We start from the raw sequence: 278,243 nt of genomic DNA, 5'->3' as shown, positions 1-278,243 counted from the left end.
GCCGCCAAAATGGCTCTGAGCTCTGTTTCACATTCTGTTATGAAAAGAACAATGTGGAAAAGTAAAATGTTGAGATACCCCTGAGTGCATTCATTCCAGAAAAAGATCTAAGTTAAGCAAACAAAAAGTACCACATGAGAATAATGCTGTGGTACTTTTCAATTCAATGTGTGCAAGAAAATATAGCTAGTACATAAATAATACTTTCAACTTAAGTAGAAATATTTCAAACCAAGTGGAAATACGAACGTTTACCAATAATAGAGTCTTGTCCTTCACCTCTACTTTAAAATCTCGCTTGAAAAGAGATACAAAAAAAACAGATCAATTTTAATCTTCTGCACCTTCTGTTTTTAATTCTCTTTTGTAGTCTGTAATTGTCCGCCTCCGACAGATAACAAGGATTTTTGCTACCCTGTGGTTCAAAATGCCATTATTCAATAAAGCAGGTGAAAGGGGGCTGTAAAATACAAAAAACAGCTTTGTATTGTTAAAAAATTGTGTTTTGAAAAAATGCTTTTGTGTTGCTTAAGGCTCAGAGGTTTAAACTACAAAATGGATGTAGTTACAGTTCTACAAATAAATAATTCTTATAAAATGTGCTCATCTGATCTGTTCTTTTCATTGTCCACACATTTCCCAAGTCTGTTTGAGTTATTACAAAGCTCTTTATCTAATTAAACCAGTGAATTAAACCCTCAGAAGCTGCGGTGGATTATTATTTAAATTATTTATCCCTGGCTTTTCTTTTTTGATGATTTCGGGCAGATGATAGCAGCGTTTGGTGTTTGGTATTGGCACATCACATCTCCATTTTGTGTGTGTGTGGTGCTACAGAGGGAACAAAAGCTATTCAAATTTCCCTTTTCATTTGTATGCGGGCCTGTGTGTTTATGGTATCCATTGCACTGTTGTGGGGATAATTTGGTATGTTTACACATCAACCCACCTCCTACTGAAGGACATAATGAACTATTTTCAGTACAGGAATGTTTTAGGTAACAATTAATTACTTATGGGTATACATTCTGGAGTTTAGAAAGTATTTTAAAAATGAGTGCACAAGTCACCTGGCATGACATCTAAATGACAAAATAAATTTGCAAAAGTTAAACTTTTTAACTTTTATTTCTCCACCAAGTTAGAACAATCAGAAGACTAAAGATTTTTTTCTAGTTCTTGTACAATTTTGGCATCTGAATGTTCTCAGGGAACTGTCTCCATACTCCACCACTACAAAAGTGGTACTCCACACTTTTACAAAAAAATACTTCATATCACATGAAAGAATTGTAATTTTGGGAAACACGTGCATCCATTTCTTCCTGAGAATTTGTGGAAAAAGATCAACGCTACTCTCAAGTGGCAGCAAATATGAAGCCAGAGCATTTGCACCAGATTAGCTTAGTTTAGCATAATTACTGCATCCACTGCAATGACTGGAAACTGGAGGAAAGACTTTTTGCCAAGTCCTGTAGAACAGATAAATAAATAAATCAAACTTATTTGCTTGTTTGTCTAATCTGTGCAAATCCAAACAGTAGAAACAACACTTTTTGTTTTTCCAGGATTGTTTCCAGGAATTGATTCATGGCCAAACAATTAAATAATCCTTCTCAAAACCTCCAGTAAACTATTTGTTTTTACACCAGTTTCCAGCCCTTTCAGGCAGGTGTGCAATTAAAAAAATACAGCACAATTTAGGCTTGATAATTTTTGAATTAGCATCTTAATTGCAAGTGCTGACTGTAGAGCTGTTGTCTGTCTGGACTATGCGCCGCTTTTTATTTGTCAAAGACAACCTCTCTATTTGCAGATGTTTGCAGAAATTAAATCTAGCCAACAGTTCTCTCTGTGAACATAAACATATGCTGACAAACAATCCTTCATTCATCGTGCCCCGGACTGCTGTGTGGGTAAATGCTCGAAAAAGTGACAGATCACACAATTTCTCCCATGCAGACAGTTGTAACGATCATTGTGATGACTATGAAGAAAATTGCTGCCCTACAGTGGTACACATCCGCTGCCAAGTGCCCAATAAGACACAGTTGCAACTTTCAGGCCTGCCAGGCTGCAATACACTGCTGCTAAAGTCAAAAGCATTTTGTGAAATGAGTGTCTCAAAGAACAACGAAATGCAGATTTTGTTATGTGGTACAAATTTATGTTGTTTATCCACCCTGGAAGGATTATGCGATGAGACCAATAAATTGGACTTGGCGATAATGGCTAAGGGCCAATCTGATTTTATTGGCTATATAAGCTATAGCTGCAATGACACAGGTCATTGAGTCTGTGGTGTACTGGATAGTTTTCAGTGATGTCAGCATGAAGTTGGCTGCGGTGTGCTGTGGATTGTTTGGCAAAGGATCCGGTATGTTTTGGTACATCTATATCAAAAGAAGAACAGAGAGACTTTCAGATCTTGACTTCTGAGCGGATTTAAAGCAGGTTTGGTTTCATCTACCTGTATCATTCTCTACACTTCCTTCCAGCAGAGTTTCAGTCCTCACAGTTCAGTCTCTGATCCTGCTTTGCTTACAAGCTTGCACTGACAAGCCTGACTGCTTCCTTCTGTATTTGTTCCATAACCGTTTCTTTTCCCTGATGGCCCTGTGGCCCATGTTGCACCTGCCCTACAACATCCCATCATGTGGCTCTGACTGTGCCTGTTGGCTGTGTCTCCTCTCTTTCATTTGCATCCTGCTGAAACAGTCCTGCAGCTCTGGCTGTTAAATCTTTAGTGAAGCTGTCTGCTTTGTTTTGCATTTTACCTTCACACACTAACCTTTCAGTTAATTTGGATATGTGTATTTCCCCTGCCAGTTCAGAGGCACATGAGGAAAGCTTTATCTAGGTTAAAGCTTTAGGTGTTGAGGTTGCACTTTAAAATCTCCCTGAACTCTTGCTGAGCGTCTGCAAAGAAAAAAAAATCGTATTGAGTTTAAGAATCTATATCTATTAGGCCTTGTTCAATTATAAACTGTCGTGGTAAAACTTATTTTTTTACATTGACTTTGAATTTACACTTTGTCCTCTGTCACGATAACACAAATTGGGTTAGACGTTCTGGAGATCTCTTGACGCTATTTTTGTAATTTTGTTTATCCTAAAACATGTTTTTAAAGTTGCACACACTGATCTAACCAGTGTCAGTAATAAAATGTGTTCTTTATTTACATGACCATTGCTCCTCGCTCATGAACCACCACTGTTAAATATCTAATATTACTATAAGACAACAAAACAAGTGAAAATCCTACTGTATATGTGGACCAAATCTGTCTCCAACTGTCTATCAAACCTGATATCTCAAGTGATATTTCAGACACCTCTGCTCCAACTTAGATGAGGGGTGACGCATCATTATATTCTGGTGTGTCCTTGTCAGGTCACTGTAATTAAGTGGACCTCTGACATGCTCATGCAGATTCATCAATCCATCAATTCATGTAACAATGTAAATTCTCTGAGTCTTAGCTAATTCCATTTTAACCCTTACCCCTAATGTTAAACCGAGCCTTTGCACTAAAACTTTATGATTGTGGAGATTTGTGTTTGGCCCCGTTTAGGAGGGCTAGTTATCACAGCCTGACTGCAGAAATAGATTTATGTCCACACAACATTAGTATAACAAGTGCGGGCAAATAATCCAAGGTTGAAGTTAATTTGAGTTAACCGTCAGTCTTATTCAAGGTTCATTATTTCTGATTTGGGATTTCACTTGTGTTATTTTTGATGTAACTTTATGACACTACTGGATTTCTCTGTTTCTTCACGTTTGGTTATTTTTATTGCTACCACCCTCATCACCTTAGTATCCATTAGATATTGTTATTAAAAACGAAACCTCGTCCTTAGGTCCATTTGATAGCTCTGTCATTGGCTTTTCAGAGTTTTATTTTATTAATCTATCAGAAAGAACTGTGATCATTCATGGGCAGTAAATAACAGTATGATGTGTGCAAAAGTGTGAAGCGTACAAACATCACAAAGACACCACACACGGAGATCAATGAAAAACAAGAACTTGTTTTGATAAATTGCAGATGTGGTCAAAATGGTGCAGAATTAAAATCATTTCACTGTGAAATATTCTGTTGATCCACAAAATTACTGGCTAAAGCTACGCAATTATTTTCATTGGTTCAGCTTTGTTTTGCGAGTGTCTATGTCTTTGCGGCTTGAAGCAATATTCAGAGTAGCTTATGGTGACTGATAGTTTAGAGCACCAAAGTAAGTGTTGTATATTACTGAACCCAAACACTTTTTATTAATTGTAAGGACATGAAATTATTCCTTTCTTAATACAGTTGAGTCACATTTTTATCTGAGTTATTTCAGCTGCACTTCTGGGTATTTTCTGAAAAGCATCTATTATTTTGTGCATTTGGTAACATAATGAACAAATTAAAAATACTGAGATTCGCTGACTTAATTTGCTTTGATTCTGGTCACATTCTGCATGCTGCAAACAGTTTAGTGAAATTGTCGGATTCTTATTAAGTTGCAAATTGTGTTTTTCTTTGTTCAGAGTAGATGCTGTCACTTTTATACCAGCACTTAATTATGTCTGTGTTTTATATTCATGGGCCTCGTCTTGTGCCTCCAACACTGTGCATCCTGGAGCATGAAGGTTTAACAGTGCAAAGCTCTCACTCATCACCTTTTATGCTTATGCTGAAAGGCCTGCCCTGTCCACCCCCTCTTTCTCTGACTCTCCTCTCTTCCAGCAGAAACATTATGCCTTTACATAGTTGCAGTCTGGCATAATGGCATACACTCTCTTTGCAATAAATACAAAGAATTACTAGTACTCGTAGTAAATCAAAATTATGATTATTCTTTGTGAAAAATAAGTATTTCACACATATTATATCAATACAGTGTCTCAGGTTTAGACATTGCTTCTTGTAATAAAGTTCTGGTGGTTATTCAGTGGACTTCACCCCCCACTGTCAGCCTCTCTGGGCTTCTTCCCTCCATCTGCTGCCTTGTGTCTCTCACTATGTGCTCTCTCACAGAAACATTTCCTCTACCCTCCAACACCACCACCACTACCCCCGCCAAAAGCTGGAACTCTGTGTCCTCTCACTCGTTCTCCTCCCCGATCTTTGCAACTATGATCTGCAATATTGTTCATCTGCACTCGTCAAATAAACTAAGGTGTTAGTTTCTCTTTGTTTTCCTTAAACACAGTCCCGTGCAATGGCTTCACAATCATGATATCTCCTGTGGTGGAGTATTGTATGGACTAAAGTGAAGGTGTTTGTGTCTGTGGTGTAGTCTGTGGGAACTGCTCCCCTGTCTTGCTTCCTCTCATTCTGTTTCTCCTCTAGGTGGTTTACTTATTCAGCTGGCAGCTGGGTTTTGGATGAGGATCATCTGGCCATTGCTGACTCTCTCTCTCTGTCTCTCACTCTCTGTGTGTTTTTTATTGGTCAAAGCAACAGGTCAAAATTCAAAGCTTAAATTACTTTTGAGAAAACGTTTTTTCAAGCCTGCCTCTACACCTCCTTGTTCGATGGCAAGTCCCTCTATTGTTTGTTACTTTATAAATTGTCTTTTCACACTTGACTCTAATAGACCACATTTACAGAGCATGTTCACAAGCACATATGCAGGACCACATTGACATGTGGATGAATGAATGAATTTTTGCAGATTACACATTATGTTGTTTTATCTTGAAACGTGGCTCATTGTCTATTACCTTTACACCCCCTTGTCACTCAGAAAGTGGTGAATCTATGATAATAAATTTGTCAGATTTCCTGTTTATACAACTTGTTGCCACCTGAAACACAGCAAAACATAATTTTCCTTGTGATAACAGAACCTGAATGTGACATGAGATGAAATGGCCTTTATGTGTATAAGGACTAAAAGACTAAATCAAATAAGGTAAAATCATGTGCTTTCCTTCTATTGGCTTATGTCTCATATTAGGCTCACATTGCTTTGTTTCATTAATTTTCCCTCTGTGCAGTAGTTTGAATCATTAAAATGTAAGTCTATTTTAAAAATAAACCTTTTCTCCAACAGGGTAATCTTGTTCATCCCCACTTACAGTAAGTCACTAGTATTTCAGATCAGCCTTTTCAGTGCTCTAGCCATATTTCAGCTTTCTGTCAAAACAGCGCCAGTCAAGGGATGTTCCAAAATATATGTGATAATTATGTAGTGAGATTTATACAAAACCTGTGAATAGGAGAATGTTAAAATCTGTATATATAAAGTAATTCCTTCTGGGCTGAAATTTGTAATTGAGAGTTTGGAACCTATCCCACCTGTCATCGGGCGAGATTTATTTAACTTAAATATAAATCTAAGCACACATACAACACAACAACACAAGGACATAGTAACTGTACTGAGCTAAGCAACACAAAGGCAGCTCAGCTGCTGCCCAATGGCCCACTTGGCAAATGGCTACCTATGCCTCCCCTTTATGTCTATCCCTCTTAGTAGAGAAGTGACAAGGACGAGGGCACTCAGTTACCTGTTGCGGTGTGAGGGAAGTGCAGCACCTGATCTCAAGATGTTAGAGTCATGGGTCTCAGTTTTTGATGACCCTGTTTGATTTCTTTTGTGTTTCCTTCTATATTTTGTATTCAGTTTTCCTGTTGGATTCAAGTTTTACTTCCTGTCTTTGTTCCCACCTCTGTGATTCTGCTCACCTGTCTTGCTTAGTGTCTTTTGCCGTGTGTGCTCCTCCTCTCGTTCGTCTCACCTCTTTGTTATTCCATCAGCCCTTGTGTGTGAGTGCATATATAACCCCACCTTTCCCTTTGTCTTTTGTCAACTTATGTCTGTGATCTTCCCCCTCTTTAGCTACCTCTGCGAAGTTACTCCTGTTTGTTCCTTGTAGATCCTTGAGTTATCATTTTGGTTTTGGTCCTTTCCTGTTTGTTTTTTTTGGTTTGTGTTCTTGGATTACCCTGCCTCTCAATTGTAGTGCCATTTGTTACTGTTTTGTAAGTTTTCATTAAATTCCTTTTGTTGCCATCTCCTATCTCCCCGTGTCTTGCATTTGGGTTCAACTTCACCACAAATGTGACAGATAGGAAAAAGAAGAAATGTGCAGAAACATACAGCTTGTATCATCCAAAATTTTGGACAATCATGTCTTTGATTTATGATTTAAATACATGCAAAAGCAAGAGTATATGCTTAAAACCTCAGCTGTACTTTGTGTTATCTGATTGTTAGCGAATATTAGCTAAATACTAAACAAAGATGGTAAACATGGTTAATATGCTGGAACATTTGCATGTTTGTCAAAGTGAGCATGTTACTATGCATATTATATTTAGTTTAAAGCACAGCTGTGCTCTGTGAGTGCAGCCTCACAGAGCTGCTAGCATGGCAGGAATATCTCTTCTAATCTCTTTAGAAGCAGTTGACCTTGAGACTTAAACTCCACCTTGAAGTTGATAGTGCTCATATTCATACGACACTATTTTACACCAGCACACACAAACAATGGAAAAAGCTAACAGTCTAAAGCAGATACCCTTGCGCACAGACATACGCAGACACACACACACACACACACACATAATTTGAATGTCATGACATTATAAATGCCAGCCAGAGTGTGCATCTGATGAAGTCACTACACTTACTTCTGCTGAGTGATGACATCCCTTTGTTCCTCCAAATATACTGCCACACTCAGCCATAGATCCTCAATGTTATATTGTGCTAATACAACCAAGATACATAACAACGTGAAAGGTCTTTAAAGAAAGAGACATTTCCAAGCTTAATTGTGTTTTTATGTGTAGTAATTTGTGGTTTTCTCTTTTAATATTAGTGGAAGTCATCTCGGGGCAGCTACTTCCTCACAGGCTTTTTAGCTCTTTGAGTACACCAGGGCCAGTGGTCAGACATTAAAAGCTTACAGTCTGGTAGGGTGAGGTTCACACAAAAGCACTTCCTCTCTATTGAAGCACACACAATGGCAGAGGCCCTTTTTGAGACTTTTCTTTGAGGGTAAATTATGCAACTTAATGGATTCATCTCTGGTCCTCTCTGCTGACATAAATGGGATGGAGGGAACCAAGCAAAATGCCTGGGAATCTGAAGAATTATGGGGGATGAAGGGATATAAGAATGGTAGGCAAAGAGAGAGGGGAGATGGGATATCTGAAAGGTAGAGCTACAAAAGATACAGCCACAGGCTTTAAAGCTATAAATCCCTCTTTCTTGAAGATATGTGGATTTTTATTCCTACTCTTTCCACCTCTCTAAGGCCACTTAATCAAACACACATAAACACAGACACATACATAAATGCGGAAATAGACTCTGACAGGATCTCTGCTGGAAAGTGTAAAGGATTTTTTTTATTATAATTGAAATTACCTGAGTTGTGGCCAAACACCTTACGGCTTTGTTTGAGAGGCAAAATATTTTACAAGACGCAATTCTGACCTGCTCTTTTGAGCAATTCAAATTACCTTTCAATGTCCTCTGCTGCAGGCGACTGTTCTATTACTAATACTCAGCATCAGTTTATTGTTGTGTCCTGATTAATAGGCATTTTGCTTGAACCCTCCTAGACCTTCTTAATACTGCCCAGACTTAAATACAGTATTTAAAATCCAATGATCAAAAATCCATAATTTATCGGGTCTCGTTTTCAATTGACCTTTGTCCTGTCAACAGCTTTACTGATGACTCCTTTGTAACTCTAATCTAGGATGTTGGGCTGCATGTTAGTTTTCGTTGTGGTCATGGCTTATGGGAAAAATGTCATCCATGGTCTGTCCCAACTTCTTGTGAGTTTTGGTGCCAGTGCAACAGGACATCAAACAAATCATGGAAGAAGTGTGGAAGAACTTTTTCACAGTAAACAAAACAAGACAAAAAAACAAAAAGACAATTCAGTCAGACATTAAAATTTAAAAGAACAACAAGTCAAAGCAAGACGACAATAAAAAAAAAAACATTTCGGCTGATGTGTGGACAGATGGAAAACATCTACAGCAAAGTATGCCAACTGTGTGAGAGGGTAAAGACACTGCATCAGACACTGTGACTGAACAAAAAAAGCAAGGCAAGATATAAGTCAAACATCAATGATATGTTATAAAAGTAAAACACCTACAGAACAGGTAGGATGAAGAAAGTGAATGTGCACATTTGATAAATGACAATCCACAAAAACGCTGGAAAGTGGTGGAAGAACGACTGATCATCTTATCTTCTGTTTATTAAATGACACTGGCACTGAATCAAGGCAGTGAAGACGATAGGTTGGAGAAGAGTGTGAAGAGATTAAAAGTGGCATTAATTCTGACCCATAATCTCCCTGCTGCTGTAATTGAGGTCGCACACCAGGGGAAACTGAGTTTAGAGAGAGGCTGGCTTTCTGCTTTGCTAAGCTCTACGAAGAAAGCAAACAGACACTGAAATGAACTACGTTGATGCAATCCTCCACAGACCTTATGACTGTAGAGTCTGTGTTTGGAGACAAAGTGAAGGGAGGCAGCCGAGGATACACAGTGGACTAACTATGCCAAGACTTGCAGACTACTAGAGACCAAACTTTTTATGAAAATATGGGGGTTAGGAAACTCAGCAGCATTTTCTGCATAATGTAGAACATTACAAACAACAACTGAATCGGTGACAGTGAGATGTAGAGATATTTGTGTTTGTAGCTATCTTTGCAACAAATTGTAATGCCATGTACAAAACCAACCTGGAACCCATCCAAGACACCTTTCAGTATTTTATATTTTATCAATTATGGGCAAAAAGTTGAATTTGAAACTTATTTTGTTGTAGTCTCCTAACCTGTAGGGGTTCTGTATGTAGATGTGTCTGTATTCACAGTGTGTTTCTGTATTTGGTCATGTTTTCTCAATTTTCTAAAATTATGTGCATGTGTTTCCAAGTTGGTGAATATGGTTTATACATTAGCTTCTTGAAGTTTACATTTATTTCAAAACTAACTGCAGAATGCAATGCAAAAAAAAATGTACCAGGACTTGCAAACTTAAAACAAAATCCAAGTGAACACACACAAGCTAAATTGCAAATATGTGAGATGAACCATTTTCACAGATTATACTGACTAGGCCATGCAGAAGAAGTTTGAAATCTAAAAAATACTTTTTTTTAACAGGTCAACATAACAGGAAGGTTAAACTGTCTTAATCTCTCTAAGTAATACCTAACTTATCTTTCAGTCCTCGTATGTCGTCCTAACTCATCATTTCAATGCTTCAGATCTTAGATTCTCCTAAACCTCTCTCCTCTATTTCCTCTATTCCTCTGCCTCTGTGTGAGATCAATATTGTAATAACTGGAGAGGAGAAAGTCTCATCATAATCAATAAGAGCAATGTATAGCTAGGCAGAGGCAGACAGAGAGAACTCATTCTGCCCAACAGTGGAGCTGAATGTTTCTGGCACTTCATTCATTATACTACTGAATAATCCATCGGTTTGTCACCGCCACAGAAGAACAGATTAAGCTCTGGTGTGAGCACATCTGCAGGCTCTCAGCTGGAGGAAGGTCCACAAAGAGCATTATGTTTCCTGTGGTTACACTGTAGATTCACATGATTTTAAGAACATAATAATGTACACACAGGAGCATGTCTGAGCCACAAGACAAAAATCTACAATCCTTGTAGGTGTTTAAGTGTTTAATTCATATGACCAATTTATTGTACTCAAGGAATATGGATTACAACAACATGATTAAATAAAGGTTTCCTAGCATTATGGCTGACAATACCAGTAACACCAGTTCTATCTATCTACCAGTATCTCTGTGTAGCATAGGGTAATAAGGACCACTTGAAAATGAGATGGTGTCTCTCACGTGGCTTATCCTCAAATTTAAAATCAACACAGCAAACCTCTACAGCAGCTCTGCACATATTGCAGTTAACAACTTTTCCCATACAACTTGAGATGGTGTAAACATGCAGGGGTTTCAAAGATTTTAAGCTTTCAAACAGGCATTTTTTTATTTTTTTTACAAGATTATCCTTTTACAGCACTGTCAGTTCACTTAAATCCTGAGGTATGGAAAAAAAAATCCATGCACCTTAGTGGCTTATCACTTGCCACGAAAACATTAAAAACCTGGTTCTAGTTTCTTGGGACACTCACTGACGGTGTTATCAAAGATGCTCCGGGAACATTTGATCTTCAGTTCTGGTCTTGCTTGGGTCAAAATTGTTACAGCTGTGAGACACACAGCTGACATTCACCATCAATGAATTCATTACACCCTTAACACAGATGCTTAGGTGGGAGGAGAAACACCCAGACATAAGATGCAAAGTCATCAACTCAGATTCACATGTGTCTGACAGACAGAATGAAACACTTCTTAAGAATTGCTCTTGCGGGGCCTGGAGGGCCTGTCAGTTGACTTTGGTGTGCTTTAAACTCAGGGCTAATAAGGATGTGCTGTTGGGAATTTGTGTGCATGACAGCTAAGCAGAAAGAGAAGCTTTGATTAGCTACGGGGCCCTGTGCAAAGGGAATCATTGCACAGAGACCAGTCACAAACCTGAACTGAAAGGGAAAAAGCTCCACGCAATGCAGAGATTTCAGGAAATAAGAGCATACTGAATAAACCACTCTGAACATTTTGAGATAAAATTGCCAAACATCTCAAGGTCAGAAACTTGCTAAACAACCACTGATAAAAAAAAAAATATGTGGAGGCAACTATTACTAAGTCTCATCAGCAGTGTAGTCATGTCAAACATTACAAAGACCTTTGTGACACTTCAGCCGATCACAACATATGAAATCGATTAAGGATGGCAAACTGGATCGTGGTGGAGAGCAAAGAACAAGTGGTTGTTATTGTCAAGGTAACCGAGGATGAGCTTGTACTTCTATCTGTAAACAATCTCAGGCAGTATAGAGGAGATCGTCGTCACACATGAAACAACCTTAACACCTGAAATTTGACAGCGAATAATTAGAAAACAGTCTCCTCTGGAGTCCTGTTCCAGTCTGATGGGTGTTATTTTAGTCAGTGCCATAGTCAGCATCAAACGTTCTGCAATAAGCTGTTCACTACTAAAATTCCATTGATATACTTCCTTTTAGGCCTGTAGATTTAGTCTGTCAGTTAATGCAAACACAGTATTTATCCACTGAAAGTTAGCTGTATATTTGCACTATATATTTTCTCTAAGTATATTCGTTTAGTTCATTTATTTATCAAATAAATATTCAGTGTTGTGCTGTGCTTGTTCCTTCTGCAAGAAATTAATAGACCAGTAATAATAAATGAAAACACACAGTTCCCTTTGCAATTATAGTGTCATTAGTTTTGGTGGAATAAAATCTAATAATGTCTTAGTCTCTTCCTGAGTGTAAAAACAGGTTTTTGTCCTTTTCACTAGATTGCTGATTTCTTTCTTTTTGTCATTGCAAATTACTATATTGCACTATAGCAAATCCATCATCAAGTGATTAGTTGCCAGGTTGCCTTTTCAATAGAATTGAGAGCGTCCCTATTTAACTGTACTATAAATGAAGACCTAAACAGACACCTGTGTGCATTTATGTGAGATGAGCAGGACAAAACATACAGAACAAAACATTTTTTGGAGGCAGTTCGATGTTAGCGTGTTTACTTTTTGTTTACTTTTTGTATAAATAATCTACCCATAAAAGCTTTGGGGACTCTGAGAATAACTACCAACTTTGGAGCTCCCCTCTGATAATCTACATACCTCCAGGGTGTTTGTTTTTTTCTGTTCACATTTGCACCACAAATTGGAATGCCGAACTGATGTAATTGTTGCCTGGTTGTTAATTCTCTTAGTTCTTTGCAAAATATAGCATACAGCAACCTCACACCTAGACTTTGCTGGACTATACTGTAGGCTCATTTCTCTGTGTTTTTTTTCCATTTTCGATGCTAAGGTTAGGATCTGTTGACACAGCAACCGTTTTACCGTTTTTTGTTAAAAGAACACATGACACAGCACCCTGGTTGCTGGTGCTGTGTCATGTGTTCTACCAATTAGCATACACTTAGATCACTCAAAGTTTCTCCTGTGCTGAGAAAGTACTCTATAAAGAAGGAGCTAAAAAACACCCTTGAAAGGTTCTAAGAAATGAAGTCACACTCAGTTTCTGCAGGGCGGGCACACAAAAAAGGTTCTAGGAACAGCTGTAGAAACTGTGAAAAAGATCTAGCTGTGTGAAAACAGCTTTTAATGGCTGAGAAACTTGGTGATACCTAAGACAGAAGTTGCTCCGACCCTGGCTCCTTTGTCATCCAGCTGAACTTTTTCTCCAGCCGACTCAACAAGATTGACCTCAAGGGAGACTGGACTGCTGCTTCCTCCAATCACAGCAGAGGACAAGAAGATGGTCTTCATCATATCACACTCACTGGCTGTGAGCTCAGGGAGCGTGCAGTCCAGTGGGAGAATGTGTTGACACAGCTTCTCCAGCTGTTTTAAGGCCCCATTTTTCTACTGAAGGTCAGAAGGTAACTTTCAGGCCCTGAAAATATATATGTTTTGCTTTTCAGTGAGCATAGTATTATGAGCAAAGCATTATATTTGAAACATTGTGAGTATTAAAGTGTTCTTTTTAACAAATGTCAACTTTGATTAATCAAGAATATTTAACAGAGATACACATGAATTTTGAAACCAGGCTATCAAGAGCTTTACACCTGTTGACATCTACAATTGACATAGAATGACAGAGATAACAAAACCATTAAATTTAACATTCAGCTTCTAATGCAGCACTGCAAAATCCTTTATTTTTTTATTTCTTTTTAAACCTTTTTCTTCTTCTTTTTAACCTGTAGCACTTTGAGATCTTTGATGTAAAGTGCTTTATAAATAAAATTTATTATTATTATTATTATTATTACTGCATGCCTTGTCTTTTTGGATTTTGAACATTCAGACAACAAAATCATCATTTAGTGAATGTCCATAAATGCACAATATAATTTATTTGCCCTCTTCCCTGTTCACCTCATTAGAGATTCAATAATTTTCAGGCTGTTTCTGAATTGTTTGCGATAAAAAAACAAGTTGGCTTCACACATCCATTGATTTTTCTTTTCTCCTGTAGTGAACATTAAAGTGTAATTCCAAGATTGAGATGCAGCATTTATGTCTTATTAGACCGAGTGGGAAAGATAGTTAGGAAACTCTCAGAGAAAATTACAGAGGATGTGCTGTAAAGGTCATATTTTATTTTCAAATCGATAGTTTGCACCTGCTCAGTTTCTTCCCTTTTCTTCTTCTCTTTCTTCCCCCAATTAAACTTACTCAGACAAATAATTTGTTTTTCTTAAGCATCCACACAGACTTGACTTGAGAGTACCTGACAGACTATGTGACAGTATGACTGTTGGAGGAAGGAGTGGAAAGGCAGTGAGACAGTCTTCTGGACAGCTTCATATGTTATTGCTTTAATGCATAATGATTCTGAAGCTGTTAATTCCCTGAACATAAAGTGGCACTCATGTAGCAGTGCATTGATTTGGAATAAGGATAAAAAAATAAAAAAATAAAAAAGTAAAATGAGGACATGTTTTAAAAGCTGGCTAACCGGTTACTGCTGCAAATGCAAAAAAATCATTTCAAACACTAAAAGCTAAAATGCAATAGAGCTTTTCACACATAGCAGTGTAACACACAACCATCTCTACTGACATGAAATTATAATATTTTCAAGCGGCAGTCAATCACAAATTCTTTCAGCTATCAAGAGACGCCCTGCTGGCCTCGAGTCCGCTATATTAAAATAAGCAGAAAAACCTCAACGTGTGAGAGACGAAAGTCAGGAGAAAAAGAAAATTGCAGAGTGCTGCTGTGATTTAGCTCTACAAAACTGCAAAGAAGATATACAAATAATACATGAGCAGCCAGGCCTGCAAATGGCAGCATCTCAAGGCAAAGCAAAATGAGAGGAAGAAATATGAGTGCAAGTTCACCAAAGAAAGATGATGCAATAAAGCTGTGACACTACAGAGAAAGATGGAAGGAGAAGGAGATGGATGGACGAGAGGGGGAGAGGGGGGGTTGGAATAAACTAGAAATCAGTGGAAAAAATGTTTTTAAAAGAATGCTGGATGGCAAGCAGCTTACAGAATATATAGACTGAGAAATAGAAGAAGAGAGGTAGAGGGACAGAAGTGGGTGGGTGGCCATCAGTGCACAAGCCCGAAGCGATGAAACATTACGCCAGGATAATGAAGATGGTTCTGCTCGGTCACACTCCACATTATCCCAGAGTCAGACTGACCCCAAAGTGTCAACAAGTTAATAGACTGGGTATCAGTGACTCTTTCACACTGCTGCTCTCCACTGCAAACACCAATTATTTACAGGAATTTTGCGGATAAATAAACGTAGATACTTCTACATGGAAAGTTATAGCACCGTCAGTCTGAGGTACAGCCAAGGGTGTAAGCAATAACGAGAGTCTGGAATTGTTTGCCATGTTGAATGTGTTGCCGCTGGTATGACACCACTGGTGTTTAATGACATTTCTGTGTGGGTTATACACAAAGATGGAGACATTATGTCAACTTTGGAACTTGATACTTTATTGTTTTTTTTTTCCCCCTCATGCAGTGGCCTTTCAAATATTGGAATTTTATATTTAAAGTATGTGATAGGACAAGTAGCGGCAATCTGTAAGGTAACATCACAAGTGTATATTAAACTGACGGCGCCCTCGTTAAATGTAGTGATTACAGGAACCAAAGGGAAAATTATGAGACATGCCTCAATATATCTATATCTATATGTCTATATCTATATCTATATCTATCCCTTTGTAACATAGGGAAGAAGTTGGGGTGGATGAATGGGTTAACAAAAAACTGAACTTGAACACAACAGAGGTGAACCAATAGTCAGCTATCCATAACACTAGCTGCACATTTATTCATTCATTCATCTTCTGTAACCGCTTGTTCCTGTTAAGGGTCGCGGGGTCTGCTGGAGCCTATCCCAGCTGTCATCGTGCAAGAGGCAGGATACACCATGGACAGGTCTCCAGTCTATCACAGTGCTAACACAGAGAGACAGACAACCGTTTACACTCACACTCACACCTACAGCCAATTTAGAATCACCAATGAACCTAACGAGCATGTCTTTGGACAGCGGGAGGAAGCTGGAGTACCTGGAGAGAACCCACACAGGGAGAACATGCAAACTCCACACAGAAAGGCCCAGTTGGCCCATGGATTCGAACCCGGGACCTTCTCGCTGTGAGGCATCAGTGCTAACCACCTCTCCACTGTGCCGCCTGCACATGTGCCACCCCCAAATGCTAATGCTAATATGTTATTGTTAAGCACATTTACTCTTCCATGTTCATCATCTTCGTGGGGGTTAAAGGAATACTCCGGAATTTTGGACATAGGGCCTCATTTACAACTGAGCCGGTGTGATATAGGTCGGTGGAGACCGTTTTCAGCACATTTGATCCATTCCTTATATTTGCATAAATCACTGTTGCTAAACTGGTGTTGAGCTAGCGTGCGTCAACGGTAACATCCAGCCTGTCACTAAAAACAGCTATAACTGCTCCGCAGAACACCCGAGACAAATGTATTATAACGTTGGACTATCGATGTACATGTCAGTGTTGGTAGAATCATTTTAGAAATTAAACCAACCTTGCATTTTCAATGATAAAACATTTTGAGGGACTAGTTTCTCAGCAGCAGCGGAATTTTACTTTGCGTGTTAGTAGTAGTGCGTCAAAACGAAAACAGAAGCGCCCTACAGTTAGTGGAGCGGCTAAGTGATATAATCGTTCAGTTTATGATACAAGCGTGAAAATTGGCATGAGCAGTCTCCATGGGTCACTTGACAAGAAAATTGTCCGAGCCACTTGAAATTTCAAGATGGCGGCCATTTTTCAACATGGCCGACACCTTAGTGGAGCAGTTAAGTGATATAGTGGTTTATTTGGTGATACAAGCATGAAAATTGGCATGAGCAGTCTCTGATGGTCACTAGACAATAAGCCACCCACAGCTACTTGAAATTTCAAGATGGCGGCCATTTTTCAAGATGGCCACCACCTTAGTGGAGCAATTAGGCTTAAGAAATCATTTAGTTGGTGATACAAGCATGAAAATTGCCATGAGCTGTCTCAAAGGGTCATTTGACAAGAAACCGCCCACAGCAACATAAAATTTCAAGATGGCGGCAATTTTTCAGGATTACTGCCACCCGCCATGTGGATCTTTAAATGATACATTTTCTCATAGAAATGTATTGGGTTCCTCAAAAGACTCTGTCAAGAGAGGTAGTTTTGTCTGACTCCTCACCCATGACCTGTCCAGTTTGGTAAAGCCTGTCAGGAGTTGCCTCCCATCGGCATAGCTCTCAGGGTTCATTGAGGTACACAAGCTCCCTTACCACGACAAGGTAACAGTCACAAGGGAGTTTTTTTTTTTAAACTAACAGTTATTAAACATGTCAAATAAATGCTGAGAGGTGGGGAAACAAAAATAAGATTAAAAATTAGCACAGTTGTGGTGCTGAACGGATAGTGCACCAAACAAAAAATTGAGCAATGACTAATACTGAATGTCAATAAGAACAGATCCAGAGGCAACAGCGGCTCTGGCTGACACAGCCATGGAACCATGACAAACAGAAAGTATCTCAAACAATACTAAGGAACTAAACTGAAAATGTCACAGTGATAGTCTGGTGACAAAATAAAACATGATGCGCCGATGTGGCAAGGGGAAGCCGAGCCATAGGCCTACACCGGAAAACATAGAGGACTAACACTGGCAAAAGAAACATGCAAATAGGTTCTAGCAGGGGCAACTACATAGGCATGTGCAACTGAGTCCATATCTGAAGCACTTACACCTTCCAGTACATGCCTTGTTGCACCCACATTTGGTCAACTCCCATCAACTCTCTGCAATAGGTGGAAGTGGAGTCCAGAAGACTTTCCACTCTTCGTCCTTTTTAACCCATCCCCAGTCGGATGGGCTCGGCATTTGTGGATGTCGCTTCAATGCCTGTCCCCACACATATCCAGCCTCATAAGAAGCACGTTTGGCATGCTCTTTGAGTGCTGCTTGAGTTGGTGGGATCAAGAGTCATATTGTCTTTGCTTTCTGGCAAAGAGTGGTGACATCGCTGGACCTGTCATACATTAACACAACAAATCTCTCCAAAGCTTGCAGGTCACTATCCTCCACTGCAGAAGGACATTTGCTGAGTCTTGCAAATGTGTTTGAGACCTCATCACACACGTCCCATGTTTTCCAGGCAGACTTCTTTGATTTGCCATGGAAGGATGACACAATGTCACAACCACTGAAGGCATGGAAGAAGAGGATACCACGTGTTTTCTCTGGTCCTATGGCTGAAACCACCTCATGTACAGGGATCCATCTTGTCTTCTCTCCTTTGCCAAATGTCACCCACATTTTCTCCAGTCCAAGTTGCATCAAAGACGGCATAACAGAAGTGGCTAAAATAGAAATTTCAAGTGTCTGAGAGTGTAGGAGCCATTCACGACATTTATGATTAAGTTGATTTAATGACCCCTGCTGGCGAAACATGACCTTGTGAGCTTTGAAGGCCTTTGCACCGAAAGGGTTAATTTACTCACCTGTGCCAATTAGTGGCGCAAAAGGTAGACAAAGAGTGTTTGTTTGGAACAGTTTAGAAAGGGTCATTGGAATTGTATGGACGCCAGCAGGCACATGGTTTTCAATCTAGTCTAGTTTTCTAGGTTCTAGTCGTCATTTTATTTTGAGTCTAGTTGTCGATCTAGTCCGTTTTATTTGCGAGTTTATTTATCAGTTTATTTAGCAGTACTTTGTTTTAGTGACGTTGGAATAAACGAACACTTTATTGAAACCCCTGAGGCGTCCGAAGTGACTTACTGGAAGGCACTACAGAGAGTGTTTTCTTGTCAAGCAACCCTTAGAGACTGCTCATGCCAATTTGCATGCTTATGTCACTAACTAAACAATTATATCGCTTAACTGCTCCATTTAGGTGGTGGTAATCTTGAAAAAAAAGGCCGCCATCTTGAAATTTCAAGTGGCTTTGGGCGGTTTCTTGTCAAATGACCCTTTGAGACAGCTCATGGCAATTTTCATGCTTGTATCACCAACTAAATGATTTCTTAAGCCTAATTGCTCCACTAAGGTGGTGGCCATCTTGAAAAATGGCCGCCATCTTGAAATTTCAAGTAGCTGTAGGTGGCCTATTGTCAAGTGACACACAGAGACTGCTCATGCCAATTTTCATGCTTGTATCACCAAATAAACCACTATATCACTTAACTGCTCCACTAAGGTGTCGGCCATGTTGAAAAATGGCCGCCATCTTGAAATTTCAAGTGGCTCGGACAATTTTCTTGTCAAGTGACCCATGGAGACTGCTCATGCCAATTTCCATTCTTGTATCATAAACTGAACGATTCTGCCAAATATAAGCACTTAGCCGCTCCACTAAGTCGTGACAGCTAGTAGTAGCCGCGTTATAAACATAGACAGTAAAAAATAGGTTATAAACATGGTGCTTCAGTGTGCTTTCCGAAATTGTGGCAATAAAAATTACAGATGGGCACCACAGAGTTTCCACCGATTTCCATGTCAAGAACCAGAAAGGAACCAACTATGGCTACTGGCAGCTGGCTTGGACTTAAGGACACCAGCGGAGACTGTGCTGAAGTTGCGAATATGCAGTGATCATTTTAGACAAGATGACTTCGAAAAACCCCGCAGTCTGATTGTCTGATTGTCAGCGAAACCGGAACTGTCTTCCTCTGTAGCCTCACTAGCCCGGAGATAATATCAGTCCGCCGCTGCCGTAGCCTAAGCAACAACAGGGAACAAAGTGTAAGCTATTCCAATGCCATGCAAGGTTGGTTTAATTTCTAAAATGATTCTACCAACACTGACATGTACATCGATAGTCCGACGTTATAATACATTTGTCTCGGGTGTTCTGCGGAGCAGTTATAGCTGTTTTTAGTGACAGGCTGGATGTTACCGTTGACGCACGCTAGCTCAACACCAGTTTAGCAACAGTGATTTGTGCAAATATAAGGAATGGATCAAATGTGCTGAAAACGGTCTCCACCGACCTATATCACACCGGCTCAGTTGTAAATGAGGCCCTATGTCCAAAATTCCGGAGTATTCCTTTAAGATCCCTATGAAACGGATAGCAGGGTGTTACATTATAATATATAATATTTACATATATCCTTTAAGAGCAGAGCTACGGAGGCTGTATTCCACTCAAAACCCTGTCTGCTCTGATTGTTCAGCGCCAATGACCTTAGCAGACAGTGCTCAATATGTTTGGACCAGGAACTGAAATTTTTGGTGATGGAAGAAAGCCAGGGGCAGGGAGAGACATGAACATTTGCAGATGGGGCTGAAGAAATGTAATTAATAAATGTAGGTATTTGCTTATTAACCTGACTTAAAGTGAAATGTTGACCCTACAGTAGTGGTATATAGAGAGTCAAGGGACCAACAGGCTATTAAAGTTGATCTAGCAGAGGGACATATCATTTCCCATGGCAATGCTTGCAAGGTATTTTACTCCAAACCACAAATGTCAGCTTCATGGTGCTGCATCAGGGGATTGCCAAAGCTTGTATAATACACCCTGTAGGAACAACGTTGTCTGCAGAGAATGTCATAGCGATCAATCCCATAGTTGCTGCAATATTTCAGTCTAGATTACAGTGGACTGCCACACTCAGCCAGGCCGCTAGCTTGGCTAAGATATTGCTATTCAATGTACAGTTTAAATCCCTATTTTTCAGATGTTGGTGGCTTCACCCAAAGAAATACCCAGTCAGAAATCACTACATTTTTTGAGTCATGGTTGAAATAAACCAATTCTTTCCTACAAATTCACAGTGAGAGCAATGCTCACAATGAGAGCAATTTAGTGCTATGCATTCCAATGACATGATGATGAAAACTAGCTGGTAGATACCCTGTCCTTCAAGGCACTTTTCTCCCAACCCCTTCAAGGCATGAATTTTAATTCAAATCACTCATGAAATGTACTATTCTTTTGGCTTGAATACTTTGGATGCCACACGTCAAACAAACGAACAATGTGTGATCTTGTGCACAATTCAGAACTAAAAGACGTGTGCCATCTTTGTGAATCTTGAATTGATCTTGAACAAACAAAACATTTTTATTCTTTATAACTTTTTATTTGAGGCAAATTAAATTAAGAGGGAACTTTTTTAAGACGATTTGCAAACCTCTATCACAAGTAATTAGGTGAAGATAGGACTGACAGCGGCAGAGAGCAGATGCAGAGATGTGACCGGCAGCCAGGATGCAACACCCAGTGCTCCCAATGGTTTGGCTTGTAGATAACTTTACAGATCAGCTATGATTATGTTACTTATTAATTCAATCAGTCAGCTCTGGCTGGCTGCTCCTTTATTAGTGCAGTCTTTTACTAATTCCCTCTACAAAGGCAGATGCGAGTGATGCAAGCAAAGCGAAAGCAAAGGAGTGAGAGAGAGAGAGAGAGAGAGAGAGAGAGAGAGAGAGAGAGCAGAGAGGAAAGAAAGAAGAGACCTTTGGCAAGCTCTGCAGTAATTGCCTCGAGTCATCTAAAAAGGGGGTTTTGAGGATGAAAAATTGATCCATAGATCTATTTAATCAAGAGATGACTCACAAGTTGTCCTTTAGAGTACCTCTGCTTGCAGACAAGACTGAAATAAAAAATGAGACACCAGGTTTTAGATCTTTTGACATTCAGGGAGGTGTCACGGTAATTGACCATATCAGAGGCCTATGACTGTCTCAGTGAGTTTCAAAGGATTCAAGATCAGTGTGTCAGGAGTAGACCAAACGCTATGGACACCATTAGAGATCTACATGAATATTTTTTCCTTTCTTTTGCTCTTGACAATATAATGATAATACAATATGAAATATCACATTTAAAGTCATCTATCATCATAAGTGAACACCATTAAATCATGATTATGTTATATGATAAATCCTTAATGAGGCTAGTCAAGGCTTTCGATAAGATTGGGGTTGTATCTTTCTCCGTCAATCTAACACCAATAACATAACATAAACGTATAGTTGCACCAGAAAATGCTTCATCTTTGATTGTTCCCTAAAAGTTTACTCTTAACTGTTTAAATAGCTATCCTCATAAAGTATGCAGTCATACGAAGAATGTCAACTCAACTGAATGACAGGGGCTGTGTAAATAATGTTAAATTAAATTCAACATCTTTCTCTCTCTCTCTCTACACACACACCGCAAGATCCTGGAAGTCATTAATGTTCAATAATTAAATCAGAATTTCAAACAAAAGCTCAGTGACATGCTGTCGATTCAGCTTCAATAACAATAACACATCCTCAGCAAAGAAAATGAACATGGGAGAACACAAAGCATGGGTATCTTTGTTAGCGACCCTTAAATCTGCACAATTATGAAGAATAGCGGCAGTTTTAGTTTACCTCATATATAAAAGATGTCACTCAAAATTTAAATATAACTTGATGAGCAGCAGTAGATCAAATGCTTTTTGGAAATTCAACAAAGCTGTGAGTCTTTTTTGAAATCAGCGGTCTAGTTATCGTAATGATTCAATTTGTCCTGATGTCCTTGTTCACATCAGTTTTTAATTATTCTGCTAAGTTTTTAATTAATTTGTTTTAAGGCCACTGTGTGCATTTAAGAGTATGGAACTAAATGAAAGACAGACTAAGAGAAAGTGGGGTTGATATTCTTTTGGTTTCTAAATTAATATAGACTCTTGAGCTTTCAAAAGCTCAAAGGGTTCTGCCGTGTCCCTACATTAGAAACGCCAAAAACAGCCTGGCATGGAGGGATAACACATTGGGGCCTTAGCAATGTTTCTTCACTCCTTAAGCCTCGATGAGATCTCCAACATTCTGCTTCTACTGGACCTTGATCTCAAAGAAGAGCTGCTCACTGTCAATGTTTGCGATGGAACGTCATATCTTCACACACAACTATGTAGTAAGTGATGTCTTCTTGTCAGAGATCTCATCAAAACTGAACCAAGTAAACAAGAGTGAATTTATTCCAGTTTGTACACTCAAAACACTCCCTGAGCGGAGGGGCATAGTATGGTCAGAAACTCCCAGCAGAGTCGGTAGCAGCAGGCGCTATAAGTGTCAATGTTTGACTTGAAACTCTGCTCGGGTGTTTTGTCCACAGGGGACATGTCATCTGCGGCATGTCATTAGGGAGCTCCAAAGGAAAATTGGTGCGGTTAATGTTACCAAACATGGTAATAGCGCTAGGCATGGGAACCGTCCATTGAAGACTCGTGGTGAGCCACTTCACAGATGAAGGCAGTGGCTTTCTGTAAACACTGGTCACAGTAATGGCAGCTAACTCTCCACAAAGGAAGAATGGACTCTGTGGGAGCTTCCAGTCAGTTGAATAAAACTATTAAGTATTATGTGCAGATATGGCAGCAGCTGTGCATAGCCATGGAGCAAATAACTTCACCTTTAAAATTATATGGGGTATTGGAGTTCACCTGTCAGCATGAAAAATCGAGTGGACTGGAGAGGTCATTTCCAATTCTGGTGCAGGAGTTTTTGGTCTGAATGACTTGCGAGAGTTCATTTTAAACCTGACTCGTTAGACATTTAAGTCCCCTAAGCATGCAACATTTATTCCTCATAAAATTTAAAGAAGCAGTTGTCTATTTTTTTTTTTATAACAAATGACAACAATGTGAGACAATGTGAAAGGAGTTGCCTGTGATTTTAAACCAACAAATAATACACTCTGCAGGTTTGTGGAGGTTTTTATAGAGTTTCAGTTTATCGTTCTGCTTTTTTATTTTATTTTTGGCACACTCATGATGTTTTTTTAGGAAGGAATTGTTACTATACTTATTTATCATAAAGAAATTATAATGACTCTCTACTACTGAATGTGCAAATAGGCAAAAGTCTGCAAACAGTTCAACTTCATTCAGCTGCCTCCAAGTGGCCCTTAAGTTACTGCAATAAGAAAATGATCTCGTTCCATTATTTGTGAACTTCTTCCAGCTCTTCATTGAAGCTCTATGATGTTTATAGTAAATCAAAAATGAAATCCCAAGAATGCTTTTTTTGGCTGCACAGTTATATTAAAACAACATATACTATGTATGGTGTATCCATTATCTCAAATTCTCACATTTTATTTTATGCATTTTTACTTGGTATCTAACTTTGGGATCTAAATCTGAATTTAAAAGGAAGTTTTGTGAAACTGAACAATGTTTGAATCCATAGCACAAGTTTGCAATAACTGGAATGACCAACAGGCTGAAGGGCTCAAAGAAGCAGGGTCAGCTCCTATGGCTTGAAAATTCAAACCTCTGAGAGTAGTATTCTGGGTGCCTAGAGGGTGATGGTTGCAAAAATGTCTCGGTCCTTCCTCACTGATTTAGTTTCACATAAACTCATAGGACAGGTTGGTACATTACTTTTGCAATGATTTTGGGGCAAATCATATCAGGTCCAGTAGATAAGAGACACCTTGTTAGCAAATACTGATCCCTTTCTAGTCCATATTCAATAACATTTGGATATACTACATAAAGAAGATTTTTAAAAATTCAATCAATCAATAAATAATTCACAAGATTTAAGCTTCTCGTACAATAATATACAATGTCAGTATTAATCCTTTTTCTTAATTACCTGCAAGCTTTGCACCATTTGGTGGAGAGAACAGAGAGCACATAGTCCTATGAATTAGTAAAAACTCTTCTAGGTTCCACAGAGGAAAAGAGAATTCATATCAGAATTCATGTATAAAGTCATGAATTATAAAATATTAAATAATCTATTTACATAGCCTTGGGTGCAGCAACCCATCATCCCATCCACATTCTATGCTGCCATTTCTGATAATTATATCTGAGTGGCCCTTTGCATTTCTAGATAAACCCCTGCAACATAACTAATGCTGTTTACTGGTCGGCCTGTGACATGAAATTATTAAAAGCTAAAAGTATAAAACCTGTAGAAACCTGAGAAATTCATATTCTGTCAGTTAAAATATGATGTAGTGTTGGTTTTCGATCAAAGGTGATTCAGACTGTATAATTTGCTGGCTACTTAAGTGCTACCAGCCAAATTCCATGTTGCTCAAAGACCAAAAGTGCCAGTGTATCACATTACAGGATGCATCAACAGTGTTGTAAAAGCACGTTGCTGACAGAGACTCTCCATATGAATTAGTTAGTTACGTGTTCCCTGTGGCTTGTGGAGTTTTATGGGTGGGGGAGGGCATTAGAAAGGCGTTGCATGTAACATTAGAGTTATTGTGTCTGCTCCCCCTCTTTCCAGCACCTGTCCCAAAAGGCAAATTAATCCCGCAAACCGACCATATCCCTCTCTCCTCTTCTGAGCACAGACATGACACATCTGTCTCAACCATTATCCATGGCCTGACATGTTTCTGGGGCACATCACATGGCAACTTGACATAAGGGATGTCGTTACTGCAGCATTGGGCCTCAATGAAGTAGAAAAAACTTATGCAATGCTTCTTTTATTTTTACACCCACTCTCCCTTCCCCCGTCCCCTCATATCACCTCAATTAAAATTATTTCTTTGAGGTAAAGAAAATGTCAGATTACACTGTAGTTGACAACCCATCTATGCACTTTGAGGTGTAACCATGAAATTGCTTCAGTATCGTGAACTGAATTGCATGCCTTTCTGTCTCTACAATATGTCTTTTGCTATTTCATGATTTTACAAAAACTAAATGTAACCCAGTGCGTGACTGTTCATCTGAAGGCAATGTAGTGCAATGCCCAGTGCTCAGGTGGTGGCTGCCCTGATGAGATGTTGCTGTTGGCTGTTCTCAGTCCAACTAAAAAACATCATCAGTGGCCAATCACAAGGTCATGCCCAGGACCCTGAAGATCAAAACCACAGGGACTGGGCATGTCTGGATAAAGCCCCTTTTCACGCTTACTTACACAAATGGAACAGATGTACATAAATGCTTTGCTTTAAGGGGAAAACATTGCTGTTTTTAATTTGCCCAGCAATATGTTCTTATTCGTTTGCCTCAAACATTTTGGCTGATATTATTTTCAAGTTCTTACCATGTCTTAGAAAAATCTACTCCACCATCAAATGCTGCTGTGGTATGCAGTCACAATGAGAACTATGACAAAGACAACTGAAAGAGGTAACCAGGTTTCTCCTCTGAGGATGAGTGCATACTTTCTGATTTGAAACACAGGAAAACTCATTTTCATTAAGCTCACTTGAACCTTTGAATCGCATCCACTGAAGAAATAATCTGAGCTATATTTGCTTTTATTATTCAAACACACAGAATTTGAATTTATTGCCAGCTTCACATGAAGTATTGGAGTTTGAAACACAGTATATGACTTTTGATGAATACCTAGTCCAAAGGTGTACTCACAAACTAAGGTGCACACACACACACACACAAATACACATCCCAGTCAATCAGAAACAATGTAAGCATATTTTCCTTTCAATTACACACCTGTCTCAAAATTCTGCCTCAGCAACTCCATCATGCATTTCACCGCCACATACCCCCATGCGTGGTGTGTGAGATGTTTAAGTAAAGTACTATAGAAGCAAGAAGAAAAAAAGACCTCAGAAGTGTGTATGTGTGCGTGTATGTATGCATGACTGTGTAAGGGATGGATTATATGGCCCTGTCTCCGGCACCTTTTTCAACCTGCTCAGTGAGCCATGTGCCCGGCCTTGTAAACTGCAGCTCTACTTGATTACTTTGTCAGTCTCCTTAAGTGGCTTTTGCTTTGTAGAGAAAAAATTGAGACATATCAGAAAGAAGATGTCCAACGGAGAGTAGGAAATGCGGGGAGATGACCGCAGACACCTCATCCAAATGAAGGGAAATTATATTTTGCTGCCTTGTGAGTGAATAATGGAGTACTGTATCATCAGGCATGCCTAGCTTTTTCTTTTTTTTTCTTTCTGATGTACTGGGATTACAAACCCAACAACCAGAACCTCACCATCACTTCTGCAGATCCTACTTCTGAAATAACTCCAATGTGTCTTCTCAAAAAGAGCCCTTTGGCATCAGAGATGGAAAAAAATTCAAGCAATTAAGACATATTTAAAACACACTATTCCTGAGGTATCTTTCGAGGACAGGGGAAAAAAGGATGTGTATAGTTAAAATTTCTGTTTTGTGGAGGAATTGAATAAAAGCAGATGACTTCAGACCAGCGCTTTTAAAAGAGCATGTAATCAAAGTGAAACTTGGTCTGTACAATGGTTAAAAATAAAATCACTTTTTGGAAAATTTTCTGAATTGGTGAATCCAGTCAGAGAGTGCCACCCCTTGGCAGAATTAAGTACAAGTTCTTCATACGATCCATCCAAGTGCCAGTCCTCTGCATATGATTCCACCTTATAAAACAAACTCAGTTCATTTGTGAAGTACATAACATGGATGAGGTTATTTCACATTAACATGCACAAAACATACTGTTTAATGTGAACAGAAAGACCATATCACTAAATAGAGCAGCTGCACCAGTGATACAATTGTGATAAGAGGATTTATATGTGCTTAATAACAGGGATACTAATTAAGATTAAACTCTACATTCACTTAAGGAACAGAACTGAAGCACTAATAAGACAAATCCCATTGTTCGATGGAAGAAGGCTTCTGAACCCCCAGGTAACAGTATTTTAATATTATTGCACATCCAGACTTTTGCATTTATTGTCATTAATGCACAGATAAAATTTTTGTTTGTTTTAGTGCATTGCATTTTCCCTAAACATTACCATCCTTAAGTATAATCTGGACAGCCATTCATAAATATATGTAGTTCTTTCATTTGCATATTATTGATGAATGTTGTAGAGGATTGCTTTAGAGCTTATTGATCCTGCGTTACCCACTTGAATTCCTTTGCCCCACTGATGTAAAATGCGGTTGTGGATATACTTTTGCATAAGGAAGCTGTCTGAGATCTGTGATCACACAACACTTTTAGCTGACTGTGTTTCCTTTGTGTATGAAATAGATGTTTCCAGTTCAAATATTACAAGGCTCTGCCCGAAAAGCCCTCTCCACAATCAAAGTGCATTTAACTGTTGTCATGTGAGTTTTAGTGGAAGCTCAGTGTGAACACCTGCTGGTTTACTGTTTCAAGGGCTCATTCTGCTCTCAGATTTATTGAGTCATTGAATACAATGGAGTCTTAGAGTCTGGAGGGGGGTGGGTTATGAATTCCTATCAAATTTTGCACCAGGCCAAAATTTGTCAGATCTGCCTTAGTGGCACTGAGCACATGGTTGAAGTGAGCATAGACTCCATTTTCATTTAATGAGGGTCTGTGTGATACTAAAAGACTATGTCCAGGGCCAAACTTTGATATTATGTATAAAGAAGCTTGTTCTTCTAGCATTGTGGAAATCCCAAAATCAGTGATGCCGCTGATCTCGACAGACAAGGACATGATGAGCTGTATCAGCTTTGCACCAGTGGAGGAGGACAGAGCCCAGAGTCCAGTGACAGGAGCACGGCTGGTAATCAAATAAGACTCATTACTGGTACAAGAAAGAGCCATAATGTTACTGCTCTTTCCAAACTCAGTGCTGACTTAGATATTAATGCCATGTAGTTTCAGAGCAATACACTTCAGAGGATACCAAGAGAACAGGTTTAGCAGAGCATAACGAAACTTGTATTAATCTCCTTAACAACACCTCCAACGGAGATTGGACCAGTTGATGCAAATCAGTAGATTGGAGTAAATTATCTTTTATTTTTGAAAGTATTACTACAGTAGAACAGATCAATCCCACTTCGTCCTTTACCAAGCAGTGCAGACATGTTGGGGACGACGATATAAAATAAGGTTTTACATAGACTTTCGCTTTTGCCACTGTAAATAGTAGCAGGATTATATTAGGGGACTCCAGAAAGCACTTAAAGATTAAAGTCATACAACTGCTGTACCTGCATGGTGACATGACGCACCATGATGGTAATACTGCAACGTGCGTGAAAAAAGATGTTAGTATGTTTATAGCACCAGCTTCAGAAATACAGCCAAGCAAAGACTAGTAAAGACGCTAACTTTTCACAGAAAGTTTACAGCTGTGCATCTACATTTAAAAATAGCCCAGGGTAAACATCACCCAAAGCACTTGATTTTATTGTAGTAACATCAAAATAACTTGATTAGACCATGAACGTCCCATTAACTTCCGTTCAGTTAGTACTGAACCCTGACCCTTCAGGTATACTACCCTCTAACTCTGCTTTGCCGCAAAGTAAGCCCTGGCTGATGGTGGGGATATCCCACATTTGAAGTTGTGGATGGGAAATAACTGTAAAGCCCTGGGTTAACAGAGCTGTAAGCCCCTGGCTAACAGGGCTCTCAACCAAAGGCTAAATATAGAGTGAAAAGTCCTGACGATATTGTGATGTCTCTATCCACTATGTGCTTGTATGTAAGGGAAACAGTACTGTTTTGCAATACGTACAATGTGGTCAGGCAGCACAGTGGCGTGGTGGTTAGCACTGATACCTCACAGCAAGAAGGTTCTCGGTTTGATTCCATCTGGGGCCTTTCTGTGTGGAGTTTGCATGTTCTCCCTGTGTCTGCATGGGTTCTTTCTGGGCACTCCGGCCTCCTCCCACCGTCCAAAGACATGCTTGTTAGATTTATTTTGGATTCTAAATAGGCCTTAGGTGTGAATGGTTGTCTGTTTCTCTGTGCTAGCCCTGTGACCTGTGAAGGCCCGATGACAGCTGGAATAGGCTCCAGCCCCCCCCCCCCCCCCAATAATTGTATTATTATTGGTGTTATGCCAATGTAATTTTTACATGAAATTACACTAATAATTTCACATCCAATGCCATAAAACTGTCAGAGAAATTGTGATAAAAAAATTAAAAGTACAAAAAAAAAATAGTTGAATGCTAATACTGATTATGCCTGCAATAATATTGAAGAGTTTTGTACAAGAGACATATTGCCTTCCATATATTGATAACCATTAATCACAGGATTACAGCCTGGACAAAGTCTGCAACTGATTCCAGGGTCCCAAAAGCGTCCACGTTCACCCCACACAATTTTTGTCTCCATAGTATAATTAATCACTAATTAATTACATATAGTACACTATAGTATAGTAATGTACAGTATAGCATGCATAGGTAGGTTAGTAAAGGAGGTACCATGAATTTCTGCCTTTGTCGTTTAAGAGATTAATGAAACTTTACCTCTTAGGCTTGTTAATTGGGGGAACAAGCCCAATAGTTTTTGTTGTCATTATTATGGACATATAATTAATTTTCTCCAATCGGCCCTTCATTATAGTATTTGCTTGATAATGTCTGTTTAGGGAAATAAATAAAAATATTAAATAAAAATTCACAAACATTCAGCGAGTATTAGACTACGGGGTATGACTGTGATGAGAATATATACATATTGCATATCTGTGATTTTTTTAAAACGTATGCTGCAGTCTTGACTGTATATGGGTATGGTTAGAACTGCAAATTCTGCTTTTTATAATAAATCATTAACATGGAGTTTTTCTTTTGGAAGCATTGAGGAAAATGAAAAGGGCATATCCTAAACTGGCGACTGTAAAGGACACCATTAGGCTTACATTATTTTCATAAAAGCCTTGGCAGTGGCAGTCATACTCTGTGGTTGACTCGAAGAAGAAGAAGAAGAAAAAGAAGAAGAAGAAATGACGGAAGAGGGCGGAGCTATCTCTGCCATATTTCCACCAATAGTGGGCTTGTTTGGTACAATATGAAAATGGCGGCTCTCTGCAGTGAGTTTGGGGATCTGGTACAAATCAAGAAACAGTTAATATCGGTGATATCGCTTTGTAAAGAAAGAGGGCTTTTACACAGCGCGAAGTGGTGAGACCGACAGTGGATAACGTGTCATTAACTGCATGTCTTGTTGCTCTGTTTCCTGATTAACTGACATCTGTGAAGCGCCAAGTTACCTGTGTGTTAGCTACGTTAGCACTGCTAATGACAAGTTTCATTTTAATACATCATATATCGTTAGCTAGCTGTTTACGTAGCATATTAAATATATAACATGTTATGTTGCAAGACTGTCGATAACGTCGCCTCCAGTATGGGCTTAAACATAACCATTTCAAAGGTTTATTATTAGTAGCTGTGTGAAATTAGTTGGTGTTATTCCTTATGCATTACTGGGCTCACTTTGTTGCTCTTGTTCATACTTTTGAGACTTTGGTTTGTTACAGTTGGGATTGCATTTGTGTATTAATAGTGCCCCAGTAATAATACGTTAGCATATGAAACCATACATGCACATAAGCATCTAAGTGTAATGCAGCCATTTTTAATAAACCATGCATTAAATAACGCGACGGGTCATAAATCCCGAGTAAACAGAAACTACACAAAACTGGACGCCATTTCTGTTCTGTCTGCTTAAAGAATGAAAACAATTAACCTAACCAGTCTCTACACAGAACTCTTAAGCCTCAGTAATATCACATGATTCCTGTAATTTCATTTTAGGGCTTCTGAATTGGCATTTGCTTTGGACCCTCTTCCCAAGGATGAATTACCCCCTTCAGTACCATTTACAGAGGTTGTATGTTGTTGTTGTTGTATAAGTTGAATGATGTTTACTGTTATTGTGTTTTTAATTGCTGCAATATCACTTCATCACCTTGAGAAAAATATATATATTTATTTTTTCCTTACAAATGGACCCCAGTGGTTTCTACTGAAATTTTTGAATCAGTTGCATATTTCAAGACTAATTTCTGTAATTTCTATTTTTTTGAGAAAATAAAAATAGTCACAAAACTGACTGAAAATAGCTAGCAAGTATTTTACTGTAGCAGAAGGACATCATATTTGGCATCTATTTAAAATAACCTGTGATGTTAATTATAATGAAAGAAAAAGTCACTCAGTGGAATGATCATGTATGTTTAGTCATTTTGACGATATCTCGATATTAGTGGTCTATATGGCACAGATGAATGAGCTTCAGGATTTGGCTACAATTTTGACTTGCATTAATATTTGATTTTTAGTTTATTAAACTATATATAACAAAATGCAGAATATGATCAGACCTATCCTTTCATAAGTTATACATTTGACCATTAATAAATGATAGATGTCACAAGCAAGTAGTTAAAGATAATAAATACATCATAGAGAAGTTGCAAGGCAGTCATTGTTGCATACGTAGTGCCCTCTACTGGCAGTATTTTAATATAGAAAGGGAAATGGATGGTAATCATCTGTAGCTAATACAGTTGCTACAATGAAAACCGTTTTGTGATTTTCAGTGAGAGGAATCTTTTTCCCGTGATGGGAATAACTTGATAAAAACGAATTACTTTTGCATTTTCTGCCCCAAATACAGGAAGATGCACAAGACCTGGATGCACTTACACTGGCCAAATCATACTTTGACCTGAAAGAATACGATCGTGCCGCCTACTTTCTGAAAGGTTGCTGCAGTCAGAAGGCTTATTTCCTCTATATGTATTCCCGCTATCTGGTAAGGTTCTGTAGCTATTGAGCTCATCCACATCCTTTGATCCTTCATCTAATTTCACAACAAGACAGCTTTTACTTTGATTGCTGTACGTGTGAAACATATTGATAAGTATTCTTCTCCATCTTCAGTCAGGGGAGAAAAAGAAAGACGATGAGACTGTGGACAGCCTGGGTGAGTACTTGTCTGTTTCGACTAATAAAAGATAACTCAGAGTTCTGCTCTCCTTTTTCGCTGAACTTTTTGAATTTTTATGTGTTCAGGTCCTTTGGAGAAGGGTCAGGTGCGCAATGAAGCTCTGCGAGAACTAAGGGTTGAGCTCAGTAAGAAGCACAACGCAGGAGAGTTGGACGGCTTTGCCCTCTATCTGTAGGATTTTCTTCCTAAGTGTACACACTTTTCTGACATTGTGCAGAGGAATAGGATGGATTGCCCTTGAACTGTACCTTATTTATGTGTTTAAATACTCAGGTATGGAGTGGTTCTTCGAAAGCTGGATCTTCTGAAGGAGGCAGTGGAAGTGTTTGTTGAAGCAGTTCATGCACTTCCTCTTCACTGGGGAGCATGGCTGGAGCTTAGTAACCTTGTCACCAATATTGAAATGGTAACAACCGATGAAACTGTAGAAATTCATTTATCCATGTCCACATTAACCATTTAAACCCATAAATCAATCCTGAAAAAGCTGATTTTAAACTTTGTGTCAAAAGTATTCTTTATATTTTCAAACAGAATTAAGACTGTCCTAATGTTCACCACTTTTTGAAGCTCAGTCCTCCTGATGTAGTTCTATCTCATCTGTTCTGTTTTTCCTCAGCTGAAGTCACTGTCTCTGCCAGACTGCTGGATTAAAGACTTCTTCATGGCCCACATGTACACAGAGCTGCAGATGATTAAAGAAGCGTTGCAGAAATACCAGAACCTAATGGATGCTGGTTTTTCCAAAAGCACCTACATCATCTCACAGATCGCTGTGGCCTACCACAACATCAGAGGTTTATTTTTTAATTTCCAGTAAGAATTTAAAATGTCAGTGTGAGCAGGATAAATCTTTACAGCAATTTGTCTCTATTTTTTCCAGATATTGACCGAGCTTTGGCTCTGTTCAATGAGTTGAGGGAGCAGGATCCGTATCGAATCGACAACATGGACACATTCTCTAACCTGCTATATGTCAAAGTAAGTTTTTCATTTATAAAGTTATTGGATATGATTCAGTTGGTATGAAGTGGTTTGCAAGAAGACACTGTTTGAATTATCTCCAGAGTTCATTGGTTTGCGGAGGATCAAAGTCGAGGAAAAAAAACTCATATAACAGATAAATTTTTTGTTAAACCAATAAAATGACTGACGGTTGCATGCTTCCACAGAGCATGAAACCAGAGTTAAGCTACTTGGCCCACAACCTGGTGGAGATTGACAAGTACAGAGTGGAGACGTGCTGCGTTATTGGTAAGCATTGACTTAATTGGGTCAAATCTTGGCAGCAGTTTTTAAAATGAAGGGCCATGAGCTGAGAAACTATGTTATGAGTTAAAAAATCAATTGTTTATCATTTGAAATCTAATCTATAATATTTATAGCTTCACACTTGCCATACATTTCTGTTATTCTCTTTATGGACATATTGTGAACATAAACCAATATTTTCTACACTGGTGTTATCCAAGTCATTTGTCTCACCCACAGGTAACTATTACAGCTTGCGCTCTCAGCATGAGAAAGCAGCTCTCTACTTCCAGCGGGCCCTTAAGCTGAACCCCCGCTGTCTCGGTGCCTGGACCCTCATGGGCCATGAGTACATGGAAATGAAGAACACCTCGGCTGCCATTCAGGCCTACAGGTCAGACTTGATATCCCACTGTGTTGCTCAAAATATGAATGACAGATTTTATTCATTACGAAACTTTTCACACAAGTGTGGAGTTTCATATCAGCGCTATTGTTGTTCCCGATGTTTTTCTATCAGACATGCCATTGAAGTGAACAAGCGTGACTACCGTGCCTGGTATGGTCTGGGTCAGACATATGAAATCCTCAAGATGCCATTTTACTGTTTGTACTACTATCGGAAGGCTCACCAGCTCAGGTATGGGTTTCAACCAAATAAAAGGCATCTTATGTTTTAAAGACTGAAAACTATTTTAAACAAAATCTGTTAAAATACATAATAAAAAATACATCACGGTTTCATTTTCTTTTCTAGACCTAATGACTCACGCATGTTGGTTGCACTGGGTGAAAGCTATGAAAAACTGTCTCAGCAATTCGAAGCCAAGAAGGTACACATATTCCAGCTTTGAGTGACTCGCAGTTTGTGCAATAAATTCACTGACTTTGATTTACAATCATGACATATTCTGTTTTTGTTCAGTGTTACTGGAGGGCATACTCTGTCGGAGATGTAGAAAAAATGGCTCTCCTCAAACTGGCAAAGTAAGTTATTATCACCCTGTCCTGACTCTGAGATGAACAGAGGAAGTACACCAATAAACAGATTTTATGTTTTGCTTTGATGTTTTGAATGAAGCTGTGAATGAAGCTTTTTTTTTCACCAAAAAAAGCTAAAAGTGAAATGTTTTTCTTTGACAGGCTCCATGAACAGCTGAATGAGTGCGATGATGCTGCCCAGTGTTACATGCTGTACATCCAAGACATTTTCTCCTGTGGGGTAAGGATTTTAACACACAACACGCTTGTCCTCAGTATACTGTGTTATATTTCCAACTGACTGAACTTCACATTTGAATTGGAAAGCTGTAGGCCAGATTTTCTTCTAAAGCCCGAACACATAGAGATTGGCTCGTTGCTTGTTGCTTAATAGCTGAGTTAGTCACTAGTGGATGGCTGTGGTCTCCCAAGTAACCTTCATGCATGTTTCCCAGACCAAATGTTTACAAAAAGCAGGACATAAAATTGTTGCTACTGTATGGATGGAGCTCCATCTTCTTGCCCTCTGTTTGAAAAGAAACACTGCAGCTCCATCTGGATTTACCCAACTTTCTTAGCCTGCCATCAGCGTGGTGAATTTAGTAGGAACCATAGTTGCGAATGAGGTTTCCTCATACTAAATGTTTGGGGAACTCAAACTTGCTGCCAAGCCGCCTCATCTTGCCTAAGGTTTGTTTGCCCATTGGCCATAACTTAATGAATCTCAAAATGTTATGTCACCTCACTGGGGCTAGTTCATTCCTGTGTGTTCAGCCCATAGAGTGCGTATTAAATATTTTACACAGTCTATGGTCCACCCATTGAAGGGGGTCGAGGCTGTTTTAGACTGGGCTAATTATGATCATACAGTCGATGTAATTTCAACTTTGTAGCAATTGAATGGAAGACATTTTTAACAATCTTGTCCTGCCAGGAACAACTGGAGCATGCTGAGGTGAGCACAGCCCTGCGCTACTTGGGTCAGTACTACTTCAAGAACAAGCTCTACGATGAGGCGTCCCTCTGTGCCCAGCGCTGTTGTGACTATAATGATGTAAGTGTTTTCCTCCATAATCTGAGCACCCTGTTCTAGTTACTGCAGTAACACTAACTTATGTTGGTCACTCTGTAGGCACGTGAAGAGGGAAAGGCTTTGCTGAGGCAGATCTCACAGGTCAGAGATCCCATTGAGACACCATCAGCGGATATGTTCACTCCGCTCTCGAACAACAACACTCCGGTCCGGAGAGTGTCTCCTCTGAACCTCATCTCCTTTACACCCTGATAAATAAGGTTTTTCTAAGTACTGATGCTGTATACATGTAAATAGTTTGAATAAAGCATACATGCTATGCAACAAACATTTTTCTTTGGATTTTATGATGTAGTGCAGTTTAAAAAGTGACTGTAGTAGTCTGAGTATAAACAAATTTTATTGTGAAAAAAGTAATAAAAAAAAAAAGCAGTGTTGAGAAGTTGCATAGGCTGATTACACAAAGAAAACACACACACACACGCACTATTACCTTGTAGTCATTCAGCCACTGAATAGGTTTTTAAGTTTTTGGATAACTATTTTTGGCATGACCATGACTTAACTGCACTGCAAAAAAGTGCATACATAAAAATAAAGTGATCAGCGATTGTAACTGTTTTGCATAATATCGCAAACTCGGAATACCTCAGTACTTCCCCCTACGAGGGGTGGTTAGAAGGCTGGGAGGAGGAGACTGCTGGTGTGACCGCAAAATCCGCAAGTAAGGAGTATTATTTGCTTCTGCAGCAGCAGCAGCAGCCATGTTTTTACGTGTAGGGGTACGCGTCGGGAACAGAGACTGGAAAAACTTCTGTTTTTGCGGAGGCTGGTTTTCAGAGTCACACAGCGTGTTGGCCCCACAGCCCCTCTTCTTGCAGGAACCTGGTGTGGTGGAAGAAGCGAAACCTGAGGGGGCCACCGGAGGACGGACGACCTGACTCTGGGCCAGGGTCTCTGCTTTCTGCTTTAAGTCCGCTTTTACCAGCATCATGTTATTCTGGAGCTCCAACAGGATGTGGTCCTAAGAAGAAGTCAGTCGACAGGGTTAGATAAGACCGCAGAAGTGAAGGATAAGGTGGGAGGTCAAGTGAAGGGAGAGAATGTGAGGCAAAAAGCCACATGCTCTAGCACAGCAACCACCTGGTGCAGATGTTAGAAGTCTAAATTTAGTTTTGAAGCTGTCTGTGCATCAAGGATTTTAATGAGTTATGGGAGAGAAAAAATATTTTAACATGAGAATTCCACATAGACATTTATTTAAGAAAACTAATCAATAGTGCTTCTCTAAAGTTAGCATATTTAGCATCAGTATGAAAAGATATTTACTGCCAACTGTAAATTAAATCTTACATGTATTTTCTTGATTTAATATATTTTACATCTTCAGCAGAGTAAAACTGTTTATATCGAGTTTTTTTTTGAATATGCTGAATGTTTCTCATTTCAGAACATGGAGAAATTTCGTCTCAGTTTACAAATATACATTCTCTACTAGTTTGCGGTGGTTGTACCTGTTTGGCCAATGTTTCATCTGCATATGTTAGTTTGTGGCGCAGCTTTTGCCCTCCGGTGTTGTGGCAGCAGGCTCTTTCACTAGACTGAAGCTCCGTCCCCAGCCTCTGCAAATCCAGGCGCAGTTGACGCAGGTTCTGTTGGAAAAAGACAGAATTTCAGCATTTCTGAGAGTGAGTCTCACGTGCAGTGAAAATGAAAGTGCCTTTTTCTAGTGTAGCGGTAACTCACCCTTTGACCTTCGTCCAGCTTGCGGTCAACAACACGTGTGAGGTGGCCAGTTGAACCTGGAACTTCTAGCTGCATCTTCAGCTTTGTCAGCTCTGCACAGGCAAGCAGAACCAGACAGTTAGCTACCGTTAACAACGGCATCACTTTAACACAATCAGCGCAATCAAACCACCTTGGGACTTGGTAAACAGTTCAGCACGGCACTGGTCGAGCTCAGCACGCAGCCTGTTGATTTCTGTCTGACTATTGAGGCGCTGAGAACGTCGAGGGCCCTCAGAGTCTCCCACTGGTGCTGGCACAGGGTCCACTTCACCTTTCTTCTTTTTTTCTTCAAGGGCAGCGGACAAAGCTTCAATCTCCTGATCACGCTCCTATGACAAAGGATGAAAATTCATGCAACTCAAATTCAAATATGTCTGAGCAGATACAGCATCAACATTAAAAATAAAACTACGTTGTGCATGGTCGCTGCTTTTGGGGATGGATCTTATTCAGCCAAATTGTTGATTCTCCAGATAATGTTTGTAGTGAAACCACAGCACTGGAATAGACAATGCTTTAAAGCACTGCAGACTTTGCTCATCATCGAGTCTGACCTCCAGTTCCTCCTTGTAGTATGTCCTCAGATGTTTCTGCAGGTTGGCTATCTTGTCATCGCATCTTTCTTCCATTATAGCCCGCTCAGCCTCCAAGGACTCTCTATGGAGTAACAAGACGTCACAGTTTAGCATCAGTAGTAATCGCAAAGTCCAGCATTTTGTTATTTCATGATAAAATTTAATGTTAAAAGAAAATCTTCCTGCTTTCTTTTAAAAATGAATGCAAAAACAAATAATACTATGTTCCTCTCAAATTACTATTACTAAACCACTGCTATCAAGGTCAATTACAAGGATTTGCCAGGTTTTGGATATAAAACGCTGCTAAACTTGCTTTTATTATTTGCGCATACTGGCGTGTAGTTTTAAAAGGCAACTTTTAAACCCAAATTTTTCCTTTCAGAGCACACACACCTGAAATCTTGTTGCATGTTCGAGATAACCTCCATCATCTCAGAAACGACTTCCTGTCTCACATTGGCCTCAAGAGCCTCTTTCTCCTCTTGCTGGCGCTGCACCTCTTTCTTCAGGACATCTATGGCCTGCAGCAAAGCCTTAGTAAAGTACAGTCTACTGTTAGTACAACGGACATTTGCTGGTTTCTGGCTTACTTTAAATTGTTCTAAACAGTGCTTTCCACACAAAAAAGGTTATGAAGACTGATAAGAATATAAAATATTTAGCACTAATACGGGAGGCATAGGATGTTACCTCCGTATTCAGCGTGGTGATATCTCCATCTTCAACATCGCTTTCGTCCTCTTCCTCTTCCATCACTGTGCTTTCAACACCGTAAGCTGCTGGCTCACGAAGTAGAGACAGGATGTAGGCCACTCTGGTCTTTGTGGATGGGCCATGGACAAGCTGAAATGAGAGATAGCACATTTTAATTCTCTCTTATCCCTGGATGCAACATTAAACCAGTCACTCTAAAAAGATTAGTTTGATGTACAGCGTTTCTTACTTGGGTAGCAATAGCAGAGAATTTGAGGGCCTGGAGGGTCTCATCGTAGATGGATGCACATGGATTGATGTTGACCACCATGCTGGATGTTCCTAACCCACAGAAAAAACCCTGCAGGACTCGGGTCAGTTTGCTGTTCCTAAAGGGCACCACCTGAGGGGGTCGTGACCTGTGGGTTTATTAGAGAAGTTGCTTAAATATATTTTAAGCAAACAACTTACATCTTAATGACATTCTGCGCCAGTAAACTTGGTTTTGATATGGAACAATATTGTAATTATTGCACAAGAAGAATTAAAACTTTTAAAACATACTTGTTCTGGTTGTGCCTCAAGGCAGTGATACAACGTCCCAGTGTTAAGAGGGAGGTGTTGATGTTATTGGCCTCCTTCATCCTTTCACCATTGCGCTGATCTTTACAGCGTTCAGACCCAGCCAAATCACACACAGTCAGTCTACAAAGGAGACAATAGAAGCCATGTTATCATTTATACGAACACAAGTCAACGGAAAACTAAACAGAATTGATACTTAGACAAGGTAACATTAATTGAACTTACTCACTGACGTGCATGGCCTGTCCTAAATGTGCCTCTGGGTGGATGTGCACAACACGGATAGAGAAGATGCTGTGGCTAAGGTGAGAATTTTAAAATCAGAGATGCAGTAAGTCAAACAAATCAGTCAAGCTAAATAAAAATGTAGAGAGGCAAAGGTTTGATATGCTCCTACCTGCGGCTTGAGTTTTGGTTGAGATGAGTGCTGGCGAAGCTCTGGTTGCGATGTCCAGCTCTCAGAATCCTCCAGGCTTCTTCAGCGGTGTGGACCTGGATCCAGGTGAGGTCTGATACAGCAAGAAAAATTAGCTACAAAATTAGGTTACTGCAGTATGAGTAGCAGCAACAACAACAAAAGGCTTATGAGCCATTCTACAGTGACGTTGTCTGTCAGCCAAGCCATCAAATGTAGTATAGACATCATTCCTGTGAAAGAGTCATTATTACCTTTCACATAGGCGTTGCCCTGCTTGTCATCGCTAAGCCGCAGTGTCACTCTTTTTCGGGGCTGCTGGGAGGGTGAAGTGTCCAGTAAGTCATACAGGAACTCATTGTAGATCTCGTAGAAGGACACCCAGATGGAAAACTGCACCCCTTCCTCTAGGTCGTCCCCTCCACTGTGTGAAAGGCTGTCAGGCTCCAGACAAACACTCTCAGTGTCTGCAGAGAGATGAAATAAAAATCAGTGTAAGATGCGTTTTTCCTTTAATGCATATAATAAAGGCTTGCCCCTAAACTCAATATACTGCTGTCCCCATCACCTTCAAGCTGGGTGGCAATGTTACTTGTAGAAGAGAGTCCTCCAACTCCACTGTCCCAGACTGTAGTGGTACCACCTCGACGTGAAGACTGATTTTCATCCTGCAACATACAAGAGGAGTTCATCAGCTGTCACGCTGTCATTTGGTGCATTGTTATAAAACATTAATTCACATAAATTAAGCCAACTATGAAAATGTGTGTAAGAAACTGAAAAGCAGGAAGCATTGTCATCCAAGAAGCGGATACAGTATCTAGTTGGGATCAATCAATATTTATCACCTCATTTGGAATAGGGCTAAAACTACGAGTATATAGACATCATAGAACAATGGATCTGTGCAATATAACTTGAAATATTCTGGGGACGTATGCAAAATTACTAAAGTATTGTCTAACACTGTCAGGTGCATTATATGGCACCCTGAGTTACTGTTTGGCTTACACTGAAGAAGAATGAATTCTTGTCTATGTTTGAGTTCAGGATAAGTTTTGAAGAATGGCACTCAAAGGACCAGGAATATAGGATTGAAATATACTTAAGTATATCCATATACTGTACATTTAACATTACTAATGTCCTAGACATTACACCATGTCTAGGACACATTGTGGTAACAAGGAAAATGCATTTTTCATTTCAGACCATCACATATTTTTACCTCTTTTAGCAGAGAGTTTCTGCGGATTTCTTCCACCCTGACTTCACCGGGTTCAAGCTTCCTCACATCCCGATACAAGACAGGCTTCAGGTCCATTGCACCATAGAGACGACCCTGCAGCTTCCTGAACAGAGACCCTAAAGCCCGGGGCAAGAGGCCAGCCTCTCGCCCGCAGCCTGCAGTTCAAATAATTGGATAAGTAAGATTTATGTTTTAAACATGACTACATAAAATAAACGAAATAAACATTAATTAAAAGGTCAGCATCTACAGCACACCCACTTTGCAAAGCTGCACATAAATGTCACAGTGAAATCTGAGCTCATGTGTCCCAGTACTATTAATAAGAGGAAAATCTCACCCTGAATGGTGTAAGTCTTTCCAGAATTGGTGACACCGTAGGTGTAGAGGAGTCGGTTATTTCCTTGAAGCACATCTTTTACCATGTTCTTCATTGTGTTCTCATAAAACTGTTGTTGTGTTGTCTCTGGACCAAAAATCTATGAAAGAGAGTAATGATGGGTAAAAATTAGAAATATTATTAAGGACCCCTTTGGATCTGGCAATCTTGGAATTTATTATTAATGGCACTAATTTCCCTTTAGCCCATATTTACCAGCAATATTGCCAGTGCTTGTGAGAAACTACTTGTTTATTTACCTCTACCAAACCAACCTGGTTTGCAAGTTGGCAACTATTTCTACGTACAAGCAAATGAGGTAAACAAAATGACTATCCTACCTGTGAGAAACTGAATTTGTGAATGCTCTGCGTAATGCCCCTCTCTGCTGTCCTCATGTTCTGAGAGTCCTTTGGAGCTTGGAGCAGCAGGGTCTCTTCATCTTGGATAGTCACACAGCCCTAAAACAGAAGTGAACCTTAAGCACAGAGCACAGGTGTACTGAAAGTAATAAATCTACATATTAACAAACGGAGAAAAAAAACAGCCACAGGAAAGACTTGTTTGTGATGCTTATTTTACCTGCTCTTCTCCTCTGTCTTTCTCCAAGTCAGTAAGTGGCCGAATGCGCAGATAAACCTTCACCCTCTCTGTGGTCCCTTCATCACTGCTTGCAGATTTGACTGCTGGTTTCTAAGTGCACAAATTGCAAATAAACATGAAAGATTGTAAATCTAGAACCATCAATGAGCCAATTAATGGAAGAAAGATGACAACAAGTCACTGTGTAAAAATATAGGTTTGCATTCAACATGTTTTATTACACCTTAGAAACCACACGGTTTACAAAACTCCACACTGCAATACAAAACACTGCACACTCCTGCTGACTCTCACCGGTTCTGTAACAGATGTCCGGGTGTCCAGACCAGGCGAAATGACAGAGATCTCAGGTAAACGTGGCCTGGCCAGGCCTCCGTGCTCTGATGCAGTAGACTCAAACACACCCACTTCTTCCTCCACATCAAAGGGGAATCCAGACGGAGAAGACAAAGATAGCGCCATGCTTACCTATTACAAAAGAAAACAAATATTTGAGAAGAAGGTAATTGCAACATATTGTAAAGCCAGCATGGCAAAACCATGTAATATTACTTTGCAAATAAGCTCAGGATGGGGAAGTAGCAGGAAACAACATGAAGACATTGACAAATACCTTATTATCTCAGTAAAGCCCTTCTAAACTTGTCTCACACACAAATATGAATGTATTTAATAATGAGGTTGCTGTTAACTGAAGAATACTGTCAAATAGTGAATCTTTCTATGCAGTAAGTATGCCATCTTCAGGCGGAGTTAAGAGTGGTAGGTAAAATAAGGGTGTGTAGTGAGACAAGCTGAGAAAACACAGAACCAATGAAGACTAGTCTGCCCTGTATGACCAAATAATCCCTCCTTGAGCAGTCAAACAGGAAAATGATTGCCCAGCCCCACAAGTGTAGTATTTGTGCAGAAGTATTGGGCCTGATGTTCTTTTAGTTTGAATATATTAGATCACAGTTATCTTGCACTGTGTAATTGAAAGCACATAAACAATCTCAATAAATCTCAAGCAATTTCCCTTGTGGATGAATAAAGTAAAGTCTATGTCATTTGTATAATTTGTAAGTATTAGGCTACACAGTTAGCTAAATTGTTTAATGTGTATTGCCATTTCTCATTGTTTTTGAAAACTAGGGCACTAAATTTATGTTAAACAGAATTAATCTCGAAATATCTGAAGCACACAGCAAGTTTTCCAGGTAACAAGGAGGATCCCTCCTGGAAGAGGGAGAGAATAGTCAGACAATGCTGGCAGATATTACACTGGGCTTAACAGCTGAAGTGAACTTTACGAAGATGTTTCATTCCAGTTTACATTAGCTACCATGTACTTCATGAAAACTATTCAATGCGAGGGCTTTTAACCATTTAACCATTTAACAAAAAGCCGTGTTCAAGTTTGAAATGCTTGAAAATCGTGTAGAGCCTGTCACCGCCTAATTGCAACAATGCTAACGCTGTTGGCTAATGTGTTTTTAATTCTAGCATTTATGACTGCAGTTAAGCCGTGACAAAACATTATACCTTGTTATAACATCGGAAGACCTACCTTTTAGAAAAGGTGCAAAGTGCGACGAACGCCTGCTTTCCAGTAAGTTAGTAGTCTAAAATGTTCTCTGTGGATCGCAGCAACCTCAATATTTGACTTATCTAAGCAGGAGTTACTGGATTAAAAGCTGATTTGCCTGATAACGACTCTTTCTGCGTCTCGTTTCGTTGCTCTCCTCGCTCTCTGACTACCAGGTAAGACGACCAAACAGACCACATTTGATTTTTGAACAATGCGCTTCCGCTGTTGAGCGAGTCTCTGATTGGCTGAAACGCACAACTAGCATCCGCTGATTGGCTAGCACTGTTTCACATGGTGTGCCATGTAAATCCCGCCTACTTAAACAGAGTGGCCTTTCACGAGTTCCTATCACGTGTTGTAAACATTTTTTTTTATTTCCTCAACATACTGTATACTTTGCCTTGGATGTGCGGTTGGCATGTGTTTGAAAGATTCACACAAGTTATGTAAACAAACGAAATGAAAGAAAGAAAGAAAGAAAGAAAGAAAAACCATGGTATGATCAACTATGGAAAACACAGAGGACTCAGTTACAAACACCATGTTTATTTCAAAATAAAAAAGTTGCACTTTGCAAGTATTATCATTATTAAACACTGTTTAATAACACAGAGGGCCAAAGTGGATGGGTGTATAAGGAAACAAAAAATACTACATATTTCATATACACACACATATATATATGAAAATATGAAACAGCTAAACACCATAAAAGGAAACACATCAAATGTAAACACAACTGGTGGCCAAACAATTAAGTACAAGATCCTAATTTTCTTACAGCATTTACCTCCAAAGCGCTCTTTTGGATGGAACTAATAATATTAGAAAATACTCCTTGCAAAATCTTACACATGAAGCTTCATGGAGGAATGATAACAGAGGTTAATTTAGATGTCAAAAGCAGTAAAATAACATACATATTACTATGACATTTATGCCCAGTATGACAAGTTTATTTATGTTTAAGCATTCAGTTTTGAAAGTTTACATTATTTAATCAATAATGTGATATGCTTTATTCATTCAGATCTTGTCCAGTTTCAGCGTTTTGCTCCAGAGTGGTGATGATGCTGTGAATTTCAACTTGATTGTGTGAAGTTTTAAGTCTCATTTTCTGCACACTGTGCTGAACACCATAAGAGAAGTAGATAATTAAACCTGTTTAAAAATAAAAAGACAACAATTATGGTCATAATCACACTGTTACATATTTTGCACATTTAATTTAAATAGAAATCTGTATTTTATGTGGATATTCTTCACATACCTACTGCCATCCATACTGCATAGCGGATCCAGGTGTCTGATCCAAGTTGAACCATAAGATAGACATTGACAAAGGTGCTAAAAGACGGAAGAAATGGCACAAAAGGAACCTGTAGATATGAAAGAGTAGACTTTCATTAAAGACTTAAAGAGCAATTGAAAATAATACTGTGTTGTTAAATGTGCTCCCAGTTAATTAGCACTTAACATGGCATACCATGAAAGCAGCTTTGCTTGTACTTTGTGGTTGTCTCCAGATGATCAGGACAATGAGGACTAGCATCAGTACAATCACACATACACAAAGTAAACTCCACCACTGAAGAGCCTGCAGGGAGTCTACAGCCCCAGATAGGAAGAGGCTCAGGATGATAGCTAAAAAGACTGGGGAACATCCATAATGTCAATTCCAATAATCATTAACAATGAAAATCATGTTTTTACAGTATGATATTTAAGGAGGATATTTAGAAAATCACTTACTAATAGAAACAGTTAAAACAGACACATTTTTTGATGTCCGCGTGGTGGCTTGTGAAGGAGGACATAATAATCCACTAAGTGTAAAAGATTCGGCTTTGCTTAAACTTGGGTCCTGATTGCCATCAACTTGGTACCTGCAAAAATAATCAAATACAAATGAATGTGCCACATTCACACAACATTTATTTCTAAAAACTGCCATAGATGAGAGCTAAACAGGGCTTTTACCGTAGGTATATGTTTATAACCTTTATGTTACATTCTGCTTTGTTGTTTTTCCCGGTTCATGTTCATTTTTTGTCTTTAATACAGTTTAATATTAATGTTTTCAATGCACTTCATGTCAATGCCTTCTGATTTCATTATCATTTGTTATTTTCAGCAACTGATTCAAGTGGAGAAAACATGGATTCTTCATTTGGAAACTATACTGTACTTGCAAGCTTTTAAAAAATTCAGTGTTTGATTCTAGTGAAGGTGTGAATGAGGAAGGGAAAGATAAAGGACATGCTGAAAAGAAATTAAGGAGGTTGGTATCAAGCACTAAAATCTAGCCAGTCACAGCCAGTTTACAAAGCCAGTGTACTTCTTGTGCCTGTCCCAAGCCAGATAAATGGAGAAGGTTGTGTCAGGAAGGGCATCTGATGTAGAAACTTATTTTTATGTCAAATTAGAAATGCTAACCACAAACATGACTTCTATACCAGATTGGTCGTGGCCTAGGTTAACAACGACTGCTATCAGGGATATTGACCTATGTAAGGAAACAAAGGACCTCTCCCTGGTGACCTGGATGACTGACCACTGTTTGTTAGACTACAGTGTATGTGCATCTGCTGTGGAAGTATTTATCAACCAAATAGTTCAGCATCAAGAGGAGTTATTTCATTATTTCACCAAGATTAGAGTAAGAATACCATGTGATAATGACAACAATTCTTACCTTAATATGAGAACACATATGGCGACAAGTGTGTAGGCAAAGAGGGTTCCAATTGACATCATGTCAACCAGTGCCTTCAGGTCAAACAACAAGGCCATGATAGCTGCAAAGTCATAATTCACACAAACATACATCCTTTCTGTAATATCTTTATTGTACGATTCTCCAGACTTATGTTTATTCTCATTTGACTAACTACCACAAAAAAAATCCTCATATGTGCAAACATACGTGGCAATAAGATTCTAATATTGATTCTAATTTTACCTGCTACAACCCCAGATGCCAATGTAGCTATGACAGGACTTTGTCCGTCACTCATTTTACTGAGAGGTCTAAAGAGCAGCCCATCCCTGGCCATGGCAAAGAGAACACGGGGCATCGGGAACATTGATCCTAGAAGGCTGCAGGAGAAAATCAAATAACTCATCAACAATCATTTAAATGAAGTGAATACTATTCAAAGATATATTGAACTGCAATGATTGCTAATTTAGTTTTAGTTAGTAGAGAGTGTTGGATTTGGCTTGCTGTGTTTCATACCTTGTTGACAGTGCACAGAGAGATCCCACAGCCACTGCATACTTTGCAGGGTCCCAGCCGATGTATGTAAAGGCTGCAGGCAGTGGGCTGTGAACGCTAAGTATATAGTATGGCATCATAAGAGTCAGGGCAGCAGACACACCAAAATAAGCCAGGAAGCAGATGAGGAGGGACACCACAATCCCAAGTGGGATCGACTTCTGAGGGTTTTGAACTTCCTCTCCTAAAGAAGAACAAAACTTGTTGTTCTAATGCTGCATTTCTTTTCATTCTCCTTCTGCAATTGACCATTGTTTTTACTGGCTTTACATCTCAAGAGTTATGCAATGAGCGGATACATTGTACCTGTTGTGGCAATGCAGTCAAATCCAACAAATGCATAAAAGCAAGTGGCTGCTCCCGCTAATGTTCCCTGAAAGCCAAAAGGGAAAAAATCCCCACTGCCATGTCTGCTGGTTTCATTCAAGAATGTGTAGTTTCTGTGAAGAACACACACATGTTGTTATATGGTCATGCAAGCAGCTTGAAATGTAAAAATGCAAAAAATAGTCCATACTCATATCCATTTAGGAGAGTATCTTCATTGATGTACCAGTTGTTGATGTCCCCCTTTATAAAGCCAGCCAGGATGACAAACACCAACACTAGGATGTTAACTGCTGTAAAAACCTTGTTTACAATGGCTGACTCTTTAACACCAAATGCAAGGATCCCTAGAAAGAAAACACATACAAAATGTAAAGTTACACACTTTAGTCAAAGATGTATTCTGAATTGTGATCATATACATATACAATCAATCTCTTGTGGTTAGTTATGTACCCATAAATGTCAGCAGTACAAACATTTTGCAAAAAGCCATAGGCTGGTGGAATTTGCTTCAATATCGACAAAGGTTGATGTACAGATGTAACAATGTTATGTAAATACAGAGAGCTGTGTGAATTGCCTCCTGCAAACCTTCTACCATCATACTGGCCCCAAGAATCTCACCGTCAGCACCGGTGCTCCCCTGGGATGTGCTCCCTGCATCAGTGCATCTCCTTACTATTAAACCCCTGAACATCACAGATGACTCTGCGGCCATCAGAATCATCCAAGATGACAACTACGTATCGACAAAAGGGTTGGAGGGCAGGTGTTCTGGTATAGACAGAACTACCTCTAAATGAACACACTTAAGATTGCAGAGAAGACAGTAGGCTTTATTAGTAACCCCTTAATACTAATACCTACTTGATGTTTGTTAACACTCTTGTGGTTATGGCTAACACTCTTAACCATCAAATCAATTCTGATTATGAAACTTGCCTGCCAAGAGCATTATAAGACCAGCTGCAAAGAAGTCTGGGTAGGGAGCTAATCCAGGTAAATCCATCGCAGCCTGTTTGCCCAGAGAGTTGGCAATGACATTTCCAATGAGATCATCGAAAGTCCCACTCCATGCTCTGGCTACACTTGAAGTCCCTGAAAAACAGAAATAGATACAACAGGGGCAAACTCTAAGAGACAAAAAAATAACATAGTCAAAGCAGTGAAGACAAAGATAACAAGGCAAAACCTTTCAAAGATGACAGCATCCATCACACACATTGCATGCATGCAGAAAGACATTGTCGTTACCTATGATGTAAGACAGCAACAAGTTCCAGCCAGTGATAAAAGCCCATATCTCGCCCACAGTCACATAGCTGTAGAGATAGGCAGAGCCAGTTTTGGGAACACGAGCTCCAAATTCAGCATAACACAGTCCTGCGAATACGGAGGCCACGGCTGCTATCAGGAAAGAGATTATGATACTTGGCCCAGCCACGACTCTGGCCACTTCCCCTGCCAGCACATACACACCGGCCCCAAGCGTGCTGCCAACCCCAAGAGCCACCAGGTCTAGAGTGGTAAGGCACCTCCGAAAGTTGGACACTTCACCATCAGGCTCCAGAGGTTTCCTCCGGGACAGGCTCTGCAGGAACAGCAGTATCTTTGTACCAGGCATCTATTAGTTGAGATATTTTGAATTAATCACGAGGATTATTCAAGTCAAAGCAATACAAATATAAGTACGGACTCAAAATATATTGTTAAGACACTCAGGAACAGCCTGTAGTCTGAGTCATTGTGTAAATGTCAAAAATAACAAAAAGTGACAGTCAAATAAGCTAATTTAAAAGTTCAGTATCATAGATAGCAGATTTTTTTAATAGTTAAATTAACAACTATAATCAAAATTGATGCCATAGTACATATGAGGCAGTGTTGAAGACCTGTTCAGGACCCGCGTCTGTGATCCTAACGGAGGCGAGAGAGCTTTATTAGTTTAGTTTTCATGTGAGACCTGGTGTCTTTGTAAAACACAACTCACTCAAGAAAGTCCAAGCCACCTAACCAATAACTACGAAATGTCACAACAATAATGCTGGCAGTAGTTAACTGGATCCATAATAAGATGTATGTATATGATTATGTAAGCTGTGAATGCCTAGTTAATTACCAGTCCGTGAGAGGAAAACAGTTCCCTGGCTATGTTGCTCCATTACCTGAACATCATCTGCTATTGTGAGCCAGTTGGAGGAGAGTTGTTCCTGATGAGGAATGCAATATTTTCTATGCAGTGTTCTGATCATGCATGTTGGGGGAAAACGGTTGCTTCTTTGTTGTCCATGCAGACTTGGTGGCAATGTGTCCTAGCTGCTGATTATATAGCTGGTTTACTAAATATATGGTCCATACTGTATTCTTATCTAGCAGTGCATTCATGGCCAACAAAGGGTTGACACACTCTCTGGACTCGTGTTTTCAGTTTCTTTTAAAATATAGCTCAATGCTATAATACTTCATGTACAACAACAAATGTGCTACATATTTTGCGTTAATATGTTTAGTTTAGTTAGTAGCTTATTATACATTTGTTCAGCACATTATAAAGCTTTTCTGCAAAACACTTAGTTCCCATCCATTTGAATATAAATTCCCCATTATCTTAAGAAAAACATCCTTACCTTTTCGGCTGAATACTGCAGTGTATGTGGCTATGCTTAGATCTGTCCAAGTCCACAGTTTGTGTGAGGATAAATCCATTCAACACAAACTCTTCACAGACCAGCATTTTTGACACCTTATGTTACATTTCAGACTTATGTGCCATTTCTGAAAGAGACAGGAACAGAATACAGACATCTCAAGCAATAAGATATGCCGTATAAAGCAGTTAAATGTTCAGTTTGACTTTATCATGACTGAAGTGTTTATATCATTTACTCCAAATATATTCAGTTACCCTATTCCTATGTGAGACTCCTATATTTTAAAGATAAGGAAAACAGTGGGGTATGCTTTTGTGATATTTTTGATAGAAAGCTGACAACATTAAATGAATGCTGCATGAACACCAATTCATTGCCGTTTCATTTAAACTGATCTGCTCTCACTAAATGGCATCTGAATTTGTGCAGGCTTACATAAAATGTGCTTCATTATTTTGATGATTTGCCCTCTACCGTGTTCTATCATGTTACTTTACGTTGAAAGTGGCAAAAAGAAAAACACATCTCTCATCATTCTTTCTCCGCATGAGAGTAGTGTTAATACTAACGCACCTTTGGTAGTGGCTTTATATTTATCTTTTGAGGAATGGGACAATATTCCAGCAGCTATAAAGATTATCACTGAAGGAAATTGTAAAGTAAATGCAGTTAACTTTAACTTAAATTATCTTCTTTGTGTATGACGTCTCTTGGATAAAAGAAGGTTTGTGACACGGATAAGTCAACATGCTGTAAACTGAAATAGTTTTCACTGGAGACATCTGCTCAGCAACAAATGGAAGACGCGTTCATTAGAGCATGAGGATCCAGCTAATTGTTTTAGGAACTTAACCATGCAATCCATTGCTTCTAGGTTCCTGGTATAATGCAATGTATAATAAAGTGCAAATTTAAAGCGACCAGGAAATCTGATCACTGGACGTTGCACAAATGCAGAGGCAGTTATCAATGATTTTGTTCACATTTGTGGCTTCAAATCGTGCTTTTTCATGTTTTTTCGTGCACTGTAGAGCACTAAAATTCAATTTCAGATGTGTTTGGAATTTGTTTTTCCATAACAACTGACTACTACACATTAATGAACGCCTCACTTGAAAATAGTACCCTATATACACCTGTAACTGTATATAATCACTAATCAAGCTAACCTTCCCAATTCTTCCTCTGTCACTTTACGTTGGGATTACTTTAGTTCAGGGGGAGTGAACTGTGAGTAGACTTCATTAGCTGAAGGAAATGGACAATCCCTCTCTCTGTTAATGATTCATTTGCAGAAAGAGGTTCAGAAGCTGGCAGTATTGTCCAGTGAATTCATTCAGCACCCAGGATATTTTGGAAAAAGACAGACAAAGCTGCAGACAAACAAACATATTTAAGTAACGCTAAGAAGTACAGGTGGTAAGTTTTATTTTGTCATTTTCCATTTGTTTCCATTTGTTTGTAGTTTCAATAGTTTTTACTTTGGTAAAGTAAGTAATCATTCCATGTATTTAATCATTTTATATAACCCAGCCATTAATTTCTCTATGTCCATTATTTATGACTGATTGATTTGTCACTAGAAGCCACTAATGTAATTTAATCGAATTTATTTATCACTTTTCACCAAAAAATAATTTTGCCAATTAACTGTCTTTTTTATTGTTTTTATTTTACATTTGCAAGTAATATGAGAAGAATAGTGTCTGTGGATAGTGAAAGATATGGCACGTTTAAGACATTTTAGTTTAATGAAGTGAAAAGCCCATCTGCTTCTCTATAATGAGGCAAACAGTGCTCTTAGAGGTGTTAGTAACTCCATTATCACAGCTCTGCTCCAGCATTTTTCCAGCAGTATTAGTCAGAGGCTGTGGGACTGCTATGACTTTTCTCCATGGTGACTGGGTTGACTGGCCACAGCATGAGACCAAGTGCTTGCAGGAAGGAGAGTCATTAGAGTGTAACTTAGCTCTCGGCTCATGTAAATCATGTGTCTATTTCAGTTCAGATAGACATTTAAGCAGCACAATATTAGTCAGATCTTCTTAGTAAAGAAGTTAAATCCAATGTCCTGGAAAACCTATGTAGGTGAGTAGTCTTGCTGAAGCAGGAAATAGGGCCTGAGGCCATGTTTGTTTCACCATTTCTCTCACAGTTTAAATGGAAAGTGAGCTCAGGGATTATTAGATAATGCCTAGCACCCAATTCCTTGCAATCATGGTCTATTTCCCTAATCTAAGAAAGGGATAACGTTTTCTCCATTCTTCCAACAGGCAGGAATTCTCATCAGTGCCAACATGAAAAACACAAAAAAGCGCTGTAGGCAGATTAATGGGAGAAGAAAATACTGAACATTTCTTCACCCTGGGAAATCACAGACACAATCGTACCCATCAGAAAGAAAAGAAACATGAGACTGCCTCTGTATTTTGTGATACTTTTGGGGTCCAGTTATGTGATTTCAACTTATGGGCCCCGTCAGAGAGCACAAATGACCGGTGATATTTTACTTGGAGGGCTTTTTCCCATACACTTTGGTATTGCATCCAAAGATCAAGACCTCGCAGCTCGGCCAGAATCCACGCAGTGCGTCAGGTAAAAGTAAAAATTTATGGCTGGTGTATTCGTTGACATGAAGTGTTTTTAAAACAACAAAATCTCAGTCATCTGAATCTGTGCCTCGTTCCCTCGTTTGCTTTTACAGGTTCAATTTCCGTGGTTTCCGTTGGCTCCAGGCTATGATTTTTGCGATTGATGAGATTAATAACAGCAGCACACTGCTGCCCAACATCACACTGGGATACAGGATCTTTGACACATGCAACACAGTGTCAAAAGCCTTAGAAGCTACCCTCAGTTTTGTGGCCCAAAATAAGATTGACTCACTGAATTTAGATGAATTTTGCAACTGCACTGATCACATCCCAGCAACCATTGCAGTAGTAGGAGCCGCTGGATCTGCAGTCTCTACAGCAGTCGCAAACCTACTGGGTCTTTTTTATATTCCTCAGGTGAGTAAATGAAGTGGCTACACACATCACATCAGAGTAAATAAAACACTGCAACCTTTTATTTAAAACAAATAATGTCAAAAATCAGGAACATAAAACCTGAATGCTGTTTGATGAATAGAATCACATAACATTGTAGTGACTGAAGATCACTGGTTTTAAGAATCGGAAATGAGGAGGACATGATGTAAACCTGAGAGATTGCCTAAATCTTGTGTGTTTCAGATCAGCTATGCCTCTTCTAGTCGCCTACTGAGCAACAAGAATCAGTATAAGTCCTTCATGAGAACCATTCCTACAGATGAGTACCAGGCCACAGCAATGGCAGACATCATTGAGTACTTCCAGTGGAACTGGGTCATTGCCGTTGCCTCAGATGACGACTATGGACGCCCAGGGATTGAAAAGTTTGAGAAGGAGATGGAAGAGCGAGACATCTGCATTCATCTAAATGAACTTATTTCTCAGTACTTTGAGGATCATGAAATTAAAGCTTTGGTTGACAGGATTGAAAACTCCACCGCTAAAGTAATTGTTGTGTTTGCCAGTGCCCCAGACGTTGAGCCTCTAATCAAAGAGATGGTCAGGAGAAACATCACAGACCGCATCTGGTTAGCCAGTGAAGCTTGGGCAAGCTCCTCCCTTATTGCTAAACCTGAATATCTTGATGTTGTGGTAGGTACTATTGGCTTTGCCCTGAAGGCAGGGTACATACCACGCTTTAGAGAATTCTTACAACACGTCCAACCAAAAAAAGACAGCCATAATGAATTTGTCCGAGAGTTTTGGGAAGAAACATTCAACTGTTATCTGGAGGACAGCCCAAGGCTCCAAGACAGTGAAAATGGCAGCACTAGTTTCAGACCCTTGTGTACTGGAGACGAAGACATAACAAATGTGGAGACCCCGTACCTGGACTACACACACCTTCGCATCTCCTATAATGTTTATGTTGCAGTTTACTCCATTGCACAGGCCCTGCAGGACATTCTCACATGCACACCTGGATATGGACCTTTTGCTAACAACTCCTGTGCAGATATAAAGAAAATGGAAGCATGGCAGGTAGAATATTGCACATTTAGATAAAAGCAAGGAAAGCAATTAAATATCTGATTTACTTATATACTGTGTATGACTCATTTAATTGTGTGGTACTTTGTCATAATGTAGGTGCTAAAGCAGCTCAGACACTTGAACTACACCAACAGTATGGGTGAAAAGATGGACTTTGATGAGAATGCAGACCTGGCAGCAAACTACACCATTGTAAACTGGCACAGGTCTACAGAAGATGGCTCCGTGGTGTTCCAGGAGGTTGGATACTACAATATTCATGCCAAGAGAGGAGCCAAACTGCTAATTGACAAGACAAAAATTCTTTGGAATGGATACATTTCAGAGGTCAGTCAATCAGTGGATGCATAGTAGTGTCTCTTCTCATTTGACCCATGGTACATAGTCCCAATAGAAACATAAGGAGGGAAGTACAGCAATGAATGACATCATTTAAGCTTGCTAACAAGGGAATACTGAAATTCAGCTGTTTCAGCACTTCATTTCAGAAAACCTTAAATAGGGCGACAGAAACGAGCGAACATAACACAGACATATCAGCTTTTAAGCCCCCGTGGAAAAACTTGCTAGCAGACAGTCTTCCAGTTCACACATCCAGTAGAGATAGATCATTAATTTGGAATCATGTTTGTCTGTTACAGCTGACAACTACAAAAACCACACAGTGACAGTTAACTAAAATAGTAAAGTTGTGATATTGTTGTAGTCTTCATAAAAAAAATATATTCATCACATTGTTTACACATTGTCACTGGATACAATGTTATTACTTAAATGCCTCTTATATATATTGTTTTAAAGATAAAATTATGTCAACCATGGGACTTTGCATTACTTTGACGTCGATCATGTTTTTGAACATTTGGGGGCAGCAGAATCAGCTGTTAACAATAGGCTTTTCATTCTGTAGGTGTCATGTCAGCAAACATTTGGTTTTATACATAGCAGACACAGAGAATCCTTAAACTTTAATTCAGAGTTGTGTCTCTGTTGACCAATATTCAACAAACTTGGTTCTCCACCAGCGTCAGAGAAACTGCTGGCTCTTCCAGTCTTTCAATATATCATACAGTTGGTTGACTTTTCTCTCTGTTTTAAACCCTACAGGTTCCATTCTCTAATTGCAGCGAAGACTGTGATCCTGGAACAAGAAAGGGGATCATAGACAGTATGCCCACATGCTGCTTTGAATGCACTGAGTGCTCAGATGGAGAGTACAGTAATCACAGAGGTATGGCGATTCCAAACATTCAGTGTTTCTTCTATAATCACACTTTGTTAACGTTCCATTTTTAACATTGATGGTCTTTTTTTATCAATACAGATGCCAGTGTTTGCACCAAGTGCCCAAATAACTCCTGGTCAAGTGGGAACCATACGTTCTGTTTTCTGAAGGAAATCGAGTTTCTCTCCTGGACAGAGCCATTTGGCATAGCTTTGGCCATATGTGCAGTGCTGGGTGTTGCCTTGACTGCCTCTGTGATTGGAGTCTTTGTCAGATTTCGCAACACCCCAATAGTGAAGGCCACAAATCGAGAGCTGTCCTACGTCCTCCTGTTTTCACTAATCTGTTGCTTCTCCAGCTCTCTAATTTTTATCGGAGAGCCGCAGGACTGGACTTGCCGTTTACGTCAACCTGCCTTTGGGATCAGTTTTGTTCTCTGCATTTCCTGCATCCTTGTGAAAACTAATAGAGTGCTTTTGGTATTTGAGGCCAAAATCCCTACGAGTCTCCACCGTAAGTGGTGGGGACTAAACCTGCAGTTTCTCTTGGTATTTCTGTGCACATTTGTCCAAGTCATGATATGTGTGGTCTGGCTTTACAACGCCCCTCCTTCTAGCTACAGGAATCATGACATTGATGAAATTATTTTCATCACATGCAATGAAGGCTCTGTAATGGCTCTTGGCTTTCTTATAGGCTACACATGCCTCTTAGCAGCTATATGCTTCTTCTTTGCATTTAAATCACGGAAACTTCCAGAAAACTTTACAGAGGCCAAGTTCATTACTTTTAGCATGCTTATATTCTTTATTGTTTGGATCTCTTTCATTCCAGCATACTTTAGTACTTATGGCAAGTTTGTCTCAGCCGTGGAGGTCATTGCTATACTGGCATCAAGCTTTGGGATGCTGGCCTGTATCTTCTTCAACAAGGTCTACATAATCCTCTTCAAACCCTCCAGGAACACCATAGAGGAAGTCCGATGCAGCACCGCAGCCCATGCTTTCAAAGTAGCTGCCAAAGCAACACTCAAACACAGCAAAACTTCAAGAAAAAAGTCCAGCAGCATCGGTGGATCTTCTGCCTCAACTCCATCTTCATCCATCAGCCTCAAGACCAATGGAAATGACTGCGACGCCACTTCAGGAAAGCATACGCCAAGGGTGAGCTTTGGTAATGGAACAGTTACTCTGTCCTTGAGCTTTGAGGAGTCACGGAGGAGTTCTCTGATGTGACAGTTTGTGTCTCCAACTCCAGTTTCATCAATAATGAATTAGTCCACGAATTAAAGGGGTGTATTTTGGACTTAAATTTGATTAGACCTTTTTATCTTTCTTTTTTCGTCTTCATATTTTGACAGAATATATTGTACCTGAGTCCTGTGACTTTTCTTATTACATTATAAACCAGATGTACATTTACTCTGCTAATATTAGTAAAACATTTTCTACAATTAAAAACATTACACTGAATCCTTAGGTTTGTTTTTGGGTTTGCTTTTTGTTTTCTCGACAGGGCTATGCACTTATCTGCCCATTAGAAGAGAGTTATTCAAGACAGAGCTTACTCCCCTTACAGATATTCTTTTTTTCTAATATTACATTTGGGATTTTTTATTTTTTTTTGTTAGGATCAGAATATAAGAGAAACCTAATAAACACACAGATGGGGGTCGACAGGGAATTTTGGTGTTGGTCTTTCAAAGAAATGTCTCTACTAGCAGCTTGCTTATCACAAGGGCCTGACAACTGCAAACACTGGAGCCCCATCTCGCATGTCAATGGCATTCTTGCAATGGGCTTACAATACAAAGTAGTCATGTCTTTACAATATGCAAGCTGTAAAGAGAGGAAGAAGGAGTAGCTGTCTGATTGTAAACTGTAGAGACTAAGCTGTAACTAATTCCTCAGTAGAAAACTATTGACCTATGAAGTAAGCAAAGAACAACAGAATTCATATTATTGCATTAGAAACCAAATATTTGGTGTACATACCGCATACATGAGCTAAATCTTGAAGCACGATTTCCATGGGAGAACAACACAGAGGAAATCACTACTCGCAAGAAGTTTGCTACGTGGCACATTGGTAGTGGGAACATGTTTGAGGACAAACAAAATCAAACATGAAATATTGAAGAGGAGCATGAAGCACTGCATGCCATAGGCTCCAAGGCCTTAGGACCAACTCCCTCCTTATCATTTGGTGTCTGGGGAATCATAGAAGCAATGGCTGACACCTGGGTTGTTGTAATTGCAGGGTATCTGCTCTCTTTCCTCTAAGTTGCCTGATTTGGTTGATTTAATTTTAGTTTTCTTACACTAGGATACATTCACTCATCATACATCGATCAGGTATAACATTATGACCACCTTCCTAGTATTGTGTAGGTCTCCCTCGTGCCTCCAGAACAGTTGAGACTCATCAGAGAATGGACATGGGCCTTCTGAGGGTGGCCTGTGGTCTCTGGAAACAGAATGTTCTTAGTGGGCGCCTTTGGGTCTTATGGGTTGAGGGGAGGGGCCTCTGTGGATCATCCCACAGATACTTGATCAGTTTGGGATCTAGTGAATTTGGAGGCCAAGTCAACACCTTGAGCTGTTTTCAGTTTGTTGTTGTTGTTGTTGTTCCTAAAGCGTTTTTGTGTGTGTATCTGTGTCAGGCTGCATCCTACTGGGGATGGCTGCTGCCATCAATGAGTGTCATTGTTATGGGGTGGGGGTGCCTGGTCTGGTCTAGGTGGGTGGTACAAGTCGAAGTAAGATCCGCACAAATGCCAGGTCCAAAGGTTTCCCAGCAGAATCCTGCATTATCCCAAGGTGGTCAATGTTATTTACTTCTACTGTCAGTTGTTTTAATTTTGTGGCTGATCGGTTTATTCACACTACAGGCATTATGTGTTTGCTGTCTGCACCTGCAATGTATTTCATTTTTAAAATAATACATTTCCTAATTTAAAATATTCATGTGTGGTCTCCATATTTGTCATTCATTTGAGCCGGGTTTAGATAATATCAACAAGTACGCCAACATTAAAACATCATCCCCAGAGTGAAGTACCTTAAAGAGAACATCATGAATTCCAGCTGCTTTGCTGTCTGGACAGCTCAACACCAAGAAGAAAATGAAAGTTTATCAGGGTATCAGGGTAATGTCAATGTGGGTGTCCACAAAATGAAGATTGAGAAGGGCAGTACAATTAACATCAAAAATGAAGGAAAAAGTCATACAAAATGAAATCAAAGCAAGAAAAGTCACTCTACAGTCACTCCACAGTCAGTAAAAGAATGATAGTACAAATAAAATCAGAATCAGAATCAGAAAAGACTTTATTGCCAAGCATGTTTGTACATACAAGGAATTTGTTTTGGTGTTGTTGCACCCATTATGCATAAACAAATAAAATTAAATAAAATAAAATTGGGAGAAGAACCCACGCAGACACAGGGAGAACATGTAAACTCCACACAGAAAGGCCCATAAGCCTGGAACCTTCTTAGTTAATTTCAGCATTTCAGAATATACTAAAAAATAAACTGACTAACTGAAGAGTAAAGTGATATGCAAAACAACAGCATGTAACACTAAATTATATTCATTCTACCATTTGTTTTTCAATTTTAAAGATAGTATACAAAACAAGTAATAAGGCAAGGTGCAGGACCTCATTACTTGACGAGAGGATGCTCAAATACACAGGATCTTGGCTGAAGTGAGCAGCTGGAGAACAACCACATCTGTTAACAAGAAGAAAAAACAACCTTAATACACAGCAAGACCAGCATATTGTCTATGTCTATTGTCTTCCATCCACTTATTGTGGCTCTGAGGTGGAAAGAGTGGACACCTTCAGATATCTGAGATCTATCTATCTATCTATCTATCTATCTATCTATGTCAAGATCTCCAGGGTGAGATGAGACAGACATTGGACAAAATTACCAGGAAGCATTGCATGCTGGGAACATCTGTCACAGCCATGGTCACAGCCCTGAAGCTAGCTCACAGAAAACCGGATGAGGGCTCTAACAAAGTCTTGCAGTTAATCAAATGGAGAAATATAGGCACTTTGACACGAATATTCATGGGAAACTCAATTTCACATTCCCCCAAGTCCTTTGGTCATTCATGCAAAACTCATGCTTCCACATTTCAAAATCTTTTAAGTGTTGTACATTAAACAAAAGCTAAATTAATATATGAAAAAAAAAACAAAAATGTGTATTAGAGATGTAGTGTATGTAACACTCAGGAAACCATAGAACATGTAATGGTAGAATGTACTAGATATGGTAATGAGAGGCAACAGTTAAGACATCAACTAGAAGAGGAAGAGACTCCTTTAATATTAAATGATATTTTACAAAAGAAATCTGGAGATGTATGTTTTAAGTTTCTCTTTTCTTTTCTTAGAAGAACTGGTTTAATAAAGATCATTTAAGCATAGGGACATATAGTATTCAGACCCACACTCCATTTCAGAAGGTGGCGGTAATGCAACCAAACGTTGTTTGCCAACTGCCATAAAACAAGAAGAAGAAGAAGAAGAAGCATGTGTATTAGCAGAGCCCGTCTACGGAGAGCCTTCCCACTCTCTATTAAGTCCCATTGTAACGAATTTTGGTTGCAGTTCCACCAGATTTCCACTGGGGGCGATCGCCATGAGTGCAACATGAATGGGACTCTATGGAGCTAAACGGCTAAATGTGTCTCTTTCACCCGATTGTCGTTGAGAAATCTCAGATTTGATTGTAGGTTTTGCAAGTTCAACATGGGTTATAGGTCAAAAGTTGAATGAACGAGAACTTATGTCCTTTCGTTTTCTTACAGGTTGAGTTGTTGTTGCCCATAACACGCTAGCATTGTGCTAATGAACGCTGATTGGTCAGTGAAGGACTGATTACGACCAGATCCCGCTTGACGGCATCGTGGCATCCGAAGCGGGACCAGAATGTTAAGACGGACTTTTTCGCCCAAGTTTTTTTTTTTTCGGCCCGGTCTTTTAAAACAACGAAACAGAAACTCTTCTAGCACGATTATTTACCCGTGTCAGCTGTGTTGTCCATGCCTCGAGAGAAAAGAAAGTGCAGAGCGCGAAAGCACCAAAGCAGTGACTGAAGGATTGCCGTAAAGCAGTATCTGGTCGTACGATGTGTATGACGTCATTGACATTTTAAAATACTTTTTAAAGCAAAATAAGTGACTCTAAAAAATCTAACACCCAGCAGTGTGTAATTTCTTTGCATCTCCTTTCAAATTCAATATTCAAATTACTGCACAAAAAATTATATCCTGAGAAAAGTGGATTTTGAGGGGTACTGCTCCATAGACCGCCATTCATTCTGCACTCGTCCTGAGAGCGCCCTCATATGGAATCAGAGTGGAACTGCAACAGTTCAGAACCCGGAAGTTCAGTGAGAGTGGAACTTCTCCCCATATTAGACGTTCTCTGGTATTAGTGTGTTGCTGACACACTGTAGAAAAAAAAAAGGCTCAATATTATGTAATTACATGAAAGTTTCTTGTTATAACATGATATTTTTCACGTTTTAACAAGATAAGTATCACGTTATTACATGAAATTATCATGTTATTTTATGAAATTATCACGTTATTTCATGATAATGATATTTTCATGTTATAACGTGAAAATATCATGTTATTTCAAGATATATTTTCACGTTATAACGTGAAAATATCATTATCATGAAATAACGTGATAATTTCATGTAAAAACGTGAAAATATTTTATCTTGAAATAACATGATATTTTCACGTTATAACATGAAAATATCATTATCATGAAATAACGTGATAATTTCATGAAATAACATGATAATTTCATGTAATAACGTGATACTTATCTTGTTAAAACGTGAAAAATATCATGTTATAACAAGAAACTTTCATGTAATTACATAATATTGAGCCTTTTTTTTCTACAGTGTGGCAGCAATACGCTTCCGTATTACAGATTAGAAGTTCTCTGGTGTTAGTATGTTTAGCAAATGCGGTAGCAAATGGGTGTTACCAAAATGTAGCTTCGACGACTTTTATCTTGAAAACTACATACAGGAAGTATCTCCCCAAATATGTGCTCGGCCGGTACCATAGGCTCAGCACATTGATGAACAAGCAAGACGCTTCATATACATTCCGGTTTATATACTGCTTTCAAAATCAAAGCGATTCGAAGAAGACTACCTTAGTGTGTAAGTAGAAAGATGACGGAGAAAAAAAATAACCTGTTTTTCTAAATGTTGAAGATATTTTTAAACGTCTGAAAGACTTTATGACAAAAATATGTAAACCTTCGTTGCTGACAGCCGAAATGTTACTAGTTACGTCTGTATTCGTCAGCTAGCTAGCAGCTACGGTAGCTCTGAAAGTGGAGTTCATCTGGGCAGAGATACAGCCAGTGTACGGAATAGGTGTAAACTTTTATGACCATACGGATGGGTAGAGGAAGAAACTGCCAGCGATGTAATGTTACTGTTCCTCAGTGGTCATCATATTGAAAAAAATATGAAAAAAATGGATACATTATGGAGTTACTGTTCCAAGCTAGCTAACGTTAGCTTGTTTCTGTCCTCAGACACTACAACACACAGAAGCGGTGTGAAAACGGAGGCTCGTTAAGCTAAATATCTCAGAGCTTTTGACTTCAACATATTTATTTGTTACGTTTTTCTGCAAACGACAGCACCCATGACTTGTTAGTAATGAGCTAGCTGCATGGATATAGTTAGCACATGTTTGTTTATAGTGGCTCGGACAAAAATTTGATATGGGGCAAGTTTTATGTTTGAGTGCTTAGCTCAAGACTAATCTATAAGTTTATTATTGTTATTATTATTATCCATACGTTACGTCAAACATCTCTAGATGAACTGCACTGGCTTCTGTTGTTGTACACATTAATTGCAGAATTAAAATATTTTGTACAAGACACCGAAAATAACAATTCTGTTTCTAGACTCTGAAGTGAGAGGTGTTGCTTTTAAACTGAATAACTTTCAGAAACTAGGTAGTTGAAGTGCTTCCACTAACCTTTCCTAAGGCACGTCAGCATTTACCTGTGAAACCGGAAACTGTTTGGTATACAAAAACATTCAGGAGGCCTTTTCACAAAAGCGTAACATGATAATAGTCTCTGAACACTAGTAAAGAAAAGAAAAATAGGCAAGACACTTATCTGGAATATTAGTTTGTTTTCGGGTGTTTTTTTTTTTTTTTGTACGAACCCCAGCCCTTCATCGGTGTAGCTTTTTGTGAGAAGATCAGATTATGATGCTAATACGCCCTTTCTTGGTAGTAATATTTTTTTTCTTTAAATCTATTTGCAGTTGTTGCAGAGCTCACGTTTTTTGGCCTCACCATCTGAAAATGGATTTTGAGGATTCTGCATTGGAGTTTCACCAATAACATCTTTGTACTTCAGAATAATCACTATCTACTCTATAGGTCCATCAACATGTTTTGTCACCATGGGATGACTGGTCAGTGAATCTGTGGCTGTCAGTATCTTTGTGTCAGCATCTACGTCAATAAGCCACACAGCCATGGGCTTCTGTTCACCTTTGTGCAAGATTTTGCGCAGGGGCAAGTATTTTGTACTGCTTGTCCTCTCGCTCTCCGTGGTTGCATGGATTGCAAACTTTTCTGGCGAAACGATGAAATCGGTTCCGGTTTCTTCTGCCACAACACAATCTCCCGTAAGAGCAGACGGTCTGAGAGATAAAATAAACTTGGGAACAGCAGCTCCTGTTCTTTTAAACACTCCATCACAAAAAGTTGAATGCCCTGAGGAGTCTCCATTGTTACGTAAGTACACACCCAAGAAAAGAAAAATGTTCATCCTCTAAGAAATGAATTCGATCTATCTGCTCGTGGTGCCTTATTGCTAAATAGAAATGGTTTGTTTATACTCAGTTTTATTAATCTTCTTGTAAGTTATCTTCTTTTACACTGACTAAATGACAGCAAAGGTGAAGTAACTGTAGTTGATAAGTTGAATGGTTTGAAAAACAAAAACGTTTTGCACCAACCTTATCTAGTATCTTTCCTACGGAGTGGGTGGTGTGTCAAAATGTGATGGTTGACTGTGCATGATTATAAATGCAAGGACACAATACTTAAAATGTCATTAAATATGGCTGAAAGAATGGGGAACTTATGCTTCAATTTGTTTAAACCACAGTAGATTTGTTTGTGTGGGTCGTGGTTCAGTCCGCATCAGCGTATCAGGTACGTTTGAATGCTACATAAAGGGACTAGGCTAATTTATTGAAAGATTAGTTGTTGATAGTCGCTGAATGGTGAGAAAAACGGGGTTGTGCAGTGGCAGCGTGGATGGGCGTGACTCCAGGACACTGGAATTCACTGTTAAGCCTTCTTGAGGTGTCGTGGGTCTAACTTAACGAAACATCGGTGAAGGGAGGTGCCCACTTGAAAACCCCAATGACATGCTGCATACTGCTGTTGACTAGACCAGGTATCTGATGTCTTCATGTTGGTTGGTAGCGATATTTCTTTGTTTGTTTAACTGCTGAGCGGGACATACAAGCCAGCAGAACTATTTGGTTAGCTCATATTTCACAAGGTTTGAATTGTCCCCTGTCTGCTGCTGAGCGGGCCATACAAGCCTGCATTTACTTTGTTCATTTAGACTGTATTTAATCGTCACATCTCAAAACCGATTCACTGTAGGTTTATTAGGGTTTCTCAGTTGGACAGGGCCTCTAAATGTGTTTTGCCTGTGATCTTGCCATAAGGGATTGTAACATCTAATCCTGTGTATTAATGAAATTTGTTGTTTGATCTTGGGCATTATATTATTTTTGTGTGAAAGGTATTGTTTCTGCATTATCGGAATTTTAATCTTAAAATACTTGAGAATCATGTTTTTAGATGCTACATGCTTTCTGTCGGTATAGATCCAAGAAGGGAGCAAATTTCATGACTTATTCTGCTTACTGTGTTTGTGTCACATATACAACACCAGGATAGTGTAAGGTTTCTGTTTTGTAAATGTTTCCTTCTACAGAAGGAGCTGCGAAGCTGACCTTTGAATCCTCTCTGAAAATGAAGGATGTGGAGAAAGACAACAAAGGTGTGACTGAAGGCGAGTATGAGCCCTCAGACTGTGCAGCAAGGCAGAGCGTAGCAATCCTCATCCCACATCGGAGCCGAGAGAGACACCTCCTTTACCTCCTGCATCACCTGCACCCCTTCCTGCAGAGGCAGCAACTACATTACGCAATTTATGTCATCCAGCAGGTATCTGTCTGCAGAGTGCATGTGTTATAGAAATGACTTGTATTATATTGTGCCTTTAGTTAATGGTTAAAAAAACACAAGCGCACACGCAAGGGATCGAACTGCTAACCCTCTGGTTCGTGGACAACCCACTCTACCTACTGAGCCACAGCCCTCAATTAGGACAACATGTTTTAAAAGGAATCTTTATACAAAAAAATTGCCTAAAATGTTTTAGTTCCTGTATTGCCTGGTTTCTCACTAAGGCACTATCTGAATTGCTTGTAGAAGGGGTTCAGAATAGATTACAGTAATCTCCTTCAAATTCACTTACTTAGCATTCTCCTTCCCTAGAATAGTCGGAATATGATGAAGCCACTTCAACAAGTTTCTCATCATGAAAGATATACACTGACAAGTACAAGTTCATTGTATTTCTTGGACCACACAAGTAGCATTAGATAATTTGCCTGAAGTACAGCTGTTCTGTAGTGTAGCTGTGTTCAGACTATCTTTCCTTTTTTTTTAATTTATTTATTTATATTAACAGGCTGGCGATGAAACATTTAACCGTGCCAAGTTACTAAATGTTGGATATTTGGAGGCGCTAAAGGACTACAGTTGGGAGTGCTTTGTCTTCCATGATGTGGACCTCGTTCCTGAAAATGATCACAATTTATATGTCTGTGACAAGCAGCCCAAACACTTGGTGGTCGGCCGGAATGCGACAGGATACAAGTATGTACACAACTAAGAGTAAATGCTTGTAAGAGTAAATCAGTGTTTAAACTTCATTTATGTTGCTTTACATATTAACTTAAATCTCAGCAATTAACATGAAAGGTCTGCTATCAAGTTATTTTTTAATCATGATCTTCACTCTCAGGCTGCGTTACAAAGGGTACTTTGGAGGAGTTACTGCCATGACCAAAGATCAGTTTCTTCAAGTGAATGGATTCTCAAACACTTACTGGGGCTGGGGCGGAGAAGATGATGACCTCCGTATCAGGTGAGAGAGAAACAACTCTGTTGTTGGACCATTGGTGAGTGTCTAGTTGTGTGTCCCAGTGTATCCCCCATCTTTGGCACTAGTCGGACCCCTGACAACAGCTTTTCAGTTGATTCAGCATGTTGAATCGTCAGCAGAATGAGTTGGTGAGAGAGATCTCTCTGATAGACTGATCTTCTAAGTAAACGAGAAATGAAAGTGACTAGTAAATAAACTGGATGTTTTAAGTAAATAAAACACCCAGTTCAAAGGGCACACACTGAACTGAACAAAATGATCATCTAGAACAGCGGTTCCCAAACTTTTTTGGCCGCACACCCCCGTCTATATCCCAACCGCGCTGATGCACCTCCAATCCCTCACACCTTAAAAAAAAAACACAACAAGCTTTTTTATAGCCATATTAGAGGCAGCATGTTTAAATCATGCTCAAGTTACCAGAACACACATATAACAAAATAATCACGATCACAACAACGCACTCTTGCATTTGAATTAAACTGAAACACTGTAACATTTTGAATAGAATGAAACAAAGTTACGCACAAGCTTCCACTTTTAAGAGCAAAGAGGATGGATGACAGGCTCAGGCTTAGGCTCAGAGGCAGAAAGCAGATAAGTTGGGGGAAATATGGCTAATATTTTCAGCCGCATTAACAAAAATTGTAGCAACTTTAAATGGCCGTGGAGCTAACACAACCCCGTCATCATAACACAGCGGTTATGGAAATAAAATTAGAACGCCAGTAATTTGAATTAAATTGTAATAAAGTTACACACGTCCCACAACATAAATAACAAAGAGCATAGGCATCTATCTGGAGATTTTCAAGTTAGTTAGTTAGAAGATAACTTCTTCTCCGTCATTGCATTTTTTCATCTCGCGCACCCCCTAGAGGCAGTTTGCGCGCACCACACTTTGGGAATCCCTGATCTCGAATGAATAAGCTTTAGACCAACTGATCAGCTTTATTCAGGCAGCTTAGCACATTTCTGAATGACGCATACATACTACAGCCAACTGCTGGTGTGAAGATTTATTTTTTTTCACACAGACACAGAATGTCTATGCCGCTGGCCAAAGTCTTTACGTTGTGTTCAAGTGTTCAAGACGCGGCGACATGAGGCCTCGTCACAGTCAGCCCCTGTGATGTCAGTTTGCTGTGTCCGTACCTTTTAATTTAAACCAGATGTTGCTGCACAACCAGGTGCACATTCCCTCATTCATCCCTTGCTGTGGTTTCATGCAGGGTTGAGCTGCAGAAAATGAAGATTGTGCGACCACCTGCTGACATTGCTCGCTATACCATGGTGTTTCACAAAAGGGACAGTGGCAATGAAATAAACAAAGACAGGTGGGTAAATGTAACGATGGGGCTAGCAAGTTATACTTTTTAAAGCATATTATATATTAATTAAATGTATGCATCCTGATTTGTGCTGCAACATTCTTCTTTTTTTGCTTTCCAGAATGAGGTTGTTAGGACGAACACCTCAAGTTTGGAAGAAGGACGGACTTAACAGCTGCTCGTACAAGACTTTGTCAGTAGAGAAGCTGCCTCTTTATGTGAATGTTACTGTGGACATTGGTAAGCCACAGAGTTGAGATCTCAAAGAGCAAACATTTTATTCAGTCAAGTCCACTGAGTGCAGAAACGCCACTATATATGTACAGGAGGACATATTAAGCACACAGAATGCACATTGTTTTAATTAACATAAATCTCAGCTAGCAATTACATTTGGAGCTAGCTGACTCGTTTTTGCATATTCTGCAGCCTCCCATTCTTCACACTGTTACCAGCGTGGAGAACAAAACAAAATAATTTAGTTTTTATTGTTTTCTTATTAGCTTTGAGCAGAGTTGGCTTTTAACTGCCATCCCCTGCATTGTTCGAAGTATTTTGCTGATACATCCAGCTGTCGGATATTGATTAGTTGACACGCAGGCCTTATTTTTTGCCTAGACACTGTATTTTTATGCTTCTTTATGTGGATGCATTGAGGTAGGTCCTAAATCTCCAAGAGATATGTTCGCTTATTTTATATCTATTTAAATCTCCTAGTCTACCTTGGAGGTACAGACTGTGACTATCTCCCTCACACTTCCTTAACAGTTTTCACATTTAATATTTCCACCAATACATTACATAACACATTCTATGTTTTCCCGCAGAGCTCAAATCAAAGTAACATGAATACAGGTCTGACCAGTCTGATGACTGAGATCCCCTGCTTCTGTGTGCAAAGCCTTTGAGACCATGTTAATACTTGGATTTGATTCCAGGCAGCTTGGACTCTTTAAGACTATGAACTTATTAGAGATGTGTATTGAGTACGTTGAACACAGTTTGTAGAGAATGTTTAAAAGAAACTCTGCATTAGTTTGTAAGTTTAATGTGCCTTTAATTGCCTAAAAATTTAAAATGACTTTAGATTTATTTTGGTTTAAATATACCTGTATCTATATCTATGTGGGCAAAACAGAATGATGGGTTAGGGTTAGGCTGAGCATATTAATGATATCCATTTAATTCAAATAATGCTTGATATTGGAGATCTTCCTCATTTTCCCAGTAACGTTACTGCTCTCTCTAGCATAAAGTACGTGATTTGGAAAACAAAAAAAATGCAAGCAGAATTATTTTAAGTACAGAATGAAATGAAATAGTCTTGCAGCTGATGACAAATGAACCATGATTGCAGGTGAAGAAAAAAACTCAAGCAATAAGTATGTATGAAATAATGTCCTGGTCTTAGTATTCACTCTGTTTATCTGTCTGCTGTAGAATCAACCTAAATTCTTCAAACTAGTTTTGCCATTACTTGCTATAAAAGGAGCCATGGGCTGCCTTTATTTACAGAACTGATTTCGAATTCTTCACGTTAATGTAAGGCCTCACGCGATTGATTTAACGGGGTATTATTGGGTGATGGATTATTTATTACTTTCACATTTTAAAATCTTAATTTTAATCTTGTAAGACCAATTGATATAAAATGTTCTCACTTCTATCATATGTGAACAAATTCGTATCTTGAAAAGTTGATTGTTGACCTGTTGCATGCTGCTTAGAAATTTGTCAGATACACATATCAGATTTGTTAAATGAGTTTGTTTCACTTTAAAGAGAACAGTAGTTGTGTTACAAATATGACATGTTTTTATTTAATGCATCAGAAAATTTTGATTCTTTCAAGAGCAATACTACAACTGAACTGGTGGCCTGACCATCTGTTTGGTTCAAGGAGGCGACGTCACTCCTGAATATATGTTTGGATTTGTTGCTATGGTATTTAAAAAAATAAAAATAAAAATAAATAAAAATGTCAAGTGCATATGTTTTTTTTTTTTAACTCCTCCGTAAGTTTCTGTCACATGATTATCACAAAGAAAATCACATGGATTCAAGAATTTCATTCAAAATGTCATCCAGTACTCAGAACTCTTTGTTTAGAGATCTGTCATGTTTAATGTGGGCTGATGGGAGACAGGTGATCATGGAAGAAAATTCTTATTAAATTATTATTTTATTCTGCACTACTGATTTCCCAGTGCTTGCATTGTCGTTTGTTATAACTTTCTATAATGCTATCGGATTTGAACTTTAGTTCAGCCATTCAATCCCAGTTGCAGATATGTCGGATATTTTTCATCATAAAATGAACTGCCTCTAAAAAAAAGGTTATTTCCAGCACTGAATTGTATAAATGACAATCTGTATTATGTTGTACTAGAGGCCTATACAGCGAATGATGGCACAGTTCCAAAAGATGGTAACAGACTGCAGTGCATACATCTAACCAGTGGGGGCACTGAGAGCACGACTTCCACTTCTGACAAGTGCTTATGAAAGTGTCCTGTAAGTGTTGTTTAAAAAGATTTTACAAAGCTTTTATTGTCGAGCAGATTATAATTTGAATGCATTAAGTTTTATTAGGCTGGGGGAAGATTTCACACACAGCTCAAGAACATATAATGGGAAAACTGTAAACGTGAGCGAAAGAAAAAAAATGATTTCTTAATACAACCCTGTTTCTTGCCAGTAGTTCTGTGTAAAATGTGAATGTAAACCTAAAATTAGGAGCAGCTCTATAGCTCACCTGGTTGAACATGTCTCATATCATCCTCCCTCCTGAGACTTCTGGTCTCCATTCTCACGTACTTTTCAAATAAAGACACAAAAATTACATTAGAAAATGAGTATTTAAAACAAAAAACTATTTTTAAACAGATCCACTGTCTTTAAACTATTAATTAAATTCAGTTTATATTTACACATGGTATCCCAATCTTTTTGGAAACATGGTTATAAATTAGAAAGCCAGCTTTTTTTTCTGATGGTACAGCAACAAAAGAAGAGTGATCTGAATAAATAGAGAGTTATGATGTTTTGTTCTCCAGGCTGTGTATGTGAAAGTTATGTAACAGTGAAGACATTTTCAGATACATTAGATTCAGTGCTGCATTTCTTAGGCCAATCAAAGCACAAAAGTAGTTAGCTCCTAAAGAATGCATTGTTTCTAACAGAAAGGCTTTGGCATCCAGGGCATGAAAAGACAATTTTGGGCATTATGCGTTTTGCACCTGACATTATTGCTGTTGTGCTGGTGCACTGGAGCTGTGCACAGTCCACCAAATTAGTCTGGATATATCATTTATAGAAATTATTAAATTATACTGGTGTGTGGCGTTTATGTTCAAAAATACAGATTTGTGACTAACTCAGTGACTAAAATGGAGTTTAAAAATATCTAAATAGCTAAACTATGTTGCTAATCTACCCAGGCATTGCATCACTCTGAGTACACAGAGGGCATCTACCAATGGACTAAAAGTAAGGACAAGAATAACCCCTTATTATTCACACATACAATGAAATGTCTTCTTACCATAGACACTTTTTTTTCGTATTAACTAGCGCAAAGAAAGAGGGGGATGTCTGAGGCTTTGTGTGAACAGAATGATGTCATCTCCTCTTCCTCTGGTGCAGAAAGAAATCTTTGTCTTGCCGAGGCCAGGCCCGGTCATCTAGCTCACATGTGACATTCACAAAACACAAAAATATCAACACTGCAAGTTCAAAACACTGATCTACCCACATACCACATCATTCAGACCCATCAGAAGAACGCCAGTGCAGTGTGTACTGCATTTGTAAATATTGTAACCCTTGCATGAGTGTAAGAATTCACTAAAGGGGTGTTACCTTCATGAAGGAGAACAGTCATTTATGGCAAAGCAGTGTCTCAATGCTTTAGGTTCCAATCTTGTGGACTGATTTCACATGTATTCTTAGGTTAAGATTTAACTATTGGTAGGAGAGTTTTTTAAATTCCTAGTATTGCCTGACAGTATCAGGGTATTTCTTTGCAGGATGTTAGTCCACCTCAGCAGCTTAATCTAGAGTTTGTGCAAATCTCTTCTTGATAGTCCACTTTTCTCCTGTGAATACTTGCAGAAACAAACTATCACATGAGTGCTTGTAGGTGAAAGAGGTTACTTGTTGTTGCAGAATCCACACAGAATTATCACCCAACCTTACTGTTCTCTCTCAGCTCATGTGAGAGTTCCAGCATCTGTCAGCTCATTGTTTTGGTTTTCCGGCCCGTGGCTTTACTTTGGGTCACTCACTCGGCTCTTGTCAGCGTTTCAGCTTAAGGACACAGGACACTACTTGATCAGTCTTAAAGAGGAGACTGACCGTTAGCTATGGACATAGTGAAGAAGCATTTTATCAGATACTGAGCCAAAAATATTTCTTGAGGCGTTGGTGGAGACCCAAACAGTGCTAAGAATGAAAATCAGACAACTCTAAAACAGTATGTTGCGACATGTCTCCTAGATGTGTAGACAATAAATATCAACTTAAAAAGTCATAATACATGTATATGTCTCATTACTGCCAGTATAACTTACTATGTTGTCACCTTTGGAGCATTTGGAATCTGTATTCAGAGCCTATATAAAACATTGCTGCTTACGCTGAGGTATAAAAGGTTTTGCAACAGATTTGTATAACTAACTGGACATGCAGCTGACATGTTTATGTCCAGAAGTTTTTCTTAGTTGTTGTGTAATATTTTAATTTGGTAAATACCTGTATCTCCACTCCAATAGATCACTGCACCACTGCAGTGGTGGTTTGACATGAATGTCCCAGGGGTAGATTTGCCGCAATTAGTGACTTCATGGACAGTTCAGTATTTTATAGCTGTAAAATGTCAAGCCTCAATTTGTGGAACTGCGGTTAAGGATATGTAATTTCCATGTGAAACTGTTAAAAGGCTGTGAGGAAAACTTCAGCATTACCCATGGAGCTGTAAAAGATCATTCCCAGACAGGGCACCCCAATGTGGAGATGTAATTCTTCTACATGTGCTCAGGACATGAATGGAAACTAAAGGAAATCGGGATTTATTGTACTCAGTAACATCAGTGGTAAAGCATTTATTAACTATGTGTTATACCTGTTGACGTGTTGTGTTGCATTAAAGTTGCAGTCCAGTTTAAAAAGAAAAAGATTAAAAGCATGGCTGTAACAAGAACCATGTGTTGTCCATCTCGTCACGCCACCCCCCCACCCCCTCCCAATCTCCCCCCATTTCCCATCTATGCCCTTCAGGCCCTCACTTCAGTCACCTCCCACTTCCCTCTTCCTTCAGAACCCGTCTGTTTTTGTTTTCGAGCCCGGGCTCTTTGCACAGGAAACTTTATACATTGGGAGCATTCAGGAAGGCAGAGGGCAGCTTTCCCGTTAGCTCCAAGTTTGGGCACATGTGAAAAAATGAATAAAAGAGGTCAGTAATTCCTAAACCAAGACAGAAACAGAAGTCAGCTGTTCTCCTCCTCCTCCTCCTCCTCCCTTCACTTCCCTCCCTTTACAAAGTCTCAACATTTCAAAAATCCCTGCCACGAGTCCATTTCTAAACAAAGAATACTTGGAAAATCTTAATGGGAAATAATTAGAAATAAAAAAATAGTGTTAAAAACTGAGCTTGGCTCTCTGATGCATGTGTGTCTTAGCTACAGAGAAGCCAGTGAAAAGGGGAGACTGGAATGAAGGAAAAGAGGAGGAGATAAAAAGGAGCAGAGAGAGACTGGCTGGGGGTAAAAAAAAAACAACAGGAAACCAAACGATCCTAATGCTGTTTCTGCAAATCCTTCAGATATAAAGCAGTGGACCGCCACGTCCTGGCAAACAAGCAGCCACACCATGCCTTTTCTTCGCACATCTCTTGGAGTAAAATCAATCTGAAGGACTTTAAGTTTAAAAAGTGACGTCACTTCTGCTCTCAGCCTCCAACACTGCGGTTAGTTAGAATGTGAGCGGATGCAGACTTTTGGGAGCTGTTTGCTGGGATTTCTGTGCCGCGGCTGCTTTCTGACCTACAATCTCAACCTTTCTCGAGGTCATATGGATCAGTCGCTGTGCTGTCAAGGAACGTCTTGTTTTAATCATCTGGACTACTAACTGGAGCCACATGAAGAATAAAGGGACTAAGCAGAAGTCCAAGAGGAAAGGAAGTGAAAATGCATTTGGCTGTGACCTGATAGAACATCTCCAGAATTCAGGACAAGATGGTAAACTTTTTCTTTTGCTTCCTTTGAAATCTAATTCTCTTTTATAAGCAGTTATCATCAAACTACACATTACTTTGTTCGTTGATTACTTAATGTTAGGGGAACCTAACTCTAACCCTAACCCTCAGACACAGTGTAAGCTTTTAGTGATCTCCAGGACTATTATAGCTAGTATAAGACTTTTTCACACACTTGTAGTTGTAAAAGTCAGACAGAAAAGATAAAAAAGTATTTTTATGTAACAAATGCAGTCTTGGTTTAAAGGTTACATATTGCTTTATTATTGTACAAGTGTTCTGCCTTTAGTGAAGCCATTCATTCACCCATTGGCTGGATTTAATGGTCATTTGTGACTTTGGGTGTGGCGCTTACATTTTTTGTGTCAATTTCCTATGGTGACTATAGTTCCTATGACTAATTCAGTGTCTGACAAAAGACTGGGCGGTGCTGTGGCTTATACATCAGACAAAATAATGAGCCAAGAAAAAAAAAAAACAAAAAACAACTATTCAGATATGTAGTCAAATTGAATGAGAGGTGTCCATTTGATTTTCATTCACGTTCACCCTCTTCTTTTCTTACAACCCCCATCACCTGTGAGTTTTTGTCAGAGAGTGAACATAAATCCCCCACGTGTAGAGGCGTATTAGTAGCCGTGTCGAGGACAACTTTAAGAAGGACCTGTTAGAGTGGACACACTGCAAGGCGGGGCATTCGGTGCAGGAAGTGAGGGAGGAGGTTCGGCTTGTACCCCGCTATCATGGAAGCAGCAGACATATTGTGCTTTCAGGCTGTTAGTGCCGTTTAATGAAAAGCCCTTGATACCACTGGAAGTTACAGTATACTGTTGAAATAAACCCGTTTTAGCTTTCTTTCTTTTAGCTTTCGAACAACCCAATAAGTTTTTTAGATACCTCGTTACATAAATGACAACAATACAGTTTTGCACATAAACAGAAACAAGATGTTGGTATCTGAGAAAAAATACATTTGCAAAATTAAGATCAATGAAAAATCTGCACTAGACATAAAGATATTATGAAACTACCACTTCCTGTCTCACATAATATATAATCAGGATGTGTTACCAGTGTAAGACTGCACCTAAACATCTGGTCTCTGAGTAGGAGCAGTATTGGGAATGGATACACATAATCCTTTTGCTTCACTAGATTTCTGACGAGGTTTTATTAATGTAGCCCACTGCCTTTAAATCTGCTTAAATGTTGCTTAACTCCACATATGACAATGTTAAAATATGTCCACAAAACCTCACAAAAAGAGAGACACTGCAGTTTGTTTGAGGTTTTGTGAATCCAAGCATCTGTGACTACACAATTCATCATGATTCACTGTACCTTTAAATATCATCCCAAACTCAAACTCTGCATTTTGTTGTCTGTTTCAAAAAGCAGAAATGTTCCATCAGTGCAGAAGCCGAGAAGCACTAAATGACAACTCCAGAGTTGTTCATCATCCAGAGTTTGACCACAAGCATGCAGCTGAAAATCCAATTAAGTCAAAAAGATCAGAATGTAAATAGCAGATCGTTGGTGTCGGTGGTAATGACTGAGAAATTAACTATTGCCAGAAATATTCAGACATTCATTCTGTGGATTGTTGGATTTTACAGGCAAATAACTCATTTTATGCTTCGTAGTGACAGAAACAAAAACAAGTTAACGTCAAGAAATAAAACAAAGTTCATTCATAAAAGCTGAAAAATATAACTATGGAACAGAAACAAGGAAACAGTAATATATTTCTTAATCTTGGAAAGATGTCCTTAGCTACTGATTTATAAAAGCATAGCAGTTATCTTATTTAAATCTCCACAGACACATAGTAATTACCCATTAGTACTTAATATCATGCCCTACTGAGAGATTAAAAGTGAATTTGTTGGTCTGACGAGACTTTGAAGATGTGAGATCCAATTTAATGTTGGTCTCTCTTCATATCTGAAAAAGCCACACTTAATATCGAGTCATGATAAATCAACATTTTGACAGACAGATTTTTTCCTCAGATAACTACAGTCAAATGCCTGCTTTCAATCAAGCTCAACCAAGTCAGCTATATTAGCTCTACATTTTATTAAGTGTTTTTGTTTATATCCTTCAAACATTGAGGAACATGTTTCAAAGCAAGAATAATCTTTTCCCCGTATATTGATCTGCGTTCGGGAGTTATTTTCAGTATCAGTTAAAGGGAAGCTGTGGTCAGAGTGAATAAACTTGAAATATACAGTGACAGGCACTGGAAAACTGCTGTTAAATCTGTAAAGATTTTTAGAAATGACGCCTGTGTACAGAGGATGATGGCCTGTAGTTCAGAAAGCCCTGTAGGTCAGCGGTAACATTTCAAAAGCAGTTTTCTATTAGAGGAAATGTCGTAAGTAATACCAGCTACAAGGACTGGGTGTGTCAACTTTCCTCTGAAACAAACAAACCATTTTTAACTTCCTGTCAAAGTCCACCTACAATCACTGGCCCTTAGGAGCAGAGGACAGACATGGTGGAACAAACCACATACCATGAAGTTAACCATATGTACATTGTCAGCACTGAAATGATGCATTTACAGCTGTTGTGTGTTGTGTGTGTTAGTGCAGTGCGATGAATTTCTCTAACACTGTGATTAACACAGTTTCTTAACTGAAGTTCCACAGGTTCTCAAGAAATGTGCTGAGTTCATTGAGAAGCATGGGATTGTGGACGGGATCTACAGACTGTCTGGGGTCACATCAAATATCCAGCGTCTCAGGTACTGATGCAACGGGTTTGTTTTTTGTGTAGTTTGCAGTAGTACAATCTCCCACAGATGATGCGGATTTAACATGAGACATAAAATAAAAACTTATATAAGAAAGGTTTAGAATATTAGACATTGGGTGGTGAAAGTTGTAGACTGTATGGATACATGCATATTCTTTGTAATTATTGGTCTACAGATTCTGTTTGGAGCAAATTCTGCACATAAAATTAGCCCCGTATATACATTGTGTTATCAAATATGTATTATATTCATTTGGCGCCTTTTGTTTTTCTCCCCATTACAGTATTAATCTATGTTTCTTTCCTGCAAGCTACATGCTGCAACGCTTGTTAGCATGGGTGTTGAACAATCCAAGCATTCAGCTAACTGTGTGTGTTTGTGTGTAGGCAGGAATTCTGCTCTGAGGCGTGCCCTGACCTTACAAAGGAAGTGTACCTCCAGGACATCCACTGTGTGGGTTCCTTATGTAAGCTGTACTTCCGGGAGCTACCTAATCCTCTGCTCACATACGAGCTATACAGCAAATTCACTGTGAGTACATTTAAATCACCCTCAGTTTTGATAATGAAGGCGTGGTGAACGCTGTGGGACATGACAACATACTGTAGTGTATTACATTAATGCCCAAAGAGATTAATTTACAACAGTATGGTTTATGAGGTGTGTGTGAACCAACAATTAAAAATCCCTGCTTCAAATTTGTAGGATCGGAATGTTTATGGTCTGTTTTATTTATTTTTTTTGTGTATTAATAGTTGTGTTTATTTGGGGCATAACTTGCTGCCAGGTTGTTCTGAAAAATAGCAACGTGTACCTGAAGATTGATTTAAAGATAAAAACTTCTTCTTGTTTCTTTTGGATCCCACGGGTGTTAAAGATTTGTAAATAAGCAAGAGAAGAAAAACTTACATCAGATTCTAATAATCAGATTCTAAAATATATTCAAATTTTATTGTCAACCTACATGGACAAAATTTACTTGACACATCTACATTTAGGATCAGCCTTGTAGCTGAGTTTTTGGGATAAACCAAGAAGGCAGAGTGGAAAAGGAGAAGGAAACTAAGACGTGCTCTCTGTTTAGCATTTCTGTGTACCTTGACGGGTCATTTGCATACCTTGGCATTCATACATCTCGTGCTGCGCGTTTCCTGAAAGCTACAGGAATCCAGTCTTTTAGGAAATATCTGCGCCTCACATGTTGCACTAAAACAAGAATGTTCTTGTTTTCTTAGAAAGAATGAAGTTAGACTTCAGTTTTTAGATGGGTTTGGTGCTTGATGATGCCCACATTTACAGTTTCATATCAATTTGATACAAAAATATTTTGTAGATTGTGGTCTTTTTGAATGTAACATGTCATTTTGAAGTTAACTTTTGTATTAAAACAAAAGACAGCACAAGTTAAAGTTTACGACCCCAAATGTGACTTAAAAATTCAGCTATTGCTTGAACGTGAATAATGTTTCTGCATGCACTCCACACTCTGTTTGTTTAGATACATGTAGGGGGAATAACTGGGTTTGGTGGCTTAACAAAACCTGCAGAACCATGCAGTGGGATCAGCTTACCCTACAGTACAGTACATTGATCCTTGTCACTGGCAATCCATAAATAATTTTGCAGCAAGCTGCAAAATGATTATGGATTTGAATACTGTCAGAGTTGCCAGGCGGTATTCAAATCCATAATCATAAACTTTAAGAAATGAATTGCACATTTCTGGCCTTGGTACTGCAATCAAGCATCTTAATGGATTCTTCTGTCTGTTGGTACAGGAAGCAGTCTCAGTCCACGGGGATCATGAGAGACTTCTACACCTTCAGAGGGTCATAAAAGAACTGCCGAGTGCTCACTTCAGGTAAACCTCAGCCTTTTTCACTCTCAGCCTTTGAGACACTTGTCCAGCTGATTATGTGAGTCCCATCTGCTCGATTTGACTAATAATGCTTTCATAAATGTAACGAGAGGTTTCTGTCAACTGTCCTCAGGACACTGGAGTACCTCACCAAACACCTGGCCCACCTCGCTACCTTAAGCAACCAGACAAACATGCATACACGTAACCTGGCCCTGGTGTGGGCTCCGAATCTGTTAAGGTGAGTTTAACTTCACAGATGTATCTGAAACACTTCCTATACACTTACACACACTTCAAAAAACGTTGTGCTTCCCTTTGCCTCCCAGTATTTGTACTGAAAACTCCAATGAACTCCAGCATAATTCATAAGTAACCCATTTTTCTTAAATTCAAATGATTTCAATTCTTATTTTCTTAGATCTAAAGACATTGAGTCTCCATCTGGTAATGGAGACATGGCTTTCCAGGAGGTGCGGATACAACAGTCTGTGGTTGAGTTTATATTAAATCACACAGAGCAGATCTTCAACTGTGATTTTGCACAAATCAAACCTAAAGAAGGTATGTCAATCAAAAAGTCGGACTACATACATATAGTAGATGTTCTGAGCAAAAATTTTAATTTGCTAATTTACAATATATATTTATTATACTTATACAGGACAGAGTTTGATGTGCGGGGAGAAGTATGCCACGCTGCCGATCAGTGGCCAGTGTGGTCCAATGAAGCTGATGAGCCTGGAAGAAGCCCAGGCCCGCTCCCTAAGCCCAAATCACCCGGTGCATAAAGAACGTCAGCGGGAGAACAGTCTGCCTGATACCAGCACTGCCACACTCTATCACACTGTCATAGACATATCAGACAGCAAGTAAGATTTAGGTTCAGTCTTTTGAGTCACTGATTATTGTTATTTGAAGCTCTTGAGGTTTATCTGCCAACGACTGTGCACATACTCTGTGTCAACACAAATCACAGTCGTTTAATTCGAAGCAAGAACAAGCTGTCAAATAACACTGGCTTTAAGAATCTCCGTTTGTGTTTTAGGAGGAAGTTTTCTGGGAAGTCGAAAAGGTGGAAGTCAATCTTCAACCTTGGAAGATCGGTGGATTCAAAGGGAAAATTGAGCCGGAACGGTAGTGTGTTCATAAGAGGACAGGGGATAACAGGTGGGTTAATAAGCAACCATGTGCATTTAAATATATATGGTTCCCTCAGTCCAAGGTAGTACATGACAGAGTTGGTTTTCAATCCAAACAACAGAGATAGGATTGTAACATTATTATGTACATGTACATTATGTACATTATTATGTAGAGAGCTATAGGATAAAGATGACTAAAGAAATGGTATCTGAAAATCAAAGCAATGTTTCTAATGGTACAGAGAGCCCTGCATATTTTACTTCAAAGGACCTCATTGGATCTAACATAAGCTGCTGATTTAAACCCTGGATTTATTCCTCATAGTGTTCCTCATCCCAAAGTTATATTTATTTTTACAAAGATTTCTGCTTTTGACTGTTTTCTTCTTGTCACTTCGTTAGTCCTGTAAAAAGATATATAAACGCAACAATAAATGGTGGAATCACTAACAGTTCATAGACTTCACCTGACATGAGGAACTGCAGGAAGATGTCATTATTTAATAACAGGCCAAAAAGGCTCTGAAGCACCATCCTTTAACCTTTCCATAGTAGAAAGAAATTAAGGATCATTGAGCTGTATATATCAATATATTATAAAGACTAAACAATCGTGTTCTGTCTGTGTGTTAAAGTTAATATTACTGTTACTTTTTCTACAGAAAAGGTAGCTCTCCGTCCATCCAGGAGCATGGAATCCTTGTGCTCCTTACCAACAGGTGGGGCTAAGACCTTAATAGATTAGCATGGAATTTAAACAAAGATTAGAATGTTGCGGATGCTTTCATTTTTTTAAAATACAGACAAAATCACATCTACAGAATTATAGTTATCTGGTGTATTAATAGACACAAAAAGGCTTGGCACTTTAAACATTTTAACACTGTAATTTTTATTGTACAGATGATGACAGAACAGGAAACAATAGCTCAGCTGGTGGACTTGGCAGCCTTTTCATCCCGGATGTTAAGTCCAGAACATTGGGATCTGACTCCCTCTACGACCTGAGTGAACATGACCAAACCTGGGAGTTTAAGGGGAAGAAAGGTGATGGGGCGACAGGTGGCTGGAGCCCTGGCATGAACCAGAAGGAGTCTCCAGGTGCCTCCTTGCCCCCTCAGAAAACACTGCCAGAGCAACTTAAGGTGTTTAAAGGAGATGAGGTGACCGGCTACAAGCCTACCTCTCCGAAAAACAGGAGGATGTTGTACTCCGGTTCCTCCCACAGCAGCTCCTCCCGGCCCTCGTTTCCAGGAAGCTTCTTCCCACTGGAATCCTCACCGCGACATCAGCGCAGAGCTGTCAACATTTCCGAGCCTTTTGCCGTCTCTGTACCCCTTCGTGTGTCAGCCGTTATCAGCTCTAACAGCACGCCATGCAGAGGCCACGCCAAGGATAAAGCAGCTACTCTGAAACCCGCCAAAGAGACCTCAGAGCAGAGCAGCAACAAAGGAAAGAGCAACACTTTCCCACTACTGGAACCAAAGAGGCAGGAAGGAGTGGAGAGGAAAAGCATAGAGGAGCTGACTTCTAGAATTTCAGCACAGGGTGAGGGCATCATCTTTTACTGCGTTTTAAAATGGCTTGTTGCATATTGTGTAATAAGATGTAATGAAAAAATCATACTTGTTTTATTCAGATACAAGCAAAGAAGTGATGCAAGGTGGTCAAGCAGGGAGGAATATTTCTGAACTGGAACCGCTGCCTCTTGAAAAGACAAGAGAAAACAAAGATTCAGCGCCATCTTCTGGGAAAGACCAACACAACCAGCCAACTGATACACAACTGGTAAGTCCGTTCACCAACTGCATTACCAAGTCAAATGACCATGATTTAAAGCTTAAAATAGTACGACTGTGTTCTGGATTCTGCTTAAAAGTTAAAGAAGAAGCTTTTAGTTGCCTTTTCTGAGTTGTAGTATGACAACACAGTATTTTTAATTATATATTCTTCCTCATACCAGCACATAGACAAATTTGTTGTAGTGTTGTTTAATCCTTTTTATCACATATTATTTCTCAGGATAAGGGATCTGCTACTGGGAAAGAGCTGTGGTCTGACCTCCACCAAGAGCTGAAGATAACTGAACCTGAGATTGACCTGCTGGATGAGACTTTTAAACCGGTTTTCAGCTCAATGAGCTCTTGTGAGAACAAATTAACAATGGACGTTAAATCCAAGCGAAGCCGCAGCTCTCCGTCTCTGTCTTTGCTGTGCAGGGAGCAGTCTTCAAATACCTCTCTGAGTGAACACATGTTAGCCACTGGATCTGACTCAGCAAAGAAGCAGCCCTCAGAATCAGACATCGCATTTTCCATTCACCAAAACGTTGACGTGGTTACTGCCGAAAAGACAGAAAACGCCCGGCCTGCTGACATGACGCAAGAGGAAGAAAAGCATCAAAAGATCACACCGTTAAACATGGATAAGTGCAAACTTCCCTTAAAGGAAACCGGTTTAGATCAAGTTATAAATGCTTTGACAATAGAGGATGCTCCAGTGATCGCAAGTTTCCCGAGAGCAGACAGAAAATCTCAGACACATGAAATTCCTCAAGAAGACCACAAAATCTCCAGTGATGGAGCAAAGAAAATGCTGATTCCTCAGATGGAGGTTATTCAGAGGCTTTCCGTTTGCTTGGAGGAGAGACGCAAAACCTTGGAACTGCCGAACCTTGACGATGATGAAGGATGTGGAGGAAACACAGAAGAGCTGGACTTGGTGGAGCCCTGGGAGGATCTTAGCTCCACTAAGCAGTGGGTCACCAGCCCTCTCCACTCACCTGATGTGGAAAAACTGTTTAACCAGTTGTCACCCTTTAGCTCACATGGGGAAGCTCTGAGCTCAGAGGCGGGGAATGTTTCATCTCTTCCAGTTGATAATAAACAACCTCTCATAAAGAGCACTGAACGATTCTCAGGAAACATCCCTCAGAAAACCAGCAGCAAGCCGGAAAGCAAATGGACATATCTGTCATCAGCCCCTACACGGATCGGTGGGAATCACGCAATGCAACCTCAAACAGCAAAGTGCAGCACAACAAAACAGAAGAATACAGTGTCATCTCAGAGGTTTAACAGGCAAATGTCTTATGAGGCAGCTGCTTCAGAGAAAAGAGAAGAAAACTGCTTTTCTAAACACAGGCCCTGTTCTCTTAACCTCGACCTGGGGCATCGATACATCCGAGACATTTCCAACCAGCAAAATCACAATTCATCAGAGTTTTCCTCTTGTCAGAGAGGATTAATGGCCTCAGCTGGAGCTGTAAATAACGGGCTGGCCTCAGAGTTGGAGCTGTTTCTGAATGATCGGCAGGCGCCTCTTCGCCGAAACTCAGCCCCGGTCAGCGTGTCATCTGTGCGCACAGCGTTCATGATAAAAACATGCCAGGCTAAAGCCGTGCCTGTGATCCCCCCTAAGGTGCAGTATAGTCAGATACCTCACTCCAGACATGAGAACGAGCTTGATGCAGCAAAGGAACAAGAAAAGGAACATCCCAAAATGAGTGCAGAGAAAAGCAATGCAGCGTCTCCTTTAATGATGTCCGACCTGAAGGAGGAGTTGGAGAATAAAGAGCCTGCATCCAAACACCAAAAACATCCAAATGTTGAGAAAGCTGCTGAGTCTGAAAAGACCACGTCCACTCAAGAACTGCCAGTCATAACCAGGAGACACCCACCCAGTCTGGAAGTGTTTGTGGATTGTCCCAGACCCAACAGAGGGAACCTCCTACAAAGACCATCCTTTAGGAACAGACAGAGACCCCAGAGTCTCATCCTGCTCAGCCCTCCTTTTCCCATCATGGACTATCCACCCTCAGGGGACGATTCCAGGCTCCTTTCATCCATCAAGAGCCTTAACAACACATCAGCAGGGAACGTCTTTTCTAAAGACATGTCTGAGAATTTCAGCACACCGGAGGGGATCGCACTTCAAAACAAAATGACTATTCCAAAAAGTGGGCAGAGACTGGAAACATCAACCAGCTGCTTCTACCAGCCGCAGAGAAGGTCGATGATATTTGACAGCAGAAGCCACCGGCAGATTGAGTGACAGAGGTACACTCAGTGAGACTAAGGGGTGTATGTAAATAGCTGCTGACCTTTTGTACACCATAAAATTTTATGTTCTCATTCCTTGGACGATGAAGAATCAGCTTGGATAACATAAAAACACAGGAAGTGTCCGAGAGAGAAAAAAAAAAAAGAAGAGAAAGCCATAATGTGTGTGTGTGACTGAGATCTAGTGTTGCAGCAAAGGACTTTATTCATCCATTCGTCTGCTAATTCATTTCTCATTTAGTCGATTAAATGTTTGTTTATAATCTATTGAGAAAAAAAAAAGATGGCTGTAAGTTAACCCTTTCAGCCGAGATTCATACAGAAATATTTATAATTTTATGAAATCAAAATCTACCTGGTCATGCAAAATATGTTTTTTACTACACAGTCACAGTGTATCACTGCCAAATCTTCTTCTTCAGAGTATGTTAACAGTTGAGAATGATGACTATTAATTAAAAACTTTGTTGTGGAGCAAGTGCTGCCAGATATTATACTAATTAATCAGAAAGATTAATAACTTTTTTACTTTGGAAGCAGAAAGCAAGAATAAAACTTTTATTCAAGGTCGACTAATTATATTTTTCCCCCCAGAGGTTTTATTACACGGTAAAAGTACCAAAACGACCATGTAAAATACCGTGAGGACAGGCAAACCAAGTAATTTTGGTTTGGAAAAAAATGAGAAAAGGGGCTGCCAGATGGCAAATTGTTGGTATATTTTGCAGTGACAACCATAAACTCCCTTAAACCTAGAGTACATCAACAATACTTCACAATGGCCACTGAAGGGGGCTATTTGCCCAATGACAAATTTCACTAGTTTGGAGGGGGATAGTACATGTACATCTTTACCTCCAAAATCCACCAGAACTCGTCACTGACAGCGTGTAAGCATTGTTTGTTAGCTGCAGTAAGGCAAGTTATAGTTTTAACTGCTTTATACAGTGCTGCTCAAAGCTATCTGCACACCGCAGAATGTTTGACATTTTTGCAAAAAAATTACTCAAAACATCAGCAGTAAACAGTAGACAATGAGAACCCAATCAAACAAAGGAGATGAATCATTTGTACATATTTGTGAGATGCGAAAGTAAATGAATAACAGCAACTAAATGTTTCCAGTAACTGCTGATCTGTCATCTACAGCAGCTTGGAGGATTTTTAGCCCATCCCTCAGTACAGAACCACTTTAGTACTGAGATGTTGGTGGGTTTCCTCACATAAACTGCTTGCTTCAGGTCCTTCCACAACATTTCTATTGGATTCAGGTCAGGACTTTGACTTAAAACATTCATTTTGTTCTTCTTGAATCCTTCTTTTGTAGAACAACTTATGTTCTTGGGGTCAATGTCTTCCTGCATGACCCAGTTTCTCTTAAGATACAGCTCATGGACAGACGTCCTGACATTTAGAAGACGCGGGTATAATTCAGAAGTCACTGGTCCATCATTGATGGTGAGCTGTTCTGAGGTCCTCAGAAAGCTCCTTTATCCATGCCGTCATACACATCCACAAATGTGTTGTGAAAATCAGATTATGACAAATTCCAGTTTTTTTTTGTTTGTTTTTTTAACTAAACTGAACAATGCCTGAGTCTGAGTCCCATTACATTGATTGGAAACACTTCTGAACGAATGGATTCTTATTTGGCCTTAACATAATCCTCCAGGTACACCTACTTTTGCAACTCACAGATATGTAATATTGGGTCATTTTGTCCTGAATAAACATCATTTGTTTGACTGGGTTCTCCTTGTCTACTGTCGGAACTTATGTGAAAATCTGCTGTTGTTTTGAGTCATTGTTATGCAGAAATATAGAAAATTCCGAGGGGCGCAAATATTTTAAAGCGCCACTGTTTACACTTGGTTTAGTGGGTTTTGTTGTTCCCAAACCAGGGGTTAAACACCTCCAAAGAGTCATGAGGTGAATCTTGGGAGTTGTAAAATGATTAATGTGGCAGAACAGAAGAGATCAATTATGATCCAAAAATTAAGATTAATACTTTGGGCTTAATTTGCAAAACAAATAAATGCTTTATTGGTCAAATAACTGAAGTAATGAAGTATTTTTTCCATCTTAAAAGATTTAAAACAAAATACCAGATTATCCTTGGTGATACAGAAGTGTACCAAATGTTAAGCAAGACAAATAATGTTAAATCGACTGTCAAACAGTTGAACAGCCAAAATTACAAGTTTATTTATTCCTATATTAACTTTCACATGATATGAAGGTAACTAATTAATTAATCTATATACTGTATGGAGCAACCGACTCTGTGATAAGCTGATGTCAGTGTGATTTTCTTTAAAAAACTATTATTTAAACGTAAAACTCCTATTTCTGATTTAAAGAAGCTGAACTGACAGTATTTACTCAAAGAAGGATTTTAATCCATCTTGATTTTTTTGTTTGGATTTTATGGCAGTTTTTATGTGTTAGGTTTTGAGTAATGGGAAAAAAAATCATCATTTGTTGGTTTTGATGTTAAGTGAAGTTCAGGAGCTACTCATCAGATGGTAAACTGGAAGTTAACGCTGTGCATGCCGACTGTATTCATTGTGTTTGGACGTTCATGGTGCTTTAAGTCAAAGTCAAGTGACGCCATTTCCATGTGTTTCTCTTCTCATTCTGATCTGATGTAATGACCTTTTATACTATTTTTTTTTATTATTATTTTTGCCATAAACGCAACAGTTTGGAAGTAACATTGTATTTAAGATACCTGGGATGTTACAGATGATGCAGTCTTTTTATACTGGAGTTTGGATGGACTGGATGAATGGTTATATTTGTATACTGTTGATAATGAAAATGACTGAACTGTGTGTTTTCATAGTAGAAACATCTGAAGTGCTGCCTTAATTATCCAGTGATGGCACCTAAAGCAATGTACTGTATATAAAATGGTTACTGCGTTTTGTTAAAACAACAATTTATGGGAATAAAAACTTCAAATGTTAAAAGAGGTTTCCACTTTGGCACACACGTGTAGCCGTCTTTTGGGGGAGGCTACACTATGAATTTGTTAAAATCACACTATTACCTAATTACCTGGAAGTCACAAGTATTCAAAGTTATAAGAAAACTACTGAGAATATCTCATAAGACATGAGCCTTGTTGATGACTGCTGTGTTTTTACCAAATGAGGCACATTTGGTAAAAAGACTCTTTTTGTCTTTCCATCCTTTATTCATATATTTTCTTATGCACTTTTACGCTCTCCCCTTTCCATTACTTCAGTTAGTTTAGCTGACATGTGAAAATATTGTCAAATTTTTTAAAAATATCATGACTTATTTGCTGGTTCCTAGCTGCCTTAACTGTGGTATTGATAATGTAATATGGTACACTTGTTAACCTCTACTTAACCACCTCTTAATGGATGAAAATATCTCTTTATTTGTTGAGAGTCCTCGAAATGTTACAACTTTCTTTCCTTTCCTTCACAAAGCAGCTAATTGAATAGGACATGACCACAGAGACTGTGGTGCTGCTGTGATTCTGGACCCATTGTCATGTGGTGGTGTTGAGGTATTTAAAACCAGAATCCTAAGTTACTGTTTTCAAAGGGTGGCTGTAAGCTGCACCTCCATGTTAATAAAGGAACCCTTGCCTTTGCCACTAGATGACGCTCCTGCTCCACACTGTACATCCGAAGAAGCCACTTTATGCGGAACAAACAAGGCACGTCTTCTAGAAACAGTGTAAGTCTGTACTTCAGGTATGCTGAGTTCTCCAACTTCTGCACATGCATTGTGCACGAGTAGTTTTCCTCTCTGTGTCTGCACACAAACAAATGCCGTGGCTCTGGGAGTCATCTTCGAAAATGTTGCATGCGCGTTTCGTGCGTCCATTGGCTTCGTGGAAGAACGCACACTCTGGCGTTCATTTTAAATATATATTTACTTTAGACTGCGTATTCCAATATTAGAAAACCAGAATGAAATCCAGGCACTACCACAGCACGGAGTAATGCATCTGTATAAATTATTTTCTGCTGCATTTCCTACACCAGAAACACCAAAGCTTTAATTAAAGTGCATGACACACAAGTGTTTCTTATAAATGTTAAATAATCAATAGTCGACAAACACTTTTAAACTACTTGCTACAGAGTCGTTTTACCTGGGCATTAAATAAAAGTCTTATTTTCTTCCTGAATGCTACAGCTCAGTACTCCCAGCTTTCTCTCAGTCCAGTTTTCACATATAGACAGATTTCAGGTGATCCAGCCAAACGTTGGCGGAAAATTCCAGTGTGGTTTTATCCAAACGTCGCGTCGAATAATTTTGACCCAAATCGTATTCGGAGGCATCCACTTCGCACCAGTGCTGGCGCTCGCTGGGGTATCTTCCATGTCTGCGCAGTTCATTATTTCTCGACCTTTGACACCTCTTGTGTATGGGCCGAGAATTAAAGAGGCGCATTCTCAGCTCACTGAAAAAGGCACGCAGGGCACGGTGCGCGCCTTGAATATTCAATTAGCGAGGGGGACTGAGAAAACGTTGGAGCTGCGTGCCAGTCCTTCAACTTACATTACTGATTAGCTGTAAAACTGATTATATACAGCTGAATGGGTTCAAATGTTTCAGTTAAAAGAAAAAAAGCCGGAGTTCAAGGCAGTGACGAGCGGCTTCCTTCCTCGCCACTTCAGCCGGCTGAACACTTTGTCACAAACTACAGCTCCATAATGAGCCATGTTGCTGTTGCTGCATTTGTTTGTTGTTGTTTTTTTAACTTGAGACATTCGAGAGAAAAAAAAAAAATAACCCAATTTCAGTCCATCGTTGCAGTTGAGTAGTTAAGATGTAGCTGTTCTAAAATACAGAACAATGAACCTATTACACTGTAAGACATGTAGTTGTCTGCCTTAGACAAAATCATAACTTTTGCCATTTTAAAACTACACATGTATTCACGGATTGCTACATTTATATCGATATAATCCTTCCTGCCTGTTAGATGTATTTGGTAAAAAACAAAAAAGCACGCCAAATAAAAGGACCACACAACCCACAGACTAAAGAAATGTGAAGATAAAAGTGCACTTAAACAATTAAATCCTTGTTTGGAAATATCATATTGGAAATAGGCTCTCCTCTTCCAGCAATAACTCAGTACTACACATCTACAGGCGAGGCTGGAAGTCTGGAGCAGCTCGCATTTGTCCTTTCAAACTTAGTAAACAAACATCTTTAAAGTGCATTAAAGTGTTTAAAAGTTTACAAACCGTTTTGTTAAACTTGGTAAGTTAACTCCTTGAGGTTTACTACACACTTTTATTAGACTGGAGAAGTTTTAAGTAGTTGAATGTGCAGTGCCACAGCAAGCCACGCGGGTCCAAAGAACTCTCATTGAGAAGCCACGTGTCCGTTTCCAAAGCCTCTCCAACTTAACCACCTCCTTTGTACGACTAACCCACATCGGCAGCGTCCCTCCACATAAAGGGATTTGCAATTTCAAGATATTTCAGCTTAAATGTTTTTGACAGTTCCCTCGCTTTTACCTCGGCTTGGTTATTTTAACTGTGCCAAATGGGTCACCTTGGGTTGCTGTCTGCGCGCAAAGGGCTTTTGCGCGCATTCAGTCTGAATTTTTTCCAACTTTCCTTGACGGGGAAACCAGCTGCTGGTCGTGAAAAGACGGCTTATTAATTGTCCTTTGTCATGCAGAATTGCTTGATTTCTAAAGAAACGTACAAAGGCTCTTTTTCAGGATTCAAGTATTTTGTTTCGTGCGTATTTTCAAACCATCGAATCAGCTGCAGCGCCGCGCCGTCTACCAGACTCTCAGGTACTGACTGCCTGCTCCCTTTGTCCCCTTTTAATGCTGTTGTAAATCGTGCAGACTGATTTGTTACAAGCTGTTCTTTTAATCTGATAGATAAGAGACATGTCAAAGAAAGGCCGTAAATAAAAAATTAGCCAGAATAAAGACAAGGGCGAGTCTGCTAGATGGGCGCCTGTTGACTCAAGCGGCTCTCCAGCGTCAGGGGAGCCCTCTCCTCAGCTCCGTCAAGGTTACCTCCACAATTCCCCTTTCTTCTTTTTAAAAAGACACCGTAGTCCTTTTTGCTTCAATGAATTGATCGGCACAAAATTAAGAATAAATAAATTGAGCATTTGGAGCACCGAGCGTATAAGCTCCCCCAGGGCGCATACCCCCGGGCTATTGAATGGATAAAGGGCGCTTTGCAGAGGACGTTGTAAGCAAAATGGGGCTCTATGGTGCAATTAACAAAATAGTCTAATCCCATATCTTAACAAATGCAAATATTAGAGTTTTGTTAAAATGGTTAAGTGAACAATTAAATGAAAGTTTACAAGTGAAACTTCACAGCCAAATAAGGCACACTGGTGCAGATAATGTGCTGTACGCAATTTAAGAACAGTTTTTGCTGTCTTTAAAAAAGTCTGCTGATATGGGCTAAAGTTGAAAGTAAGTTAAAGTCTATTCAACATAATAAATATAATTTTGACAGCCAAAGCGTGAGTCAGAGAGCAGCTGTAGCGGTGCGTAAAATGGGCGAACAAAACTACACGCCAGTTTACCGTTTTGGTCTTTTTGTAGATGTTTTATCAGTATATATATATTTATGGTTTTACAGGATTAATAAAAAATACATATACACTCCTTTTATACTAATTTTAGCCAGAAAACCATTTTAACTTTTACATAAATAGTTGAATTTATCGTTGATGTTGCTGCGTATTTTTAGACTTGATGTATTATTTTACTTTTTTGCTTTGAACGATTTACACTAAAAATCCAGTTGCGTGCTAATTTATAATTCAGATTTGTTTTTCTTTTTATTTAGAGAATAATGTTGTCTGAGTGTAAAGAGATTTGCACAAGGACCGAATCACACCTGGAGCTCATAAAACCGACAATAAACTTGACCCTAATGCCGCGTGAACTAAAAGAACAATATGGGCCGTGGTCTTTTACTCTTTTATTTTCATGTTAGATCAATATCTTAAGATATGCACCCTCCCGATGCACCATTATACACCCTCAGTGATTATTAACTCAGTCACACGAGAAAGATCATTGCAGCTGCAGGATGAAACTTGAAAAGAACACCAAAGTGCCAGGCAGTGATATCTGGGTTGAGTGTCCCCCGGGGAAAGCACAAGAGGACCCCCTTACTAATGTCTTTATCACCTCTGAGTAATAAAGATTATTAGGTATTAGTATTTGATTTACTCACTCGGTCCCTAATGTGCTCCGCAGATACACAAAAGAACAATTTGCCTGCAGGATTCAGGAGAGTCTGGGAACCCCAGGAAGAAAATATAACACCCAATTTGGTTCATATTTTCTATGGGGAAAATGAACCTTGTTAACCATCTTTTAAATCTTCCAGAATACTCAACATATTGTGTACACACAAGCTTTGGCTTTATGAAAGAGATATTAAAATATATATTGTTTTAATTTGCCACGAACCTGAGTCTCACGTCTGCAAAATACCAGTGCACCGCACATCCGCGCGTTTCCGCGTATGTGCCACCAGTTTGAAGATATTGTAATTTATGTTTACCTGCTAAGTATCAGGTAAACATAAGTATCTCGCAGGATTTGCAATTGACTAATTCATTTCCCCATGTTTCTTTGTTTTTTATTTTTTTATGTGATGTCCAATCTTGTAAAACAAACTGGTTTAATGTGCGCCACTGTGCGCAGTCAGTGGTGCGTAAAAAAACCCAAAATACTTAGCCCACACGACAACGTAGTCTACCGCTCAGAAATATTTTTATTTAAGTGTCAACATTTTTAAATAAATAAATATTTTTTTTCAATTACACTGAAGATATAATTTCAGAGGGTCTCCGCGATATGACAAGCCTTCCATATTTTCACAGTTCCATCCACATAGAATGAATCTAACCAGTATTCACCAAGTTCAAAATACTGTCTTCAAGTAATAAACAATGTTGTTGATGTTTGGGGGGGTTATCTTTACAAATATGCTCACCATAGCCATCGGATTGGCAACAACAACGGGCTGTTTTCAGAAAAAAACTACATACAAAACGTACAACATGTATACAGCTATACAATAATTCAGGGCAGTCCCCTGATTAAATATTCTCTGTCTATGTACAGACGACTGAACACAAGTGGAACAGTCTTTCTTTTTTGGCTGTATTCAAAAACATCAGGAGCAAAATCTTTCAGAGGGGAGGCCAGGGGAGAGTTCAGGGGGAGACGGACAGGTCCACATCCTCCTTTTCGGACGAGGAGGGCGATATTGGCATGTCATCGTCCTCTTCCTCCGAGCATCTCGCGGTTGACAGGGAGGAACATTTGCAGTTATGTGATCCAGTCCTTTGGCCGCTGCTCTTGCCCTCCTTTTTGTGCTTCACCCTGCGGTTCTGAAACCAGATTTTCACTTGTTTCTCAGACAAATTCAGGTACGTCGCGATCTCGATGCGCCTCAGCCTGGAGAGGTACATGTTGGAGGTGAACTCTCGCTCCAGCTCCAAAAGTTGCGTGCTGGTGAAGGCGGTGCGCATGCGCTTGCTGCTCTGAAGTTTGCCGTTGCTGTTTTCTGTGAAAATACGAGAAACTGTCAGACACGTGGATACTGCAGAAACACGTGAAATGTGCTTTTGAGTCACTTAATCTAGTGTTAAATCAGGCTCTACTCACCGATGGAGATGCAGTGAAACTGGCGCGGGTCTGGGACCGTGTACGCGGCTTGGTATATCCCCGGTGCGTGGCTGATGTTGATGCTGTTGGAAGAAGAGTGTTGTCTGGACAGAGCCGAGTGGCAGTACTGCGAGCTGAAAGAAGGGAAGGATGCTTTGAGGAGCGGCAGCGTCGGTGGAGACGGGTGGAGCTGGGAAGCGGCCATGCACAGCGGACAGAAGCACAGCAGCCCCGCTTTCCTCGAGTGGCAGGAGCCCGGCAGCCCGTGCGGGTGGTGCGGCGAGTGCAGGGCGTACGGGAATAAAGGTGGGTTGTTCTCGTTTCCCTTGTCGTTCGCCTCCCTTAAAATCAAGGAATCCACGAGAAAAGATCTCGGCATGTTTGCAAACTTGTTGCACAGCGAGGACAAAGTTTAAGCCGGTGCGTGGTCGGTTGCGTCAGCGTGCTCTCCTCAGGACGATGGACAGCGAAGTGGTGCTGAAGGCGCACAGTCTCTCCTTAAATAGCCGCCGTGGACTCGGTTCGGCCATGTGACGGTTACGCTGTAAGCGGCCAAGAGCTCTCAATAGGGTTTTGTGCCTTTCTCTCGGCATTCCCACTGCACGCTTCCCCATTATTTCACTTGTTAACTAAATGAACTGCATAATGTAGTCTATTCTTGTCAGCCCCACCCACGCCGCAAGAGGCGGCACTGCCCATTCTCCCTTTTATCATCACTCTCATTTTATCATAGAGAAGAGCTTAAATTTGCGAGAGAAAAACGTTCCTGTCACATTTGGAAAGCCAGTTTGTATTCAAGTTTTGTCTTAGTCATTAAGCAGTCTGTGTACGTATAAGTTACAGCCCGGATCTTGTTAGTATATCCAAGGCGAGGAGTAGAAACACAGTTATACAGTTACATTTTAATCACAGTAAGTATATTGCAGAGTCGTTTTCCATCGGTTGTTTTAAAATTGTGTCTGTATTTGGAGTGATCACGAGAAGCCTGTAGAATATACTGCTGTATAGTTCTAAATAACACCAGCAAACACCAGTCCTTCTTATATTATTTTGAACTGTGCTGCGGTTAATTATTTCCACGCGTCCTGTCTGGTCTCACGTACCTGTGTGGCTACTTTACCGACGGCGCTGAGCACAAGCATAAACGCAACAGCTGAATGTAAAGTTTATGCATGCCCGTTTTAGGGTTAATGTGTCATTTCTGGGCACAAAAAAAAAAAAAAACGGGACAAGTCATTGCCTGGAGGCAGTGCTGTTAAAGAGCAGTGATTAATTCCTTTGCTCGGGCCCCTGCCGAGTCGGGGGAAAGAATATGTAAAAATAACCAGGTTTTCACTCTGCGGCCCTTATTGAATGTCATTGTGGAGGGGTTTCAATGAGAGAGAAAGAGAGTCGAATTAAAGTGTGTGACAGCGGCGGATAGACGCAACAAAGGCGACTCTGTCATAGAGGAGCCCAGTGCGCTGCGCGTAAAGCCCCCGCCTCGCGCTCTGATTGAATTAAGTAATAGGAAAACATTTTCTTTCACTTTAAGGCTTTCTGAACAAGACCTTCAAAGGACCGGAGCCGTAATATGTGAGTAAATAGTGGAATGCGATTTCTCTTCTACTTTTTCTACTTTCCTAATCAGACAAACATGCACACACACACACACACAAAATCTGTTAAACTGAGGATACATCTGGCATAACGCATGAGGACGTCCGCGCTAAGCTTTCCACGCGCCTTTAGTCCTCACATTGCTTATTTATTTTTGACAGGTAAAAGAAGAAACTTCCATTGTCGCATTGTTTCCACGTCTCCTACTTGAAGCATCATTTGCCACAAATTGTCACGTCCAGCAAGTGAGTCCTTCAGCCCCAAAATGACGGTGTGATGCTATCCGTCCTCTCCTCATAAAAGAGGCCTAATGTGCTCAGCTTCACAGCGCTAATCTTCCACAAAAACAGACCTGTAATTAGGTTGCGCCATTAAACAAGGTACAAATTAGGAGCGGTTAAACCCTTTAACGAGATCTAGTCATTAGGACAAAAACCTGTTATATTCGCGAGAGCAATTTCACATTTTTTTTCTATTAGTCTACCCTTTCATTTCCTGCCAGGAATTAGCCATTAACTAATCTGTCAATCTTGCCACAATCTCTGAAACCTGTAAATACAAATCCGTCGCTTTTATTCCGTTTCTTAATAAGTTAATGACATGTTTTCAGCAGTGCCATTATTCTCGCGAACTGCCTGACAGATAAAAGAGATAAATAGATTTTTTTTTTTTTTTTCAATCCAAGCCTGAACGCTTCAGATTTTTTTTCTCCAGCCGCAGATAGCCCTTTTGCGCTGGCAGCTTGATGTATTGCTCAACATAAAGATGTTATCAAAGGCCCTAATTTTCAAATTATGTACAGCAGTCATCCCGTGGATAGGAATAGAGGTTTCATGGGTCGTCACGCAGGGAGGCTCATCCCTAATTTGCAATCCCAACTGGAGACTGACAAATAGTTTTGACCTCCCTCTGGAGGCGCGGGCCAGAAGTGCAAAGAATCTCATTCTCCATAATCACTTGTTACTGAGATAAATAATCGAGCAAAATGGCCCACTCACATTACAGCCACTCTTTTTTGCACACGCTAAAAAAAAATATATACATCTGCAGCCACTTATGATAAGCTTCATGCATCATCCATATCTGTGTTTTGTCACAAACCAAATAGACTAATTCAGCACAGCTGCATGTGTTCGGTAAAGCTGTGGGTTGGTAAAGCTTCTCAACATTAATGTTTGATAGGGGGGAGGCATTTCCCCTGAAATAGTAAATTATTTATAAGATATTAAGTTGGAACAATTGCTATCACTCAAATTCATCCCTGATCGTAACACTGACCAGAGCCTGCTGTGCCGTTGGAGAAGCACATTTTCAGGGGCTTTTATGCAATTATACCCAAAGATCTCGTGCCTGATGACATAAAGAGAGCAGTCTGTTTATGGAGATGTAGTCAATATCTCCTTTTCTTTTTGGTATGAATAATTCATAGTTTAAGACACTATCCCCCCTCACTTAATATGTACACACACTTAAACACCCACACATCTCTAATACAAATGATGGTTTTAGCTGACAGTGTAACAGGATTTAAGGTCCCAGAGGGGTTTGGCCCAGCCGTGGATGGGCGCTGTGACTGTCGACGTGACACAGAGGGCCGGCTGCCCCTCCTAATCTCCCCCTGAGGCAACATCACAGACTGCAGATCCCGCTGCACCTCTATGGACACACAAAGGCCTGATTATCATTCATATGCTCACCAGAAGTACCAGTCCAATAGATAACAGATGACACGTAAGTACCAGCTGAATGGTGCAATATGTTTAGGCTGCTGGAGTCTATAGGGACTAATGAATCCTTAAGAGAGAGCGAGACGGACAAAGAGATGCTGTCAGTTGAAGTACCATGATGTGACAGATATAGGGACTCTACAGGTGAATTTGGACTTGAGTGAACCAAAGGAGTTCGATGCATTTTTGTAACAAGTATAAGAAGTGGAAGAACTAGTTTTGGCTCTCTCGTGTTTTTTATCAAGATGAATGATGGCTGACACAAAAAGTGGAAACGTTTAAAGTGATTATTCTGATCTGGAGAGATGTTTAAGAGACCATTTGATGATGATAATTATGCACAAGTGCAGCTTAGCTCTGTAGTCTGACCTCACAATTAAACAGATCAAATGGCATTTTTACTTTACCTGAAGTTGCAAGAAACACGACTTCCACTAAATCATTATTAAATGGTCATTTTTCAGTACACAAGAAATGTTTCATTTTTTAAGACTTGCCCAACTTATCTGTTGAATCTTTACTTAAAAGTTGACAATTTGAGCACAGACCAATTCTACCACCATGAATCTTTTTACATTTGCAGTTTGACTGTCACAACAAGAGCTACAGGAGTTCAAATAAGACAGAGCAGCAACATTTCAAACAGCGGATTAGAGAAAGTCTAATTGTTTTTACTGTGTGGGATGTAATTCTGACTTTTTTTGACAGAGCAGGATCGCAACTGAATTCAAAAGGATTTGAAGCTAGTTTATTTGTTGTTTTTGTTTGTATTTTGCACGGGGCCTATCTTACTGAAATGATGAATGATGTTTCTTGCACATCACTGGGATGTAAAACCTGATGCTGCCAGTTTTAATGCGATTCTTTGTGAGCAAATTAATATTTATTTTCCAGAAATTGTAGGGATTAAATAAATACGATTTGTCATGATGTCATCAATTTTATAACAGAATATTAAAGTTTACAGCTGCATAAATCATATTACCTCTGAATAATATTGCAGGCACCAGTGCCTCCCACTGAAGACAAGATTATACATGCAAAAGAGTGTCTTTAGTTGTTATTTGCCATTGTGGTTTATTTCAGTCATGTCCAGGAATGATGATAATTAAGTAGAAACCAAGAGCGTGTCATTGTAGCATGAGCCGATGAGAGTGATGAAAAAACATGTGTACGAGGCTGAGTTATCTGTGTTGGAAGAGTGAAGTCATTATCATGATGAAGGCCACGTAAGGCTTCAACATCATATTATGAACTTTCTTCATCTTCTTTTTAAATTTTAGATGAGGTCTGGCTTTGTTGCTCCACAAGTCAGATTCAAATTTAAAAAAAAGAAAAGCTAAGAGGGTCTTCATAATTTCCTCAATGAACCTCCGAGAATAAATAAAGATTGAATGAATTACGTTATGATAAAAATGTCAAATATACAATCACTTTGGTTTCCTTACTTCACAATATTTTTTAATTTTTTTTAAATGCCCTTTATTATCATATTAACCGTGCCAATGGTGGAATGCTGCAAACAATTCTGAGCACTGTCTTTGTCCTAGCAATTAGTTTAATATATTGAACAGACATCAGGTTCAGCTATTAACATCAAGCTTCTCAGGTTAAGTTACGCTCGGTTCTTTGTGTTTCCTGTATATACGAACATATACAGTAAGCTTTGGCAAATTTAATTTACAGGATTAAAATCTATTTCAGCGTAATAACCCTTGCACTGAAAATCAAGAATTGCACACTGGAACATGTCTGTGTCGTGTGAATATGGCAAATGGTCAACAGCACATCAAATGTCTGAGCTGCTGCAACTCATTGAGGTGGATCCTTGAAATCTTCCAGCAAACTCCATCAAATTCCATCCTGCTTCTTTTTTGCAGACTAATAACATAAGGATGCAGACAGCATGAAAATAATCTGCATTAGGCAACTGTTTCTACGTCAAACGGGAAACCAGGAATAGTGGTAGCGCTGAGTTGGCTGACCTTCTGAAATAGTTTGGTTCATTCAGATGATTCTCATTTTTGATTAACATTACACTGCTTCCCCTCATGATAACTCTGTTTGCCGAATTTCTGCCTTAGTGCACTGTGCAGAGCCTCTCTGATGTTTTAGAGTCCAGGTCAAGTGCTGTTGCTAGGTGCGTCTCACAGCTATGCCTGCCTCTACATAGTCACAGCACTGACAGACTCAGTGTGGCTGTCAGCGTCTCACTGCAGTTAATGAATAACTGCTGATCAAGGAAACAAGATATGGGCTCTGGAAGGACTATTCGGACATTTTCAATTTCATAATGGCCAAGCTTGTTTAAGAGTCGAGTTTGCAGCGTTTCTTATAAATAATAATCTGTTTTATTTACAGGGCACTTTCAAAACCCAAGTGTTTGGGTTCAAAGGTTATGCACACTAATTTTGTGCATGAATGCGTGGATAAAGTGAACTGAGATGTACTAACTAAGCTAAGCTAAGGGCCAAAAGGAAAGAAAAGAACTTGAAACTTAACACGCAAGTGCCAGGTTTGAAATAAATATAAGTGCTAAACACACACACTGTTTATTCAGATTTTTTTTTTATGAAGCAAAAATCAAATATAAGTGAATCTTTAAAAAATATATACATGTTACTGTCATCCACTCTGCACATTCTAGCAATAGAGCTCCCATTTGCTTTCAGACTTACCCACATTTTGAATAAATGATTGTAAATGCAGTTAACTGTAAAAATAATAATCTGGTACACAGATCAATTTTAAAAAAAATGGAAAATCTGAATTTCTCCAATTTACCATCATGTTTTAGCAGAAAAATGTGTTCTCGCACTGCCCTGTTTTTGACAAAAATTAATGAGAAATAGATGCAAACTTGACAGTCTGGCCTCTCTAATGAGCCCACTTGCATCTAAATACGATGATGTTATGGGAACTAAAATGGTCAAGTGTATTTTTCTCTGACTTCTACTAACCTTGTCCTCCACATGGACACAAAAAAGCATTTGTTGTATATTGGATTTTCCAACTCCATTGTTTGAAGTTTCATCCACCCCTCACGCTTTCATCAAGAATGAAAAATAATCAGAAACGTTGTTGTGCCCAGAAATATTATTAGAGAGGCCTAAATATCTTTGGATGATTTCAAATTCCCTTTTGATGTAAATCCATTGGTTCTGCTATAGATATGTCTCAAACTTCCCCTTTGACCCTATTCATATAAAGGCCTTGAAATGCTCTTCAAAAGGGTTTGTTACCCTGTGGAGGTCAGTAGGCTATTACGTATGGCTGACTCACATTTTTCCAAATCAGCAGACTTTTGGCCTAGAAATAACAGGTCAAACCAATGAATTTAATGAACTCTGCCAGACACAATGAATGCCTCTTGCCATTTGAACCCCACGAAAGGGATATGGGCAGGTCAGCAAGCCCTTTCAAGGGGTTTGTACACAAATGTGACAGAATGCAGTTGCTTCAGTGTCTGCGCTGACAAGTTGTTCAAAGTGCCGGGGATGGCAGCGATAGTGCCTTCGTCCACACTGCCTCCTTTGTTCCCCATTTTGTGTCTGTTGCGCTTTCACGATTCCCACAAGTACAAAAGCGAAAGAATGCAAAGCGTCTTTTGCGATGTTGTGTTTGCCTCATTTCTCTTGGGCCAGTGTTATGCTGTAGGCCAACATGTAGGAGACTTTATTGTCGAGAAAACAATGCCGAATTACGGTGCAGAACAACTTCTGATGGCGACTTGCTACTCCTCCCTCCTTTTCACCGCTTTGCTTCTCTGATCCTCCCCTCTTTCCCTCCCCTTGTGCACTTTTTCTCTCCCCGAGTTTTCATTTTTGATGCTCTGGTGTTTCCAGTGCAGTTTGTGCAACATCTAATTTAAAAAAAAAAAAAGAAGAGGTTTAAGTTTTATGTTTAACTTTTGCAAAAGTGTGTGTATTTGTGTAGATTCCTTGATGCAGTTGCTGGGTTGCAGTTGAGAAAAAACATCTTTAAGCATATGGTATTTGTGTGTTCACTTAATTCAATCAATTGAAGACCAATGGGAAATCACAGAGGGGGGTAAGCGTTAGGGAGGAGGGAGGTCAGAAAGTTAGAGCAGGAGGAAGGGGGAGATAAACACCCCCTAAAAACTACTCATGTAGCCATTACTTACTCATTTTCAGCTCAGCAGTTCATGATTACCCCATCACAGTGTGTTCCTCTAAAGAACAGGATGAGGATGAGCTTCAGGAGCAGCAGTCTAAAGTCTGAAAGGAAGCAGAGACTAAAAGCACTGTGATTCCTTGAAGTTTATGGTTTTCTCATTAATGACCTCCTGCTGTTTGGCCCATTTCCTCTCCATTCAGCTCACATTAGCCTCCTTTCAGGAGTCACTATTGTTTTGGAATTGTTTTCATTTTTTTAAGGACACAATGGTTTGACTGTCAACACAAACTGTGATGTTTTATATGGTGAAATTATTAAAAGAAACTAGTTGTGGCACCTTTTATACACGACGTAAGATACATTTCATCGAGAGAAAAACTGTTTGTTTTTAAGGAAGGATGCATTTTCCATGTATGTTTCCATGTGTTTTCCACACTTTAAAAGAGTTAATTCTGTTTCCTGGGTGAGAGCAATACGTTCAAGGCAATGAATGAGAAACTATGGGGCATTTGCATGAGTAAGAGCAGACCCCCTGTATGATTTTCATAACTCAATATCCCCTTTTCTTCTCAAATTTCTATTGCAGGCATTGTGATTTGGAGTCAGCTTTTGTTTGATTTTTCCCCCCAACTTTGTTGCATTTTACTTCTCCCCCCTCTTCCTAATGACCTCTGCGACAGCTTTTTACTCTGTCCCACACTCAGCTTTTGACAAAACGTGGAATATATGGCACAGGCTCAACTTTCTCTCAAGAGTTATGACGTAAGCAGTGTGAAAAAGAGGTTTAGGCTAATTCAGTGTCTATATATGTCCATATATGTGTGAGTCGGTGTGATGACGGGTCACTGCCCATCTCATAGGGTCCCCCAGTTTTCTGCAGATGCGCTCTATTGAGGAGGCGACACGCGGCGGGACGCTGCTGGGAGGCAGTTACTATTTCTCCATTACCATAGAAACTAACACACTGGCTTTCAGCTGGTCCAGGCCAGGGGTCCACTGACACCAACTTTCACACAAGTCCTGACAAAACCCCAAATGGATCTCATCACTTTGAATAATACCCATTTGTACGCAGTTCACTGACAAAATGAGCAGCCGGCAAAATGCTATTATGACACCGAAAAATAAAAGAGGCCTCTTTATTTGAATGAAGTTGGAAAACACACAGACACTGATGTGGACTGAAGCAATTAAATCTATTTAGGTTTACATATTATGATTGAATATACACAAGTTATCAGTAGATTAAGGTAATATTATTTTATTTTATCTTGTCCAATAATCTATTTTTTTAATTAAGAGGACTCAGCAAAACCACAAAAATGTGCATGCCCATTTTACATCATGTGAAAGTAGTTTATTCACTTTATTTCCAACAGGAAAGAACATTGCCACTCTTATGTCTGTATGGTACATATGAAGCTACAGGAAGTAGTCATCTTCCATCATCTGTCTTAGCTCGGCAAAATTGAAAACGGGGAAACTGGAGGTAGTACAGGTACGTATTATTGTAAAGCAGTCCCAGATGAAGGTGCACCCACCACAGCCTTAATATAGTTTTAGTGGAATTCTTCCCTTGTCTTTCTCCACACAAACATTCTCTCATCTGAAAATAGCACATGCCTTAAAGGCTGCCATCTTTCTGTTCATGTTCTTGCACAAATGCAATCCTAGCCTGGCCTTTAATCTTATGGCTGGTTTCCACCATATCACTCTCCTTCTGTATTCGTTATGTAAGAGAACCATGCTGCTGTTTCTCACCTGTTCTTCCTGACGTAACTCACAGTTTTGTGCCGCTGTTTGTTCTGGGTCTCCCTGTGTTCTTTCTGTCCACAGCTCCTCATTTTTTTATTTTTTGACAGTACGCCCACCTGTGGAGGATGGAAGACAGATAATATTATTTGCTCAGCTGAATAATGGTCTTTTCTGTGCAAACTAACAGTGTATGACCTTAAACTTTTTTTTAACAAACAAGTTCCAGTGTCATTTATAGTGGACTTATAAAGACAGTCACCTTTAAATGAGCGCCTTGGACTGAACAACCCAGAAAACTCTTCTTTCTCTGTCAATGCAGAATGTAACTGACTTAAATTACCAATAACAATGTTTGGATATCCACATATGAAATTAGAATGCATAGTGTAGGTTGTGGTCTAATTTCCTTTCTTCATTGCATCCTATTTGCTTTCTGCAGTTACACAAATACATGAGGTTAATATCTGAAAATATGCATTTTCTTTTATTAATGTACGATGTATACATTACATGGTATGGGTAATAATTGGGCATTGTGGAAGGTACAAGGTCAGAGTTCACAATTGATCCTCTCACCCCTGGCAGGTGCAGCTCACAGGAGTGAGAGGAGGCGGCCCCTCATCTCTCCCACCTCTTCACGCTGCTCAGCGAGAGAAAGGGAGGAGTGTAAATGAGTGCACTCCAGAAAGCCATCACCTGCTCCCTCCACCCTAAAATCCCCACTAGCTTTGCCAGACAGAGATATTCTACAACCCCAGCTCAAATTTCTCCAACTCGGGTTAATGAGAGAGACGGACAGACAGAAAGAGGGAGGGAAAGAGTGAAGCAGTTAAATATTTCAACAATTACCATGCTGTGATTTAGTTTTTTCATCTGTTTTGTTGTGTTGAGTATGAACACATTCATCTGCAGCAAAATGTACATTTGTCATGCCTATAGAAGGAACTCAATTGGACTGGATGGGGCATTGAGTTTGTGCGCACAGAGAGCCCAAGGGTGAGGTTGTGTATTGATGGGTGCCCCTCCCAGCTTCTCCCAGATTCCCCCTCTATTGTGACTTTGAGTGAATGTATCCTCTTGCTAAGGGCACTGGAATGTGTCTTCTCAACTCATGTGATGGATGGGGCCTTGTTTTGCACTCCTCCGCCCCTCCCTCCGAATCCCTCTTTCTCTCCCTCAGCCTTTGACTCTTTCATTGCATCCTTTTATTCAGCACCAATAAAAGTCAGTGATTCTTCATCAGCTGTTGTGCAGATCTGAGGGCCTCTGTTATTTTTCATCAGGAGTGTGTCACACATCACCATTCAGCCCCTCCACACACAAATTCAGACGTTGGCACAGAGGCAGAAGCAGGTGGAGATACACCATCAATGAATTAGTCAAATGAGATGTTGGGCATATCCTTTAAATTTAATTTAAATACTTGCTTAATGTTGTTTAGTGGGTCTCTACTGCCATTTATGCACATGGGTGATATACTGTTTCAGCTTGAACACATTAGTAGTAAGAAGAGCGCTAAAAAAACAATGAATGAAGAATGAAAAATAAATTCTACTTAATAAAAAACAGATATAGATATATAAAAATAAATGTGAAAAATAATTCCTGAATCTCAAGGATACTTATGAGTACATCAATATCCAAAAATGGGCTTGGGCTTGGGAACAATTCTGTTGTTAAGATGCCGCACACGCTTATGAATCCACTCAATTGACTAACCTGGGAACCCGGTGATCAGCGGACAACCCATCATACTACCTGAGCAACAGACTAATCTCACTTATTTAACGTAAAAACAAACAGTTATAGAATCACTGTGATTTTTATCTGAATAAGTCAAAAGTCAACACTTGATAATCAAAGTGATACTAAATTTAGATTTATTAAAAGAGATCACACTCAGACACAATAAAATACTGTCATGTGAAAAAGTAAGTTCGTAGTTGACTTTGACACATACTTGAACAAGCAAACCTTTGTTACTTTTTCAGACAGTGTCTAATAATAAAGGTTGGCATTTTCTACTCATTTTCCTCATATAAATAATTCAAAAATAATTAGACAAAGGGAAAAAAATAAGTAAACATCTAATGTTATCACACGTTCATAATCGATAAAATCTGAATCAAGACTCCAGAATCTGATGATGATTAGAAGCCCTTTATGAAGGGTCAGGTGGAAGCTGTCTTATTAAACATTTTACATCTAGGGTATTCTGTTCTCTTGATGTGTTTGGTATTCATAAAGCCTTCAGAGAGTCTGGAAAGGCATTTAAAAAGACCTGTAAATCTGAAAATCATCTTAAAGTGATTAACAGGAACACGGCCCTTAACAGGAACAAGCGGTTACAGAAGATGAATGACTGAATGAATGAATGAATGAATGAATCTTAAAGTGGTGTAGATGTTAAATGCCAGCTTGTCCAGGATTGGCTGTCTCTGCAAATTTAGAGAAGTCTTCAAATCACAAAATTTTAACATGGATCTTGTTGTCAAAGTGCATTAATCTACAAATTTGACATGCATGAGTAGTGTGTCAGAAAATAATCTTTGCTGTCCAAAGATGACATCACAGCAATACTAATTAACTAAGCAACATATTGGCGAAGATAAGATCTTTTGGAATTATGTGCATCAAAGATACAGTTAACCAATTATAACCAATTATTGTAATGGTAACCAAACACAGCTTTTCCAAGGCGATCTTCATACCACTGTGAAGCATGTTAGGAAAACGTTCTGGTTTGGGGTTGCTTCACTGCTGCAGGGACTGGGAAGCTTGTAGTCAGTGATTCAATTATGAATCCTGCATCATATGAAAGAGTGCTTGAAGATGTTGTGAGACTGTGAGACAGTCTGAAAGTTGAACCGGAAGTGGTCCCTTTCAACAATATAATGATCCTAAGCACACAAGAAAATCCGCCAAGGAATGGCTCAGACTGAAGCAATGGAGGGTTATGGAATGGTGTGGTCAAAGCCCAGATTTGAATCCCATTAAAATGTTTTGGGGGGATTTGAAAAGAGGAGGAAGGGAAGGAATTTTGCATGAGAGAGTGGTCAAAAAGAAGTTATTGGTACGGAAGGCAGCGTCTGGGGCCAAGGGTGTACTTACTTTTTAGTTGAATAAATGACTGAAAAGGCTAATTTTCTTTGGGTTGTGTTCCAAGCTTGTCAAAACATGTCAAATATGCCAGCATATTCCATAGGACACACTTAGTTCTTCACATTTGCAGTATGTGGACTGTGTGGCCATGGAGTTTAAGTCGTCAGCCACTTTATTCATTTTTGTATGGTGGTATTTGTATTCCAATCTAGGGCAAATTCACCAAATGCCTTGAGAAAGAAACCTCCAATACATACACTACATAGAACCCAGTTGTGTATTTTGCATCCCTCATTCTAGTTATGTTCCTGTTTTGTTTAGGTTTTTTTTCTTGTTTGCACCGTAACATCGCAAGGTACCTCACACTCAGACATCATTTCCCATCAGTGGCCTTGTGAAAAGTAAGAGTGTCTCTATTTAAAAAAGTATTATCCAACAAAGCGTTACATAAGACGCTCCAAACAGAAGTCAGGCCTCCCAAATGAATCATCAGCTCAGTCATCATGTCAAACAATGATCCTCTGGCTCTCACAGCACTTTATGGCATTTTACACAATGTAAAAAGACTCATACACAGTTAAATACAGGCACAAGTATCACTTAGATGCACATTAATATTTTCAGCATTCCACTTGGAGAAGCAGAAATGTTTACATCAATAGAAGTAATTGAATGGAGGTTTCTGTAGTCATATTTAAATAAAGAATAATAGGTTTTATCATTACGTTATTACTGTTAGTATTAAATATGATTATTCACAGGAAATCAAAACAGTGAATAGTGAAAACAGTGTGTTAGCTGGAATCATTTACTGACAAGACATTCATTGATTCCCTTAGCATAAATCTAAATTACAGATTGCATTTTATTTTGTTATTTTTAAAAGTAACTGATAAAGTAAGATACAATCAGACAGATTTGTGGGTTTGTAAACTTTTTCATGGCTCCATTTTGAAAAAAAAATAAAAATAATTCTGCCTCTGAAGACAGTGTTTGACTTCTGTAATTTTTGGATTCTGGATGTACACATCTGGCCAGCTGTTTGGTAAGATCACTCCCAAGTTCTGCTTTTGTTAAGTTCATAATGTTCTGATGAATACACTTATTTTATTGACTTGTTTTAGACTGAAACCTGCAGAGCAAGCATTAAGGTGATGGTGGCAAGAAGGCAAGGAAAAACTCAGAAGAACCCAGCACATATGGGAGGACGCACATGCTAGGGGCCAGCCAGGTAAAATGATTTAAACACATTATCATAAAAATATACAGTGGTAAATATCAAGTCTGCTTCTACTGTGAAAGGTTATACTGTGAGTTGTAAAGCAGCCAGATTAAGTAAAACCTAGGCCTGCGGACACAGCTGGCTTAAATCTGTATCATTTATTAGCATCTCATTTTATTTTTATTAGCACCCCCTGTGGGATGTTGGGAATTTACATAAACAACACTCATCAAATATTCCCCAAATACAAACAGTGAACACCTATAAATATAAGTGACAGTTGCATTTAAGTCGGAATTTAATACAATTCAAATATACTGTTTAGAGAAACATTTTTAATACTGTCAGAAATGTAAAACTGTGTATGATCAGTTGGAGGGAAGGACAGTTAAACCAAGGATCACATTCATAAATTTTAAGGGGCTACAGCCTTAATAAAATGTATTAAATTCTAAGTTAATTGCATTAGGGTCGAGGAAAAAAAAAAAAAAAAAACTGTAATTCTAAAATTCTTTTTGTATTTGTTTTTCTATTGTTTTCATGAGATTTTTCCAATGTGTTAATTTGTTGTGAAGATTATAACAGGTATGGGGCATTATAAATTTCCTCAAGTAAGTTTTCTAAATGGACGGCACAGTGGTGTGGTGGTTAGCACTGATGCCTCACAGCAAGAAGGTTCTGGGTTTGAATCCAGGCCGACTGGGCCTTTCTGTGTGCAGTTTGCATGTGCTCCCTGCATCTGCGTGGGTTCTCTCTTGGTATTCCGGCGGGGTATTGAAATGTTTGTGCACAATGGGCTTCCTCCCCCTTTCATACTTCTAACTGCAAATGAAAAAATAGGAGAAATTACTTGTCTTGCGGTCTTGACTTACTGTGAGCACAAGTTTGGGATACTTTGTATAGTTTTTCCAATGTGACGGGGAAGCGAGCCATCATTGCCAGCAGCCGCCTGATCTACAGCACAGCCATACTCCTCAAACTATAAACACTTTTATTTGCTGTTTTATTTGTATTTTGTCAGTATTTTATTTAGTTCACGGGTGGAAGATAAATTGCCACATCTTTTCATCATTTTTATAACTCTAATTTATGTTAGAAAATGGAGTAGGACAGCATGCAACTTCAATTTTTAATTTACTGCCTTCAGTTGTTTTTACGTTTGTTTTATAGTCTTTAAATTACTAGTGACTATCCAGTCACAAATTTTATTAATATGTTAAGTACACAACTCTAAGTGTGTTTATACTAGTTTTAAAGAAGAGAGCAACATTCAAATAAAATACATGAATGGTATAATAACAATAATAATAATGTGCTTTAGCTGTTGCTGATTACAGTAAATACATTTGTGACTGCTCTTTAATTATTTCTGTGATTCTTTCACTTATATGCACTGTTGCACATACATTTGTAATAAAATATTTTTTACCTCTTTTCATGAAGTGATTGTGACAATGTGATTTATACAAATAGGAATAAAAAGAGGAATGTGTCTGAAAACAAAATTATTCTAACTTTAAGGGCAACAGTGTATATTATCCCACATTCATTCATTCATCTTCTGTAACCGCTTGTCCTGTGAAAGGTCGCTGGGATAGGACTGGAGCCTATCCCGGCTGTAATCGGACCAGAGGCGGGGTACACCCTGTACAGGTCTCCAGTCTATCGCAGGGCTAACACAGAGAGACAGACAACCATTCACACTCACATGCACACCTACGGCCAATTTAGAATCACCAGTTAACCTAATGAGCATGTCTTTGGACAGTGGGAGGAAGCTGGAGTACTTGGAGAGCACCCACGCAGACACAGGGAGAACATGCAAACTCCACACAGAAAGGCCCCAGTCGGCCAGGATTCAAACCCAGAACCTTCTTGCTGTGATGCAGCAGTGCTAACCACCACGCCCATCCCACATTCAATTTTTAGCAATTAATATAAATAATTTACAAGAAATATTTTAGCTGGGTTCGGGTTTGTTTTAACTTCCAACGTTTTATCTTCCATATCCTGTCTCCACTGTTAAGAATTTGTTTACATATATTGTCAGATATGTACTTGAAAACATGTATTTTCATGTTTTCAATATTAAATTAAAACACTAAAGACTGAAATATATAAGGGTTATTTAAAGGCAATGGCTGTATGACAGCAGTATGAATATGAGTCCGTGAGATTACTCATGTCCATATCAAACGTACTTCAACATCACACAAAATCAAATGTGTGAATATCATAAAACTTTCATCTAAATGTTGCCCTCATAGCCATGTTAAATGGAACATGATTAGCTACAATTTTATAAATTAAAGCTGATATTGCTTTTGTTTTGTATTAACCTTTGTCTCACAAACTAAAATGATATTTCCATTGTTTAAGGTGAAGATTGATGGCGGGCATATCTTTAAATGATGTGTTTGCATCTGTGTGTGCATGAGGCAAAAGTCTAAATGTGCATGTTTTTAATCAGTCCTGATATAACCTCTTAAAGCGCAGAAAAATGGCAGAGGCATTAAAAACATAAAAGGGAAAAAGGGCAGTAATGAATTTAGAGGAAAATGGACATTAATGGTATTAGCATTACTCATGTTCCATATAACAAATTATTGGAAATTTGACAAGCACACCAAATTATCTCCTCATGCCTGACGGGAGTGTGGTGAAGTCCTCTCTACCTGCTGAGGAAAGACAATTTCTGCTCATTTTACTATTTTTAACAATAGAACCAACCCATTAAGACAAATTAATGTCATTATCAAGTCTCTATGAAAATGACAAATACCACCGTTTCGAGCAGCTTTAGAGGCTATTGACAATAATGAAATTCGCTGTACAGGTACTGAAAAGAAACACTCCAAGTAATTATTTTCTAGTAGCTTGTTTGTCTGCCATCCGTTCATTTGCTTTCAGCTCAATTATCTGACTCTGTGAGCATGTGGAGGCGCATAGTGCTCTGCGGCCCACAGAGCGAGGGCCCTAATTGGGCAATTACCGTTCTGTTTCGGGGCTTTTAGCTCCAGTGGAGAGTGGAGGGAGACCACAGTGTGTAAAACCATAAGGACCTTACATGCACAAAACCACACATATACACAGTTTAAACAAAAACAAAACCCCGCATCCTCTATACACACAACACAGACCTATACGGTGCAGCTTTTGTGCGGCTCGCGGTGCAACAAACACTAAAAACCTAAAAAGTGACAGGCCAAAACACAGTCCTTTCACATAATGCAACCCTGAATTATGTGCGCTGTAACTTTTCAAACATGTGATTATATCGTTGCATGCTAAGCTACCTCATGTAGATGCATCCTTCCAGTTTTCCCTTTGAAAACCGCCAGCTATAAATAACTGAGAGTGCTTATTGTATAACATTTTTTTTTTTTGGGGGGGGGGGGTTGCAGTTGTTGTATAGTAACTCCAGGGTCAACAGTAGGCACCACTTAAAAGTGCGGTGTATCACCAGAAAGCTGGAAACTAGGAGATTCATTTCAACACAGGCTGCAGTAATACTTTTGCTATTTGCGATAATTTCAGATGGAGGTGAAAAGTCAAGAAAGTTTGTGATGGATTCCTCTGTCCCCACAGAACTGTAAGTAGGGGAGGAACATTTTAAAAAGAAAAAAACTGAATAAATGACATGAGAATCATTTAGCTTTCCATACAGAGTATGAGGGGTCAATTTGATGGTTTGATTATGAAAATAATGTGGATGCTTAATGGAAGATTTAACCCAGTTTTACACATGTGGTATCATTCTCTACTAACATTATCAACCAAAAAATTAGAGAATATCTTTCAGAAGAATCAAAAAACAGCGAGATCTCCTTTTATCTTTCACCCATCAGTATATGAATATATTCACTGACACTGATTTATGTGGACTGGAGAAATAATATTTCCAACTGTATCCCAGATCTCTGAATTACTCTAAAATGTTTGTGCAAAAACTACCAAGTCAATCAAAGCCTTCTAGGCATTAAGAATCACAGAATTTTTCTGTCTCAGCGAGAAAATCTTGTCATCATGTGTTAATATCAGGCTTGAGAGATGCTGTTGTTCAGAAATATAAAGTTATCTGTTGCTCGGAAGATCTTTTGGAAGGCAATATACTGACTTTAATAGCTTCATTTAGGTTTGATTTATGTTTATTATCAAGTCAAATACTGTTTGTAGTAATATGAAACAATCAAACTACATTCTGATCTGGCTGGCCTCTTTCCGTACACTTATATGTCATAAATCTATTTATAGATTGTTGATGTTTGTGTTTGCTTCTACTTCTGTAGTAATGTGCAAACTTATGGGCAGACTTCAAACCTGTGAAATAAAAGTTGGCTTGATCACCCACAATTACCCACAATCCCTTCCCTCCCTCCTCCTCCTCCTAACTAATTTTCATACTATCCCTATGCTGTACACTCTCCCCCTCACTTTAACATTCTGTCACGCGCTCCCTGGATCATGTAGCTTGTGTTAATTAAACCCTCTTTCAGATCATTTTCTTGCTCAAGTGGCCTCAGTGCAGCACCCATTAGGCAGAAAGCTCCGTTATCTGAATTTCTAAATGTAGCTCAACATTTATTAAAGTGAAATTCATCCAGTAATTGCCTGCCTCGGTATGCCCCATGTCTCCCTCTTACCTCCAGGGCCACCTGCTCAGAGACACCTCCAACTATTTACCAGCATGACGCAGGGTAATTAGACCTCTCTGACCCAGTCCACTAAGAGCCCGGTAATTGCGTTAATAAAAAAATTAACAGCAGCAGCATGAGGATCATTATGTAAAAATACCCAGTAATGAAGCATTAGCCTTGATTTTATTTGGATTAAAAACAGCTATAGGTATTTAAAGGTTACAGTGTCTGCCAAAAAAACAATGAACGAGGAGAAAGTTTTTTCTTTTCCTCACATGCCTGTTTCAATGTTTAAGAGATTTTAGCACAAACATTTAAAGTTCTCACACAACTCTGACATGTTGGTACAATTCAAGGTGAAAGCCTTGTTTTTCAGAATCTGTAATGACACTTGAGTTGCATGTTGTCACTTTGCTGCAACCTGCAGTATATTCCGTATTAAACTGGGCAACAACACATCCCTTATCATCCCTGTAAACTCTTAGTTGCTGCACTGAAGTCTATGGACAATGTGGCTTTCAATAACGTGCTATTTATTTTCCTTGAGATCTAACAATGTATCACAAATCCTCAAGATGGGTGCACGTTTGACTAAGTAAAGTAAAATTTATGTTATGAGCATTTCCAGTGCTAAATAGTGAAACCAGATTAAAGTCTACTAACACCTGTGACAATCAATATTGAGTTTAAGTTTCATAAACTCATAGATAGATGTTTTCCTGCTTAATCAAAAAAGGAGTGTAAAGTGATATTGGGTTTTGTTTTGGGGTTTTGGTGTATTTTGATAATTGCACTTTTGTTCTATTGATTTATAATTTTGGTCTGAATTAAAACAATATGTATAAGGCATCTATATACATATAAATCTATAATAAATTCATCCTGGACATTTATTAGTCTCCTCATGAATTTTGTTCCAGAAACACAAGTTTCTCATTAGCTGTATTAGACTGAACAGTGCATGAAAGTGAGAAACAAATCAGTTTTGTCTGCACCTTATTAACTTGCCAGACAGAGACACTGTATGCTAAGAGATGCATTAAGATAATCATTTAAACGGTGACACCTGATGGGCAAATAGTGCAACTGCAGCTACTCCGTGACAAACATGAGCTGCCAGCCTATTTTACCATTAACCTAATAACTCTGGTACTGGTTGACTGTTTTATTGTGAAAATAGTTGCCTTAAATGTTTCAATTTCAGCTGCTCTTTAAATCTGTTTTAGAGTCTTTGGAATTTTAGAGAAAATACAGAGCTCCGTCCAACCTCCTGCACTACAGTGTTGCAAAAAGATTGACCTTTGCCAGCATTCTTAAAATAAGCTGTTGATCATCGACCCATCTGAACACAATGAGGTATAAATCTTCTCTTAGAATATGTGCTTGCAACATTAACCATGGTTTTGACAAGACTAAGCTGCATGCCCTGCTGGTTAAATCCTGTTGTCCGCATGACAATCTAAAGCTCACTGCGAGGCTCAGCTGGGACATGACTGCTTTAAGTCCTGATAATGAAGCACAGCTATGGAATAATACAGTATACATGTTTATTTGATCTATATAAAGTCTGCTCAAGATTAATGGTACATTATTATAGTATATGAAGGTATTTAGTTATTCTTAAGGCTCATCAGCCCTGTTTATCTGCACTGCAGAGCAAGGAGACACTACTATCTACTTACTTTTAATTTATTTATGTACATTTGTTTTAATAAATAATTGTTGTGAAATAAGGGACAATTGTGTTGCCCCTTTTGCTTGAATTTTGTAACGTATTCTCTGCCATCATGGGAAAGCAAACTGCTATCAGTAATTTGATAGCTCGTAAACAGTGTGTTTTACTAATCCCAATTACAAATTTAGGTTTTTACTTTTTATGGTTTAAAAATATCTTTATTAAAATATGTTTAGATAATAGAGATTTTTTTAGCATAATCCAAAGAGAGGCTTTTATTGCTGAAAACATAATCTGTATAGATTTGAGCATTTGTAATATTTATCTGTGATAGTCAGTTTAATCCAACAAAATGCTGGCAGCTGACATTAAAGACATGAATAATTTGAGATCAAATACAATTAGTATCTCATTTTGTCTGTTGTAACTGTATCTAGTTTTAGGTTTATCCTTGTTTAGGAAACGCACGGTTCCCTGTTCAGTTTCTTTGGTCCAAGGTTTTGAATAGAACGCTAGCCTGTGGCTCATTACCAACTGTCCCTGTTAGTATTTACAGCATCACGGTGGGTTGACCTCACAGTATTCATAGCTTCACACCTCACACCCATTCACTCTTAGAAAATAAACACGGCTGCACTGGCCCCCGAAAAGGGAACATTTTGCTCTGAAAAGATACAGAAGGTTTTGTGAAGGTTTTGGGTGGTGTTGGGTTGTTGCAACAATGTGGGATGCTGCACAAGGGAGCAGAATCCAAACGCTAATTAGGAAGTGAGGAACATTGCCTTTCCCATGTTGAATGCTTTTTCGGGCATCTTTTTATTTCTGACCGGTCAACCATGCACAATCATCCACCTGCTACCTCAAAATGATGGATGAGTTTTTGTTCAGATTCTTCCTAAAAGAATTTAAATGGGTTTTCAAACATTTGCACTTTGTGCCCAACAACATGGAAAGCACTGCCAGGTCGCTGGGGGTCTGGATTCATGTGTTTGGCAGCCAACAAAAACTCAGCAGTGGAAATACTTCAGACTGTTTTTTCTGTTTGTTTTTTTTGTCATCATAAAGTCACTTTACTGACCAGAATAAAAGTGTAATTATGCTTTAAGTCTAACACAACAGAAAACCTGGTAAGCCTGATACTGGTTAGCCTGATACTGCACAAAATTAAATAGGTCACTTATGGTGATTTGTCTGTAAATTTTTTGCTGCACTGAGAGCAAATTAAAGCCTGATCTGAGCCTCAAACCAAACCAATCACTTATTCTTTCTTTTTTTATATGTGAAGAAAACACATGAGAAACTAAGTGAGAAAACACCTGTGTGTTGAACAGGTGGAAAAAAAGATTAAGACCAACACCCTGCCTCATGCTATGCTTAAAGCCACAGAAGAAAGCAAAGATTAGATTCTTTTTGTGTTGAGCAGCATTAAACATATTACTCTTTTGCTGTTCATTTGACGGTGAAATCCTTGAAACCACTGCTTCAAAACACCAATGAGTAAAGCTTATCATTTAACCCGCCTCACGGCAAATTTACCAATAGTTGGAGTTCCATATGAGAAAAATGTGCGCGTTAGAGACAACTTTAAATGATTAAATAAGATACAGTTTTAAATGTTATGTATTCTGTAACATCTAAGTTAAGCTAACAACAATAGCCTCTTCATTCAAGCCACTAAAGAGGCTTTTCCTTTGAAGGTCAGGCCAAAAGAAACAATTCTGTCAGAAGGCCTACAAAGAGCCATTTCTGAAAGGACGAGAAGCTCTCAGTAATAATAGAAAAGCAAATGTTGAGAAATGAGAGCTTAGAAGAATAAAAAATTTATAGAATGTGTTAGAGTAGTATTAAATGCAGTTCCCAGGGGAGAAGGTGAAAACAAAGGCCAGAAGAGAGGGGTATCGGCTGAGGTCAAATTGTGTCAACCTGAGTTATGTTCAGATGAGCGCACTGAAGTTGACCTGTGTACCAAGTGTAAGCTTGCACCGGCCTGTTTAAAAAGCTTGCTTTCATTTCAATGCCTTGATGGCATTATATCTCCAGTGGGCCATGTGCCTTCAGTTGACAGCCTCCTGGTTGGACGACTTTATTTTTTAACAGCCATCCATCAGTGAAAGCGTCCCAGGATCTGCAGCATTTGTGAAGTGGCACATTTGAGACAAATTAGACTATTCATAAATTCAGAACAATGACAAGAATTGCAGTATTCAAATTGGTCTGTTTTGATGACATCTGAATACATACATCTGAACCTTAGCCAGGCAGTTTAAGAGAATTTTATTGTTTGGTCATTTTGGGGGAAATCAAAGTGTTTCAAAGGTTTGCCACTGGAAGTGAGTCCATTTTGTCCACAGTAAATTAGTCTTAAAATGTGGTCTAACGGGTTGAATGCAACAGTATTAGAGGTATGGGTTACAGCTATTTTTCACTTCAGATGATATGGATGTCAGAAGACGTACTTAGTGTTGGTTAGCATATTTTTGATAACAGTTATTTATATTTTCAGGGACACAGCTTGACACTGTCTTCTACCACATTACAAAAACTTTGGCACTTTGACATTACAGGTAAAATGTTATTGTTTTGGTTGAATGAAAAAATAACAAATGAATAACTCATCCCACTTCCTGTTTCACCAGAATTAAGGCATCACCCACAGCATACAACTGTAATGATGACTGTTTGACCAAATATTTGATACTAACGATATTCAGTCCCAACTTCTGCTGTTTTCAGGACATTTCTATTTTATTTTATTCAAAGAAACAAAGGTTTATATGATTGACTTGAGCACAATTAAAGCCTTGAATTCTACATGACCTGTATGTAATTTACACGCACTACATTTTATGAAATTTGTGTCATGTTTACGCTGCCACGTTAAGCCAGTTAATGTCCTACTGGATAATAGAGGCCTTGTATTGAGAAAGAGTGGTTTTCAGTGTCTGTTGTCTGTCAGAACCTTTTTCCCACTGTACAACAGCTATCACAACACTGCTTTTGGAGCCATGCGCTACTGTGGTGCTGTTTAGTGTGGTAGGTAAAAAGAAGCATGTTTACATGTTTACAAACAACAGATCATTTTAGTATAATAAACAGTAAAAGACGTTTAGAACTGAATGTACAGTGGGGATGCCTCTTCACCCAGTAATGATGCCCAATTAATTTACTTAGATATCCACCTTGTGGTTAGTAGGTAGTACTGCACTGTTTGTTTAGGCTGAACGTGAACATATACATTCTGGCTATATTGTGTATTCTGTGGACCTAAATCATTTAAATACAGCCTTAAAAACTAATATATTGATATAAAGACATTTGTAAATGATGCTTACAATTTGAGTTGTAGAGCTCAGAGAGGTAGCACCATAATTTCATACTCAGCCTGAAGAGGGAGAAGCAACTGCTTTACCCTTCTTAAGTTGATACTTGATCCAGCAAAGTTTTATCCTGAAATTACATGTTTGTTTGATGACTACACAAATACAGTTGAAGTTGGAAAGCTTATGTTAAATCTGGAATGAACATCAAATAAAGCTGGCTTCTCATTTTCTCCTCTTTATATCTCTATTAGAATTCAAGTGCACGCACCTCTCAGAGGCCTCGCGTGCCTCCTGAGATCTGTGGTGATGCTGGTGGGCGTTTTTCTTTTTTAGGCTGCACTTCATGGCCTCCTCTACTTTGCACAGATATTGTCCTTTCTTCCTGCCACCCAACACACACGATGAGATTCCTCGGCGCACACAGTCACACAGGCTTTTAGACACTCATTAGCACCTACTAATACAATAAGTGTCACCTTCCATTACATGGTGCTGGGTTGGATATCAGGATTGGAAACCCACCAAATCTCCACACAAGGGGTGCTACCCCCTCATGCATGGTATTGTCTTTCAATCACAATGTCGAATTGTTTTCTTTTCTCTTAGACTAATTTTTAAACTCTAAACATATACACTTACTATAGATAAATGCACATACTGAAACCTTTCTCTGACCTATGAACCATCTGACTATCTTTGAAGAAATGACTTAAGTGACACACATTCCTTCATCGTGTGGTTCTTCATGTTAACTTCGGGCTTTGTTTCAGAGCAGGCAGCTGTTTAGAAATCCACCGTACCCCACCCTATTCAAGCCCATTGTCTTGCATAAAACAGCACATGCAGAGTTGTAAAAAATCTTAATTAAGACTCCTAATTCTCCGTGCCGTCGCCTGACATGGCTGTGGGCTCACGTGAAGTGCTCCTGAACACAGCATGAGGAATAGACAGCAGGTTTTTTTTTTTTTTTGGCTTTCACATGGCGAGTTGTGAGGAAAATCTTAAAATGATTAAGATTAAGTCTTCAGGATTTAAAAAACAACTAAACTAATATTTAATTATCTGCACAGTCATTTGAGTTTATATGCAAGTGTTGTTAGCGCTGTGAGCAAACAAGATTAACGGATGAGTAAAATGGTGCTGGTTTCTGCCAACTTCACAGTTTAAACCCTCTTTTTCAGCAGCTCAAGTTAATTTACATTTTCAAGGAAATGTCAGAAAAGTCACCAAATATCACTGGAGTGATATTTTTGTAAACAAGGAACCTCTCTTTCACTTATAAAGTATAGTCCTGCCAACAGAAATATCCTGATGATTACATGCACATGTTAATGAATTTTCAACATGAGCTACAGTATGCTGTATGTCACCACACAGATAAAATGTGACGTGCCAAGTGCTCACCACTGTAAAGGTGATATCAGCTTTTGGTTTTGTATGTAGCCCTTTTATTATAGGTCTTCTCCCTCTGAGCAGTGGCAAATGGCATATGGTCCTCTGCGTGCAGCAGGTGCCCTGAAGACAACTCGCAACAGATGAGACGAAAATGAGCGTGACGTGTGTTAAACAGGCAAAGCCCCACAATACTGACGTTTGACAAGATGATGGGCGTAGGCGGTCATTATTGTCTCCACTTAAGCAAGCAGTAAATATTCAGTGCTGATGTCTTTGAAAGCAAAAGCCATAATACAAATCAGCTTGACCAGATTTTCATCACTGATTGGGGTGTTTGAATAGATTGTGATCAGACTCAAACACTGCCAGTAAAGTAAGACCCAGCTTTCAAAATGGGGCCCATATGAAAAATATTTAAGACAAGGACAAATCTAATGTTAAAACAGTTTAAATAATAACTTCAATGTCCATGAATTCTTTCCACAGACACTTGTTGTCACCTCCACACTTAAACAGACCTTCGACCTCAGTCCTTCCTGCCTGACAGAAGTACCAGTTATGGCGAGTGAGGCATGGGGAGGAACATGCCAAGGAGGTGCCCCCCTCCTCCCCCTATCCTTCTACCCACCCTCCAGAACCATTTGGACCACAGGGAATGGGTTAATCACATTAGAGGCCCAGAAGAGAGATGGGAAGTAGACAGTACCGTGACAGCCGGGGTAGCACTGGCACGACTAATCCCGTTAGGCCGAGGAAAAAGGGGGACGCCATCGCGCCTACAAGGCTGAGAAAGAAAAAAACATTTTCCCAGGAATGAGTTCACCTGTATGGTAACACAGAGAAGTTGGCCTGTTGATGCCTATTAGAAGAAACAATGACAAACACGAGATCCTCTTTCATGCCACGGTGAAACAGCCCCTTTCAACCCAGTACTATCAGTCTCCCAAACAGTGAGAAGATGGGGAGGGGTGCTGTAAGAAGGATAGAGCTTATTTCATCTGCCATTGTAAGTGCACCCGAGTTCAACCTTAATGTAAACCTTTGCAGGCAGGATATGAATAGGATGCTCTCTATAAAAATATATCCTGCTGGGTAATCCGGCAGATGGCCACAGCAGCGGACACTACAAGCGAGGCTGGCCACTGCAGGGGTAATAGGGAACGTCCGATCAGCAGCCACTCTACAGCCTGAGAGATGTGGAATCAAGATTCTTAACTCCCCTTAGCAACGCTGGGAAACAGAGCCGTCAGTTTAGATCCATCAAGTTTCTACTTAATCTCACCCACCATTTTTTCTCTCCATTTTCTCTTTTTTGTATCTTCCCCTTTTGTTGTGGGGATTAAGCCAAGTGGTAAAACAGTGATTTAATGATCTTTCCATGGCTATGTGCACCACTTAAACCATGAGACAAACAAGCTGAGGCATTCTAAGAGTCACCCCCTCTAAAGGCTGCCGCTCAGGAACTGTGAGGCTTTTGATACAGCCTTAAGCACTGGCTGATTATTTATCCCACTGCCGTGTGATGTGCTGTCCTCTGCTATGGGAAAATTTAAGGTTTTATGCTTTGTAAAGGCCCATTGTAAACAGGATGAGAAAAAAACAGTTGCGTAATTTGATGATAGCTTTATAATGATAAGATGAATTTTAGTGATTCGTTAATGCAGAAAAGAAGCAGTACTGATAAATTTAGCCATCACTGATGTAAATAATTTGAAAATCACACTCAAGCTGCATGTGTTATTTTCTTTAGACTTCGCTTCAAAACTAAAATTAAACCAACCACCAAATTATACATGAGATGTAATCGAAAGCGTGAAAAAAAAAAAAAGCTAGTAAGTGGCCTTTTAGTTGGGTTAAGATGTTCAGACAATTTTTATATATAAGATCAAGTCTAAACGTAAGTTTCAGATTTAAGGTCTGACTTACACATGTTAAGTTTGTATAACAGAAAATGTGTCTTCTTTGCCTTTCGGTTGACCTAAAAATTTAAATATAATAACGGCATTTATCAGTTATTTTGGAAATGAATCTCCTACCTGGGGTTGCTGATTGTCTAAGGAATTCCTCTGCTCAGGGAAAGATTAGGTCCGCTTGAGTGCTGCTGCTTAACTTTGTCTTCATTGGCCATACAGGTGTTTGGCAGAGGGATCTAGATGAAGGCATATATTTGTTTAAGCTGTACTGTCTTTGTGTCTTTTATCATCTTTACTTAAGCGTTAATAACAATTCAATGAAATACACAAATCAAATAGCCAGACAGAGCAGCTGCTGAAAAAAAAATATTTATAGAAATTAATATAAATTTGAATGTTATTGGACTGCAGACCAAGAAGATTGGTATTAACTTTTTTAATTCTGTTTCAACGTACATTTAAACTCATCTGAAAGAATAGAGTTATAATGCGCATATTAATGCTTCTTTCCCTTGTACTACCCAAAATAACCAACAGATGGCGCCAAGAGAAAAGTGAAAGGCGAGCATGAGATTTCATGTATTCCTTAAATTTACCACCACTCTGAAAACATTGTACGTTGTAAGGTGTACCTGGACAGAACCCACGCAGACACAGGGAGAACATGCAAACTCCACACAGAAAGTGATAACCACCACAACACTGTGCCGCCACACAAGTTAATTTTTATTTTTTTTGTTGTTGCTTGTCTTCAACTTAGAACTTCATAAATGAACAATCTGCAATTTCAATAATGTAACTTGATGGCATATTTGATCAAGTTGGTTTCATCTGGATTAATTTAAAAATTTTGGATTGCGCTCTTCAGAAACAAAACTCATGCATTTATTTTTTTCTCCTGTGATGAACAAACTAAACTTTTTGTGTGAAATTTGCAGACAGTAGCTAAACAGACCGACAGTCTGGATTAACCAAGAGTAAAACAAGAAAGCAGAACCTGAATGTGAAATTATACACTGAGACTCAAACCACAGCTTGCTGTTACTGGCTCTGACTGGGTAATAACTGTCAAGGCATTGGCAGTAATCAATATAGAGCAGGACTAGAAAGCCATAATAAAGGGACAAATATCAGAGGAGATGCATTCTGTGTCTAATGGATGATAGAGGTGTTAGTGTTTGGGCCAGTGTGCATTAAGTGGCTAAGCTGGTGGTTGGCTACATTGTGGGAGACCGGCAGGGTCAATGATGTTGATAATGGGGAGGGTTAGCTCTGTACTGGGGTTAATGCTTCCGAGCTGGCTAAGAGATTATGGTACTGTCTAAAATATGGAGGACCCCTCAGTGAAATGTTTTGCTCCCAGGTTGAACACAACTAAGACAAACAAATGCAGAGAATTGCTCTCAACACCATTAACTCGACATAAAAATGCCTGATAGGAAATTGTAAATGTGGTAGGGATTCTGAACAATGAAGAGTATTTTTGATATTAAACATGGCCTCTTGATAGTCATTATCCAACAGATTATCCAACAGATTTTAATAATATATATATATATACACACACACACACACACACACACACACATATTCTGGATATTTTACCTGCTATTTTACCTGCTATGATGTCTTCAGTATAGTGATGTCACTGGACCAGCTCTCGTTCAAACCTCACTCACTATCTGAGTGTAGGAAGTGCCTTCTGGTGTGACTGATCCTAGAGACACACCAAGAGACAGATGGATCATCAGCCTTATCTTATAATAAAATGGAAAAGAGGAACTGCTACATTCAGTCCACACTAGGTTTGAACTAATTTATCCATTTAATAATGATAATGAACAAATTGTTAGACAAAAATGTTCTGTCTTAGAGATATAAGTACAGTAGTAGTGATATAATTATGGTTATGACAGCCTGTTATTGAGAAATCATTATGATCTCAATTTCTGTATATTATCTTCATTCATGCATCTTCTGTAACCGCTTGTCCTGTGAAGGGTTTGCGAGGTGCTATCCCAGCTGTCACCGGACGAGAGGCGGACAGGTCCTGGACAGGTCGCCAGTCTATCGCTAACACAGAGAAACAGACAACCATTCACACTCTCTCACTTTAGAATCACCAATGAACCTAACGAGCATGTCTTTGGACAGTGGGAGAGAACCCACGCAGAAACAGGGAGAACATGCAAACTCCACACAGAAAGGCCCAGTCGGCCCATGGATTTGAACCCAGAACCTTCTTGCTGTGCCACACCACTGTGCCGCCCGTATATATTATCTGTTCCACACATAATAAAGTCTAATGGTTTATACACTAAAAGAAACTGTCCAGATTTTGAGGTACAGTGAATAAAAGATAAACATTAACATGTAAATTTGCAGCTATTTGCTGATAACGTGTTACTCAAAGCTACTTTTTAGTTAGAATTGTTGGGATTGTTTAATATTAGCACAATGTCTTGCATGTCCAGGATGGAGAACCTTAGTATCATTACATTTACTGGTATTTACTGGTATATGGCGTTGTCATTGAAGTGTGGTGACACTGAAAACCCAGTGGAGCACAGTGTAGCACATAATAATAAAGGTAGCATACAGGAACATGTATAGAATTATATTGCCTATCTATTGATCTATTTTCCCAGGGAAGGCTGGGAGGTTTCAGAACACACCCACCTCATCATGCTCTATAAGTGCAATCACAGGTTTAAACACTCAGCCAGTAAGAGACTGCAGACAGTAGGTAAAAAAAAAATAAATTGGTAGAAGTGCCAACAAAACTAAATGTAGAGATTGGAAACCCTAAGAGACAAAGGGCTAAATTGTGTAATCATATCACATCACATACTGTATGTAATCAAACTGCTTTACTATTACCGCATGTTTGCAGTGAAAACATCACATGCAAGTACTGGTATTTTATTTTTAGTCAGCGCCATCTTTGAAGAGGTAGTCATGGAGGTCCTCCTCTTTGTCCTCAACGGTGGCCTCCTCAGAGGCTTGGATCTTCTGTATCACAGGGATGCATCTGGGCATGAGCTTTCTTCCATGCTAAAAGAAAAGGAGGAGGATTTTTTAGCGATTAATTCAAATACTAAAAAAAATTAATTCTTAATTTCCTTTACGATTTGAGGACCTTGGTGTCTTTTTTTTTTTTTTTTTTGGTGTATTGAGCCGTATTCCAACGGATAACTCCCAAATCCAGTGACCCACATTATACATGCAGTACAGAGCCCTATCCCATCAGTCTCATCATAATTGGAGAGGTTACAGATTATGAGTGACTTGGAGTACCCTTCATACTTTCAGCATCTAGTTGACTTAATGTATGTCTGTGAACATCAGTATTGGCTGATGTTGATAGTTAAAAGCTTAGATGTCTTAGATAAGTCAGTTAGGCTGTTCTTTTTAATTCAGAGGCAGCGATTCCTCAGGCCTTGTATTGTTACATTATTTTGTTTGTTTGACACAACCACATGGCCCCATCCTCCTCCACAATATGTCTGGAGAACCTATAAGTAACTACTGAAACCAACATAAACAGTTTTCCTTATACTTTGACTCCCTCAACTTATTTGGTTGTTGCGTTACTGCCCTTATTTTCCCCTAGTTCCAGCAAGGGGCCATAACAAGTGACTCACAGTTTTCTTGGTATGTTCGTGCGATCTTCTGATACACTTTTTCCTCCTTTCCGCTTGTTTCTCCATCTCCAGTCTTAGCTCTTCCTCACGCAGCCTGCAACAGGAAATCACATGAATAAAGGAAATTTTTCCTTTGACAAAAATTTATACTGTGCCTGAAAAGTCTGAGAAACCGTTTGATTTACTGTCAACTGCAAGAACTAAGCTAATACATTACATTCATAATCATTTTATAATCTTTGTATGACAAAATATTCACACCATCTAATTGCTAATATAGCATCTATAGTATTTGTTGTTCATCAGTCAAACAAACCTGCTCCTCCTCTCCATGTCCTTGATACGCCTCAGAGTCTTCAATGTTTCTTCAGGGATGCTCTCAATTTGCTGGAGCAGCAAAGATGATCGATACTCAATACTGGACAGCTTTTCCAAGGTGCTGAGGATTGTCAACCGTTTATCCACATTGCCGGCATATACTTTTGAAACTTTCTGAGCCAGAGTATGCAACATAATATCCTGAAATTAAAAACATTGATGGATGAAGAGGAAAAATGGGGGACCCACGTTACATCTGGCATCAAAATTAGCATGCTGTGTGTAGTAGCCATCTAAGATGATATCTCGGTGTAATCAAACGGGTCTAGTTTCAATCTACAAGTGCAACTTCTTGATTTCAAATTGGGTGACGCAGAAAAGTGTGATCGTAGACCAGAGTGTTTTTCACTTTTCCTTACCTGGTCTTGTGTTTTTAATGAGTCATAGAGCTGAACTTTCTTTTTGAGAATGACGCATCTCTCTGTTTCTGCATCCAATCTGTCCTTCATGTCATTCGTCTGTAATGTTAGCTTCTTTTCATCCTCTTTCCTTCAAACAGAAAGAAGTTGGCACAGAGTTTTCACAAGTAATGTGTAATTTCATGTGTATTCAGTTCTTTGAATTCTGTTTTCCACATGAACCCTATGTGCTTATAAATACTCATGTGCATATAAATCACTTCTAATTGTCTTGTTAAAAAAGCTTTTTTAATGCTGCACCTTCTCCAAAGCTGTTTGTGCTTGATGTGTTTCGCTGTTAGAATCTACAGGACTACAGTTTAAAATTAGCCTTCAGACAAATGAGATTCTCACATTGTCTTTATGGTGATCTCAATGGTCTGCTCCATCATGTTGTCCATCCCAGTGGAGTTCTGAATCAGAGACAGATTCTGGTCTGTCAGCTTCGACAACAGAACCATTAGCTGCTGAGGTTCAGAGAAGTATAGCTGCAGCTTTTCCTGCAAGAAAAGGTTGAAGTAACACAACACTGTGAGCATCACAAATAAACACTCCTGATGAAAAGAGATGATCTCCGAAGTGATCTGATTACTAATTCAGGAAATCTGACCTCACAGGCTCTGCTGTCATTATCCAGGTTAGAATCTATGACACTGAAATGCCAAAGAGAGCTGAAATTAGTTTTTGGCTGTATCGCTTTCTTAATCGGCAACATGTTCAAAATGATCATAAAACACAAAAAAAAAAAAAAAAAAAAAAAAAATGTACATCAACTACTCAAATAAATTATTTCCATTTTATGCTACTTTATACTTCTGGCTCCACTATAATTTCAGGGAATAATTATAGCTTTTACAGCTGAAGTTACTAGGATATGCCTGATATGTTTATAAAATATGACAATTTGTTATTGAAAAACTACCCATCATTATAGACAAATATTTTTTTAACTGACTGCCTTAAGAAAATTAATTTGCAAATATTTTGATTGCTTAATTTCAGGACTGGCAATTGATTGTGTGGGTGTTTGCTTACAGAGTGTACCTGGGGGCTGAGGACAGCGTGGGCTCTTTGGTTGAAGATGGTGAGGTCTCCAAACCTGTGTAAGCATTATCATTACATCCTATCAATTACACCGTTTATAATTACAGATTAGGACATGTAAGACTCTGCTGCACCAGTTCTGATCATTAAAAAAAAAAGAAAAATCAATCTTAGGGAAATCCTCAGTTTTAAGTTTGAGTGTGTGGGTGAGGTTGCAGGTTACAACCAACTGAATACTTTTCTCCCTTGTCAAGCATGTCAAAAATCAATGCACTTGGTTTGTCTGTTTAAGATTACTGTGGTAACATGGTGGCACAACATGACGGGCTCTGTGGACGAGGTCCTAGTTCCTATGTAGATATTGAAGGACCTGAGCAATGGAAACAGGATTTATATGGGGCGTACACACATAACCAGCAGTAATGCAATGGAGGCAGTGATCGTTTACCTCAAGGAAAGACCACGACCAGGGTTAGAGCACCAGGCGAACCCAGATGGGCCAGCTCTGCTGTCATTGATGGTATTTGATTTTCAAACAGAGAGCATCGACTACAAAAAGATGTAGTTCTTAATGATCTATAACATGAACGGTAAGCTATAAATCTCTCACTGTTGAACTGTAAGATAGCTCTGTCCTAACACTAGCAATACGTTTATATTCTGCTTATTTCTGTGGAAACATTTGGACGGAAAATACAGAAGAGGGTTACCAAGACAACCAGAGCCACTGGAATGTCCACTTGCTATCGTTACCCATGATTATACACTAAAGAAAATTGTTAATACCATATTCCTAATCCGCCATATTAAACACACTGGTCTGTAATGAAGTGATCTTTTCAGGCATTTTCAAGTTGTTAATAAGTTATTGTAATCATTTTGAAGATGTTGTAGCTCCTACCATATCAGGGAATAAACTAGAACCACACTAGCTACTACCCCTAGCTACTATATTTTCTGAGATTGACTGGGTTTAGACACTTACCATTGGTGGTGTTGTGAACCTCAAAGCTCTGCTCATTTTGAGCATCTTTCAAAGTCTCTGCTTCTTGGGCTTCTTGCCTCTCCGTAAGCATCACCTTTAACAGAACGTTCCTGTGACCTTTACATTCATTCAGGAGTTCCTCAACCTTTTCCAATTCACTATGAAGAAGAAAGACCACGATTAGAACCATAAACAGTAGTTTGCCAGTGCATCCTTTTGCAAATGAATCATTGCACATTAATACTTGCAAATCTTTAGTTGACCTTAAGTTAATAGTATCAAATACTTACCTTTTCACTGTCCTTACTTCATCCGTTAATTTCTCAATCATTGCATTCTTCTCCTGTTTGGACTCGCTCAGTTTTTCAAAACTGACAAATGAGACAACATTACAAATATTACAACCCCGAAAAAAGAATGGATAATTCAGGCTTCAGATATAATGACAAGGAATCCACCAGTGCTTACAAGGTTAGGGCATCTGCGTATTTCTCCTCAATCATCTTGATGAAAGCTTCCAAGCATCCATTTTCTCTCTCTTTGAGGAGTTCAAGAGTTTTCACCATTTGGTCCTTTGCAGCAAAGAACTTGTCAAGCTTCCTACTCTCTTTCCTATCTTTATTTACATATATCTGTTGATGGAAGGGTAAAAAGTCAAGAGATTCAAAGTTTTCAAGAGTTTTTACCCTGTACAATGAAATTCTTGTTTTGCCATCAACTGACTAATGACTAATGACAAATGACTAACAACATAAAAAAATCTTTCAAATAGAATATAAAAGACACATATAATACAAAAATATAAGATAACTAGTGCCAAAATCGGGGAAGCAACCCAGTCGTGGGTGAACAGGGTGTATAGGAGATTCCCTGTGGGGTGCCAATGTTAGTGGAGATGCTGGCTGAAGTCCTGTTCCCAATCCTGACAGACTGGGCCTGGCCTGTCGATCAGAAAGTCCTGGAGCCAGCCAGTGTGGGGTGCAGTCTAAGTGTAGAGAGCTTGTGGGTGAGTTTGTGGGGTATGACCGTGTTGAAGGCGGAACTGTGGTCAATAAAGAGCATCCTGATGTAGGAGTCTTTATAGGTGGGAGAGAAAAATATGGATTTATTTAATTTACCTCTTGCAGTGTTCCCTGCACTGTCACGGAGATGAACTTGTATTTGGCGTCTTCCATAGTGCCTAGAGAATGAGGACGGATTTTTTGTGAAATTAATACCTTTGATTTAAGGGGATCCTGTTTAACTCCATACATATTTACATTTACCTTGTGTTTGTTTAAGGAAGTGTTTTAGTCAGGCTTTGCTCCTACTCTTCACAAATTACAAATGAAGAAACGAATGCACGTGGTTTTCTGTCAATGATTCTGTCTTCCCAATAATTATTCCCACTATATCAGGCTCTAGTTTTGTTTAAAATCCATACACACTCATTTCTCACTATTTTCCTCTACTGTAGCTATCAAACCTGAGCAAATATTGGGAAGAGAAAAAGCATTAATATAAAGGGCACTGTCAATTATCCAATTATTACACATAGTACGTCCTTGGTAAGCTCATAGTAGAGCTACCATGATTCGTTAGCATCGATAGTGGCCACCTGTCTAATCAATAACAGATAGCAGAGTTAGCTTAAATATAGCTTCAGTTATCCAGTTATTACACCTAGTACGTTCTTGGCAAGCTCAAAGTAGAGCTAGCTATAGCTAACATAGTTAGCATCGATAGCCGTCACCTCAATAACAGATAGCTAGCGCCATTTAAGTAAATTAGAGTTAGCTTAAAGATAGCTTAAAGATAGCTAGCAGTTAGCTAAAGTTAGCAGCAGCCTACAGCCAACTGTTTTATTTTAGAAATTAAAAAAACAACAACATATATTATTGATTATTATTGAAAATAATAATAATAAAACCTCAACCTGCTGTGCCGCCGGACCTTTACCTCTTCAACTTTATGACAACGGAGAAAAAATTAAACACCAAACTGGGTAATGGTATTTAAATTATTGATGCATGTTGTCGTGGTAACCGTGGTACCGTTTTTTGTTTTTATATTTTCGTAATCGCATCCGGCGGATGTAGATGGAGTGAAATGATTCTATCACAGCTGTTTAAAGAATTGTCGCACTCTTCATTAAAAATAGTTTGTTTTCATTGTGAAAACTATAAAGTCTAGAGTTGTTAAATAATCCTCATCACTGACTATGTTGACAATGACAGAAAGCGTCAGTGTTAATATTGATATTTTTCCATGAGAAATGTTATGTTATGTTCTTTGAATAATAACTTTTATATTTTTAAGTAATTATAAGATCGGACCATTTAAATGCATCTCACTTTGACATTGTGGCTAGAATACAATAGAATTGCTGCTTTTCATTTTGGTGATTTTTGTACATGGGCTTTACTGGAACATCTCAATTGAACAACAGACCAATAATTTTTGTTATTATTGTAGCTACACCTGTGTTAAAATGGTTAAAAAAATAGCTCTGAATGATATTTACTGTACAACTACATTCACAGATCTTTCTTTTTGTTTATTTACCTGGCACAATACTCAACTTCAAGGAAAAATAAAAAGCGAAACAAGTTACCTGTAACCCACTGTTTGCATTTATATATTTCCAAAAAGAAATAGTGCAATTAAATGAGCAGGTCACGATCAGCTGCTTGTTATTATACAAAAAGTGCAATATTACATATTTATACAAAATTTTACATTTTGCACTAGCGGCAAACACAGGTACACTAATTCTGGGAGAAGACAGGGAGAAACATACAACACGACAACAGTTACACAATGCCATGGATTATTCATACTATGAGCCATTATATTAATAGTGAATGATTAATGTAATTCTGATGACACTACATTATTTAAAAGCAAGACATCTGAGGAGAATAACATCTCATTCAACAGGTTTAACTCCAAAACTGGACTGCACTGATGGTGAAATGGGTAAGTACAGGAACATACAGAGACACTTCTCAATTCGATTGGGAAGCTGTTGAAATATATTTTAAGTTTATGTAAGTTATTAAAACATATAATATGATAAACATGTGAATAGCTATTATGCCATGTCTACCGTGGTTTCTTCTTCATTGAAACACTTCCTGTGATTGCAAAGACAATACTTTACTGCCCTCTAGAGGCAAAAACAACATGAACTAAACTATAGTGTATGACACTGAAATCATTTGCAAGACACTGCTCAATTAAATCAAATTACTGTAAGAATTCTGCTTTGATGATATCATTCATATTGTGTTGGACAGATCAAGTGTTGTACCCTATGTACCTAAACAATCTGTCTTCTACTTTCTCTCTCCGTAGCTGGCCTCAAGCAGATCTGCCGCCCCACATGACCTGGGTTCTGCTCAAGGTTTCTTCCTGTTAAAAGGGAGTTTTTCCTTGCCACTGTCGCCTTCAGGCTTGCTCCGGTTTCAGGCCGGGTTTTGTAAAGTGTCTTGGGACAATTTGTATTCTTATTGACGCTATATATATAAAATTGAATTGAATTAAATATTATTATTTTTCTGCTTTTTAAAATTCATACTGGGCACCATCACAAATTACATCAAGATAGCTGGATTAAACAATGTCTCTGTACAACAAGACATTCTCCTGTTAAGTTCTGGTTTTGTGATGTGCTACTAAGGTTTAAACCCCCATATCTGGGTTACACTACTGCCTTCCACAATCCAGATTATCCCATCTGTGATAAAAGAACAGTGTATACATATCTATATATGTATGTGTGCTAGTGTGTGTGTGTGGGGTGGTGGTGGAGGGGTGGGGGGGTAGCTTTCAAATCAAATTCAGAGTCTCATTTCACAATTAATCCAGGTCGTCCCTGCTGAGATGTTAACAGACCGGCCGTGACTGAAATGGTGCAGTTTATGACACACGGGTGATTGGAAACAAGAAGAAACACATATACATTTTCTGATCGCCTAACACATGAGGAATAATTATAATGGGAATGAATGGAGGGGAAAAAAACAGGAGAAACACAAGATGCATTTATCAAATTAAAAATATTTTGCACATAATTAAATGCCCTTAGGTCTTCGATTAATCAGTTAATCAACTACATCATCTGCAGAAAAATAATAAAACTTGTTTCAAAAAGTTAAAATCTATGTTTATGTATTTAGACTGAATCAGTGCATTAAATTATTAAACCAAAATCCTTGTAATTGGATCATGACAGTTACCAAAGCAAGTTCTATCCTTGGCTGGTTCTACCTCCCCCCACAAGATTTTGAGAGGACGAAACGACGAGACACATCACATCTGTACTGGCCTCTGGAACTGGCTTCCACACTATTGTAGGATCCAGTTAAAAATTGTATTACTGTTTTCTAAGAATCTGAATAGCTGGCCACCACCTTACTCGTCCGAGCTCCTACATTTCCACACTCCTGTCAGAGCACAGAGGTCAACAAACCATCTGTTAATGGACTTCCCTAGCTCCAGGCTTAAACACATAGGCAATAAAGTATTTTCTGTAGTTGGCCCCCAAACTATGGAACAGTGTACCCTTGCATGTCAAAGCAAGACTCATTTCTTCTCACTGACTTTCATTCCAGGCTGAGCAGGATATCTTGCTTTTATTGTGCAAACACAGCTTAAACTCTTGTTTTATGAGGGTTTTATTGCTCATTTTGACTCATATTTATTTGCTTTTATATTAATGGGGATTGTTCATTTACTTTTATGTGGTAAGTGTTTTATTTTTATTGACTTTGTTTTACGTGCCTTGTTTTAAAGATTTTTTGAAAAGTGTTGTAGGCTACAAATAAAGATTATAATTATTATATTATTATTAACTGAGGATAAACATGTACCATTGACATTGAATGTATTCAGTCATTCTTAGATGGATATGGAAATATGGAAGTTTCCATATCCATACAACTTAGACAGCTAATGACACAGTCCACACAACTAAGACCAATGCACCCTAATATAAAACGCTGTATGGCGAACGGCTGACAGGACGACTGTGATTGGATGAAAGGAGTAAATCTGCTGGACCAAATCCCCTCTTGGCTCAAGCTGTGATTTGGACCACGGATTTGTTTACAGAATGAAGTCCGCCCTGCAGAGATAGCTGTCACCGTTCAACACAGTGCAGGCTGCAGCAGACAAGCAGACAGTCCTTCTGATTTGGAGAAAACAGCTTGGACTCAACTTTGACAGCTACTCTTCTGCTTGCTGACGTGATAAAAGACATACGTCGACGCTAACCAAACGGCAGCTCTATGGTAGGACGGTGGCGTTTTTAAGATTCTTCTTGGGCCACAGATACGATGTTATGTGTGTCTTGTTTTGTGTGAAAGCATGTAAAATACGTGTTTTTAAATGTACAAACAAAATGTGACCAGGGCGCCTCGGCACACATGCAATGCATGATGGGAAATGATGAAGTATACATACTAGTATACCATTGACTGTATAAAGACAGTAAAACACAGTCAACGGTAAATCCAGTCAATAAGAATACACAGTCTATGGGAAGGACTCACAAAACATACACTGTGTGATTTAGATAGATTTTCCCTTGAATGATGATTTCCTTAATTTGAATCATTCTATTTTGATTCATTGTTACTATTGTTTAAAACACACCAAAGAAGGTGTCCAGTGTACTTGGAGAAACAATTTGGCATCTGAATTTATATAATCATCATATTTTATATGTTACTCATACACTTCTGTGCAAAAGGTAATGATTTATACTCTATCTGGAGCTATGGAGCTATAGGCTATTTCCCTTTTGTGCTTGCTAAGACAATGTTTCCCTGCTGAACTGTGGCAGAGGTATAGCAATACAAAGTGGACACTGGTACTAGCCTTTTAGATTCTTAATATTCATTCATTGATTCTTCTGTAATCGCTTGTCCTGTGAAGGGTCGCGGGGGGGCTGGAGCCTATCTCAGCTGTCATCAGACGAGAGTCGGGGTACACCCTGGACAGGTCTCCAGTCTATCACAGGACTAACACAGAGAGACAGACAACCATTCACTCTCACATGCACACCTACGGCCTATTTAGAATCAGTAATGAACCTAACGAACTTGTCTTTGGACAGCGGGAGTACCCGGAGAGAACCCACGAAAACACAGGGAGAACATGCAAACTCCACACAGAAAGGCCCAGTTGGCCCATGGATTCGAACCCGGTACCTTCTTGCTGTGAGGCATCACATGCTAACCACCAGTGTCGCCCAGATTCTTAATAATTTTTTTGAATAATATTGTAGGTTGATGTAAAGAGGGCTTTTTGGTAATCGGAAGTGTAATAATAGTATAGAGATAAATCAAACACTCTGTCAGACTTGTTTGCCGAGGTGCAAGCAAATTTAATTAAAATATGGTAGTTGTGGTAAGTTGATGTTCTCGCTCCTGCTTGTGATTACAGACAAGTGCTCAGTCCCTTGTTCCAAGTCCATTTGACAAAGTCATGTAAAGTGAATAGCAAATTTGCTTAGAAATGGTCACATCTGTTGTGTTTGCTTTTGTTGTTGCTTTTACATGTTAAACGCTTAACAGAGATGCCCAGTGACATACAATAGGTCTACCACTTTGACAGCAGGTGATAAATCGGGGTATTCAACAGCAAGTGACCCAATGTAGAATGCAGCAAATATAAGAAAACCCTAGAAGGTTTGATTTTGTCTGCCCATTATGCATTTTAAATTATTCAAAACACAAAGGAACATGCATACCCAAAGTTACAGTTGATAAAATAAAAAATGACAGCCGTAGTTTTAAAATATATTACAAGTGTTTTGATGTTAGTGTTTGTTTAGATTTTTGGCCTAGGAAATTAGTAACTTAGAGAAATCAATAGTGTATTTATTGAGAAAATGAAAATAACCTGGAATCTATGCACCATATGCATGTACACACCTTGTTTGATTACCTGATCTGGAGTTGCTGTATGAAAATGGATTTTTGTTCTACCCAGCAGTTTTCCGTATACAGTGAGCTGTCATCTCTGTCCTCTGTCCCCCAGCAGGTACGATGGCGGAGATGTAAGAAGGAGTCATGCCTCTTGTCAAGAGAAACATTGAACCTCGGCACCTGTGCCACGGTGCTGTGCCTGAAGGAATTGGCAGCGAGCTGGAATGTGTAACAAACAACACGTTGTCTGCCATCATCCGACAGCTCAGTAGTTTGAGTAAGATTACATTTACAGAGATGCATAAAATGTTCAGATGCTTCTTTATCCTGAGATCATTACAGGAAGTTTTTCCTCAGCTATAGCACAGCTGTAGACCAGTAGTCAAACATATGTTTAATTAACTTGTTTTATTCTAGTTTGGGCAATTTTGCTCTGGGGTTGGCGCATGTTGTCCTTACAATTTAAAGTCACTTTGATAAATGGGCCATTTATAATAATGGTCAATAATTCTTTGAGCAATAAATGTGTCACAATTTTAAAAGCACATCACAAAATTTGTAAATTGTATTTTGTGCTGTCAAAAAATATGACATTCAAGCACAGATTATTTGACCACACATATTGACATATACTTACTCTGTGCACTCAGGCGCACTTATATATTCTTAATCCTGTACAGGTTATTGCCAGAAAACACTGATTACTTGACTGTTAGGCTTTTAACACAAAACACGACACAAATATAGTATTAAGGTTAGCACATTCATTACCTGAGTCTAATTTGCCAGTAGTTTAAATGTGTCATTTATTGTTGGGAGTATACCTGTGTGCTTTTGCTATGTGGGTTATAGTTGCTATTCTGCAATTAAGTGAGACTGATTTCCTATTTTAGGAAGCAAATTTACTCCTGGACATCTGGCTGCTGGATGCTCCGATTAGTGTGTGTGCGTGTGTGTGTGTGTGTGTGTGTGGATTTAGTGAAGTTACAGAAGCTTAGAGCTTACCGTAACGCTTTGTATCACAGGGACATAAGATGGAGAGTAGGTGGGCGGAGACACAAACACAGGCAGTCTAATGATACCTTCCACATGAGCTGTTTGACATGTGCCCTCGCTTTATGGTGTAATATGCAGCAACTGAGCACTTAACCATAATGTATAATCCAGAGCATGTATACAGCAATAAATGGTTGATGTCACTAATGTGTGTTTAAGGTTGCAATACCTTTTTTTTATTATTATTATTATTATTTTTACTTGAATTTCTTTATGTCAATATGACAATATGCCGCTCATTTTGCATTTTTCTTTATTTAGCAAACATTTATATTTATTAACAGTGCATTCCTCTTCTCTGTGCCTCTGATTCTTTGCTCTGACTCCAGGTAAACAGGCAGAAAATGTTTTTGGGGAGCTTTTTAATGAAGCCAACACCTTTTACGTGCGTGCAAACTCTCTCCAGGACCGAATTGACCGCTTGGCTGTCAAGGTCACCCAGCTGGACTCCAGTGTGGAGGAGGGTCTGTCTGCTAATATAATATCTTCACCTGTTTATTTTTGCATGCTTTGTATTAGACTTTAAATTTCAGCTTTGGTGTTTACAGTCACTCTTCAGGACATAAACATGAGGAAGGCGTTCAAAAGTTCTACTGTCCAGGACCAGCAGGTTTTGTCCAAGGGCAGCACTCCAAACTCTGTTACTGACATGTACAACAGCAGCGACAGGCCTCCTCCTCTCAGTACCCTCACTGCATACAGGTTCTGCACGTGTTATTAAAAAATGCAACATCTAATCAGTTTGCATTTTCATCTAAAGCATCATATTGGAAATTGTTTTTTAAATACAGAGAGGATTCCACTGACGCAATGAAGTTCTACTCTGACCCGTCTTACTTTTTTGAACTGTGGAAAGAAAAAATGCTTCAGGACACAGAGGACAAGAGAAAAGAAAGACGGAAGCAACGAGTGAGAGCTCATCCTTCTGCTTTCTGTTCACATATTTACTCATACACAAGTGGTTGTTCATTCTTTGTCTCTTCATTCACCTTTCCCAGGAACAGAAGCGGTGTGTGGAAAGCAGCACCCTTCAGCGCGAGGTGAAGAAGGTGAGGAAGGCTCGAAACCGCAGACAGGAGTGGAACATGATGGCCTTCGATAAAGAGCTTCGTCCAGATCACCACCACCCACAGATTCTTCGGCGAGGAGCATCTTCTGAGGGATCACTCTCTCCAGATGGCAGGTGAGAATGTTTCCACAGAAAGTAGAGAAGCAACCAAAGTGTGCTTTTGATACATTTTTGCTGTTTTGGCCTTCACTGTAATGTCATATACAACCCCAGCATTGTCCTGCTAGTCCGGTGATGTCACATGTTTTGAGTGTTCCCTGTCACAAGTTTTAAATGTCAAAGAAAGCCATAAATATCTAAGAAAACACACCTTTAAGACGATTATATAACTGTATTTTATGACAATATATGACAATAAGGATGTTGGTTATATTTCTGGAAACGTTAGGGAAATCACACTGATCCGGTATAACATTATGACCACCTGCCTAATTGTGTAGGTATCCCTTGTGCCTCCAAAACAGTTGTGACTCATCAGAGAATGGACATGGGCCTTCTGAGGGTGTCCTGTGGTGTCTGGAATGTTGTTAGTGGGGGCCTTTGGGTCCTATGGGTTGAGGGGAGGGGCCTCTGTGGATCATCCCAGAGATACTTGATCAGTTTGGGATCTAGTGAATTTGGAGACCAGGTCATGTTTTCCATGTTTTTTTAGTTGTTCCTAAACCATTTTTGTGTCTGTGTCTGTGTCAGGCTGCATCCTGCTGGGGATGGCTGCTGCCATCAAGGAGTGTCATTGCTATGGGGTGGGGGTGCCTGGTCTGGTCTAGGTGGTTGGTACATGTTAAGTAATATCCACATGAATACCAGGTCCTAAAGTTTCCCAGTAGAACACTGAATTGTCTCAAGATGGTCAATGTTATTTACGTCTCCTGTCAGTGGTTTTAATGTTGTGGCTGATCGGTGTATCAAGTAAATAGGAATCAAATGTTAAAATTTTAAGTCTGTGTATGTGTGGGTCTGATTTATTCTACTTCAGAGGACGCACACTAAACTCAAAATGAATTAATTGAGGATAGCTGTTGCATTTGGGATAGTAGTGTGTCAGCATTGGAAAATGTTCATTTGTGTATCAGCAGTTAATTTGAAGTTAAGGCTTAGGGTTAGGAAAGTAGTGGCTATGTTTAGGGTCATGATATTTCCAGGAAATTAATGAAAGTCTGTGTAAATTCACAAAAAGAGACGAAAGTAAATGTGTTTGTATGTTGGAAGCGGGTAAGATCTGTTTTCACGAAAAGGACGTTGCGACCCAAATCTAGTACCTTTGTTGTGTAATGCTCCACTTTTGATTTTGTAACACTAAATCTGCCATCTGGATATGTGAAGGAATTTGTGTGAGAATCTGTCTGTCGTTCATTGTTTCTGTACGCAGGCCTGACCTCCTAGACTACCCCATCCCTCCACTGCCTGCCCACGCTGCTTTTAAGCATGCTCATGATTGTGTCCCTGGGAATGCGCAGCCCTCGCCGCCTGTGGAGCATGAGTACCACAGCATTGATGTCAACTACAAGAGAGTAACCTATGCTACAGCAGAGCCTCATGCTGCCAACCGAATGAACGGTCCAGTTTGTCTACCTGCAGATTACAAGTACATTCGTTTGTTGTTTGCATAATTCAAATTCAAATGTAATTTTCCCAGCAGCTGCTACATACAGTAATCCTCCTTCTATTACTGTCAAACAGCTCTGCCCCCCAAACGTCTGCCCCAGGACCACCAATCCCATCACCCCAGACAGCCTTTGGTTTTCCTCCAGGTGCACTACCACCAACGCCATATAATGGAGCTATGCATGCAGGTCCAGGCTACCCCTTACCTCCGTTACCTCCTGCGGGCCCTCGTATGCTCCCTACTCCCCCAGGGCCCCCGCCTCCTCCTCTCCTTCCCCCAGCTCCACCCTCACAACTGGCAGGACACAGTGAAAGCAGCAGAGCAGAGACTAAACCTGTGAGAGATGCAAGAAGTGACCTACTGTCTGCCATCCGCATGGGTGAGTCAGAGGATCTGCAAAATCAGATACATTTTACTTGACACGGATTTCTGCTGAGATGCAGACATAGTTTTCTTAAATTATATCAGCTGTTCTGTGCATGGCCCAGTAGATAACAGGTGTGCAATATTTGATGTTACTTAAATATAGTTGTGTCTTCATTAGGCATCCAGCTGAAGAAAGTCCAAGAGCAGCAGGAGCAGCAGAACAAGCGGGAGCCAGTAGGGAATGATGTGGCCACCATCCTCTCCAGACGTATCGCGGTGGAGTACAGTGACTCTGATGACTCTGAGCTTGATGACAATGAGTGGTCAGACTGACCGGATGCAAAATGTTGCATTGGCTCAAGTTTTGCTTTTGAATCACTCAGTTTGGCTCCATCTAGTGGACCCTACATATGCACAGCCACATGTTGCCAGAATACCATTGACTGTTTTGTATCCCCCTGTCCACGTCTTTAGACCCACCAGTGACCATCAGCAGTCAGTTCCCTGGCACCTGTCCCTCCCTAAACATCAAGTGAAGAGAGAGCTTGGAAGTATTAAGGTCAGGAAAGCTGCAGGTCCGGATGGCGTCAGTGCCATGCTTCTGAAGTCATGTTCCGATTAGCTGTCTGGGATCTTTGGGCACATCTCGAACCTTAGCTTGCGGTTGGGGAAGGTACGTGGAAAACATCCCGTGCGGCCTAAGATCCCACACCCCAAAGATCAGAACAGCTACAGTCTCACCTAATGAAGACACTGGGAAGGCTGATCCTTGCCCATCTGCGTCCTCTGGTGAGCTTATCTATGGACTCTTTTCAGTTTGCCTACCAGCCCATCATCAGAGTGGGTGACTCCGTAATCTACCTCCTGGAAAGCTCTCTCTCACCTGGAGAGGGCTTGGAGCACTGTGAGAATTCTGAGTGTTCTTTGAGTTCTTCAGTGCTTTCAACACCATCCAGCCTGTTATACTGAGGGACAAGCTGGTGCATGCAGGAGTGGACCACCACCTCACAACCTGGATACCTGACCAATAGACCACAGTATGTTAGGACACGGGACTGTGTGTCTGATGTGGTCGTCTGGAGTATGGGAGCCCCTCAGGGAACTGCCCTGGCTCCCCTCCTCTTCTCCCTCTACGCTGCTGACTTTAGACCCCTTTCAAACTGCCATCTACAGAAATTCTCAGATGACTCTGCAGTCCTCGACATCATCCAGGATTTGGAAGATGGAGAATACAGAGGACTCATCCGAGACTCTGTAGTCTGGTGCCAGGAAAACTGCCTCCAGCTGAATGTGGGTAAAACCAAGGAGCTGGTGGTGGATTTCCGCAGGGAAGAACACACATCGCACACGCTGGTAAACATCCAGAGAATGGACAAAGAGATAGTGAATTCTTATAAGTTCCTGGGTGTTCACCTGAACAAAAACCTGGACTTGTCTGATCATGCTAGGGCACTTTATAAGAAAGCCAGATCAGACTATTTTTGCTACACTTCCTTTGGAGCACTGGGAGCACTACTGAGTTCCTTCTATGACTTCGTGGTCGCATCAGCCATCGACTACAGAGCAACAGACAAAAAGAGACTGAACAGACTGGTGAAGAAGGCCAACTCTGGTCTGGAATGCCGTCTTGAGCCTGTGGAGGTCGTGGGTGATCAGAGGATGGAAGCAAAGCTGTTATCCCTGATGGATAACCTGTACCACCCCCTCCATGGCACTATAACAGCACGGGCAGCACCTTCAGCAGCTGACTGCTTCATCCGCGCTGTATGAAGGAGCGTTACCACAGGTCCTTCCTTCCTGCTGTTGTGAGGCTGTACAACAAAGCCTGCTCCCAGCAGACCACAAACATATATCTAGAATTACTGTATTATTGTATTTAATTAGCTATTTTTGTATTTATTTAATGTTTACTTTTCCTTCTCTTGTGTGCGCTGTCCTTAAATTACAAGCTAACTGTCTTATCTTATGTTGTTACTAATCCTGTTCTGCCATCTTAATATTTCACAATGAAATTGGATGACTAGCAGGAAAATGCACAGTTTTTAACATTGTGTTGGAGCAGTTGAATAGTTGTTTACAACTATTTAATAGTTGTTTAGGGCGCAGCATACAGTTTTAAGTGATCAGTTTTAACCAATATTGAAATGTCAGCCCTACGGTTTCTGTGTCATCCTGTAGTAACAAACAGACCCCTGAATACACATTCCGACATCATAAGATAAGCATATGCATAAATTATGCCAAGTCAAATTGTCTGCTCTGATAAAGACCTATTTATTAGGAGTACAGCACTATAAAGAAATATTCTTAAGTGTTTATTTTTTATACATTTTTTCAATTTCATGTTTCTGATCATATTTTGGACAACATGTACAACCTCCTATGTTATGTAAATGTTTTTGAGCACCAGTTCCATCGGATGGTTTGCAATTGCTGCCTCAATATTAAGTGTTATTAATAGCCTGAATACATTTTAGTTAACTTAATAAATTATCATTTGTTTTAATGTGTCTTTAAAACTATTGAAGTATCATTAAATGTGTCCAAATTAGAAAAGTTTATGCTGCAGTTGTCTCCTCTTTTTCCATCTTTCTCTTCCTCCTTGACTTCTTCCTTTTTTAAATCCTCTGGGTACTGGGGGTCTTAACCTTCTATAAATTATAGCATTATGGCATGAGATATAATGAGTTCTTGTGCACATGTGCAGGAACCTTTGATTGTGTATACATGACATTTTATGCATCATGTCAGTCAGCCTCTGGTAACATTATTATCTTGTTTAATTTCTGGTTATTGCTGGTATTATAGTGATGAGACATCAATCAGTGATTATAGAAATCAGATGAAAGCAAGTCCAGTTGTCTTTTCAAAAGCTTTTTGGATATACCATGACCTGGATGACTGAGAACCTTCACAGACAGATAAAAGCACTTTATTTTGCCTTCTGAGTTAGTAAGGAAGGCATATTCATACAATATGTAATTATGAGTTGGTCATGTGCACAAGCTATAAAAAATGAATGTATAAACATAACGAATGGGATGGCTATTTTCAGGTGGCCAAAAAGACGTTTAAATAAATACGTATCGCATCACAGTTCATTAATTGAGGCGAACTTTATCCAGCAGAGGTCAGTAGTGGAAGTGTGTGCTGCAGACAGATGGAACCAATCGACTACGAAACTGTTGACCGTCAGTCGCCATATTGGCTCTGCAGGCAGCCAACTACTTTACAACAGAAGAAGTCAGTTGAGCCATAATGGAGAGGTTTTCTTCCCGTGACAGTCGGGTGATTAGCAGAGAGAAGCTCCTCCTCAGCCTGCTACGGTAGAGACAAGCCTGGACAACTGCGTAACAATATAAGGTCAGCTATTTATATTACCACTGTGAGGTTTTATAATTCGTTTCTGCGAGTCTTAGGGCAAATACTTCTTGGATAAATGCTTATTTAGAATAGCCGCTTTGCGGTAATGATGTTTGCTAGCTAGTCACCTGACTTATACGCGCACACGCACAAATCAGCTTTGCCGTCGTGTGCAGTAACAGATATTACATCAATAAATATCTCACAAAACGTCTTCAGCGATGCTAACAGTGTTAACTTAAATTTATGTCTTCAATTCCTGGTAAAAGGGAAAGTTTTTACAGCTTTAGCATTGTTAGCTTGTAACCTTACACTGTTTAACTTGGCCATTCATTTACAGCAACCTGAACTCAACTGCACGTAATGGTCCTCACCTAAGTCTCCCTTCATCGTAGTGTGTTGTTGACCGTTAAATAAAAAGCAGGATAATACTGTTTGCTGTGTAACATTAGCTCTGCTATTATAAGAGGTACTGCATAAACTGTGTGGTAAATGCTGTCAGTTTTAATGACTTTAACCCATCTCCTATTCGTTGAAGGGATTTGGCAGGACAGAAGCCATCAGGATGGATACTTCAAAACTTCCTAGGATCCAGGATGAGGATAGAGAAAGCCAGTTTGGATATGTCCATGGAGTTTCTGGGCCAGGTCTGGTTTATCATCCTTCTCTTTAAATGGCTAGATTGCTTTAATCACATTATATGTAGGTTAATATTGTATGTTGATATTCTGATATTCTGGATTCTGATATTGTGAATTTCCTGGAAGATCAGTGGAGAAACTGGATGTAAATAAAAAGGCCGGATAGTATTGCTTTTTCGGAGAGTACATGACAAATCAAGCAACCTAATCACGTCATGCCATAATCCTTAACAACCCAGTACTATTCACATTATGTAATCCTTGCTCATTGATTTATATCATTGCCCACGACATCCCAATACACCCTGATGTAAAGGATTTCCGGGTTACATTCAATGTTTGTCTAAGTGTAGGACAGTCTGTAAAGGTTGACCCTACTAAAGCTGTAGAATATATCCATTTTTCTGAAATGCCAACTCATTGTTTGTAAGTATGTTCTTGCTCTTTTGCATGATTTTTAAATGATTAAACTTCTCAATATTGTGTTTATACTGCGTTTTTCAATGCAGTTCGGATACTGTGCCAATGAAAAAATGTCTACAAGAGAAATAAAAGTGTGTTCTTTCTCCAGCAAATGTGTTGATTGTGTCAATCTCTCTGATTTAATCAACAGTGGTGACAGCTACTGCCATGGCAGGAGCAGCTATGTATGAGCTGGTGCGTGTCGGTCACAGTGAGTTAGTGGGAGAAATCATCCGTTTAGAGGGAGACATGGCAACTATCCAGGTCTATGAGGAGACTTGTATCCTTTCTGCTGCTGTATTACCCACGCCTGTAGTAAAACTTGTCTGTTTTCCTTAAAACTGACCAATGTAAGAAATGCTACACAAGGCATCGTTTAAAACTACTTTACTGATAGCGAATGATGTGCCAAAGAGGTCATGGTTTGTTTGGTTTCCCCTAACTTGATTCTTCAGCTGGTGTGTCTGTCGGTGACCCTGTCCTCCGAACAGGAAAACCTCTCTCTGTAGAGCTAGGACCGGGTATCATGGGCTCCATCTTTGACGGTATCCAGCGTCCTCTGAAAGACATCAATGATCTCACTCAGAGTATTTACATCCCAAGAGGAGTAAACATTGGCGCTCTTAACAGAGACCTCAAATGGGAATTTAACCCTGGTCAGAGCCTGCGGGTAAGAAAAGTTCGCTTTCACTGTGACATGGATTATCACTGAATGTCTCTCCTTCAACCGGTCTGATGATTTTTGCACGAACCCCTCTCCAGGCTGGCAGTCACATGACAGGTGGAGATATCTATGGCATGGTGTTTGAAAATTCATTGATCAAGCACAAGCTGATGCTTCCACCTCGCAACAGAGGCACCGTCACCTACTTGGCCCCACCTGGAAGCTATGACATTTCTGTGAGTGTTGCTCCTAAAGCAAAATACTATTCTGTTTGATAAAAACTGATTTTTGGATCTTTCTTTTTTTTTTTTTTTGCATGAAGGACGTGGTCCTCGAGCTTGAATTTGAAGGCGTAAAGGAAAAGTTCACCATGATGCAGGTTTGGCCAGTGCGACAAGTCCGTCCAGTAACAGAGAAACTACCTGCCAATCATCCACTGCTGACTGGTCAGAGGGTTCTGGACGCACTTTTCCCGTGAGCGTTTCACTTAGCAGAAAATCATGCACTCATAAGTTAAACTGCCGGTTTTTAGTTATGGCAGGAAGTAATTATAAATTCATTTTTTTTCCACTTGTTGATATATGTAGAGCTTTTTATTTCATGCTGTGTCTGCAAATCTGTAATTTAGCTACTTACCTTTTTGTTGTCCAGATGTGTGCAGGGTGGCACCACTGCTATACCAGGAGCCTTCGGATGTGGAAAGACTGTGATCTCACAGTCACTGTCCAAGTACTCCAACAGTGACGTCATCATCTATGTGGGTTGCGGAGAGCGTGGAAATGAAATGTCTGAAGTGCTGCGGGATTTCCCAGAGGTCAGTAGAAGAATATGAAGCTTTTGATTTCTGTGGTATCTTCCCAATATGTTGCATACACTACTGCATTCGTTTTGGATCCACTTCAAACTTAAAAAAGAATACAATACAAATTGAATGTAACAAAACTGTTCAGTACAGTGCCACTGTTGACATAGATGATGTTATTTCTGCTCTTACCCGACAGCTTACTATGGAAGTTGATGGTAAAATTGAAAGCATCATGAAGAGAACGGCACTGGTTGCCAACACATCCAACATGCCTGTAGCTGCTAGAGAGGCCTCTATTTATACAGGTACCAGCCATTCACATTACAGAACAGTCCTATTGTTTAGTTCAACTCTTGCTTAATACATTTTTGTTTCGTTTTTTAATAAATAATTCTGTTTCTTTAAAACTAATGGGAAACTTAAAACACTCTGAAATCAGATTATGATTGTAAGTTAGGAGAAAATGTAACAGCTTGCCTTTGCAGGGATCACACTGTCTGAGTACTTCAGAGATATGGGATACAACGTGAGCATGATGGCTGATTCGACGTCTCGATGGGCCGAAGCTCTGAGAGAAATCTCTGGAAGATTGGCTGAAATGCCTGCTGGTGAGTAAACTGGTTACATGTTATTTGTAAACACAGAGTCAGATTAATTCTTGTTCAACCAATTACAGTTGTAAATGTTGTTGGCTGTAGATAGCGGATATCCTGCTTACCTGGGTGCCAGACTCGCCTCATTTTATGAGCGCGCCGGACGTGTGAAGTGCCTGGGAAATCCAGAGAGAGAAGGCAGCGTCAGCATCGTAGGAGCGTGAGTTGAATTAAGCAGATGGGTCTTAAAGCTTAAGTCCTGAGGAAATATAGGATTGATTTACAAAACCTATTGGTAAGATTACCTGGCAAGGTGGTGACCGCTACTGCTATTGCAGCAGCAGCATGTATGAGGTGGTGTGTGTTGGTCAGACATCTATCCTTTCTGCTAGGTAAGGTTACCTGATTAGGTAACCGAAGTCTTCATAGAGCCTCTGTCTGCTTTGTTGGAAAATTCCCTTAAAAGACTAAAACTAAGGATTAGCATGCATTTTAATCCTTTAAGATTTTTATAGAAAAAATGTGCAGCTGTATAGTACAAATCTCTGCAGGTAATGTCTGATAGCTATTGAGCTGGCCTTTCATTTAGTATGTTGAATTCCTCTTAGTGTGTCACCCCCTGGTGGAGACTTCTCAGATCCTGTCACTTCAGCTACACTGGGAATTGTTCAGGTAAATAATAGGTAGCAACTCTTCAGCTCTTGATCCTAACATTTGACTCTTCTGAGCGTATAAGAGTCTTTTTTTGTTTACTTCTCCTTTTGTAGGTGTTCTGGGGTCTGGACAAGAAGCTGGCTCAGAGAAAACACTTCCCCTCTGTAAACTGGTTAATCAGCTACAGCAAGTACACGCGAGCACTGGATGAATATTACGACAAACATTTTCCTGAGTTTGTTCCTCTTCGTACAAAAGCCAAGGAGATACTACAGGAGGAGGAGGACCTGGCTGAAATTGTGCAGCTTGTAGGCAAGGTGAGACAGGTCAAGTTTATATAAATTGGTTTGACAGGTGCTATGACCATGGAAGTATCAGGAGACCTGGGAAATATGGCTCAGATTACAGTTATAAAAGGAGTTGTAGTCCTCATAGGCAGATGTCATGTAATTTTGTATCAATGTCACAGAGGTGCTGCTGGCAAATGGAATATCTTTTTATCTACTCTAATTTGTACATGGCGTTGAGAAGATTTAAACATCTTTTAATAAAGTTCTTACAAGTAACTATGGCTCAAAACAATAGCCAAACAACAAATTTAATTTCACAATTAATTTCCTAAATATTTATTCTAAATGCGCACATCTTTAGTCAGTAAATAGATTTCATGTGTTAAACATGTGGTTTTAATCAACATGCTTCTGTCTGTTATTGAACTGTTATTTATTTTAAAAGTTAGCAGGCTAACCACTGTTCCTGTTTTGTTCACAGGCTTCCCTCGCTGAGAGTGATAAAATTACCTTAGAAGTTGCTAAGCTCCTTAAGGATGACTTCCTGCAGCAGAACGGTTATACACCCTACGACAGGTGAAAACAGCACAACAAACACACATGTGATCTGTTTGTAAGTTTTGAAAGGGCTTTACTACTTGTGTATGTATTATTTTTAAAGTCCCTAAAAGAATTTAATTCCTTTGCCCCACAACAACTGAAGACAAAAACCTTTTTGAAAAGTCTCTAATCTCAAGAATGGCTGTTACGCCACAATTCTAGGAAATCTAACCATGAGGTACAATAAATTCTTGTGGAGATTCCTGTGGAAATAATAAGAAAGTATGCTGATGTGAAAGGACATGTCTGTAAATAATTTGTCTTTGCTTGATTATTCCATAACCTGTAAACTTGCACACCCTTCCCTCCCTATCTTCAGGTTCTGCCCGTTCTACAAAACTGTTGGCATCCTCTCAAACATGATCGCTTTCTACGACATGGCCCGACACGCAGTGGAGTCCACAGCTCAGAGCGACAACAAAATCACTTGGGCCATGATCAGGGAACACATGGGAGAGATCCTGTACAAGATCAGCTCCATGAAGTTCAAGGTGCATGATAGTTTCGTGTGTATGTACGAGAGAGTCTTTTATTGTTTTCTTTCACAACTCAGGTTAAATAACTTCTTTTGCCTACTTTTGTTCAATGAACTCTCCAGGACCCTGTTAAGGATGGCGAGGCTAAGATCAAAGCAGACTACAGCCAGCTGCTGGAGGACATGCAGAACGCCTTCCGGACCTTGGAGGAATGAGTTTCCTACCTCTCAGCTCTTCTCCCAAAATATCCAAACCCCGGTGCAGTGCAACAGAGTGCAGATGAACTGGCCTTTGTTCTTATTGTTGACCTCAATCATGTGAACTCGACCATATAGTCCTCTGTGTTTACGTCCCCTTAAACATTCCATGAGATGCACAAATTTGCATTACATTTAGTTTATTTTGGGCAACTTAACTCCTTGAAAGCACAGTACTGGAATCCTCTAAGACCTGAAAATATTACAGTAACACGTTGTTTTAGCCCTGATACATGGCACTTATAGATCACTACACCACCATGCTGTGGTTGAAATCAGTGGGCCCCAATCAGGTTGCCCACTTGCACTCAGCTAGCTGCAACAAAGAGTGGAAATGTATGTGACGGTAATCAATGTAGATGCATTTGACTGATAACAAATGAGAACATGCACTTCAATAAAAGGGACAGAGACGTTGTGTTGTATCAGGGGCTTAAAGGCGTCGTTCCACCTCTTACCTCTTAAGTTTGATCGTGATGTTGTGGACTATGTACTTGATATTATGTATACAAATGTGAATGAATGGATCTGTTAGTTTGTGTTGAAACAGTCTCAATATTATATTCATCATACTTTACTGTCTGGTAAAATAAATATTTAAAAAAGCTTAATTGTATCAGTATGATTTGATTTACCATATGCCAAGAATTATTTTGTCTTGATTTAGTTCCATTTATGTTTGACCTTGATTGCAACTTCAGGACACAATTGTTCAGTGAGGGACTCTGAACTCTAGGTGGCGTACACGCATGGTTTGAATGATGCAAAAGGCTGTCAATATTGAATAAGGAGCTTTGCAGAAGTTACATTTTACACTCGATATCAATTGAGATAGATAGAAGATATTGTGTATCTTTAAATTTTTTTTCAAGTGAATTATATGATGCACAGTGAGTGATATGCCTAAACCCAAAATACCAGGACTAAAGTTGGCACTTCAATCAAATGCAAATATTCTTAACATTAAGTGCATAATTTTAGACCCATTTCACCTACGTACTTGTAGGTCTGAAAAGTATCCACCTTCTCCACTGAGATCTTTATGGGTCTGGATTTAGTCCTTGTCCTCTTAAAATCCACCACCATCCCCTTGGTCTTCTTAACCTTTAGCAGGTGATTCCTGCTGCACCAGTCCACAAAGTACTCCACCTCTTGTCCATCTCTAATGCACCCCACCACCACAGAGTTATCAGAGAATGTCTGCAGTTGGCGTGATTCTGTGTTGTACTGGAAACAAGCGCTGGTGTGTGCTTGTGTTAGCGCATGGGTAGATGCGTGTGTGACTGTAAAGGCCATTTACCATTTAACAGGAATGGCGACAGGACAGTCCACTGTGGGGCTCCTATCTTACAGGAGTGGTCAACCAATAAAGATCACTCCAATAGTAAGACACATAATAGAGAGGTCACAAAGAAACGCAGGATAATTTCTAACCAACTAAAGGCCTCTCTCACATTGGCTAATGTTAACTTAATTTGGCCACCATCAGGAGAACACTGAACAACCGCTGCTCTCGAAAGAGAACATTTCTGCCCATCTGTATGCTTAGCATCACATGGACAAGAAGACAATTGGGAAAATGTTTTGGACAGATGAGGCTAAATTAGAATTGTTTGATTTAAGTCAGAGGCTCATGTCTAGAGATGGAACAACACTGTATTCCAGCACCAGAACCTCATCCCATCCATTAAACATGGGGGTGGTAATTTCCGTTTTGGGTCCGTTTTGCTGCATATGGGCCAGGACGACTTGCCATCCTGATGGGTCTGAATTATACGAGCAAATTCTAAAAGAAGAAGTCAGGAAATCTGTCCATGAACTGAATCTTAAGAGAAACTGGGTCATGTAGAGAGACAACAACCCCAAAAAGTCATTCTACAGAAGAATGGTTAAAGAAGAACTCAATGAATGTTTTGAAATAGTCAAGTCAAAGTCCTGACCTTAATCAAATAGAAATGTTGTGGAATGACCTGAAGCAAGCAGTTCATGTGAGGAAACCCACCAGCATCTCAGAACTGAAGTGGTTCTGTATTGATTGATGGGCTAAAATTCCTCTGCTGCTCTAGACAATAGACCACAAGTTATTGCAGACGTTTAGTTGCTGTAATTGCTGCACAAGGAGGTCAAACTAGACACTGAAAACAAGAGTCCCCCCCCCCCCCCCTCGCGACCCCTCACAGGACAAGCGGTTACGGAAGATGAATGAATGAATGATTAGATTCTCTTTGTCTACTGTCAGGACTTGTGTGAAAATCTGCTGACGTTTTGAGTCATTTTTATGCAGAAATGTAGACAATTCTGAAAGGTACAAATACTTTTAAGCACCACTGTGTGGACTTCACTGTATGACTACACTGCCAAAGACACAAACTGCACGGTTTCACCATCAATCATGTCACACGAGTTCAGCAATTTAGTGCATTTACTTGTCATGGTTTATTTGCAGGATATAAAGCATTGTAGTAGTTTTGCTGATGTACAATCTTGCGCATGTACAGTACAGTTGGTTCAGTGTGTTGCCCCAGCATTAAATAGATTAGAGCGGGCTATCTGAGGTTCCGGGCTCCATTAAGACTAATGGAAGCAAACCCTTGTGAGTAAGAGCAGCATGTTTTCTCTGCATTGATTCAGTACATCCAGACACAGTAGTGAAGACATTAAGGTTTCTGAACATATCAGCCCATAGCTTAAAATGCACCTGCCCCTCTCTCTGTATCTCTCTGGTTGATAAGCAGTGTGTGTGTTTTTGTTTTTATTAAGTTGTGGGGGGCAAATTCTCGTGGAATACAAATATTTTGGGATCATATTGTAGTTGTGGGCCCCATGACGTTTTGAGTGTTAAAAGACTTGATTTCAGGTTAAAGGTCACTGTTAGGATAGGGTTAGGGTAAGGGTTAGACCAGTGGTTCCCAACCTTTTTTGGGTTGTGACCCCATGTTGACATCGCTAATTTCTGGCGACCCCAGAGACATTTTTTTCCTAGAATTAGTTTTTGATCATGTTTGTGACTAGCCAGATTACTGCACAAAGTGACATTTTATTTTCCCTGATCACATGTACAGTTAGGCGAGCTTGTCTTTACAAGGCTGAAAATTAATACTGAACAAACAATCTCTCAAACAATGAATTATGAGAAAAGAGCTACTGAGCTTAAACTGGCCAAAGTGAAGATTTGGACGATGGAAAGTATTACAGTGCTTCCTTTTCAGTTTGTCATGTCTTCTGTGTATTATTATTGTCTCAACTCACCACATTTAATAAAATAATCTTAATGGGATGGCTGAGCCTGCACACCTCGCTGCAGCATTTCAAAGTCAGGTGCTGTAGACAGAGCGCATCTCAAATCTGACGTAACATCCAGTCGGGAACGGTACTTTGATTTCATACACGCATTCCGTTATCCGGTAATTACCGGCCAAAGTCTGGTAACTGCTGATGTCCGGTATTTTTAACCCCGCCGGTCAAAATGTCCCTCCAAGCAAATTTTTAATTTTATTAATATACGCAATTTTATTGGTCATTTTGGCAAAGAAATTTCAAGTAAGGACGAGTCGGCTCCTGCTACAGCTCCAAGTTAGTTAGGATTCCATCAAGCGCGCAAGGAGACGCCGCCGCTGTAATGACAACGCTCCGTGGTTATGGAGGCTTGAACAGCCAGTGAAGTTCTCATCAGAGATTTCAGCGAAATCTACCCGGAGTGGACTAAACTGGCCAAGATAGTCTGCGTGATCCCCGTCTCCAGTGTGCCAGCAGAGAGAGGTTTCTGCAGAACCGAATCAAAACAGCGCTGCAGCAGAAATTCAGCTGCTGCACACTTAGCGAAAATGCGTAAAAAGTTAATAAAAACGTCTCTTTCAATAAAACGATTATAAACTGACATGCTTTAAAACCATTCTTATATAGCCTGCATATCATTGAGCATTTTAAGCTCAATAAATTCAGATAATATTTGACCGGAATTTCAAACATTTGTCCGGTAAATTGAAAACCTGCCGGTCACGTTGTCCGGTGCTATTGGATACACTGAACTACTCTAGATCCAGCTTCACACAGATATGTGTTTGCAAAAGGAACCGTTTTACAGCACACATTGAGATCTCTGGTTAATTATCTCTTGCTCCAAACCAGAATTCTTCCAGAATGTAATCGCTGATGCGCTTTCGCCTGTGCAGTCACGTGATCGCAGCCGTCAATTAAGATGCGCCAGGTCGGATGTTTTCATATGCTTGATTTGATTTGAACTCGATTTATATTCATGAAAAGTAAAAGAATACAGTTGTTTAAGATTGTGTGTGTGGTGTTTTTAGAATAATAATATAAGTAGTTGAAAAATATTTTTATCAGTAATTTTTTTTATCAATTACTAGACATTTCAGGCGACCCCATTTGAATTCCAGGCGACCCCACGTGGGGTCGCGACCCCAAGGTTGAAAAACACTGGGTTAGACACTTACTAGAGAGGGTTAGGTTTAAAAAGACAATAACAAAACAATGTGGGGGTTTGCTGATGTGATTTCTTTCAGCCATCAAATGCAGAATAATGGTACTTTTATATCGTTTGATCTTTTGTCTGGCCATTGCTAATCAAATCTGTCATTAGTTACAAGTGAAGTTGCATCTCTCAAATTTTAAAGGAAAGGAGGACATGTTACTCTTTTTAGTTCTACTATACACAGATTAACCATAACAATATGACCACCTTCCTAATATTGTGTAGGTCTCCCTTGTGCCTCCAAAACAGTTGACTGATCAGAGAATGGACATGGTCCTTCTGAGGGTGTCCTGTGGTGTCTGGCAACACAGTGTTGTTAGTGGGGGCCTTTGGGTCCTATGGGTTGAGGGGAGGGGCCTCTGTGGATCATCCAACACATACTTGATCAGTTTGGGATCTAGTGAATTTGGAGGCCAGGTCAACACCTTGTGCTGTTCTTCATGTTTTTTGAGTTGTTCCTAAAGTGTTTTTGTGTGTGTGTCTGTGTCAGGCTGCATCCTGCTGGGGATGGCTGCTGCCATCAAGGAGTGTCATTGCTATGGGGTGGGGGTGCCTGGTCTGGTCTAGGTGGGTGCTACATGTCTAAGTAACATCCACATGAATGAAGGTCCAAAAGTTTTCCAGCAGAACATTGGATTGTCACAAGATGGTCAATGTTATTTACTTCTCTTGGTGTTAATGTTGTGGCTGATCAATGTACTTAAGAAAGGTTATTATTCAGAAATGCTCCATCACTTGACTCCTTCAATCCTCATGGCTTCGGAGTGCCTACCATTTCATTGTGTTGTCACTTATGATGCACAGTTTTTAAAAGCTGCCTTTTACCATGATGTTGCCTCAGACAAACACTAATGTTCCGCAATGCTTCCGTTCTGCTGTGTCAGATATTTTAAAATGCTATGATACAGTAAAGAGAGCAGCATGGTGAAATCTAGAGCCAAGCTCTCGTTTCAGTAAATTAACACTCTGCTGAATTGTTTATGTACAAGAACATGTGTTGGGTAGTTGTGCTCTGACTCTCCGCAGGGGTTTGAGAGAAAAGAAAACTTGACCTGCAGAGGTCATTTAAAACTTGTTACTGTCGGTGTCCAGTGTGGTCGCAAATGTCTCACATGGAGGGTAATGCATGGAAGCACAAGCTCGTGTTAAAATCAACACTGTAGCCCACTGGTTTTGCCTCTGATAACACACACATTAACACAAACACTCTTCCAGAGTTTTCTGTTGTGCGAGCATTAAGGTCAGGTTGCTTGTGGGAGGAAATACAATCCCAGAGGGTGGGGCCGCCCAGCGGATCATCGCTCAGTCTCTCATCTATGAGTGCCTGTCATGTTTCTCATATGCACCCTCGCCCAGCTCAGTGTGGATTATCAAGGCTGCTGTTTCTGCTTTTGAACACTTCAACATAGCCCCTCAGCTGTGGAAAGAGGTATGAAAGACTCCTGGATCTCGTGGCTCCCTCAGTCAGTTGATGTAGCGCCTATATTTACCAAGCAAATCTAAAATTGTTACTAATAGAAGCAGCAAAGAAGGAGCAGGCACGAGAATGCAAGAGGACGACCTGTGAACTATTTAATGAAACGTGAGCCGGCAGATGCAACACAATATCAAAACCACTTGTCAGGAGGAATTCAAGATGTTGCCTTCTGTTGGGACACTTCCACCATGGGAATCCAAGAAATGAAAACCATCTCACGGCGCTGATACGGTGTCGCCGCACCACCACCAGAGTAGAAACATGCCAATTTCCATTTTCAGCGCAAATGACTGACGGGAAATAAGGCTGACCTCCCCCTCACACAGACACCCCACCCTCCCAATCACTCACAGAGGGAGCATGGTGACAAAGGGATCCTCTTCTTAATCATTTTGATCTTCATCGCCTGCTGAAGATTGCAGAACTTTTGTATGGAAACTTTATATCTGCCGTTTAAGCCAGCATACTCTATTTCCCTGGCTTTGAGCTTTTGTTTTGGAGATAAAAGGTAAGTCAGTAGACGAAGAGATTTATCCTTGTTTTGTGAAAGTACCTATATGCCAATTAACATCTAGAAAGATATTGTCTGTGATTAACAGAGAACATCATGAGACGCAGTCACTCAGATTCATCATACATTTAGAAAACTATAACAGCACAAACAGACAAACACTAATTCTGATGTGGCGTTTGTCCTCTTGTTTTGAATACTTCTTTGTTACTTGCTGCACTTAGATCTGGTTAAGGTTCTTTTAGACAAAGCTATAACCCAAGCTTTAGTCAGACTAAAGTACTAACTCACACTGACAATAACTCAAGTGCATCTCAGAGTGTTCAAGTCTTGTGTTTGCTGGCCCAGATAGTTAGTCCCTGTGGACACAGTGGCCTTGTTTAAACAAATTACTTTAGAAGCTCTTGAGGATGCAAGAAGACTGAGAATACTCTGATTATGGAAATTAGTCATTTTTATATTAATCTAAAGAACAGATGGCTGTGACTTGTATTGTTACTCTGTGGCTTTATGATTTAGCCACAGAGATGGCTGATTATTTTTTACATCATTACATACAGTAGAATTAATAACAGTCATGTTTCTCTAGTCTATGGATTTATTATGCACACACCATAGCAGTCATTCATGTGTATTTCTCTTTTTGCTGCATCCTGTAATCCTGATCATTGTTCGACTGGAATTATATTTACTCATCGCTTCTCATATGTGGACAGTCAAGGGAGAGCTCAGTCAGTTAAGATCATATCATTGTGTGTGGAGGTGTGTGTTTGTGCGTGTGCGTGTGTGTGTCCTGCATATATAGAGTGCATGTTAACTGGAATCCATTACAGTATAAGATCCATTGTCAGTATAAGAAAAATCTATGAAATGTAATTGTACTGACAGTTTTATCAGTTGTGCTGTATTTTTTTAATTTTTTTGGTAAATCATTTTAACACATTCCCCTCAGAAATATGCTGTAACTGTGTAGTTTCTGAGTACGTACAACGTTTTTAAATGACCGCCCTTTGTGTTGAAATGACAGCCGGTAAAGTCGTCCTTAGCAAGCCATTATGAAATGGGAGAAGTTAAAGCCTCCAGAACCAGATGATCCCATGTGTTGCTGTGAATGTGATATCTACCAGTACGGATGTTGCTGTGACTGTGAAGATCTGGATGAAGCCTTTAACAGGTATGAAGGGTGTGAAGAAAAGGGTCAGCACTGACTACCACTGGAAAGTAGAAAACACACCATCAATAAGAAAGATGCATCATAAGAGAACAGATGACTGTAAATAATTGTGTTTGCTTTCTGGCGGGCATTAGATGAGACTGATACCACAATGTCTGTGACTGAAATATGAAACTGCAGCCTGCAGCTGGTTTACTAGATTAGAATAAAGACTGGAACGTTTCTTGGCAATGTCTCCCAACCAAGAAAATGTGTAATTTTTTCAAAAATCTACATTATCAGGTTATGTTTTCCTATTTTGCAAAATCTTGATGACTATATGTTTTTAGTGAGTTATCACAAATAAAAAAACTTTTTCTACTTAAATTTGTACACAATGCATACAGAGTTAGAGAAAAGGGGGGCGGGCATGGCTCATATTTTGTACTCTATGGGTCGGTCTAGGTCTTATGATAAGAAAATATGAATAGAAAGCCTCATATTTTATATATTATTATTTACACTGATCAGCCACAACACAAAACCACTAACAGGATAAGTAAATAATATGGTAAATGGCCTTGCTTTTATATAGCGCTTTTCTACCTATTGGTACTCAAAGCGCTTTACAGTCACAGACACATCTACCCATTCACTCACACAAGCACTCACACATTCACATGCCAGTGCCACGCACTGGGAGCAACTGGGGGTTCAGTGTCTTGCTCAAGGACACTTCGACATGTGGCACATTCCGGGGATCGACCTGCTAACCCTCTGGTTCGTGGACAACCCGCTCTGCCTAGTGAGCTACATCTTGTGACAATGCAATGTTCTGCTGGGAAACTTCATTCATGTGGATGTTACTTAGACATGTAGCACCCACCTAGACCAGACCAGACACCCCCACCCCATAGCAATGATACTCCTTGATGGCAGCAGCCATCCCCAGCAGGATGCAGCCTGACACAGACACACACACAAAAACGCTTTAGGAACAACTCAAAAAACATGAAGAACAGCACAAGGTGTTGACCTGGCCTCCAAATGCACTCGATCCCAAACTGATCAAATAAATAAATTGAATTGAATTGATCAAGTATGTGTTGGATGATCCACAGAGGCCCCTCCCCTCAACCCATAGGACCCAAAGGACCCCACTAACAACATTCTGTTGCCAGACACCACAGGACACCCTCAGAAGGTTCATGTTCATTCTCTGATGAGTCACAACTGTTTTGGAGGCACAAGGGAGACCTTTTTAGGAAGGTGGACATAATGTTATGCCTGATCGGTGGTAATCTTAATTTGACAATGCAATGCTGAAAATGAGTACAGAATTAAAAAGCAGAATCAATGATTTTAGTCTTCCCTGAAAAATGTATGCAGCATAAACACCTGAAAACTTTCCACCAATGAAAAGAGCAACTGCATTAATGGCATTTGTAATTGTTATATTACATATATAATGTATATTATACATTTTTATAATTCTGACATAATGGCTTGTCTTCTCTATAGGTGGCTGAAAGACAGACCACCCAAGGGTGGAAGTCAGTCTCCCGTGTTCGGGGCCATGCTCAACAATCTGGAGATCTCCATGATCCCAGCCCTGGTGCTACTGCCTCTCCTGCTGAGGGTTGCAGCGCTGCACTACCTGCTGGGTATCACCATCCTCACAGCTCTGCCCGGACTGGTGCTGTGGTACTACTACGCCACGCACCGAAAGAAGAAGCGAACCCTCTTCTTCCTCACACTTGCACTTTACTCTCTGGCCTATATGTATTACCTCTTCATCACAGAGATTTTACCTCGTGGGGATGTCAGCCAGCTGCAGGTGTGTATAGTGACAACTGGGATGATTCTAACTATAGCCTCTCTTATTCGCACCAAGAGGGGCCCAGGATTTGTGACCGCGTCCCTGTATGAAGCACAAAGCAAAAATAAGGCAGCTAACAACGATTCCACACATCTTAATGGATCTAACCAGTCAGCAGCATCTTCCTCTGAAACATCGGCAGAGATAAAGACATGCAAAGAGGGCCTAACAGCAAAATGGAGCAGGTGTCCTGTGTGCAAAATAATGCGCCCCCCACGTGCTGGACACTGCCGGACCTGCGGATCATGCGTGCAACGTCTGGACCACCACTGTATCTGGTGGGTCTGATTTAACACACATATATAAGCAGTGGATTTAATACAAATTTGCTTTTTTACAAATAGAGACACCCTAATGCTCAGCACCAGCCAATATCTGCACCTGCCTTAGTCTGAATGAGATTATTAAATAATATAACCAAAATAGTCAAAAAAATTGGGTATCGCTTCATATTACGTAGAATAACCAGATGTGTAGAGCCAAACTATGAGGCGGTAAGTTGCTGCTATAACTTGGTCTGACTGGTGCATTGTCCTGTTTGTGTGTGTGTGTGTGTGTCGAGGATGTAGGATAAACAGCTGTGTTGGACAGGCAAACCACCGCAGTTTTGTGCTGACCCTCTGTGTGTTCGTGTTGACCTCTCTGTATGGGATCAGTTTGGTGCTTTGCAGCCTCTGTCCTCGACAGTATCTTATGACGGCTCTCTTCTACTGCCCGGGCGTTTACAGTCAGTCTAGGTACAGCGCTCTTTATGTTTTCTGTTTGCAGATAACCAAAATGTAAGAGTAGATCAGAAGTCAACATTGTAAGAATTTGTTAAATAAATAAAGTTTATTCTATTGAGTATTTTTTGGTACACTTTTCTGTTATGTTAGCTGTTCACAAAATCATATTTCAGGCATAGTTATATAATGAATATGGGCTCAGAGTGCAGATACAGCTTTCATTTGAGATGTGTGGTAATTACTTCCATTTTTCCTCATGGTCATCTATTTCCATGGGCTCATATGTCCTTAAGACTATAATAGTAACTTCAGCCTGTTTTGGTAAACAGCTAAAATAACATAAAATGTGTCAGTTACCAAACATACAGCATGTGGACCCAACTGTACTTTGTACAACAAAGCAGTTTCCTGGTTGTTGTAAAGTATGATCAATAAATACTCATCCGTAGCATGTGAAAGAACAAAACCCAACAATCTTTGATTTACCACAGTGTAGTGTATTTTTCATTGATTTTTATGAAGCGTTGTTATTTTGGTTTAAATGATAGACTAACATTTGTTTCCGGAAGACTAATCAAATACTTAAGTCAGTGACACATTTATTCATGTGTTTACTGCCCCATTCTTTTACTTTAGCTTAGAAGGAAAAATGATCCAAATTTCTCCTTTTTTTCTCTTTGGATTTGGATTATGTCATGTTCACAGAATGATGACTGCTTAACCAGCCAGTATTATAATAATCAAATGTACTTTGTAAGTTTATCGTAAGTTCAAATGTCTATATATTTGATGTTGCAGATGTCTTATTTTTCACTCTTTATGTCTACAGCACAGCACTTTGCTTCACCTGTGCTTGGTACAGCAGCATTGTCACAGGCGGCCTGCTATACCTGCTGGTGGCACAGGTCCTGAATATCAGTTTCAACATGACGGAGCGGGAGGCTCAGCTGGCTCTGAGGAACAAAACGGGCCACAGTCGCCTGTGGGGTCTCGTCGTTGACACAGGAGAGTATTCGCGTGGCTTCTATCAGAACTGGGTTGAGTTCTTCAACATGGCAAATGTCTCTGTCTCTCTTCACCCCAGCCTCACAGACGTGGTCTAGTTTATACTTTCTAAGAACACCAAGAAAACAGACTGCTAAAGCGGCATGTGTGAAGAATTTCATCTGACTCCTTAGGATTTATATGGGGGCACTTGAGACTTAAATTTCCATTAGACTTGGTCTCGGACAACAGAGTTGGACATATTTGTCAGCTGTCAGGGGCCTCCTACAATCCTAGAATCCTAGGACGCAAGCATTTACCTGCCTTACCCATTGCAGCTGCGCCTCTGGTTTATGGCATTCCAGCCTCTTCTTAACTGTAAAAAAAAAAAACATGGTGTGAAATAAATGTTTTAGTCCTTGTGTTTTAAGAAGTAAAGTACACAATTATACATGTTTTGGGTTTGAATTGGTTGCACAATTGTCTGCTGAAAGATTTAGCCTGGAAGAAAAAATCTCATTCGCTGGCATGCTAGTTAAAAAAGTAAATAGAAATAGTCAACAAAATGAGGGGTGACATTGGAGAGAGGAGATCAGTCTGTACTGTGTGAAGCAACATTAATTGTTACAAGCCAGGACAAAAAAAGAACGCTGGCTGGACTGAAAATACTGGAGAGACATTTTTGCATCTTTCAAATCCATTAGCAGTGTGAAAAATGTGAAGGTTGGACTTAACATGGAACCAGAGGAATGAGATAACAAATGCTCCCAGTACGTGGCACTGGTATGTGAAAGTGTGCGTGCTTGTGTGAGCGAATGGGTAGATGTGTCACTGTGACTGTAAAGTGTGCGCTATATATAAAAACAAGGCCATCTACCATGAACCATAATACTGAGACAATCAGTGTAATTCACTTTACCTGTCAGTGGTCATAATATTATGCTTGATTGGTGTGTGTCCTATTCTAGACATAAAGTTCATTCATTAAATACAGCAGAGCAGGCACAACAAACTGACAACAAATTCTGACCCGTGTGCCTCAGCTTCAGTTATTTTTACTGAGACTACTGATGCAATTTTTGATTTTTCATGTATTCACTCAGTGTTCTTCCCTACAGTCTTCTGCTTTATTGTTCTAATGATAATTGCTCTTTGCTTTCTCATAGTGCTGTTTAGGCTCCTTTCACAGTGTCAGGTAAGAAGGATTTATTCCATAAAGATATAATTTATTTATATTTAACTGAAGGTAAAAATACTGCCCATTACATAGTACTTAATACTCTCTCACTTATAAAGTATAATGGAAAGGGAAAACCAAGCAGTTTGCAGTCTGTCCTCTTAATGGACAGACTGCAAACTGCAGACGTAATGGTTAGATGATTTGCCATTATCAGTTCTCATAATGCAGGCCTTGGGTGGAGCAAATCAATCAAACTGTTAAAATCACGAGATTGTTTTCCATTTAAAGCACTCTGCTGAGAGGTTCATTTGATGTCTCCACTCCACCAGAAACTTCAGTCAGTATGAATCAAAGACTGATTAGTCTCTTCTCTAGCGCCACCCTCTGGCTGCTGTGTGCATTTTCCTCCACTAATGCTGGACCGGTGGCTCTTGATACTCTACTAAAATTATTCCACTGTTCAATGAAATCTGTGCACAGTAGTGCAGCTCTAGACAATCAAGAATATAAAATCCTCTGATGGGTGTCACATTGAGGCAGAACTCTGTTTGTAGCCTGATTGATAATGCTGTAAAAATATAAAAGTTAGATAAAGTATGTTTATTATTCATCTAGTATGTCACTTTGCTGCATATTGTGATTATGCCAGTGAGGACACTGTCACTACATGGTGAAACATTTTTTTCTTGATGGGTTAAAAATTTTGTGTTGTAAAACACTGTGCAAATAATAATAATAAGAAAAATATCTGTCTTCTTTATTTTATTTTATTTTTCTCATGCCCTCAGTGATGGTACAGCAAGGGTTCCCAACTACTGGGTCATGGACCAGAACTGGGCCGCAAAGCATTAGCTAACAGGCTGTGAGGAAACAGTATAATTGGGTAAACAGTGAATGATAAACATTTAAAGGTGCAGGCTATGTGTTTCGCTGAACTTGCAGTAGTCTGTCTCTCCTCCCCTGTCATGTCCACAACAGATCATTGCCGGTTAACATTGTCATCACCCATTGTCCTGTGGTGGGTTTTACAGCTAGTTACCTGGAGCTGAACTGAAATTGTGCTGACAGCAAGCAGACAGGGACGTGTTTGAAGCCGTCCCCACATTAGCTGTCATTTTGGGAAAGACTGATAATGAATCCATATCTGAGTTGATGTGCAGTCAACTGGCTTCACTGCAGACACAATTTTTACATCAAACAGTGGATGGATCTATGACCCATTGTACGTGTCACTGACGGGTCTGCAAGATTATTGTCAATATTAAACTGTCCCCGCAGTGAAAAGAATGTTGGGGACTCCTGCTGCACAGTATGTACAGTATATATGGTATATATACAGTGTTCCTGTACAGACTCTCTTTGTTTCAGCACAGAGACTATGACTGCTTTGGGCAATGAACTGTTAACTGTTAATATTCTGAGAAAAACAGGTTCATTCATACATCTCTGCGTGCTGACCTAAAGTAACACACGTTAAGATGAATGTTGTGTTGAGTCTAAATCAATCATACTGTAATTACCACAACAAAGACAGGGAGTCCTAGAGAGTAGGAATCTATGAGGAAGTGCAGTAGCTAGTAGATGTGTAGCATCCCTTGTTAGACTTGAAATAAAATCCAATGCTATGCCAATTTAGTTTGTGTAATGGAAGGTTTATATGACAGCGATCCATGTGATATGAAGATGTTCACTTCAACTGGAACACGTGACTCTGTCTCAGTACTTTTCCATTGTGCCACTTTGGCTGAAGTGATGTAACTTTTTGTTGTTTTTTTCTGTCTTATGTAACATGACTGGTTATGTATTTATATGGTGTGCCTTCAGCATCAGCATTGAGGGGCTTTGAATAATGTCTCCAATAGTGAAATAACACACAAATTGCCAGTAACAATGCAGAATTTCATTTTCACCCGACCCGAGCTATAAAGTTTCTGAGGCAGAATCTTTGCATTTGATTTTAGCTGCAGCTCACAGACTGAAGTCGATTTTGGCACCTGAAACCTTTCGTGAGAGTGTGGCTTGATAAATGTGCAAATATGGCACAACAGTAGTTGTGGAATACCTGTTTAAACTGGCAAAGTATGTAGGCCCCAGGAATTGTTGTTCTGTAGCGTGTATGTGCCTGTACCTCACCAGGATGTTCTGTTTCCAACACATTATGTAGGACTCATGTCTGAATCTGTGCAGCAGAGAAAAGATCCTGCAGAAGGTCAGCCGTACAATAGATATCTCTTAATATTATTATTATGCATGTATCCCTCTGTCCACATATCCAGCGAAAAATCTGGTGAATTTTTAGAACTTTATATATTGCCTTGTAGTTTAAGTTTAATAATACAGCTAAGTATGTCATAACACGTTCTTGAAAATAAGTTTAGTTGAGTAAGTAAAATAAAGAAAGAAATATAGTGCAATACACCTCAGTACTGTGCTTAGTTACTTTCACTGCAATATAAACATTTAATATCCTTTATTGTTGTTGTACAATGTAGTATATTAGTATAAGTAGGATTTCACAGGAAATAAATACATTGCTCAGTGTTGTGTGAGGTGGAGCAGCTGTGGCTCAGTAGGTAGAGCAGGTCCCCGGAATGTGCCACATGCCAAAGTGTCCTTGAGCAAGACACCAAACCTCCAGTAAGCTCCCAGTGCATGGCCCTGATGTGTGCTTGTGTGAGCGAATGGGTAGATGTGTCTGTGACTGTAAAGCTCTTTGAGTACCAATAGGTAGAAAAGCGCTATATAAAAACAAGGCCATTTACCATTCATGTTCAGTGTTGAATGTCGTGTTCTGGGTAGTCTCATATTTGGATATGGATACGTTCATCAACCTCATTCTGATGTCTTGTTTAATTAGTTGCATAGAACATAAAATGTGAAAACAACAGGAAATATATTCAAAAGGATTTAGTTTGGGGCAGGATCTGCTCTAAAAGTATTTTATGCTTTAGGGTCATTGCAGCTGACCTGTCCAGCTAAAACTGGTTCCGCAAAACAGATGCTTTCAAGGTTACAGAGCACAACTGCATTCAATTTTGTTACAGAGCCACAGCTAAAAAATAACTTAAGGTCTGCTCAAAGCAAAGGATTTTGAAAAAGAATCTGTCTAGTTACAATATACAGTATAATCACTTCATTACACGTCTCACAGGTCTATCCACATATGCATTTAAACGTGAAGTCAATGCCAATGTATGCGTCAAGAGTGGAACCTGCCTTTGAAGAGTGGGCTTTGAGTGCAGTGTTTAGCACAGTAAAAACTGTTCTTAAATCTAGAGTCTAGATTTATTCTGCAAGGTCAGTGGGTCAAGATTCTAGACCCACCATTATAGGTTATGTAGGAATGGTTATAAGGTTAATCGTAGTAACATAAAGTAGTTAGGACTCATGTATTGTTTGTGTTTAACTCAAGGGGAAAATGTGGTTTCATTTTTCTAGTTAAATGTCTAAGTCAAAAGACTTGAAATCAGTTTACTGTGTCAGTCTTAACGTTTATTTAGTAGCTGCTTTATGCGTTTCACCACATTAAATGTTCTGCGGCAGAATAGTAAGTTTGTTGACATGAAAAAGCAGACAGAAGTTTTCATATAAACGTTAAAGATGTGTTTTGTCCACAATGGCTGGTTTGGCCCAAGGCCCATTTAGTTCTTTCAGTTGATAGAGGGAGTGAGTGCATTATCATTCTGCTGATGAAGATCCTGGGATCCAGTCCAGTGCTCCAGTAAAGCTTTTAGAGGTGAACTATGAGAGGTTGACTTTAAACTTTAAGCTTGAAACCCATAGAAGATACACTTTAGTTTCCCTGATAAACATTTCAGTGCACTGCATGGTGAAGCACGCTTAGGACTCCAATCTGCACAGGCATTCGTGTTGTTTTTTTACTATCACAACTGCTGACAGATGAATTTGATTCTTTACTCCCTGCCAGAGAAAGCACTGGAGGGAATCCACTGCCTTGTTTACCACTTTCTGCCATTGTGTGTGTGTGTGTGTTTTTTTTTTTCCAAAGCTCATACTCAAACATGAAATGGCATTATAATTCCAATAAAAATTTGCAACTCTTAGATCATCTCTCATCACTTGTTTTGCTGGTTATGGTGTTTCTTTGCACGTTTCACCTACTGTCTGTTATTCAACTGTGCCCTAGCAGGGCTAAACCTTGCAGCTGTCTGCTGCAGCTTCACGTGTCTGAGCCCATCCCAGCTCTGGGGTTGTGTGTTTGTGTGGGTGTATATCTCACTCTCCTCTATATAAAGGGTCATCAGAGAGAACTTTTTAACAGCAGACTTCCAGGTCTCCAACCACACTCTGCTCCGTCATCACCTCCTCAGAAGCTATGACTCTTCTGCTGACCCTGCTGGGAGCTGTGCTCTGCTCCCTGACAGTTTCCTCTGAAGTCGTACCTCAGGCCGACTTTGACTCACAGGGGGTAAGAGACATGGCTGGGTGAACTATCAACTATATTTTAATCACAATATAGATTTAAAGTGGCTGTATTTATTTTACTAAATTTCTCAGATTGCTGCAGCTCTGATATCAGGATATAAGATTATCACTTTAAAGAGCACCACATGTTGCAACAGTTATTAGATGGTATTCACATGGTCCATTCTGATTACCAGGATGTATAAGTAATATATGAAATACATTATGTATTGATGGTCTGACTTGTATTTTTGTAAATTGCTGCAATGTTTTCCTTGTGCATGTCCACAGATGACAGGAAAGTGGTACGTGATCGGGTTTGCCACTAATGCCGAGTGGTTTGTCGCCCGCAAAGCGAGCATGAAGATGGGCACAACGATGTTCACCCCAACTGCTGACGGGGACATGGAGATGTCATACTCTTCTGTCAAGTGAGTGTGGGCGGCACAGTGGCGAGGTGGTTAGCACTGATGCCTCACAGCGAGAAGGTCCCGGGTTCCAGTCCATTTCCAGCTTCCTACCACCGTCCAAAGACATGCTCATTAGGTTCATTGGTGATTCTAAATTGGCCATAGGTGTGAGTGTGAATGGTTGTCTGTCTCTCTGTGTTAGCCCTGCGATAGACTGGCGACCTGTCCAGGGTGTACCCCGCCTCTCGCCCGATGACAGCTGGGACAGGCTCCAGTAGACCCGCGACCCTTAACAGGAACAAGCTGTTACAGAATAAATGAATTATGAATAAATGAATGTACAAGAGATGAATGGTAACATCATGTTTCAGTGGTTTCTTTGCAGTTCTGACGGCTCTTGCTGGAGAATGAACAACCTGGGCAAGAAGACCGATACCCCCGGAAGGTTCACATACGTGAGCCAGCGTGAGTGCACCCACCCACACGACTGCATCATTTAACCAGATTTTGGGCTTTCACGTTATCCAACGTTATGTGCTCCTCCCTGTGCCAGGCTGGGGAAACACGAACGACATGAACGTGGTTAGCGTGAAGTATGACGAGTATGCCCTGATTCACACCATCAAGACCAAGAATGGGGAACAAACTACTGTCGTCAAACTCTATGGTACAGTCACCTTTGGCCACGATACCACACTATGCCTAATCTATTTAAACCTGTTCAGCACAGTTATGCAGATTAATATGATGTGTTTCACAGGACGCAGCCAGGACCTGAGTGCTGAGCTGATGGAGAAATTCAGGCAGTACTCTGTGGACACTGGCGTCCTGCCTGAAAATATTGTCTTCCTTCCCAAAAATGGTGCTTTTAATATCAATGACAAGTTTATTTTTTTTTGTGACAAGAGTGACATTAAAGCACTAATCACATATTTTTCTTTGTTTAGCGGAGTGCCCGGCTGCCTAATTCGCTATCCCCAGCCATCGTGTCCTTGAGGCCATCGGAGGAATTCTACATCGATCAACGTTGCTCCCATAAACTCCGATTTTCAGTTTAACTTTGTTCTTTCAAATGTTCACAGCTCTTAATGCCACGAAACATGACTGCTTTCATTTTCCTGCAATAGTAACCAAGTGCTGTCAAATAAAGACATACAGATAAAATAGTTTGCTTTATTATCTTTTTTAACAAATAACGTTGAGGTACATCCATAACAACACAGCTGAGATTTCCTTTTTATCAAGTGTTTACATCTACACGCTTTGTACAGATTTGTATACAAAACAATAATTTACGTCCCATAGAAGTCTAGTTACACTTAACTATACAACAACTTGTAAATGAAATAAATATAAAAACAGAAATAATCACAGGTGATAAAAAAAAAAAAAAAAAAAGTAAAAAGCCATAGTACATACACGCCACCAGCACCGGTCTTCTGAAGCTGCATCTAAAAAGATATACGTTTTCCCTTTCTACTGGTAAAAGTACATCTCCATTGGCAAAAACAAAGAGTTCAGTCCATAGTTCCATAACAGCAGCACCAGATACACTGTATGATTCCCATTTAGACCAGATGGTTATATTGTTTTTCTTTGTTTTGTTTTTTTTAAACCCAGTCTACAATTGGGATCACACTGATGCTTATAGATTGTGTTCTTGGATCAATTGAGAGAAAAATACATCTGTCTGAACATCTTCATCTGATCAAATTAACTGATTTCAAGGTAGAATTGATGGATTAAAAATACTGCCAGTCCGAGCTTCATCTCCACTGATTTGAGCACTTGTTCTGAGCAACTTACAGTACACTTACTGACTCGAAACAGAAATATTGGACATGTGATAATCAAGCGATGGGGCTGATAATCGCATCACGACTTATGTGCATACGTGAACTGATATTCACTACCATGACACATCCACTTTTTTTTATTTAACGGTGTATTTTGTGTTTGTTCCTCTCTGGCAGACGAAGCTCAGAGTGACCGCTTCTTTTATCTGCACACGGTCGACCTTGTGTTTTTGTAAACACAACAAAAAGCATTATGTTACAGAGTGGTGTGGGGTCAGAGCATCAGGAAACAGTTCATTTTTTTTTTTTTTGTCCCTAACACTCCTGCTCACACACACACAGACACACAATTTTACCAAGTGCTACTGGATACAGGCTGCTAAACCATACTGCTGTTTTTAAGTATGACTTAACAAAATGACGCAAATGCTTTGAAAAATCACAAATCAGTTTTAAGACAGATAATTATTAGGACCATTGTGATTGAGGATTGATTGCTGCCTGCACAAATCTAAAGTGTGTATCTACAAAGAGACGTCTGCACAATCTGCCATGCACACTGTCACCAGCAAAGGGACATGCAGTTAAAAGTGCAAGTCTACGGAGGGGCTTGGCTGCTAACGCTGACGGTTAATGTTATGTACATCGTGAATACATTTCTGAACAAACATTACGCTGATAATTAAAAAGAGTGAAAACAACAGAATGGACTAAGTGCGGCACATACCACACTATTTCAGTGTGAATGCAGAGGGTGCAGTGATTGGGGTATGATGGACGCTTCAACATTGTTCTTTATTGTGGCACAGTATTTGGCTCGGTCAGAGTCACTCTGCCTGCACCACGTCCTTGTGGTGACGCATGATATGCTGGTTTTTCTCCGAGGGTCGCCGGAAGCCTTTTGAACAGATCTCACAGCGGTGTGGGTAGTCTTTTGTGTGAATGGATATCACGTGTCTCTTGAAACCTGATGCGTCCCCGGTGCTGTAGTCGCAGTACTGGCACTGGTAAATTCTCCGCTCTTTTTGTCCTTTGCCAATAACTACAGTCACGCTGCTGGCTAAGCTGGCTGCGCTGACTCTAGCAGGCCCACTGGAGCTGCTCGATCCACTAGGTGCAGACTTTTTAGGTGTCACAACAGGAGTGTGCGTCTCTGTCCTCTTTGCCTCACTCTTTTCAGGTGAGGCCTGTTGCTCCTTTGTGTGGACAGACAAGATGTGGCGACTGAGAACGAAGGGGTCTGCAATTTTAAAGTTGCAGTGCCGGCACTGGTGGAGTTTCTTGGTGCGGTGGGACACAGAGTGCTTCTTTAGTTCAGACGGCCGGTGGAAGCCTTTCCCACAGACAGCGCATTTGTGAGGATAGTCCTTAGTATGAACAGATATGATATGGCGTTTCAGGTCACTGGAGTTGGAACTTTTGTGATCACAGTGGGCACAATGGTGGGTTTTATTCTCCTCGTGCGTTAGTCCGTGCTGCATTAACTCCTCCTCCTCTGCAAAGGTCTGAAAACAGCGCTCACATTTGTACGGCATCTCTTTGCTATGCTTAGTCTTGATGTGCGTTTTGAGATTAGAGGAATCAGCTGACTTGTAGTCACAGTACAGGCATGAATAAGGCTTCTCGCCAGTGTGAGTGCGCATGTGTTTCTTCAACTCCGAAGGATGTCGAAAGCCTTTTCCACATTCCACACAGATGTGGGGGAAGCTTTTACTGTGAACGGCCAACAAGTGTCGATTGAGCAGTCCTTGCTCAGCGGTTTCATAGTCACAGAACTTACACTTATGCATCTTGGTGGGCGGCGGAGGTGGCTGGTTCTTGGGCTCACGGTGGTGGTGCTGGAGTCTGTGAGAGAACAGCGCCGCCTGCTGGTGGAACTCCTTGCCGCATATTTCACACTCGAAAGGAGCCTTGCTGCTCAGAGCATGCACCTCCATGTGGTTGTGGAGGCTTGCTTTCTTGTTGGTGGTGAACTCACAGTCTGTGCATTGGTACTTTTTCCTGGTCAGGACATCCTGGTGATGATTCTTAGTGTGGCGTTTCAGGAAGCCTCGTGACTTGAACTTTTTACCACAAAGCATGCAGGGGTAAACTGTCAGCGGCTGACCGTACGGACCGATGATGATGGCTGGAAGAAAGAATGAGGGAAAAAAGAAATGAACGCATGTCTATAATCCTGTTTATCAGGTAAATACTAACATTGTCATGTTGCTCAAGTCCTTCTGTGAAATAATAACTGCAACATATTCTAAAAAGTTGGAAAGTATATTTTAATTACATATTTAGCTTGGACTTTTTATGCAAGATTATTACCATCTGAAACCAGAAAATACTCATTTAGAAAGCATTTACCAGAAAGAGTGCAGCAGCACAAATAAATTAAATGTAGAGGTCCCTCAGTTTTAGAAGCATAGCAAATGTATTTTAATTTTGAAGGAAAAGTTTGTTTTATATTTCTGTCTTTATGGTTTGATTTATCAAATTTGCTCCAAATTCTTAATTTTGAAAATTACAACTTTAGAGCAGGTTTTCCTTTAGTTTTAGTTTTTTTTTTTTTATTATTATGAAAGTGGCTTAACTCCTGTTAAAAGTGATGTAAAGGACACAAATTTACATCAGTTCTATCCTAGAGTCACAGAGAAACTGGTTGACAAGTTGTGCTGATACACAGCCTTACTGATAAAATAGTGCTGACAGTTTGTGCTCAAATTCACAGTCGATAGTGCAACAGGAAATTCTGCGTCATATCGTTACTTCTATGCAGGGGCACCTCCAAATTATTCTGTATGATACTAGAGTAAACTGTGTTAACCTTTAAAAGTTGTTGGTCATAAACGAAAAGAACATCTAAGAGATATTACGGTCAGTGTGGCAAGTTTCATGCTCGTGGTCCTGCTCATACCTGTCTGGACCTGTCGAGGCTCTGATCTCCTCCTGTTCTTGTTGCGCTGTCTATTGATCTCATCGACCCCATCCGATTCATCGATATGGAGCAATGCGCTGGCTGCACCGTTTCGGTTTTCACAACTCTCACTATCTTCTGCACCTGTGAAACAAACAAAATGTCTTTAACGCAAACATAAACCATACCAGCATGCTTAAAGCTTGAGCCACAAGACACTCAGAGACGTGGCTGATGCACACTCTTCCAGTGTTGTTTTAAAAGCAATTTAATAGACAAGGGTGCTGACCATAAGCAGCTGCCCAGGCCACAGGCATGAAGTCCTTGCTTAGAGACACGCTGTCATACGAGCGGTCGTGAGTTACTGGCTCTTCACCTCCTACCACCACCTCCATATAAACCTCATCAGTCACCTTCGACCCACCTGTAGATGAGCCCAACATGTACAAAACCAAAAAACTAGAGACGTTCAGTTTCAAGACAGCCATCCCCGCTAGTTAGATTTACACAACTCACCGTGGTTTCCTTGATTGAGATGAGAATCCCCGACAGACATGTAAACCATCTTCTCTCTGAGTGTTTGGCCTGAAGACTCCCTTAAAGCCACACTCTCTGTGTCTCCGTCACTGATGTCAACCGATTCTCCTGCAGAACACAAACATGTAGGTAAGAAGGGTAAAATGGATGAGTTACCCAACTAAAAATCACGTTTTTCTTAAGATCTTTGCTTGTTCATTATGAGAGAGAGGGCTTCCAAACAACTCTAGTTACCAGTAGTGACTATGCCTGGTATGGGTTCTATGGTACAAACATCACAAACAAGGATTAACCTGCTCCTGTGTCACAACAGCCTCATTTGTAGTTAGTAAGGGTGTAGTAATGGACTGATGGATCAATGTGCTCTTGCCTAACTAATTCAACTACTTTAATCTGTTAATTCAAGTAATTGTTTTATAACTCCTTCCAACAACAGCTACTACATCTCATCATTTTAGTGAAGAAAAAACATTAATTGTTTAGTAAGTAACAAATACAATTTTTATTTATTTCTTTTTAAATGTTTCAATACAGGAAGGAATAAAAGTTATTTAGGGGGAATCACAAGGTCCCTAGTGCTCAGCCTGTCAGGAGGATTGATTTAAATTCCACTCACCCATGTCATCCTCCCCAGAATCAGCCTTGAAGATGTACACCTTTATCACCTCCTGACCGTCCTCATCCTTCTCTACTTCCTGGTCCTCCACAGCTCCCTCCACCGTTACCTCTGTACCATCCTCGGACACCATTTTACCAGCTTCATCCACTACCGAGGACACACACATTGAATGTCTTTAAAGATGTGTAGGGGTCAGGGATAACTAATGTTATTATAAAGTCCCCTGCATCAGCAAGTACTGAGTACTGTATTTGTACTTGGTATAGCAAAAAGTGGAATCTGTGCTAGTGGCAACAAGGATTTAGTGTCAGTGCTTATGACCAAAATATATATTTTAGTTCTTTTGGTCAAGCAGAAAGTCAGTAAATCAAACATGAGCTTACAAGTGTGCTTGAATATTATATGCTCTGTGTCTATAAAAGCACCAAATCCAGGACAGGTTAGGTTCTAACTAATGGTTAATGACAGTCTATTTCATGCCAATACTGTGTGTTACAACACCAAGCATCACTTTATGTTACAACACAAGGACAGTTTACAGTGTGTGTTTACTATGTATCTGCAAATTAGTGTCAATTATTCTGGACGTAAACTGTAGCACTGGCCTCTAATTTAAAAGACTAAAAATCAAATGCACATATCCATTTGACATGGTAGTAATTAGTATTATATTCTGGATACATCAACCAGCTGACAAGATTACAATAGTGCATTTTGTACATTTACATTCCACTGAAGACAATGACTGTTGCCCTTTATAAATGAATATAGTTATGGTACAGGTACTACAGCAACAGTTTTGTACACGAAGGCATCACTGTGTCTTTGTATCCATGGTGCTCTTGTATGTTGAATTACAACAATAAAGTCACACCACCATGTAAATTCTTTGGATAATTTCTGACTTTAACTGTCAGTATCAGGTCAGAGGAAATGAATGACTGATGTACTAAGACCATCAGAATGTGAGTGACCATTTACACAGACACCTGACCAGCATTGTTACTCTTTGATACACACAAAAATGAATGTAACTTGGAGAGATAGCTGTCCAGTGCCATCTTCGAAGGTGGTTTTACCGATCGCATTTCAAATCCATCTCAGATCGGGTGTGAATCTGACCCACAAAAAAACACCTGCACTGAAACTTAAATTTAGCGCAGAGCAGTAAACTTACAGGATATCATTAGATAATCTCCACAGCCGTCTTGGTCATCCTCCTGCTGCTCTGGGTCCAGCCCATCTTCAGGGATGTCTCCCATGGCAACGCCTTCCTCCTCGCCCTCCAGAGCCATCACGCAGGTTTCTACAGCGACATCTTCATCTTCATCGCAGTGCACATACTCAGAAACCACATCCTCAACAGCATCCTGGATGACTAGCTCGTCTGGCGCAAACCTGTGAACCGCCATGCCTTCCCCCTCTCCTTCTGACACCAGCACAGTCTCTTGTAGCTCCACAACAAACTCCTGTCCGCCGGGACCACCCTCATCTGGAAGAAGCAGGATTACTCAGTTAACCAGATAACAGTCAAGAACAATAGTTTATTTATTATGTGAGGATGATTTAAGCTGTACTTTAAATGTTAACATTTTGCCACTGATATCATACAACCACAATATGTATTCATTTGTAATGAATGGCCATAACAACACAAGTTATCAGGCTATCCAAAAAATCCTGCTTCTGGAAATACCTTGGCGCCCACAATCACACATTCCCAGTAGAAATAAAAACACAAATTGACAAAAGCATGGCTAATTACCCGATCCGTGTAATATTATTTTAGGCTCTTCAGAATGTATTGCAAGCCTGGTGACATCCTCATCCATTGTCCTCGCACTGCATTTGTTACTGGAGAGCTGAAATCAAATGATAAAAAGTTTAGATCTCTGGTGACCTAAAGTGTCGAAAACAAATGGAAACAAAGCCAGACAGAGAGCTTCTGTGGACTTGATGTAAACCTAAATATTTTCTATTGGGAATAAAGCTGGGCTTTTGTTTTGACCCAAATGAAATATTTCATAATCTGGTAATACCAAGTATCCATAACTGTCAAGCACCAAAAGCTGGAGTCAAAGGACTGATTGTTAATCCAGAGATCATAGTATTTATTCAATGAATTAACACGGGTATAAAAACTTCTCAAACTGTGCTGTCCTATTTTAGCTGCAGTAAATTAAGAGAGCTTGTTTAATTCTGTATCTTATTCACACACATTTACACACAATCATTTCACCTTAAAAAAAAGCTTTGTCAGTGTCAACTCCCAGCTGTAATTGAAATATGAAATTTTAGATGTTTAGAAACTGAACTGACCAAAGCACAATTAAGGAAATGGACTTGTACAGTGGGTCTTCTAAATGACAGCAAGTGAAATGCCCAGTGGCTTAATTGCCATGTCCGCATCATTACTTGAGATACCAAAATACAACGCAAAATATTTCCCCCAAATAATCCCAACTGATACCCCCTCATAGTGTCGATGAAGGTAAAATAACGCGCAACAATCATTTCAGGAGGAGGACGCAGAGATGTAAACAGAAAACGATGCAGCTTGGGTGCCATTTAATTCCCAGTGAATGTACCATCCCCCACCCCCAGGTGGAAAAAAAGAATGACAACGGTGTGTAGAGATGTGACACCATCAAAAACATACTGGGGTGATCTGACTAACTCGTCCATGCGCGTCTAAACACATACAAAACCCGATGAGAGGACGGTAATGTCTTCAACTGACCACTGGAGTAACGATAGCACTGATTACACATGCAAAGACCGACTGTCATAGCCAAAACACACGTGTATGAAAAGATGATTGCACTCACATACATAGAGTAGCATAAACATTCAAAACAAAGAGGCAAGGTTATGCTGTGTGTGCACTGATATGGCCAGCTAGCGGGAGGAGGGCTAAATACACACACACACACCTTTTCTACAACTAATTTTCATCACACCAGCGTCCGCCATTTTGTTAGCTTTGTGTCTTGGCGAATGCTAATATTAACATTTATTAAAAACCCTTCCGTGAGTCGAGAAACTATTAACTACCGCTCAGCTGGATGTCATACTGGCTATACTGGTTATAATCGAACACAAACGAAAGCCAGCGACAACCTGGGAAATACAGGAAAACTTTATTTTCGGTAGGCTTGCTAGCTAACTGGATAGGCCTGGTTTACCAATTAAGGCCTCTATTGAGGCCCGGGCCTGAGAAGAAAAGGCCCATCCCACTGCGGCCTCTCGGCGAGCATAAAGAAATAAATCAAAATACAGCATGCACGCAAAAAAACAAGCCACGGACACACACACATGCAAACATAGCTCTGAAAACGGGCGCCCCGACAGCAGAAACGACCGGCGTACCAGATATATGCTGCAAGGATGGCCTCTGTCGCTGCTCGGCTTCCCAGGCCGCCTGGTTCCCCCAGACTCGGGCAGGATTCAGTCGGGAATTTCGTGTTATTTGGGCGGGCCGGAGAGGAGCAGAGAAGGAGGGGTTATGGGTTGTTTCTGGAGCACCGCTGAAAGCGAAGCAGGACGTCTGGAGCCAGATCTTGTCATGCTACAGCCCCCCGCTCCTCCAGCTCCGAGGCCGCCGTCAGCACGACACGTCACAGCCCGAGAGCAGCAGGAAAATGCGGAAGGAAATGTGGTGGAAATCACCCGACAGGCACCAAACAGGCCATGATCTGAACACCGTTGTTCACGCGGGTTATGTCAAAACGTGCAGTGTAGTGTTCATTTTAATTAGTTTATAACCCGAGGCTGGTGTAGCTAACACTGGAGCTGAGATCTGCTCCAGTTCCCCCAAAACAGCAGACTGCAGCGGAGAAGTGGACAATAAAAGAGGATCAAACTAAGACCTCCAGACGAAGAGCATGCACCATTTAAAAAAACACCACCCCATCACCGTAGCTCTGCCATCCTCTGAGGGAATAAACACACTGTATACAGTTTACAGAAGACAGGACAAATGTATCCCACATTAAAGTCAAAGAATGTTACAGATTAAATCTTATAAGAATAAGAAAAACCTTCATTTGTTCCACAATGGGGAAATTGACTTTATTGTGCTTTAAATTTAAGAAGGAATTTAATTGTATTTAAGTGACACTTCACAGACTGCATTGTGATTACTGGCCTAACATTATGTAAACAGACCCAACACTAAAACTCCATTTACATGTTGATAAGTAATAATAATCCAGTAATGTACTATTATCACTATACATTACAGGACCCATTTAGCTACTATTGATACTTTGAGAGTATTTTATTTTATTTTATTTATTTATTTATTTATTCATTTATTTATTCATCCACAGCCCAAAGGTCAGTGGCAAAGGGTTGTGAAAGAAAAAGGGACTAAAAACTGGACTAAAATGTACAGAATACACTTGCCAAAACATTAGGTACACTGGTTAAAACAAAGGCATTCTAATACAACATTGCTGCATGAAGGATATGGTTTTTAGCATTTGTTTCACATAACTAGGAGAGAGCTGCTGACTTGACATCATTTTGGAGGCTGTGCTTTGTGGTGGTATTAAATTGTATACTACCTTTCCTATGCTGTTTCAGCTTAAACTGAACATTATAAGAGTCATAAAGGGGATTTAGTGCAGGACTGTTATATTACAATGCATTTGTTTCACTAGTTTACCTAATGAACTGGCAAGTGGGTGTATGTTTGTGAATCTTTTATTTTTTTTTCCTTTTCCAGCACTGTAAAAAGCAACAAAGGATTACACATTACAAGTTATTACAAAGTTATTCTTGAATCTCAGTGTTCATTCACTGAACAGCGGAAGTCAGCCTAAATTTCAGCATTTCAGACGACTTAAAAGTAGTACACTTTATTATCATCAAACGTAACATTTAAGTGGTGAATGCATTTATTAAGATCGTGGGAAATCCCTGATGAACAGAACATGATTACTGCTATTACCAACTGTCAGTACAAGTCAATGAGAACTATTTATTTATTTGGCAGACATTTTGAGCAGCTCCGCCTTTTCGATCTCAAAAAGACGCCAGCCTTCCTCGAAGGAGAGATCAGCTGCTCCTCTTCTCTTGTAGAACTCAATAGACTTCTTGTTATTCTCTGCTACGATGAAATGCATGCTGCTGCAGCGAGTCTTCACTGCCGTCTAGAAAGATAGAAAGAAAAGTATATATTAATATAAGGACATATAAGGCATTGAATAAAGTTAAGGTGCATCTGTTATAAAGAAAAGCTTTAAGTACACTGACACAGTACCTCACTCAGAACCTTCAGGATTTTTGATCCAATGCCAAGACCTGAAAGATTAAATGTACAGAGAGCAATTAAAGCAGGTCATGACAATCTATGTAAAGCGCCCCACCGTGTTGCAAAACCGCTTCTCTGTAACTTATTAACTTTTAACACAGTGGCATAAAAAGCACTTGTCAACAACCTTACCACGGAACTCTTGCATGACATAAAAGTCTTCCAAATAGAGAAGCTTTCCAATCCAAGGGTCATATGTGAAGTAGTACATGGCAAACGCAATCACAGTGTACCCTGAAAGTAAACATCATGAGTCAGCGTCGAATTCCGATAAGTAATAGGTGTGAGTCACTGTAAGTATTAAACAGATCTTTACCGTCTGAGCTCTGCTCTTTCGGGACTTCAGCAACCAAGCAATGGTAGAATGGATGTTCCCCAAAGCCATCTTCAAGTAGATCTAAAAGTGGGAGACTGACTTTTAAAGACTTTGACATTGACTTTTATTTTTGAAAGATTAAAAGTATTTTCTCAAAACTCAGGTAAATACATGTTTAATAGCATAGTTCAGTGTAGATTAAACTAAACTGCGGCACCTTTCTCGGTCAGCATCACCTTCTCCTCCATCTCTTCAAATTTAGCAAGTTCCTAAATGGTACAAAGTAAAAAAGGCATTGTATTAAGCTTTTAATTGGAAGTATGATTAATAATCAGAGGTAATAAATTAGTAAGTATGAGACTTTAACATCTGGCTTACCTTTATGAGTCGCAGGATATCGGGGACATCCTTTGGTTCAGCTGTCCGTAATATAAAATTGGCCATTTTCTCCTTTTACTCTTTTTTCCTTTCCTTACTAATCCTCTGAATGTGAACAAAAGCAAAATTTGTTTCTTCATCCGCTCCTCAGGAGTTCACCCCCCGACAAAAATTTGGAAACCAGCCTATACTGAAGTGCATTGGCTATGTCAAAGAATGGTATGGCAGTTTCAGAAAGATCTCTTTTATGTATTTCTGGAGGAGGCAGACCTGTTTGTTAATCTATAAATGGACAACCAGCTTTTTACATCCTGTTTCCCTTCCTCCTTATCTCCTTATCTTTGTGTTCATCAGGTACTCCATTTGAATGTTGTTAAAGAGGTAAACATTAACCAGACCACATGACCGAGGCACATATCTGTTGAGTAAAAAAATAACCAACAGCTCAATTGTTTACATACAAATGCAGCTTTTAACATTAAATCGATTGAACTGTTTTTGAGTTGGTCACATTTGCTTCTCCTATGCAACAGACACAAACTGGCTGAGATTTATTGATCTGTACACATTAGTGTACCTAATGTTTTGCCCAGTTATGTTAATGATTTGTGCCTCCAAAAAAGTAGTAAACAAAGGGAATGATCTGGAACATCGCAGGTTATCTAAAGCCTGATACAAGTAACTGATGTGGTAACTTAACTGAGTTTGGCTGACTTGGTTTTAAATATTCCCCCCTAAACATGAACTTTTATGATTTTGCAAGCATTGCATCAGTATCAGTTACAAGGCCAAGCTCCACAAGGTGGGCTGAATATTAATCACATTCTTGTCCAAATGGTTGCTTCATTAGTGCTGAAGTGCTAAGTTAATCCTAACATTTTGCCGAATGTGTGTCCAAATAAGTGCAACTGTACTCCAAGTGCATACTGCTTTTCTCATAGGTAACAAAACAATAAAATCTCTTCCAGTCCTCGGTCAGCTACACATTACCAACTTCCGCATGGGTGTGGTATTTGACACACATTTTCCTCTTTTATTATACATCATAAAAGACTAATGATTGCTTACATGGAAAACGGAAATATAAATATGCACCTTTTTGCATTCCCATTGCAAACATATTTCATTCTTTGAGTAAACACTTTATCTGTCCTGACTTAATATAAAGCTCAAAGCCTGCAGCCAGTTTCTAACACAAACCGCAAAAATAAATCTTGCGTTAATCACACATTTATAATCTTGTGAATTCAAAAGATATGAGAGAGCAAATATTGTTGCACGTCTGGTGGTAATTACACACTTACGTCTCTTTCTCCCCCGATCTTCGTAATCAGTTATTTCGAGAGAGCATCTGGTAGTCACTGGGTGTGTTCACACCAACAATTCCCAGTGATTTGCAGCCCTGTGCTGCATTAAGCTCTGCCGTGTCACACAGTCACTCGGCCAAGTGAGTTTAAAAGAAGACACAGACAGCAGTTTATGAAAACACATTTTATTTGAACTTTCTGTAAGCGCTGGATTTCACGGAATGGGAAAACAGAAACACAGATCATCAGTTCAGTTTATCAAAATACTTCAGCTTGCCTGAAGGGTCGGGAATAATCTGTGGGAGAGAATTTATCAAAATTAGTGCACAGTCAGCAATTTTGAATATGCACATCCTGATAACTAGCCATTAAGCTATCAAGTGTATCCCAACTAATAATAATAATAATAAAACAAAACATTTAGATATTTTCTTTTGTAAATTTTTGGGGTTTTTTTGAACAACAATCTTTACCGTGTGATTTTTCAGTCATTTTTGTTGTATCCATCCATTAAAGCAGTTTATAACTTTGCGGGACATCGCAACAACGTAACCTACGCACGTAGCCCACACCGGAGCGAGCCATTTATACTTGTGCGGTCATCAGTCTGGCTCGCTCTGTAAAAATACCACTCAAACACTAGTCGGCACTGTGTCTTTTTGCCAGTCGGGAACATTTCTGTGTCTACTTCCTGCTTTACTTTCCACTTTTTTCACCTAACACGAGTTACACAAATGTTTGTATCTCGAAACCTCCTCAGTTAACCTTTCTTTGATGTGTTCCATCTTTATTGATCCAAAACAATCAATTTGAAAATTGCAGAGATGGAGAAGCAGCTGGAAATAATAAAGCGGAAACATGCTACTACCAAGTGGACAAATCACAGCTCTTGTGTTCTGCGTAGCCACTGCGCGTAGTTGCATTTCTTGGGAGTTGCACATCAGCTGCGGCGGTAGGGTCTGCGTTGTCGCCTTAGACTCTGCATCAACTTAATGCAGAAGTATAATCCGCCTATAAGAGCCAAGTTTCTTGTTCTATTTCCAAGAAAGGAGAGCCCCACAAAATAATCCCCACCTTCGTCGACTTCATTTTATCTCTTTTTGTGTATTTTCGCAATAAATAGAATAATGAACTTACTACCAGCGTTTTTTTCCACATGGAGAACGAATTAGAGGAGATGCTGACTTGCACAGTTAAATTCTGCATTTTACCATGTGTCTACTGCTTACATGCTCAAGACTGTCATGTAACACATGACAGCCAAAACGATGCAAAAATGCTTGTCTGGAAGGAGAATGTTTGAAAACTAAAGCTTATTAGTAGCGCATCCAAATCCCTCACAATCATACTTACTGTGTCACTGCCTGGCTTCCATCCTGCTGGACACACTGTAAAACAAATGACATATTTCCAGTTAGCACAAAAACAGGTCAAAGAATCCACCGGAAACCTCACATTTGTGTCAAGTCTTCATTGCAATTGAAAAAAAATATGACTGAGTTGCGGCTTTTATTATGAATTGCATTTCTCCCTGTACCTTCTCCGTGTTTGTCTGTGTACTGGAAGGCCTGGACCAGCCGAAGCGTCTCATCCACAGATCTTCCCACAGGGAGATCATTCATGGTGATCTGCCTCAGGACGCCTTTGTCATCAATAATGAAGAGACCTCTGAAAAAGACACGCGTAAGTGAGATCAGAGCATGGGCTTACTGTTGGGTGCTTCCTGTTAACGTCTCCATGGCTGCTGAATGAAACACGTTTCATAACTTTATAAAGCATCAAATGTGATTTGAGCTTTCACGCCTGCTCCTATACTTGATCAGCTTTAGCTACGTCCAGTGACAGTGTTATATAAGAAGGCAAGTTTCTTTAAGTCGATATGTCTGTACAATCTTGATAATGGCCATTAATGTAAATGTGAAACCTCACCTCAATGTGTGTCCCTGATCCTCCAGGTAGACTCCATAGTCTTTTGAAATCTGGTGAGTGACGTCAGACAACAGAGGGATTTTCATTTGTCCAAGTCCACCTTGCTTCCTGGGGGTGTTGATCCTGTTAAAGATTAAAAAAAAAAAAAAAAAAGCATACGGGTAAAGAAAACAACAACAGCGTCTGGATGTCTGCTATCATTATGTCTGGACTGCAGTCATTAAAGTCTGATAGCATTGTGTGGATGTAATAAAGAAGCCAATTTTACCAGGCCAAGTGGGTGAACTGGGAGTCCACTGAGCAGGCGACGACTTCTGTATTGATGGCACGGAACTCATGCACACGATCGCTGAATGCAATGATCTCAGTAGGGCAGACAAATGTGCTGAAAAAGAAACATTAAGAATACACTCTTTGGTGATCATTGTGAAGTGATTATGGAAGGTGAGATAGATCAGGTGATACTTACAAGTCCAGGGGATAGAAGAAGAAAACAAGGTATTTGCCTCTGTAGTCTGACAACTTCAGCTCCTTGAATTCACTGTTGATGACAGCTGTTCCTTCCCAGTGTGGTGCAGGCTTTGAGACTTTAAGTAGAAAGAAAGATACATGGTTTGATGAAACCAGGAGTTTTTTTCTCCATTACTGGAATTCAAAAATACTCATGATGTGCATTTTGTTTCAAATGACTAAGTGTCACGTATGTATTTCAGCGAAATTATGGGAGGAAGAAATAAACATGCTGATCTGTCACCCACATAAGTCCTGTAACCTTGTGCCTTTTACTGATCATTATTTCATACTACATGATACACGTCTTGCTCTTATGACTCCTGCTGCTCTATTCCTGTGTCTGTTTGTCTCTCCTGAACGTATTACATGATCTCCATTACAATAGCTACATTCAGATCAGAGCAAAGACCACTGAAAATACTACAATTAAAAGTCCTGCATTTAAAAACTTAGTAAAGTAAGTTTAATGAAAGGATTAATACTGCATTAAAGTGCATGTTGCATTTAACTGCTGTGGGTTGAACTAATTTCAAGTACTTGTATGGACACTTGAATGCATTCACGTGAATGGAGATTACATTATAAGTTATTGTAACATTTTCCCCACAGGAATGTCGCCACAGACACCCAGCTGATAATAATGCAAATACATAAATTGTGAAATACTTTTAACAGGCTCAGTGACAATTGTGTTAATTCAACCAAGAAAATCTGACACACTTTTATCAGATAGTCCAATTAAAAGAAGCATGCATTTCACTGGATAGGGTTCTATTCATTCATCTTCTGTAACTGCTTGTCCTGTGAAGGGTCACAGGGGGGTGCTGCAGCCTATCCCAGCTGTCATCGGGCGTGAGGCGGGGTACACCCTGGCAGACAACCATTCACACTCACATGCACACCTACTGTCTTTGGACAGTGGGAGGAAGCCAGAGTACCCGGGGAGAACCCACGCAGACACAGGGAGAACGTGCAAACTCATGAACATGATGTGAGGCATCAGTGCTAACCACCACTCCACTGTGCCGCCCGACTACGAAAATTCTTAATCTGAAAAGTTACTGCTAATTTAAGGTGTCAGACAGATGTAGTGCAGTAATAAGGGACAATGTTTGACTTCTGGGAGTGGTTTATAAAGCTGTATTAAAATGGAAAAACTGAAGTAAGGTGCAAGTCCCTCAAATTTAAATGCAAGTGTCCGACTTGAGCACATGTACTTAGTTACACTCCACCACAGCAAACCTACTGTATACTCTTAATGCAACAGACAGAGCCAGTGACTTATGGTGCACAAATACTGCAAACTTGGCGTAAAGTCTAAAAACCAGAGAGGCCATATGGCAGAGGAACACCTGTGGTAGTGAACAGGGACAGAAGTCATAGGTAAAGAATAACTCAAGCACTGGCAGCATATTTAAAGACCACATACTTAATCATATGCGTATAATACACGATGCTTTTGATTGTTTTCAGGAGTTGCTTAGCTAAAGCCCAAACAGGATAAGGTGTTGGTGCCGTGCCATAGTCGTGTCAGTGGGGCGGAGATAGACATGCAATCCAATGAACTTCATAGAATGACGTGTCCTTTAAAATCATCTGACTTGAAATTAGGCATGGAGAAAGTATAATATATAAAAAAAAAATATCACAATTAAACGACAAGGCTCAACCAATCAAACGATAGGCTGCAGACAGTGACATGGTGTTTTTGTTGCACTGACAGCAGCTGAAACTCCAGAAGGAGGAAGTCGGGAGGATCGAAATCTGTGCGCGCTGCTTTTTAGGAATGCAAATACATTTAGGCACCGCCACTTAAGAATCTTAAGAGAAACTCACTCTTTGCTTTGCTGAGGTGCAAGGAATGGTCTGATACGGGCACACGGGAAGCCTCTCCAGGATAGACGTGTCCTCCCGCGTAATTGTGACACTGGGAGTTTTTCACTTCCTCTGCAGATGTGACCGTGGTGAGGAGGAGCAGAGCGCTGCAAAGCGCACAGAAGAGCTCCTTCTTTAAGTTAGTGTGGAAAAGGGACTCCATTATGCTGAGCCTCTGAGAGCACGTAGCTTCTGGCGATGCGTTGCAGGCTGTCAGCAGCAGGATGAAGCCTCCTTCCTATCCTTCTTCTTCTTCCTTCAGGTTTTCCAGCAGTTGGCGTCCTTATTGTTTCATTACCGCCATCTTCTGGGGATAATTAGCTCACGGTGTTCGCCATCTTTCCAGATTCTTCCTTTTACCAAGTCCCTAATTCAAGCAGTGAATAAGTAACATAAAATAAATAAAAATGATAATGTAATATCAGCTTCTGCTTTGGATGCATTAAACATATTATTTCTCTTGTAGGGCATTTCGTCCCCTCCTTTCTTACATGAAAGAAAGAAAGGAAAAGAAATTCTGCTATCCATGCATTTTACTATTCTTCTTGGAACTTCCTTGGAGACACTAACTTCTTCATGTTGTTCTAAGTCAACAGCTTAAATAGAGAGGTGCACCATCAGGTGAATGTTTGGGAGCAACCGAAGAACAGGGACCCCCTGACAACCAGTCATATTGGCAAAATTTGCTATTACAGCTATAAATCCTTAAACTCTTATGCAGGTGCAATGCACCTACGGAATCTAAAAACGTCTCATCTCTCTGATATTTATGCAGCCTCCATCACGGTAAGTAAGCTAACCATAAAGTTAAATTGCAAGTTGCTGTTTTGCACTACATGAAGATACTGCCTTCTGACTTTTTAATGATAGATTTTTAAACAGTGTACAGTAGAATGTATAATGGATGTTCATGTGTATTTAAGTCCAAACACGCAGTAATACAGTGAACCATTCAAGTTGCAAATCTGCAATTTATTGTATACACCCTTAATGGATTCACCTCATTATGTTTGTACTTAAATTATAATAGTTATATAGAAGTACCGTCCTCTTGAATCCACTGGCATACAGGTTATCTCAGGAATATGTGTTCGGCCATTATACTGCTTTTAAATATGTTGTGTTTATTGCACTTTGATTTGAAGTTTCAGAATTTTCTATTTTGTCTAAATATGAAGTATACAATAGCTGCCAAAAATATGTTGTTAGCTGCAGTTTGAATAAATGGAATAACTAAAAGTATGACTGAGAGAAGAACTTTCTCTCAGTAAGATTAGTTCTGTTACTAAAGCAGGACATACATGGAATCCAGGAGCATTCTGTTTTTGTTTGATTCAATCATAAACATTTTCAAAGCAAAATACAGACTTTTTGAAAATAAACATTTGGATATCATCTTAACTACTGATTGGAATGGCCGAATGAAATCACATTAACCACAGTTTAATAGTTTGAATCACACATATATTGCTACTTAAGCTCTCTTACAAACAATCCTGTCATGGTTGCCATGTTGTACAGTATCTGTACAACAATGGGAGCTACCAGACAACAATTTCACTAGTTAAGTTAGTGGGAATTATCCAAGCTTGTCAATTTTTTTATCTATTTAGTCCAAGCTCTACGCTGTGGTGTGCTGGAGAGGCAGCGCTAAGAAGAAGGGAACCTTGCGGCTAGACAAACTGATACATAAGGCAGACTTGCAACACCATGCAGAAATGATATAATAATAGATATATAATAACAGATATATTGCACATATTAGGAGTGCTCGTTGTGGAGCCTAACAGCAGCAGGAAGGAAAGACCTTCTGTATCTTTCCTTCACACATTGAGGGTGAAGCAGTCTGTCACTGAAGCTGCTCCTCAGTCCTGTCAGGTCACCGTGCAGGGGGTGGGACTCATTGTCCAGCATGGAGGACAGTTTAGCCAGAACTCTCCTGTCACCCACCTCCCTCACTGAGTCCAAGGGGCAGCCCAGGACAGAGCTGGACTTCCTGATGATCTTATCCAGCTTCTTCCTCTCCCTCTCTGTGATGCCACTGCTCCAGCAGACCACTCCGTACAGGATGGCTGATACCACTACAGAGTCATAGAAGGTCTTCAGGAGTGCCCCTTTCACTCCAAAAGACCTCAGTCTCCTCAGAAGGTACAGCCTGCTCTGTCCCTTCCTATAGAGTGCATCAGTGTGGTGAGACCAGTCCAGTTTGGTGTTGAGGTGAACACCCAAGTACTTATAAGAGTCCACTTACTCAATGCCCATTCCCTGGATGTTCACTGGTGAGGGGAGGGCAGAACGGCGTCTACGAAAGTCCACCACCACCTCCTTGGTTTTCCCCGCGTTGATAAGGAGGTGGTTTCGCTGACACCAGTCCACAAAGTTCCCCGTCAGTCCTCTGTAGTCTGCGTCATCATCGTCTCTGATGAGGCCGACAATCGCAGAGTCATCAGAGAACATGTTTGATGATTTGTTTTTTTTCCCATCTTTTTCAGAAAAATCATTATGAAATAGTTCACAAGCAAAAACAAGTTTGAGTACTTTCAGTAAGATCAGCGAGTGACTGGCAGGTTCAGGTCCGGTAGTTACTAAAGCAGGACATGGAATCCAGGAGCATTCTCTTTTTATTTGATTCTTTCATAAACATTTTCAAAACAAAACACTGAATTTTTGAACATGAACAATTGTACATCATCTCTACTACTGATTGGAATGACTGAATGAACTGATATCAGCCACAGTTTAATAGTTTGAATTACACACGCTGCACAAATTACTATTACAAACAATCCTGCCATGGTTGCCCATTGTTGTACAGCATCTGTACAACAATGGGTACTACTGGACAACCATTTCACTGGTTAAGTCAGTGGCAGTTATTGAAGCTTGTCTATTTTTGTCTGTATTTATTGTATTTTAAATAAAAACTGCTCCACGCACATTTTTAGACTAGTAGAAAATTAAAGGATGTACATAAGACAAAGACCATTTGGATCAAGTTGCAGAAAAGTCTATTTAGATTATTTGAATAGGTATAATTATAAATGTAAAGTAAATCAGGAGTACATCTGATGAAGCATTTACTGAGTTAACTGACAACAGTCAAGGCTGTGAAGACACAAGTTTTCTCTAGACACAAATGTGATTCTTTGTTAATTATTGATGTACGAGGAGTCATGTGTAGTTAAGTTGCGTATTTCTTCATTTACCATTGTCTTTATTTATCTTTATTACCAGAGATTCCGGTGCGTATGGAAACTTCCAGGGTTGGAGTGATAATCTGAGGTTTGTACAGGTCTAGCCTCCAGTTCTGGAGCAGCAGTACAGATCCATTAGAAACAGTAGCTGTTAAAATATTCTACTGCACCCCAGATGACTTATTTATTTGCATTCAGAGTGCAACACTGAGATCAGATCTGGAGACGCATTTGGAGACGCACGTTAATGCCAGGTCTAAACACACTAAAGCGAGCCACTTGCGATCGGATAGTCCAGATCAGATCTTAATGGAAGGTCTGAATAGGCCTAAAGAGATGTTTCTTTTCTCTGTTTTCACATTGATTCAAGACGGCTTCAGTTGGAAAGGGGAATTATAAACAGGCAATATATCTCATACGGTCACTAATTGAAATGCCAATAAAAATACAACTTTACTGGGATTAATATGAGTTTGTAAAGGGCTGAATCAATGAGGCTCACTAACATTGAATTCACTTTAGACAAAACATTACTAGGACTCTTGCTGGTTGCTTAGAAAGTATTTCCTCCAAGTCTATCAAATACTTTTTGCTATAAGCAGAAGGATGAGGATGGGCCCACTAGGATATCAGGACCTCATGCCCCCCTCATGAAGTTTGTTTCTGATTGTATGGTCAGAGACATTCACACCAGTGGCCTGCTGGAGGTCATTTTGCAGGCCTCTGGCAGTGTTCAGTGTGTTGTATTGACGAGGATCCTTTAATGTCCTTTAATTCGCATATTAAGCAAGTAACCAGGACTGCCTTCTTTCACCTGCGTAATATCATCAAAATTAGGAACATCCTGTCTCAGAGTGATGCTGAAAAACTAGTTCATGCATTAGTGTTGTCCAGACTGGATTACTGTAATTCATTACTGTCTGGCTGTCCAAATAGCTCTTTAAAAAGCCTCCAGTTGATTCAAAATGCCGCAGCAAGAGCATTGACAGGAATTAGAAAGAGAGATCATATTACTCCAGTTTTAGCTTCTCTTCATTGGCTCCCTTTAAAATCGAGAATAGAATTTAAAATCCTCCTCGGTCTCAAAGTGCAGGCCTACTTGTGGTTCCTAGAATTTCAAAAAGTAGAATGGGAGGTAGAGTTTTCAGCTATCAGGCTCCTCTCCTGTGGAACCAGCTCCAAATTTGGGTTCAGGAGGCAGACTCCCTCTCTACTTTTAAAGGTCAGGCTTAAGACTTTCCTTTTTGATCAAGCTTATAATTAGGGCTGGACTGAACCATCCCTTAGTTATGCTGCTATAGGCCTAGGCTGCTGGGGGACGATGCACTGAGCTCCTGTCCACTTCTCTCTTCTCTCTCGCACCAAGCTCCTATCCTCCACTTTCTTTTCTCTGGCACTGAGCTCTTGTCCTCTAATTTCTTATCTAATTCCTTCTCTAGTCATGCAATTCTGTGCTACTACTGTATGTGTGTCCCTCTCTCCCCTTCCCTCCCTACCTCCATCTTCTTGTGAGTGTCTCTGGCCTGGAGTTGTGTGTTTCTGACCTGTGGAGCTCCATTTGTTGTCGTGGTCTCATCAGCCTGCCCAGTCTTCATGGCCTCCTGCAGTTATCCACTCCTACCTGAACGAACAATTCTCCAACCTGCCTATGATACCTCTTATATTCTCAAACTGTCATGTAACATCATCAGCTGTATGTTGTATTTGTATCACCAACTGATTCTACATGTACACTTAAGTCAGGTGTATGTATCTATGACAGATGTATGTTTATCTCATTCCTCCTATTCTCAGTCACCTTATGGGATGATCTCCTCTTTTTCTGTTTGTATGGGAATGAGTTTCTCACCTGAAAACAAATAAGTTAAAAAATCTCCTTTTGTTTGGAACATTTGAAAGAATTATATGACTGATGAAATAAAAGCTCATCTGCTCTGTCATCACCTTATTGCACATAAAAGGGACGATGCAGAATAATAAAAGAACCAACTCCTTTGACTTGTCTGGCATAAAATTTGCTTTCAAAATATAAGCTGTAACTTTAAATTGTCAGAACAGACTCAAAACGACACCGATGGAAAACGACTGGTGACCAACACAAGACTTAGAGGTGCAAGAAGGGGAAAGGATGCTCTCTTGAAAATGAATGAAAATGGCCTATTGTTTTCACTACGCAATACTGAAAAAGTAATATGCATTGCTACTAACCCCATCATCTGTTCATTCAAAGACAAGTACACAAATACACTACTTCACATTCTTTTTTATTTCAATGGCTGACACATAAAACCAGTGATTCTATGGATGTTTCCATCACCTGCCACCCCAAATGTAACAGTTTGCTACCACAAATACTCATAAGGTACAGCTGTTTCCAGGTGTACAAAGAGATGATAACATCTTAAAGTCCGTTTTGACTACATACTTCCCACGTTACTGAGAAAAGGCTTCATCCTCCTGGTCCCCCTTACAAATGATGCAAGTTTTGTTGTGTTTATGGACTTAGCTGAAAATGTCAATGTTCTTTCTGCTAACTGTGCATGTTAAAATAAATAAGGGGTGACTGTAGATATTTTTTTCCATCTCAATAATATGTTGAAGCAGTAAAAGAAAAAACAAACTAAAATAAAAAATCCTCTAGATAAGTTTTAAGTGTGCCATCGCAGATGTGTTAGAATTTCAATATAAACCTGTGGCACATAAAGCTACCGATGCACTGGTAGCTGAACCAATAGAAATGAACTCTCTTAGATTTGGAAAATTAAAGTTTATAGTGAAACTCAATGGATAAATGCACTTAAATGATATAAGCTATTAAATTGATCTTTACCGCTGCTGCACACAGTAGTTCAGCTCTTACTCTGAATTTTAAAATGATAGTCAAAAGAAGAATCGGAGCCTCACCGAGTCATTGTAAGTGAGCTGATCACGAAACTCAAATAAGAACCTGAGTATCTGCAAAACTAATATAAAGACACCCGCTAAGCTTGGAGATAGCTTGACACAAACACGGCACATTGATCTTCCAAACAACACGAGTCAGGCACTTGTTTCGTTTGGCAAGATACACCTAAATATTTCAAATCTTTCCCTTACTTAGACCATATTCAGAGAAAACAGTGTTTTTCCCTGCTGCCTTTTCTGGTGTCTGTTTAACAAGAGGTTAATATAGAAAAAGACAAGAACTGGTTAACTTAAAATGTCTTTATCATGTACACTTCTTGTACAGAGTGCAAAACCATTTTTATAGGTCAGACAGTCTTTCTGAGAAGAATGGGGTCAAATGGGGTTCACATTATCGCACCTCAAAAACAACCAGAGATAAACATCAAACAAGCAAATACCAAATCGATATAGGGGCCAAATTTACAAATCACGGAGGTTATAAGATACTAAGTGCTTCAATTTAGGTAAATAAATAGCTTCAGAAATTTATAGAGGTTCACAAGTATTCATTTAGAATTTCTAGGCTGAATTACTTAGGCCAATTTTAATAACTAAATATATAAATGTTGTAAATTTGGCTTATAGATATAAAACTAAGTAGAAATAAATATGGGTAATAATTTAACCAGGTTGACGAGAAAGGCTGGATTGAACACTTGATGATTTACTTACTTACTTGTTAACACGCTGCACTGTAGCAAGATGGTGGAGGCTGCCTTCAAATTGTAACAATACTTAAGAGGACCACTGTGTAGGATTTAGTAGCACCTACTGATGAGGTCGAAGATTGCACCCAACTGCATCGGCCTATATTACCCCTGAAAACATAGGGGTAATATGGGCACATGTACTAATTTCCCACCCTGCTAATAAATCCTTATAAATCCTACAACCTGGACATTTAAAAGTAGTAAAATGCTATTTTGAAGATAGGAAAATGAGTCCTGAAATCTTAAACTGTTTCTGTAAGGACTAGAAGTTAGAATAAACATTTAGTGTTTTGACTAGTTTAACTCAGATCATCTTTGAGAATATGACCCCTACTGTCAAAATGTAAGTTACTTGCTGATGCTTAAAGCTCTGGGAATGAGACACTAGTTTAAAGAACATAATGTGATGTGTGCGAATAAGCGAGGGCTGGGAGGGTTTTTATATTGTAGAGGGGATGAGGTGGTTCAACAAAGGAATGACAAAAACTTCAGCTAACAGACTTCAGCTTGGCCCACGGGTGTGTGCCGCGCACCTCCAAGGGTGGATTGTTGTGAAAGATGTGGTTGCACAATTCTTCCAGCGGGGGTTCAGGGTCTGTGGTGGCAAACTGAGCAGCATCTTCAATTTCCTTCCTCACCTCCACGTCAATCTCCTTCAGAACACAGGTTAAGACAAAATTACAGTCATTTGATATACATACTGTTCAACTCCACAACCGAGCAAATTTGTTATGCAGGTGCTACCAAATTAAACATACACTCACTTGCCAGTTCATTAGGTACATTAGTGAAGACTAATGCATTCTAATATAACAATCCTGCACTAAACCATAGCTTCATGATGATTATGGTATTCAGCATTTCCATTTGGAGTTCTCACAGCTTGTTCCCGACATATCAACCGGGCAGAACTTTTTTCTTGTGTGGTGTCCAGCTACTATTCTGCAATTGGTCAGAAATTGGAAGTGGCCCTGGTTAATGCAGGAAACAGAAATGCTAGCGGCCACTCTGTGAGCTCCCAGATGCTAATATTCGCAGCGTGACCGCTAATCTTTACTGGGTAGGGATCAGCATGCTGAATGAATGGCTGGCTGACATCCGAAAATAAGAAAAGTGCCTCTCATTGTAGTCTGCCGCATCTCCCACAATGCTTAGAGTGTGTGAGGTTTGTTGCATTGGGAGGGCCTTAGGAGGACTTCCCCGGATTTCGGCACTTGACTTTCTCGTGAAGTATAAATTACCTGGCCAGAAAACTTTTTTTCTTGTTCTTGCAGCTCTAGGAGCAAGAACAAATTTCTCGCTTCTCGCCGGGTATGTAACAAGCTTAGCAGTCATAAAGGAGGATTTAGTACAGGGCTGTTGAATTAGAATGCAGTCATTTTCACTTGTGTACCTAATGGACTGGCATGTGAGTGTACATCAAATCAATACATCCAACAGTGAAAATAGATTTTTTTTTAATCAAAGGATCTTGAATACCGATGAAATTATACATACAGTACACAAAACATACAACAGAGATGTTGTATGTTTTGCCTTCAAATGGTGTTGTGTCTACTTAGTTCACAAGTAAGTTAATATATTGCAATTTTAGCCATATAGTTTTCTTCATAATTTTATATATCTGAAGACAATGCTGATGTTCCCAGTTTCCTCATCCTATACTCCTACATTTCCTACAATAAGTTAGCCTGTCATTAGTTTGCCAAACTACCTCTTTTATAGATGCCTAGCAGTGGGGTTTTCATGAATTAAGAATGATGTTACCAAAACTTCACATAATGTGACCACCAATCATTAGTTCTATTTGAAGGGAGCATTTTTAATTTTTCACTTCAAATGGGAACAAAAGCGTTTTCAAAATGCAGTTGAAAGAGTGCAAGCGGCTGTAACTTATTATCTACAGTTATTTGTGGTGCTGGGGTTGCATGGTTGAATGAGACAAATACTAAAACCAGTCAGACATGCACTCTCCGGTATTTAAATAAAAAAATGTCCCTTTGTATGACAACTAAAACAACATTTGTTACTTTGAGAGAGGACCTACGGCAAAAACGGAACGTTTTTCAGCTACTGCCTCAAAATTGTTTCATTCCTCACTCACAAGTACATCCAAACCATGTTGTGTGACAAAACAATCTTGAGGATGCCATGAAGTATTTAGTAGATTTAGAATTTTAAATTAAAAAATATAACAAATGGCTAAGGATGGCACAGAAATGGTGAGTTCTAACTTGCAGTATTTCTTAATTTTGCAAACTGGAAATATTTGCTACCTTGAGCTCCTCCACGCTGGCCATGTTGTTGCTGAGCATGCGGTCCTTCAGCATGGAGATGGGGTCACTCTTACTGCGGACCTCCTGGATCTCCTCACGTGTGCGGTAGCTAAAAGAGCAGAGATTGGTGCAAGGGTGTTGTAGGGATGCGCGAATATAATCATTTTTCTATAGTTGACACTATGTGAAAATCTTGATTACCAGCATTATATTACTTTTGCAAGGTCACTACAGAGGGAAGGAGAGTACACAAAGACTACAGTGGAACAGCAGCAGAAGCAGGGGGCAGCGGGACAGTGAGGACTTGTCAGTTACAGCAGAGACTTGAACTGAAATAAATTCAGATTTACAAAGAACAGTAATCATTTACCTGACACCAGGATCACTCATACTGTGGCCATGATAGCGGTAGGTCTGAAGTTCCATGAGAATGGGACCCTGATAAAATGGATGACATAAATTACTTGATGAGAAAATGGCAATCCAGATTTCCTGCTTACTGTAATCCAGTGATTTAACTCACCTTTCCAGATCTGCAGTGATCAGCCGCAAATCTGGTTGCTTCCCGCACGCACAGGATATCCATTCCATCCACCTGGACACAAAAAGCAAATTTAAATGAAATGTGCTGCTTTTTTAGAAGGATTACACTAATTTATACTAAACTGATCATGAAGACAATTCAGAATGAAGACAACAGCACTCACTGACAAAATTTCTATCTAGTTTCAACAAGAACTGCTGCCTCACACTCAAGAACTTCTTCCTAAAGTCGGTCTTATAAGTGGGGAAACAGGTTTAATGACACCGTACCCTGAGGCCAGGAATGAATTCTCCTCTCTTGAAGTAGTCCGTGCTGGCTGCAGCTCGCTCCACTGAAGTACCCATGCCATATCTGTTGTTCTCACAGATAAAGATGAGTGGCAACTTCCAAAGAGCTGCCATATTGTAGGTTTCAAAGATCTGACCCTGTGAAACACACCAAGGATTGTCAGTGAAGGTTCTCAGTCATCCAGGTCATGATATATCCACAAAAGGTTTAGAGAAGTCAGTTCCTATTTAAACCTCAAACTTCCCACCAGTCCCCTAGAACCTAGAGCTACTCGGATGAGTGGTGAAACATCTTCTCAAAAAACTCTACAAATCCAGTTGCCTTTTCTAAACCTTTTTTGGATACACCAAGGATTCATCTTGTTTAATGTGGCAAAAAATGAAGGCAAATTTTATTTTATTTTAGCTTTTTGAAGAACCTGTTGGGTATATCAAGCCAAGCAGGTCTTACTTTAAAATCAAGACAAGTATTGCCAAGGATTTTTTTGACATACCTGGTTGGCTGCACCATCACCATAGAGACAGACACACAGCTCGTTGTTGCCCTGATATTTGCAGGCTAGTGCCACACCAGCACCCAGGGGAACCTGAGGAAAACAGGTTGATACAGATACCAGACATTATTTCTGTACATGACGGAAGTGTCATGCAGAACCACCTGGCTGGATACTTTTTTTTTTGTAAATCAATCTTTTTTCTATGCCCTAGCTTTTTTTGCTTATCTTAATCTTCTTTAGTTTGCTTGTAAAACCAATTACAGTTAGACAAAAACTGACAATATTAGATTCATGAAATGTGAGTCAAACCTCTTCAACTTCATTATAACCTCTTTCTTAAACAGATGAAATGTCTATAGCATAAGTTCAGAGGCCATAAACACAGAATAAAGGACTAGTTCACTAATTTGGCCTCAAACACTTTGGGCACATACCTGCGCTCCAACAATTCCATTTCCTCCGTAGAAATTCTTACAGTACATGTGCATAGAGCCTCCTTTGCCCTTCGCAATGCCTCCTCTTCTGCCTACATATAAGAAACAAGAACGTGCAGATAAATAATAAGCTTGTATGAAAGAAAGTCAAAGTCAATTATGGTTGCAAAACTAGGTGTTCCGGGTTTCACCATTAGTACAGGTTGACCTGCTTTAACCAGATCATGTCGGTCTCTCTCCTTGTCCTCAGAGCTTAAACTGCTCTGGAGACTAGAGATAAATATCTGTTCATAAAGACTTTTTTTCTTAACCTCTCAGTACCAGCATGACTGTGTTGAGAGTTTAGTCTCCCACTTGTCTACAGTCAGAGCTCAGCCTTATTTCACTGTTTATTCTTTGTTTTCAGTTAGTGCTGTGTCACGCCACTGCTGTAAACTGAACCTTTCCTGCTGTTGTTGCTTGGTGAATCCCGTCAATTATCCAATGAATGACTGTGACGAAGTTATAGGAAATATGTTTATCACAGTCAACAGAGCTTCATTAGAGTCAGAAACTGCTTTACCTTCATGTGTGGCGCAGTGTAAAACCCTACCAGCACAACTAACCCCAGCATAAAAAAGAAAACCTGAAACCTCTTAGGTCTGGATACTCACCAGTGAGCTCTGCCATGATTTCCTTCACAGTCCCACCCCTGGTGTAAGTGTATCCGTGGGCACGATATGCAGTGATCAAGTGGTCTGTCAGATTAATCGCGGCTTCAATACCAACAGCACAGGCTTCCTGTGAAGAGAAAACAAATAGTCTGACATGTCCATGGGCCTACATGTGTGAATATCATCTTTATTTTGGAGTAAAAGATACAGGTTTGATATATTTATTATTCAATATTTAAAGTATTTTAACAGACTCTGCTCAGTGGCAAATCATTACTATGACACTGATACACAATACTAACACACTAAAACTAACACAATATTTTCATCGCACAGAACAGTAAAAAATTAAAAAATAGTTGACCTGGCCATCATACAAGTGGCAGAATCCTCTGATAATCTTCTGCTTATACAGCTGATCTGCCTTCAGCTCCATACGCCTCATGGTCTGCATGGTGCGGTAGTACTGCAGGCCCTCATCCCGAGTCATAACTACTTGAGTGGCGGGGGCCTCGTCCAGTTTGAAGACGTCACTTTTCTAGATGTGAAAGAAACACCCACAGTAACTAACAAACTGACAAACACACTGATCATTTTAAAAGAGATACAACATAGTGTTTGAATTTCACCTTTATTTCAAAGGTAGCCTGGGTCGTAAAGTCAGAATACCTGCGCCCTGATACGACTGCTGCAGCTCCCTGATGTAGGAGAGAAGAAAACACACATAAGAAAGTTTTCAAATCTGCATAGGTTTTAAATTTTTCAATTCAGCTATCAATAGGACACCTGGATTTCCGTCCTAACATCAAGATAATACTTATTTTAATATTACAAAAATTCTACAAAGAATCTGAATCAGAATCACTTTATTGTCATTGTACAGAATACAACGAAATTGAGGTAGCAGTTCTCCACATTCAGTACGATTTAAAAGTGCTGTAGCTATAAAAGTTAAAAAACTATTTATTATTTGACAAAATAAACCATGGTTATTATACATTACTAAATGTGGGATAACATTTAAATATTCCTAAATGTTCAATTTCAAGACTTTGTATTGACTACTGTCTTAGAGTCAAATATATAAAAATATTGATTTATATCAGGAATTATCAGAACAATGAGAACAATTTAACAATAAGAGTCTGAAAGATATTTGATGGCATCTCTCAGTGCTATAACTGTTTTAGGTAGGAATCATTCATTAAGTAGGCTTAGTCTAGTATCACAAATGTTTGAAAAAGTCTTTCTTAGGGAAATAATGTCATCCTGTTTAGTAGGGAAATCATCCGGCTTAATTTAAGTAATGCAAACATGCCTGTGCTAGCTAGTTTTCTAATCATAATCATGGCAGCTGTCGGTTTTCAATAAACAGCAACCACAGTGAAAACACAGCACCGAATTATAATGACAGCTAGTGTTAAATTAGTAAAACTCGGGGTCTCTACTGGCCAAAACATTGAAGCTATAGCACAGAACTCAGGTTAGAAAGCAGACTTGAGCTGCGTTAGCCAAACAAGCTACCCTTCGGCCTCGCAAGGTCAGAAAGGCGCTAACAGTTTTGTGTTAGGTAAACATTTGAGGTTTGGGACAGAGGTTGTGGCGCAGAGCTTAGCTAAGATCGCCCATAACGTAAAATGTGTGTACTTACATTTCTCTGAGCGCAAGCTCTCAGCACATTAGAGATATTGGTCAGCATCTTGCCTAAGTCGCCCACCACAGTCCCTGCACAGCACGGATCCGTCCTTCTGTCAGCCTCTGTCCTTCCGGCTCCGCTCTTTCTTCTTCTCTGATTTCAATTACAGCAGCGAAGCCGCCGACGCTGCCGCTGCTGCCACCGCCTCTTCTCTGTCTATGGTCTGAATGTGACAACATCTTTTATATACAGTCTGTGCTCACAAATATTCAAATCATATCGAATATAATTAAAAACATAAAATCAAATCAAATATTGGTGAGAAGAAGGAAAATAAACATATTCGTCTTTTCTAACTTCTAGTTAAACTCCAGCATAAATTAAGTAATGATCCTTCAATTTGTCACAAACACTGGGTTTGTTTAAATAAATTACAATAAACCATGGTTAGCTTATTGGCCTACAGAAAAGAAGGAAATGTAATGCTTTATAGCTGCTGTATTTACTCTGTATGGGTGGTGTAAGGTGTAGTGTTAGGCCTACTGAATCTAGTAAAATCAAGTTGGGGAAGAGTTATACAGATCGTGTGGGATTAGGGAACATTTTAGCCCAACAATATATTGTTCAGAATCTCTCATTCCATTTATTAAAGTCAGCTGGGTTTGGACCTGGCAGAGCTGTAGGCAGAGAGAAATGCTACATCCACAAAGAGTTAACAGCCAGTGCGCGCTTGCGCTGCGACGCACGGTGCAATCGATCGGAAGCAAACTCGATTGTGTGCGCCTCATCGTTTCTGCTTCAGTCCCAGCAGTACCTCTCTCCTCCATCCGCACCATCGCAGTCCGCATAATGACCTTCACACCGTCCAGCTGAATGGTGCCTGCCTGTGCTTTTGTACGCCGGGGTGGCTGCGCTCATTGCCGTGGAGGGAAACATACCTGTGCTGCATCACTGCAGACTGTTTTGGGGTGACATCGCGTCCACACGCTTGGGTGTATTGTGCCTGTGATAACAACCATGGCGAAAATAGTCACATCATCCGGCACAATAACAGGTGAGCTTGGAGCAGGGCTTGTGAGACTGGTATCATCAACGTTGTTGTGTTTACGCCGGGATTTAAAGCAGACTCATGAATGACGCAACTGACATTTCCACCGCTTTATGTGCCTGACGCTGGATTTGCAGTGATGATCCCGCTTCACGGTTTAGTTTATTCGCTGATACTTACTGTATTCAGATCTGTGTAGTTCATGGTCGAAACTCAGAGTAATAATGGTCATTATATTAGACCTAAATGCCTCTTTGTTTCTATCTTTTCTTATTCAGTTAAATGGATTTTTTTTATATATAGCGTCAATAACGATACAAACGCTTTACAAAACCCGGCCTGGAACCCCCAGACTCCCTTTTAACAGGAAGAAACCTTAAGCAGAACCCACCTCATATGGAGTATTGTGGGGTATCTCAGATGGGTATTGTGAGATTTCTGTTTCTCCTATGAGACATGCCATCAGCATTCAAAGTGAAATGTTGTGACTGTGTTGCTGTTTGGTGATGACGCGATTCAGTCCGATAGAAGGGTTCAAATGGGTGGAGAAAGAAAACCCGGATTGATTGATGCTTATGAAACAGGGCAGACCCGTGGATCAGGCTATAGCCTACATAATCATCTGTGTGATTGTCAAACCATTGTGTGATGAATATGTGGGTTCAAGACTGGGACACTGTCTTTACAGAGCTGGATGACAAAAGATTCATCTTTTGTTTTGTCAGCTTTCGCCAGTTTCACCAGGTTTCATACCGTAAAAGAAGAGAAATCTCCTTGTTGCTTCACAATTAAATCTGATATAACTGGATTTTAGAAAAGATTCGGTCCTCTAGCTCACTGCTGCTTTGGGGATGTACTGGAAATAACTACAGGATGCATTTATTAGGTCCATTTTATGAAGCTCTAAATGTTGAAACACAATGTTCAGTCTTTTGTTTCTTCAGCTCGTATTTGTACAAAAACAGGTTTATATTTCAGGATTTCAGGATATTGCTAGAACAGCTCTGTATTGTCAATTTCCCTGCGGAAATCTCCCAAAGGGATCAATAAAGTTGTCTATCTATCTGTAAATAAGTATGAGCTGTGTGTCCCTCAAAACTATAAACGCTACAGTAAATGCACCCAGGTTCATTAGACTAACCTTGTGACCACCGAAAACATCAATAAAATATATACTCATGGAAAGTGATGTTACAAGTTAAGCGTGACGATGAATGAGCACAGTGACGTGTTTCATTTAGTCAGCTGAGCATTACAGTTTAGGTCCCCTGTCTGACATCAGCCAAACCACATTTATGGGAGAAGTCAGTTTTGTCTGCCAGGTCTCAGTGCACAATAAAGCCCTGACTGAAAAGAGAATTAATTCACTCGATCGAGTGAAGCCATTGAATGTGTGTTGACAGTTTAGCTGACAATGCACATATCGATTTTGTGACGTTGTGGAATTAAATTTCTGTAATTCACTCTTGAGTGGCAAAGCCAAGGTCTTGGGGGCCATCATTATCCTACTATATCCACATCTAATATTTATTTACGTATTTGCTTGTTTACTTCCATTTGTTTAACTATATCTGCTTAAAATTAGTACATAATATAAAAAGAGGTTTTCCAGTTGTTAGTCTAATTTGGGCTTCCATTTGTCAATTTGTTACAGACTCATTTCCACATATGACTTGATATGTGCACTTTCGCTCATCTGCTAGCTGTGGACATATGTTCACATCTTTCACACACACCCACATACGCACAGAGTCACAGTGAGACTATAGTTTATGTGCCAAATACAATTTCTCCATCCACACAGTTTACTGTGATTTAGGATATTTATTTGGGAACAGGAGCTTACGGTTTAGATCAATACTCTGCTAATTCTTTTGTTTTGTGCATTAGGTGAAAAAATGGCACCACCATCCATCACTCTACTTCCTGAAAAGAGATCTCCAACAAATGGTCACAGCTCTCCTGCCCGTAATGGGAAAACTAGTGAGTAACCCTCATTTACCTAAATCACAACCATGTGGTTGCGTGCGGATGTAAAATTCACTGACTGTGCAATGATTTGAGAGACAAGGGCTAGATTGACTTATTTAGGGGCTATTGTTTTTGATTCAGAATATTTCAAAATTACCAGAGATTCCTTATAGACAGCATATCTAGGCCTACCTCTGAAATATACACACACACACACACACACACACACACACACACACACACACACATATATATGCGTATAAAGGATAATGTGCTTCAGGAGCAAGTTGCACCAGTGTCCAAGGTTCGTTAACAGTAACCAAAAGCGACATTCTGCATATGTGGATTGGCCATCAAACGCAGTCTCCTCTCTTCTCCTCTCCTACTTAGTGTTGCAGTTTGCCCTTGGTATGTGGCATCTTGCAACACAATGCATTTAACGCAGAGTAGCCCCACACACAAAGCGGGATAAATGTTCCCCTCTACTGGTAAGAAAGCAGCTCTGCAATGAACTGCCAGGAACTGATGTCATACCCTTTTAGACAAAGCTGACTGTGCTTTCTCTCCTCCGGTCATGATGATTCCAGCTCCATCTAACTCGGAGAAGAAGCCACACATGAATGGCCACGCATCGCCTTCACACTTAGGAGCCAACAATAGTAACAGCCATGGAGGTAAACAAAGTAAGTGTCTGTGTTTGCTTTTACTGAACAACCTTTTCCTCTTTTGTTTGATTGCTCTATGACATGTTCACTCATCTTCCAGTTCTGGAGGGTTACATGAAGACAGATGACAGGATGCGTTTAGCCAAAGAGAGACGTGAGGAGAGGGAGAGAAGCCTGGGTAGGTGATGTTCTGGTTTTGTTTGGCACAAGTGCAAAAAACCTCTGAAATGCCTCCGTGTTTCTGATTCTCTGCACTTTCCCTGAATAGTTTTTTGTCTGCAATAGAAGATTCATCTTGAGTTCACTGGGTTTTTGATAGGATGGGCTGTGTCACTCTGGAGTAATGTGGAATGGTCCACAAAACTAGGTCTCTCATACTTGCTCCATGATGACAAGGATTTCTGTCTTCACAGTTTAATCTTTGGTGGGGACTGACTGAATTCAATGTGACAAATGCATGTTCCCACTATAATGGCAGAGTGTTTAGTTACAAGAAAATAGACAACATACATTACTGAACAGAAAAATATGAACCATTGTCCTTAAAAAAAACTACACAGAAAAACGAAGTATTCTTTTGAAACAAATGAGTCTTAAAAAAAATCTACTACAAGATCTCATTACTGTGGTACCTATTTTTTCCATGGAACCTCTGTCTCTTTCAGCGGCCAGGGAGCAGCTGATCAGAGAGAAGGAGCACAGAGCTCGGCTGCAGTATGAGCGCACAGTGGAGGAGCGCTGGAGGCGGCTGGAGGAGCAAAGGCAGAAAGAGGAGCTCCGCAGAGCTGCAGTGGAGGAGAAGCGGAGGCAGCAGCTCGAGGAGGAGAGGGTCAGCTGAACATTTTGTGTCGTTTTGTTTGCAAGACTGTAATGACAAGTGATGGTTTCGTGTCATCGCTTGATGACTTTACCTGAGCTGTATGAATCAAACAAATGTCTGATGCGTTAGTCCACACAGCCTCTGAGTCTACTAGAGCCTCAAAATACATTACTGTCAAAAAGTACAATGAAACAAAGTCAGTGGTGAAGTGGTATGGTTCAAATAAAAGTCAGTTCTACTGTGGTGTTGCATTCAGGAGCGGCTCGAGGCCTTGATGAAACGCTCCCTGGAGCGAAGCCTTCAGCTGGAGCAGAGGACAAAACGCTGGAGCAGGGGGTGTCCTACAGCAGGTAAGAGCAGAGTTTGCAGAGAGTAAAGAGTGTTGTATATACAAGAAGCATGGAGATCAGGTGGAATGGTCTGAAACAACAGGATGTAGAAGAGAGATGCAGTTACACCAGGAGAGAGCGAGAGAGAGATGTATCTTTTGGCCTGATCATTACCGATGGCTTGGCTGCTGAAGTGCGCATGAAAAAAATGTGTGCCCGTGTTTTTTTTTCCCTACAGAGACAGGATGGAATTACACGTCTGCACGGGTGTCTGTGTTGTTCTAAAAAATAGCTTTCAAACCTCTGTTTACGACAAATATCAGAATAATACATTACTTGTTGTCTTTTTTGACACCATCACTAGAAATGGGAGTAACTGCTATCAAAAACTACACAAAAAACAGACTGTTTCGGTCACACCACAACACAAAATCCGTGCCGGTACGCTAACTCCCACCAGGTCTCTACAGGTGGATGAGGAACTCCCCATATGAACTATTCATAATGATCTGTCTGCTCTGCTCTGCTCCGCCCGCCGCCTTTAGGTGAGAGTGAGAATGCCCCACTCCCTTTCTCTGCTGCCTCCGCCTTTTCCCATGGCATTGCCTCCCCCCTTCCTGCTGTCAGCGAATCTGGTAAAGTTAAGCCCCCTTGCCCTCCCAAATACATCTCCCTCCCTGTTCATGCAACACTGTGTCACCATGTTTGTGTCTTGGCTGAAACGTCAGCTAAATCCAAAGGCAAATGTGTTTGATTTTTTTTTTTCATTCTGCACCGCACGTCCGTTAAGTTGCTCTCTCATTGAACTGCGTGTACTGTTGGCTTCATTATGTTTGCTTTGTTTGTACTCTACTGCAGTGACTTTTAGCTTTGAGTTATCATTTAAAAAAAGACATAGTGGAAGCAAAATAACTGCAGCAAGTTAACAGGCAGTTGTTATTAGTTCAGAAACTGCCCTGCATACAAACATTGATCCTAATGTTTCGGGTTGTTTCACACAAAACCAAGATGAAATTCATCTGGAAGGACTTTTATAAAGAAAAAATATGTGGAGGCGAACTCTGCAGTACAGCTGCAGGTGGATCACCCTTCAGGAAAGAGAGGACCATGAAAAAAGCACCAGCATCAGAATCATCGGAGTATTGTTGGTGGAAACATACTTCCGGTCATTAATTCATCACGCTTAGCCCCTTCCTTAATTATGACCTAAATTCTTCCCAGCCTTTCCCCTGAAGTCAGCCTCCAGACTAGTTAGCAACCTCTCTAATTACAAACAGGTCAAATTTTGACTTGGAAACCTCTATGATCTGAAACACTGGGGGTCATTATTTTGAATTTGTAGATGTGTAAAGAGTGTTCATTCTGATGATCTGAGGTTAGGGGTTTGAAATGAAAGCAGCTAAGTGGTGGTAACTCTGGGTCCATAAAGCAGTTGATTTTGGAGAGTAATCGCACCTGACCCAGAATATAAATACGTGCCCTAAAATAGATACATGGAGTAATGAGATGACTCCACTCCTGAGAGATTGCTCTTTATGATGTGCGACAAATGGATGAGAAGTCAGAAAGGATGGCTGTTTGTAATATTGTACAATGCAGTCGATGTTTTAGGGTCTTTGCTTTTGTGGTTGTGAGTTTGCATAATGTCTATGTTTGCTTTTATTCTCTGACATAGCTTTAGGTGTGGGAACGAGAGCAATGTTGAAACTTGGACTGTTTGCAGCCACCATGCTGTATTGTGTGTACTTGTAGCATACTGCATAGTAGCGAACAGACCCAAAGATATATTTTTACAATAAAACACAAATAAGTTTTTGTTAAAGACTATTTTAAAGACTATTATTACCTCTTTCTTTAAGCAGACAGAAAATATATTTTTCACTGGTCCCTATGTCCCGAATTCTTTCCATTTGAACTTTAACCTTAAAATGCAGACCATCATATTATTATGTATTGCAATATTATCTCTGCCAACTCACTTTGCCTGCAAAAATAAGTCTGTAAACTTTTGTCCAGGCGAACTCCACTCCACTCCCTCTGCCGGTTGTTATTCCCCATTATCTGATTTGATAAGCATTATGTCTGTCATCATGCAGCTCCCTGCAGCCCTCACAGGTCACCTTTCTGCAACTTGCTGAACCCGGCAGATCACAGCAGAGCTGGACTCCAGGGAGGCTCTCAGTCGACTCCCAATACCCCTAAGGTTAGATCTAACAGCTTGTATGTCTACAAAAAACAGGTTTATATGTTTGAGAATATTGCCAGAACAGTACAGAACAGTCTGTAAATAACATAAAGTATGAGCTCTATGCCATAAAAGCTGCAGTAAAACTACAGTAAATCTACAGTAAAACTCGTTCAGTGACAGGCTGCTGTCTCTGTCCTGCACCACAGACAGGTTGAGAGGGTTGTTTGTCCCTCAGGCCATATGACTATACAACGCCTCCCTGTGAGGAACCTACTGGACTTATATTTATATATAGTCATTGCTATTATTATTATTATTATTATTATTATTATTATTATTTCTATCTAAATTACCCATGTGTTTTTTCAAAACATACTTAAGCAGCATCTGTATGAATCAATCTATATAGGATAGATACAATCTATGTTTTAAATGACTCTAACACTGCTTGCAGAAAGAGCGCCTGCGCAGAGACAGAAGAACCGCAGTCCCAGGTTGTGGATCCCCTGTGAGAAGATCTGAGTCCCCTGCAAGTGTCACCAAGCACCACTTGGCCTCCCCTACTTCCTCCAAGTAAGATTATTTGTGGTTGAATTAAAAAAGGTGGGCTAAATGCAGCTGACCGCTGGGTCCATTCTTTGTACAGCATACAATGTGTTTCAGTTGCTCATGAAACACTTCATTCTTAATCTAAAGCAAGATACCTCCACCTGTGTGCAGGCTGGCGTCTAAGATGCGTGCCCAGTCTCCTAGCAGCGCACATCAGTACCATTACTCTCCCACAAGACATCGGCCCAACCTGTCAAGTGACGACAGGAAAGCAGAAGATAAGAAGGTTGAAAAAAACTGTGAACAGTCTAAACCTGAGACGCCGGTGAAAAAGACCATCAACAGCGTGAATTCATCTTTACAAGCTGAGCAAAATGTGGTCGGCGTTGACATTGCTAAAGTCAAAACCTCCAAAGGTGAACATTTTATTAAAGGGGACGCGTCTGAAAAAAGTCAGTCCCCTGACAGAAAGAACCACATGATTGCCAAGGTGGATTCGCCAGAGAAGAAGATGCAGAGCAACATTCAGGAAGAAGAGAAGAAAAAAGGTACATGCATGTTTCTTTGCTTCCATTACTAACATTCAGTTTTCAGGACATTTTTTACGCCATCTTTTCTGTGTTACAGACGCAGCACTGTGCGTGTCCACTGGGAAGGTGGCAGCCGGCACAACAAGTGCAGAAGAGGCTACCAGGTTACTGGCAGATCGTAGGCGTAAGGCTCGAGCTCAGAAAGAAGAGGAGGAAAAAAATCGGGAACAGGAGGAAAGGTGAGTTCGCTGAATACATCAAGATTAAAGACAACGCAAAATAAAAAGAGGCTACATTTAAAAAAAAATATGTATTTAATGAGTCCATGCTCCTGCTAATCAGAATGAAAGAGGAGCGGCTAAGGAAGCAACTCGAAGTAGAGCAACGGCAGAAGGAGGAGAAAGCTCAACAAGTCAAGGAGAATAGGAAAAAGGAAGAAGATCTTCAAAGGTTGAAACAAGAAGAAGACAAACGAAAGAAGGAACAGCAGGAGAAGGAGCTACAGACTCAGGTGGACAGAGAGGTGGGAGGTCATTTTAATGTCCTAGAAAGTTAGTATTGTCTTAACGTTGAACTGAATTTCGATTTTTGATGAGTCCCTGCCTTGCATGTATTCATACATTTTTGGGGGCAAATAAGTATATGTTATGGTTATAAATAGATGTCCTCTTGCTCTAAATAGAAAGAAAATGCTAAAGTCCAGGCTCAGGAGGATGCAGAGCGTCAGCGGCAAGACAGGGAACTGCAGACCCAACAAGAAGAGGAGGAGCGGCAACTAAGAAAAAAGGTTATTGTGAACCAACCACCTGATTGCATTTTGTACTAGAAATATTTGTAAAGTTCACAAAGTGACTGAATGCTGATATGTTTTTGCAGAGAATCGATGAGATCATGAAGAGAACTAGGAAGGGTGAAGCTGACTTGAAGGTACTGTAAGAGACACCCTATGTTCTCGTACAGTAGACCGGCTGCCTTTAAGCACCTCCTGAATATACGAAGATCTTTTTTTCTTTTGTTTTGTTTTAAATTTAATTTATTAAAACTATGACTTTCTGGGTGTTATTATCCTGATTAAATTTTATTGATGGTGATTCTTTGGATTTGTGTCCTGATTACCACAAAACACTGTCTCGGTTGTCTCTGTTCTGCATTGATTCAGAAGGAGGAGCAGGTGGAGACAAAGTCTGTCTCCCCTCCAGGTTAGTATGCTCTTCAGTCATCTTGCAGATACTTTTAAGTTTGCTTGCTTTCTGTGCTTAATATGCCCCCTGCTGTATGCCTTGCAGCTGTAAAAATGCAAACAGGGCATGCGTGGTGAATCATTTAATTGGTGCTTTGGCTAATTTTGAGCATGTGCAGCTAATTTTTATTATAAGTTGGCTTGTATGGAATCTGTTCCAAGATCATTGTCATGTAGTGATTCTGATGCTTTGGTTCTGACTATTCATGGCTATAGGACTGAACAGCAATGAGCTACGTTTTATACTGTTATATTGTTTGCATTTAAAATTGTTTATGGGGTTTGTACAGTATTTGGTGGAATATGAAATGGCAGCCAAGGACTTTCCTCTTGGTGCTGATGGGGCATCTTTGCAGTAGCATGGGAGTTGAGTTGTAAAATTAGCTGCTCTGGAAAATGCCCTTGGATGATTTATTCTGTGCACTCTCTCTAGGGGACTGCTCTGCAGTGTGAGCTAACACTTTAGTTGAGCTGTCCAGTCTTTGTTCTCCACTTTTACAATGGGGATATTTCTGATTATTGTGGTAATATGTGACATCTGTTACTAAGTTGAGTCTTAAATTTGGAAAAATAATAGTTTTCTATTCAAACTCAAACAAAAGTTACTTAACTGGACAGTCCAAACAAAGTGATGTTTTTTTCTTCCCTTCCACAGGGGAAGTAAGGAATAATTCTCAGGTGAACGAGGAAGCAATCAAAAAGGCTGAGTTTCAGGTTAAAGAGCAGCTCACAGTCCAGGTCAAAACAAAGGCATGTGCCCCTGTGAAAAGAGAAGCAGTAGCAGCAGTAGCAGCACAGGTGGACATTCAGAAGAGTATGCAAGTTAAAAACAACACACATCTCATGACACCAACGCACAATGTTCCTGACAAGAGGCTTGGCACAAAACAAACCAGTGAAGAGCGCAGCAGTCAGTTTAACAAAGACGCCAAAGCTTGTGCTCTCAAGCAGCAGGGAAGGGAGGTGGAAATGAATGTAAATAAACAGCACAGAGCAAATGTTAAAGATCAAGAAAACAACGAGTCAACAAAGCCGGCAGCAGATGCCAAAGTTAACCAAAGAGAGGGCATCATAATGAATAGAGCAGTGAAGACGAGCAGCCATCTTACTGCTGAAGTAAGCAAAGAGCTAAGCCTGGAGGTGTCAACAGCTGAGGCTAAAGGAGGGGCCCAGGTGGAGGTTAGTAGGCCCGCTTTGGCACCCCTGGCAGTGCGGCAGTTGTCACCGCCAGTCATCAAGTTGGAGCCTCTAGATGTGGAGAGCACGGGGTCTTGTGATGAGGTGCAGCCAATGGAGGTCAGGTGAGTCATCAGTGAACCTTTTATTATTAAAGTGTAAGCTCAGAAAAACGAAAAAATATGCGCTTATTTCGAAAAAGAAAGTATACAGTAACTATATTTGCAAATATGCAAAGTGAGAATAAGCTGTAATAGATAATGGATGGAATATATAGGCAGTGCTGTTTTTTACAGCTACGTTACACATTTTTAATGTAATTCTTGTCCTTATTATAGCCCCACTTCAAAGGAAGAACTTATCTCAATCCCAGAGTTCTCACCCGTCAATGAAATCCAGCTGTCCGGCACAAGTATGAGTAACACCCGGGCTCTTGAAGATCTGATGGACCTGACAGGAAGTGTCACCTACCCCAAACTGTCTACTGAAAGCAACATAGGCGACTGCAACAAGAACCTCATTGAGGGGGTTGTCAGTCCCATGTCAGACTCAAAGCTCATTGGGTTGTCAATTCAATCCTCAGACAAACTTAGCGTCCAGTAGCTCATTAGTTTCTTTCTCCTCCTCCCTTGCTTGTCTTCTCTCTCTCAATCTGTCCTACACACGCACACATGCACACACATACACACACACATAAAGGATGCCAATTTTAAAACCCCTGTGTCGCAGTTATGGGAGCAAAGCCATAGAAAAAGATTTAAAAAATATAAACTATAACCTGCAATATTAACTAAAATCTCTTATATACTAATCACAGAGCAACTGAAATGATGCATTGATTTTGACTGAGTTCTTATTATCAGTGTGCAACACTAACTTACATTACCTGGTCCTGTTTTCTTCCTACGGAGATTCCTCTCTAAGTATTAAGTCTCCTCGGGTGCACTTACAGTGTCCTGGTACCTTTTCACATGCCCTCTTAAACCTTTAAATTCATTGTGCTGCTGGGAAAGGCACGATTATTTCATTTTAATGATGCCCTAATTTTTAATACTAAGTAATCTTATTCATGCATGTTTTAATGATTGATTTATTCAGTTAGCCAGTCAAACTAATAATGCAGGCAGTCTTACTACTATCACCTTCTCTTCCTAACCCTGTCTCTTTGTGACATTCTTCACATTTTTTCATTTCTTGCCATTGAGTTGATCCTCTTTATTATGTCTGATCTTGACCTGAAACTTTCTAACTGCATGTAACTGAGAAGAATGAGCCGTCATTTGAATGTTAGGAAACATTAAAAAAGATCATGGCATCAGTGCAAATGATGGTACATTACCACATGTAGAATATTTTACTTGGACAATATTGAAATCCAACCAATCAAGGCACACTTTATTTGGGAACTCCACTGTTAAAAACTGATTTACACTGATGAATGTGCCAATAGCTGAGCAACTTTATGTCATTTAAAACATTTTCTGTAGGAGTGCCTTGCTATATCAGTGCCAATAGAGTTAGCTGACACAGGCAAGCACTAGATTTAACTCAATAGATTTCTGGCTGTTAATGTAAGACTGAAGTGTACTGAAGGAAGAGTACTGAAGCAGGAATGTTTGCTTAATGATGAACCTGCAAATGTATCCTGTAGCGATAAAAACTGTGTCTGCTGTTAAACGTTTTCTCTTTCTGTCACGTTATACTCCGTCATCCTGTATGCTGTGCACTTCTTGACAAAATTCAGTGACATTCATTTTCTGTCAAAATGTAATTTAAATGGAGATGTCAACTTAAGAAGGGACTGAGCAGTTACTGTATTTCTGTGTTTATCTGTTTATTTGGCCAGTGGGATAGCTGTGTGTGACCTGTAATACTTGAACCTTAGTTTGAGATGCATCATCTCCGCCATGCTGCAGACAACTGTGCCGACATGTGTACCCCAAACAGCACACGGGAGCAAATGAGAGGCATTTTAATGATCTTGATCTTATCAAAGTAGTCACAATGAAACAAGCAGTATTTGGAAGATAAGAATTGCTTCATAATTTCAAAGTGCTTTTTTGCAAAGAGGAGTGTCTTAAGCTGAAAGCAAAAAAGTATGGATAAAATGATACATACAACCACTTTACACTTTCAAGCCTGCTCATATTCATATAGAAACACTGTATCACAGAAAACGTAAGCCTTTAAGTTATGCAATCACTGGGACATTGTGCATGGTTAGCATGGTCATATCAATATTATCTGAAACAATAAAATATGAAACTGAGAATTCTGTGTTTTGGTTCTGTGGTAAAATATGTTATTAAGCAGATAACATGTGGAAAAGCTGGTGAATTTTGAATCACAAATGCATAGGCTTACTGAATTTTCAACTTCAGATAAGGCTAAATATATAGGCTACACAGGAGGCGAAATCACACAAATATAAATGCAACTGCAAGCAAGCTCTCTTATAAAACTTTATCTATAATTTTGCTTTTGGGTATGGTTGAATCATGTTTAACGACACTGAGAGGCTTTAATCCACATCCGCTAATATAAATACCTGGGACAAATTATTCAGAAAAAGCTATGGTAGGATATAGTTGTTGCAGGATTTGCCCGTTTCCCCGGTAAATTAATTTTGAGCTGGTGTGCCAAACAAGACAGGGGCAGTAGAAGAGAAAACAAACGTGTAGTTTTCACTCCAAGGCGATAGGCGGTGCTACAACTGGGCTCTCAGCCGCTGTGTTGAAGGGCGAGGACGCTGCGACGAGGAAGATTTTAAGAGCTCGACTGGACTGTGTCGCACGTCGCCTTCAGTTCTATCTTCGGTTTGTTTTCGGTAAGTTCTTGTCTAAATTGATGATATACATATACATTTTTTATTAATTTAAATGTAACTTTCTGTCTTTGTTTTGTGTGACTTATTGTCAAGATGTGCAAACGGTTTACGCGAAGGACGCGAATGCCATTTTGTGAGAGCTGCGTCGGGTGTTACAAACTAGCTAACTGCCCATAGCTAACTTGGCGATAAGATACAGCTGTAAACGTTACACTACCTCGAACTGCTTTGCTGTGTTTTTATACATTGGTGTAAACCAAACCGAAACATCAAGATGATATACTCGCAACACCCGAGTTCGTGTTCATTTCCTTAGAGAAAAAGCACAAAAACAAAATGACCGTGTCGTATTATGTTCCCTGGCTTGTGCCAGAGGCTAATCCCAAAAATGGAAGCACGGTCTGATCTGGTTCTTGACCAGGCCTAAAGGTATCAGCAACGAAACTAAAGCTGAGACCACCATGGTGAACGACATAAACATTCCGTTCCAGTCTAAATTTGATTTGCTTTTGGTATCCGAGTGAAGCATATTTGTGACATAAACAGGTTGCGTTATTTCGTTTCGCATATATGATGTGTTGAGTTGCCACAAGGCCAGTCTAAATTAAATATTAGTAGTGGGGCTCTAATCTGTAGCTACGTGCGTCAGTGGCAGTTAAGACGCGTTCAAATGAACATTAATCTTCCTGTATATTGTTTCCTTCATGTGTGCTTCACGGGCAGCTTGAGTTGGCTTCACATATTATCAGTGTAATCACGTTAAGAGAAATAAGCCAACCTAATCAGTCTTGATGAAAAGCAGCTGGTTTTGATAGGAGTTGCGCAATAGGACAAACGGGCACACTCCCTGTTTTGGAGCTTGTTTCTATAATAATAAAAAATTGTCCCGCACAGCACAAAGATTTCATTAATATTTCATTTAAACCTCTGCTGTAAGATTGTAGTTGTTTATATAAATTGAATCTATACTCACTTGCCAGTTCACAGGGTACAGTAGTGTCCTGCCCCATGTCCTAGCTTCATGAAGGTTATGGTATTTCTTTAAAATTACAGAGAGTGCTGTTGACTTTTTATTTTAGAGGTGGTGGGTTTGTAGTACAGTTGTGTTGTATTTTACACATTTCTTAGACCGTTTCGTGAACTGAACATTAAGACAGTCATAATTTGGGATTTAGTTTAGGCCTGTTATATTACAATTTAGCTGTATGAGTAATGTGGCTGATGTAGTTTGTGGTGCTGTTAAACTGAATTAAATTAAATGCAACAGTGTTTCAGTTTTTTTTTTTTTTTTTTTTTTTAGCGTAGCCCACTGAATAAAATGGTGTCAAAATATTAGCAACATTCGTTGGTACAATACAATTTAATAGTACTACAAACCTGACTCAAAAACACAATTTAATCAACAGCTTTAAGTCATTTTAAACAAATGCTGAATACCATAACTTTTGTGAAACTAAGATTTAGTGCAGGAGTGTTTATATTAGAATGTATTATTTTTCACTTGTGTACCTAATAAACCAACAAGTGTGTTGTATCCAACATCGGAGACGGATGTTTTGTTGAAACACTTGAAAGAAGGCAGCTGGGTTGATTAGCCTGACTGCCGATAGTGACACTATTGATAAGACCTCTGATTGATGGTTTACATTGTTGTTGCTTTATCAATGTTAAACAGTAACTGCTTAAGAAACACTGACCTTTGTATCTTTCAGTTGAAATTGTTTGAATTTGCACATGTGTTTTACTCACAATATAACTTAATTCAGCATATGAATTTTAAATTTGAATGCTACATTTGTAAATATACTGAGACATTTGACTTTTATTGCGCTGAAACTGTGACAAACTTCTAAGCAACACTGTTAGTTGAATGTCAGTGTAAAAATGTAGTAGTAGGTTGCAGATACTTTGTGTACTGCACATGTGTCAGACTGATCCGTGAAAGGGCCACTGTGGCTGCAGGTTTTCATTCCAACCATGCAGCAGCACACCTGACTTGGCTTAATCAATCAACTGAACTGCCTTCACACAGTCACTTCAGGTGTCCTCTTGCTTGATTGGAACAAAAACTTGGCAGCCTCACCCACTGCATGGGTGCTGCATGCTTGGAATGAAAACCTGCAGCCACAGCGGCCCTTTCACGGATCAGTTTGACACCCCTGGTGTACTGCATTTTTATAGGCATCTCAGTACTTTTCATTTGACTGACGACCCAACTTGTTTAGAATAGTGTATAAAAGAGAACAAGAAATGGAAGGTGAGTATATGAATATTAATGGAAATACATCAGTTTCAATTTGTTTCCTTTTTGTGTCCATAGATTATTCACTCATTTCCAAACATGGTCCGCACACATTTTGGACCACCACGCTTAAAGCCCAGGTAATGTCTTTCAGTCATGTCCAGATGCACTCATATTTTTTCAGTGTTATGTGTATAGTTGTGAAATGTTTAGTTTTTACTTATATTTACTTATAATATTGATTTAAATTGAATATTGGCTCTGCTTTGTAATTTTAAAATTTTTTGTTTCTGTTACTATCAGACTTCATGGAGACGGTCATGATATGGGACCTAGTGAAGGGAATTACATCCCCAACTCCAAAAGTCGAAGAGACGACCAGGGCTACCCAGCAAAGGGTCCTTTTAACTGGAGAGAATCGAGAGGTAGAGGACGACCCCCTGTGGCCAAAAGAGTTCCTCTCATGGGAGAGCAAAGAGAGCCACGTTTCAATAACTGGAGATCCCAGAATCAGGATTCATTTCAAGTATACTCACCCAAAATGGAACCCCACCATAGCCAGAGGAGGCCTTCTCCATCAAGGCCAAACCGCGCCCCTCATATCCAGCATCAGTCATCCTCCCACAGTCCACAAGGACAGCAGGGTCACAGGGGCACATCTTTCCATGGTCACCCTTCAGGTCACACGTCACCTTCCCCAAGACATTTCCGTAGCCACACAGCTGACAGAAGACCAGGTTCTGCACCCGCCTTTCATGGATCTTTCAGAGGCCCCAAAAAGCAGCCAGGTTTTCCACATCAAGAGCAGCGGAGTCGAGACCCTCGAGAGAATTACAGTTTAAGAGAAAGGCCCTATGAACACACAGGTCATGGCATGAAACGCTGGAACGAGGCTGGATCGTTTTCTCATCCACACAATGGAGAACACAGGCCCTCTGGCTCACAAAGGAGCCCCAGAGAGATGCATGAGAGAGGCTCATGTACAGAGAGGTACAGGAGTGAAGCATCACCCCCAGCTGGGTAAAATTATTAAAGAGGAGGCCTGAAGCTGGCTGGTCCTCCCAGTCACGGGTTGTAATGATTACCTCTACTCTGCCCCAGTCCATATTTATTAGAGGGGGTTAATTGGGGTCTGATGTAAATGTGGTTTCACCAGCCATTGAGAGGAGTGTTGGATCTGTAAATACTCTTTGAAAATGTACTCCTACCTGTTTCATACTGTCATGGCATTATGAAGGGGCTGCATTAAGATAAAAGTTAAAAGTTCCGCCTCCCATTTAAAATGGCAATGGATCTGTCATTGTAATCATGTCTGTATTGTTTGATGGATATGCAGGTGGTCATCTGGGCAAGACTCCAGGCGGCAGCGTGGTCCAGGGGAGAGGCAGGGCAGCCGATCCCACAGTAGAGAGAGGGCAGAAGATGTCCCTCACCTGCCCCCTTACAGATCCGCCTCATGGAAAGGAGGTCCATCACCATCCTCCTTCCATAGAGGGCCTCAGGAGAGGCAAGTGGCAGGATCCCGCAAGAGGAGGATATCGGAGGTCAACATTCCCTCTGCAGACCCTGCATTGGAACATGGCAATATAAAACACCCTAGGAGAGAGAGACCTCAGCTACTTCATATTCCCAGACCATTCGGTGGTAAACCATTGTCCCTTAGGGACCGAAGTTACCTGATTAAAACCCGACAAGTCAGAGCTGAGTCTCTCATGCAGCTCAGAATACCTCCGTCTGTGAAACCCAGGCCTCACCTAGGCGAATTTGCCTCACAGAGAAACACTAGTGCTGTTCTTGCTCTCAGGAAGAAGCGTTTCCAGTTAAATGCAGTTCCTCTCAAAAAGTTGGAAGTAGGAAGGCCAAAACCACAACAGTCACCCCCAAGAGAAGAAAGCAATGCCAGCCAGTCTTCAAGAGGCTCTGATACAGGAAAAGAACAGGTGGAGTCTCGCCGGTCCTTAAGCACACACAGGTACGGTATTTTCCTTGTTGCACTGTTCGCAGGGGCTTGATGATGATTAGGAGGTCGAGAAAGAATGTCTCTGTGTGAAAGGGGTGCCAGCTGTGGAAAATGGAGATATCGTGATGAGCTAAATGTGCAACATTGGTTCAGTTGATGAAAAGCCATAAAGGTTTTCTAATGCCCTCTCTGCGTTCTACGCATGTGTCAAAGTACCTACCTATCAAGTGGAAGGAAGAGAAGGTTTATGCTCAAGTTATACGGCACATCGTTAAACCCAGCCCGTTTTTAAATTCTGACAAAAATTGGAAAAATTGAGCAGTGCTTTTGAAGGAATCTTCGATTTGTCTGCACCAACTGTCTCAAGCTTGAAAGAAGTTCAGCGTGTTAGGATGACCTCTTCATCCTCAATAGTGGAAAGAAAGTGAATTAAAGATGAAGTTACAACGTGCAGTATATGCCTAAATGTGGAAGCTGATGGATGTGAAGAGGACTGCACTTAACAGGATCTATACTAAACTTGCCATTACGAACTCTTGGGCCTTGGGAAACATGACAGAAAAATTATGCCTAGTAATTGATCCCAGGAACTTCCAAGAAGTTAGTCTGAGCTGCAAGTATAATCACAATGTTGAGATGGATGATGGTGAGAGCGACCATTTCAGACGACAGAAGCCCCAAAGTGAAGAACAGAAATTCTGCTCCTGTCATTGTTTGCCAAAATGAATTAGCTGGTGAAGTGCACATGCATTCATTTAACATGACAACATAGATTGTGCATTTCAAATGACCAGTCATATATCAAATTATCCCCAAAAGTGGTTATATTAAAAATAAATGCTTGAAGCACCATAATTGCTGAAGACAAGAATTCAACCAGCATATTCAGAATTGAACTTCAGATCACTTTGCTTGTCTGCATGAATTCAACAGATTTATACATAGACATCTCAGACCAGGAGTAGCAGCCATTTCACATGACACAGAAGAGGAAAATAATTAAATGAATTTATGCCACAAAGATCTGCTCCTCAGAATCAAATGTATGGTCAGCTTATACATGTAAGGAAAGAAGAGGAACGCAACTACTGCAACAGTTTTCTGCTACCACTTCTTGAGGCATGCACATGGCATTAAACGTGAAATGCACCAGTGACGGTCGCATGAACTTTCAGGAGAAAAATCTGCGAAATGGTGCCACTAAACGGACCCAACTGTTGTAATGATATCAACAAGGAGTCATTTTAAATATGAGAAGAGACTAAACTATGTCGGCTTGAAAAAAAGGATGATGATTAGACGAGATGGATCTAAGGGAATGGTCTTAAGTTGTGAACAGGATAAAAAGAGAAAATTTCCAACTCCTTTGACGCACCACCATGTCATGTTCACTTGTGAATTTGGACTGGACCCTCTTGAAAAGCATGTCCTGTTATCTCCCATTTCTTTACTTGATTTGTGACCTGAATCTGATCAGATGAGCCTCATGGAAATCAAAGTATTCATGAATCCCTTCACAAAGCTAATGCAACCAAAAGTCTAACCCACCCTTCACGTCAGCCTGCAAAGATGATCGACAAAAGATGTTTCAATAATCCTTTACTGCAGATCCTTTCAGTTGATCTCAACCATTCCTTCATTCATATCCATTGCAAGAAGAGGTGGAGGACTAGTGGAATGGAAGTCTCCTTCGAAGGCACAGCAAGGCCTTCAGTAAGCTGCTTTGAAACCTGGGCTTTTTCTTGGACAAACATTGGACCATATTATAAGGCTAACGTACAGCTATGGAGAAGAAGCTGCTAGCCTGATGCAACATTTCCCTTGGATGAGCTCATTAATTTGCTTCAGAACAATCCATGTCTTAAACACTCAAATCTCTGGTTCATATGTGTCTCGTGAAACCCTTGGGATGATGACTGTAGACGACAAAGGGAACAACTAGGACTGGCCTAAGAATTAAGTTCAATGTAACCACAAAAACGAAGCGTCTTCCTGTGCTTCTGAGAGTGGGATAATAGAAGATTTGGTGACGTGATCTAGACCAATATCCCAAAGTCCTCCAACATTTGACCGCTCTAACAAATGAAGTAAATGAAGACAGCTCAGATTGATTCAGGGTACAAAAATAGGAGTAAAGAAGGCATGGACATTCCATGGTTTTTGTAAGTACCAAAGCGATGCGTGGCTTTATAATAATCATGTCTTCCTGCAAAACAGTGCTGTTGATTAATAGTTTAAATCGTATCACTTCTTAAATCTGACAAGTCTATAAACCAGCTGTGATGTTGACAGGATTTGAATCTACATGTCTTTAACAGTGCCTCTATGACTCTCTCCTCAGATCTTCTCCCATAGAGAAACGTGATCTTGTTGTTCTGTCCCATTGGCCACCCGGTCCAAGCTCGTCCAAGGGCGGCTCACCTCCAAAGGATCACAGCCCAGATTCAAAAACTGGCAAGCCCTTTTTGTGAACTTATTTCTTCCTCTGTTGTACCCACACTTGTCGACTGTACTCTTTACAGGGTTGAGAAGATCTTCAATATTTTTCTATGGGAATGGACTTTGCAAAAACAAAGTCGCTTGGTCAATGTCTGCCATGCAGTTATTTTTTTACATATTTAATAGTCTGATTTATTTTTGTTTTTCTAGAACACAGTTTAGATGAAGACTCCCCATCGAACAGACGACTCTCAAAGACCAACAATTCCAGATCATTTCCTGAAGACAGAAAACGGGGATATCTGGATAAGAGGATGTTTAGGTACATTAGACACTGGAATAATCCTCGAATTCTACTTGACTGGGAAATCGAGTATTTTTCAAAGGCCAATCTTGCTGCCTAAAAATAAAATTATGGAAACTCTCCTTTACAAACAAAATGGTTGACTGCAAGCTTTATTGAGAAAGTGCTGCTTTTGATCTTTTCTCTTTCTGTAGGCCGTTTCATATGATGCAGGACACCCACAGACCGGGGAGACCCTTCAGGAGACCAGGAGCTGGACCTGGACCCATGCAGGTAAGATTTATTGCATAACACACCATAATAGATTAATCTGTGAAAGTTGACTGCTGTAAATATGCAGTGGTAGCTAGCAACATGAATACATCCATTTTTCATTTTCATTTTTCATTTCATTGATAATGACAAGGTTTTCTAAACCAAATATGTTAGTAACTGAAGGGTGGGTAAGTTGCGGCCAAACTATGTAACAGTATCTTTTAAATGCAGCTCATTAAGGCTTGAAGACCAAGATTTTTAATGTAAACTGCCATTTTTACCTTCATGGATTGTATTGGCCTCATTATTGTAGGCAAACAATTCAAGTACACCAGTTATGTTTTGATATTGATATTGCAGTTGATTGTGGGGAGCATGGTGGTGTTTTAGTTTTAGATGTTTAAGAAATAAACATGGATAAATTGCATGTTGCTTGCACTGTTTTACAGAGGCCAAATTTCCCTGGTGGTCCAAGGAGGACGGACCCTGAAATGGCTGGAAATATTAGAAGACCACTCATGGTATGAAAATAGAGATGACATCCTTCCTCTGGGAGGTGCCACAAGGTTCACACTCTACTATCTTACTAATTACTGCCTAATATTTGAATTTCTTGTTTCTAAAAGGAGAGCTTGGTACCACGTCCCTTCCCCATCCAGAGACCAGTTTTCAGAAAAAGTTACAGTATTATGTCTAAATATCGCAACATGAGAGTGATGCGGCAGCGTGCACCATTCAACCGAGGACTCAACCAACAACGCTGGTGATAACCTGCAGTGAGTTGGTAATTTACTTACTTATAATCACTAAGCAATATATAATTACTTCTTAAGACTTACGCAAAACAGTTGTATTCAAATGAGATTTTCTTTTTTGTGATCTCCAGGTGTTGCATTCTGTGACTAAGAAACTGGAAAAATTGTCATCAAGATCTTCTCTGGGTGGACTGTACAAACCCTCACAAGAATCCCACCCTGCCTGTGTATTGTCAGTGTCATTGCCTACTTTTTCTCTCTGGTACAAGTGTTGCAGTTGCATTTTTGGAGTACTTTTATTTTTAGAATATTTGTAACACATGTCATTATATTATTGTCCTGCTTTTTCACATTGCTGAAGATTTAGGAATTGCTGCTTTTAATCTCTTGAGTCCTTCTTTCACTTAAATGGTGACATGATTTTTGTTGAGCAGCAGCATTCAATTTCTGCTTTGTAAGTGCAAAAAAAAACAAAAAACTTAGCCTGTAAAAACAAATGATGAGATGTTCTGTTTGATTTATCATGGAAGATTTGATTAGAAAACCCTGCTTGTTGGCTAATACTTGTAAAACTTGTAATCATATGTTGAGTTTGACTCTTTAAATAAAATCTGACTTAACACAGTCTGAGCATTGTTTGTTTTGAACAGAGATTTAAAAATAAGGGCCATGATTTCTGTATCAATGCAAATGTTTAATTTTGTCTTCAAATTTTATATCAAACCTGTCAAATCCTTATTGCTTGGAACTTTATTCATGAACTTTGTGAAGAGAAATGGTCATCACACAGATTGAATGATTCTTAGTTTTCCTGTAATAACTCAGGAAAAGATGAATTTCAGCATTATGTTAGGTAATCCCACTAAATTGAGGGACTCTAAATTAGCACAGCAGAGATGTGAAGTGAGTACCTATTTTTTTTTTTTTTGTTTATACGGTTCAAATGGTGAGAACACTTGGTTCGTCTTCTGTACCCGCTTATTCCTGTTAAGGGTCGCGGGGTCTGCTGGAGCCTATCCCAGCTGTCATCGGGTGAGAGGCAGGGGTACACCCTGGACAGGTCGCCAGTCCATTGCAGGGCTAATGCAGAGACACGGACAACCATTCACACACACATGCACACCTACAGCCAATTTAGAATCACCAATTAACCTAATGAGCATGTCTTTGGATGGTGGGAGGAAGCCAGAGTACCTGGAGAGAACACTTGGTTTTATCCTTTCCAAATCAGGAACATATTTAATTAGACACTTCCTGAACATCCCTTTCTTAAAGACCTGAACAGCTGGAGTTTGTAGAACAGCTAACTATTTGGCCAAAGCTACTGTCACCTGTCCTTTTGCTCCGTCCACGGCCACAGATGATCTAATACATAGGTTTGCACATGCTGATAATATGTCCAGTAACAAACTAGAACGGTTATAAAATCAGAGTGGTGTCCTTTCAAAAAGAGCATTTACCTACTAGAAAATAAGTTATGCCATAAGTATATTTCTTCAGGTTGACAGTTAGTCCCCGTCGCTTAAAAACTACTCCAGTGACATCTAATGGAGGGAGACATGAAGTGTGAAATAAACTTTATGTGGAGATTTTATCTCCCATAACAATGGAAAGTCTTCATTACAATTGAAGTCATCTTTTAAATAGTGGTTAGAAGCAAATGAATCAAAACATTACATGAAACTATAAATCCGCACCCTTTCTTTTAGCCCTGTTTGTCCCTATACACATCTTTCAGCCCTTAGTATGACACCCTTCGCTATGCCTCAGTGATATTTGTGTCCAGAGCAGAGCTCCTCTCTGTCCTGCACTAAACTTAGACGTGACAGTACCACTCATAACAGCACGCTCTCCAGTCTGCTTTGGATTACAATGGATGGTGTCTAGTTACCACAGATGCTGCTGTATCTCACTGGTGACGCTGGAAAAACAAGGTGAGCGTACGCACCAGATCCTTTTCCTGTGACTGACAATAATCTGGTAATTGGTTTAGCATGTTTACTAATGACTCAATAATCTGTCTCTTTTTCTGCGTTGGCTCCAGCATGTGTTGAACATTTGTTCACTGCTGTTACATACAAGAAACACCCCACATTTAGTTTGATAGAAAAGGAATGCTTCCAGCTTATTGTATAAACTGAATTTGATTTATTAAGAAGAGCTACTAATTTAACAAGAATAATTACTATTTATAACAAACCATATACTGTCCAGCAGTTTCTGTGGATTTCTGCTTCACTGACTTGCTCCCATCTGTTATTTGTAGATGTAGACTTAAAGGGTTCTGCAGCTTTTTCTGTCTTGTATTCCTCTCTGTCACCATGGGCAGCTATAGCTCAGCCCTCATTCCCGGTAAGCCTTGCAACCATTGTTGTTACATCCTACTGTGGTCAAGTGCAGCATTTTCAAGGCTGAATGTTATTGCAGTAAAATCACACAACAAGATGTAGGTTTATTAGTATAATGGTTGTTGGTCTAAATTAATCCTGGGCTCAGTGAGGTGTCTGTTAACACTTATTCTCCATTTCTCTCGAAGACACTGAAGAGTTTGATTCAATTGTGTCTGTGGCGGAGAAGCTGAATGAGCAGGTAGCTCATGCTGCAGATGAGAGGTTACAGTCAGAGCTTCAGACTCTGGGAAGTATACATTTTTAGTCATCTTGAAGTCAAGCCATTATTATACTGTCCCGTTAAATAATGCTGTTGTGACTTGGTGCCGTGAGTGATAAGTGACTGTGGTCTGGTCTGTTTATGTCCTATCTGTCCTTGGGATAAATTTAACTTTTCTCAGCTGCTTCACGCACACACAGAGACTTACCACAGCTGAAGATATCCACTGCGACTCCTTGTTTAAAACAAGGTTTAAAGGCACTAAAAAATATGACCCGTATTCTCACAGGAGATCCATCATTGCAATGATCTCCTGGGACTCAGTTTTGCTAAAAGATGGAAGATTATTTTGTTCATACTGGATAAAGTAAATGTCTTTTACTTATCAAATGTCTAAAACTAGACTTGACCTACAGGTAATGTTCATGATGGACCAGGAAAGAAACGAAACCCAGAGTGAAGACATAAATTCTTCAACACTGCAAGAAAGCACTCAGGAAACAAGTCAGAATGGGCCCGTAAGTGTAAAAGATAAAGCGTATACACTCTCCATAAGGTACTCTTTTGTGAGATAAATTATTATTCACCATTTTATTATTATTTTTTATTTTTTTCCCACAGACAGCAGAGCAAAAAAGTGTGCCCACAAAGTCTTTCTCCTCTCTGTTGCCAAAGGCTCTATCTGCTGTACTGACCCCGGGACACAACTCTGATCCCCGGCCAAGCAGAAATCCAGATAAACACCCCTCACCAAACCTGGAACAGCTGCAGACGGAATTGAGAGTCCTAAAGGACCAGTTTGAGCAGATGAAGAGTCAGCACAAGTACGGCAGTGTTTCTTTAATCTCTCTTTTGGGGACTATTAGAGGTCACTGGCCCCTGTGTACCTGAACTGTTACCATGTGTCCAGCCATTATTTTCCAAGCCACTGTTAAAAATGAAACATTGTGTTTGGTGCCCCGAGCTCTTATTTTCATAGTGGTTGGAGCACATGTGGCATTCCTGTGATTTCAGGCACGTATTTGACAATATTTTGTGTTCCAGCAAAGAAATTAAACTGCTGATGAATGAGCTGGATGAGGAGAAAAGGATTCGCTTAACTTTACAGGTAAAATATTTATCACACAAATTAAGAAGATTAGCTTAACTTTCTGCCATGGTTTGATTTTAAGTCTTTTTCTGTATTGTTTTGTTTTAGATGGAAATCCAGCGTATGAAGAAGCACATGTCTAAATGAGGAGAAAAGTATGAGATATTTCTTTAAAACACTTCTCTTAGGTGGTTAATGTTATTTTTTGTTGGACTGCTGCGTGGGCTGGCCATGAGGACTGAAAGTTTTTACTGAGTCACTGCCGAATGTGCAAAGATGAGGCACAGTGGGAAAAGACTCAAGTTTAGAGGCTACAACAAACTGTCCTTTCTCACTGGAGCAGAGCAGCGATTAACTCCGTTATGAATGTAATGTGCTGCATTTACTTTTCTGTGCATTTTTGATCACCTTACACCCTGCATCTTCACCATTCCCTGGTGGAGAAACTGTCTTCTTAAGTGTTTTAAGGTTTGTCAAGACATTGGCAAGTGTCAAGTGGCAAGGTTGGAATATGTTTCGGGGATTATCATTTATTTAATGTTTTTCCTGTGAAGAAACGATTGACTCTTGTCACTTAAACTAGGACTGAATTTTAATTTTCTATATAATAATGATGATGTGGAGCATGAAGTCTTGATATTTTAGGTTGAATACAATCCTAGGTTGAATTAATCTTTTAGTCTTTTGATTGTGTAATTTTGTAATGTTAGTTAATTTAATGGATGTGTAGAAGAATTGTGAATTTATTAAAAAAAATAAAAATTAAAGCAGAGGATGAATCTTAGAACAGAATATTATTCCTCAATAAAGAAAGAAAACAAGAACAACCCCAGATTTCTTTTCAGCACTGTAGCCAGGCTGACAAAAAGCCACAGCTCTGCTGAGCCATCTATTCCTTTAGCCCTCAGTAGTAATGACTTCATGAGCTTCTTTACTAACAAAACGGTAGGCAGGAACAATTCAAGGCATCCCTCCACCAGCCGATCTCTATGGAGATGACACCCAGCTATATTTATCCATGAAACCAGATGAAACAAATCAGCTGGTTAAACTCCAAGCATGCCTTAAAGACATAAAAGCTTGGATGATCTGTAATATTCTACTCTTAAACTCATAGAAAACGGAAGGCATTTTATCTGGCCCTAAAGACCTCAGAGATTCATTATCTTATCACTTAGTTTGTCTGGATGGCATTACTTTGGCCTCCAGTACTACTGTGAGAAAACTTGTTATATTTGATGAGGATATGTCCTTTAATTTGCACATGAAGCAAGTAACCAGGACTGCCTTCTTTTATCAAAATCAGGAACATCTCAGAGTGATGCTGAAAAACTAGTTCATGCATTTGTGTCTTCCAGGCTGGATTATTAAAATTCTGTAACAAGAGCACTGACAGGAATTAGCAAGAGAGATCATATTACTCCAGTTTTAGCTTCTCTTCACTGGCTCCCCTTAAAATCTAGAATACAATACAATTTAAAATCCTTCTCCTTACATGCAAGGCCCTAAAAGGCCTAGCTCAATCGTATCTTATAGACGTCATTGTACCATATCATCCTAATAGATCACTTCGATCTCAAAGTCCGGGCTTACTTGCGGTTCTTAGAGTTTCAAAAAGTAGAATGGGAAGTAGAGCCTTCAACTATCAGGCTCCTCTCCTGAGGAACCAGCTCCTGGATTGAGAGGCAGACACACTGTCTTTTAAGCTTAGCCAGAAGACTTTTCTTTCAGATTAAGTATAGTCATGGCTGGCTCAGGTGACACTGAACCATCTCTTAATTATGCTGCTATAGGCCTAGGCTGCTAGGGGACGATGCACTGAGCACCTGTCCTCTACTCTCTCCGCTCTGGCACCGAGCTCCTATCCTCTAATTTATCATCTAATTCCCTGCCTATTACTACTCATGAATTTGTGTGCTACTACAGTATAGCATGTTATCTACATGTACGCTTTAGTCAGATGTACAGTATGTGTCTATGACAGATGTATGTTTATCTTGTTCCTCCTGCTGGTCTCTTCTCTCTCTTTTTCTGTCCCTCCATATGAGCTGGGTTCTGCTCATGGTTTCTTCCTGTTAAACGAGAGTTTTTCCTTGCCACCGTCACCTTCATGCTTGCTCTGAGGGTTTCAGGCCGGGTTTTAGACGGACTTTTGTACAGCATCTTGAGACAATTTGTATTGTTATTGTTATAGACGCTATATAAATAAAACTGAGTTGAATTGAATTGAATTGAAAAAACAGAATGGAATAAGTCACTGATCATCAGGTTATTGGTGAGATTAAGAACTAACTTCATTTCCACCTAAGCCAGTGTTAATATTTTGGCTGGAGGTCGAGAATGAAAATCACAAGAAAAACATTTTGTTGTTGCAGTCCATTACTTAGATATCTGGCCATGACAAGTCCATTGAGATTGATATTTTCTTCCACTGTTTATTTGTGAAATGTAAGTGATTTTTTTTCTATAAACATATACAGGTATGTACAATACTTTTATATATTCTCTTAAAAGCTCAAACATCATATGTTACACATATCACATTTCATTTTAGATCACAGTTCAAACATTGTAAATATTTGGCTTTGCTTTTTTTATGTGCTCTTCTTGTTCTCTTTCTGTACTGGAGAAACAGCAGAGTCAGCTGAATTTCTCTCAGCATGACCAGTAAAATGTTGGACTTGGGAATTGTATGTTAGAAGTTATTGTCTTCACAGGGTAGAAGCTTGAAGGTTACTTCTTTGCTCTCCTCAAGAAGGACATCGTATCGACACAGAGGCCTGCAAGGGACAAAGTTGATACTACTGTAAAACCAGAGCATTGCGATGTCAGGGAAGGTTGAGGACAAGAAAGTAGCTGATGTCATGTCATATAGAGCATTTCTTAAAGGAATTACAAAATGTTGCATACTTCACATTTCCTTCCAGGCGTGTGAGACGGGTGCGGAGAACACGGAGCTTTCGTTTAGGTTCAAAGACATTCCCAGTGGAGAATTCGAGGGACATCTTTTCCACTGATTGAATGTCACTGTCAAACTGTGCCAACAGCTTGGTCTCTGTGAACTTCTTAAACTTTGATGCTTTGCTGATGTGAAGAAGAAAACAGATTACTGACAGAGAAAGCAGTTGCAGAGGGACAAGAGGACTCATGGGTACTTGCAGAGAAGCCTTACTGGTCAATGGTTGCCACCACTTCTTTGCCATTGCCGTGAAGTTTAACAGTCATGTATCCCCACCGCTCTGCCTTGTTCCAGGTCATCACATCCACCAAGTAGTTTGTCTCTGACAGAGGACATTACAGTTTTTATTGAAACATATGTCCACCACTAAAAAAATTTTCATTACTCTTTGTTCAAACATATCTACAAGTAAGACTTAGCATGAGGTTTTGCTCTTAATGTGGGACATATCTGCATTCACTCAAAACACAGTGCAGCCGTCAGATGAGTCTCACATATCTCTCACAATCTCACAGTTATAGTTTCACTATAGAAAGTTCCCTTTAGAAATCAAATTACAGCCTGCTATACCAATACTCAGAGGATAGAAGGCATGTTTAAATATTCAAAACAAAAATTTAAAAGAAAATTGTCTGTAACCTCTGGAAAGGAACCAGTATTTTGAGAATGAAGTAAGACTGTGAAAATGATGATTAGACTAGCGGCTATAGCAAACAATAACAGTCAATATACTGTATACTAAGGACAGTTGTTTTTCTAGGTTAATGTTTTCACATAAAAAGAATATGGCTGTGCTTGTGTTGATTTTATAGGTTTTTATCCCCATAAAGCCACTGATGTGTGCTGCTTTCCAGTGTCATTAGTCATTTTAGGTCGCATGACAAACACTTAGGTGTTGACTACTAAATAATATTAGCTGTCTTATGATGTTGTATTTGCTGGATCCTTTTCTGTGACGGCAAAGTGGCAGAGTTGCTAGTTTTTTTTTAATTTAAACCAAGTCAGCCCATTTGGACAGAGGTTTAGCTGTGAGTGTCTTATGACAGGGTGTGAAAATGAATTCCCGTATAAAACTGTATTGGCACCGAGTCACAAAAACAGCAGTTCTTGCCTAATAGGGCTTCAATGTTTTCCTTCAAACACAGCCTTAGTGTACCAGCACTAAGGCTGTGCTGGTACACGTCCGATTGATAGAGTCAAGGAAGAGCAACACTGATCTCTGGTGGTCACACTTAAAATAGGCTCCTCCTGTTCAGGGGTATGAAAGTGGATGTTTAACTTAGAGTCTAGTTTATTTCCTTATCACAAGTTGCCCTATGTCTTAATGACCTTACCAGAAAAGATGGTCAAGGGACAACCAGGCTGATCTGTTCCTCCATTAGCATAGAAATCAATGTGGCCCAGTGGTTCTCTGAAGCCCAACGCTGTAAACATACACTTGACACATGAATATAATAATAATCATAATTTAACACAAATGCAAAATGTTTATGCCTTTGCACACAGAAAGAATAATTTTAGAATAAAACATATACATACTGACCATCTATGTCTGTGTGAAGTACATCCACAAACTCTGCATCTGTGGGGTCCAGTCGGTCCTTCTCAGAACGGCCAGTGAACAAAGGCCCAGCGGGATCCAGAGCTGCAAATAAAGCAAATCTCAGTATGACTTCCCCAAACCCTCCATTAGCTGACAAAAGCTAGAAATAGCTGGCTTAGGACAAACCAGTGTAGCTTTTTATTTTTGTCATGCAGAAGCACTTTGATACCATCAACTCTTTGTTTTACAGGTGAACTCTTTGCTGTTTTAAAATACTTTAGATGTCTAGACATCTTTTCTTTTTATGCCTGACACTCCTCTGAAACAAAACAGGTCTTTGTTCTGGACTGCGCTGCAAAGATTTTCTGCCTTTTATTATCTCTCCAGGGATTTAATGAAAACTGCCCTGCTTTATTCGTGGTACCAAAAGCAGACAAGACCTGAAGTGTGATATGTTGCTCAATGCTGACCAAATGCAAAGCCTTTGCACACTCTGTATCATTTAATAAACCCTTTGTCAGCAGGACTTCCCCACTCCATGTTCTTAGTTACTTGTAATGTCTGCAAACCAGGAATTAAAGCCAACTCAAGTGTCTATAACTAAAAATTTAACTATCAATATTCTGTTCTCCTTTCACTTCAGGACTATGGGACTTTGCATGTCCTACTTGAGGCTCAGTCAGAGTCATTTTGTTACTGTACTGATTGGCAGTGGATTGAAACGTGTATGAGCTCAGATTCTACAATTTTGAATCAGAAACTAAAACTGTGTGGATTTACCATATGTACCACTTACCTGTAATTCTTCCAATTGATCCATTGAAGTTAGCTCCAACAAAGCCTGATATATGGGCTCCAAGACTGACTCCAATCATGTGGATGGATCTTAAAGACGCACCATTATCCTGAAATGATCAGTCATTAGTCTTGTTATGCACAACACAATGTGTGACATTGCAGGGATGATTGCAGATTATCAGATAGATTTCATACCTGCATCATTTGAATGAAAGCCGTGATGTTGTCTGCAGCCTTCTTCGTGTTCTCCACTGCCTTCATGTAATTCAAATTAGCAGCTCCGAAGTTCCAGTCCACCACTATCACATTAAGGTCAGTCCTCTCCAGCAGCAGCTCCCTAATCGGGTTTATCCACACTGGTGGAGAGCCGGAGGGGCGATACCCATGAATGACGAAAGTGGTAGGTCTGGCCAACTGGAACTGGGGATGAGCAGACAGGTCGCTGTGGGAGAGCAGCGTACCACAGGTGACATTTTCCCTGGTGTACAGCAACAACCTAACTCTAACGCTGGTGCCAGCGATGGCGTGAGCGAGCTTTAGATCCGTGAACTCAGCACATTCTTGAGCTGGGGTTGATAATAAGAAAAAAGAAAAAGTAAAATGGACATTATTATTTCAATCTCATCAAGAAAAGTTGCACAAACCTCTAAATATATTGTTGCATAGCTAAAGTTTCTGAAGTTTTCATGAACAATTGGGAAAAACAGGCAATTGAGCAACACTGAGATTTGTGAATCAGAGTATTACTATATTTATAATACATTTTGAGAATGTGTATCACATTAATGATGACATAAGTATAATCAGAGGGACATGGGAAAAAGCGGAAGATATCAGCACCGTATCATGACTAAAGGTGAGATGGAGACAAGGCTGCGTGCAAGTAATGACTAAATAAAATCTATGACGACTCAAACAAAATATGTCGATACAAGAGGAAGACTGTGACATTTGTTGTTTTATAAATGATTCATTTGTACTTAAACATATTGTTTTTGTCAGTGTTACCAACTAAACTATGTGGTAACTGAAATTCATATATTTTTATCAGCTTCTTTCTGTGACTGTTTCTCCATTTACAAAAAAACGAAAAAACAAACAGCCCTGGGTGTATGCTGCATACTGATCAGCTGTGAGCTCAGTTCAACCCTATTTAGAACCACAGCCAAGGTCATTTACAGAAATGTGTTGCTTTTCTCAAGAAATTTCAGTTCCTCAAATGACTGTGACAAGACCGTACTTCTTATTCACGTCACATCACAACGGACCATGTTGGCGCCTGTCTGTATTCACGCAAATACTGCACACACACAAGCCTAGATGCAAACTGATATATTTACATTTCAAAGTCCTGTGCTTTGGGACATACCTTTGCATATCTGAACAGTTGTCAGCAGCAGCAGTGTCAGATATTGCCACAGGAACATGCTTTATACCAGGATTGTGAGAGTAACCTGTGGACAGAATTTTAATGCATAAAAATACATCAGCCAGACATTATTTAGGTAGGAACTAACACAAATACATTTGTAGGAGATCACTGTGACCCTCAAAATACAGCTGGTTGGAAATAAGTCAAATAAGTCTAGTTGATTTTGCTTTAACAATTAGATATTTCCTCACAGACATTTTATATTCTCAGAAGGCAGCCTACCTCACTGGAACACAGTTAAAAAAAAAAAAACAGATTACTACAGGTTACTTATTTACCTACGTTCTGATGTGATGAGACCAGGGTCATGAACGAGTGGAAAAAGTAATTACCATTTACAGTGTTGGCACCAGTAACTTTGGGGCTGAAAGTCACTTCCCTCCACCCACTGTGAGTAATCTCAACCAATGACTCTGTGATCCTAAGTGAAACTGCAATTCTCGTTCTCGGACAGTCTGGTCTAGTAGGTCTAATTTCTCCTCTATAGTAGACGTTTACTGAGTACATACTCTATGATAACTGTCTTCTCAGCTGAAAAATGACGGAGTATAACATTTCTTACCGTTAATGTTGGATAATATGTCCTGACCTGGTGTGTCAAATGTCGAGAATGTCACAAATTATCCTGTGACTGTAACTCCACATATTTGAGAGGCGTTCACTTCAGGAAGTGAGAAGGACAACAACAGCAGAGCAATACTCCCGCCCTGCCTACTCTCTCAAGGATAACCACACCCCTAACCCCAGGTCGTTCTGATCCCAGGTATGCATTCCTGTGAACTCACTCTTAGTTCCTGTGTACTCAAACCGGTTATGTTACCATTAACGTGTTTTTAATGGGACTTGAATCAGCAAAAACAACCGAATCTCTGCTCATTCAACCCATTCTCATGCATGTCGAGGGAATGAGAATGAAAGCGAAACATGTTATTGGCTTTTCAAAAAAAAACTTGTCACTTCTGCAGAAAATAATGATTCACTTCTACTTAGCTGACCTTCGCGTGTTTCCCCACATTGCACTGTAGTATATGTTGATTACAAGAATGTGTGGAAAATATGAAGGATCTCATATAGCTTTGGAAGTCTAAGGGGATTTTCGAAACCTTTGCTGAGTATCAGTTATCAGTTGTTGCAGGAGTTTCAGGGTGAATCATAGCTTATTTATTTATTTTTCTCCACCAACTTCTGTAGCTCCAACTGAAAAGGGACTTGAGTCGTGTAGCGTTTGTTCCGCAAAATGAGATAACAATGACAATACAATAAAATTAAAAGTATTGAAAAACAACTGCTTCTTGTTTCTGGAAAATGCTTTTGCAGGTCCTAAAAATCTGCACACATTTTTCTGTTAAACACTTAATCAAAGTAAAAGTGATATTTTGCCTAACATCCTACTTACATAAACATTATGAATATATGAACATAAAACACACCCAGAGTGGTAACAAGAAAAACTAGGAAAGACTTTAATGCATTTAGTTTTTTCTAGATTTATTTTTTATTTCAGCGTTCACTTTACCAAAGGAGGTCTTTTGTTGTTCTTTCCCTCCCAGTTTAATTACAATTTCTAACAAGATTCTAACTGCATGTCAGCATTAAGATTTCTGACAATTGACAAGCCAAGGATTACTTTCTCTGGCTGATTTTATTTGCCCTGTATATGCTCCCCCAACCCATAAGGACCCACGGTGACACAGGTGTCAAACACCCTGTAAATACTCTGGAAAGTTCCAGATAGAGCTTTTTTCTTGAATGTAACTCATGAAGTCCCAGAGTGACATCCACTTAACATCCTGGCAAAGTCATGTGACAGTATGTGAATTGTTGTCCTCATGACATCACTTCCAAAATGGTGGCATACCTGGTTAGCACTTGGGAGAGAGCTAGCTAATTTTGAAAAATCTCTTTTTGGACTGTAAAGGTAGGTTTCAGCCCATGTAACAGTTGTAATCCTTTAATAACAAGTCCATGATCACTTTTAAACTGTTCTGACCACATTACTTGCACAAATTTATGCGTAGAAAGCTTAGAAAAATCGCTGTGACATATGTGTCACATCAGGCCTTTAACATAAAAAATGCTGTGGAAATTGCCATGTGACGTATTTGTCACAATAAGAAAAATGGCAATGATTTGCTCAAATAATTAAGCTCCATCAGTTAATTTGTATTAACTGATTGTATTGGTGGTTCATTTGAAAGCATAATGTCAAGTTAAATAAATGATAAGATGTATAATGACACATGTCAGAAGGTGCACATCAGTCCCAAAAGTGCACCTTCTCTTTAGCGGAAACACTTTTCTTGGTAAATAGCTGGACAAACAAACACACAAACAGTTTTTATTAAACTATGCTGGCCCTGGTTCAATTCAATTTAATTCAATTAAATTTTATTTATATAGCGTCAATAACAATACAAATCGTCTCAAGACGCTTTACAAAAACCCGGCCTGAAACCCCCAGAGCAAGCCTGAAGGTGACGGTGGCAGGAAAAACTCCCCTTTAACAGGAAGAAACCTTGAGCAGAACACCGCTCATATGGAAGGACCCATCTACCTAAGGCAGTGTCTCTTTTCTTTATATTGTAGTGTGCATAAGAAAAACCGGTTCAGTGTTGGCATCTTTACATTTCACTGACAACACTGACTCGCCCAACAAGCATGTACAGGACAAGTGTTGGAAGATCCACCCATGGCTTGATATGTTTCGCAAACAATGCCTGGAAATCACACCAGAGGAGTACCACTCCATTGATGAGCATTCATGGGTGGAGTAGACCTCCATGATGCATGCGTCGCAAGGTACAAGTACGACATAAGGTCACGGAGGTGGTATCTCTACCTGTTCTGGCAAACCATCATGCTAGGCCTAGTCAATACATGGCTGATCTACCGCCGTGACTGTAAACTACTTGGTGTCCAAAAGCCACTGAAACAAAGCCACTGTTGAAAATACCTCTAATATGAGGCTGTTTTATTGTTAAATTAAATTATTTTATTAAATTTGAATAATAATTTGTGGCTAAGGGCGGCACAGTGGAAAGGTGGTTAGCACTGATGCCTCACAGCGAGAAGGTCACCGGTTCGAATCCATGGGCCGGCTGGCCTTTCTGTGTGGAGTTTGCATGTTCTCCCTGTGTCTGCGTGGGTTCTCTCCGGGTTCTCCAGCTTCCTCCCACCGTCCAAAGACATGCTGGTTAGGTTCATTGGTGATTCTAAATTGGCCGTAGTTGTGAGTGTGAATGGTTGTCTGTCTCTCTGTGTTAGCCCTGCGATAGACTGGAGACCTGTCCAGGGTGTACCCTTGCCTCTCACCCGATGACAGCTGGGATAGGCTCCAGCAGACCCCCGCGACCCTTAACAGGACTAAACGGGTATGGAAAATGAATGAATTTGTGGCTAAACCTTATTAAAAAATAAGTCATTTAGATTTATATTGTGGAAATGCAAATAAAATGGCAACTCTGTGTTTCTAAAGAAGAAACTGCCAAGTGGATTTATTTTCAAATAACATATAAAATCTATAATAAATTTCCTTTAAACGCCTGATGTGACATATATGTCACTTTACAGATCTTGGCCACTAGGTGGTGTTTTTCCAAAATAACATGTTCTAGGTGACCCACCTGGTCTGTTTTATATCCAGCATAATTTTCCCTTAAAGAAAAATGGGTCTGGGTTCTTATGGGTTAAGCCACATTCTCAGGAGGTATGGCATCTCTTTTCATTTTCATACAGACGATACTCCTGTCTGCTCCTGGACTCCTGGACTGTCTCAAGGACATTAAAGATTGGATGTCAACATTTTTATTTATTTGTTTTTTTAAATTTCAATGAAAGTAAAACTGAGAATGTTCAGACTTAGTGGTGTGTGCAAGACTCCTCATAGGGACCTGAGTCATGTTTTTATCTCATCTCGTCTTGACTACTGTATTCATTCATTCATTCATTTTCTATACCCGGTTATTCCTGTTAAGGGTGGCGGGGGTCTGCTGGAGCCTATCCCAGCTGCCATCGGGCGAGAGGCAGGGGTACACCCTGGACAGGTCGCCAGTCCATCGCAGGGCTAACACAGAGACAGACAACCATTCACACTCACACTCACACCTACAGCCAATTTAGAATCACCAGTCAACCTAATGAGCATGTCTTTGGATGGTGGGAGGAAGCCGGAGTACCTGGAGAGAACACACGCAGACACAGGGAGAACATGCAAACTCCACACAGGACAATGACCCTAAGCATGCTAAAATAACAAAGGAGTGGTTTCAGAACAATTCTGACTGTTCTAGAATGGCATAGCCAGAGCTGGATTTGAATCAGTGACCTTCTTGCTGTGAGGCATCAGTGCTAATCACCTCGCCACTGTGCCGCCCTTGACTACTGTAATGTTCTCTATACTGGTGTTAACCAGGCCTCTCTGCAGTTGGTGCAGAATGCTGCAGCTTGTCTTTTAACAAGAACATGCAAGCAAGAACACACTTTCCCTTCCTGGCCTGCCTTCACTGGCTCCCAGTACGTTTTAGGATTGATTTTAAGATTTTAGTGTTTGCTTATAAATCACTAAAAGGTCTGGCTCTTACATACAGCGGGTACGGAGTATTCAGACCCCCTTAAAATGTTCACTCTTTGTTATATTGAATCACAAAATCATTTAAGATAATTTTTTTCCTCATCAATACACACAGCACCCCATATTGACTGAAAAACTCAGAATTGTAGACATTATTGCAAATTTATTAAACAATAAAAAACTGAAATATCACGCAGTCACAAGTTTTCAGACTCTTTGCTCAGTATTGAGTAGAAGCACCCATTTGAGCTAATAAAGCCATGAGTCTTCTTAAATGATGCAACCTGGATTTGGGGATTCTCTGCCATTCCTCTTTGCAAATCCTCTCCAGTTCTGTCAGGTTGGATGGTGAACATTGGTGGACAGCCATTTTCAGGTCTCTCCAGAGATGCTTAATCGGATTTAAGTCAGGGCTCTGCCTGGGCCATTCAAGAACAGTCAGAGTTGTTCTGAAACCACTCCTTTGTTATTTTAGCATGCTTAGGGTCATTGTCTTGTTGGAAGGTGAACCTTCAGCCCAGTCTGAGGTTCAGAGCGCTCTGGAAAAGGTTTTCGTCCAGGATATCTCTGTACTTGGCCGTATTCATCTTTCCTTCAATTGCAACCAGTCGTCCTGTCCCTGCAGCTGAAAAAGACCCATAGTCTGGGAGTCCTTCAAGTGTTTTTTTGGCAAACTCTGTGCAGGCTCTAATGTGTCTTGCACTGAGGAGAGGTTTCCGTCGGGCCACTCTGCCATGAAATCGAGATTGGTGGAAGGCTACAGTGAGGGTTGACTTTCTGGAAATTTCCCCCATCTCCCCTCTGCATCTCTGGAGCTCCAGTCACAGTGTTCTTTGGGTTCTTCTTTACCTCTCTCACCAAGGCTCTTCTAGCCTGACAGTTGTCCCAAATGCCTTCCATTTAAAGATTTGGAGGCCACTGTGCTCTTAAGAACCTTAAGTGTAGCAGAAACTATTTTGTAACCTTGACCAGATCTGTGCCTTGCCACAATTCTGTCTCTGAGCTCTTGGGGCATTTCTTTTGACCTCATGATTCTCATTTGCTCTGACATACACTGTGAGCTGTAAGGTCTTATATAGACAGGTGTGTGCCTTTCCTAATCAAATCGAAACAATTTAATACAAATACAGCTGGACTCTAATGAAGGTGAAGAACCATCTCATGGATGATCAGAAGAAATGGACAGCACCTGAGGTAAATATACGAGTGTCACAGCAAAGGGTCTGAATACGTATGGCCATGTGATATTTTAGTTTTTCTTTTTTAATGGATTTGCAAAAAACATTTTTCAGTGTTTTTCTATCAAATTGGGGTGCTGTGTGTACACTGATGAGGAAAACAATGAACTTAAATAACTTTAGCAAATGGCTGCAATATAACAAAGAGTGAAAAAATTCTCCTACAACCACATGTCCCATTAAGATCACTCAGGTCTGCTGACCACTGTCTTCTGGTGATCCCTAGAACAACGCTGAAGCACAGGGGAGATTGTTCTTTCTCAGCTGAAGCCCCCAAACTGGAAAAGTTTACTTCTGCATATTAGACAGGGAAGCGATACTGCCTGTTTTTAAATCCCTTCACATTTTTACTCTTTGGCATTTGATTCAGTTTGAGACCAGACTGTTTGTATGTTTCATATATTGTTACATGCCATGACTACTCTGTTCAGCACTTTGGTCAACATTCCTTGTTTATAAATGTGCTTTATACCTGACATTGATATTGACTTTTTATACTGCAACAGGGTTGATTGAATTCTAATGCTATAATTTAGACAGCCTGTAAATAATGCAGCAGGTGATGTAAAAATTGGATGTGTCTTGCACTTGACAGCATGTCATTCATTTGAATGTTCCCAAACTCCAGTATGGTACCATGGGAAACTGAAGACAGCTTTGTGAAATGCTGGGGCACATCGTCCCTCTGTGTTTGGCTCCAAAGGCTGACAGCGCAAGAGCTTTGGCCACATAGCCTTATAGTTGATCTTCTTTAGTTTCCCACGCATAAAGTGTCCATATATGACTCAATTCTCTATGTGTCACAGCCAGGAGGAAAACGTAAGAAACTTTTTCAAACATGCAGATTCATTAACTAAACTGAAAAATCGCTGGACTTTATAGAGTAACATTGCACACGTAATTCTGCCCTCTGATAGAGATAAAGGAGAAGTCTTCATAGTACAGATTACAAATGCAATCGCCAGCTCTGAAAAACTCTCCCGGAGAGGCCTGAACTTTGCTCTCTATGTTCTCCCGTCATCAGGCTGATGGGATGGATACTTAAAAAGAAACACAAGCTTAGAAATCACCCTTGCACACTGGTTAGCCCACCTGAGAGGAGCCGTACAGTGCTGTTTGTGGCTGACAAGTCAACAGAATATCCAGAATGGCTGGCAGGAGACGAGGCCGAGGAAGCAACGTCCAGCAACAGCAAGCCCCACAGCACAGAAGAAGAGGCCAACACAGGGTAAATCCACTGTCATGTTATTACGAAATGCGGCTACTGTACACTGCACTTATTCACATTAGAGCCACAGAAAGGAGATTGTGCTTGCCTCACTTTTGTTTTTGCATAATTTGTTTGAGAAGACATTGGGAAGTATAACACGGAAGAGAAAAGCATCTGACTTACAGTGTATTATGTTTTTATGAGAAGGGCCTGGACTATTACAGACTGTGTAGTTATTTGACTTGGGAGAGTTTACTGATTAGCAGGGTGGAACAATGTAGCAGTGACTCATATTTATGTGTGTAATATTCTATATTACTACATGATTAATGTCGAATGATTTTAAAAACTTAGTTGGAAAGTCATTCCTTTCGGCAAATAGGTGTGATTGCTGCGAATGTATCAGAATTGGGAGTCATACTGCATAAAGGTTAAGTACAGATGGTGCACAGTGTTATCTAATATTAGTGTCTCCATTGTGGAAACGTGCAGGCTTGTGTGTATTTTTACTCGAAGGCATACAGTGAGAAGTCATTGTTGACAACTGTATATCTACTATAAGACAAAAAAAATATAATTTGTAGCATGTTAAATTATTAGCATTCATGAAGTGGGGAATATTTCAAAAAAACATTTTGCACAGCTAAATTAGAGAAAGAAAAAATGTTTCAAGCAGGGCAAAAGTCCATAGTATATCTTACAAAAGATAAAGGTGCAAAAATGTATCTGCACACAACCCAAAGTCCATGATGTATTAAGACAATCATTACTTGTCTCAAAGAAATTATCAAACTTATCTTGTCTTGACCTGCACATTTGCAGTACCTCATATTAATAATATGAGGTATAATACATGCATTCTCAATTCTGCAGTAATGCTGTTGTTGTATGTTGTCTTCCTGCACTCTGAATCTGATAAGTTATTTAGGGAACATGTGAAATAACACACCAACATTTGTCAACACGTTTTTATTTTCTGTTTCTGTCTTGTCTGTGTGTTCAGACTCTACGGGAGCCTGCAGCTTTTGCCAAGTCTACAGGTTTTGAATCAGAGATCCCCCATGAAAAGTTGACCATTGCTCAAGCACGGAGGGGCACACCAGGTTACACAATATCTTTTTCTTCCCGTAGCTATTTAATGAATTGTATCTGTGGGTCTCTCCAGATTTTGTCAGTCTTAGCTAATGACAGCAAAGAAATAAGGGAAGACAGTAAGGAACAAGATGTTTCAGTATTTTGGTATCAGCTGATATCAGCTGGGTATCAGTATTCTTTAATTGCTTGGCTGTTTGAGGGTTTGGCATTATCGTGATCTTGCTCTACGGGAATGCATCACGTCATATTAATGACACGTTAGCTGAATAAATGCATTAAGATCTTCATCCCCTGATCAGCTATGTTTCGTAATATCTTGATTGTATTTAAAACCCTTGTGTATCTTGTAGCTCATCGCCCAGTGCGAGTCTATGCTGATGGGATCTTTGATCTTTTCCATTCGGGTCATGCTCGGGCTCTGATGCAGGCTAAAAATGTGTTCCCCAACACTCACCTGATTGTGGGAGGTAGGTATGGATCACACTCAGTTTCTTAACAATGTCTTACGAAAACACATTAGGGAGGTAAGATGGGTTTAACTTTGCGCAGAGTGGACTGGAACAACATTTTAATTTATAAATTTAATCTTGAAATGGCCTTAAAAGCAACAGCATTTTAAATACACAGTTCTTTGTTTTCTTTCTTCTTTTTTTTTTAAAGTGGGGTTGCATGAGCTACTTTTCCAAAGTCAGTGTCTTTATCATTTTCATTGTAAGCTACATTTAGAATATCATCATCATCATTATCCTATTCTGAATACATCATTCATAGCACAGTGAAACTAATATGGATTCACAATGACGTATGGTCTTTTTTTAAGGTGGCTATAATACATTCTGCTGCTGACCCGTCCGCAGCTTTTAATTGCTTGGCTTTCGTGCCAAAGGTAATCCTGACCCATTGGTCCACCTTCATTTAATGTATGGGGCCAGGGACACATGTCACATTGATCTTATGTTATTGAACATGCATTTAAATAGTTTAAAAAATAGTTTATTACCACTCTCTGCCTGCACTGTACATTATTTTATTGTCAGTTTACTTGAAAAAGATTGACTTAGTGTTTCAGTATACAATCTGAATTATGTGCAGTAAATGAAGCTTTTTATGCACTAAAATATGGACAGTGAATTAGAGAGATTACCCATATATTACTTTCAAAACATCAAGCTAGAGTCATCAAGCATTGTGACATTGGTCCAGGGACACATTTCCTGTCAGGGATACCCACTTTGGCCACTTTTCTGCTTCTCCAAAATGGTGACACGCCAACCCCAGTCTACAATAGGTAATACAGTGGCTATGAATAAGTAACCAATACAACTCCACAGACTGGACTCAATTTAATTTCACATTAAGTCTCCATATAAATGTAAGGCATCACATGTAAACGCCTGTGTCTGCAGTGTGCAGTGACGAACTCACCCACAAGTACAAGGGCTATACGGTGATGACGGAAGATGAGCGCTATGATGCCCTCAGGCACTGCCGTTATGTTGATGAGGTGGTGCGAGACGCTCCCTGGACCCTTACCACAGAGTTCCTCAAGAAACATAAGGTCAAAGGTCACGTAGTAACTGGATACACAGCCTCTTACAGTGTCAAACCATGACAACAGCAAAGATCTGTGGTATTCCCTCAGTCTGAATACTATCATGTTGCACTCACAGATTGACTTTGTGGCCCATGACGATATTCCTTACACTTCTGCTGGATCAGAGGATGTTTATAAGCACATCAAGGAAGCAGGTAAAGATTTGTATTGTCCACTGGAATTAATTCTACTAATTGAATTTCTCACTTCGGATCTGATCACATGTTGTTAAATAATTTGTGTATTCATGTCAGGAATGTTTGTGGCCACTCAGAGGACAGAGGGCATCTCCACGTCTGATCTCATCACTCGCATCGTCCGAGACTATGACATCTATGTCCGGCGTAACCTGCAAAGAGGCTACACGGCCCGTGAACTAAATGTTGGGTTCATTAATGTAAGAAAATATTTCATGTTTTAAAAATCGAGGTTTAAAAAGAAACAATATTCAAATACTGAAATAAACACAGATTCCACTTACCTCTTCTTTCCTGACAGGAGAAAAAGTACCGGCTCCAGAACCAGGTGGACAAAATGAAAGAGACGGTCCGTACGGTGGAGGAAAAGTCTAAACACTTTGTCTACAGAGTGGAGGAGAAGAGCCAGGACCTCATCCACAAATGGGAAGAGAAGTCCAGAGAATTCATTAGCAGCTTCCTGGAGCTTTTTGGACCAGATGGAGCCTGGGTACAATTACTTTTACATAAAAAGAAAATAGAACACAACAACTAATATAGAAGTTTTAATTTCTAGGTTCTCAATTAAAGCCTTACTTTGTTATTATTTTTTTAATTTGTGAAAAAAATAAATAAATAAATCATAAGACATGTGACAACGGAGGTCAGTCAGCTACATCAGGCTATTGAGAGAGTGATATCTCCATTCAAGATAAATAAAAAAGCTTCTTACAACTGCTGAACTCCAAATACTTGTGTATACACACATGGTCAGTGTAGTTATGACCAGGTACTAAAATGATTTCACATAAGGTCCCAAAATATTAAAGACCATCACTGCTTATACAGTGGATCTCCTGTGCAAATTGAGAACAAATATTTCTGTAAACTGTAAACACAATAAAATGCCACTCTGGGGAATGTAAGAAATCACTAATGTAACGTTGCCATTACAATAAGCAAGCAGATACATATATGATTACATGATCAAATAATTAATTTGAACTACTAAATGATCATCTAAAGCTCTTTTCTATCTCTCTCCCTCTCTGTTTAGCATGCAATTCAGGAGCGAAGTGGTCGTATGCTCCAGGCCCTGTCACCCTACTCCTCACCACGTGGCTCCCCCAGGAGCAGTCCCACCAGAATGCGTTCGGTTTCTCCCGAGTCCCTCTCCTCCTCTGCCTCTGCTTCACCACCTTCCTCCCCAGCCTCTCCGTCCTCGCGCAAAAAGGGGGCACGCTCCTCCCTCAAAGCTGCCTCTTCATACAGCAAAGATGCACAATAAGCTGCCCATGCTTTAATCGTGTTTATTGGTTTGCTCATGAGGCATAACATTTGTTAGAACTAATTTATTGTTCTTTAATTATCTTTAATTATTTTCTGTATTAAGGTACAAGTGATATGTCATAATGTATATAATGGGTCTTCTCAGAAAAAAGGAAAGTAATAATAATACTTGGATGTAATTTAAATTAACTAAAACAACATGAAAGGCAAAGTCAGTGACAATTTAGCGAACATAGCAGAGCACAGATCTGCAACTTATTTTCAATATGTGGTGTGAACTGGCAAGAATCTTTATTTTCTTGCTGTTTTGTTGTTTTCTGTGCTGTTTCCCAGCTAGCACCGAAGAAAAGGGCAGACATATCCATAATGAAAAAAATAAAAAATAAACATTTAGAAAGTAAAAGACCCCAGATGTTTTATTCAAGAGTGGAAGCTAAATTTTAATACTGTGCTTATATTCATTGTGTGGCTGTGAATGAATGCTAATGTGTGTAATGTGTACATTTGTGAAGTTCCCATGGCCCCAACAGGACAAAATAATCATTTAGTGCAGTTTTAAACTAAACTCTATTTATTTCCTGTAGTCTAAATCATCATCTAATAAGTACATTCTGTGTTATCTATAAACTGAGTTGTTTTGGACTCAATATTTAATATACACAAATCAGGCATAACATTATGACCACCTTCCTAATATTGTGTAGGTCTCCCTTGTGCCTCCAAAACAGTTGTGACTCATCAGAGAATGGACATGGGCCTTCTGAGGGTGTCCTGTGGTGTCTGGCAACAGAATGTTGTTAATGGGGGCCTTTGGGTCCTATGGGTTGAAGGGAGAGGCCTCTGTGGATCATCACACAGATACTGGATCAGTTTGGGATCTAGTGAATTTGGAGGCCGGGTCAACACCTTGTGCTGTTTTTTTTTTTTACCGTAACTGTTTTTGTGTGTGTGTCTGTGTCAGGCTGCATCCTGCTGGGGATGGCTGCTGCCATCAAGGAGTGTCATTGCTATTTGGTGGTGGTGTCTGGTCTGGTCTAGGTGGGTGGAACATGTCTAAGTAACATCCACATGAATGCCAGGCCCAAAAGCAGAACAGGTGGTCGATGTTATTTACCTCTCCTGTCAGTGGTTTTAATGTTGTGACTGATCTGTGTATTTTATAATCAAAGGAGGATATGAATGGTACGATGAAGGTAATTAAATAATTATTTTATCTTAATGATAGATATGTACGGTCTTAATGCAGCAAAACATAGTTGAATGCAAGAGAACTGTCTTCAGCTTGATAACAGGTCGCTATGCTTAAAACCACTCATAACAGGGAACTGATTGCCATTGCGTTTTACTCTGCAGTCAGGCCAAAGCATACAGGTGAATGTAATGCATTTTACCCGTGTTAAAGTTACACAAGTTTAAGACTTATGAAGATGTATTACGGTTTTAAGCAATAAACACATCTGCGCATGTTCCGGCTTGTCTGTGTTCCGTGAACTATCTTGGACTTGTATTATCTTTGACTGGATCATTTAAAACCGGTGACGTCAGCTCATGTCCTACACTATACGGATTAAAGATGGCGCCCTCTCCTGCGCTGAGGTGCTGTAAACGGGCTCTTAACTGGGTACCTGTCCTGTTTATTAACCTGGTCGTTGGCTGGTCTTATTACGCTTATGTTGTGGAGCTCTGTGTCTGTAAGTACGCTTACTTTTTCTTTTTCTTTTTTTTTTGAGTATTTAAGCCTTCGCGAGGTGGATGACAGTGTGTTGACAGTTTCGAGGTTGCCAAGTTTGATAAGCTATGAAGTGAGATTTAAAATCCGTCTGCGCAGTCTAAAGGTGACAATAACGCCAAGTCGTTTACTTTCTGATCGTGATATAAATGAATTTCTTTCCGTTACAGTAGCATAAGTAACAACTTTATAAAGGGCAACTTTCTATTATTGTTATCATTTCACGTGGTTGTTAGAGGTTGCACTGTCATCAATTAATGATTAACTTAACTAAGAAAGCCGTCTGGAAAGACGGTGCAAAACATTCTCAAACTTATACTTGATTAAAAATTGTGAATGAATCAAGAAAATTATATCACTCATATTTATACACACATTTACGGGGTTAAACATGTAATTCCATAATAAAATTACATTTTTCATGCTGTTTTTTGTTAACTCATATTAAAAGATTCCGAAGAAACTATATTAAATACGTTTTTAAATAAGCTGTAAAAGATTTTTGTAAATAAATTTGACTTATAACGTGCATTTATATTGAGGATATTGTTCTATATTAGTTTGGGTGATAATCGGTCAAACTTGCTGTTTAGCCCATCCTTTATTGTATGTTAAGGGAGTAATGAGGGTTGGGGAGCAACGGCAATGAAAATACTTTCAAAACTTATTTTTTCAGGATGGGACCATCACATCTTCCCCTAAATGGTTTAGTTTACAGCTGTTGTTGTTACACAGCAATTCATTCAATTAAGAAATGGCGATTAAAAGCTTGAAGCATGTAGCAATGGATTTTGTTTCTACCAACATTAACTTATCTTTTTGAATTACCCAGTCATAAAGCAGCACAAAAATGTGGTTTTAAGTGATTAGGATTAGAGCATTGGCCCTATTTCACCTACTTTCAAAATGTTTAGAGGAGAGAAAAAGAAACAGTTCAAAACTGTGGCCTTCACGAGTGTCATAAACTGATATGTCTTGGTCTAACAAAGTTAGAAACTTTTTTTTTGTCTACCTCTGAAGTAACTAGGATCAGATAGTGCCAGATATGCAAAGCTACAAAATCCTAAAACACTGAGACACATGATTGGATGCAATTTCTCAATTTGATCATTTGTTTATACAGCAGCAAGCATATTCATGATTTCTTACTTTTGTCACATAATCAGATATTACCAATATTTATTTAGAGTAGACTTGGATCAGTGCTTAAACAATATGAGTATTTTGTATTTCTGTTATTTCATATATGCTGTGACATGTGCCACCACCTCACTTTTGTGAGTGTTTGGTTTCAGGCCTTAATTGATGCTATCAGTGCGGGCATAGCCGTACTGTAGTTATGTCTGTAACTCAGCTGCTGTGGTCAGGACAGGGACATCCCTGCTGCTTAAACAAAGCTCTCTGTTATTGGGTGGGTCACTGCTGGCCGTGCCAGGCTGCTGCCACATGGTGTGAGAATGGAGGTGGTGTGTGTTGTGTGGTGGGGGAGGATGTGTAGTCATGCATTCTTGGGATGCGTGAGAGATGCGTTATGCTCACTAATACATATTTTCTTTGCCTCCCTTATGTAGACACAATACCAAATAATGCAGAAAGAAGTAAGTGATACCCGCACACACTGATAATTTTTCCATTCACATTGCTTTTTAATTCATGTTTGATGCTGTTGTTCCATGTTAAAGAATTATTGCATTGTATAAGAGATCCAGTTCAATTGAAAATAAAACCTTTTCTTTTCTCTCAACAGTCAGCTATTTGGTCATCTTTCATATTTTCCTCTTCATGTTTATATGGGCATACTGGAAGACCATTTGCTCCATGCCAGCCAGCCCTTCAAACACAGTAAGTTTGAACAGTTTCTGTCAAAAATAGTGTTTTCCTAAACATCTTTATTTCTTAGTAAAATAGTAAAATCTTGCATACACGTTTACAGTGTATCTTTGGCTTCCTCTGACTTCAGTCCTTTCTCCTTGCATCAGTTCGGTCTTCCCAAAGCAGAGAAGGAGCAATATGAGAGGGAGGAGCGAGCTGAGAGGCAGCAGGAGATTCTGAAAAAAGTGGCAAGGAATTTACCTGTGTATACACGCACTGCTGGAGGAGGTGAGACTTGCACCACAGCAGCCCACTGTGCTTGGCTTTAACTCCCAGTAGCTGCTTTAAAGCAGACCACCAGGGAGAACTCTGCCAACTGACGATTGCACAGCAAACAGAGGAAGAGCACAGTGACGTTCTTCATTGTTCAGTCTTTGTTTGCCACATACACCTAGCGTTACATAAAGCAGCACACATGAAATGTATCTACATTGTGTCTTCTCCTTGAGGTTAGTCATGCTAATTATGTAGATTACAACATGCTGCTTACAGAACAGGATGTAAAAGGAGCATTAATTGGACTCAGGTGCACTGTTGGTGCATTGCTGTCTCTATGGTCTCAACCTGACTCATCTGCTAATTAACAGTTATCTGACCTGCTTAGTTTCACAGAGGGATTTAAAAAAAAAAAAAACATCATAAAACTATACCCTCTAGATTTACAGGATGAATAAAAGATTTAGAGGTGGTTTACAGTGAAAAAATGGACATTTTGGGAGGTCTAGAATGCGCTTAAATATCAGCAACCTCCCATACACTGTGATGGGGCTGTGTTTCATATAAAAGACCATGTGTGGGAAAATGAATAGCTATGTAATTTTGAATGATCCTGATTTTATTTTCTTTAAATAGCCGTCCGTTACTGCAACTACTGCCAGGTGATCAAACCTGACCGCTGCCATCACTGCTCAACCTGCGAAATGTGAGTACTATTTAAGTGTATAATATAAGAGAGAGAGAGAGCCCTGCATTTCATCAGTTGCTTCAATAGCTCATGTATTGTAAGCACCTAACTGGATCAATAAAATTTTGATCATCCATACATGTCCTACACAGCACTGATAGCATGTGTATTTTCCTTATTCCCCAAGGTGTGTGTTGAAAATGGACCATCACTGCCCCTGGTAACATACATTTAAACTCCTTCATTGTGACATAAGTTTTGCTTGCTGTCCTGTCTATGGTTGTATTTACTTCCATAATTATGGCATTGCTATTATAGCTGTTTTACACTCATTTACGAATTTAGGTCTGAGTATGTTTATGTACTTTTCAAAAAAAAAAAAATTCTCATACTGTCCATTCCTGCAGCCAGACTTTTCACTCTCTGTCTGAAATGATTCATTATAGCTCCTGTCTCTTTAAGAGCTTACTTACACAGTAAAAAAATACTGTATAAGACTCAGAGAAAGCATAATCTGATCATAATTTTTATTTTTATTGTATAATGATCAGTTTTAGAATTAAATATAGAAATATAAGCTGTGTGTTTCTGTCTTTGTTTTAATGTTTCAGGGTGAATAACTGTGTCGGATTCTCAAACTACAAATACTTTGTCTTATTCTTGGCCTACGCTTCACTCTACTGTGTAGTCATTTGTGCAACAGTTGTCCAGTATTTCATCAAATTTTGGACAGTAAGTACAGAAAATCTGCCTATTCATGCATGTTTACGCCAGCTGTGGTTGCAGCTTGTTCCCCATATGATTATCCACATGACTGGTGTCAGCCTTGGGGTTAAAACAATTAACATGCTTCTTTCGACCAGCTGGATAGCAAATGTGTCACTGTGGCGCACGGTGTCATGTAATCAGGGGATCTTCTTTAGAATACCAAGACAATACTTCTTGTCACATAGTCCAGCTGTGAGCTAGTCCAGCATATTATAACAAAACATCCCATGACAATAATGGATCGTGTCTCATGACTTCCGCTGTACAGTGCAAAACAGAGATGCACTCTGTCTGAGAGTGTGCAAAGAAAAAATAAAATAAATGTTAGAACCTAATAGGACTTACTGAAAGGTGACATGGGGATACACATGTACTTCCAGACTGACAAGGCTAACACTATTGTTTTTATTTACTTTTGTCCCTCTAAAGAAACAGCTGCCTGACACACACGCCAAATTCCACATCCTGTTTCTCTTTTTCGTGGCTGCGTTGTTCTTTATCAGCATTGTGTCACTTCTCAGCTACCATCTATGGCTTGTGGGAAAGAACAGGACGACTATAGGTGATTATAAATAAACCTGTGATTTCAATCAGTTTCTCATTATATTCTTTGAAAATCATGACTACTTTTTGAAATTTTCTTTTCAGAGGCTTTTAGGGCCCCTGTCTTCACAGATGGTCCAGACAAAAATGGATTTTCTCTGGGCTTTAGCCGAAATGTAGCTGAGGTGTTTGGAGACCAAGGGAAATACTGGGTTTTTCCCATTTTCTCAAGGTGAGTCCATTCTGATGTGATAACTGTAGCTATCAATCCTTTCTGTTAATGAAAAAAATAGAAAGAATAACTCCATAAAGCACCCAAAAAGCACTATTAATCTGTCTGAATCCTCAATTTATTCTTCTTGTTCTTTATCCCTGTTTTCCAGTTTGGGAGATGGACATTCCTTTGACACCAGATTGGTACACATTGATCCTGAACAAGCCAACAGTATCCTCCAGCAGAATGGCAAAAGGTTAGCATTTTTGTTATTTCTCAGATATTTAATTCCAATTCTTTCAGTTATGTTTGCTTTGCAATAATATGTACCGTGACTTTAATCACAGCCCAAGTGATGGAGAGACCAACCCTTGTGCACTTGGTGACAATGTGCAACACACAGAAGATGACATAAAAAAGAAAACTGGTATGTTGCTGATGCTTTTTCTTCATTATTTCATTTTTATGTCTTTTATACAGCTTAAGAGTTTTTGGTTATGAGGTTTCTGGTCAAAAAGGACCTGTTAGAGAGAAAATATGCCTGTGGTGGTAATTCTTGTTAACTGAAGACAGTAAAAAAATATCCTATCTATGACATAATAAAGATGCCCTTTTCCTTTCAAATCTTTTAATTTCAAAGAACTGTACAAGGAATACAGTGCTTCATTGTAAATATATGTATAAAGAGTTAAAGCAGTACATCCAGTCTCCCCATCTTTTTGCACCAGACCATAGCATAGGAAAGTCATGTGTGCTTTTTCACTGTTGAGGTATGACTAGTATAAGAAAAATAAGTATATACTTGAACTGCAAAACAAGCAAGCAAAGGATTTTGAGTGGTGTATAGAGCACCACTTGCCTGGATTCCTAGAGGCAAAGAGAGGCTAGAGAGAGAGAGAGAGAGTGTCTGACTAGAAACAAAGATAAAAGGGCTTGAAGCTTTTCAGAGAGCTGATGGTATCACTGGTTCCTGTAAAGACAATAGATTGTGAAGCTGGGCCATAGAACATTAAGAGATACTTTATCCCTAATGCATTTGAAAAAAAGTACCTTTTTAACGGTTTCCCATATGTCTTCACTGTTTCCTTACAGACGGAAGTCAGATAGTCTCTGTGACAATGGAGAGTGAGCCATAGAGGGTATGTATTTGGCCTTGTTATTGAGTTTTTCTTGGTTCCTTCTTCTCCTCCTCCTGTCTTTATTTATGCTTTGTTGGCTCTTGCTGCAGGTCGCAGGCACATCCCTAAAGATTTCAACTATGATGCCTTAAACAAGGAGTATCAGCACCTTCACAGGAACCATACTTTAAGCTCATTTTGAGTTTCATTGCAGTCAGTGTATTTCATTCATTCATTCATTCATTTTCTATACCCGGTTATTCCTGTTAAGGGTCACGGGGGTCTGCTGGAGTCTATCCCAGCTGTCATCGGGCGAGAGGCAGGGGTACACCCTGGACAGGTCGCCAGTCCATCGCAGGGCGTCAGTGTATTTATGTACATTAAATGGCTGTCTTTCCAGCACCACAACAAAACTGTTATCATGTCAACAGAGACTACAGCGACCTCGTAGACTGTACCAGTTTGAGGCAAAGGGGATTTTGTTTTAGTTATTATACATTCAAATAATGTTGTTATTGCGTTTGAAAAACTCTGGGAGCCAATCTTTACTGTTTGTTCATTTCTATTGATTAATTGCTTTACACATTTCAACCAGAGATTCATCCTACATCAGTATTAATCAAGCATTTAACTAAACCTTGAATCTGGATCTCTTTGTATGGCAGTGGGACAAAATTGTGAGAAATGTCAATACTGTCAGAGTATGTCATATCTGTTTTTAACTCCAAGCACAGTGCAATTATTATTGAGACCTGACAATGATGAGACGATCTCGAATTTAGTTTGCAGTTTACATGTTTGAAGAGATGTTCAGGGTCTTTCTGTTTACACTTTTCAGATATTTATTGTTTTTTGCATTTCGTATTTTGCATACAGATGGCATAGGCGAAAAATGTGAGGACCAAAATTCAGTTCACTCCAAATTTTTTTATTTTTGTTTACAAATAATTATTTATGCAAAAGATTAATGTAAAGGACAGAAAAGTAAAGAAAATATCAGTGAGATTGTAATTGTATATTGCACTATGATTTATAATGTGTTTACATTGTTTTATAAATTGACTTTTTTATATATATATTGATTAGTAATACTACTTTTTGTGTATCTTCATTTCATTAAAAACAAATATTATGTTTGCTCTTTTAGTTTCTCAGATGTTTTCACAGTTTTCAGTCTTTTGCTTTGTGTAATAATATAAATCATTCCTGGTTGACAATGCCTGGGATTGAATCTTTAATTTATTTGAAAGTTTTAAAAGAACACAAAATGAAACCTCATTTAAAAAAGTTCACGGAGGATTTCAGACAAGTCAGGGACGTTTGTGCCACGTTGTCCTTGAGCCTAAACCCTCATAGATAAGGTGGATTTTATGTACCAGTATATACCAAGGATGAAAGAGTGTCATTACACATGCTGTACTGCTGCCACCTCTTTTATTATATTCCTTTTAGTGGCCATGATGCACAGGACAGTGTGGGATTTGCCTGACTGATCGGTGCAGTAGATAACAATTATGTGTGGCTATCACTTAGCTGCTTATTTGTGAATGTACTCACAGTAGTTTAATCACTAACTTCACTGATTGAGCTTGGATTTTTTTTTCCAGCAGGGTGACCATGATCGTTCAGAAACAATAAACGTAATGTAAGGAACTGTAAGGTGTGAGTCTTCATTTTGCACACACTGGTGTGATGAAATATTAACAACTTAGAATAACTCTGCAGAAGAAGGATCTCTTCATAATCAGTTGATTTTAATTTAAGCAGATTCAAGTCAAATGAGATATGTTTGACATGGGTAAAATTACTCTCCTTGAGCAGTGAAATTCTTTACAGAGTTATATCTGTTTTTTTCATGCTATACCTGTCCTGCGTTTGAAGCAAACGTGACAAAATATGAGCAAATCTCTGCATATTTCTTGTCTCAGGAACCAGATGATGCACCATTTTGGACTAGAGTGAATGTTTTGTCCTTCATCTTACTGACACTGATGACCCCTGTGCTGCCATTGCTGAATTTTCATTTTTTATCTTTTAGTGACATTTATTTAATGCATTCCCATATACTTTGGAACAGACAGTCACGTTCCTCTCAAGATAAGTTGTAATTTTTATGGCCTTTCAACACCATCATCTCAGCTGTACTTTGTATTTGGCTCTAAAACCATGTGTTAGCATTCTAAGACGCTGAACTATAGTGACACATTGTAGCCTGCTAACCTTCCATTAACATTTAGCTCAAAACACGAGCACAAACATGGTTGTAAGTCATTGTAACTGTTATATCTCATGAGTTTATTTGGGCTAATAAATATTCTTGGTTGCCACTCACCCCAAATAAACTTTAATAATAAACTAGGCTAGATCAAATTTAGTGGTGGATATATACTGCAATAATTATAGAAGAGATGTATGTACCGTATTTGTGAGAAGTATGCAGGCCTAATGCTTTCTTTTGATTTCACCTAAGTAGTCAGTCAGTAGAGGTAGGTAGAGCAGGTTTTCACCTTAGACGGTTGGCAAAAGTTAAGCCCTTCCTCACACAAAAGCACTTTGAGACAGTAATCCATGCCTTCATCAAATCTCGGCTGGATTACTGTAAACGCACTTTATCTAGGGGTCAGCCAGTCGTCCCTCGCACGTCTCCAGTTGGTCCAGAATGCTGCTGCTCGCCTCTTAACTGGAGGACGTAAGAGGGAGCACATAACTCCCACTCTGGCCTCCCTCCACTGGCTGCCTGTGCACTTTAGAGTTCATTTTAAGATTCTTTTATTTGCTTTTAAATCTTTAAATGGTCTCGCTCCTCCTTACCTCTCTGAGCTTCTCCACCCTTACACCTCTGCTCGGTGTCTCAGGTCAGCTGATCAGCTGCTCCTAGAGGTACCAAGGTCTAAACAGAAGCTCAGAGGGGACAGAGCTTTCTCTGTTGCTGCTCCCAAATTGTGGAATGACCTACCATTCAATATCAGACAAGCCCCCTCACTGTCCATTTTTAAAACTTGTCTTAAAACCCATTTTTATTCCTTGGCCTTTAACCCAGCATGAGACCCTGTTTTTTCTGCTTTTGTTTAGTGCTTTTATTGTTTTAATTGTTTTTATTGTTTTTAGTGTTTTTATTGTTTTTAGTGTTTTTATTGTTTTTAGTGTTTTATTGTTTTTTATTATTTTTATTGTTTTTAATAGTTTGTCTCCCCTATGTACAGCACTTTGTTTCAGCTGTGGTTGTTTTTAAAGTGCTTTATAAATAAAGTTGAGTTGAGTTGAGTTGAGTAGAGGTATTCATCACTAATAAGAAAAAAAGAGTTGGTGATACAGTATGTACAGTGCTCTCTCTCTCCGACTTTATCTGGCAACGGAAATATGACGAGCTGGTAATGAGACTAGATGATTATTAGCCAGGAGAAGTTGAATGACCGTAGGACTGTTAATCTCTCCATAACAGCAGTCGTAAGTGCCTCAACACTCTCACTTCAACCGTTTGAACCCTGTCTGACAACAGATTCATTAAAATGGATTCCTCAGGATTCACTTAGTCCCAAACAAAAGTTATTTTGTCAATCTGTTCCTGCTTCTATTTCATATCAGTACTTCTTGATAGCCTGAGCATTTACTTTGATTATTAGTATATGGACTCTATAAAAGGGTTAGGGATAGAGTTTTGGAAGGACAGTTGAGCTAAACATACTTATTGGTCTTGACTTCATGTCCATTTTATATTAAGAATGCTTCTGACAAATCTATAGGTACTAATAAATTGTGTGGCAGAATGACTGAAAATATGCTCTTTAAGTTGCTTTGGACAAAATAGTCTGCAGGAATGATAAAATACAGCTTGCGTTTGAAGGACAATCCTATCTCTTTGTGCCAGTTTATGTTCACTGGGAAGGAAACTACACACCCTGTCAAAGTTCACTTCTCTTAACACGCTTGCCCTGTCACCCTTTTTAACGAAAACTCTGACCTTGGTGTTTTTTTAATTATCAATACTTAAGTCTGTGAATGAATGTACAAGTTACTAACACGCTCTCATAAACATGTGAGCCACACCTGCGAGTTAGTGTAAGAGTGACTGGCAGGAGTGTAAAGACATTCACTGCTCAATCTGCTGCTGGATTCAGTGCCATGTAAAGGGGAGGAAGACAGCTTCAGCTGACATTTACAATTACAAACAGCCGACAGTTCTCTTAAACATTTAGGCTACTCGTTTATTTTTTAAGTGGAATATCTGCCTGCCATGGAGGAAGACCTTAACACCACCATTCATCCGGCGTGTTTACAGCTGCCCCCGCTGGCCATGGACGTGATAAAGCGTAAGTGACCCGCTACAACCTTTGCTGATAATGTTTCCTTAATCAGTTTGACAACAACAGCTCACTCCATCTTTGATCATATATGAGCCTCTTGTCCAAAACATAACTTAATGTCCCACAAAAAGAAATTTAATAATCTAATAGTACATGATCTTCAGTCTCCTAGTATAAGAGTAACATAAAAATATTTAAAGCAATGCGACTGGAGGAAACTGAACCGTAAAAGCTGTGCCCTTGTCCATTTTAAGTTCTTAACCAGAATAATATGTAATTTGTGCTTGTGACCTTGTCTCTGTAATCCAAATCTTTCTCTCTCCCTGTTTCCACTCTTATTGTCCTAAATCAGAACTAGATATGTTTGGATTCTGCCTGTACGGCATCCTCACCTTCATGGCCGGTGTGTGCCTGCTGATGTACCTGGAGCTGTGTGTCTATATTTATAAAAATATGCCCTACCCCAAGAAGACCACCATCATTTGGATAAACGGTGCAGCACCAGTAAGCACGCAGGCCAACTTAGATTTTATAATATGCCAGAACTAACCAGAACCAGAAAATGGAACATATAAAGCAAACCATGCTATATTAATATAAGTCTATTAATACTGCCAGTGTTGCAATTGTGTGTTTATTATGGTGTTTTTCTGGTTTAGGTCATTGCCACAATGGCTTGCTTTGGGATGTGGATACCAAGGGCAGTCATGATCACCGACATGACGTCTAACTGGTGTGTTTTCAATAAATCAGTGCAAAGTTATTTTCTCACACATTAAATTGTTTCTTTCTGTGATTGTTCGAAAGAGGTATCACATTGACAATGTTTTGTCCAGATTCCAGGATAAATAGTGATAAATTGTACCAGCTTGTCACTTTTGTGAGGTAAAGCAAAGGCTATTGTTTCTCTCGGGCAGAAGAGTAAAAGCAAAGCCTTGTGGGAGCTGAACAACATTTTTCTATTTTCTATTTTTTATCTTAAAGCTGCCTTGTAAACAGTAGCTAGGTCCCACATTGCTGTGAACTTACTACATCTGTTATCTTGTCTGACAGATCTGCTGTATCTTTTTCTTACTAGGCAGACAATCACTGGAAATAAGCCTAACATGAATGTTAAAAGCCGTGCAGCTATTCTCCTGGAGATCACTGCATAGTTTAACCTCTTGATGAATCATTACACACACATTGCTACACAGAAAACAGACAGTGATGTCATATTTTAACAAGCAAGCACTGATTTGAAACACATAAAGGTTGCACACTTGAAGACCACAGGGAAAATTAGCTTTTTCAGTTTAAGTAACAACAACAACAAAAATCAGTAGATGATATTCTTTTGCGGTGCATGTGAATCCTTAGCATCAGAAACTGCCTCTTTTAGCTTTTTGACAACTCTCTCATGCAAAATTCCTTCAGTGGCAAGATGTTTGAGGGTTTTTTTTGCATGGCTTTTATGTTCCAGTTTAATGCCTTCACAATTTCTTCAAGCACTATTTGAGTTTCAGTGAGTGAAAGCTGCACAGTTCTTGGGGCAGTGCAGCAACCCGAACTAGCACATTTCCATCACCATGCTTTACAGCTGGTATGAGGTTCTCCTGAGCGTTTATTGTCCCATAGCCAACCATCTTTATCTTTGATTTTTCTGTCTTGAGCATATTATTCTAAAAGACTTGTTCTTTTCCCATATGTTCACTGGCAAACTAGTTTTGCTGTAACGTTCTTTTTGGAGAGCAACGGCTTTTATCTGGCTCTCTATTAGGTCAAATTTGTTAAATCTCTTCCTGGCTGCAGGCTCATGCACTGTGACGCCAAGGTTTACCTGCTGAACCGGTGATGGTATTGTGGGGTTTTCGGAGACTTCCATAAACAAATCTGCTCTTGGGCTGAACTTGGTGGGGTGGCCAGTAATGAATAAACTGTCATTTAAGATCTACAGTACCTGTAGGTAATTTTTCTCCCAGTCAAATTATTTCTTTAAACTAATATAGAGATTTTTTAAAAATTTCTTGATGGATTCACAGGCATCCTAATGTTTTATGTATTTATTCATTTATTTATTTTTCTTTTGTTTGGGTATGTCACCTTAATCTGATTAAAAGATAATTAAATATTAGCTTGTCTAGTATAAATAAAATGCACATCTGTATAGGATCTTTTTACCTGCACCTGCTACTATGTTAAATTTGGTATTTGGCTATAAACGCTAAATCTATTTTTGCTGCCTGTAAATACTATGAGGCCTAACCTCTGTTTCTGTCTGTAGCTATTTTGCGATTGTGGTGTACAAGGTCTTGATGCTGATTGTCCAGGAATTTGGGGGCAGCAGTGATTTTGTGGATCGGTTTTCTGGTAAAAAGTTCAAGATCAGCACAGGACCATGCTGCTGCTGCTGCCTCTGTTTACCTCGTGTGCCCATGTCACGGTCAGTATCCCTTTATGTACAAATATGTAAATATTTTTTGTACATAACATATTTGTCTGCCGTATTCTATTTTTTTTGTATCTTTTTGCATCTTGCACTGTTGTTCCCTGCCACTGTAACACCCTAATTTCCCCACGGGGATGAATAAAGTCCTATCTTATCTTATCTTATCTTAAATACAGCCTGGATATTACTTCTGGCTTTAAAAACTGAGCTTTTTAAGTTAACCTAACCCCACTCTTATTCACATTCATTATTTACTTTCTATGTGACCACACATTGTCGTATGACTGCATGCATTTATAACACTGGTCTTTTTTTGCTTTGGGATTATTCAGGCGAATGTTATTCATCCTGAAGTTAGGTGCTCTTCAGTATTCCATCTTGAAAACGGTGCTTTCTGTCGTCTCCGTAATACTGTGGACAAATGGCAATTTTGATCTTTCTGATGTAAGTCTTTCAGATATTTTCAGATATGTGTGTCAAGTGTTAAGGGAACATTGCATCAATTATTTTTTTTTTCTTTACTATTTTCAGCTAGAGATCACTGGTACAGCCATTTGGATTAACCCATTCGTTGGTGTTCTCACCATCGTCTCCCTTTGGCCTGTTGGCATCATCTTTATGAACACTAACAACCTTTTACGCAGCCTCAGTATTGTACCCAAGTATGCTATGTACCAAGTAAGTCATGTAACATCATCAGTTTGTATCATAAGATTCCACATGTACACTTTAGTCAGATATGTGTATCTATGACAGATGTATGTTTATCTTGCTGTTCTCTTCTCTTCTCTCTTTGCTGTTCTCTTCTCTCTTTCTTCTGTCTGTACCCGGCTGGCCTTAGGCAGATGGGTCCCTCCATATGAGCTGGGTTCTGCTTGAGGTTTCTTCCTGTTAAAAGGGAGTTTTTCCTTGCCACCGTTGCCTTCAGGCTTGCTCTGGGGGTTTCAGGCCGGGTTTTTGTAAAGCGTCTTGAGACGATTTGTATTGTTATTGACGCTATATAAATAAAATTGAATTGAATTGAATTGAAAGTCTGCACAATAAGCTTCACTGCGCTGTCAGTTAAAAAATTTAAATGCTTCACGTTACAGTTTAACAGAATAAAACTACATCTGAAATGTAGTCCTAAACCCCCACTCTTCCTAAGTTATCATATTTAGACATGCCATGTGTGCTATGCACTGTGTGACTGATCAAACATTGCGTTTCTTCTTAGCTAGTACTTGTACTGAGTCAGCTGCAGACATCAATCATTAACATCCTGGCCTTGGATGGAACCATCGCCTGCTCGCCTCCCTTCTCTTCTCAGGCTCGTGGATCCAGTAAGAAACGTCTCTGAGTGACTTTTAGCATCCGCAGCTCATGACTAAAATTAAATTAATACTGTGTCTCTTTCCTACAGTGCTGAGTCAGCAGATAATGATCATGGAGATGTTCATCATCACTCTGTTCACTCGGTATTTGTATCGTCGTAGATATGATACAATTCCCAGTGAAGCACAAGACAACGACCAGAACAGGAAAGTTGCCCTGCAGGCTGCTCTCATAGAGCATGATGTCTAAAAAAAGGAAACAGTGAATCAGGGGAAGTCAACACTTAACTGATGCATAAGATCAAAAGTTAGTCATTTTATGGTCAAACTTTAGTTCACCATTTTTTTATTGGATCCATTGACTACTTTGTTGACTTTCAGAGCTGTGTTTTATATTTTTCACAGTGAACTGATATTTAATGTCTTTACTGTGTGGGGGAGACAAATCTACAATCTACTTTCTAGTTTTCAAGAAAATGTTTTTTTTTTCTTTTTTTTTTTTTTTACAGTTACCATTGAACAAGAAATTTATTCTAGACAGAGATTTTGGCTTTTAATGATCTTTCTTTTTTCATGTTTATACTTAGAGTAAGAATTAAAAGTCATGCCTCTCCCTTACACTTGACTGGAGGCTGAGAGTTTACAGTAAATAAAGAACCATGGCCTATTAGCTTAGCGTAAACATTGGAAACACCTAGTTGGTCTCTGTCTGAAGATATTATCATCTAGCTAGCAAATCATGTAAGGCTCACTAATTAACACGTTCCCATTTCTTTAATTTGTACAAAAACCAAAAAAAGTGTTAAAAAATATGCTGTGGCCGTGCAAGACTGATTATACTGTTGATATGCATGTCATACTGGAACAAGTATACAAAGGGTGAATATTTGCAAATTCAGCAAAGGGGTACTTAGGACTGTGAGTATGCAGGATTATGAAAAACCCTTTTACATTTACGTATAGGAAAGTAAATAAAAACACATATTTATTATTATTAATGTGTCATAAGAGAGAGATGCACATACTGTACATATTGCCATTTATGTGTGGGCTATGGCATCTGATGTATTTGTTGTTTTTGGAAAGTAATTACTGACTCAGTATTCAGTTTATTTTTATTTATGCACCCAAGTTGCTTTTGTTCTAAGAAACATACCATAAACACTTAATAAAGAGGCATTTATACTTTTATTATTATGATTATTAATTGATTACACTTTTAGCTTCAATGCATTTATTACTGAAGATCACATACATTTTCTATCCCTGCTGCAGTAATGTAAGCCCCCTCTAAAAACAGACCAGTGCTTACATAAACATTTTGTTAAAAACTTCAAACCTGGAGAAATAACCAGCCTTGTTCAAAGACTGCTGAAACCACTTGCACAAACACAGACTTACTTGGGCCAGGGAAAATATGTGGATGAGACAGCAGCTTTATTTTCAGACATTGTGCTAAGCTGCACCTCATGTTGATTCTCCAGCAACCACAAGAGGCCGCACTTGTTCCATGGCCACATCTCATTCATTGGCCCATATATATATATGAAATATATTCATATTCATTCATGGCTTGGCTTCATTTTCTTCAGGACTGCTGTTGACTCTGAAGTTCAAAAGGTCATTTCCACAAACAAACTGATTGCTTTAAAGTAAATTACAGCAGAAACATTCTAAACATTATCCTTTACACTTTTTTCTTTGCTATAATATGGAGTACACTCATTTTTAAATAAAAGAAACTGGAAAATAATGTGCATACATGTATATAGGTTGATATGCTAATTATCTCCATAAGCTTGAATTTAACATTGCTTGTTTTCAATAATTTTTTGAAAAGAGTTTTATACAATTTTATCAGATTGGAGTGTGTACGTTGCTGCAATAGAGTAAATGTGAATAAAATACCTGTTTATTTACAATAGTGCTTTGATCTAGACGAGATGTTTATATAAAGACAGAATTCAAAATCTGGCCTTATTAATGGAGCATTTGTCTTTGCTGTTTATGTAAACAGAGTCATCAGACAGAGAGGAAGAGAAAGCTGTGTTCAGGGTGGGTTGATGACAGCCCCTGGCTCTGCAATACTGACGAAAGCTGCTTAGCTCCTCAGTTGCTATGGCAACCAGGGAGTGCAGCCAGACAAAAAAAACGAGGCAAAGGGGAGGGGCTTTCAAGGGAGAAATAGAAGAGAAAGGGCTGGATGGAAGAGAGAGACAGAGGGAGGGATACAGACAACTAATAAAGAAACGCACTGAGAGCAGCAGAGGTAGTGAACGGCTAAGGCTAAGATAAGGGTCTGGATATAAATGCTCCATCCATTGCTCGGGGAATAATAACAGCAGCAAGAGACACAAGGATTTCTTATCCACAGAGAGAAGATGGATGTACAAACGGAGAACATGGACCCTCCGCCTGGTGAATCGCAGTCAAGTGGAAAAATCAGAAAAGGATTCAAGTTGTTTGGCAAACGCAAGACAGGTAACATCTTTTCTATTCGAAGCAAAGGGAGTGGAAACAACAAGTCACCTGTTATTAGGAGCAAAACCCTTGAAGAATTATCAGGGACTCCTGCACCAGATTCAGTGCAGGAGTGGGACATGGAAAAGGGACATGAGGTGAGTCAAGGAGAAAGAGAACAGACAGAGGAGGAGCCAGCGGGTGAAGATGGCGTTCTGGCTGCCGCCCATGCTCGCGCCTCCATTTCTTCAGCCAGCTCAGCCAAGTCCCTCACCTTCCTGTCACTACTGAGGGGTGGCCGAAGAGGAGTGGGGGACCGCAGAGTTCACACTGTGTCCCAGCCCACGAGCAGGCAAAGACGTGGGCTGAAGGGTCTCTTTGGCAATGTTAAGTTCCGATCAAAAGATAAAGAGGACAAGGAGGAAGCCCCTCTAAGCCCACTTCTCACGTCATCCCGTGCCAACAGTGTGGAAATTATCAAAGAGGACCTCACCCTCACACCCAAGTCCCACCCTCGCTCTCTGGAGAGCCCTGAGACAGAAAGGTGCGAGCCAGACAGGACCTCACCAACTCAGGACAGTACGGCTACATCCCCAACAGACACCACACCTCCAAAGGTGACAGCAGACGGCGTGAGTAGAACTAATGAGCATGTACCACCTTTGCTCACCTCTGCACCACCAATGATACCTGGTGAATCCAGCCTGAGCTCCTTGCTGGCAGACATCTCCTCTCTCCTGACCTTTGACTCCATCTCAGGGGGTGGAGATATCATGGCTGATGTGGAGGCAGAATGGGGAAAAGCCAGCAGTACTATCAATGCTGTGGTAACTGAAGTCACGCCATCATCCACATCTCTCTTCTCCAAACCCATCGTCTCCTCTCCTCTGACTTCTACAGCTGTCTGCACTGCTGCTACAGCAAAACCCTCTCCTGTAGCCATCCCCACAACAGCGTTGTCCCAATCCTTGACTTCTCTGACAAAGACAACTTCAACCTCTTACCCCATTTCCAAGCCGAGCACTATCATCACTACTTTGACCAAATCCTCCACTTTGACTACCCATTCAGTCACATTGACCTCAGACTCTAGTCCAGCCCCTGAGCCTTTTACCAGCATTAAAATGAAATCAACTCCTGAACCCACTGGAACGAAAGCTTCAATGCCTCCTGTAACATTAACAAGCTGTTCAGCTCCAATAATGTCTTCCCCTTTGACAACAATGAAACCCGCAGCAACCTCCAGCTTTACAACTACCACAGCTCCTCCGAACACCCCGGCCACTATAGTCAAAGCTCCTTCAGTTAGCCCAAATCTTAACTCTACGGTTTGCAAACTGGCTTCAGAGATTTCTGCATCTCCTCAAACTATTGCTGCTATAAGTAAACCTGATCCTGTAGCTTCTTCACCTCCAGCATTAGTGAAAACTCCATCAGTAACCCATAGCGCCCCCATCCCTGTTGCTGTTACTCAACCTCCATCTGCTAAATTTGATTCAGCTAGCAGTTTGAACATCCAAACGTCCACTTCCTACAAACCCTTTCTAAGCTCGGCTACAGGAGAACCTAAAGCCCAAGTGACTGTATCACCAGCCTGTACAGTGACAACCAAACCATCTCCTCCTGCACCTGTAATTCTCTCCAAGATGACGACCGTTTCCACATCAACTACAACTGCAGGCTTCACTTCAGCAGTAATTAGCAAGCCTGTACTTACCACTACTCCAATGGACCTAAATAACCCCCCTCCCTCACTTGTAACTGTTCCAGATCTTTGTCTTCCTGCTTCCTTGACTGCCACAACTAAAACCCACCCCACCCCTGTATTAGTCCCATCTCCATCTTCAACTTCTTCAGGTACGTTTCCTCCCACACCTAAACCCACTGCACCAGTCTCTTTAGATAAGGTTCCCCTAACTCCCAGACCAAGTCCGGCCCCTGTTGTTTCTACAACATCCCCAACACCTACCACTCTGGGCCAGATCCTAGAACCTCAATCTAAAGCCCCTCCTGCTCTTACTCAAGCACTAATTTCTGTATCTACAAATCCGCCGGTTCAAATGCAAGTTTCTCAATCTAAAGTCCCTCCCATTGTTGATCAGACCCCAGTTTCTGTATCGAAAGCCCCAGCTGCTCCTGCTCAGATCCCAGTTTCTGTATCTAAAACCCCACCTGCTCCAGCTCAGATCCCAGTTTCTGTATCTAAAACCCCACCTGTTCCCGCTCAGATCCCAGTTTCTGTATCTAGTACCCCTAATGCTCCTGCTCAGATCCCAGTTTCTGTATCTAAAACCCCACCTGCTCCCGCTCAGATCCCAGTTTCTGTATCTAGTACCCCTCATGCTCCTGCTCAGATCCCAGTTTCTGTATCTAGTACCCCTCATGCTCCTGCTCAGATCCCAGTTTCTGTATCTAAGACTCCTGCTCCTGTTCACGTTCCAGTTTCTGTATCTACAGACCCTCCTGTCTCTGTTTGTATTCCTACTTCTGTTTCTAAAGACCTTCCTGCACCTAAAACTGACCCTTGCCCCATCATCTCTCATTCTCCTATACCTGCACCTTGCCCAAGTGAAGCTCCACCCACTGCCAAGATGAGGGGAAGTGGACTGACAACAGTGAACTGGCAACAAGCTAATCCAAATAGCACAAGTGGGCAGGGAGTTCAAGCAGAGTTATCCAAAACAGAACTGCCAGAATCACAAACAAGCCTCCAGGGCCACTCCAGAGAAAAGAGGACACCACAAGTAAAGGCATCAGGACTTAGCAAAATACCTGTAGTAGGAGGAAGCAGAGTGGGCAAGCTACCAGTGCGGGACAGCCAGCACGCTGATGATGAGATGATAAGCAGGGACCCACCTACTCCTGTAGAAGAGAGGGCCCATTTCAACTCACATGATGCCGGGAGCAAAGATAAAATCAGTGCTGTTGAGGCAAATGCACCCACCTCAAAACACACCCAGGAGGAAAGTCAGCAGCTTCAACATCCGAGAGTCCTTACCAGTTTACCGCGTGACTCAAAGATCCCCGTGAAACATGGCGTACAGTCTCACCCTGCCTCCCAAATCCCTCAGACTAAAGAACCCCCTCGCACCAAGATACCTGTGTCCAAGGTTCCTGTCCGCAGGGTTGGTAACAAACCTCCAGCTACAGGTGGCAGCACTCAAATAAGAAAATAAAACAATGGAGTGAATCAGTTATGGATACAGATTAAGGCTCTGACTGCAACATCTTCTTCCAATATTGAAATGTTTTTAAATTCAAATTTTTGGCTTGTCTCTCTGTCATCTCTTCACTACACCATAAGCAACAATAACAGAGTCAAGAAGGCTGACAGCACTCAAGCACAAAACATCTCCGCAGGGAGTCAAGGTAACTGGCTTGGCCCTTTGGTGCCGAGCCAACTGGACATGCACTCAGGAAAGGTTGATGGTCACACTTGAACACACAGATGCATCAGTGACTGTGGATAAGCTAGAAGGAAACGTTCGTCTGGGAAAACAGTCACATACACACAACATGGGCGAGTGCCTTTCTAAGGGTGCTTTTCCTACCAACTGTCAAAATGTATTCAGTCTTTTCTACAGTACTTTTATCTTTTGTTACTCCCACTTTTGTAAGAACTCTCAAGTCTTTTTGTCTTTCTTTCCAGCAAGTCTCTTTGATAACAACCGGTCCCTTTACCTTTTTATTTATGTCAGGAGATGAACCGCAGGAGCTCTATAAATAAATGCAATGACCAAATTTACATTCCACACCTATCTCTGGATGTATGTAGCAGAAAACGTGCCAATAATTTTTGCACAAGATGTTGAACTGTACAGAGCCTGAGTGTCCGCCTGCTCATATGTAACAATATCAGATCTCACTGTGAACTATTGGAGGGACTGTACGTTTTGAAGGGGGGATGGAAATAACAACATGGACGGTGGACAGTAGACAGTAGCCATTTTGAATGGCACTGTGGACATTTGAGCAAGACAGAGCGGTGAGATGAGATCTCCAGCTTGTACACGGCACATCTTTATCCATATCCCAATTATACTCAGATGATAACGTTATCTTTGTGTAGAGATTTGTCTATGTTTTTCTGTTTCATATTTAATCAATAAACAATATGACTACTTAGCAAAACAAGATCTGTTTAAGTTGTGAATTATATCCTGTTCTATATTTTCAGCAAACAGATCAGACAAATAAGGAATAATGTACTGGTTTTCTGTCATCTAGGTTAAAGCTAGATGACAGACAAAGATAAAGAATCAAAGTAAAGAGGATGAAAAAACACCTTATATTGTTACTGTCTAATTGCTACAGTAGCTCACCATCTTACTACAACCCAGGCTCAGATTGTCCTCACAGAAACCTCATTCCAACATCATCCACACTCCAAGCTCACTGACCCGAATAGTGAGCACATGAATGTCAGTAAAGCCCGGCCAATCAGCTGCCAGCGAAAACGCTTAACATGCGTACCTCATTATCAGGAAAAGGGTTTGGGAATGTGTGTCATTGCTATTCTTGGTGTAAAATGCACATCATGGATCTGCTGAATTATTCCCTGAGACTGAGTGGATGATCTGCTTTGAACGCAAATTTAATATCGCTGCAGAAAAGCACAAGCGCATGCTTAACAGAAAAGGCTGGAGTGAAAATAAACGAAAAATAATGCTGGAACGCTATTATTGCTGGGAGGAGAAAGTTTAAAAATGCAAAGCTGATCTGAGTCATGTGGTAATGATAAGAGAAGTCTGGTGTTAGGAATAAGGAGTAAAGGACAAAGGGTGAATGTTTGTTTAGCAAAAAGGATTTTTTTCTGAGGTGACACAAAAAGGTCTCTGTGCGTTTCATGAAGCCAAAGGCTGCAAGCTAAGAAGAGAGGACGATCGTTTACTGGGAAAAACACGAGGATTGCACCGCATCAGGTGCTGATACACACTACAGAGGGCAACACCATTTTTTTCTGGGAAAAGAACAGTTTCCCCCTGAGGCTCGGACACAACACATGGTTGCCCAGTGGTAACACCTGCAATCTGAGATTAAAGCGTTTAAAAAAATCTTAAACAGCTTGTAGGTTTATAATGAGGTTTGCTAGAGCAGAGATCAGGAATAAGGGCTCACATTGTTCCACAGTGTGATAAATTACATTGCGCTCTCCGTTACATTAAAATGCTGATGTGAATATGATTGAGGCCGTTTTATAGAGGGAAACGAAAAGAGACATATTCAGTGAAAGCTGCCTTTTGTCAGCAACCATTCACATGATTACCCAGCAATGTGTCTTTCATGCTTATGGTGACAACAGCCTTGAGAGCAGCACAACCACAGAACGTGGAATAAACTTTTGAGCTATACTGCATAAGCTGTCTGAGAGCACCTTTGTTTAGTGTTTGTGTGTTTCCCTGCAGACAGTCTTGCCATCTTTAAGGCCAGCCCCTCGCCCCAAATATGTTACACAAATTACAGCACCCATAATGAACTGTGGCCACCCTTGCTCTCTTTGGTCTGTATGTGTTTGTGTGTGTTTCAGCCTCTGGAGAGACGATGTGCCTATTTAGAACCTAATTTAGCATGCTTCATTCTGTGTTTCCATGCCAACCCCACTAGGTCAACCAATGAAAGACTGTGAGTGTCTGGAGGAGGAGTTTAAAACATGAGTGCCTTAATGAGCACACATACACTACATAGGAGCAGATTACACAATTTCAAATGTAATTATTGAATTATTTAGTGTTTCACAATAATGCATCACTGTAAATTTGTGGCACATTTTAGAGACCAATCAGTTTGTTTTTAATCCAGATAATTGTCAGAAATTTTGTAATTGTCAGAAAATGCTGCCATGATTTTGGTATTTACTGATCAAAGTTCAAGTCTACGTACATAGGATAATTTGATAAAAGATATTTGATCACACACCTGAATAGGACTACACTGTGGGTCTGGAGCTGCATGTGTCCCTTCAGCTCCCTGTAGATTTAACATCAAATAACGTGGAAATAATGTTATTCATTCATTCAGGAACCGCTTGTTCCTGTTAAGGGTCGCGGGGTCTGCTGGAGCCTATCCCAGCTGTCATCGGGCGAGAGGCGGGGTACACCCTGGACAGGTCTCCAGTCTATCGCAGGGCTAACACAGAGAGACAGACAACCATTCACACTCACAACCACTCACACTCGCATGCACACCTACGGCCAAGTTGGAAATAATGTTATTTTTATTTCATTTAATTGTTGGCTGTGATATTTTTCACAGAGAAGGAACACCTCTTATCTTGGAGTTTGAGGTGATCCTGTGATTCTAGAATAAGATAAAAAGTTTTAATATTTCTTCAATTAAATATGTGTGTTACATTCTATTGCTGCCTGTATCCCCAGCCTTTATGGACACAAAACACATGTAAGAACTGTTATCAAATCATCTGTTCTCTCAAATATGTTTGTGTCTCCAGGTGAATTTTTGTGGTGGGAGAGGGGGAAAAATGACTCCTTTGACAGTAAAGGTTGCAGGCCCCCGCACTATACAACAAGACCAATTTAGGTCTATTTTAATCAATGAATTTCCATGGCAATACGTTCAGGTGAAACATAGTGTTTGTGTCCAAAAGACAAAATAAACATACTGAAGAATATTCATGATCTGAATCATTTATTAATGACACATGTTGAGTATAAAAATCTGCTGTATAGAGTCAACTGGAATCCAAATATGTATATATACAAAATATAAAATACTAAATGTATTCAATATATATAATGCAGACATTTGTTTTGTGTCAAAGCTTATGTCTCATACGGTGCACAACAGCGTGAGGATGAGATGTTTACCTGACAAACAACTCACAGAGAAGCATCCAGCAAATGCACCTACTCATCTGTAACACTGTCAGCTCTGCAGCCTGATCTGCACCCTACAGGAGTAAGCCAACACTCAGCCAGCAAAGGATACACAGCGAGCCCTGCAGTCTCTAAAACAACAGTCACTTACTGTTGATGTAATCTTTCATCAGATACATTCAGGTTGTTGAAAAGAATATACAAATATATGCAGTAGAACACATTTAAAATATAATTATGAAAAATATTAAGTTTTCAAGATTATAAGTGTGTTTAGATTTTTTTCTTTCAAAAGCAAATCTAATACTTAATATACTTGTGCTTATAAACACACACATTTGAAATTTAAGAAATAAAAATGTAGATACTTAATGTAGAGTATCTTTTCTTCTATATTTTTAAGCCGATCAGGCATAACATTATGACCACCTGCCTATTATTGTGAATGTCTCCCTCGTGTCTCCAAAACAGTTCTCATCAGAGAATGGACATGGGCCTTCTGAGGTTGTCCTGTGGTGTCTGGCAACAGAATGTTGTTAGTGGATGCTTATGGGTTGAGGGGAGGGGCCTCTGTTGATCATCCCACAGATACTTGATCAGTTTGGGATCTAGTGAATTTAGAGGCCAGGTCAACACCTTGTGCTGTTCTTCATGTTTTTTGAGTTGTTCCTAAACCATTTTTGTGTGTGTGTGTGTGTCAGGCTGCATCCTGCTGGGGATGGCTTCTGCCATCAAGGAGTGTCATTGCTATGTGGTGGTGGTGTCTGGTCTGGTCTAGGTGGGTGATACATGTCTAAGTAACATCCACATAAATGCCAGGTCCAAAAGTTTCAGAACATCGCATTGTCACAAGATGGTCAATGGGTTTTATTTCTCCTGTCAGTGGTTTTAATGTTATGCCTGATCTGTGAATACTGTGCGTGTGTACGTGCCAAACAGACAGCATTACGTCATTCCAATGTATTAACTGTGCACTGAGGACCTCTGCTGGTGAATACACAAAATGAAATGCTTTAGTGTTATGGAACATGTGGGTTATGCGGTACATACTGCACAGCATCACTGCTGCACAACATGGCCTCATCAGAGCAGGCCCGCAGCGTCTACTACAGACAGAGGGAGCTAGCTGCACAGTGGTCGGCATGAAACACAGTACCATTGTGATCTGGGCAATTTTCTAATTCTATGAGCAGAACAGTTCAAAATACATTGTAACAAAATGTAAAAAAATCCTAAAAGTGCCTGTAATAACGTCCCTTTGTTAATTAAATAAGCATGTGTGAGGAAATTTAATTTCCCTGCAATGAAAGTGATAGAAATGTATCGTATCTGGTTTGAAGGAATACAAATGGCAGCCATTCAGCCCTGCTTTAGATAAGCAGACAATCTCAGCTTATGCTGGTAGTCTGGCAGCAGCAATCAAATTGAATTAAATCATATAGAATTTAAAGCACTACTTTCATTTGAATATTATGAATAGTTAGTGACAATATTGAAATATAAAATCTCAGCTAAACTAAAAAAGAGGCCAGCAAAAGAGATTATCTTATCAGGGTAAAAGGGCAGTCATAATTACATTCAGAGGAAATACATTTTAATGAGATAAAGAAAGACTAAGAGATGCAGTCCAACTGGAAGAGGACGGAGGCGGAAGAAGATGAAGGCATATAAAGAGGTGGACATGTCAAATTGAAACATTATAAAAAGGCTAGAGTTTGTAAAAAGCTGCAAGACAGATATTCATCTGTTTGAGAGAAGCATCATCAGTCTGTAGCGTAGGTTAGAAAATAGCAGATGCTACATTTTTGATCATATAGAATCTTCCCTGATTCAGTTTTCACAGAACACAGCCACACATGACAGGAAGAGGTTGTGCATTGATTTTATATTGGGATGGAAAACGTGACCACCAAAACCGCTAAATAGCTTAATTTTGAAATCTGTATATCCATTTTTTAATCTGTTTATACATGATTACATTATACACGTATAGTGTGCATTTGAGCACGTCATCTTGATGCTACAAATGTAAACAGAAGCTAATCTTTGTTGACCTGATCCATCTTGGCCCTACACGACATGTGTATGCTGTCACATGTGTTTGCTGTTATACCATGAAATGCATGTGTCCTTCGGCACCCGTTACAATAACATCCATCCAGATACGCATGGCCTCAGGAGAAGGAGCCACCATGTAGTACACCCGATCGTGGGTCTTCACACTAAAGGTCAGTGATGGGTTGGGGCTCTTGTGTGAGGAGGGGTGTAATTTTGAGGAAAAAAAGAAAAATATTTGTGAGTAACTGAGAGGGAAGCAGGATAAAGAGATGCAGTGTGGGAGAGAGAAAAGCAGAGACAAACATAGGTAAATATTTAAAAAAAAGTTGAGCCACATGTTAAAAGACACAGACCCATGACTTACTTTGTGTGCATTCTTTAAATGGTCATAGTACACCTCCTCTATGGCTTGGAAATAAATGACGCCTTTCATCTTGGTCTCATGCTTGTCTGCAGCGGAGAATATAAACAGAGCTCTGATCAAAGCTCCTTCTCAGCGTCCAAAGTATTCTGGCATATTCTTCAAAGTGACCTCACTGTTGCAGTCGCTTTGTCTCATATGTGAAGCTGCACATCAACAACTCAACCGAGAGAAGGAAGGACTCACCTGCGTAATATGTGAGGGTCCTGCGATTCTGGTCGAACACAAACCAGCGTTTCTTCCACGTCTTGATTTTGCCTCCCATTTTGACCAGGAATCCTCGACAGGTTTTATCAGTGATGGCCAGGTGGAAGCAGGCATCAGGGTTGTGTCCAGCCGCCTCGATGTGGCCATGAAGATCAAAGTCGTCTTTTCTTACAGGGAGGTAGCGAGTCAACAGCCGGGACTATGGAAAAAGCAATGAAATGAAAAGAAAGATGTCAGCGTTTTAGTGCTCTGTTTATTTACACAAACTTAATAGGGAAGACAACCATCACCGTTATCATGAGTTTAAATACCTGGGATCTCTGTTTCTCTCTGAGCTTCACTTCTCTCTCTACGAGTTTCTGTCTCCTACTTGTCTCCTCCTGCAGCCGTTTCTCCAGGTCCTCCCTTCTTCTTCGCTCATCCTCCAGAGCCTGCCTACGTATCTCCATCTCCCGCTCCTGCACATGTGAATTACATCCGCTGTCAAACCCACACAGCCATATGCGCAGTAAATTGTTTAGGTTGGGCTCATTACACGATGCTCAAGGAGTCTTTGTTTCTCAGCCTGTGCCTCCCGGAGTAAACGCTCCATCTCCTCAATCTTGGCCATGTTGGATGTGCTGGCGCTGATCAAAAATGGAAATAGTTGTCAAGCACATGAAGAACTTGATTTCTCCAGTTGGTTGAGTATGTATCATAACCTACTACAGCAAATAAATCTAGCTGACAAAAATAATTGCATGTACTGCATGTAATTTTGCAAGAAATAAGTTGACTCAAATAACACTAAGGTGGGCATGGACATGACAAGTGTCAGTGCCATAAACATGACATGACATCATTTGTATGTAATTGTCAATATGAAAACAACTAAATACCATGTAAATATATGTGTCTCTCATCTAACAAAGAACATTACAGACTCATTAAACAGCTCTTCAGAAAAAACTTCTGCAACTGCTATTTTACTTGTTCTTCAAAACTCTTCGTCATCGTGGTTCCTCTCTAACCTGGAGATGTTATCTGGAGAGCAGGCAGAAAAGCTGGTCTCCAGGCTGTCAGAGCTGTCCACACTGACGGTGTCCGAGGCCTGGCTGTTGTCCGGGTATGAGAACATAGAGCCCATGAACACGTTGGGCTCGGAGACCATTCTGCTGCAAAAATCACTTTGTCTCTGCCTGTCTTCGTTCATGTGTGCATGGCTGTTACCTGCTGACAGAGTAAAATATTACAAATACAAACTGGGAACACTCTCAGCATGAATGATCTAGTGTCCCAGTACCAAAGCACAAGAACAAAACTGCAATTTATTAAGTAGCTGGCCAAAAAATATAGCACATTGTAATGATAATTCGATAAAAAATAGTGATCCAGCGATCTAGAGAAAGAAAAGGGTATTCAATCTGAGCCAACACAATAGGAATGGTGTTTAGATTTAATAACTTAGATTACTAAAATGTTGAATTTCAGTCTACTGTATGATGCTGTGTTATTTTCATGTTAGTTTGCATTTTGCAAGAAAAAGCATAAATATGCAAAACATGTACTGACATATACTGCTTCAGGAAAATGTTACTGTCTAACAAACATTCCCATCTAAAGACATTTCCCACTGGACCTATGAAATGAAACACATACAGCTCACAAATTAAGGATTAAGTAACGCCTTTTCCAGTATTGAAGTTTACATTTTTTCATCATGCAGTTCAAACAGTTCATTTGTCTCAAAGTAACAAAATTCCAATCTTGCACAATGTACCACACTTCTGGCAAGACAAACCCTCAGAGCCTGGTATCAGATTTGGACTAAATGTAGGTTCCTTTGTGCATAACCATAGATAATTCCATCACTACAGCTTTTCCTGCCTTCAAACAGGCACACAGCCTGAGGTTTAGAGCTGCTCACGCTACTACTACCGTCACTCAATTTGATGCAGACAAGATGCGAAAGTCTGGTACTCTGACTCACTCTTGGGCGGGCGGCGGGTGTTGATCTCCCGAGGGGAAAATGTGAAGCTTTGTGGGATAACACTGCCACAGCTGGAACTTTGGGACAAAGGCAGGTGAGCCTGGGAAAGAGACAACAGCACATACAGTATGCTGTTCAGGACTAGGTTCTGCAACCGTCATGAGCTGGATGGGTGTTGCAAGCCAGACTGAAACTAAGAATTCTTGTGTGGGTGAGTCATTCTCAAGAGGCAAAATGTTTTTTAGGCACTTATAGGGCAATGAAATTCCCACTTACGCAAGCCAGAATATGAAAAACGTAGTGGCTTTATAGCATCATTTATATAAGATACTAGTTACTAGCTTTACTTGTAGCATTTCTATTAGCAGGTTGGCTACATAGCATCCAGCCATTGTTTCTGAACAAGATTACCGCTCCTACTGTGTTTATAGACCCACAAAATATGAGAAAAGACCCCACTCCTTTTTTTTTCATGTGGCATCAGATCCTTTTTTAATAAAAAGTAGTGACCTTTGGAGGAAGCGTGCGTCCCAGAGATCTGCCGTAAGAGGTGAGGAGCTGCTGGCTCCTCTTATGGGACAGGCTGTCACTTGGGTGGGAAGAGTTTTCTTTGCTGCTTCTTCTCCTTTCCTTGAGGGAATGCAAGTGCTGCAGTGATCCCAGAAATCAAAAGACCCATATGCTCAGACTTTGGCCATTCATAATGATGAACTTTGTTTACAGACAGAGGGGAACTCTACTGGTGGATATGTAAAGTATGACTGCACTCTTACAGCTGCTGATTCCTACCTCTTTTATGGTGACAGGGTTGTTAGTAAAGGTTTGCCCCTCAGACAGCTCTGCATACTTTCCTTCCAACGACACCAGTTTCTCTCTCTCCTGCAGACATCAGACACACTTTAAGTAAATAAAATGAAATATTTTTTAAATATCAGAATGCAGATAGTTTTCTTACCTTTTGGAGCATAATGAGCAAATTGTTTTTCTCTTTTTGGAAATTCTCTCGTTCTTGCTGAGCCTGTAAAGTGATCTGTGAGGACTGTTTCTTCAGTGTCATGAGTCTTTCCTATGAGAAAAAAACAGTGCTACATCAGTATACAATATTGGTTAACTTTGACAATGTGCAAGACAAAATGATTGTGTCAAGTTAGATACAGGAGAGATGTGTGGTATTTTTAAGCAGTGGCAGAGTGAACAAGATTGTAATTTAAATAATAGGGAAAATTACATTTTTTTGTGTGTGATTTGAGATGACATCTTCTTTATACATAAATCTAATACAGTCCCCTCTCTGGTTTTACACTCAAGTGAAAAATCAATTAATGTGTTAGATCCGTGTCACATGCTTACCATTGTGGAATTCCTGTAATTAGTTCATGCTTTGTGCTGCAAATCTCATAATTGTGCAGCTTTATTTTCATGCACAACCTGCAGTAAGATTAATGACACAAACCACAATTGAAAAAAAGACAACAAAAATATTTTAAAGTAGTGTTAGTACTTGTTTTTAATGTTTTGTACCCTAAGACAACTAGGTGTAATACATGTTCTCAATGTTGCTTTTTACATGAACAGTTGAGTTCAACTGAGTATTCCTGTTACTCTCATTTTATTGTTATCCAAATATATTCCATTACTGTAGCATTATTATGTAACATAACTTTAACTAAAGTATACAGTATACACATAAAATTTATGTGTTGAACGTGTCTCTGAAGAGCCCAGATGAATATCTAGGCTGAGCTATAAAAAGGCACACACTTAAAATCGTTGTCAAATTTTTTCTTGACACCTTGTTAAGATTCATTCTGTTACAGTGCTCTAAAAATAACCACAGTGGTATTCGTACTGTAGATACTTCTGGCACGTGTTAGAGTGATGCCAAGCCAGCACTAAAAGTGATGTTATACATGCACTGCAAGCCACAGGCACACTCACAAATCTCACCTTACGTGTGACAGTAAGACGCTGACACTCTGCGATCTCTCGCAGCAGCTCTTGGCTCTGATTCTCCTTTTCCTCATCCTGCTTAATTTCTCTTTCCAGCTTCTGAAACTCAAAATCCTCCAAACTTTTTGACTGTTCCCCTACTATCTGAGAGACAACAAAGAAACACCCAAATTACAGTACATTAAAAGTACACAAATAAAAAAGAATAATGTGTTAACCAGTTTTTAATTAAATTTTACTGACAGTCTGCCTCACAGAAGTAAAAAACAGAAGCATTTTAAAAGTGTTTCAAGGGATGGTATGATTTAGCTGATATTAGTTTCCTTCCAAAATGGAATGATTTGCTCGCATTTTTTTTAACACATGGTAATTATATGGGCATCTTCCGAAATGTGGCTCTAAGGTATACAGGAGCAAAAACAGAAGCTGAAACTAATAGGTAATAAGAGGAATGCCAGACAGTGAAGGTGATAAATTAATGTTTTTTCTGTGACTGTTGGAGCAACATGAGCTTATTCTGGAGAACAATACAACTAATCACCATCTTTTGTCCACTGCAGGTGCCTTAACTTGCTGCCTGATCAGGAGAATGCATCAGTTTATGTGGTTTTAAAGGACATGTAACTGCTTAATTGTTTAGAAATTTCCCGCCAAACGTTTGAACTGAACTGATCTGAAATAGTTTGATTGTGTGGTGGCTTTTCTTTCTAAGGGTCCTTGTCCATCTAGTAAGTCCTGATGCCAGCATACCCTATTCACCTCCGACTACTGTTTTCTGAGTTCCTACTGAAGGACAGACTAGAAAAGATGCAAACTCATGTTAGATTGCGAACTAGAACTCATCTCTGATTATTGGGATGCATAAAGGATTATTTTATCTTATCTTATCTTGTGTTTTGACGTTTTTTACCTGTGACTTCTCTGCATCGCTCGTCTTCTCAATGTTATGGATTTTTCCTTTGAGTTCATCCAGAAGCTCCTTTTCCTTCTGCAGCTGAGCCATCTCAGACTCTTGTTCTCCTTCCAGCAGAGCACACTCCACCTCCATCTGCAGGAAACCATAAAGTAGTACCATGAAGTAAAACCTGCCTCTGGAGTGATTTTAATTCAATGCACTTCTGATTCCTAATGCTCCCCTCAATCGACACCAACACTGCACAATAGGCAGCTCCTCTCGTCAGCTTTGTTTAAGATGAGCTTCAGCGATAAAATGTTGCACATGGCTTTTTGCACCTCATCCAGAAGTCATCAGTTTATCTCATACCAGGTAAGAATGAGAACTTTTCAGGTGTCAGTTGGGTTTATACACTGATCAGCCACAACATGAAAACCACCAGGAGAAGTGAATAACACTGAGCATCTTGTAACAATACAATGTTCTGCTGGGGAATTTATGTGGATGTTACTTAGACACGTACCACCCACCTAGGCCAGCCAAGGCACCCCCACCCCATAGCAATGACACTCCCTGATGGCAGCAGCCATCCCCAGCAGGATGCAGCCTGACACAGGCACACACACAAAAATGGTTAAGGAACGACACAAAAAACATGAAAAACACTACAAGGTGTTGACCTGGCCTCTAAATTCACTAGACCCCAAACTGATCAAGTATGTGTGGGATGATCCACAGACGCCCCTCCCCTCAACCCATAGGACCCAAAGGCCCCCACTAACCCCAACAGGCTGTTGCCAGACCACAGGACACCCTCAGAAGGCCCATGTCCATTCTCTGATGAGTCACAACTGTTCTGGAGGCACAAGGGAGACCTACACAATATTAGGCGGGTGGTCATAATGTTATGCCTGATCGGTGTATACTGCACTGTGCTACCTACCTCTCGAAGAGACTCCTCCATCTGGTTGTCCAGGTCCTTGATCTTTTGCTCAAGCTCCTCTATGTTGTTCAGAACTTGAATTCTTTCTTCCTCTATATGCGTTACTTCCTGTTTCAGCTGCACACTCTCCAAGGCCTAGAACGACATCAGGAACACATATAAATACTTGGCTCTGCAGAAAACTTTAAATGTTGTGAATACATACATTCAGCGAAAAGTTATTGTCCAATTTTTTGGCAGGAAGACAATGTGCACATTCAAACGTTATAGAGTTTTCATAACATAAGAAATTACTTTTTCATGGTGTAATTAGAATCAGCTTTTATTGAATTGGATCACAGCAGCTGCTGCATTAATTCATCCGAAGCTGGATCACTGACAACAGGGAAGGGATTCTTTTCCACTTGGTGTAATGGAAATCTCTATCGCTGCACTCAACTGCAGTCATGCCAAAGAAGTCCCACATGTTGCATCGTCTTCATGCATACCCAAGTGTGGGTATATTAAAGACAATATCAGATATTCTGCCTTAAAGAAGCTAGGTGGGATTTTATTTGTAATCATGAGGCTAATTTGATCAGTGGTTCTAGGATTTATAGTCTCCTAGATGGGTCGTGAGCATTCTTTCTTCCTGCACACACACTGGTCTGAGGAATGCAAGGAGAGGGTATTTAGAGTCTGTAACCCTCTGTCGCAACTGAGAGATTGTAGAAATGGCCTTAACTTGGTCTCTTGAAAAAGTAATAGACTTTTTGGAATACCTGTTAACTACATTTTCCTTTTGCAGGGTCTTCCACCCACTTAGCCTGGGTTTAAAGTTCAAAACATCTGGAAAAGTGCATGTCTTTGCATATACACTAGCATTCCTCCGCTCACACACTCCTGCATGCACACACACACACACACACACACACACATGCGTACACTAATTCTCCATGGGATAAAGCCATTTCCTGTTCCTTCCTCCTTGAAGAGTTTCAGAGTGCTGCAAGAAAACGAGGACCTCTTCATTAAAACCAGGCACAACGGTGACGAGTTACAGCTCTGGAGTGGTAAAACAGCTGGGCTGGAGGAGCTGCCTGTCTGTGAGCTAAAATCAGAGTGTGTGATATATTTGGTGTATCTTCTATTTATAAATTAAACAGGCACATTAATGCAGGATGTGCTTGTGCTTCAAGAAGGTCTTGCAACTGTGATTTCTCGGTTTATGCGTCTGAGAAACCCACATAAACAGGAAACGTACAAACTGCTAACAGCACATACTTACAGTTCTTGTGAGTAAGTGGGATAGTTGTTAGGAATCTACCCCAAAGCTAGTTATTGTAGAATATTGTATGAGTTTCTTGCTACATTTCTTCCACTCTAACTTCAGGATGAGGAACGATACATAAATTGTAAAAACACTTGAGGCATGTTTTATGACTTTATCTTTTCTCTGGAAACTTTGTAATTGGCAGTAGGTTTTAAATGGATATCTGCGGAAATGTGTAACAGGAAACACAAATTAACTAGAAATGGAAAAACATCTCTGATATTACAATAGGTAAACAAACACAGATAAACTAAATAACCCCAGTCTGCATAAGTGCATTCCACAGGACTGGTGTGTCACCCATTAGTCACTCAGTTTACTCATTCTGTGGCAGGATGTAACAGGGCACAGAACAGACCAGCTTCATATGCTGCCTTGTGTTTACTATGTCCATGAGCAAACTCCATATGAATGGCGCCCACTTCCACTTAATTTCACTCTTCTGTCATTGTCAAAGGGCATGAGATTGATGAAACTTACTTTGGCTCTGTGGTGTGTAGAGGGTGATGGAGCACTGCTGTTCACGCTGATAGCTGGTGAGAGGGATCTAGCCTCTCTGTAGCTGCTTTGCTGACGCTGGCTGCCCTGCTGTTCCTCAGAGAGCTGGAAGTCTCTGGTTTTAGCCCCAAAGCAGCTCTCAGGAGCAGTGCAACTGGGGGAGTCAGAGAACACTGACTCATCATCTGACACTTGCAGCTTTTCCAACTCCTTATTGATCTTCTGCAGGTCAGTAACAGCTGAGCCCGTTGGCTCTCTTGCTACCTGGCCCAGCTCAGTGCACAGGTTTAAGATGGTCTCCAGACGCTGGCATTCCTGCATACAGTCATTCATGACTGATTATTTAACTAGTTAAACTGTTTTCAAACAGTGTGTTAATAAACTGTGATATAAAAGTGGAGAAATTGGGGATAAAAAGAGACTTACCAGTCTCTGCACTTTCTGCTCCCTGAGTCTCTCATCTCTTTGGTGCTGGTGGTAATCTCTCAGCTCCTCTTTACCATTCAAAGAGCTGATGCTGCCTACTCTCTGTGCTGGACTCAACCCACCCTTCCCAAAGGACAACCTCCTCTCTCCAAAGCCCAGATCTAAGCCTGCTCCTTCAATGTCAACACCCAGAGAGCTCAGAGAGGCCAGACTGGCCCTCCTGGGCGTGCTGGGCATGCTGGCTGGCACTGTCACATCTGGTGGCTGCTCTAAGGAGGAGAGACTGCGACGCTGTCCTGCTGAGACAACTCCTCTGTTGGAACCCATTGAGTGGCGTGATGGCAGCGACAGGACCGGGGGTTCTGCTGCATTGTGAAGCCGTGGCAGTGAACGGCTGTGCGTGCCCAGGTTGTTGAGTGAGCCAGTAGAGTATTTCCTCTGTCTAGACTCTCCCCCTGCTTTGCTCTGGGAGTATAGCCTGCGGCCCATTCGAGGACTGGACGGCATACTGGCTGCTCCACTTTTGACCCTGGGAGAACGAGGCATGGGCTCACCATAGGAAGAGAGCAGAGAGCTTCCATCTGCAGCATTAGAGAGAAACAGACTGTCTTGTGACTGGTGATGAGAGTGGGAATGACGGAGCAAGCCATTAGAGCTCAGCTGGCGTTCGCCCTGACGAGGTGATGGAGGGACGCTGCTGCTGGTCATGAAAGAGAAGTTTCGAGGGGCAGATGGAGGGCGCTCAGTGTTACTGAGGATTGACAGCGGCCTTGAGGACTGGGTTCCAACAGGTGAAGGCATGTTGAGGTACTTGCGGCTGCACTCTGCTGCTCTCAAGCTGGCCTCCAAAGCACTCTTCCTGCGCTGCAGTGTCTCCATCAGTTCCTGTAGCTCTGCCTTAGAGCGTGAGCCCCTCAGCAGCGTCCCACCCACTGAGCTGCCGCTGCTGTGCTCAGTCTTCATACAGTCTGTAGCAAAGAGAAAATTAACAAACCATGAAGTCCTGTCTTCTTTTGGACAACATAAACAGTCAGGTTTCATGTAACTTCTCTAATGTAATAAGTAGTAGCTCTGCTGATTTCGGGGGTGTGGGGTGGGGGGAAGGCAAAGAATGTACGCTGGTACAGTTCAAGCCAATATTTGTATTGGGCTCAATCAGTGGTTTTAGTTTCTTCTAAAAATGGAAGAATGCTGGTGGACCAAGACAAGCCAGAATATAGTACATCATTATCTCGACTGCAAGACAAATCCTCAAATATCTAAGCAAGAGTAAGGGCCGTGCCCTGAGTCGTAGTTGGCTGGATACTGAATACACACAAATCTCCTTTACAAATATAGGTTTTATTTATTAGTTTAATTATGGGACTTCAAAGTGATATTGGTGAATGATGAAGTTTGCTGTCCCATTTAAATTTAGATCACGACAAGCATAAGCTACTAGACTAGCACTAGATACCAACTAAAATCAAGAAGAAAAAATGCACTAATGAAAAAAGCTGTCCAGACAAACTTGCATGAGGCTATTCCTGTTCATAGTCATTCAGCTGACTCTGTTTTGGAAAACAGAGCAGATTACATGAATGTGTAAACACATTTTAGTTGTGAAGTGTATACTGAAAATATTGTCACTGCTGAACGACAGAATCTTGAGGGGAGACATGTTTTCAGTGAGCAGTGGAAAGAGATGGACATCGTGCATCTGCCTACTTTGGCATCCTCATTCTTGCTGGTGTCTACAGATCAAGACGTGAGTTGACTAAAAGTCACCAAACGAATCATACTTTCTTTGTTAATTGTGTTGTAAGTAGAGACTGATTGCATCATTAAATATATATATGTATGTACGTATGTAAGACAATGTATGTTAATGGTTTATGAAGTACAATTTTATTTCAGAATTGTTTTTAAAACCCTAAATATGTCCCAAGTCAGTTTGACCCGAAGGATATCAGAAGGTCCCAAAAGTGAAGAGAATACAGGTGTTAAAGTGGTCAAGGATTCATCCAAGTAGAAAAACGAATGTTGTCTCACCTGAAGCATAGCCCAGTGTGGAGACAGCACTCCTTTGAGGAAGCATGCTGTTCATCTCACTGACCTCCTTTTGGTGATTTAGTCTGAGGATGCGGGATTAAGCCGGGCAATTTGTTCCCTGAGTTGAAGTAAAGGAAAAGAAGCAGTCTGAAACTCTCAAGCCTGTACAAAATAGTAACTTCAGTTATTATAACTGATTCATGATGATTAACTTTTTTACTGGAATATAAATGAATGTTACACATACACATTACCATCGTTGGAACATGAAGTAACAGCATAGTTTAAGCTAGAGACGATTGAGACTTAGTATGTGGTCCTTTAATATCTACACAACAATGTCTCAATTCAAGCGCATATTTCAGATGTGCATATTTTAAGGGAAAGAAAAAAATTCCTAAAGAAGACTGAGTATTAAAACAGACCCAGAGGAAAGAGTCTATGCATGGCCCTGTGCTACCAATAAAACCAGAGAGTGAAATGCTGCAGTCTAAACCTAAATCAACGTTTTAGCACCAGACTCATGACCAGTCCTTGAAAGTATTCCCTCAGAGCCCCAGACTCACTGAGGCAGCAGCCACAGTTAAAAGTTCAGGATGGGTAAACCATCGACTGAACATTGATTCATTTAATTATACTGAATTAAAAACTTTACAATATTCATAATTTCTGTAATTTTGTTGAATAAATGTTTAAACCAGTAGAGGATTATGAAAAAAGTGATTGTCTAGTATCACAAAAGGGAAAGACTAAGAGAAACAAATACATCAAATGAAACAAAGACATTTGCCTTCAAATCCCAAGATTCCAGGTTGTAGCCTACAAAAGACCACAATGAATAAGGATACATAAGAGGGATTTTAAAATTCAGACGTGACTGTTTCCTGAATCCACAGACAGCACACACACGCACTCATACACTCGCAGACGGAGATGGTCGATCCAAGAATCTCTGGTACTGCTGTCTGGAGAGAGGGCCTACAGGAAGCAGGGTATCCTTTTACACAGTCACACAATCAATCAGCATGAGTTCATTCTCCAGACCTCCAGAAAAAAAGAAGGGGGGAAAAAAACCCAGCCTCATGTCAAGAGCAGGCAGGAGTTTTTCTTACTGCATCACCCAGACTACAGGTCAGCAGGGAGGTGCTGATTATAAACACACACTGACATGTAAACACTTAGAGGAATGGCTCCTGATAAACTGGCTTTCATCTAACGTGTGGAAACACTGTGGAGATAAATAGTTTCACAATGCATAAGGCCCAAACTGTTGCTTATCACTCTAGACAAAGAGCAATTTTGATTTCCATGCGATAAGAAAATACATTCTCAGATGTTTGCAAAGGATAATAGCTCAGAAATTAAACCAGAGTGACAGTTAATATGAATTTTGTGTCAGAAAGCGAATACCTGCTTTTAGAAAACTTCAACAGTTTGCTTCTTTGCTTAAATAATTACATTTGGATTTAATGTTTGGTTTAACAACTCATGCATCCATACAAACAATGTAGACCCCCCCCCCCCCCCCCCGCCACACACACACACACACACACCAACACACACACACACACACACACACACACACATACAAGACTTTAATTAATAAAGACTTTCTAATAACAGTTGTAATAGTTGTAATAGTTGTAATAATAGTTTTAAATCATATTCTGGAAAGTTCATTTATGAAGCCTATGAAAGCCTTTAAACCTCTTAACAAAGTCAGATAAGGAGCTGGACATGTTTATGTTTCTTTTAAACATCGGTCATTTTTAGAAAACTCTGCAACAGTGCCTGCAGCAGCATTACAGTGAAGTTCGACAATCTACGTGATTTTCCAGGAGCATCGCTGGTCCACATAATAAAAGCCTATTTAGGAATACACAAGTGTAGTTTTACATGAAAGAAATGCAACTAACCTTTGTTTTCTGTTCCAGTTACATAGTTAGAAGTTCTCTGGAGAGTGTCTGGTGGTGTGGAAGTTCCCTCTCTCTTCCTCTCTCTCCCTCTCTCCCTGTAAGAAACAGCAGAGTGAAGCCTTCCCATGACAAAGGATCAGACAGAGGACCCTCTCCCCTCCCACTCTCTCAACTCTCTACTGCTAGTGTGTGTGTTTACTACTCTGCATCAGACTCTGTTACTGCCCCTCTCTGGTTAGGTAGAGAATTGCTGAGATGTGAAGGAACATAAAAGAAAGAGAAATGAATTAAGAAAGCACTATCACCATATATTCTTTAAGTTCTTCAACAAGAATCCATCTGTTCAGACCCTTCTGTTGAGAATCGTTTTATTCTTTCTCTTGATGATTCCGACCTATGACCCCACACCAATCAATATCATGTTATCATTAGATCATATTCCAACATGGAGACCGAGTGTGACTGTGCTTATACATGCAAACTAGATCCACTACCAACTGGGTCTGGTTAAATGGCCACTTTGTTCACATCAAGAACTGCCACATGGTCACATAGAGGAGTCTTCCCATAACATGTTCTTTTACACAAAAGTAAAAGCAAGAGTAGGCGCTCAAAGCCTTAAAATATGTTGACTTTCAGATTGTTGTTTCAGCAGTATGTGGAGGCGGGAGGAGGCCCCTTTGCTATGTCTGAAAGGAGGCCAAACTCACTCCCCCTTGACAACTAAACATGCAGGCAAAGAGTAAAATCCCCCTACAGTCAGAAGCATTACCCTTACGGCAGCATGGAGCATATCTATTGACCTGATGACTGATTTTATCATCTCTGTTTGAAAAATAAAAGGTTATACATTTAAACTTCATGGTATAATGCAAACAGACAGAAGAATGAATGAAAGGTAACTTTTGGAAAAATCCCCATAAAACCAGCCTGAACCATCATGCAAAAAAACTCCAATTACATCATGGGGAGGGAACAGTGGAGCACAGCCTGAAATGAGATGATTACTTCCAGATATAGCGCCGGAGTCTTTGTCATTAAGGCACACACACACACACACACACACACACACACACACACACACACACACACACCCAAGTCTGTCTGCCTCGCTCTCACTCACATACTTTCAGGAAAGTAAAATGACACATATAAACCCTCAGGAGGGTCTTATTTGAAAACTGGAACACTTCAAATGCATTACCAGCACAAAAATCTAATTGTCACGGCGCGCTGGAATGTCATGCCACTTCCCCTTCCAAAAGAAACAAAAAAAAAAGGTAGGACTTTAAAGCAACCACACAAACATTCCCTGCAAACTGTTTGGTGTGTTTGCATTTTTTGAAAGTAAAGACTGAAACCATATGTGGAGCAACTCTGAGTGGAAACAGTTAAAAAAAAAAAAAAAAAAAAAAAAAGTAGAGGAGAGGGGAGGGGAGAAAGATGGAAGAAAAACTGGTGTCAGATTGTGGGACTGGGTGTATGATCATCTCTGGTAATTTGTTGGGAGGTCTGAGTCATAGCATGACAAGTCTCTCCAAATTACAAGAAAGCAGAGTTGATAGGAAAGTTTTTTCTTTAGAGTGGACTTTAGCCTTGTCGACTTATCTTTTACTTTGTTCTGCAGAGTTCATAGAAAGAACAAGAAATGCACAGAAGTTGATTCTGGTGGTCACTAACGATTGCAATCTTTTGGTCCATTGGCAAAGTTCATCACCAGTTCCCAACATTAACACACCTGAGCTGTTTCACTTGAAAGATGTGTATTTACTCAGCAGTTCCTGTAACCACTAATAACAAAACGAGCCATTCCTGAAGCCATTCCGTGGAGTCACCAAGAAAACCTAATTAGCAGGATGTGGGCCGTAATATGACCCACATCACAGGGTTTATCTAAATGATTAAAATGGAGTTTAATTTGAAAATTGGCTTAAGGTCCACTTGAAAAACCTAAAACATGATGTTTGTTAAGCCACTGAGCTTGTAATTATATGGCTGTGCTGACATGTTTATACAGACTATTTGATCGCGTCCCTTTCTACACTGGTAATTTGTCCATAGTTCAAATCAGATTCAAGATCGACACAGACTTTTATTGATTTTGTTCTTGGTTATTTAAGAAATCGTGGCTCATGCTAACTGTGTTGCTCTAGTGAATTACCTTAGAATTACCTTAGACCCAGGAGTAAGTAGGTATTTGCTGAACAAATACCTACTTACTTACAGTAAACAAAACCTGTCAGCGTTGACATGCAAATGTCTTTAATAGCTAAGAAATAGAATAAATCAATAAGTCAACCACAAAACAGGCAAACAGGATCACAGTGTAAGTAACATCAGTTTTATTTTGAAGGCAGGGGATAAAGAACAATCTCAATCAAAGTTTTTACAGGACAAAATGTAGGTAGTGTATGCTGACAATGACATGCTTTAAATAAACTATGCCAGACACATCTGTTTCATGTGGCTGGATTTATTTTCAGCTAGGTATCTTATGATTCACTGTTTATTGCTCTTCTATTGACAGATACATGAGTCCCACTTCATCGTGTAAGTTTATGGTAAATAATTCCGAGGCTCAGCGTTTTTAAATTCATCTCTATCCAGGTTGCCTGATTGAGACACATCCTTTATTTCTACAGGCGGTTCAACTAGTTTTTCTTCTCCTATTTAAGTATCTGGTGCTGAAGTCACACACAAGTCTTCTGTTGCTGTTGTGATGCTGCCTGTCAGTTCATCCTCTGCTTCAGACTGTGGCGGTTGTTGGTTGCATTCATCACCGTGTTGTCCGATTGTGTATGAGGCCATGTGGTTTAGATCTTTGTGAAATCCACCTTCAACATGTCCTGCTCCATTGTGTCCACATGAGGCTTTCCTGCTGTCCGTTGCTGTACCAGAGAGAAAAGAAATGGCTCGACAGTTGAAATATCACTCTGATTTATGTACTCTGTCAATCCTTAAGCCAAGTTGTGCTTCTGAATTCATATTATTTGGGCTCTGCCATTTTGGTTTCCATTCATTTGTCTGTTAGTTAGCAAGGTATGTGTTTTGTTTTGTTTTATTTATTTATTTTCAAATTTAGTTCAGGCATTTGTGCAAACAGTGCCACCCTGTGGTCATTTATCAAGCAGTTTTCGATTAGTATATTCAGTGATATACATAAGTGTCAACTTCAGAGAGATTTGTTGTATTCGATACTCCACAAGTCAATCTGACTCATTTAGGAAATTGTACAAGTACTCCTTGAAAGTCCAAATATGTGTCATAAAACTTGACAGAGAATGCTTTAAAGCATATTCTATCATGCTTTAAAACATAAGCATGATAGAAAATGATTAGACAAATGTTTTCAGTGAATTACTTCATGGATTTATACCATGCAGTTGTATATTAGAATTCATTTGCAACCTAAATATTGGAATTTCTTCAAATATTAGATCAAATATCTCACATACCTCTTTGCCTTATACACTGAGGGAGAGATACAATAATGGTGAACAAGACAAAAGCTACAGAAGCTGCAGTGCTCCACCATGACCTCTGCACGCTCTGTTCATCCACACCTGTAGAGCATATTTCTTTTAGTCAAAAGCTTTTCTTTTTTCCTCCTGCACTCATTACACATAACACATCTCCAGTTACAGGGCAAACCAATACTCACTTATTGATGCAACAGTGATGTTTACTCTGGTTTGAACTATGTGTCTACTCTGCTGGCCTGAGAAGGTGCAGGT

The 278,243-nt window shown here is 39.8% G+C and overlaps 23 protein-coding genes across 27 annotated transcripts; 13 read left to right on the top strand and 10 right to left on the bottom strand.

Moving 5' to 3' along the window:
- The first annotated feature begins 30,561 nt into the window (after window positions 1–30,561).
- On the top strand, window positions 30,562–36,407 carry cdc23 (CDC23 (cell division cycle 23, yeast, homolog)). The gene is made up of 16 exons (XM_084565136.1): window positions 30,562–30,953; window positions 31,593–31,665; window positions 32,458–32,595; window positions 32,724–32,766; window positions 32,856–32,961; window positions 33,064–33,196; window positions 33,410–33,587; window positions 33,674–33,771; window positions 33,963–34,044; window positions 34,282–34,435; window positions 34,562–34,681; window positions 34,799–34,874; window positions 34,967–35,028; window positions 35,185–35,263; window positions 35,957–36,076; window positions 36,155–36,407. The coding sequence occupies exons 1-16, from the start codon at window positions 30,841–30,843 to the stop codon at window positions 36,305–36,307; spliced, it is 1,728 nt and encodes a 575-aa protein (XP_084421262.1). The 5' UTR covers window positions 30,562–30,840; the 3' UTR covers window positions 36,308–36,407.
- A 56-nt stretch (window positions 36,408–36,463) lies between these two features.
- On the bottom strand, window positions 36,464–44,357 carry kif20a (kinesin family member 20A). Of its 2 annotated transcripts, XM_084565134.1 has the most exons (19): window positions 43,895–44,357; window positions 42,640–42,813; window positions 42,325–42,435; window positions 42,084–42,203; window positions 41,704–41,842; window positions 41,343–41,518; window positions 40,683–40,782; window positions 40,369–40,581; window positions 40,097–40,208; window positions 39,925–39,999; window positions 39,679–39,819; window positions 39,365–39,533; window positions 39,112–39,264; window positions 38,815–38,954; window positions 38,398–38,500; window positions 37,974–38,172; window positions 37,802–37,893; window positions 37,570–37,707; window positions 36,464–37,079 (listed from the first exon to the last, which is right to left on the bottom strand). In XM_084565134.1, exons 2-19 carry the CDS (start codon window positions 42,805–42,807, stop codon window positions 36,705–36,707), a joined length of 2,724 nt encoding a protein of 907 aa, XP_084421260.1. In that variant the 5' UTR covers window positions 42,808–42,813; window positions 43,895–44,357; the 3' UTR covers window positions 36,464–36,704. The 2 variants fall into 2 exon arrangements, with proteins under 2 accessions (XP_084421260.1, XP_084421261.1); XM_084565135.1 differs by lacking the exon at window positions 43,895–44,357 and having other exon boundaries at window positions 42,640–43,005.
- A 508-nt stretch (window positions 44,358–44,865) lies between these two features.
- On the bottom strand, window positions 44,866–49,590 carry LOC311502377 (cationic amino acid transporter 2; the record flags this gene model as incomplete). The annotated part of the gene is given in 13 exon segments (XM_084564567.1): window positions 44,866–45,076; window positions 45,186–45,294; window positions 45,402–45,568; window positions 45,668–45,801; window positions 46,611–46,713; window positions 46,878–47,014; window positions 47,154–47,376; window positions 47,499–47,632; window positions 47,710–47,866; window positions 48,465–48,620; window positions 48,777–49,146; window positions 49,544–49,545; window positions 49,548–49,590. Coding segments are annotated over 13 exon segments (1,878 nt in total). The 3' UTR covers window positions 44,866–44,933.
- Window positions 49,591–52,207: 2,617 nt separating this feature from the next.
- Window positions 52,208–56,753, top strand: casr (calcium-sensing receptor). The gene is made up of 6 exons (XM_084564566.1): window positions 52,208–52,768; window positions 52,878–53,184; window positions 53,410–54,249; window positions 54,358–54,588; window positions 55,369–55,492; window positions 55,586–56,753. The coding sequence occupies exons 1-6, from the start codon at window positions 52,584–52,586 to the stop codon at window positions 56,719–56,721; spliced, it is 2,823 nt and encodes a 940-aa protein (XP_084420692.1). The 5' UTR covers window positions 52,208–52,583; the 3' UTR covers window positions 56,722–56,753.
- A 3,299-nt stretch (window positions 56,754–60,052) lies between these two features.
- On the top strand, window positions 60,053–69,064 carry b4galt4 (UDP-Gal:betaGlcNAc beta 1,4- galactosyltransferase, polypeptide 4). Its single transcript, XM_084565324.1, has 7 exons — window positions 60,053–61,698; window positions 62,833–63,310; window positions 64,533–64,765; window positions 65,295–65,482; window positions 65,631–65,753; window positions 67,004–67,108; window positions 67,224–69,064. The coding sequence occupies exons 2-7, from the start codon at window positions 63,049–63,051 to the stop codon at window positions 67,357–67,359; spliced, it is 1,047 nt and encodes a 348-aa protein (XP_084421450.1). The 5' UTR covers window positions 60,053–61,698; window positions 62,833–63,048; the 3' UTR covers window positions 67,360–69,064.
- A 3,573-nt stretch (window positions 69,065–72,637) lies between these two features.
- On the top strand, window positions 72,638–86,152 carry arhgap31 (Rho GTPase activating protein 31). Its single transcript, XM_084565133.1, has 12 exons — window positions 72,638–73,338; window positions 76,002–76,104; window positions 76,503–76,647; window positions 77,895–77,977; window positions 78,108–78,215; window positions 78,396–78,538; window positions 78,639–78,846; window positions 79,023–79,144; window positions 79,782–79,838; window positions 80,023–80,667; window positions 80,759–80,907; window positions 81,142–86,152. The coding sequence occupies exons 1-12, from the start codon at window positions 73,239–73,241 to the stop codon at window positions 83,170–83,172; spliced, it is 3,894 nt and encodes a 1,297-aa protein (XP_084421259.1). The 5' UTR covers window positions 72,638–73,238; the 3' UTR covers window positions 83,173–86,152.
- A 5,126-nt stretch (window positions 86,153–91,278) lies between these two features.
- On the bottom strand, window positions 91,279–92,375 carry gsx1 (GS homeobox 1; the record flags this gene model as incomplete). The annotated part of the gene is given in 4 exon segments (XM_084564143.1): window positions 91,279–91,744; window positions 91,846–92,257; window positions 92,261–92,288; window positions 92,290–92,375. Coding segments are annotated over 4 exon segments (879 nt in total). The 3' UTR covers window positions 91,279–91,391.
- Window positions 92,376–120,326: 27,951 nt separating this feature from the next.
- On the bottom strand, window positions 120,327–125,951 carry LOC311502124 (cilia- and flagella-associated protein 100-like; the record flags this gene model as incomplete). The annotated part of the gene is made up of 11 exons (XM_084564258.1): window positions 120,327–121,381; window positions 121,972–122,065; window positions 122,288–122,490; window positions 122,709–122,838; window positions 123,102–123,247; window positions 123,358–123,400; window positions 123,792–123,846; window positions 124,741–124,934; window positions 125,067–125,147; window positions 125,245–125,498; window positions 125,895–125,951. The coding sequence occupies 11 exons, from the start codon at window positions 125,949–125,951 to the stop codon at window positions 121,256–121,258; spliced, it is 1,383 nt and encodes a 460-aa protein (XP_084420384.1). The 3' UTR covers window positions 120,327–121,255.
- A 5,883-nt stretch (window positions 125,952–131,834) lies between these two features.
- Window positions 131,835–136,177, top strand: wasf3a (WASP family member 3a; the record flags this gene model as incomplete). The annotated part of the gene is made up of 8 exons (XM_084565467.1): window positions 131,835–131,967; window positions 133,076–133,210; window positions 133,295–133,448; window positions 133,538–133,655; window positions 133,745–133,929; window positions 135,185–135,400; window positions 135,496–135,800; window positions 135,966–136,177. The coding sequence occupies 8 exons, from the start codon at window positions 131,835–131,837 to the stop codon at window positions 136,118–136,120; spliced, it is 1,401 nt and encodes a 466-aa protein (XP_084421593.1). The 3' UTR covers window positions 136,121–136,177.
- A 2,601-nt stretch (window positions 136,178–138,778) lies between these two features.
- LOC311502763 (V-type proton ATPase catalytic subunit A-like) lies at window positions 138,779–145,181 on the top strand. Its single transcript, XM_084565132.1, has 15 exons — window positions 138,779–139,150; window positions 139,689–139,797; window positions 140,405–140,533; window positions 140,709–140,923; window positions 141,016–141,153; window positions 141,240–141,391; window positions 141,569–141,731; window positions 141,919–142,027; window positions 142,208–142,330; window positions 142,421–142,535; window positions 142,924–142,987; window positions 143,083–143,286; window positions 143,741–143,835; window positions 144,179–144,350; window positions 144,458–145,181. Exons 2-15 carry the CDS (start codon window positions 139,716–139,718, stop codon window positions 144,548–144,550), a joined length of 1,854 nt encoding a protein of 617 aa, XP_084421258.1. The 5' UTR covers window positions 138,779–139,150; window positions 139,689–139,715; the 3' UTR covers window positions 144,551–145,181.
- A 6,946-nt stretch (window positions 145,182–152,127) lies between these two features.
- Window positions 152,128–156,138, top strand: LOC311502984 (palmitoyltransferase ZDHHC23-A-like; the record flags this gene model as incomplete). The annotated part of the gene is made up of 4 exons (XM_084565466.1): window positions 152,128–152,246; window positions 153,747–154,382; window positions 154,674–154,841; window positions 155,659–156,138. The coding sequence occupies 4 exons, from the start codon at window positions 152,128–152,130 to the stop codon at window positions 155,930–155,932; spliced, it is 1,197 nt and encodes a 398-aa protein (XP_084421592.1). The 3' UTR covers window positions 155,933–156,138.
- A 5,122-nt stretch (window positions 156,139–161,260) lies between these two features.
- Window positions 161,261–162,994, top strand: LOC311502802 (lipocalin). Its single transcript, XM_084565191.1, has 6 exons — window positions 161,261–161,422; window positions 161,710–161,849; window positions 162,214–162,293; window positions 162,382–162,495; window positions 162,589–162,690; window positions 162,776–162,994. Exons 1-6 carry the CDS (start codon window positions 161,330–161,332, stop codon window positions 162,793–162,795), a joined length of 549 nt encoding a protein of 182 aa, XP_084421317.1. The 5' UTR covers window positions 161,261–161,329; the 3' UTR covers window positions 162,796–162,994.
- On the bottom strand, window positions 162,988–171,384 carry LOC311502801 (zinc finger Y-chromosomal protein 1). 2 transcript variants are annotated; one of them, XM_084565189.1, is made up of 8 exons: window positions 171,052–171,384; window positions 169,448–169,544; window positions 168,860–169,174; window positions 167,680–167,829; window positions 167,043–167,171; window positions 166,816–166,950; window positions 166,527–166,670; window positions 162,988–165,752 (listed from the first exon to the last, which is right to left on the bottom strand). In XM_084565189.1, the coding sequence occupies exons 2-8, from the start codon at window positions 169,512–169,514 to the stop codon at window positions 164,452–164,454; spliced, it is 2,241 nt and encodes a 746-aa protein (XP_084421315.1). In that variant the 5' UTR covers window positions 169,515–169,544; window positions 171,052–171,384; the 3' UTR covers window positions 162,988–164,451. The 2 variants fall into 2 exon arrangements, with proteins under 2 accessions (XP_084421315.1, XP_084421316.1); XM_084565190.1 differs by lacking the exon at window positions 166,816–166,950.
- A 732-nt stretch (window positions 171,385–172,116) lies between these two features.
- Window positions 172,117–175,031, bottom strand: LOC311502430 (diamine acetyltransferase 1-like). Its single transcript, XM_084564645.1, has 6 exons — window positions 173,694–175,031; window positions 173,533–173,584; window positions 173,316–173,396; window positions 173,132–173,233; window positions 172,949–172,989; window positions 172,117–172,838 (listed from the first exon to the last, which is right to left on the bottom strand). The coding sequence occupies exons 1-6, from the start codon at window positions 173,757–173,759 to the stop codon at window positions 172,671–172,673; spliced, it is 510 nt and encodes a 169-aa protein (XP_084420771.1). The 5' UTR covers window positions 173,760–175,031; the 3' UTR covers window positions 172,117–172,670.
- Window positions 175,032–175,169: 138 nt separating this feature from the next.
- prdx4 (peroxiredoxin 4) lies at window positions 175,170–179,577 on the bottom strand. The gene is made up of 7 exons (XM_084564644.1): window positions 179,279–179,577; window positions 177,399–177,516; window positions 177,198–177,314; window positions 176,930–177,052; window positions 176,538–176,668; window positions 176,354–176,388; window positions 175,170–175,296 (listed from the first exon to the last, which is right to left on the bottom strand). Exons 1-7 carry the CDS (start codon window positions 179,478–179,480, stop codon window positions 175,246–175,248), a joined length of 777 nt encoding a protein of 258 aa, XP_084420770.1. The 5' UTR covers window positions 179,481–179,577; the 3' UTR covers window positions 175,170–175,245.
- Window positions 179,578–184,756: 5,179 nt separating this feature from the next.
- On the bottom strand, window positions 184,757–192,645 carry pdha1a (pyruvate dehydrogenase E1 subunit alpha 1a). Its single transcript, XM_084565188.1, has 11 exons — window positions 192,510–192,645; window positions 191,488–191,556; window positions 191,223–191,396; window positions 190,859–190,985; window positions 190,206–190,297; window positions 189,769–189,861; window positions 189,257–189,412; window positions 188,967–189,038; window positions 188,814–188,881; window positions 188,444–188,552; window positions 184,757–186,820 (listed from the first exon to the last, which is right to left on the bottom strand). Exons 1-11 carry the CDS (start codon window positions 192,555–192,557, stop codon window positions 186,656–186,658), a joined length of 1,173 nt encoding a protein of 390 aa, XP_084421314.1. The 5' UTR covers window positions 192,558–192,645; the 3' UTR covers window positions 184,757–186,655.
- A 557-nt stretch (window positions 192,646–193,202) lies between these two features.
- map7d2a (MAP7 domain containing 2a) lies at window positions 193,203–204,861 on the top strand. Its single transcript, XM_084564257.1, has 16 exons — window positions 193,203–193,548; window positions 195,433–195,525; window positions 196,101–196,196; window positions 196,279–196,356; window positions 196,844–197,007; window positions 197,255–197,348; window positions 197,873–197,962; window positions 199,424–199,530; window positions 199,970–200,088; window positions 200,236–200,612; window positions 200,692–200,833; window positions 200,937–201,117; window positions 201,277–201,381; window positions 201,471–201,521; window positions 202,384–203,135; window positions 203,349–204,861. Exons 1-16 carry the CDS (start codon window positions 193,512–193,514, stop codon window positions 203,611–203,613), a joined length of 2,751 nt encoding a protein of 916 aa, XP_084420383.1. The 5' UTR covers window positions 193,203–193,511; the 3' UTR covers window positions 203,614–204,861.
- An 875-nt stretch (window positions 204,862–205,736) lies between these two features.
- Window positions 205,737–214,417, top strand: LOC311502375 (uncharacterized protein). 2 transcript variants are annotated; one of them, XM_084564564.1, is made up of 10 exons: window positions 205,737–205,837; window positions 208,158–208,219; window positions 208,383–209,069; window positions 209,416–210,051; window positions 212,381–212,493; window positions 212,689–212,800; window positions 212,977–213,055; window positions 213,487–213,558; window positions 213,664–213,821; window positions 213,924–214,417. In XM_084564564.1, the coding sequence occupies exons 2-9, from the start codon at window positions 208,179–208,181 to the stop codon at window positions 213,802–213,804; spliced, it is 1,881 nt and encodes a 626-aa protein (XP_084420690.1). In that variant the 5' UTR covers window positions 205,737–205,837; window positions 208,158–208,178; the 3' UTR covers window positions 213,805–213,821; window positions 213,924–214,417. The 2 variants fall into 2 exon arrangements, with proteins under 2 accessions (XP_084420690.1, XP_084420691.1); XM_084564565.1 differs by having other exon boundaries at window positions 205,738–205,837; window positions 213,664–213,813.
- Window positions 214,418–219,923: 5,506 nt separating this feature from the next.
- Window positions 219,924–224,976, bottom strand: LOC311502354 (lipase member H-like). The gene is made up of 9 exons (XM_084564539.1): window positions 224,787–224,976; window positions 224,162–224,246; window positions 222,988–223,358; window positions 222,791–222,899; window positions 221,995–222,096; window positions 221,786–221,875; window positions 220,665–220,773; window positions 220,403–220,576; window positions 219,924–220,272 (listed from the first exon to the last, which is right to left on the bottom strand). The coding sequence occupies exons 2-9, from the start codon at window positions 224,217–224,219 to the stop codon at window positions 220,188–220,190; spliced, it is 1,098 nt and encodes a 365-aa protein (XP_084420665.1). The 5' UTR covers window positions 224,220–224,246; window positions 224,787–224,976; the 3' UTR covers window positions 219,924–220,187.
- Window positions 224,977–230,793: 5,817 nt separating this feature from the next.
- LOC311502051 (choline-phosphate cytidylyltransferase B-like) lies at window positions 230,794–235,395 on the top strand (the record flags this gene model as incomplete). The annotated part of the gene is made up of 8 exons (XM_084564164.1): window positions 230,794–231,260; window positions 232,246–232,345; window positions 232,688–232,804; window positions 233,744–233,895; window positions 234,008–234,086; window positions 234,186–234,328; window positions 234,430–234,618; window positions 235,165–235,395. Exons 1-8 carry the CDS (start codon window positions 231,180–231,182, stop codon window positions 235,393–235,395), a joined length of 1,092 nt encoding a protein of 363 aa, XP_084420290.1. The 5' UTR covers window positions 230,794–231,179.
- Window positions 235,396–236,627: 1,232 nt separating this feature from the next.
- LOC311502508 (palmitoyltransferase ZDHHC20-A-like) lies at window positions 236,628–243,684 on the top strand. 2 transcript variants are annotated; one of them, XM_084564761.1, is made up of 13 exons: window positions 236,628–237,088; window positions 238,698–238,724; window positions 238,874–238,968; window positions 239,106–239,226; window positions 239,851–239,920; window positions 240,090–240,122; window positions 240,514–240,634; window positions 241,100–241,232; window positions 241,319–241,445; window positions 241,597–241,683; window positions 241,775–241,854; window positions 242,520–242,566; window positions 242,656–243,684. In XM_084564761.1, exons 1-12 carry the CDS (start codon window positions 236,971–236,973, stop codon window positions 242,561–242,563), a joined length of 1,056 nt encoding a protein of 351 aa, XP_084420887.1. In that variant the 5' UTR covers window positions 236,628–236,970; the 3' UTR covers window positions 242,564–242,566; window positions 242,656–243,684. The 2 variants fall into 2 exon arrangements, with proteins under 2 accessions (XP_084420887.1, XP_084420886.1); XM_084564760.1 differs by lacking the exons at window positions 242,520–242,566; window positions 242,656–243,684 and having other exon boundaries at window positions 241,775–241,959.
- Window positions 243,685–246,184: 2,500 nt separating this feature from the next.
- LOC311502835 (organic solute transporter subunit alpha-like) lies at window positions 246,185–251,006 on the top strand. The gene is made up of 8 exons (XM_084565239.1): window positions 246,185–246,855; window positions 247,202–247,353; window positions 247,509–247,582; window positions 249,113–249,271; window positions 249,610–249,721; window positions 249,809–249,955; window positions 250,494–250,599; window positions 250,680–251,006. Exons 1-8 carry the CDS (start codon window positions 246,780–246,782, stop codon window positions 250,838–250,840), a joined length of 987 nt encoding a protein of 328 aa, XP_084421365.1. The 5' UTR covers window positions 246,185–246,779; the 3' UTR covers window positions 250,841–251,006.
- An 8,534-nt stretch (window positions 251,007–259,540) lies between these two features.
- phldb2a (pleckstrin homology-like domain, family B, member 2a) lies at window positions 259,541–274,912 on the bottom strand. Its single transcript, XM_084564953.1, has 17 exons — window positions 274,510–274,912; window positions 272,594–272,711; window positions 270,563–271,530; window positions 270,119–270,451; window positions 268,327–268,461; window positions 267,399–267,536; window positions 266,486–266,632; window positions 265,494–265,604; window positions 265,328–265,417; window positions 265,049–265,186; window positions 264,539–264,638; window positions 263,580–263,778; window positions 263,105–263,195; window positions 262,881–263,027; window positions 262,549–262,768; window positions 262,306–262,391; window positions 259,541–262,131 (listed from the first exon to the last, which is right to left on the bottom strand). The coding sequence occupies exons 2-17, from the start codon at window positions 272,646–272,648 to the stop codon at window positions 261,991–261,993; spliced, it is 3,099 nt and encodes a 1,032-aa protein (XP_084421079.1). The 5' UTR covers window positions 272,649–272,711; window positions 274,510–274,912; the 3' UTR covers window positions 259,541–261,990.
- Window positions 274,913–278,243: the final 3,331 nt, after the last annotated feature.

Source organism: Chelon labrosus (assembly GCF_963514085.1).
Source record: "Chelon labrosus genome assembly, chromosome: 17".
In the NCBI taxonomy this organism is placed as follows: Eukaryota; Metazoa; Chordata; class Actinopteri; order Mugiliformes; family Mugilidae; genus Chelon; species Chelon labrosus.
This window is presented reverse-complemented; position numbering and strand designations above follow the sequence as displayed.

Coding starts and splice junctions, on each gene's coding strand:
- cdc23 (XM_084565136.1), top strand. CDS start 30,841: ATGAAAATGGCGGCTCTCTGCAGTGAGTTTGGGGATCTGGTACAAATC. Junction 32,596..32,723: donor ATATGTATTCCCGCTATCTG/GTAAGGTTCTGT, acceptor CTCCATCTTCAG/TCAGGGGAGAAAAAGAAAGA. Junction 32,962..33,063: donor GACGGCTTTGCCCTCTATCT/GTAGGATTTTCT, acceptor TTAAATACTCAG/GTATGGAGTGGTTCTTCGAA.
- kif20a (XM_084565134.1), bottom strand. CDS start 42,807: ATGGCGCTATCTTTGTCTTCTCCGTCTGGATTCCCCTTTGATGTGGAG. Junction 41,843..42,083: donor ACAAATTCAGTTTCTCACAG/GTAGGATAGTCA, acceptor TCTCTTTCATAG/ATTTTTGGTCCAGAGACAAC. Junction 39,820..39,924: donor CAGGCCATGCACGTCAGTGA/GTAAGTTCAATT, acceptor TCTCCTTTGTAG/ACTGACTGTGTGTGATTTGG.
- casr (XM_084564566.1), top strand. CDS start 52,584: ATGAGACTGCCTCTGTATTTTGTGATACTTTTGGGGTCCAGTTATGTG. Junction 53,185..53,409: donor GTCTTTTTTATATTCCTCAG/GTGAGTAAATGA, acceptor TGTGTGTTTCAG/ATCAGCTATGCCTCTTCTAG. Junction 55,493..55,585: donor AGAGTACAGTAATCACAGAG/GTATGGCGATTC, acceptor TTATCAATACAG/ATGCCAGTGTTTGCACCAAG.
- b4galt4 (XM_084565324.1), top strand. CDS start 63,049: ATGGGCTTCTGTTCACCTTTGTGCAAGATTTTGCGCAGGGGCAAGTAT. Junction 65,483..65,630: donor CGGAATGCGACAGGATACAA/GTATGTACACAA, acceptor CTTCACTCTCAG/GCTGCGTTACAAAGGGTACT. Junction 65,754..67,003: donor GATGATGACCTCCGTATCAG/GTGAGAGAGAAA, acceptor GGTTTCATGCAG/GGTTGAGCTGCAGAAAATGA.
- arhgap31 (XM_084565133.1), top strand. CDS start 73,239: ATGAAGAATAAAGGGACTAAGCAGAAGTCCAAGAGGAAAGGAAGTGAA. Junction 77,978..78,107: donor CTGCCGAGTGCTCACTTCAG/GTAAACCTCAGC, acceptor AACTGTCCTCAG/GACACTGGAGTACCTCACCA. Junction 80,908..81,141: donor AGCCAACTGATACACAACTG/GTAAGTCCGTTC, acceptor ATTATTTCTCAG/GATAAGGGATCTGCTACTGG.
- LOC311502763 (XM_084565132.1), top strand. CDS start 139,716: ATGGATACTTCAAAACTTCCTAGGATCCAGGATGAGGATAGAGAAAGC. Junction 140,924..141,015: donor ACCCTGGTCAGAGCCTGCGG/GTAAGAAAAGTT, acceptor ACCCCTCTCCAG/GCTGGCAGTCACATGACAGG. Junction 142,331..142,420: donor ATTGGCTGAAATGCCTGCTG/GTGAGTAAACTG, acceptor TGTTGGCTGTAG/ATAGCGGATATCCTGCTTAC.
- LOC311502802 (XM_084565191.1), top strand. CDS start 161,330: ATGACTCTTCTGCTGACCCTGCTGGGAGCTGTGCTCTGCTCCCTGACA. Junction 161,850..162,213: donor ATGTCATACTCTTCTGTCAA/GTGAGTGTGGGC, acceptor GTTTCTTTGCAG/TTCTGACGGCTCTTGCTGGA. Junction 162,691..162,775: donor TGTCTTCCTTCCCAAAAATG/GTGCTTTTAATA, acceptor TTCTTTGTTTAG/CGGAGTGCCCGGCTGCCTAA.
- LOC311502801 (XM_084565189.1), bottom strand. CDS start 169,514: ATGGATGAGGATGTCACCAGGCTTGCAATACATTCTGAAGAGCCTAAA. Junction 166,951..167,042: donor TCTCAATCAAGGAAACCACG/GTGAGTTGTGTA, acceptor GCTCATCTACAG/GTGGGTCGAAGGTGACTGAT. Junction 166,671..166,815: donor GGCCTGGGCAGCTGCTTATG/GTCAGCACCCTT, acceptor TTTGTTTCACAG/GTGCAGAAGATAGTGAGAGT.
- LOC311502430 (XM_084564645.1), bottom strand. CDS start 173,759: ATGGCCAATTTTATATTACGGACAGCTGAACCAAAGGATGTCCCCGAT. Junction 173,397..173,532: donor GGTGATGCTGACCGAGAAAG/GTGCCGCAGTTT, acceptor TCCCACTTTTAG/ATCTACTTGAAGATGGCTTT. Junction 172,990..173,131: donor TGTCATGCAAGAGTTCCGTG/GTAAGGTTGTTG, acceptor TTAATCTTTCAG/GTCTTGGCATTGGATCAAAA.
- prdx4 (XM_084564644.1), bottom strand. CDS start 179,480: ATGGAGTCCCTTTTCCACACTAACTTAAAGAAGGAGCTCTTCTGTGCG. Junction 177,517..179,278: donor GCACCTCAGCAAAGCAAAGA/GTGAGTTTCTCT, acceptor TTCTACTTAAAG/TCTCAAAGCCTGCACCACAC. Junction 176,389..176,537: donor CACAGACAAACACGGAGAAG/GTACAGGGAGAA, acceptor TTTGTTTTACAG/TGTGTCCAGCAGGATGGAAG.
- pdha1a (XM_084565188.1), bottom strand. CDS start 192,557: ATGCTGACCAATATCTCTAATGTGCTGAGAGCTTGCGCTCAGAGAAAT. Junction 191,557..192,509: donor GAGCTTGCGCTCAGAGAAAT/GTAAGTACACAC, acceptor CTCCTACATCAG/GGAGCTGCAGCAGTCGTATC. Junction 189,039..189,256: donor AATTCATTCCTGGCCTCAGG/GTACGGTGTCAT, acceptor TTTTGTGTCCAG/GTGGATGGAATGGATATCCT.
- map7d2a (XM_084564257.1), top strand. CDS start 193,512: ATGGCGAAAATAGTCACATCATCCGGCACAATAACAG. Junction 197,349..197,872: donor CAGGGGGTGTCCTACAGCAG/GTAAGAGCAGAG, acceptor CGCCGCCTTTAG/GTGAGAGTGAGAATGCCCCA. Junction 201,382..201,470: donor AGCGGCAACTAAGAAAAAAG/GTTATTGTGAAC, acceptor ATGTTTTTGCAG/AGAATCGATGAGATCATGAA.
- LOC311502375 (XM_084564564.1), top strand. CDS start 208,179: ATGGTCCGCACACATTTTGGACCACCACGCTTAAAGCCCAG. Junction 209,070..209,415: donor AGAGGCTCATGTACAGAGAG/GTACAGGAGTGA, acceptor ATGGATATGCAG/GTGGTCATCTGGGCAAGACT. Junction 213,056..213,486: donor CTGGACCTGGACCCATGCAG/GTAAGATTTATT, acceptor ACTGTTTTACAG/AGGCCAAATTTCCCTGGTGG.
- LOC311502354 (XM_084564539.1), bottom strand. CDS start 224,219: ATGTTCCTGTGGCAATATCTGACACTGCTGCTGCTGACAACTGTTCAG. Junction 220,774..221,785: donor TCCCTTGACCATCTTTTCTG/GTAAGGTCATTA, acceptor GTCCTCTGTCAG/AGACAAACTACTTGGTGGAT. Junction 220,577..220,664: donor GTGGTGGCAACCATTGACCA/GTAAGGCTTCTC, acceptor TCTTCACATCAG/CAAAGCATCAAAGTTTAAGA.
- LOC311502508 (XM_084564760.1), top strand. CDS start 236,971: ATGGCGCCCTCTCCTGCGCTGAGGTGCTGTAAACGGGCTCTTAACTGG. Junction 238,725..238,873: donor ACCAAATAATGCAGAAAGAA/GTAAGTGATACC, acceptor TTCTCTCAACAG/TCAGCTATTTGGTCATCTTT. Junction 241,233..241,318: donor AAAGAACAGGACGACTATAG/GTGATTATAAAT, acceptor TTTTCTTTTCAG/AGGCTTTTAGGGCCCCTGTC.
- LOC311502835 (XM_084565239.1), top strand. CDS start 246,780: ATGGAGGAAGACCTTAACACCACCATTCATCCGGCGTGTTTACAGCTG. Junction 247,354..247,508: donor GGATAAACGGTGCAGCACCA/GTAAGCACGCAG, acceptor TTTCTGGTTTAG/GTCATTGCCACAATGGCTTG. Junction 247,583..249,112: donor ACCGACATGACGTCTAACTG/GTGTGTTTTCAA, acceptor TTCTGTCTGTAG/CTATTTTGCGATTGTGGTGT.
- phldb2a (XM_084564953.1), bottom strand. CDS start 272,648: ATGAACAGCATGCTTCCTCAAAGGAGTGCTGTCTCCACACTGGGCTAT. Junction 267,537..268,326: donor TGGAGGAGTCTCTTCGAGAG/GTAGGTAGCACA, acceptor GGTTTCCTGCAG/ATGGAGGTGGAGTGTGCTCT. Junction 265,187..265,327: donor ACCCTGTCACCATAAAAGAG/GTAGGAATCAGC, acceptor GGATCACTGCAG/CACTTGCATTCCCTCAAGGA.